This window comes from Talpa occidentalis, unplaced genomic scaffold, assembly GCF_014898055.3.
Source record: "Talpa occidentalis isolate TD23 unplaced genomic scaffold, MPIMG_talOcc4v2.1 talOcc4.2, whole genome shotgun sequence".
NCBI classification, from domain to species: Eukaryota; Metazoa; Chordata; class Mammalia; order Eulipotyphla; family Talpidae; genus Talpa; species Talpa occidentalis.
The window spans coordinates 139,335,128-139,568,505 of record NW_023602073.1 but is presented as its reverse complement, the minus strand read 5'-3'; the positions used below and the strand labels follow the sequence as shown (position 1 = coordinate 139,568,505).

At 36.9% G+C, this 233,378-nt stretch overlaps 1 protein-coding gene and 1 long non-coding RNA gene across 5 annotated transcripts; one reads left to right on the top strand and one right to left on the bottom strand.

Annotated features, from left to right (window-relative positions):
• The first annotated feature begins 38,619 nt into the window (after positions 1–38,619).
• LOC129146250 (uncharacterized) lies at positions 38,620–48,666 on the top strand. Of its 2 annotated transcripts, none has more exons than XR_008552808.1 (4): positions 38,620–39,088; positions 46,845–47,038; positions 47,775–47,880; positions 48,409–48,666. It is a non-coding gene; the product is annotated as an uncharacterized LOC129146250 (long non-coding RNA). The 2 variants fall into 2 exon arrangements; XR_008552807.1 differs by having other exon boundaries at positions 48,393–48,666.
• A 13,656-nt stretch (positions 48,667–62,322) lies between these two features.
• STXBP5 (syntaxin binding protein 5) lies at positions 62,323–202,497 on the bottom strand. 3 transcript variants are annotated; one of them, XM_037520538.2, is made up of 28 exons: positions 202,322–202,497; positions 200,685–200,782; positions 178,274–178,355; positions 174,837–174,937; positions 158,973–159,107; positions 157,329–157,392; positions 154,354–154,437; positions 148,407–148,530; positions 136,938–137,016; positions 119,851–120,005; positions 118,612–118,684; positions 116,090–116,237; positions 115,469–115,536; positions 115,152–115,192; positions 114,120–114,340; positions 113,254–113,432; positions 109,152–109,277; positions 107,458–107,609; positions 103,202–103,267; positions 98,551–98,610; positions 98,402–98,449; positions 85,594–85,644; positions 80,232–80,471; positions 78,003–78,372; positions 77,534–77,699; positions 76,180–76,291; positions 70,159–70,379; positions 62,323–67,931 (listed from the first exon to the last, which is right to left on the bottom strand). In XM_037520538.2, exons 1-28 carry the CDS (start codon positions 202,463–202,465, stop codon positions 67,890–67,892), a joined length of 3,450 nt encoding a protein of 1,149 aa, XP_037376435.1. In that variant the 5' UTR covers positions 202,466–202,497; the 3' UTR covers positions 62,323–67,889. The 3 variants fall into 3 exon arrangements, with proteins under 3 accessions (XP_037376435.1, XP_054553884.1, XP_037376436.1); XM_054697909.1 differs by lacking the exon at positions 98,402–98,449; XM_037520539.2 differs by lacking the exons at positions 98,402–98,449; positions 98,551–98,610.
• Positions 202,498–233,378: the final 30,881 nt, after the last annotated feature.

The window sequence follows — 233,378 nt, the reverse complement described above, 5'->3', positions numbered from 1 at the left end:
TTCTTTGGACTCGCATTCCCCGGCCCGTGGAAATCTCTGCGCGCACTTCGCGCCCGGCCGCCCGGACGCCAGCCTGCGCGCCCGCCGCCGCCCACCCGCCCGGGCCAGGCGCGGGGTCAGGGGTCCCTTCACCTTTCGGGGCCCGCGCTCAGCGCGGGGCGCGGCGGTCCGGCCTCTCCGCGGACGCCCGCTCTGGACCCCGAGCCGCGGCGCGTCGGCCCGAGGGGTGGGCGCGACCCGGGGGCCGCCGGCACCCCGCCTGCGCCGCGGGGCTCCCCCTGGCCGCCGCTGGGCTGCGCACCCGAGAGGCCAGGGTGTCCGCCTGACTCTCCCAGGCCCCCGGGTCTGCGAAAGTTTAGGCGGGGTCGCCCTGGCCCCCCGCCCGGCGCATTCCGCCGCGCCCCCTCCCTGGGTTCCGCCGCGTCCTCTCACCCTCGCCTCCGCCCGGCTTTCCTCTCCGGCGCCCCGACCTGCGATCTGCCCGAGCGCTCCGGGCGACTCTGCCCCCCGCGCGCTTGAGGGCGGCCGGTCGCAGAGCCGGGGGCGCGCGCGGCCCCCCTAGCCCGCGTCGGAGGGGCTGCGCGCCGGGCTCCCCGGGGCGCTTCCTCTCGGGGGCCAAAGCCGGAGCCAGCCCTGGGGGCGGGGACCCGAGCGGCAGGTGGAGCAGCCCGAGGTCCTCGCCTCAGTTGCCTTAAGTGTCTGCGCCTCTTCTCGGGACCCGCAGAATTTTGGTCCGGCCGCGGCGGCGCAGGGACGTCGGCTTCTGAGCGCGGGAGGCCGTGCAACTTCGCGGCTGGGGTGTCTCAGCACCTGGAGGACCCCTGCGGCGGATGGGGCCCCCGGGGCGCGCGCCGGCCTCCGGCCCCCACCTTGGGAAGTGGCCAAATGAGCATCTCCATGTCTTTTCCAGACGCGCGCGTGGAGGGGCCAGGGGAGGGGCTCCTTCGTCCCCTAATTCGATAGTTCAGCGTCTTTGGGGACACAGACTACTTCAGGAATCACGCGACAGTGTGGGCCGGGGTGGGGGACGCGGGAAGAGCTCCGAGTTCCCGGGGACTCGCGGGTCTCAAATGAAGGTCTGTTTGGGGAGCGCTGCGAGGGCGCGCGTGGCCTCCGCGGGGGGGGTCACCCCGGCCGCCTCTTCTTTCCTAGTGAGAACCCCGGGCCCTGCTAGGTTTCCCCGCTCCTGGGCGCTCGGATGCTCGCAGCCTCCAGGCCTCCCGCGCGCGCCTTCGCCTCGCCCGCGCCAAAGCAGACGCGCAGTGCCCCCTCGCGGCCGCGCCCGCGAACTTCAAGTCCTGGTGCAGCCCCGCCAAGCGTTTTATTCAGTGCCCTTAAGGAGGTGAGTGTCAAGGCCTCTGCTAGTTGTTGTCCAACACATTTTAAACGGCTAATGTTCACGTGACTTTTAACTTTTCACCCCAGCTCTCTTACATGGGGATCTTTGATTTTTCAGAAGGAAGATATTTCAGCAGTTTGAATGATGCTGCTGAAAAACAAATTGTTGCTGGCATTTATTTGGAACTTACTATATGCCAGGCAGCTGTAAAAATATCTTTAAGTAGTATTTTTATCCAGTGTCTTCCTGAAGAGGAAACCAAGACGCTGAAACACTAGCTTGATCCCAAGGACGGCACTGTTTAAGGTGGAGCAGGGATTAGTACCCCATAGGAATAAATTCAGTACCTGTCTTCCAGCTACTAAGATTCCAAGTCTCCAGGGTATGTTATCAGGGAGGCAGGGAAATGGGCTGCGTGTCTGAGGGGAGCCCTTTGTTTTAAGACTAGAAAACTTAAAGCTCCAGGGTTTTATTGCTGTGGTGTTTTAAAAGTTGGATTTTAAAAATCCAACAGCATTCTTAGTAGCTCTTGGCTTGCTTATGGACAGTCTTTTCCCCTCTGGAAGCTTAAAGACATCCCCCTTGTCTCATTAATCCTCCTTGAAGGATTTTTATTTCCATTTTATAATTAGAGAACCTGGTTTGGGGGAAGATGAATGACTTGCCCAAGGTCACACAGTAAATCAGAACAGACAGGAGCAACCTGCCATGTCAAAGTATCTCCCCAACAGGCAGCCATGATTCTCCTTTATTTATGTGCAAAGTCACTATCCAATTAGAAAACAGAGTATCTTGGCGCTCTCTTTGGAAGGGAAGCCTTTTATAAATTAATCAGTTGTTAATCAGTCATAAATAAAACCAATTCTCTGTAACCTCTGGAGAAAACCTGCCTTCCCTAACCATCACTAATCTGAACTGTGGAGACATTTTTTTTTTTAGATAGCTCTTCTACTTCTTTTGTCTCCTGCACTTGCTCAAGTCTTTAACATGTGAGTCCTCTAAGCTTTTATCTTTCTACCACCTGCCTTAGCATATCTTGTCTCTTAATCAATTTAATGCTAGAGGCTACTTCGTGTGTTCTCAGATGGAGAGGTTTTATGGCCTAAATGTGTTCTTACTGCCTGTAGAGACACATGGCTAAAGTCCAAAATAAAACAGGTAATTTTAAGAGCTAGAACTGTAGTGTCGGTTAGTGCTTTGGAACAGGAAAGCCATTTGAAATCATCTCAAGCATCCAAATTTACATGGAGGGAGTTGACACTCAGGAAGGTCAATTACTTACCTAAGGTCACACAGCTAGTTCGTGGCGGAACCAGGAAGAGGACCCTGAACTCTTTCCTCCTAGCCTCTTCACAATCTACTGCTATACCTCATTTTTGCTGCAAGTGCCTGGTTACTGTCAAATCATTCATTTACTCATCAAATGTTTATTAAGTAGGCACTTCAGTGGCAGGCACTGAAGCAAAAAGAGAAGAGTTTTTCTTTATTAATTGGAACTGGAAAGATTTCAGCATCTTAAATATGTAGAGAATCAACTGATAGTTTTTTTTATATCAGTTCAGAAAGAAATTAAGAGTTAGTTTAGAAGGAGTTAGAAAGACTAAAATGATAGTATTTTCTTCTATCTTTCGTTAATTATTCAAATTCTGTGACTCATAGCATGACACAAAATTTGAAATTAAATTGTATTTTATATCCAGACTAAAATGTATGTTAACAAAGCCAGTGATTTTCATGTGCCTAGGCACAAGCTTAGGCCACCCAATTATTTTATTTATATACACTGTGGAGTAGGCATAATTTCAGAAGTACTTCTCGGTGGTATTGCTTTATTAGCATTTTTCTTATATATAAAAATATTTAAAACATGTATCATATTGATTACTATCTAGCATGTTTGGGACTGGATATTTTTTGGAGAGATGATTTCTTGCTTAATGGAATTTAATGAGAAAAGAGGCTATGAAGAAACTTTCTTTGGTTTAGGCAACATTTTAGGATAATTAAAAATTTCTCAACTGTTACTGATATGCCACTGGTTTGCATAAGCATATAAGTTTGAGAGGACCACCGCACACTCCCACATACTTACTCACCCTCCACCAAATGTCCAGGGCCAAGGCCCTATCACCTTCCCTACCCTAGACCCTCTTCTTTCCCCCACCCCGAACCCTCTGGTAACCAGTAGATTTTTCACATAATCTAAGAATTACTCTAGAACTGTTTTGTTATGATAATAACCATGGCAAAATGCCTACTAATAACCTCAGTATAATAAATTAATGATAATTATATTCCAGTTTTGGATTCTAAATATCAAAAAGCAGCTTTTCTACTTGGCTCAGTCTCTGTAACTTGATTTAAGGCTATAGAGTCAAAAATAATTTGTTTTGAAATTTTCTTGGTGCCACATGCGTTTCACGCCATTTTATTTCAAAGATAAATGTCCATACATAGGGTGTGTAAAAATTAAATCCCATTAACATCTATTAAATGTCAGTCCCCAGGGTGTCTAGCTTTGCAAAAGTCAAAGATATATAATATTAATCTTAAAATGCAAACTATGTCTTGCCTCTGTTTAAACCATGAGCTAAAATGCATCTAGAAAGAATGTATGCCACAGAAAGAAATGAGAATAATGGACTTGAGTGATGTAACAGGCAATCTGTTCTCCTGTGGCTGGAAGCGAGGCGTTAGGTTGGCAACTTAATTGGGGGCAGGTTGGGTGGGGGTGTCTGTTAACGTCTGAGCTGTGTACATTATAGTTGTGTGTGACAACACGGATATGAAAGAAGGAGAGACAAGGAGCAGTAGGGAGTACCAGCAGGATGTCATTAGATTATGCATTGCTATTATAACAGGTCTTTCTTTAATGAAGGAACAAAGGGTAAAAAAAAAAATGTTCAAGGAGTCAAAGACCCAGAGGTCAGTAATAGAAAGTCAAGAAAGAGAAGAGTGATTATAGAAAATAAAATGAGATCCATTAAAAAAATTCTTATCTCTGATAATCCTAAAATGTTCCATTACTTTGAAATGCACTCAAGAAAGGAGGAAGGAATTTATCCCATGTTTGCTCTGGTAAAAATGATAGGTGCAGTAGTTTGTTATCTTAACAATAGGCAGCTCTTACATTTCATCTAAGTCAGCAAGGTTAATTTAGCACCTGAAATTTAGTTTATGTAACTTCATGCATGTGAAATAATGTTAATAAAAACTGCTTCTGACAATTACAAGTTATTTATATTCACAACAAGGAAATCACTCAATTTATGACCAGGTGTCCACATTGAATATATACCAGTTGTTCCCATCTAGCAATTTATTTCAGTCAGGAGTTAGGACAAGAGTTGATGGAGGTTAATTTTCTGAGATATAATTGACTCCCAGTGAGTGAGAGGTTACAGGTCATCTCTTTTGAGGCAAAGTAATTTTACATGTCTGCATTAAAAGTCTCTCCTTCCTCTTATCTGGTTTAAATCTGATACTGGAATATATATTCTGGAACTTTCGAACTCTTAACACAGAAAGAGATGTGCACACAATCAGTGCTATTGTGGAAACCTAAGTCAGGTCTTGTTTCTCTTCCAGCTTTGGAGAGAGAGAGATGAGTACATCGGTCTTAAAATTATGGCTGACTTTTGAGGCTGTATTTTATGTCCATACAAATTCTCAGACCTTATTTATGAATCATTTAACCTAAGACCCAAATGGGGCATCAGATCCTTAGGTCAGTAGAGCCTAAGAGATTGACAGACCAGGGGATAGTAAATGATTTAAATATATCTGTCAAATGTTCAGCTTGTTAGTTTCACCACAGCCAAGTTTAAGGCTCTTTCTTGCGTCCTAGTAAGCCCAGGTTCCTGGGCTTGGATGGGGGCTTTTGTCTCAGCAGCGCAGTCTGAGCCGGTATGTTCTTTCCCCAGAGGACATGACCGTGGTCTGAGTAAGTAGAGGGCAGCTTTAGGAACTTTCACAGAAAGATATAAATGGTGCATTCCCTATGTTTATTCCTTGTACACCAGGATAAATTACAAATGGATAAGAAATTCAAAGATGAAACTATATACATGGTTCCCCCCTCCCCAAAAACAATGTATACTGCTCTATTTGGGAGTGGGGAAATTTTTCTTAATTTTGATTCAATGTTCAGAAGCAATGGAAAAAACACTGACACATTTGATGACATAAATGTAAAACAACATTTGCGTGACAAAAAAATAAAATCAAAATTAAAAGGGAAACGTCCATTAACAAGGTACAAATGACAAATATTTAGAATTTATATGACAAGGATTGGTATGGCTAATATAAAAAAAATCTGAAAGTAGAGAAGGAAAAAGTCAATAAACCTATGGGAAAACGAACCACATTGTTCCCAGTAAAAATGCAAAGGAATATTCATTCATTTGGAATCATTCCCTATCTTGCTCGAAACCAGAGAAATTCACACTCAAGCTATGGAAACAAATGATTTCCTACCTATCATATTAGTAAAAATTCAAAAGTTTAGCAACACACTCTGTTGGCAAGACTGTAGAAAAATATTCTTATAGATTGAGAGATAAATTGCAAAATGGTACAGGATCTGTGTTGATCAGACTTGGAAAAATTAAGTTCACATTGTTTAATGAAAAGAGAATTGTCCACCAGATATTGAAGTATCTAGAAGAAAAAAGTAAACTATTGAGCTGGGACCTAGACTTCTGAGAAACAGAGGCTGATTGGTTAAGAGAAACTGGAACTAGGATCAGATCTTTGAAGAAGAGGCATGGCTGGCTAGTCTGCTTTTGGAAAAACTTAAAAGGGATTCAGCTGGCAAAGCAAAAATGTGGTGTGCTAAGTCCCAGAGCCAGACTCTCAAAGTGGAGGGGAAGGTGGAGGATAGGGAAATGAGAAAAATAACTGAGTAACCAGCACAGCCCTTATGGGGGAGAATTGACAACATCCAGCAAATTTCATGTTCATTTACCCTTTGATATAGCAACCCCACTTCTAGGAATCTACCCCAAAGATATTCTAGCAAAACTTAAAAAAAAATGTAAGTGTGCATTTGATTATATATCACAGCAGTCTTTCTAATAGCTAAATACTGGAACCAGCCCAAACATGCATAAATGAGGGAGTGATGGAATAAGCTATGGCTCATCAACAGAATGAGTACTTGGCAGCTGTTAAAAGGAATGAAGACTTTCTCTATATACTAGTGATAGGGTATATCACTATTTGAAAAAAATTAAAAGATGGATAAAACTAATAACACGCTCATAAGAAAGATGAGGTATGAATATACATATTTGCTAATATTAAAAAAGAACAGTAGAGGGATTGCCCAATAATTTGATAATGGTTACTCAGGAAGAAATAGATGGAATATGTTGGAAGGGGTGGGAATAGGATTTGAACATATTTGAATATATTTTATTTATAGATTTGACTGTGGAACATGAAAATATTTTATATAATTATAAAATTATATTTTAAAATATACACTATAAAGTAATGACAGTACAAAAGTTAATGGTGGACAATAATGATGTTGCCTCAGTACCTTCCAAGGCTCTTGTACCCTCTTTACTACTAGCAGCCATGGCATTCTCTATCATCACACACTGCAAGATAAAAATAAGCAGTATTCCTAGAGAATTTCCTAATGAAGCAGTAAAAAAAAAAATAATAATTGTATTAAATCTTGACCTTGACTTAAAAATATCTACATAATAAAATGGCAAATATACATAAAGCATCTATATTGAATCCTGACCTTTGATCTCCTTGAAAACCACTTATGTGATTGCTTGAGTTGCCAGCTAAACTACCTACTTTTTTCATGAAATACAATCTTCTCTTCAAGGAAGGACTGACAGAAAAGTTATGGTTATTCAGATGTGGGTATGTGGCAGTGATTTTCTTGAAAACAAATGAAGGTAAACTGACACTTCAAGTATATAAATGACACTATATAATCAGTGGTAAGATTCAAGTTTTTAAATAAGAAATTATCTTTTTGCTTTTTAAGAGAAAAAATTGAGTTTTAGAATATGTAAATTTGCCACCATGAGCTTGACAGTTTCCTAATACATACAGGCCTAAAAAATAACATTGGTACTTATTAATGAATTTTTAAAATAATGAATAATGAATGATGTCTACCTTTGGAAGATCTGCATATATCAGTGACTCATTATTTCAAAATAATATCACAAAATCATACAAGGTAAGAGATCCATTAAAAAAAGATAAATGGATTTTTATTTATTTATAAATAGACTAAGATAAATCTTGTATTTATGTTATTGTTTATTTTAATATAACAAAATAGCACAAGTTTATTGACATGGTTTCAGATTTTACACTACAACTAACTTTAAGAAACCACAATGTGTCAAATTTTGGTATGAAATAAAAAGAATATCAACAGTTATCTGAAAAGGGTATTAAAATAATCCTTCTACCTCCTACTGCACATCTTTATGATGCTGGATTTCTTCATTTACTCAACTAAAGCAACAGATTGCAACAGATTGAATAAAGAAGCAGAAAAAAGAATCCAGCTGTCTCCTAGCCTATTAAAGCAGACATTAAAGAGACTTGTAAAAAATGTCAATGTTCCTCTTTTTATAAATTTTTTACTTTGAAAGACATAGTTATTTCCCTTAAAATGCATTATTTATATTAACATATAAGAATGCTATTATTATTTTAAATAAATAAATATTTTAAAGTTTTCTATTTTAATTTCTAATATAATAAATATCAGCAGCAAAATCCCCATAAACAAAAGCTCCATAGGATCTTCAACAATTGTTAAGAATGTAATGCACTTGTATAACAAAAAATTGGTAAGTGCTTGTTTCAGTTATATCAATGTTGACATCACCAAAAGAGAGGCATTCAGACATGGTCATTGTTTCCTACCGAAAGTAGACACTACCTATGAAACCATTTTGACAAAAATTGTATTGAACTAAATCTGATGAAAACTACACCTCTACCTACCAATTTATAGGAAACACAACAGTTGGCCATGTAGGAGATGCAGTGAGCAAAATCCAGACTGAGGGGGCTGGAAAAAATTTACCTGGTTTGTTTAGCAAAGGTGTGGGATGTTTGAGAGAGAGAGGAGCAGGGAGCAAAAGAGATTTTGACAAGAAAAGAAGCAATAAACAGATCAAAAAATTGAAAAATATGGATCTTTCCTAGACCATGATTCAAACAGTTAAAAATTGTAATAAGAAATGAGAAAGGGGGCGTCATATGATGACAAGCAAAGATGTTCGTTGCTTCACCAATAGGGGAAATAATCAACAATTGTTCAGGAACAGGACACAGTGGTGAGATTAAAGTACCCCCGGTACCTGAGACCAGCACCCACAGTTTGAGAAGGGATCCCCAGCAGGAGGTCGGTGGAGGGTGTGGTCTGAAAGAGGCAGGGAGAGAGATGGCAGAACGGCCAGCCCAACCAAGAGCCCTGGGGCAGAAGAGCAGAGACAGTGTGAAGGTCCACACCCTTGGCCCAGGTGAAACACAAAGTGGAGCAGCTGTCGTGGTCCACAGCCAGGACCCCACAAGCAGGGCAACAAAGAAAGTTCTCCAGCCTATGCTCCTCCTCCCCCATCCCATCACATCTGTGCTGGCACCATGAAATGCATGGGCAGTGGGTAGACTGCCATGGGCTCAGATCTGGGTGCCCAAAGGTGAGAGATGACAATGGGGCCACGCGTGCAAGTCAGATCCCACCCCCAACTCCGTGATAGGGGGTGGCCCTTTTGTGCCACCTTTCCCCAATCTAGTCACATAGTAGCAGATCTTTCACCATCCCCAACTTGACAGAGATGCCTAAGGCAACCAGCAACAACCAAAATAAATCAATAAAGCTAAAGACCGCCTGCTGTAAAAGTAGAAGATAAACACCTCAGTTCTGAGCTGACCATCAGGACTTTAAACGAGTCAGAGGAAACATAAAATGTGGTGACATAATCAAACGGGAAAACAAAGGCGATACCACAAGGCAACTTCAGCCCTCGAGATAATTGCTATTCAAAGAAGTGATAGCAGAAAACTGTGAAAGGAAGGAACTGAATAATCAAATTCATAAAATTAACACAATACTTTTTTTAATCAAAATGTAAAGAGACCAAGCTTCATTTTTAAAGAATTAGTATATATTGCACTTGGTGGCACAAGGGGTTAAGTCTCAGCACTTTTTTTTCCCAAAGATTTATTTATTTATGCATCAAGAACTGGGGTACAGGCCAGAGGTGTGGGGGATGAGAGGATTCACCAGAGACAGAGTGGGGAGTAGAACAGGCAGATCAACTAAAATACGCTGCTGAGGAGAGCATCAGGCAAGACAGGAGAGGTCTGCTGCACCATGTGTGTAGCTCCCTGGCTGGGGACTGAATTCGTGCTGCAGTGGCTGCGGACAGCTTCGTAGGTTGGGTCTTAACCCTTTGGGACAGCACTTTCAAGCTGTCACCAGCCACTGCAGCACAAGTTTGATACCCAGCCAGGGAGCTGGCCTACATGGCACAACAGTCCTCTTCTCTCTCCTTCTGCTCCCCTCAGCAGTGTATTTCTATAGATATGCATGTTGCGCTCCCCACTCTGTCTCTGGTGGATCCTCTTATCCCCCACACCTCTGGCCTGCACCCTAGTTCTTATATGTATAAATAGATAAAAATAAATCTTTAAAAAATAATTAGTATATATAAATGCGTACTAAAATTATAGGGCAACCTTCTTTATTTATAAGATAATGCAGTCTATTGGGGTTATAAGGATGAGCATTAATTTCACTAGTTAGTGAAAGAAGTGATACAAATAGTAAATATTAGTGGAGATATAGAGAGACAAGGAAAGGGTGACTTTAATGAGAGTTCCAAATAACCCAACTTACATTTTAGTTGAAATCATCTTAATATAACCTGCCACCTTGAAAATGCTGCAGGAAGGACATCACAGGCTCAAAAATCTTTTTCTGGGTCGAAGACCAGTGGTGTAGATGAGAAAAGACAATTTACAAGTCACTGTTAGCACAGAGACGTAAATTTCAGGTACAAATGAATAAAAGAATAAAAGGCACATGAAAGGGAGTCTCTTCTTTAAATTTTATTGCACTAATTTAATTCTGTACTAGAAATAATGAAAAATGACTTAAGACAATTTTTTCTCTTTCCAGAAAATTCTGAAAGATTATGCTTTTGACTGGTAGAAGTGGGAATAACTTGCAAAGATCATCATGAAAGATGTATAAAATATAAAAGCTATAAAGTAGACTTTCTCTGAAGAGCTCAAAATTGAAGATCTTTGAAAAAAGCTATATTCTCTAAGAATTTCTATGAGATTAATGGAGAAATTCAATATTTTGGCAAAAAAACTTAGGGTATCCATTAAAATGGAAATTCTTTGAGGAAAATAATAGATGATAAGTAAGAACTCAATGAAAAATTATATAACCTACAGGAACTTATGTCCATATATCTTCTAGCTTCTTATGGATTTTCTAGGTAAGCAGATTTCTTTGAAGCAAATGGTATCAACATTAGTGTGTGGTAGAAAGAGGTAGTAAGGTTGTGCCTGATATTAAACTATACAGAGAGCCTAACTTTCCAAGGAATGCTTAGATGGTATTTGACACAAAGGAATTAGCTAATGGTTAAAAAAAAAAAAAGTGACTTAGACAGTACAATCTATAAGCAAAATATTTTAACATGACTTCTTGAGTAAAATTTCATTTTTTGTAACAATGGTGCATTCTGAATTTATTTTTCATGTAGATATTTCAAGTGTTCTATGATCACATTAAGAACCAAGAATTTCAAAATAGTCCCCATAGATAAGGAGAAAAAAGTGTTGCATCTCTCTCTATCAGTACAAATTAATAGCCTTTATCAAAGATAGCAGTAAATATAAATGCACAGACCGAGCAGCCCCGTGGCCTCGATGACACCACACTGATTTCCTTCCTGATGTTAATCTTTCCTGCTGAGCCTCCTCCTCTGACCCAATTTGGCAGACCATTCTCCACTGATTGCTAAATAAATCTGTTTTCTGCTGTCCACTCGATATACTGCAGGTCTTTGAATAACATCATTTTGTTCATCACTGATTCATTATTCACTGATGAGGAAAAAACAATCCTGGCTAGTTTTGAATAAAAGGACATCATTCAAGGACCTGCTTTACTTGTAGGTTGTTTCACTTAAAGTTGCAGTTTCCAAGAATCTATGGATGAAGTTGAGTGAGGATTCAGGGCACCACTTCCCATGTAGTTGACTGATTGACTTGTCACGACTCAAAACCTACCGCTTCAAGTTGGCTTCCAAACTATCTATTTTGCTTTAAGCTCCAAGTTTTAGATTTGCTGGACTCTCAGGCACTGTTGGTGGGAATGCACATTGGTGCAGCATCTATGGAAAATGGTATGGAGAGTCCTTTTAACATTAAAAATAAACTTTTGGAAGATGATATAAGGAGATTCCCAGCTCCAGTCCTGGGAGGATAGGGGGAGGTATTCCAGAGGATTACCGGACCTAGAGGATCCTGTGACTTGGGGCAAAACCAAAGGACCTGGGCCTCCCTGGGGGCACAAGGGGTTGAGTCTCAGCACAATGAAGCTATTGGCAGACACTGCAGCATGAATTAGATCCCCAGCCAGGGAGCTACCCACATGGCACAGCAGACCTCTCCTGACTCACCTGCTGCTCCCCTCAGCAGTGTATTTCAGTCAATCTGCCTGTTCTGCTCCCCACTGTCTCTGGTGAGTCCTCTCACCTCCCAAACCTCTGGCCTACACCCAGTTCTTGGATGCATAAAATAAATCTTTAAAAATAAAACAAAAAACTAGAGGACCTCCTGGATATTGGACACTGCCACCAACCTTGGCAGAAGAGACACTGAAGAAATTCAACGCTATACAAGGTAGGGGAGAGAGCACACAGAGACCCTGCCAAGGGCAGAAACTGGCAGAAACTGGTAAACCTGCGCTCCCATTTTTGGCTGGCAGCTCTGGGGTGAGGAGACCTGATTGGTGTGGAAATGTACCCTTAACTGAGGGGAGGTACTTGTGAAGGTGTTGGGGTGATTCAGGGAACAGGGTTCCCCATGAAGATATGGTGCTGGACCAAGTTTCCCCAGCTCTTGCCCCCAGGGGATTGATCCTGTGAAGTGGTGCTGGAAGCCCTGCCTGCAGACCGTGGGGAGATGGGTTTGGAAGCCAGAGAGTTTGGAAGCCACAGGCACATGCCACCGCCACATGCCACTTCACCAAGGACTGGACCCTCCAGGATTCCCGGTCCCTTTCCCATCCTCTAACCCAGCACCGTCAGTGATCTGAAAGAGAGGGGGGGGGTGGGGAGAGAGAGAGAGAGAACAAGCGCTCACAGCACCATCAGCTGAAAAAATGGACACGTCATCTCTAACGCCAAACTAAGCCCAGCATCCTCAGGTCCCAGGGAAACACAAAATCTCTAAATATCAGATTTATACTCTTTATGGCTTCCAAAGTCTGTAAGTCTTTAGCTCTGATAGTCTGCTGCGGGGGACACACGTTCCCAGCCCACGTATTCACCTTTGCCATATCCTGTTTTATACATTCGGTTTACATATTTTCTATTTAAAATTAATTTTAGTTAGCCATAATTGACGTTCAGTGACATTTACTCCTTTGCATTGCATAGTTCTATTAATTTTGTCCTACATATAGCATCCTGAAGCCAGTGCCACAATTAAGATATAGAACTTTCTCCTCACCCCCAAAAGTTTCCTCCACCCATTTGCAAGTAATAATTACTTCTGTCCCATTTCAGGCAACCACTGATAGGTATTTCATCATGATTCTGTCTTTTCTAGAATTTCATATAAAAGGAACCATAGAATAGCTGTTTTGTGTCCGACTTCTTTCACTCAGCAAAATATGTTAAGATTCAGCCATTTGGTTTGACTCTACAATTAGTATCTGTTTATTGCTGAGTAGTATTCTAAGAATACACCAGCATTTGTGCATTTAACAGTTGATGGACATTGAGTTTCTTCCAGTGCTTGTTTTTGATAAATAATGTTGCAATGAACATTTGAGCATATCTTTTTGTGTTTTGATGCTATGATTTCCTTTTTCTTAGATACGTACCTATGAGTAGAATGGCTGGGTCATTCAGAGACTATAAGAAAATGTGTAAAGAACTGTCAAGCTGTTTTCCAAAGAGATTGAAAGACTTTACATTCCTATCAATAATGAAGGAGAATTTGATTTTTTGTTTGTTTGTTTTTAAGATTTTATTTATTGGGCCTCCCCAGTGGTGCAGCGGTTGAGCGCTAGGTTGCGAAGCTGCACGCAGCCTCTGCAGCACCAGTTCGATCCCCAGCTGCTCCCCGGCCACCAGAGGAGGGTCCCACATGGCACGCAGACCTCTCTTGCCGCCCACTGCTCCCCTCGGCAGTGTATTTCGTCAGTCTGCCTGGTCTGCTCCCTGCTCTGGCTCTGGTGAATTCTCTCACCCTCTCGCACTTCTGACTGTACCCAGTGCTTGTACCCAGTTTTGCGTACAAGAACTGGAGTTGCAGGCCAGAGGTGGGGGTGAGAGGATTCACCAGAGACAGAATGAGGAGCAAAACAGGCAGATCTACTGAAATACACTGCTGAGGGGAGCAGTGGCTGAGACAGGAGAGGTCTGCTTTGCAATGTGGGTCAGCTCCCTGGCTCGGGGTCAAATCATGGTGGGCTTTTGAGATGGTAGCACTGAGACTTAACCCCTTGGCCACCAGGGAGACTAAGAGAATTTGATCTGTTACAAATCCACAATGTTTGTCATGGTCAAACATTTTTAACATTCAACTGTATAAATCCATTTATATATGTTGGTATCTCTATATCTATATTGGTATTTCAGTTTGGTTTAGTTTGCTTTTCTCTAATATTTAATACATTGGCCATCTTTCCCTGTGCATTCCTCTTTTTTAATGAACCATCAGATTTTGATCTATTTTTCAATTTCATCAAGTTCCTTTAATATTAAGTAACAAGAATTCTTCATAAATCTGGATTCATGTTCTTTAGTGGATATATTCTTTGCAAATAATTTCTATCAATATATGGTTTACCTTTTCAATTCACATTATATCTTTTTCTCCTAGTGTTCATACTTTCTGTGACTTATTTAATAACTTTATGCTTAATTTAAGAACACCAAGATTCTCCTCTCTTTTCTTCCACAATTTTTAGTTGTTGCTGTTACACTTGATCCATTTCAAATCTATGATCCATTTCAAATTAATTTTTGTATATGGTGTGAGCTAAAGGTCAAAGTTCATTTTAACATATGGATACCAAATTTTTCCAATACCATTTATTCATAAGATTATCATTTCCCCATTGAATTGTCATGGTACCTTTGCTGAAAATCAATTGGCTGTGTATGTATGGATCTACTTCTGAACTGTCTATTCTAGTCTTGTGATTTTTATGTGCATATCTAGACCAATACCAAATCATTTTGATTACTATTGCTTTATTGCAAGTCTTGAAATTAAATAGTATAAATCCTCCGAATTTGTTCTTTTTCAAAGATATTGTTGCTCTAGGTTCTTTGAGTTCCATTTTAATGTCAGAATGAACTTAATCATTTCCACTATTGCCACTACTACTATTGATGATACTAATAAAAATAGCCAATAAAGCTTGTTATATTGTATCAAATCTCTAGATTAAATTGAAGAAAAATTGACATTATAACAATATTGAGTCTTTCAATCCATTAACTGGGTATATCTCGCCATTATTTAGATTTTCTTTAATTTTCATTATCAATTATAAATGTCTTTGTAATTTTCAATGTACAGGTCTTGCAAACATTTGTGAAAATATTTGTCTAAGTAGTTAACATTTGTGTTGGTATTAAAACTGTTCTTTACAATTTCATTTTTTAATAATTGCCATTATAAAGAAATATGATTGGTTTATGTTGACCTTGTATACTATAACCTTGCTAAACACATTTATCAGTTTTTAATAGGTTATTTTTATAGATTCTCTAGTATTTCTTATACAAATGATCATATTATCTGATAATAAGCAAAGTTTTCCTTTCTCTTTTCCAGATTATTTATCTTCTCAGTGCAATTGCTCTAGGTAGAGCAGCTGGTATAATGCTGAGCATAAACGAGGAAAGAAGAGATTCTCTCTTCTTCCTGCTGTGGGGGTCTGGGGGAGACCAAGATCTCCTGCAACTCTGAAACTACATAATGGGGTGTGTGTGTGTGTGTGTGTTTCAGCTTCCTCCTACTCCTCCTACCTTGTGATATAGGCACTTCTGAATTGCAGTCCACTATTCCATCTGTCTACCACTTTGGATGATCATGATGATTCAAGTATGGTTTTTAATACCTTCAAGTGATCTCAGAGCCAGCTTCCCATCATTTTGTACCAGGACCATTGCAGTAGCCCTCCTAACTGGCGTCTTTGCCTCTGCCCATGTTTCTGTGTCATCTACTTCCAAATTGCAGCCAGAGTGATCCCAGTACTTGCTCGGGCAGAACATATACTAAAGTCAGAGTGATCCTGGCCTGATACGAGCAGGTCACATCATTCCTCTGTTCAGAGCCCTCTACTTTCACTCATCCTTCCTCTCAGAGAGTCTGACATTGCAGGGATTGACAATGGCCGATGAAGCCCCAGCAGGTAGGAGCACATGCACAAGCTTTTCCCTTTTCCTCACTCCACTCCACTCCAGGGTCTCCTTGCTGATCTCCAGCTGTGACAGGTGATCCTCCCATCAGCCACGACCTTGACAATGGCCACTCCCTCAGCCTGAATGTCCTTCCCCGTAGGGGAAGGACCTGCTCCTTCTCTTCCTCCTTCATGTCATTTCTCAGATGGGCTTTCCCTGGCCACCCTAATGAGAGCGCCAAGCAAGTAAATAAACGAAACTTTTCCTCCCACAGAGGTTGTGCTTTCCCTGCTTTTATTTTTCTCTCTAGAACCTATTATTATATAATATTTATGCAAGTTTAATGACAGCAGAAATTTCTTTTCAGTGGATGGAAGGGGTAGTGGCTATTTCATGCACTACTCACACTGATGGCCTAGGGCACTTCTGGCACATGGTGGGTGTTTAATGGCTCTTTTGAATGAAGAAATGACAAATAGTGTTCAGGTGTCTTAAAAAGATCACAACAGACATGCTTGGTGGACAAATCTAGAAATCTTCAAAGCATTTCTAGACCTAATAAGTTTATATAAAGACTGGATCATTTTTGCAAATATTTGGTAAATAAAATACTTTCAATACGTACTTACACATTACACCAATTATTGGAAACACATAGTAGAATCAAAGATGCTTACTTATTAAAATTTTAAAGGCTCTATTCAGGTTATCTGATTCTCAGTTTGTTCCTCTAAATTATTTTATTTTAAAACATTCAGTATCTTTTGGCTGTGCAGATTTATAGCAGAATGACTACAGTAGCCTGAAAGAACTTTGCAATAAGATGAAAACTGGTCTCCTTCTTACTAGTTCTTCCTGACATTTTTCTAATTGATCTCTGTCTTTCTTTGTTTCAAGCTCAGCATCCTCTACTGCACACTCCCTGCCTAGGACCGTGCCTGTACTCTATAGATAAACCTGGAAAGAATAAGGTACTAATGTGCAAGCTCCAGACCATGGTTGCATTTAGGTTTTAGCATAAACTTAGAATATTAATAAAGAGAAAATAGTAGATTCAATTATAGATGTGGAAAGCCTCAGGGACGCTGAGTGGAAGGGAAGACAAAGTCATTACAGTCTTAAAATAAAAAGTGTGTTTCATTGAATAAAGCACTTCGGGGAACTTTATCTTTTGTGAACCTCAGTCATTATAAGCTTTGAAATAAGTTATTTTTTTTTGTCACTTTAAGGATGTGGGAACCAGGACTCAGAGAAGCCGTGGGTCACTCCTAGTCTCATAACTAATAGGTGACATGCAAAGGATCATCGACCCCACATCTGCAGCCCTGCGTTATACGTTCTTGTCACTGCTAATTGAAACTTGATCAAATATTATTAAGGTACCTGGGAGAAGATAATTTTGAAACCATTCCCAAAGCATGTGTGTAAAAGAAATGACATAAAACCTTGCAAAGACTATTTCTTCTGTAATTTTAATTAAAAAAAGTTGAGACACAGGAAGTAAACCAAATGTCAATGGCCAAATCAAAAGAAATGTCAAAGTAATGTGAAAGTGGAGCCTCAAAGGCAGAAACAAGGAAAGTAACTGTGGTATTAAATGGCCTCTTTATATACCCACAGCATTTCTGGGGAGTCACTGTGAATAGAGTTCTTTGGGCTGAAAACTAAAAAATGATTTCGATGATTATTAAAAGCTTAAGAACTTAAAGTTCAATGAGCCTCTCCCTACAGCTGATTGTTATGCAGTCCTAATAATGTCACAACTTATTGTGTTATTTCTTTGTAGCAGAATGTGAAATACTTGAAAAAACTTTTGTAATTTAAAGAATTTTACTTAGCTTTACTATGATAGCTAGGCTATCATACTCGAAATGAGTGCTCAGAAAAATAATGGACACATGTTATCAATTTGGAGATAACCAGTTAAAAACAAAATAGAGTCAGTGCATTGAAGAGATGAAATATATTTCACTGATGAATTGAACGTCTTGTGAATTTTTAAAAATGTAAGAAAATAAATATCTTATAAAAATAAAATAGCAGATCCTGCTGCTGTCCTAAGTTATTTACCCAATATAACATCTTTCTTCTTTAATATTTCAGGGGAAAAAGCAGTTGTTTTAGAAAATAATCATGAAATTAAATATAAAATCATTGTGTTGTTTGTGAAATCGTTTATAATAGAAATGAGTTTTTGAGATATATATGGGTTTATTTCAAAATTTTCAAAGCAGAGTATGTTATAAATTAATGATATACAAGGATAAATAGTACATTCTATTGTAAATATTTATTTTGTCATCTGCTTGACTAGACTACAATTCGGAGTTTTAAGCTGGACAACCTGCATATGGTAGAATCATTACTCTTAGATACTAAAGGAATTATTTCTTAAACATTTGATTTACACACTTAATTTACCAAAGGGCACTTCATTTCATCCCTGGTGGGGAATCGAACTTGTGCTGCAGTGGCTGCCAATAACTTCATAGGTGCTGAGACTTAACCCCTTGCGCCACCAGGAAGGCCCCCTCAAAATCTTTTCTGAAGATTAGACCACATAGTTTTACCATCATGTCACACTGTTTATATTGGAATCTGTTATTGCACTAATATATCCTAGAAGCAGTCTAATTAAGTACCTTTGAATTTGGCCAAGTAAGAAGAGCTAAAGAGGCTAGCTCCTAATTTACTTTTAAGCTTCATGAAGTCTTAATCTGGTGGGAGGCAAAGGTGTTGAAGCTGAAGCTCAGCAGGGACAGGGAGTAAAGACATCTTCCACCCCTAAATTAGGCTACTTTCTTTGTCAGAGAGAAACACTTGTTAATTATGAAATACTCATAAATCTGCCTCAACTTAAGTGCCCAAGAGCTGAGGGTAATGGAAGGAAAAACAATTTAAATCACATTATGTAGCAAGCAACTGAATAATGCATTTTTGTAGTATCTCACTGCATTTCATTACTTCAAGGCCACAGATTTGCTCCTGCAACTTCAAATAGCAGAAGGAAAACACAGGTTAGGGTTATATTGTTTTCTGTGATTCATGGGTTCTCAGCAGTAAACAGAGTGTTTGCTTCAAAGAGGATTTTTCCCTTTCCATGCCTGCTGCCAATTTATGGTTTGTTTTTTGAAGGGCTTTGAAAGTGTTGAATCTGCTAAAAACATAGTTATCCCCCTGAATGTTAGAAATTTCAGGAGAATTTCTATGACCAACAAATCTTTTAAAGAAATTCAAATGTATCTTAAAACAAACAAAAAAGACATTAGCAGTAGTTAAAGAATATCTTATTTTCAAGGAGTTAGCACTGCTATTTTACTTTTTCTAAGTCCTATTAAAATTCATGAGAAGAAAAAAAAACAAATTTTTATTTGGTATATTTTGTTTTACGCTTACAGTATCTTAAAACAGAATACCTTGGTCATCAATCAGGTGACAAGTCCCAATATAAGAAGAACTCCCACTACCTAAGAGAAAATGAATGAGACACTCAGGTCAGAGAAAGACTATATTTTTAAGTAGAAATATTTCATCACTGCTGATCTAAAATCACTCCCTAACTGTGAATAATAGCTATCAAATTTCCTGTACAACTAGAAATTATTACATCTAAGAATCATGGACATTTAGTGCTCTAAGTGTCCATAGAGATAATTTAGACCAATCTCCTCACTTTTCACACATGGAGTTACTAAGGCACACAGAGAATAAGAGACTCACCAAAGGTCAGGCTGATGGAACCAGAATCAAATCCCATACCTTCTAACTTCAACTGGAGTGTAATTAAAGAGGCATTAATGAGCTTCCATTTCAGGCAACAATGCAGACTAAATGTGCAGAAGGAAGAAATATTGCTGTATAATCTTTAAGTGTTCTATAGTGCATGGTTGAACTGATAGAAAATTGCAAATAATCAGAAGGGCAAAAAGGATAGGAAAGTGCAAATTTAGAGTGGCATGTCAGTGCTGGAGTGATGTTTGTTCATGTTCTTTGCCAATCCCTGGTGACAAGATCCTAAGATTAAGCACCCATATGCAATATCTGGAGTTTGAGCAGAGTGGAGTTTAAACTGAGTAATTTGGACAATTGACCAGTATGCAAGGCTGGAACTTACAGAGATTGATAATGTCAGCAATAGGGTAAAATACTAAACTACAACCACATGAGAAAAAAGAATCACATGGGAAACCTTTCATTTCCTGATTTCAAGCTTGCTACAAAGCTACAGTAATAAAGACTGCATAGTACTGCTTTAAGGATAGACACAGAGGTCAGTGACGAGAATTAAGAGTTGAGGAATAAACACATTTACAATTATTGATCCGTGGCCAGGATGCAAGACCATTCAATGAGGGAAAGAATAAGTCTTCAACAAATGATATTGAAATAACTGGTTAGTGCTACTGTTCATAGCAGTGTTATTCATAACAGTCAGTAAGTAAAAACAACCCAAATGTCCATCAAGTGTGGAATGCATAAATAGAATGGGTTATATACATATGGTAGAAAATTACAGAAATAAAATGATGATATATTGATATATGCTACAATATGGATGACTCTTTAAGACATTATGATATATGTGTGTGGGGGTATATATATATATATTTATATATATACATATGAATGGTTTAGATAAAAACGTTTATAGAAGTAGAAGGTATATTTGTAATTTTCTAGTACAAGGAAAAGAAATACTGGAGAAAATGGCAACTGACTAGTAAACGAGTATGAGACTTCTTTTTGATAATTAAAATATTTTAAATTGATGTGACTATATTTGCACAAAATATGAATATACAAAAAATGTACTGAATTGTACAGTTCACATAGGTATTCTTTAGGTTATGTAATCTGCATATCAATCAAGCTGTTTTTAAAAGTCTGTGGATGTGGAAAGGCAGAAAGGATTCCAGTTGCAGACAAGCTGGAGTAAGCACATACCAACTCATCTCCTTCACCAACTGTAAAAACTGGGAAAATGAATGGAAATATTGAGGACTGAAAATGTAAACAGAATTTGGAAGATTGGAGAACAGCATATTCAAGGTACCACCAAACTAGCAGTTGGTTTACCACTTTTTCTTTCTGGTATATTCCAGCTTGAATATGATGCTCCGTGGAACTTAAAAATGGGAACTGAGGGCCAGAGAGAAAGCTTCAGGAGAAACCTCTACTTCTCTCTATCCTTGAGGAGAGAGAGTTCAGAAATATCCATTTTTTTTCATCACTTCATTCAATCACACTCACATCCCAAGTTCACAATTAGGTGGCATACATATGGGGTTGATATGAATAGAAGTGCAAAAACTAAAATAGAACTGACACTGGAATTTATAAAGAGAAGATGACTCGACCTTGTAGCTGCTATCTAACCAGACAATTTCTTACTAAAACAAAAACATGAACATTCTGGATAGGATTTAAATGAAATAAGAATCTCATAACAGAATATGAAAAGTATCCAGATACAACCTAAAATGTCTGAGTATTTGAAGAACCAGGAAAATTTCAGCTTCACCCATATTGAAATTTTACATTGAAACTTAAAATAAAACCAAGAATAAGGCAAGGACGTCCACTTTCTTCATTCTTATTGGCCACAACTCTAGAAGTCTTAGAGTAATAAGGCAAGATAGATAGATGGATGAATGTTTGGATAGACAGGTAAGTAGTAGGTAGGTAAGTAGGTTGATAGATGGATGGGTGGATGATCGGTAGGTAGATAGGTTGGTAGGTAGGTAGACAGATAAAATATCAACTAGAAAAGGAGAAATAAAACTGTCACTAGCTCCAGAAGTAGTATTATCTCTAATAAAAATAAAAATATGTATAAAAATTTCTAAGATTATATGGAAGATTAACAAGTTATTAGCTAGGACACAGGTCAACATACACAATTGAGTCATATTTCTATACAGTAATAATGTACTGAAAGAAATTTTTAAATATCATTTAAAATAGCCCCAAAAAGCAAAAGGAAAATTTAACTATAGCTCTAGCAAAACTTACATGAAATCTGGGCAAATATGGACAAAAGATTTGGCTTCACACAAAGGAGATACAAATGGCACATGAACACATAAGAAGATATCCATCCTCACTTAGTGATTAGTGACTAAATTAAAACAGAACTGAGATATCATCACACACCTACTAGAATGGCTATAATTGAAGAAAGAACCAACAATAGCTAGCAGACATGAATAAGGAGTAACTAGAGTTCTCACATTTCACTGAAAGCAATGCAAAATTTAATAGCCACTTTGGAAAAGATTGGTAAATTTTTACAAAATTAAACAAAGCTATCATACAACACAATGATACCAAGCGGAATGGTGGCAAGCACTGTGCTGGATGACCTGTGCAAATAGCCAGTGCAACAGCCACAGGCCACCTAGTAGAGGGGTAATCAAAGAGAAAAATCTGCCTTAGCCCAGATAACCAGGAATGACTCTCAAGCTAACTTCTGAGTTGAGTTTAGTTAAGTCATTTTCTCCCCAGAGATAATTATGTACCACAATGATAACGTGAATACTAGAACTTATTGATGATTATGTTTTCATTATAAATGATCTCACCATGTTTCAAATTTACCCCCACATCTCTGGTCAGTACCTTATCCCTTCTTTCTTGTCATTTGCCTCATCATTTTTGGGTGAACTGCTTAAACCATTTCTGAAACTGAAGATTTGAGAGCTGGTCTGTAAGACAGCTATACTAAACCATACTTGTAAGGGCAGGACAGGAAACAGTGCAGGTTTTCTGATCCCATGCAGACCGGGTAAAGGAGGAGTCAGAGTCCTCAGTGGTTTTGGCAGGTCTTTTATTGGGGTTCAGCAGGTACGTGGCAGGCAGGGGTGCTGGGAGCCTGGCAGTCCTCCCAACCCCCAGTAAATCTTCACTCTATCTGGGCTCTCTGGTGTTTTCTGCTTCTGCTTCGGGCTTCTTCTCTTTCTGCTTCTCTCTCGGCTACTGCGGCTGCTGCTGGTGTCCCCGTGACGCCGCCCTTAAAAAGCACAATCTTAGCTCAGCTGTATCCCATCTACCTATGCCCACACCCTATTCCAGGTGTCCGCCATCAGGCATGCATTCAGGATAAGGATCCATCATCTATCCTGATGGCGGGAGGGCAGAAAAGCCTGACATTTTCTTTACCCTACAATACTATACTGAACCATCAGTCTGAGAGGCCATATTGGATGCCAAGGATCTTTAGTCCACTGGATACCCTAAGTATAGTGGCATGACCCTATGAATTTTAAGGGTTCCATGAAATGGTTATGATTTTTAGAAGAGAGAGATTTTATATTTTGAAGGAAAATTGCTAAATTGGAGAAACATTTGGCTAAATATCTATAAAATATGAAATCGTTAACTAAGCATTTCATTTAAACTCAACACTTGTAGATTTAGAAATGACATGTAAAATGGGATGAGAGAGAACTCCTTGGAGGAGTGCCTGGGACCTAAAGAGATGTAAAAACAGGAAACAGTAGCTAGGTAGTTGTTTGATACTGTGAATAACAGTGAAAGGGATTTTCCCTTAATTACTTACCTTCACTGGACTTCAGTTTCCTCATCTGCCTGTTGGATGTAAACTTTAATTCCACTGACGTCCCTCCGGCTGTAATGACTGCAATGGGTGGCTGCATCTCGCTCTTTCTCAACTCTGAATCTCAGCACTGTGACCTCCAAGCTCCAGGAGAACTCGGTAGCGGCTCCACTGCATGCCTGGTGCTGGTCTTTAGCAGTTTTCCCACTTTCACCTGGGAATCACCCAGGTTCCAGGTTCAAATGCAGATTGCACAGCTCCTCACCCAGATATTTTTATTTTGTACGTTGCAGGTTAAGCAAACACTCTTAGTAATTCTGATGGAAAATGATCTATTTGAAATATACTCAGTTATTAAGAGCAATAATACCACTGATATATGTATTAATGTATTGCTGAAGAACCACAATATCACTGCACTGTGTCTCTTCTTTGGGGGAAAAACAAAGCAATCGAAACAAACTATGTAAAAACTTTGAGCATGTTAATTTCCTTCACAGAAGACCTTTCAGAGGAAGGGGTTGGTTAGAGAAGGTTTTCTCTCTGAATGTATTTTTTAGAACTTTTCTATTTTCCAGGAGGACTTCCACCATCAGAAGTTGGGCATGCTAGGCTGAAATTTCCTAAATTGAACCTGCAGCTCTATTTGATGGGTCCAGAGGTAACTCCTTTTTATTGCTGTGGAGATGAGCTGAAAAGCAGAAGCAGTCGTGCAAACACCAGGAAATAATTATATACCTCAAAGGGGAGAAGAGACAGAAGAAATTAGGAAGGAGAGAATGGTTCTCAGTTTGAATTTAATTCAGAGATTAGAGAGGATTCCCATTGTAGGAGTCAAAGTGGAGGTGCTCAGGTGTGTTTTATCTTGGGATGTAGTGTTGGGGGGCAGTGGAGATGGCGTGAGAAATGGAGCGGAATGAGTCCATTGGTGAGAGGCCAGCTCTGCCAGTTTCAGACTATTCATCTGGAGTCAACTGCTCAAGCTGTCAGAGCTTAATTTTTCTCAGCCCAAAAATGGTATAATAGTAACCCATATTACTGATTTGTTGTAAAAATTAAGTGAGGTAACATATGCAAAACTCAATTGTAAAATTGAAGTCTTACTAAAACTAGTGAATCATTGCTTTTGATGAAGTCATGCTCACTTTGCCCCAGATAAAAAGAATGCTGGAACCTGAAATCAGAAGTTCTGGAAACTATGGGGATTTTTCTCCACACACACCTGAGATTTTAGGAAGCAAATAATAAAGCAGATAAAATGAGAACTCTCAAGAAATGTGGTCTGTAGTTGCTTGGGGAAAAGAATTGAAAAAATTTCTCTTGGAAGCAATATCAAAAGCAGTCCAGAAAAAAAAAAAATCACATATCTTATATAACTTAAATAAGTGCCCAAAGTTTCTGAGAAGCAATCAAACAAAGCCATACATGCAGATTCCACTGAGCCAAAGAGGCTGGGGTATAATTTAATGAGTTGAATGAAAGGTCTAACATCCCAGTCACCTTTCTCAAAAAGCCTAAATCTCAGTGCAGAGATTTCCAAGTGCTTATTCTGGAGAACACAATTTTATTTGACCTCAGAATGTCTTCATTTTATGAAGCTTTTTATAGCTGTCATTGAATATATTGTCTGACCAGCATTTTTATTATTGAGAGAATGGCTTTTTGTCTATGATTCACTCAGAAAACTCTTAACAATTCACCACCGTATTAACTACAAAAAAAGAAAAGAGCAGTCTGCATTCCAGTGGACTAGAGCCCAGTGTCAGTATTGATGAAAGAAGATGCAAAGGTGTCTGGGTCAAGTGCACAAATCAAGGGCCACATCAATAGGTGATGTGGGTGTGCCCAAGGCTGTGCTTAGTGCAGGAGGGCAGGGTGGGGGGATGGGAAGAGGAGCCACAATGACAACTTTTCCCTTGATGTATTTAGTAATTGAACTCCTTTCAATCTCAGAAGCCTCCTCAATTTTGCAATAAATTATAGCTCACTCTTTTGATAGCTCAGATCGGAAAGGTGAGTTTAGTCTGGCTGGTGTGAGCAGTACAACTACTGAGTTCGCCCTATCCTGCCAAGTTCTTGCTGAGGTCCACAAAGGAAGGACGTGCCCCCGGCTTGGAGGCTGTGTTCTCCCAGTGCTTGGCTAGTCCCTCGTCACCTCTTCTTATGTGGACGCCAGTCACGCTAGGGCTCACCCAGTGACCATATTTAACTTTAATTACTTCTTTAAAGACCCTATTCCAAGATAAGTCACAGTCCGAGGTATTAGGCGTTAGGACTTCAACATATGAATTTTGATTAGACTCATTTTAGCTCATAATAATTAACAAAAAGTTTTAATAAATTTTAAAAGATCAGCACTACAATCTAAGCATAAGTGCTGAGTCGAGTGAAGGAGTTTGTCAGCAATAAACTGTCCTTAAAAAGTGAGGCTTTTAATTTTTTATTTTGCTTTTCTAATGTTTGTTTGGGGTTGACAAATTCTATCAAATAGTTTGATGTTTATTAAAACCAAGTGGCAAATAGAGATCACACCAGGGGGAAATAAGATACAATTTTAATTAACAATTTTCATTTCTAGTAATTATAGGTCTATCAGTGTCATTCTAATTTAAACCAGCAATCCCTCCTCACTAATAAGTTCTTAATGATCCTGAAACCAAGCGCCTGTGTCAGTGCTTTAGAGTTACTTCTGCTCCTCTGAGCCTCATCTACTGTGTACTGGAAGCATCTAGAGGGGACGCTGGGGTTCATGTGGAGGGCACAGCCAGCTCAGAAACCCTCAAAGGTGGAAGTGTGAAGGCATAAACAAGTTGAATTGTGGTCCAGTTTTCAAAATTGCAAATGTATCTTCCTAACTTGAATGTCTTTACAGTCTGTAGCTCCAATCTTTTTTTTATAACTGTACATTTATTTTTTAATTTATGATGATCCCCAAACCAGAAAATTTAAAAACAAATACGGTTTATATAATATTTTCTTCTTGCCCCTCAATGTTCTGTCATGTACATTTCCTGAGGAGCAGGTGCCCATTTGGAAGGCAGTTGCCTCAGATGCCTTATAACGTGATACATACGTCATGTGATATTAGGGTATTGTCACCGTTGCCACATATTATTCATAACTCGCTGGTCTCTTTTAACTTAATAGTTTGGGCAAAAATCACTATAATGTGCAGGTATTTCTGTACTTCTGTGATTTCAAGTTAGAGGAGCCAGTTTCTGGAATCAACAGAATGCAATAGAAAGCCTTACAGAATGCTCAATATAATGAAGATTATTTTTTAAAAAAAATTTTATCAATTCTTGCTCTTTGGTATAAAATATTAGCTCTCTACTTCATGCTTGTAAGCTTACCCCTAACACCAGAAAAGTCTGTAAGTACCAAAGCCAGCCTTTTTGAATCAGCTTTTGTCAACTAAGGTACATGTATGTATTCCTAAAAAGTGTTTGTCTGCAAACCAAAGAAAGGGTCAGATTAAGGCAAGCATTAACACCAACACTTGAAAGCTGACCAAAGAATGGGGAAGGGTGAACAGTGAAGGAGAACGCATTGAAATATGATGAGTGACTAAGGATGCTTTGGTACCAGGAGTGCTACAGTGACCACACCTGAGTGGAGAAATCCTGTGCTTTCAACACATTAACATAGATGTAAAACAGTGAATCTTCATTAAAAGAAAAAACAATGACGTAAACACACATAAAAAATAAAATGCTGTTTTTTCTCCTCAAAAAATATTTTTCTTGGGCAGAAGAGCTAAAAAGAAACTTCTCCAAAGAGGAAATTCAAATGGCCAACAGGCATATGAAAAAATGTTCAACATCACTTGTAATCAGGGAAATGCAATTAAAACTACAATGAGATACCATCTCACACCAGTGAGAATGGCATATATTAAAAAACTAGCAACAGGGCCTCGCCAGTGGCGCAGCAGTTGAGCGCTGGGCTGCAAAGCTGTCCGCAGCCTCTGCAGTGCCAGTTCAATCCCCAGCCACCGGGTGAGGGTCCCACATGGTGTGCAGACCTCTCCTGCCGCCCGCTGCTCCCCTCAGCAGTGTACTTCGTCAGTCTGCCTGCTCTGCTCTCCCCTCTGGCTCTGGTGAATTCTCTCACCCTCCCATGCTTCTGACTGTACCCAGTGCTTGTATAAAAAAATAAATAAATATTAAAAAAAAAAAAACTAGCAACAACAAATGTTGGCGAGGTTGTGGAGAAAAAGTAACTCTCCTGCACTGCTGGTGGGAGTGCAAACTGGTCCAACCACTATGGAGAGCTGTGTGGAGATTTCTGGACCTACTAAACATAGAGCTTCCATAGGATCCAGCAATTCCACTCCTAGGTATTTACCCAAAGGACACAGAAACATCAATTCCAAAGAGCACCTGTACCCCTATGTTTACAGCAGCACTGTTTACAATAGCTAAGCTTCGAAACAACCCAAATGCCCAAACATAGATCACTGGATCAAGAAGATGTGGTACATATACACAATGGAATATTACTCAGCAATCAAAAAAGATAAACACATGCAGCAACATGGATGGCACTGGAAAGGATCATGCTCAGCAAAATAAGCCAGAAAGAAAAAGAAAAATACCGGATGGTCTCACTCATAGCAGGAATCTAGAAAACTTAAATAAGGGACCAGGAAAAAGAATAGCTATAAGAAAGAAAAAATCAAAATCAACAAATAACTATGAACCAGAGACACACTATGGGGGGGGAGTGGGGAAAGGAAGGATTGGGGTCAGAATAAGGGGGTTGCAATTGTATGGGGAATATAAAAATAAAATTTAAAAAAAATTTCTACTTTTGTAAAGAGTGATATATTTTACTACCTATAGAACTGATATATATATTTATTGTAGCAAATTAATGACAGCTGAACAATTACCAAGAAAAAAGCAACAAACAACTCTAATCCCATCACTCAGAAACAGTCTAGGTCAGCATGTCATAAACATTATTCTAGAATTACTCTCTTCATTTACGCAGATAGAGCAAAGGATAGATTAAAAAATAGTTTTATGGGGCCTCCCTGGTGGCACAAGAGGTTAAGCATCAGCACTATGAAGCTATCAGCAGCCACTGCAACACGAGTTCAATCCCCAGCCAGGGAGGTGACCCACATGGCACAGCAGACCTCTCCTGTCTCACCCGCTGCTCCCCTCAGCAGTGTATTTCAGTAGATCTACCTGTACTTCTCCCACCCCATCTCTGGTCAATCCTCATCCCCCCAGCTCTTGTATGCATAAATAAATTAATCTTAAAAAATATTTTTATGGGGCCTCCCTGATGGCGCAGTGGTTGAGCGCTGGGTTGCGAAGCTACCCACAGCCTCTGCAGCGCCGGTTCGATCCCCGGCTGCTCCCCGGCCACTGGAGGAGGGTCCCACATGGCGCGCAGACCTCTCCTGCCGCCCGCTGCTCCCCTCAGCAGTGTACTTCGGTCCTTCTGCCTGCTCTGCTCCCCGCTCTGGCTCTGGTGAATTCTCTCGCCCTCCCGCCCTTCTGACTGTACCCAGTGCTTGCTTAAATAAATTTAAAAAAAATAAAAATAAATAAATAAATCTTTAAAAAAATATTTTTATGAAAATACGGGCTTATTCAATGTGGACAATTTATAATTAGAGTAGTATGTTAAATTTTGCTTGAACTTAAAATAAAAAACTGAAGTTTGCAGCACTATTTACAATAGGTAAAACATGGAAACAACCCAAATGCCCAAAAATAGATGACTAGGTCAAGAAGATGTGGCATATATACCCAATGGAATATTATTCAGCAATCAAAAAGATAAACTCATGCCATTCGCAGCAACGTCGATGGAGCTAGAAGGAATTATAGTCAGTGAAATCAGCCAGAAGGAAAAAGAAAAATATCGGATGGTTTCACTTATCACAGGAATATAGGGGAACCAAAGAAGACATCAATGTAAAAAAAAATAATAACAGTATAAAACACAACGAAGCAAAAACAGACAATTACAAATCTGAGACATCCTACAAGGGGAGGAGGAGGGAGAGGGATCAGAGGGAGGGAAGGAGGAGCACAGGGGACTGAGATGATGGTGCACAGGTGCATTGGGGGAAGGAAACTCTATGGGGACTACACCTGAGGGGGTGGGGGAAAGCAAATATTGTTTAAAAAAATTTTTTTTAAAAATTAAAAATAAATAAAGGGGATATTCCTATAAAAAAAAAAAACTGAAGTATAATAGAAAATATCTCTGAACTTCACCTCATGTATCTTCATGGCAAGAAATATTCCTTTCTAAAACTAAAAAGAAAAGATTATGAAAGTACAGATTTCAATTTTAGAGACTATTCATTGCTATTCTGCCATGAGAAATGAGATTAGCGCTGGTGTTTCTGTTCACATTCATTTCCCACTTTTGCTTTCTTTGTTGCTTACTGTATTGTTTTGTTTTGATAAGTGTCAAAACTATGAATGGTCTGAGATTTCACTGCCTGTCTACAAATAAGCTTGTGGGTGCTGACTGAAGACTCAAGACTCCTGGGTCAGAAACTTCTGGGTCAGAAACAACGGACTTCATTATTCACACAATAAACAAGATGAGACAGCATATTTGCACGTACCTCTATTGCAAAGATGAGTCTAGTGTATTTGCACCAACCTCTACTGCCCTCATGTTCCATGGAGGAGATTCAGATGGGACTTGCAGATGTCTGTACATGCAGTCCGTGGGATTATCACAAGTTTGCATTAAAGAAAAGCTCATTACATGGGTTTAGGAATCCCAAATTTTTTACAATGGGCAGTAAACATGGCTGCCATTTCATCGTGTGGGACACACTATTTCTATTTGCCAAGGCTTTTTGCTATGCAACATTCTTGGAAAAGACAAAAAATGGTTCAGGACAAAGTAATCAATCTTACTGCTTCCAAGAAACATGAGGGATCCATGAGGAATTGTCATCTTATCGACAGAGTTTATAGCTTTTGCTTTCTGCAGAATAATGATAATTTTCAATTGCTTAATTTTGTATCTATGTTTACATGGTTCAAAGTTCACCCCAGTTATTTTATTTTTTACATCACCCCAGGGTTTTTTGTTTGTTTGTTTGTTTTAACTTTGTTTTGTTTGTTGAGGTACGATTGGTTTGCAATACTGTATGGGTGAGGAGAACAGCTCTTTGCCTCCACAAATGTATACACCACACAACATCCACCACCAAAAGTCTACTTTCCACCCACCACCAGTTACCTCCACTCCTTCCATCTCCTTTACGCTCCATCTTATCAGTGTTCAGTGGTTTTTGTCTGTTTTGTTTGCTTTCTTCCTTTATATTCTACATATGAATGGAATCTTATGGTATTTGTCTTTCTGACTTATTTTGCTTAACATAATCACCTGAAGGCCTGTTCTATTATTACAAGAGGCAAGATTTCATTACAGAGACAGAAGGAAAACGTTCAAGACCAAGTTCCATGCAGCTGCTCTAACTCCTCCCCTTGTGATGTATTTTTTTTTAAGATTTATTTATTCATGCATACAAGAGCTGGGGTATAGGCCAGATGTGCGGGAGGGTGAGAGAATTCCCCAAAGAGAGAGTGGGGAACAGAACAGGCAGACTGACTGAAGTACACTGCTGAGGGGAGCATCGAGCGAGACAGGAGAGGTCTGCTGTGGCATCTGGGTATCTTCCCGGATGGCCGGGTTGGAACCCCCGCTGAAGAGGCTGTGGACAGCTTCACAGCACTGCGCTCAACTCACTGTGCCACCAAGGGAGGCCCTCCCCTTGTGATGTGATCCAAAAAGATCTAATGGGAAAACTGCTGGTATCTACTGAGTCTTCTCCAGACTCTGGGCTCCCCTTGCTCCACTGCCTGGTCATGATCTTTCTACAAAGTGCCTTTGCAGGTCCTATTCTGCATATTAGAGGACTGGGCTCTGTCTTTACATGAAATTGCAAAGGGCAGAATAAAAGTAGCAAGTGGGCCTCCCTGGTGGTGCAGGCGGTTGAGCGCAGCTCTGTGAAGCTGTCCTCAGCCTCTGCAGTGTCGGTTCGATCCCTGCCGGCCACGGAGATACCCACATGGTGCAGCAGACCTCTCCTGTCTCATCCGCTGCTCCCCTTGGCAGTGTATTTTGTCAGTCTGCCTGTTCTGCTCCCCACTCTGTCTCTGGTGAATCCTCTCATCCTCCCGCACATCGGGGCTGTACCCTGGCTCTTGTATAAATTAGAAAATAAATCTTTGGGGCCTCCCCGGTGGCGCAGTGGTTGAGCACTGGGTTGCGAAGCTGCCCGCGGCCTCTGCGGCACCGGTTCGATCCCCGGCTGCTCCCCGGCTACTCCCCGGCCACCGGAGGAGGGTCCCACATGGTGCGCAGACCTCTCCTGCCGCCCGCTGCTCCCCTCTTTCGTCAGTCTGCCTGTTATGCTCCCCGCTCTGGCTCTGGTGAATTCTCTCACCCTCCCGCGCTTCTGACTGTGCCCAGTGCATGTACAGACAAAAAAACAAACAAACAAACAAATAAATAAAACATGCCTCTATTTAAAATAAATAAATAAATAAATAAATAAATAAATAAATAAATGTAGCAACTAATGTAATTAGTTAGGGTCAAACAGCAACAAAAAGAAAGTCATTATATAAATGCAGACCTTCCAAACCACGTGGACCTTGAGGGGTGATGGCAGATGCAGATGATTCGGCACTTTTCACTTTTGGTCTACTTCATCTCATTGCAGGTGACGATGTGGCCGCCTTCTGACTGCTGTTAGCGAGCCTCTGTAACTCCAGATCTTGCACTTTTATTTTTAGTCTGATTAAAGATTAATTTTCGAGTTCTAAAAGTGTTAGTAAAAACAGAACTTTTCTTTCTTTTTTTAAAATAATGTGCCTCTATAATGAGAACTTTGACTCACAGGAATCTTATAATGAAAGTGACCTTGGAGACTGCTTCCCACCCTCCCTAGGACTGGTGGGATGGTCAGGAACTGAAGGCTTCATTTCTCATCATTCAGGCTCGTCTGGCACATGCTTCCCTCTCTGCCTGGGAAGGGCCTGAAGTGTCTCTATTGACTCCCAGCAGTAACTGCCACGTGTACATCCCCTGCTTTCTTGAGCTACCATAGCCAGAGGCAAGGGAGAGACACCAAAGGGCTGTCTTCCTGACAAGAGTAGCCGGGCATATGTTGGTTCTCACTGAGCATGTGCTCCACCCCAGGAACTGTGCTACAGGCAAGTAAACAGTAAACTATGACTAAGACTCTCTGACCAAACTTGAGTCTGGCCTCTCCGACCTTGGGATCTGTCCTTGAACTACTTAGTCCAGTTTTAGCAAGAATCTTGCTGGATAATTTCATCAAAAATATCTTCCTCCTTTTTTTTCAAAAAAAGATTTGTTTCTTTATGCATACAAGAGCTGGGGTGTAGGCCAGAGGTGCAGGGGAAGGGGGTGGGGGGCAGTGAAAGGATTCACCAGAGACAGAGTAGGGAGCAGAACAGGCAGATCCACTGAAATACACTGCTGAGGGGAGCAGCGCCCGAGACAGGAGAGGTCTGCTGCACCATGTGGGTCACCTTCCTGGCTGCCTGGGGAATCGAACTCGTGCTGCAGTGGCTGGCAACAGCTTGATAGTGCTGTCTTTAACCCCTATGCCACCAGGGAGTCTCCTACCTCCCTTTTCTAATCAATTTTGTTAGCTCCTGCCTTCCATATCTCATCACTCTGGCCTGCCTTCAGCAGGAATCCCTTTGAGTCTCTAGCAAGAGTCCCCCTACCTTGGAGTTCCTTCTTAGTAGTTTTCAATTTCCTGACTATACCCTTCTCCCTGGAACTAAATCTCACTTTTTCTTTTTCTGTTGGGACTTGGGCCCAAACTTTCTTTCCTGCTGCAAAATCTCATGGCAGGAATCCCTTCTTGAATAAAATCTTCCTGGCTGGCTATCTTTAATAAGTGTCATGGAATTGCTCCTTTGACAACCATTAGTCCTTTAAAAAGGTTGGCTAAGACTTTGTTTTGAAAAAAGTTGATCTGAGATGTCAGTTTGCTTACATTTCAAATACAACAAGGATGGTCTGGTCAGGTCTGGCATAGAATTTTTCTGGATGCTATCAATACACTCTTTGATTCAGCTGTCTCTTTGGTGAATGCTCTTAGCATTATAATGATGGGGAAGGATTGATTTCTAAAACAGAGCTATGATTTTAAAGATATTAAGGAGGAAAGTTTTGGTAGATAGGATCATTTCTTGACTTGTTAAGATGTTAAGTTTGTTGGGGCATGTTTTGTGGGCTCTGCAACAGGACAGTACTACAATCTGACCATCAATTAAAGAGTCCTCAAGTGGACAGGGTTGAGACAATGGACACGGGCTTGGCAATCAAAACAGAGAGGCCCTTGCCATGTTTTTCTGTTTGCTAGGGGAGCTACCATGTTATCCACCCCCAGTTAATGCAGCCACCTTGGACTAGCTACTGGGAGCTCAGGTGAAGCTCTATGACCGGAAGGCAGCAGGGGTCAGAAAGCAGAAAGGACTCTTGCTTCTCCGGCTTTGACTCACCCCCAGACCTTGGAAGGAGAATTATGGAGAAGAGACATGCAGAGGCGCTTGACAGAGACACACGTGGGTGAGAGACGTGTGGGGAGGCTGACAAAGGCAGCTGTCACTTTGATGCTGTATTTCCCAATGTTCCAGTTCTCTGGGTCCAGGCTTACCCTTTCTTGCAGTTCCCTGCCTGAAGGTACCTGTGACTTGTGGCAAGCTTTAGGGCCTCAGTGGCCCTGCTTTGGGCCAAATGTGTTTGGCTGGGCATTTACCAATAAGGGGATGAGTAATTTGGAAAGTTTTACTGGGAAACTATTATTAGGAGAATCCTTTTTGCTCCCCTCTCTGTATATACGCACTAATCCATTAGAGATATCACACGCTGACTCTGCTTCCTTTGTCTTTCTGCAGCAGATGGCAGAATTCTATGTTGGAGTTTGCACCCCGTAAGTTTGGAGGCCCTTGGCCCCTCAGTCATGTCCTAAAATTTTTGAGATTGAGTCTGAGAATAACGAATGGTAGGATTGTTGTGAAATAATTTAATTAAGTACTTTAATTAACTAGATGAGCTATATGAGCTATATAAGAAAAGCATAAAGCCACGAGGTTTTAGCACATGGGTATTTAGGGGCTGTGATCTGTTTTTTGCTTCAATGTGGAAGGAAAGGCTCTCAGTTTATAGGTTCAATGAATAGGGATGATCAGCAGCAACTTTCAATGTGCCCCATTGCTCACAATTTTAAGCAATAAGTTTGGATTCAATCACTCTCATTTAATTTAATAAATCAAAATGACTGCAACTAGTTGCCTGCTGCTGACCTGCTTTCCATTCTTTAAACAAATGTTCAGTCCACATTTTCAGATGGGTTTGGGTGAACTGGAAAGAGGGAGAAGCCAAACAGATCCTATCACAGTAGTTTGTTTTGCTTCAAGCACCAAAACAACCAGGTCTGTCTTCTTGTACTCTCCACATACAGACTCCGAACAGAGACATTGAATCGGGAAGCAAATGGTGATCACTTTTTTTGATCTGACAATAAAAGCAAAGGCAACAAATGTAAAAGTAACAAGGAGGACCACATCAAACCAAAAAGTTTCTGCACAACAGAAACACATGGAAAAGTGACTTACTGAATGCCATAAAATATTTACAAATCATACATCGAGTAAGGGGTTAATAGCAATATAAAAAAATCCAATTAAAAAATGGCCAGAGGATCTGGATAGACATTTTTCAAAGGCACATATCCATGTTGACATCTTGGCTGTGGAGGTTGAGGAATTAGTTTTTGAGATGATCTTAAGGAAGGAGTAACCCAGCTAGGTTTGTGTAGAAGGTACAAGATTACTTTAGCTGTTTCGCACAAGGTGGCTTGGAGATATAGTGAGATACTAGAAAGCTGTGGTAATAAGCTAAGTGGGGTGTCTGAAGCCAAGCAGTTACTTTGGGAAAGGGAGTGAAGAGGTGAAATGTAGGGATATTTAGGAAGCAACTTGCAAAACAAAACCCAGAGACACTGCAATTAAGATTCCTATGACTCTGAAACACTATTTTGCCCAAGATAGATTGAAGTCCAGTCTTCGCTGACATAGCTATTGAGGAGTGCAGTTCCTGCAAGATAAACTCTTGATTTGGCAAGAAAGACTGAGAGACTGGACTCAGGTACACTTCCCATTATAAATATTCTTTACAACCAGAGTCTATTATTTTCAAAGAGATTTAAATCCTGGGGTGCTTTGAGCTACTAACTCATAGTGCTATTTTGGAATGGCAGAAAAGAAAATAGTTTTTAAGAAGGTAGGATTGGGAGGGTGTTGCTTTCTGAACACAGAAATGTGTGTGGAGAAGATCTTTGGGAGGAAAATTTTTTATTTTGGTGAATTATTTTTTCTGGCTCAAAGTTATCTTTAGAGGCAGTAAATCTGCAGAGGCGCCTCATTATATCCTACTCTCCAAGGGCACCTGTCCAATTCTGGGATTATTCTTTCAAGATGCTTCTCTTGGGGGTTATAATAATCTGGCTAAACTTCACTGCATTTAAAATTTTGGAGATCGTGAAATACACAACAGAAAACACCAAATCCATCTTCCTCTTTCCATTTATTTATAGTTTTGTTCTAATTAATGACCAACCATTCATTGGTTTAAGTAAAATCTCCCTGTCTGGTTCAGCTATATGTGAGCATACTAATGTCCTGGATCTAGCTGTGAGCAGCATGGATTCAAAATTTGGCCTGTCTGTAATTCTTCAAACGTGGTCATCTTTCATTAGTTACTGATAAATTAGGCAGAATGACAAAAGTTTGAACTAATTTTTCTGAAAGATGGATGGCTTGTGACCATTACAGTAGACTTTCCTAAGCCTGTCCTGTAAATCCAGGGCCCCTCCAGCCATCAATGTATCAGAAAACCTACTTTAAAATCCGGAGCAGCAGGTTTGGGGTAAAGTTCCAATTTTTTCTAAAGGTCTAAAGGTGTTTGAAACTATTCTTGTAATAAATGAAATAGCTAATTATTCTCTCCTGCTAAAGAGATAAGCTCACGGCTAGTTTTCAGCATCTATCATAGATCACACACAACATTTATCATAAATCCTATATGATTTGACAAGTGTGTCATGGACCAGAGAAAAAGCTTAAATAATTTCCCTGGGGTTATAAATATGCGAACGCCGAAGCCATCGCCAGCATTCACAGATTTCTGAATTTCTAGTCTATTTTATGAGTGAGATCTGCTGTCATCCTTCATCCCATCCCTGATACAGTCAAGTGGAAAGAGGGTAAAGAAAAATAAAGGGCCTCTGGGATGCTTGTGTTGTAAGTCATCTTTGGTAAGTTTTAGGGGCAAGTTGAGAGCCCTGAGCCTGGTGAGTGCTTTTCACAGGTTGGTCATATTGCAACTAATGAAATTATGAATTAAAAATAATTCTGGAACAAATAGAAAGAGGTGCCAAAGCTTAATAACAAAGCAGGAGAGGAGACAGAGAAGTGTATAAATCAGGGAAACTCAAATGACTGGATACAGTCACCAGCCCAGGAATAACATGGCCACACATTAAGAGGAATCATGTACAGGAAAGAGGTTCACAAGTTAAGAGATCTAACTGGATTTCTAAAAATAGTGAGCCACTATCTACTGCTAATGTCAAGAACCAGCGCACTGAAGCACTGCAGACGGGGCTGTCAGATGTACATGCATATTCACACGTATGTGTATGCGGCTGTGCTCACATACAGACCCAGCGGAACTGCCAGCGAGTGTTTCAAATTTCTTTTGAAATTAAATTATGACACAAAATTAAGGTTATAAAAGTGCTTTTGAAGTTGGTGGCGAGGCCCACAGAGCAGGCAGTGCTGAACTTTGGTTTGGATGTTTGGGGATCTTGATCAAAGAGAAACAAAGTCTCCAGGAGGACAGGATGAGAGAGGGTCGGAAGGCTGCCAGGAAAGCTGAGGGTGTTGGAGGGTGAAGGCTCTGCCCTGGGGACTGGCACCATGCCCCAGGGCTCCCGGATGGGCCTGAGACAATGGCAAAGTGAGAGAGTAGAGTCTCTGAGTTTTGGGGGATGTGGGAGAGAGAGGAAGGGGGACTGCCCCAGGAGCCTGTGACCTTAGTCTCGGAGGTACCTGGGTGACAACTGGTCCACCTGGAGCCAAAAGGATTGTGGGAGAATGGGGACAGGGATTGTGGGAGAATGTGGGAGGAGGTGGAGAAAATGGATGGGGTGGGCGGGCTCCAGGTGTTAGAAGCTGCTGAGCCAGCTCTGACAATTGCTCACAGAAAGGAAGATATTTGCTATTGGATCAAGGAGTCAGTTGGGTATGAGTCAGGGAGGTGGGAGACAGGTTCACAAAGGAAAAGGTATTTGAACTACTGTGGACCGTCACAAGGAACAGGAAGGTACAGGTGAGGTCTGGGAGGCAGAGAGGACCAGGCCTGGGAGATACTGGGGCTGTAGCTGGGGATAACTGGGCAATGTGCTACGAGGTGACTATGTCTTGTCACTGTGCTGACACTGTGTGCCAAAGGTGGCAACAAATTTACAATATAAGGAATAATCCTTGACTTCAAAGAGCTTTTCTCTTAAAATGTCATTAAGTATTTCATGTGTGGTTTGAATCCCATTGTTTGCTGGGCTGCCCTCATCCTCAGCTGGAGACAGGTTGAAGCCACTCTGAAGGGGAGGGGTGATGCTACCTGGATTCTATTAGCAGGAAGGGTGGTGGGAGGGGACCTTGGAAGTCTGAACTCACCCTTAGTGAAGAATCCATCCCAGCTGAAACACTCAGGGCGAGGTTTTCTGTCACTTGGAGTAATGAGATTCACATCTGCAACCCAGGGCAACGGGCCGCATTGAGAGTATGGGAATGAGCAGAAGGGAGTGGCAGCCGAGGGCCCTCTCATCCAGATTTCTGATGGGGCTGCCTGGCACAGACAGCTGTGGGGATTCCCAAGGTCCTGTGGTTACCGATGACTTCACAACAGCTCCCCCCGCCTTTCCAGGGCAACCTGGGGGTGAGCAGCCTCAGCAGTCACACCATTAAAGGGAACCACAGCCAGAAGGGCTATGTCCAGTAGCAATCCCTACATATACCCACTGAGCTTTTTAAACAGGGAGGCTGGAAGTTCTACAATCGTGGGAAAGAACAAAAACAAGAATAGTTTTTCTTCTCCTAATGTTCATGGGTGCTTGCAGGAGTTGCTAAGCTTTGACACCGGAATCAGAAGAGGAAGGAGGTTCAAAGCTGAAGTAGGTGTTAGGAAGAAGGTGGCTTTGAAGAATAAGTAGAAATCAGGATTGGAGGAAACTACAAAGGAGACCATTCAAGCAAGAGATTAGCCTACTTCAGGGGTTAGAAATTAGTATTCAAGGGGCTATTATCCAAAATACATAAAGAACTGTAAAACTCAAAAACAAAAAAAATCCAAACAACTTAATTGAAAATGGACAGAAGGTCTGGATAGACATTTCTCCAAAGACATACAGATGGCCAAGAGACACATGAAAAGGTAAGTCATCATCTCTTCTTATTAGGAAAATTCCAGTAAAGACCACAATGACAGATCATTTCTTACCTGTGGGAATGGCTATTATCCAAAAGAAAAGAAACAATAAGTATCAGAGAGAAGGGAACCCATGTACACTGTTGGTAGGAATGGAAATTGGTACAGCCATTATGGAAAGTAGCATGGAGATTCCTCAAAAATTTAGAAATTCTTTGAACAATCCAATTATCCTGTTTCTGGATGTTTGCCCAAAAAATACATAAACACTAATTCTAGAGATTCACGTAGCCCCTTGTTTATTGCAGCATTATTTACAATGTCTTGGAACAACCTAAGTGCCCATTGACAAATTATTGGATGAAGAAAATGTGAGGGGTGTGTGTGTGTGTGTACCTGGCCCAGCAGCCAGGTTTAAAGTGCCCTCCAGGGCCCTTGAAATTCTCAGAATAGAAGGAACATACCTTAACATGAAAAAAGCCATATATGACAAACCCACTGCCAATATTCTTTTCTTTTTTTTTTTTTTTTTAAGATTTATTTATTTATTTATACAAGCACTGGGAACAGTCAGAGGCGCGGGAGGGTGAGAGAATTCACCAGAGCCAGAGCGGAGAGCAGAGCAGGCAAACTGATGAAGCACACTGCTGAGGGGAGCAGCGGGAGGCAGGAGAGGTCTGTGCACCATGTGGGACCCTCACCCAGCGGCCAGGATCAAACTGGCACTGAAGAGGCTGCGGGCAGCTTCACAACCCCGTGCTCAACCGCTGCGCCACCAGGGAGGCCCTGCCAATATTATTTTCAATGGCGAAAAGCTGAAGGCCTTTCCTTTAAGATCAGGAACAAGACAAGGATGTCTCTCTCACCACTGCTCTTCAATATAATATTGGAGGTTCTAACCAGGGCAATAAGACAAGAGAAAGACATACAAGGAATCCAAATAGGGAAAGAAGAAGTAAAACTATTACTATTTGCAGACAATATGGTAATATATGTAGAGAACCCTAAAAACTCCACAGAAAACTACTCAAAATAATCAACCAGTTCAGTAAAGTAGCAGGATACAAAATCAACACACAAAAATCAATAGCCCTCCTATACACAAACAATCAATATGAAAAAGAAGAAATCAAGAAAACCAACCCTTTCATAATTGAAACACACACAAAAAAAATCAAATACTTGGGAATAAACATAACAAAAAGGTGAAAGTCCTATACAAAGAAAATTATAAAAAACTGTTAAAAGAAATAGAAGAAGACACAAAGAAATGGAAAGATATCCCCTGCTCATGGATTGGAAGAATTAACATTTTTAAAATGTCCATCCTACCAAAAGCAATATACAGATTCGATGCTATTCCAATAAAAATCTCAATGATATTCTTCAAAGAAATAGAACAAATACTGATGAAATTCATATGGAACCACAAAAAAACAAACAAACAAACAAAAAAACCAAAAAAACACAAATAGCCAAAGCTCTACTAATGAAAACAAAGGAGAAAGGAGGTATCACACTTCCAAACTTCAAGCTATACTATAAAGCTATAATAATTAAAACAGCTTGGTATTAGAACAAAAACAGACACACAGGCCAGTGGAACTGAATAAAGAGCCCAGAAATAAAATCACACTTATATGGGCAACTGATCTTTGACAAAGGAGCAAAGAACATGCAATGGAACATGGACAGTTTGTTCAATAAATGGTGCTGGGAAAACTGGACCACCAAATGCAAAAAAATGAAACTAGACCACCACCTCTCACCGTGCACAAAAATCAACTCAAAATGGATAAGAGAGGGCCTCCCCTGGTGGCCCAGGCGGATGAGCGTAGTGCTATGAAGCTGTCTGCAGCCTCTACAGTGCTGGTTCGATCCTGGCCAGCTGGTGAGGGTACCACATGGCATGGCAGATCTCTCTTGTTGCACCCGCTGCTCCCCTCAGCAGTGTATTTCATCAGTCTGCCTGTTCTGTTCCCCTCTCTGTCTTTGGTGAATCCTCTGATCCTCCTGCACATCTGGCCTGTACCCCGGTTCTTGTATAAATAAATAAATCTTTAAAAAAATGATAAGAGAACTGAACATAAGACCTGAAACCATAAAATATATAGAAGAAAATATAGGTAAAACACAACAAGACATACATCGCAATAACATCTTTAAAGAATCATCACCCAAAGCAAAGATAGTCATAGAAAAGATAAACACCTGGGTTTACATTAAACTGAAAGCTTCTGTGCAGCAAAAGAGGCATTAACCAAAACAGAGAGACACCCCACTGACTGGGAAAAAATCTTTGCACTCCAGTCAACTGATAAGGGACTGATCATGAAGATATACAAAGAACTCACAGGACTCAACAGAAACAAAATAAACAATCCAGTCAAAAAATGGGCAGAAGAACTTAAAAGAATCTCCAAAGAGGAAATGCAAATGGCCAACAGGCATATGAAAAAACGTTTAACATCCCTGATAATCAGGGAAATGCAAATTAAAACCACCTTATACTAATAAGAATGGCACATATCAAAAAAAAAACAAGTAACAACAAATGTTGGTGAGGATGTGGTGAAAAAGGAACTCTCCTACATTGCTGGTGGGAGTGCAGACTGGTCCATCCACTATGGAAAGCTGTGTGGAGGTTCCTCAGTCTACTAAAAATGGAGCTACCATACGATCCGGCATTTCCACTCCTAGGGATCTACCCAAAGGACACAAGAACAGTGATTCAAAAGAACCCTATGTTTATTGCAGCACTATTTACAATAGGTAAAACCTGGAAACAACCCAGATGCCCAAAAATAGATGACTGGATCAAGAAGATGTGGTATATATACACAATGGAATATTATTCAGCAATCAAAAAAGATAAACTCATGCCATTCGCAGCAACGTGAATGAAACTAGAAGGAATTATGCTCAGCAAAATAAGCCAACAGGAAAAAGAAAAATATCAGATGGTTTCACTTACAGCAGGAATATAGGAGAACCAAATAAGACATCAGTGTAAAAAAATAATAACAGTATGAAACACAACAAAGCAAAAATGGACAATTATAAATCAGAGACATCCTGCAGGGGAGGAGGAGGGAGAGGGATCAGAGGAGGAGAGAGGAGCACAGGGGACTGAGGTGATGGTGCACGGGTGCATTGGGGAAGGAAACTCTATGGGGACTACACCTGAGGGGTTGGGGGGAAGCAAATATTGTTTAAAAATGAACAATGACGTAAAAAAATTTATAAATTAATTAAAGAAACATTAAAAAATATAAAGTGCCCTCCAGGTGATTCTGATGTAGGGTAAAGAACCAATGGCTTAACCTAAGTCCCTTATTCCAAAACATTGGTCTGGAAACTTCAAACAGAAGATTCCTGAACCATGGCATAGAGCTACCGTGGCTATGAAGGTTGTAGCTGAACAATTTAGATTAAAAAATTTCTTCATGTGATTCTGTTATACATCAAAATTTAGAAATGACCACCTTACTATGCCAATGAAGCCAAAATGAATAGAAAGATTTGGACTGATTGTGGAAAAGTCCATTTAGCAAATTATAGAAACAGCACAGACCCAGACTAAGAAGAGGAATTAGGAGGCAGACAGACTTGGGCCAAATTCCCAGCATTATCCTAAATCTTAAGGTCCTTCTCTGTAATATGGAAATAAATGCAGGCCTACCCAAGATGTTGCTATAAAGACTAATTAAGATAATGTTTATAAAACTGTTAGCATAGTGCTTGGCATGTCATAAAATCAACTGTTATTAGAATAATATAATATTCTTTTGGGTTTTTTTAAAGGAATTTTTTTTTTAAGATTTATTTTATTTATACAAGAGCTGGGAGTACAGGCCAGATGCGCGGGAGGGTGAGAAGATTCACCAAAGACAGAGTGGGGAACAGAACAGGCAGACTGACGAAATACACTGCTGAGGGGAGCAGCGGGTGAGACAGGAGAGGTCTGCTCACTATGTGGGTTGCTCTGAGGCCGACGGGGATCGAACCAGCACTGTAGAGGCTGTGGACAGCTTCATAGCGCTGCACTCAACCACCTGCGCCACCAGGGAAGCCCCTAATATTCTTTTGAATGAAAATGGATATTTGGTTGGGGGTCAGACAGAGGAATACTTTCAAAGCTACATGGAGGTTAGTAAGGCTTCGCGGAGAATCAGAAACAACTGAGTATAGTTTTATATAAATATAACTATATCTTAACATTTATATTAAGAGATCTATTATAAGGAATTGAATCTCCTAATTCATGATTATGGAATCTGAAAAGTTTAAAGATATGAAGTTGGCAAAATGGAGGCCCCTGAGAACTGGAGGTTTTATTCCCATTCAAGTGGGAAACTCCAGGAGAGTCCATGTGCAAGTTCTAGACCAAGTTCAAACACCTGAGCTGATGGTTTAAATTCCCATGAAGGGCAGAAGACAGGTGTCCCAGCATCAATGGCCAGGTAGACAGCTTCCTGGTCCTCAATCTAGTCTTATCCCCAAAGTCCCAGATCAACCTGATGAAGTCTGCCTGCAGTGGGGAAGCCAATCTGTTTTATTTAGCATCCACCAAATCAAACGTCAATCTTACCTAGAAGCTCCCCTCACAGACATACCCAAAATGTTTGACCAAATATCTGGGCACAGATAGCTCAGTCAAATTCACACACAAAATAAACCACCATAGTGAAAGCTTATCTGAAGTGCTGGGCATTTTTGGCAGATAAATGAGATATACAACCCATGTCAAGATGCTTAATTGGTTAAAAAAAACCCAAAGTTCAAAAGTTAGCTTGAATGTAATTACACTTTATTAATATTCATTTAGAACCACACAATTAATTATAAAATAAATCATGCATTTCAGAGAGCAAAGACAGAAGCAAAATACAGTATTTGACAAGAATTCTACTGGACCATCGGCATAATAGGGGCAAAGCACAATTTGTGCATTTTGCTCTCTCGGCAGCTGCATTAGAAAGGAGCCCATCCATCAGCGACAGAGTGCTGGAAGTCAGCAGAACCCAGTCTCAGCTGAGAGATTTGAGGGCTCGACAGTTTATAAAAGATGTAAGAATCGTGAGGAGGCACAGTCCAGACACTGAAGCCCATCTAATAAAGGAAATATTTTTAAAGGAACAGATGTCATCCCTCAAGATAAATGAAGATTGTGTCCTTTTATGGAAAGAGGATTATAGAAGCATTTGTCTTCATCCATTATCTGGACCTTGTGAAATACTTTTCATTAAGGACGAAAGGAAGTTTTGGTGCATTAGTAAGCATGAAGTGCTTTCAATATATAGCTTCATGGGGATGGTGAATGAATTGAAAATTTTGACTCTGTCCCCAAAGAAGTACCGATTTTTTAATTTTTAAATGTATTGTTTTTGGTTTTTTTTTTTTTTTAGAATTGGAGTAGCTATTAGTTAGCTATTAGAAATAAGGCGCTAGAAAAGATGATCGGACTCTGTCATCAAATTATTTGATAGCTGAAGAAATGGCAATGGTAGTCCAGTTAGACAGCAACTGAGAAAAACCCTCTGATTCTGATTGCTTCTCTCTTTCCACCATGTCCCTAATAAGACATGCAGCATCTAGCCAGTATCTCATGTGGCAGCCATGAGACAACGTCCTCAGTCACCAGTCTTCATGTCAATCATGGAAGCAGGGTGGTAAAGCTTTTCATCCTCCCTTTATAAATCAGCCCACTGAGCCTCAGCGAGGGAATGGTTTGTCCAGGGCCACACAGCCGGAACCCCACTCCTGGGAGCAGCCGATCTTTGGCACCAGTTCTAATGGTCTTTGAGTTTCCACTCAAGAGTGAAAACAACAAAAAATCATTGTACTTGGGGACAGATTTAGTTCTACTTTATCGTTTTAATGGCAACGTTAATTTTTGTGTGGTAATCTACAAATAAAGATCAATGGCAGGTTTTTTTAAATGGCAACAAAAGGATTGACAATGGATAAAGATAGTCAGCCCAGGTGGGCTGCTGCTTGGCTAATCAATCACTGTGGACTCAGCGATCACCTGCTCCTCTCTCAAGGCCTAGAGATGATGCTGGTGATTGATAAAGATGCGTGGAATATAAGTACTGAATGCATTTTTAGCCATATGACAACAGGATGTTGATTCTACCCCCTCAGCTTTTGCTCATTTTGATCTTACTGTGTTTTTTAAAATCAGAAAGTAATAATGCTTGTCACGAGTGGAACAATGCAAACATCCAGACTGGAACATCCAGTCTGGAGCACACACACCATCTTCGTGCACAGAAAAACATACACGTGCTCTGCTTGTGTTGCCAGAATGGATTCATACCATCTTCATCACTATCATCTGCTTTTCTTCTCTGACAATTTCTCATGGACTCTGCCGCATGTTCATTCAGGCATAGACCTGCTTTTCAGTCTAGTTTCTTTGTAAACACATGCATTTTGGACGATGTGTGTATGATTTTTTTTTCGATGTGTGTATGATTTTAAGCTAAGCCTTTTTTCTTTTTTGTCTCTCTAGTCTTTTCTTCACCCTTTCTTCTCTACACAAGGTTCCCAAACTGTGTCAACAAATTGTCATGTCTGTTTCTCCTTTCTTCAGTCCATGTTTCACATGCCTATGCTCTCCCATCAGATCTGGGGTACACGTTTCCCCCCATTTTAATATCTTTGAAACGTTGCTGTGTTTCAAAATTGTATCCTTAATGAAATATGGTGTGTGTGCGTGTGTGTGTGTGTGTGTGTGTGTGTCCACGCTAGGGGGGCTTTTTCCCCACTCTACAAAAAACAAGATCATGTTTTACCTACTTTGCTGCATTTTTCTTTCTCCTTCACTTTGTGGAAATCCCTTTAAGTGATAGAATTCTAATCTTTTAAAATATGTAATATAATAGATCCAATATTCCTCTAGTGATGAGTTTCTTCATCCTAGGGTTGTTTTTTTTTTTAATCTGCAACAAAAATACTGTAATAAACATTCTCATTTATATAGCCATGTACTGCTGCTGCTTTATTTTACTGGGATAAATTCCAAGGAGTGGTATTTTTGGTTTGAAAAGTGTTATATTTTTTATTGTAGTAGTGTTACCAGATTACTCGACATACTGGTAGTAGCAATTCACTCCTCTTCTGTTAATTCATCGCTGGGTAACAAACCATCTCAAATCTTCGCAGCTACACAAACTCTAATCAATTAAGTCATGAATTTGCAATTTGAAGGGAATTTAGTAGGGGGTGACTTTTTCTTCCTTCCACATGTGTCTGGACCCACAGCTGAGGTGATCTGCATGCTGGGGACTCACAAGTCGGAGTCAACCAGACCTCTTCCCCCAAATGTATTCATAGGGCTTCTCCGCATCATCTCCAAAACACATGTCTCTCCAACATGGCAGAGTCAGGGCTCAGGGGAGGCAGCAAGGTTTTATAACCTAGCATCAGGATCCTTTTGGTTCCTTCCTCCACATTCTATTTGTTAAGAAAGTCACTGCCAGGACCTCCCTGGTGGCGCGAGGGGTTGAGCACAGCACTGTGAAGCTGTGTGCAGCCTCTGCAACATGAGTTCTATCCCTGGTCACGGAGCTATCCATATAGCACAGCAGACCTCTCTTGTCTGGCCTGCTGCTCCCCTCAGCAGTGTACTTCAGTCAGTCTGCCTGTTCTGTTCCCCACTCTGCCTCTGGCGAATCTGCTCACTCTCCATGCCCCCATGCCTCTGGTCTATGTTCTTGTATGCATACATAAATAAATCTTTTTTTTTTAAAAAAAGGTCACTGCTGATCGCTCACAGTCCAGGGAAAGAGGGGTGCATGAGCCATAGAACTCCACAATGAGTAGAGTGCCTGCTCCTGAAATTTCTCCACCCTGGATCTTATTCTTTAAAGTTTTTTCAACGTGTCAGGTAAAAACTGAAAATTTCGGACCTCCGTCATGTACAGGACATCTGATACGGTTATTGGCCAGGTGAATCCCTCCATTTATGAAATACCCCACTCATGAATTAGCTTGTTTGGAGTTGTTTATTACTTTAATAATCAGTAGGAACTTCCCATCTATGAGAAGTGTCACTTTTTAATCTAGTCACATGTGTTGCAAATATTTTTTCTACGTATTTAAAAAATTTGACTTTTGTGGTGTATTTTGCTGTCTAAAAATAAAACTTTGTGTCTATATAGAGATAAATACATCTGCCTATTCTTCAATGGATTTAAATTCCTGTAATGTTAAGGAAAATAATCTCCCCCAAATTATACATATTCAAAAATTCCCTCTAGTATTTTTATTTATGTGTTTATTATTTTAACTGATACCTTGAAACTTTTAGCCGAAAGTGGGGTAAATAGAAGGCCATGTGACAGTGAAGCTATTGTGGGAAAACCAAGCAAGAAAGAGCAGTGTTTCATTTGTTTGACATCTATTCAGCACCTGCATGTATCTGGGACTTTGTAGTTGCGGGAGATGTGGGACAAAGCACTACAGCTAAGCTCCCTGCTTCTGCACGTTATTGGTTTGGTCTGAATGTGGGTGTCCATCAGAATTCACCTGCAGACATTCTAATGCCTGATGTGATGGTGCTAGGAAGTGGGCCTTTTGGGGGTGAGGAGGGTGAGGAGGTCATGCACCAGAACTCCTGCATCCAGGACTGTGAAAAATAAATTTCAGTTTTTAAAGTCACCCCACGTGTGATATTTTGTTATAGTATCCCGGATGGACTAAGATACTTGCCTTCTAGCAAGAGAAAGGAAGTCAACAACTGAAGGCAAATGAACACAGATTTTCAGAGAAGAGAAAGAAGGCCATCAGCGGTGAGTAAAGAATGAAGAGACAGTGCAGGCAGGGACAGACCTTGAGGGTCCTGAAGGCCCCAGAAAGGAATCTGGCTTTTTGTTGGTTATGTGTCTCCATTCAGTACCTAAATCATAGAGTAGGTATAGTTTGATTTGCATTGTTTAAAGAACACAGTTATTGCTATAGGGAAAATGGACTGTAGGTAGGGAAGAGTGGACATAGGGAGACCAATCAGAATTTTACAGCCTTGGAGAAGGGTAGCTTCCATGGAGGAGAGAAGTAGGTGGGTTGGGGGGAGAGTTTGGAATGAGAAGTGACAGTGCTAGCTCATGGCCTGGATAGGCAGGGAAGCGTAAAGACAGGTGCCTTGAGGAAGGCAGTGGTATCATTGATTGAGGGGGAAAAGCCCTGATGGAGGACTGTTTTGGTGGAGAAGGCAAGCAAATATTCTGGGTTTTCTGTTTTTTAAATTATTATTGAAATCAAATTTACAGAACATAAAATTAACCACATAAAATAAACAATTTAGTAACTTACTGCATCAGCAATGTTGGTAGCCACCACGTCCATCCAGTTCCAAGATGTGAAACCTCTGCTGTGAACATGTGCACTGTGTGATGTCCAGATGAGGAGGCCACTGCACCCCCTGCTGTTCATAGGGAGATCGTGGCTGAAGGTTGACCTTTTGGAGTCCTGGTATTCCCAGTCCTGACCACTGGGATTCCTTAGGGGGTGAGTGTGTGCAGAGAAGAGGGAGAGACAGGAAAAAATTTCTCTTCTGGGGAACACCTAAACACACAATTAAAAATAATTTTTAAAATGGTTTAAAAAGCAGGTGGTTATTGTGGGGATCTTCCCACAGAGAATTTCCTAGTGGGGTTCGCCATGGGGAGTCCTGGGTTTCTGGGGTTAGTCATGTTCCCGGTGTCTTTGGGTGGCTCTGGCTGAACACCTTTGTGTGTACTCTGGTCATGAGACTTTCGGGGCTGCTCTGCCCTGGGGTGCTCTGCCATGTGGGATAGAGGTAAACCCGCCACGAGGTCTGCAGTCATCTTTTGAACTATGACAACCACCTAACATCATGCAGTTCAGATTGGGTGACATTCAAGGGCTAAATTTAGGGATTGGGCTTCCTCTCCCATTTGTTAATGAGTATAAGGGAACCTACCCTTATTTTCCCCCTTATAATCAAGTTATTAGAAATCATGCTCGAACTTAATATTCAGATCAATTACTCATACATGCACTTATGCTTAGACAATGTCAGATTTCATCCACTCTAGCAGTCCTGCTGGAACTCACCCAGAGCAGCCCTGGGCTTCTCTCCAGTCTGTGGCCAGAGCCCCTGCAGCCAGGAGTCTCCACATGTCGGTTCTGATCTCAGCCTCCTCCCTCCTCCCTTGCAGGGAGTACTTGACTTTGAACTCCAGTCTGTGTGCTCACCAGACCCTCCAGTCTTGCCTGGGTCACCGCAGCCCTAATGGCTTGTATGGGCCCTGTTTCAATTTCACTTTCCCAAATGAATTGACATGGTTTGAAATATATGTATGCTTAGCTTCCTCTGCACAATTACCTCTTCAGCGCCTCTTCCTTCATGCTTCCCTGGCTCTATTACTCATCCTCCTACCTCTGCCCTGCCAGCAGCCCCAGCACCCCCACCCCACACTTCCAAGCTCATTTCAGACTATCCCAATGACTTAAGAAAAAAAAAAAACGATTTCTTTATTCATGTATACAAGAACTGGGGTACAGGCCAGAGATGTGGAGGGGGGGTGAGAGGATTCACTAGAGACAAAGTGGGGAACAGAACAGGAGGAATGACTGAAATACACAGCTGTGGGGAGCAGCGGGCAAGTCAGGAGAGGTCTGCTGCGCCATGTGGGTTGCTCCCCGGCTGGGGATCAAACTCATTTCATACTGCAGAGGCTGCGGATAGCTTCATAGGTTGTGTCTTTACCCCTTGTGCCACCAGGGAGGCCCCATCCCAGTGACTTTTTAAAAAATCCTCCTGTGTGATTAGTTCTTTCTTTCTCTCCTGCTTTAGCAAATGTCTCATTAGATTTCCATGTTCAGGACAGAGAGAAAAAAGCAAACTCACCTTCTCTTAAGTGCCAGTTACTTTTCAATATCCTCACTGAATGCTCCACTATTTTACAAAAGAGAGATGATAAGATGGATGAGGAGGTTTGAGGTATAAGGAAAGAGACTGAGAAACTTGTCCAGGATTGCAGAGTGGACCAGGACAGAATTTAAACACAGAATCTATATGATTCTAAAACTCCTGTGGTGGTTTCCTCATACACAAAGCTTCCTACACATTTTCTTTACTTTAACAAATTGAATTTTAAGTATCCAATGTATCAATATGTTCAAATTCTGTTGATAGTCCCCCAAAAGTCTTGTTGTGGGATTTCAAACTGCACACAGTTGATCCCTTAATGAACACCTTGGTAGGATCCTGGTCTGTCTTCCTGAGAAACTGGGGGGCAGGAGGCTAAGCCGTTGTCCAATCTCCCCCGCCTCCCCTTACCTCTGCTGCTGTGTGATGACAGAGTCCAGCACCAGCAGGCACAGGGCAGGTTCACTATCAATTAGGGCAGATGGATAAGAGTCCCGGAGCCCTGGGTGGATTTTTCAGGCTTTAGTGCTCTCAAGGAACCAGGTACACAGGCTGGGCGGCTGTAGGGCAAGAAGGCAGCACAAGCCTGGGGGTTGGGGTGGAGGGCAGTGCTAAGCCTCCCACAAATCGTTATGCTTTTTCTGGGCTCTCTGGCATTCTCTCTCTCCTCTTCATGGTCTCATCTCTTCTGTAGTCACGCCTCTCATCCTCTCACTGCCGCTGCTGCTTTTATCCCCGCCTCTAGGCTCAGGTGTGCACCCTTGCACATGTGCATGCATGCACACTGTACTCCAGGTGTCCACCATCAGGCACGTGTGCCCCACGCCCACACTCCCCAGCATCTTCTGCATTACCGTGATCAAGGCCGCAGGAGACAGCCACAGAGGCTAGAGGTGAAAAGGCCTGATTAATCCTACACAAAGCCAGGTCTCCATCACCACCAGGAGCCCACAGTTGCTCCCTCATCTTCCTACAGGTGCCCCACATAAGCACATAGCTTCATACTCCCTTCCTCTGAGCCCCTACCAACTTGCTGTCATTAGCAAGTGACTCATTTCTTCAGCAGTTCAAGTCCTCTGTCCTTTCTCTGCTGCCCTCCTGCGCCCTGGAGACGCTTCTCCACATCCCTCTGCCTCAGCAGGTGTGTCCAGGTCTCGGCAGTCCCCTGTGCATCCCATTCCCTCTCCTCCACCTCCAGGCTTTGCTTCCAATGCGCCCATCCCCCGCCTCAGTTTATCTAGTTTATCTTCCTCTTCATCATCATCATCATCATCAGCAGCAGCAGCAGCAGCAGCAGCAGAGCACACACGTGCTCTCCTACCTCCCACAGTTAGGGCAGACACTCCTTGGCTCCTGGGCCTGTCCCCAGTGACATCACCTTGAGACATCAAAGTGACCGAAGGTGACAGTGCTCAGAGCCTCCACAATTCATTTCTCTTGAACCCTCCCCAGTCAAGCTGCTCCCACTTCAGTTTTCCTAAACCTGTGTCATCAAGCTCACCAAGTTCTCGAGGCTCACCCCAGCATTCAGTGCATGTTCTTGGTTTCTGAAACGCTGCCCTGTCCAGCTGTTCTCCCTTCTCATTGAATGCTCTCCTGGGTCCCCTCCTTCTCCTCTGCCAAATGGTGCCTTGAGGCTGTGAGAGGCTGAAGCCCCTTTGCTTCCTTGGCCCCAGGGCCTCAGCACTTCCGGTGCACAATTCCTAATTAAACACAGGAAGTAACCAGAAGTGCCAATTAGCTAAGAACAGGAGACCTCACTTGTTAACTTGCAAAGTCCTGATTCTATTTAAGTGACATGTAAGAGAAGGGGAGAATTTTTTTTTTAATCAAATGAGAGAATGAAATATTTTAAGACTATGAGATCCATTAGATCCATGTTTATTCAACTATTTATTTGGATAAATAAATTGAGACAAAAAGAGCAGTTTGCTCAGGGACTCTTATGTGTATCTAGCTATGCTTTTTTTTTTTTTAAGTTTATTTATTTATATATATAAGAACTGAGACACAGGCCAGAGGTGTGGGGGCGGTGAGAGGATTCACCAGAGACAGAGTGGGGAGCAGAACAGGAAGACTGACTGGAATACACTGCTGAGGGGAGCAGTGGGTGAGACATGAGAGGTCTGCTGCACCATGTGGGTCAGCTCCCTGCCTGGCCAGGGATTGAACTTGTGCTGCAGTGGCTTCAGATACCTCCAAAGTGCTGTGTCTTAATCTCTTGTGCCACCAGGGGGACCCTGACTATGCTTTTATATTTGTCATTTGCTCTTCTCTCAGTGCTCACAGGAGGCGTTGGCATGCCTGTCCCCACCTGAGGACAGGGAATAGCATGCCACCAGGGCTGGTCCACACCAAGAGATCTTTTTTCTTATTTGAAGTCTAAGGCCCCTTTCCTGTCCTGGTTTGAATGCACCACATCTCAGGATATCTGAATTCACTCAATAAATAAAATTGTTTGTGCTCCTGTTCCCATCCTGGCCTTGGAAAGACAACACAGGCAGCCCCCCTGCACAGGTCCTGTTGGGAGAGGCAGCAAACAAGCTGAGACATGATAGGCGAGATGCGCTGATTATAATGTTTCCAAGGGAACTGGCCAGGTAACCTGTTATGGAGACATGGGGGGGGGGCGTGGCATGGGGTGAGGTTGTTGCAGGGCAGGGAGAGGGACACCCCAGACCCTGCAAACCTGCCTGCTCTAAATAGGTTCTGCCATCTGCCACATCAACACAAAACATATGAGATTTTAATGAAAAGGACTTTTAATACAATTAGGAAACAATACAGGAAAGGCAAAGAATATAGTTTCTAAATGAAGCACCCAAAGTTACCTGTCCCCTCGTGGGTAAAAGTCCACCCAAGCAGGATTGGCCCAGAACAAGGCCCCAAAGCCTGTCACAATTCTAAAGCATCTTCAGGTGGGAATCCACAGAAAAGGATCAGAAACAACCAGACAAGTCTGGAAGTAAAAGAGCAAAATCAAAATCAAGACAAAAACCACCACTGTCACCTCCCCACCGGTCTCACCCACATCTGTGTCAACCAGTCCACAACCAAAAGGCAAGTGCAGTTTCTTCACATGTCTCTTGGCTCCATGTGCCTCCTCCAGGTCTCCTTCTGGCTCCATCCTGCTTCCTTCCTTCCTCAGTCTCCTCTGCAACTTCATCTCTCCCTGTTCAACTCCACCTTTCTTTTGGGTGGGGCAGGAAACCTGGAACCTCCCCCTTTCCTGGGGACCACCCTGTTACAAGGTTGCTCTGGAATCTCCAGTTCAAACATGGGAAACAGAAAATGTCTCTTTGAAGAGATGGCATTAAATTGAATCTTGAAGTGAGTCAGTCATGAGAAAAGACAGGGAAAACACGTTGTTGGCAGAAGAAACAGTGGGTGTAAACATGCTAGAATGGAAATGAGTTCAGCATGGTTGAAGAACGAGGGGGATTGGGATGAGGAGAGGTCCTGTAGTCCCTAAGAATTTAGGATTTTGTTCTAAGAAATTCTAATCTTAGCTTTGCTGTTAACTAGTTCTGTGACTCTGGGGCTATTCAAGGTGAGGCTTGGTTGTTTACCTGACTATATAGTGATTTTTTTAATATAAAACTTATTTTTTTTACATGGTTGTTCATTTTTGCATAGTAATTTTTGTTCCTCTTCTATCAGTTGTAATAATATCCAAACTGTGGTTTAAAAATTTGGTTTCATGTCAATTATAGTCACAAATAAATCAGTCTTGAGATGAAAATAAAGGAAGGCTCTCTTAAGAAATCGTGTTGTTACCTAGATTTCAGTGACCGAGGATTATCACCTTATAACATGACTCTGCACCCTCTCCCCAACACAACAAACACAGCTGAGTTTGGCTGCTTGGGAAGTGAGCTTGCTAAGGACAGGCTAGAGCTGCTTGTATCTTGAACACAGCACATGGCTTCCACTGTTCCTTGGTTTACTACAGCAGTTTCTACCTTGGTGCAGTTTCACATGAGGATCTCAATTTTTTTCTGCTTGAAACTATTTCACAGACTAGAGAGAAAAAAAAAGACAATGAAAGTAGACTGAACTGACTCTTCTGTAGATTATACTATTCTTTTTCACCTCTAAAAAGCTGAAAAATGTTCTTGAGAAATTAAATAGTGATCATGAAACAAAATGAGGTCAGGTGCCTACTTCAAACCATCACATCGTGTGACTGGCATTACCGAGATTCCTGTTGTGACTCAGCCATTTGACCAGTGTCTTATTAAGCAAGGGGGCACTCTTATTGAAACTAAACAGAAGACTAGGTACAGGTATACACAGTACAGAATATAAAGTATTACAGAATTAAAAACGAGCTTTCAGAAAGCAGTCTGAATGAGCTTTCAGACACCAAGTTTTAAGAATTGTCAGAACTACAAAAAGGTTTAAATTGAATAGTGGTCCATTTGAAATAAAGGACAGTTTTATATTTATTGGGAAATTTAAAAAGAACTACAGCAACCAGTGGACATTTGTGGCATATATAGAGGTAGATGAAAATTTAGACAAAATATGAAATATACAAACATATATATGCGTGTGGGTTTATATGACAGCTTTTGCATATGTGTATTTTTTATAATGTACATATTATATATATATAAGAGTTTGGCCAATTTAGCAAAGAATAACACCTCTTTCTTGACAGGTATTTTGTCAGATTCCGAAGTTACAAAGATGGAAAGGACAGTCTCTTTTCTATAACAGTTTATAAACTGAAAAGGATACGGAGGCCTGGATAACTCACTACTCCCCATTGTGATAAGGGCCCCACTAGTGCTGTGAGCAAATGGTTATTACGGCAGAGAGGAGGGAACAATTAATCATTCCCAGGGGCGCAGAAGGCTTCCAAGAGAAAGGACATTACAGCTTGGCCATAAAGCATTCAGTGGGATTTTTCAGGTTAAGAAAGAAACAAAGGGTATTCCAGGCAGGGAGATCTGACCACATGTGTGGCCAGGGCAGGAGGCAGTGGCAGGAGATGAGGCTGATGAGGCACAACTGCCAAGAAAATGGAATAGAGAAGGGAGACTGTGCAGAAACCACATCGCCAAATTAAAGCACTGGACTTACTGCAGATTTTGGGGTAGCCTTGCAAAGTTTGAAGGATAACAGCTTCATTGGAGCCGGGATAGAATGGACTGGAGAGGGAGGAGACTGGAAATGAGGGCAGTTAGGAGAATCATCAATAAGTTGCTGGAGCAGAGGTCGCCACTGAGCAGGAGAGAAGGGGAGAGGATAGATTTGAGAATCACTGGTGAGATAAAAAGACGAATTGGGGCCTCCCTGGTGGTGCAAGGGGTTAAGCACAGCACTGAAGCTATCCGCAGCCTCTACAGCGTGAGTTTGATCCCCAGCCACCCAGGGAGCTGACCCACATGGCACAGCAGACCTCTCCTGTCTCGCCTGCTGCTCCCCTCAGCAGTGTACTTCAGTCAGTCTGCCTGTTCTGCTCCCCACTCTGTCTCTGGTAAATCCTCTCACCTCCCTCCCACCCCACACCTCTGGCCTGTAACCCAGGTTTTATATGCATAAATAAATAAATCTTTTTTAAAAAAGATGAATTGGTGAAGGAGAGATGCTTAATAATTATTTACGGTGGGATAATGTGATGTTTTAAGTGGTGTGTTTCCTCACCCCACAGGCAGGAGTCCTTGTTTTATTTCGCCCAGGTAGTGATGGCATTTTACTCTCCCTGTCCTCAAGTGATTGCACTGAATCACAGAAAGGAAAAACAAAAAACAGAAAGAAAAATGTCACTGTCACTGCATGTAAATTCCAGGGGAGAGACATGTGACGAAACTGCACTTGCCTTTTGGTCGTGGACTGGGTGACACAGATGTGGGTGAGACCCGTGGGGAGGTGACAATGGCAGCTTTTATCTTGATTTTGATTTTGCTCTTTTCCTTCCAGACTTGTTTGGTTGCTTCTAATTCTTTTCTGTGGGTCCCCACTGAAAGGTGCTTTAGACTTGAGGCAGGCTCTTGGGCCTTGCTCTGGGTAAAAGGGGGGAGGGAGCTTAGGTAACTTTGGGTGCTTGATTTAGAAATCATATTTTTGCCTTTCCTGTATTGTTTCCTAATTGTATTAAAGTTCCTTTTCATTAAAGTCTCATATGTTTTGTGTTGATGTGATGGATGGCAGAACCTATTTAGAGCAGGCAGTTTTGGGGTCTGGGGTGCCCCTCTCCCTGCCCTATAACAACAGGATTGAGACCTGGTGGCTCAAAAGCAGCACATTTTTGGAAGTTCTTGCCTGTGCTTCAAGGTGGATGACTTAGGATTGCCTGTGGAGGACAAGAATAGAAAAACTGCAAAGGAGGCCTCCCAGGAGAAACACCCGACTCACACAAGGAGGTGGGGGTCTAGGGGAATAACATGACCATTAACCCAGCTGTAGAGGTCGTGACCCTTAGGCACCAGGGCCTTATCACGAGGCATGAGACCCAAGCAGGGTCAGACTGCTCTACGGAGTGGAGCACAGGCCTGAGGGTAAAGATATGGAGATTGGGTCCACCCTGGAATCTCTGGTCCCTAAGTTTTGCCTGTTACCCAACATCAGCAACAAGCAGCCACTCCAAGGAGGAGTGACCCCTCCCAAAGAGAAGAGGACTAGATCAGTGCAGTCTCTGCACAGGCTCCGGGCAGCTCTCCCACTGCCCACCTGTGACTATGCAGGTGCCTCTTCCCACCAACTCTCTCTCCCTCTGCAAGGCTGCAGCTTTCTGCCTGCCCATGACCTGTAAGGCCGTCTGCCTGCAACCATGCAGGCCTCTTTTAGCAAACCTGTTCCTTTTTCCTTTACCTAACAAACCTGCTCTTTAAATATAACTAATGTCTCTGTCTCGTGGAGAAACTCACCTGGGGAACTCGCCTTGTACTGCTGAAACGGGAGCTCTGGCAGAACCTTTCCCAGAATGAACCCAAGGACCCTGCACTCACTCCACAAAACCCCAACAGTTATGAGCGGGCACAAGGGAATGTCATGTCTTAGTTCTCTGAATAATGGCAAACATTTGGGTGCTTATTACTACATTTCATCAAATCTTACACCCCATCATGTAATTTACTTCTTGATAACCAGGGAATGTCTTAGCAGACATTTGTTAGTAGAACCAGTAATGCCATGTCTATCAGTGCCTCTTCCCTAATGGACAGCTGTGCGCGTCAGAAACCAGCCCGAGCACTTATGAATCATTCCCATTTTACATAGCAGGAAACTGAGGCATGAGGAGTCTGATCTGCTATAGCCACGTGTATCATGGAGCAAGGAGTTAAAGGATCTTCCCTACAGAAGCCACGTTCAAGTTTGTACGCTGACAATGAGGCATCACTGCTGAGTTATGTCAGCTATGTGATTACATGGAATCCTTAAGGCAATCTAATAAAATTGGTGCTGCTTTTATTTCTATTGAATACTCGAGGGAAACAAGTGTTTAAGAGGTAAAGTGATTTAAGGTCACACTGGTGGTAAACAGAAAAAAAAAAGGCATTTTTTTTACACACTTATGTCTAATGATGGTGATGTCGTTTTTTGGAGTTGTTGGGTTTGGAGAGTGGAGTCCTTGGGTTCAATCTGGGAAAGATTTCACCAGAGCTCCCCTTTCAGGGCTCCCGGCGACTTTCCCAATGACACGGAATCATTAGTTCTATCCAAAAGGGCAGGCTTATTATAAAAGGGAGAGAAGAATAAAGACACTTGCATAGACACGAGTGGGCAGGAAGAGCTGCCTGGAAAGGGTCAGGTTTGCCGAGAGAGGCCTGCATGGTTGCAGGTGGGTGGCCTTGAGGAGAGCTGCCCCTGCTGAGGGAGGTCAGTGAGGAGAAGCCCTGGCAAGGTCACAGGTCACGGGCAGGCAGGAAGGCCGCTGGCCTGCAGAGGGACAGAGTTGGTAAAAAGAGCTCCTCAAAAGCACAAGTGGGCAGAAGGATTGCTGCCCGTAGCAGTGCAGAGACTGCACTGAGACAGTCTACTCTTTGGGAGGGGCTCACTCCTTCACGGAGTGTTTTGTTTGTTGTTGACTTTGCATAAATTATGTAGAATTTGAAAAGGGCCAGAATTCTACAATGGCCCTCAATCTCCATATCTTCACTTTCAGGTCTGCACTCCTGACATTCCCTAAAGCAGTCTGATACCTGCTTGTGTCTTATGCTTTGTGCTCTAGGCATTGGCGCCTAAGGATCTTAGCTCCTATAGCTGGGTCAATGGCTATGTTAATCCCTTCTACCGCACACCCAGCTCTTGGCATTGTGTGAGCCAGGTTTCTGATCTTGTGGAGCCTCTTTTCCAGCTTTTCTATCCTGATCCTCCATCCATGGCACAGCATTTATGAACATATATTTGACAGCCCCTTTAAACACTTACGGAAAATGGTATCATCTACTGCTTGTCCTCCCTGGGCCAGTGGTCATGTGGGGGTGGGGGGAAGTCAGGAGGAGGGTTCACCCTATAGAAGATTTGGAAATTTCTAGGGATTTTGTTTGGTTTTGTTGTAGAGCAGCCCTGATACAAAACGGGGTGCCTGACTGTGGGTCCTCACCCGCGCGGTTAAAAGGACTTGTCAATGCTCTACTGCAGGCACACGCGAAAGGTTAATAAAGGTTTATTTACAAGGGAAGGGGAAATGAGGAAATGTACAGCTCAGGAAGAAAAGTGGGAGACAAAGTTTTAAATGAGTCCTACCCGATCCGCCGATCAGGAATCCCAAAATGGCACTCTGAGAGCTGGCCGCCAGCCAGGAGCCGTGAAGCCAGGAGGCGAGGGACAGCGAGCCACCCCAAGGCCCACGTGTTTGGTTTTTATACCCAACCTGGCTGCTTAACTCCACCTTCAGGTCCCAGCCACCTTCCCTTTGGTGGTGATGGTATTTATCTTTCCCAATGTCTTGATGGCTTTAGTCTGGACTGGGAGTGGAGTCCACAAAGCCTGTATGGGATTAGCTCAGGACATCATTTCTCCCTAACAGTTTTTCTAGTGTGTAACCTTAGGATTGACATATGAAATGTATTTGTACAAGCTATAATTATATTTCATGACTCTGGGTAATTAGGATATTTAAAAAATATATGTAGGAACATATTATCATTAAATAATAAGCATCCAAAGTATCTGTGATTTAAGGGGATGCGGGCTCAGGGCTGCTGCCCTAGTGGACCAGCAGGATCAGCATCCTCTGGGAATCTGCTGCACTAGATTTCTCCAGCCCCATACTAGTGGTCTGGAGCAGAAGCCCTGAAGGGTGAGCTCAGCAGTGTGTATAAGCAAGGTTTCCAGGAGATTCTGAATGCTTACATTTGCTTAGACTAATGCCATCTACAGCCACCTATTGCCAAATAGCATAAGGGGTTATGCTTTCTGAAATGCAGTCTTTTACACCCATACACTGCTAAGGATTTCTTGGACTCTTAGATCTTGAAAGTGAACTAGTCATCTGGTTAAACACCATGGACCTGGGAAATGCAAGCTTATCCATCACAGCATTCTCTTTCAGTGCTCACACTGTAAATATCTATTCCCCAGCACAGGTCTTTATCCATGTGTGCTAAATTGTTACTATCTGCAGGGATTTTGGGTGTGTGGAGATTGTAACAAGGAATATGGAATTATTGCTTATCCCAATTATTTATAAATCCACCCAACATTTAGAAGGGGCTTTGTTACAGGGCAACCCAGCTCTAAAATGGATCCTTTCCCCCTAACAGCTTCACAAACATAAGCAATTACAGTATTCCACACCCCTTAACAAAGACGAGTGCTTGGTTAACTAAGAATTGCTGAAGGTTGAATGATCAGGGAGCTGCCCAGCAGCACTGGGGAAAGGAGCAGAACTGGAGGGGTGGAGGTAGCTGTAAAGCCAAAAGGGGAGAGCTGTTGAGGAAGGAAAGGGAAGAAAGATTCAAGAGGTAAACTATCAGGAAGAGAGGCACAAAGGGGCATCCTATATGGGTCAGACGCACACTCACTCAGTTTTAAATAGTAATATTGCTGGTTAACTGTCCCTCAGGATCTGTGGAACAGTAGTATATTAGGTCTTCCATGGATGACAGAAATTTGCAACAGACAAAAAAATTAAGGACTTGAGTTTGGTATTTTAAAAAAGCCCTCAGACTTCTTTTCTTTGCAATGCCAATAAATTCTGAAACTTAAAAATTAAGTGTATTTTAATGTGTTTAAAAGCAATAAAAAAACTATGGGGTTTTACTTTGCAAAATAGGATAAAATTATATAATCTGACTAAAACTAAAGGGTAGAATATTTTCACTGTGAGTGAATACTTAAACATTGATATTCAATAAAATTAAATGACTTAGAGAAGTCTTTCCTCTTCAAAATATCACATTTGTACACACACTGAAAAAAGTATGAGATAGCAATGATACTGTCTTTAAAGGGAGAAAATCAGTCTTCCTATAGACTGAATAGATACAATGACAAGTACAGTTATTTCTACCTAAAATGGTGGATGAGGGCCTCCCTGGTGGCACAAGGGGTTATGCGCAGCACTATGAAGCTATCCACAGCCACTGCAGCATGAGTTCGATCCCCGGCCAGGGAGCTGCCCACCTGGATGGCGCAGCAGACCTCTCCTGTCTCACCTGCTGCTCCCCTCAGCAGTGTATTTCAGTAGATCTGCCTGTTCTGCTCCCCAATCTGTCTCTGGTGAATCCTCTTGTTACAGGGCAGGGAGAGGGGCAGCCCAAACCCTGCAAACCTGCCTATTCTAAATGGGTTCTGCCACCCGCCGCATCGACACAAAACATATGAGACTTTAATGGGAAGGAACTTTAATAAAACTAGGAAACATTACAGGAAAGGCAAAGAATCTAGTTTCTAAACGAAGCACCCAAAGTTACCCGTCCCCTCGTGGGTAAAAGTCCACCCAAATGGGATTGGCCCAGAGCAAGGCCCCAAAGCCTGCCACGAGTCTAAAGCATCTTCCAGTGGGGACCCACAGAAAAGGGTCAGAAACAACCAGACAAGCCCAGAAGGAAAAGAGCAAAATCAAAATAAAGATAAAAGTTGCCATTGTCACCTCCCCACGGGTCTCACCCACATCTATGTCACCCAGTCCACGACCAAAAGGCAAGCACAGTTTCTTCACGTCTCTCCATTCCATGTGCCTCCTCCAGGTCTCCTCCTGGCTCTCCATCCTGCTTCCTCCTTCCTCAGTCTCCTCTGTAGCTTCTTTTCTCCCTGCTCAGCTCCACCCTCCCTTGGATGGGGCAGGAAACCTGGAAACTCCCCCTTTCCTGGGGACCACCCTGTTACACTCTCACCCCCCACACCTCTGGCCTATACCAATTCTTGTATGTATAAATAAATAAATCTTTGAAAGAATAAAAATAACAAAATGGTGGATGACGCTATAATTTATACAGGACACACCCTAATTAAGGTTGCTTAAAAAACCAATAAACAGATATAATGGAGACCATCTTTAATTTTTTTAAGATTTAAAAATTTTATCACCTTACTTATTTTTCCTGGAGGAATAAGAAAATTTCTTTTGGTAATAACCAGATCACTTTACCAAATAATCTACATCACTTTCTAACAATTTAGGAAGATGTCTTTTCTGTATCTAACATTTTAATAATTTCCTAGTTAAAAAGTGTAACAATGAACCACTGCAGTCTGTACTTGCCTTGTGACAGCATACTGGAAGCGCTTGTTAGTAAAGGTTCAGACAGTGAGACATGACTGCCACCACGTGGATAGTAAGATTATGGGACTCAAAGCCAAATAAACCTACTGATTCAGTAAGAGAATGACCATCCTTTATTCTGAAAGACAATGAAAACAATACTGCACAAGTAGTTTGGTCTCCTATGAGTTATATTATTTTAAATTCATTAATGTGCAGTTCCATTTTGGCACCAACAGTTGGGCACTAATACAGTGTTAACTAGCAAAATGCCAATTACAGAAATTATCTACAGCCTTGTTACTTAAAGTATGTCCCTCAGACCAGTAGCGTAAGTTTTACCTGAGAGCTTGAGTAGAATCGGGGCCCATCTCATGTGTGTCCAGAATCTGAATCAGCATTTTGACAAGATGCCATGGGGACTCCATACCCTGCAGGTTGAGAACTTATCACAGCTGGATCCTAGTGCCTTGCCACCTCCCGCTTCTGCACTCCCCTCCCTATGCAGGACCTGATGACTTTAGCAAATCGCCAAGAGAGTTAAAAACGTAATTTATCTTACTTCAATTACCGTATTAACTTGGACGTTCCCTTTGCAAGTATAGAAATCTATTTTATCTATTTGCTTAAACTAATGGGTTAATTTCACAATTCCGAGAAAAAATTGAAACAACTTTTCCAGAAAAAGGGGCTTGTTTACTTCCAGGAGAAATTAGAGTATTTTATTTTGCCCAATCAGAGCCCTTCAGCATAAAGAGACATTCATATACATATATATGAACATTATCCAGAAACATTAATTTATAATACATTTTTAAAATACCAGCTTAACGGTATTTATTTACAAAAATATTTCATTACCTAATTTTAAACCTTTTGCTGTGATGACAGTTTGTAAAGTACAGGAATGCAAAATAACTACAAAGTTCAACACATTTTCAGTGTTTGCAATAGTGCTTTTTGTTTTGTTTTTGTTTTAAATGAAACAGTACACAGATTTTTTTTTAACCGTATTTAAAATGCATATTCCAGTAATTACCGATGAGATCGTTACTGGACTAAGTTTTAAAAAAATGTGCAGCAACTGAAAACTACCTGCATCTACAGTTTAAGGTATACACAAGCTAAAGTTCTACACCAAGCATGCTTGCTCCCAATGTGGACAATGTTAGAAAAACTTAATCTTGCTCTTTTGCATATTGTTCCTGGTGATGCATTCACAATGAACCAATAGTATTAACTAGAAAGCAAAATGTTTTCCTGCTTCTAACTACCATGTTAGCACACCTAAAGACTCACAGTACTATTTACAAAAAAAATAAAAAATTTAAAACATGATTTACCCTCTTTGCATTGCTTTCCATGGGTGTCTGTTTTCAACTTCCTTACATTGTATTCTGTTGAAGTTTAAACACAAAAAACAGCAAAAATATAAAAAAGTGAAACTTCTAAATAAATGATTCCACTGACATTAGCCTATACCCATTTGAGCCAAATAACCTACAATGAGTTAATACTGATTTATTTACATCTCACACACCATGAAATTTTAAAACATGAGCCGCACTGCAAAACACTGGCAAGACCAACATTCATGATTTTTCTGATGTAGAGTAAAACAAAAGAAGCACTTACATGTAGCTGTGGACTACTGTAATCACTTTGTCAATGAATTGTGCCAAATAATTAAAGATTGATATGCTAACTGAAAAAGGGAATGTTATAATCCTGATCACTGGGATGTCAGTAAGACCAATTAATTTAGCTTAATTCTGCTAAAGGTAGATTAAAGGTAGGTTAAAGTTTTTCCTCCAATTTTTGTTGTTCTTGCACAACTATTTTCTGTTCACAGAACATTTACTTCTGTGGTAGTAAAGATCATGAACATCCACAGGAAAATAAATCCCTGTAGCACTTTACAAGAAATGAAACAGTGTTGAGAACAAATTAACAAAAGCTGTAAACAGTATTATCACATTCATTTTCAAATGAGAAAAATAATTTATGGGTCTAAATTTCAATTCAAGAGAACATTCAAAAAGAAAAAGAACAAAGGGAGGACATTTAAGACAGAGGATTGTTCTTTTTTCCAAAGTAAATACAGATTAAAAAGTCTAGGAATATTGATCAAGTAGCAAACTGATAAGGAACAAATTCTATAAACTACAAAATAAAAACCTTCATTGACAAAAATACATAAACTCTGTTTTCATTTTTGGAAATTTATTTTTAAAAAAGGTAGAAGAAAATACCTGGAAAACTATTTTAAATATATATATATATATATTTAAAACAATAGTTAAGGTAGGCATCCAACAGCAAGCTGCAACTATTGAGAAAAATCTTGCAATTAATGTGGGCATAGTCCCCAAAATAAATTTAATATTTGAAAACGCTGAATAGAGGGTTCTTTTAAACTATAGTAATGATATCCTCCTGTCACGTGTGAAGACTTTTGAATGATGTATTTTTTTAAATTAACTGTATCTCGATATGAGATACCAATATTTCTTATTATAAGCATAAAACAATTTTTTGTATGGATAATATACATACTTTTTAAGTACTTCGACTTAAACTTAACAAGTTCACCATATTTAAAATTAAATACATTTATAAAAATCCCATTTTAAAACTAAAAGTATATTCTCTAGCAGTATGTATAAATATAACATGTTACTGTATGATCTTAAAACAAATCTGAAAGTGTCACAATAATTTAAGACTTAGAACACTGAAACAGACAGCAAATGATTTAATATTTTATCTTTGAAAACTATATAAAACCCTCTTTAAGGTTTTAAAACTGATCAGTTTAATTGTTTAAGGTACAGCTAGCAGCATATTTATGATTTTGGTGTTTTATACATATGCATCACTTGAACTGAGAAATGTGGATTAAATAATAAAGTTTTCTTTACCTAAAAAAGTGCAGAAAAAATTCAAGTTTAAAGTTCAGTGCTCTTTATTTTGCAAAAACCAACAAAATCCTGAAAGTTAAAATGTAAAATAAATCTTTGCCACGAAAAATTTTGCCTTTGGATATAGCTTTTCTAGTCACATGACAAATGCCTTAAGCAGAACATGTATGGAATACAGAATTCAGGGTAAAACTTTGAACTCCACATCTTCCACGTGTTTTTTTCTCTCCCAAGCTGCCTTTCCACCACTCCCTGTAACCTAAAAGTATGTAACACTTTCAGACTTGTTTAAAACACCCATAGATCTACATGAAATAACTTCAGAAGAACCTATAATTAAGAAGTTCTAAGCTAAAAAAATGCTTCTTTCTTTAAAGCACTGTGCTTAAATTGTACTGTCCTACACATATCATAACAGACAAGTAGCAGCATTTTTTCACATCCATAAAAACGTAAAAGTCAATACTAGCTCAGTTATATCTTTAACCGTTTCTGGAAAACACTTTGTACAAATGAGATGCAAACCAAGGAGATTAAGATGACGAATCCAAAGGACGCAATGTACAGAATTTGTCGCAATGTCAGATTTCAAACAACTTTCTAAGCAAATCACTTATGGCTTTTCATTTGAAGAATGAAATGAACTTGGTGCCTGCTAAATAAAGGGAAACAACTTCCTACTGACAAACAGCTAAAATCAGTGAATACGTCAATGATTTTAGGCCCAAAGACCAAAATGACAAAGAATAATGTTTGAGGATATGAAGGAAGCACACAGAAATCTTTTCTTTTTCTGATACTTTCTGAATTTTTTTGGTTTGCTTTCCTGAAATCTTGGCTTGCTGGTGACTTATTAACTTTTCTGTTTAAAAAGAAAAAAAATAGAGATGTTATCTTTGAAAGATTACAATAAATTCCCTGGGTTATTACTGCAGACTGTCTCTTTATCTACAGACTGAATCAAGTATAATTCCAAGAAGCTTATTTCCTATTCTCAAAAATAGTTCAAGCTTTCTTATCCTAAGTATGTTTCTATTTTGTGCATAATTTGCAGGTTAATTTAAAAAGGAAACTAAATAACTCAAAGTATTGATTTAAGACTTTCTTAGAAAATCCATCTCAGTTAAATGCATCTATTTCTCTATTTGAAAATAATTACAAGACTGGTTCATTTTATATACAATAGAAAAAATGACAGTAAAAATGATGTTGATATACAATTAACACAAAAATAGCCTCAGCGAATTAAATAAATGGAGCAAATACGCCCTTCTACATGAATGGGGAATTGACCAGTATGTTATTTACTTAGTGCATCTCAACTTCAAATCCTAACTGCTGATGTTATTGATGACTTCCACAAACTGTACCTTTAAAAAAAGGGTCTAATACTTCCTGTGACATACCATGGAACAATGGATTTACTAGATGACACAAATTAAGCAATTTATAAATTGCTGAATGTTCATACAGTGACTTTAATTGAAGAGAAGTGGTATTCATAGGTACTTCCTACAAATTAAAAACTTTGAAAACATATTTCTTTTGATTTAACAAATATTTGACAAACAAATATTTCTTTTGATTTAATTATCTCTATTACATATATTTTGTCCCTTTCAATGACATTTAAAGTAAATTTTAATGTAAACTTTATTCTCCTGTAGTGCACATTATAAAATGTAAACATAAAAACTTTATTAATGAAAAGATTACAGAGGAAAAGATGCATTACAAACTGCAATGAAATTAGGGTGTTCTAGCTCTCTAATATACCATTAATGATCATATGGAAGGGAAAAACAACATGTTTCCTATCAATTTGTGCTCTGATTATCTCATGAATAAAGAAAACAGCTTTAAACAACTTTTATAGAAGAAATTATTTAAATTTCATTGATATTAATTGTAATGCTTCAACTTTGCTCTTCTCTTGTTGCATTAAGATTAATAATCATCTCAGATGAGCCTGCATTATGAGGTACTTACTTCCAGGTCTACCAACGCCTGTCTGCAACGCTAGTCTAGGAACCCGTCATCCATTATCCATTGATGGTGTCGCTTGCATTATACGCCAATACAGAAAAACTTTAGTTATCAAAATGTACATATTTTTCTTTTCTTTTGACTTTTATACAGGACATATACAGATTTATTATTTCTACAGAAAATATTTTGTAGGTCATCAGACTAGACTCTTACATAGATAATTATTGACAACAGATGCTTGTAATTTTCCATGCGACAGCATGTGCACTAAGATTTAATTGACTCATCACCTGAGTGTACTGGAACTGTTAGCGAATAAAGGGCATTTAAAAAGGGAGCTGAGCAATTACTGAAATAATGAAACAATTATTTTAGCAATTTTAATCAAATAATGCAAAGGTACATTTGGTTAAACATTTTATAAAAATTCAAGCAAAATTGAAAACAGCCAATTTCAACATTTCTACAAATTTAACCAGTAACTGTTTTGGTCAAATCCACCTTTCGCTGAATTAATGAGGACAAAGTACACTGAAATATTCTCCTCACCACAATGGAGGTTTTTCTCACTTTCCACACTTCATAGCCACTACATGGAAACTTCCAGGAAGATGAGCAGTTCAGTCATGCTCTACACTTTTCTTTTCAATGAAAAGTGATGTATCACCTTGTTTTGCTTTTGACAAAATACGGACTAAACACAAGTATACAATAACAAGAATCCAAGAATAGCCCATACACAAGTCAACTATGTGTATGTTTTTATTATTTAAAGCCCACCATTCAACTTATCTGTCTAAAGATATGGTAACCAACAGTTTCTTTTTCACTAATGATACTGATGACCAGTCAGTTTAAGGGAGGGTTAAGTCCAAGACAGCTGCTTATAATTCAGTCAATGCCACGGACAACTGTTTCAGTTGCAGATTTCTGACTTATTGCCTCTCCCTGAAAAAGGTCAAACACTGATGGCAGATACGACAGCACAGAATCTTTTGGCATATGAAAGCTTTATATGGGAATGATCCAGGAATAGTCCCTGCCACGCCTCCTCAATGTCCCTCTGTTTCTTCATCTGTAATGCGTGAGCTGCTTAGTTCCTGAACTGTCACCTCAGAGCAGGCACACATCATGAGTGAGCTCCAGTGAGTGTCTGACACTGCTCGGTTAAAGCCACCACATGACTGAGGTAAAACAGTGCATGATTGTGCTAGGAAAGAACAGTATCCAGTGATGAATATCCTTTATGTTAACTTTCCTAAATTGAATCAATAAAATAAAAAAGGAAAAAAAAATTTTCCTTCAGGCTGAAGAGGGACTTAGTTGTATTTCTGGTCATCAGAACTGGTACCACTTCTTATCTTTGTATTTCAACATCATCTAAACAAGAGAAACACAAAAAACATGGTTTGAAAATACCAGACAACTATATTTATATAAGTGGTGTCTATATTTTTCTAATTCATTACATCATTCTGAAACAGTATGCATGTTGCTTACTTCAAATCCATCTACACTGAAAGCAGTGACTGAGGACAGTGTACTGGGGTCCAATGGATGATAGTGGAGGAATAGAGAGCCCTGGTTGTGGCTCTGGCAAAATAAATCTGAAGCAGGATCACCCCACACCTCTTAATCAGATATAGTGCTGTATACCAATGTTACCTCGTTTAAAAACAACTACTACTACTCCATTCAGAGGAAAAAAAAGATCAAAACGATTAAGAACTGCCTACGTGGTTTTTACATTTCTTAGAGATGTGACATAATGAAATTTTAGTTCATTGTACTCTTTGGTGACCTAAGTTAATAATCTACTAATGAGATAAATTTCAGCTAATTTTAACTAAAAACAATGCTTAAGAATCTGGGGAAAGAAAGATTGAAAATTCTACTACTACTGCCATCCAGAATTTACCGAGCACTTGCTCTGAAGTCAGGCACTATATCTATCAATGACACTCTATCCTACAAGATCTCAGCTGGTTCTCATAATAACTCTATGGTATACATGTTATTATTCTCTGCATTTTATAAATGAAGAAACTGAGGCTTATAGGGGACACCCAAGGTAACACAAGGATATGAATAGTCACAGTCTGAATGAAGAACCTATGATTGTAACCACTTCAGGATATTGTCTTCCTTAGACTTTCAAATATGGCTCAAGAACTGGTATAAGGGAAAAGCTATCAATTTGAAATTGAGCTCTTTGCTAAATACTTTAGATTGCAGCTATATCCTGAAATTGCTGAAATGTCACATGCTTTAGCAATCAGCAGCAGTTATAGTGTTATGCCGACAAAAATATCACTAGTGGGCCTCCCTGGTGGTGCAGTGGTTGAGCGCTGTGCTGCGAAGCTGCTTGCAGCCTCTGCAGCGCCAGTTCGATCCCCAGCCGCCAGCGAAGGTCCCACATGGCGCGGAGACCTCTCCTGTTGCCTGCTGCTCCCCTCAGCAGTGTACTTTGTCAGTCTGCCTGTTCTGCTCCCTGCTCTGGCTCTGGTGAATTCTCTCACCCTCCCGCGCTTCTGACTGTGCCCAGTGCTTGTATAAATAAATAAATAAATCTTTAAAAAAAAGAATTAAAAAAAAATATCACTAGCCTATATCTCAGGCATGTATTAATCTAGTACTTGCAGAGGATCTCAAACTCTGAAATCCCAGATAAGTATCTCCCAGGTCAGGTTACCTCTTTAATGGATTTATTCTCAAGCAAGGACAAAGTGAATTTTGACTGAAAGAGTTAAAGAAGAGCTATTACAGATAAACTGGGTATTCCAAAATAAAATAAACTTAATATGGATTCTTCAAATAACAGATCCAAAGTGTCCTCAGGGAAGGCTTGGAACTACATGTGTGAAACAGGAGCCTAGTGTAAAGCATAAAGCCAACAGCAGATCTTTATGAAGAATGGGTATTCTATTTAGCTGCTTAAGTATATATGCGGAAAATAAAGCATCTTTGTAAAAGGACAAGGTAGGGGTCCTGACTTTATAACATCTGTTTTTAAGCTTCATCATTACTTCCTAGTTCATCAAGATGAATCTGTTGCAAAAAAATGTATCTTGCAACTATTCCTCTGTATGAATTGGTCCACAGAGTTAGTATCATTTATTTGAATAAAAATATTTGCCAATTTTAGTTACCTAGATCTACCTAAAGAATCAAGAGAGGTATATTTTTCCTTTGCTAGGCGAAGCTGACAGTAGAATCTGAGGCATTTAGGGAAAAATTAGATGTGTTACTGCATTCCTTAAGAAATAGATGTAGGGCCTCCCCTGGTGGCGCAGTGGTTGAGCACTGGGCTGCGAGGCTGCCTGCAGCCTCTGCAGAGCTGGTTCCTTCCCCAGCCGCTGGTGAGGGTCCCACCAAAAAAAAAAAAAAAAAAAAAAAAAAAATAGATGCAGTTGCTGGTTTTGTTACAGATTCTTTCAAAATGTACAAATCTCTTCATGTAATGTTTCCCCCTGGTGGCAAAAATCAGGAATTTGTACCAAGGGTACAGAAAACTCCCATGTAGAAATACAGTACCTACACATATACAACAATTTTTATAGTTGCTTTACTTAGGGTTTATTTTTTAATATTTCTTTTGTGGCCATACCTCATGAGCATGTTTAGAAAATGAGTCTGCACTGGATAACATAGCTGCGGTTCTTTCTTCCAGGTCACTAAGCTTCTGCCCTCTTTCATCTAGTGCCAGCCTGGCTCGTGCTAGTTCACCAACAACTCCAGAGGCTGCTCCTTTCACACCTTCAATGCCTCCAGGGCCTGGGATATGCTGTGCAAGACTCCTTGAAGCCTTTCCAGAGGCGGATTCTCCAACTGAATGGATTTGATAAAGATTAACTCAAAAAATGAAAATTTTATTAAAATAAAATCTGACATCTTAATATTAAAACACAATTTTTAGATTTTATGATAATATAATTAAAATATTTCACACTTTGAGATTAATACAATCTTTACTTTTATTATGATGGTTTTAATTTTAGATACTTTCTTAAACATGCAAAAACACAACACACAACAGTAAGTATTCCATGCCATACTAGTTCTGATAGCAGGACTTGTGCAAAAAAGAGGCTGGTAATTATTTGTGAAATGTATTAAAGAGCATGCTGATACCAATTTACATAACAGTAAACATTACTCTTAAATATACAAAAAAAAGTTATCTTAAAGATATTTAAAATTACGACAGAAAGATCTAATTTAATTATCTATTTAAATTAATTTCCTTCATGCTATCTCTGACTTAAAAAATACTATGCCTAAGCAAGAAATAAAGGGAAATGAAGAATTTATTGAGTATTCTCTTTCAGTCTCTAGAAGTTGTAGATGTTACATTCCTGTATTTCTCCCATTTATCTAGTCAGTTATCAAATAGATCAAAATTTCCCTTCAAAAGATCTCAGGAAATCATCACTTCCTTTCCTATAATCCTGATTACCTAACACCTACAGTACCACAAAAGTCTTAAGTCCTATTAAAGACTGATGCTTCCCTCAGCATACAGCATTGCCATATAAATCTTAGGAACAGCCTGTTCCTGTCTGTAAAAAACTAGCTGGGATTTTGACAGGGATTGTATTGAATATGTGTAGATCAATTTGGAGAGTGTTGCCATTTTGATTTTAAGTCTTCCTTCCAATCAATGAACATGGCATGTTGATTCTTTTATTTATTTTTAAATAAATTTAAATGACATTTAAACTTTAATTGACATTTTCACATTTTTAGTAAATTCTTTATACTTCTATTTTTCAGTTATTCCTATTTTTTTTGATGTTATTATAAATGGAATTGTTCTCTTAATTTTTCAGATTGTTCACTGCTAGGGTTATAGAGAGATGCAACTGATTATATCGATCTTGTATCCAATGTTCTTGCTGAACTTGTTCATTGGTTATAATGGTTTTTCTTTTATTCCTTTAGATTTTCTATATAAAAGATTATGTCATGGGCCTCCCCTGGTGGCACGGGCGGTTGAGCGCCGCGCTGTGAAGCTGTCGGCAGCTTCTGCAGTGACGGTTCAATCCTGGCTGGCCAGCGAGGGTCCCACATGGCAAAGCAGACCTCTCCTGTCTTGCCCGCTGCTCCCCTCAGCAGTGTATTTCATCAGTCTGCCTGTTCTGTTCCCCACCCTGTCTCTGGTGAAGCCTCTCACCCTCCTGTGCATCTGGCCTGTACCCTGGTTCTTGTATGAATAAATGAATAAACCTTAAAAAAAAATTATGTCATCTTCTCCCATTCCAATCTACATGCTGTTTATTTCCTTTGCTTGCTGAATTGCTCTAGTCAGGACCTCTATAACTACAAATAGAATCATTAACAAAATTAAATAGAATCAGTAACAAAATTTTGGGGGGGGGGACTTTGATAAGGACTTAAAAGTTTATGTATATGTTTATACACATACACACAAACATACATGCATATTGCAGTGTTGGGAGAACTAATATCTTTTATTGAACCTTCTTCTGTATGAATGTGGTATATCCCTTGATTTATAGTAGTCCCAACCAAAATCTGTGATTTCAGTTACCTGTGATCAACTGCTTCCAAAAATATTATATATACTATTTTGAGAGACCACAGTCATCTTTTACTGTATGTTGTCATAACTGTTCTTTTTATTATTACTCTGCTAATTTACTATTGTTGTTAATCTGTTACTGTGCTGTATTTATAAATTAAACTTTGTCATAGGTATACAGGAAAAAAATATCATCTAGACATACACATAGATAATGTATATGTGGTTTAGTAGTACCTGTGGTTTCAGACATATGCTGGGGGTCATGGAATGTATCCCCCACAGAAAAGGGGGGGAGTATTCTATCAGGGACTGTGATTTCTTCCAAGAGATTTATAATTTTCTATTTTCCCCATGGAATTTCTATATATCCATTTAGTCTAGTCTGATGATCTCTGTCTTTTAAGTGGAACATTTATGAGACTAACACACACTACTTACTGTGGTAACGAGGCACCTTTAACTGGAACATTTAATTCTATCAAGTCCATTTACCCTTTTGTACCCTTGATTTATGTGATTTTTTTTTATTTGTGTGTATGTATGGTTATGTGACTTTGTTTTACAGTTTATAGGATTGTAATCATTATAATGAAGCATATATTTATAACTTTCTTTCCGAGTCATTGTTTCCTATATATATTTTTTTTTAAATAATAAATTTTATTTTTATATTCCCCCATACAATTGCAAACGCCCCATTCTGACCCCAATCCTTCCCCTCCTGCCCCCCCACCCCCCAAAAAGTGTCTCTGGTTCATAGTTTTTTGTTCATTTTGATTTTCACTTTCTTATATTCATTTTCCTGGTCCCTTATTTAAGTTTTCTAGATTCCTGCTATGAGTGAGACCATCCGGTATTTTTCTTTTTCTTTTTGGCTTATTTCGCTGAGCATGATCCCTTCCAGCGCCATCCATGTTGCTGCAAATTGCATGTGTTTATCTTTTTTGAATGCTGAGTAATATTCCATGGTATATATGTACCACATCTTCTTGATCCAGTCATCTATTTTTGGGCATTTGGGTTGTTTCCAAAGCTTAGCTATTGTAAACAGTGCTGCTATAAACATAGGGGTGCAGGTGCTCTTTGGAATTGATGTTTCTGTGTCCTTTGGGTAAATACCTAGGAGTGGGATTGCTGGATCATATGGAAGCTCTATGTTTAGTAGGTCCAGAAATCTCCACACAGCTCTCCATAGTGGTTGGACCAGTTTGCACTCCCACCAACAGTGCAGAAGAGTTCCTTTTTCTCCACACCCTCGCCAACATTTGTTATTGCTAGTTTTTTTAATATGTGCCATTCTCACTGGTGTGAGATGGTATCTCATGGTAGTTTTGATTTGCATTTCCCTGATTACAAGTGATGTTGAACATTTTTTCATATGTCTGTTGGCCATTTGCATTTCCTCTTCAGAGAAGTTTCTTTTTAGCTCTTCTGCCCATTTTTTGACTGGATTATTTTCTTTGTTGTTGCTGAGTCTCATCAGCTCTTTACAGATTTTTGTGATCAGTCCTTTATCATTAGTGTTGGGTGCAAAAATTGATAGTGCATCAAGATTATCTTGCCTCTATCTAAAAGTACATCCTTTTGCGTTCCCCTCAGTTTGGTGACAAGGCTTATTTATCGTTCATTTGTATAACCATGGCTCATTTAAAAAAAAAGTCATATTTAATATTTTTTGCATCATTGTTAATTTTTGTACAATGTTTGATTTCTCCTCTCAGGTGTTGTGATGTGGTGTCCCCATAAAATTCCCACCAACAAGACACCCGTGAACTTTCACCATAGACTCCTGTGCTCTTTCCTCCCTTATTTTGATCCCTTTCCCTCCCCCGCCCCTGCTGAATATCTCCAAGTTATAGTTTGCATGCTGGTTTTGTCTTTTTTTTTTTTTCCTGATCCCTTGTATGGTTTCCCTATGTTCCTCTTATAAGTGAAACCATCTGTTATTTTTCTTTTACTTTCTGAGTTAATTCACTAACATAATCACTTCCAGCTCCAGCCATATCATTGCAAATGGCATAAATTTATCTTTTTTGATAGCTGAGCAGTACTCCATTGTGTAAACAGACTATATCTTCTTGATATAAATAGACTATATCTTCTTGATCCAATCATCTGTTTTAGGGCATTTAGGTTGTTTTCATATTTTAACTATTGTCAACAGTGCTGCAATGACCATAGGGGTGCAGGTTTCCTTTTGAATTAATGTTTTTGTGTCCCTTGGAGTAGATCCCTTGGAGTGATCCCTTGGAGTGAAATTGCTGGGTCAAATGGTAGCTACATTTTTAGTAGTCTGAGGAACCTCCACACAGCTTTCCATAGTGGTTGGACCAGTCTGCACTCCCACCAGCAATTAAGGAGGGTTCCTTTTTCTCCATACCCCCATATTTGTTGTTAGTTTTTATAAAATGGGCCATTTTACCTGTGTGTAGTGATTCTCTCATTGGGGTTTTGATTTGTATTTCCCTGATTATATGTGATGTTGAACATTTGTTTATGTGCCTGTTGGCCATCTGCATGTTCTCTTTGGAGAAGTCTCTTTTTAGCTCTTCTCCCCACTTTTTGACTAGATTCTTTATTTTGTTTTTGTTGAGTTGTGTAAGCTCTTTGTAGATCTCTGATATCAGTTCCTTATCAGTTTTGTGGAGTGCAAATATTTACTCCCACTCTGCTCTGTGGAGTGTCTTTTTGCCTTGGTTATTGTCTCTTTTGCTGGACAGAAGCTTTTTAGTTTGCTGTAGTCCCAGCTGTAATCTTTTCCTTTATTTTCTTTGCTTCAGTGGATGAGTCTTTAAAGATGTTTCTCAAATGTATGTTATGGAGTGTTTTGCCTGTTTTCTTCTATAAATTGTAGGGCTTCAGGTCTTACATTCAAGTCTTTTATCCACTTTGAGATGATCTTCCTGCATGGTGTGAGGTAGTAGCAGTTCAGTTTTACCAACCCCACTGAAGAGAACAAGTCTCATTCTTGAGTGATATTTTCTTTGAGTATAGAATTCTAGATTAAGTACTATTAAAGTATAGCAGATTATCCTACTATCTTTGATGACCATTGAAAAGTGAGGTACCAACTCACAAGTTGTTAAAAGGTATCCATCATTTTCTCTAGCTACCTTAGAATTCTCTATTTGGTTTTGGTAAACTGTATTTTCACATGACATATTATAACTAGCTGTGATTTAAAAAAACCTAAATTTCATTAGGCTTCTTGAATTTGTATCTTGTATCAAGTCTGAAAATTTGCAGCAGATTTCTTTATATACTGAATCTTCATATTCATTCCTATTTTCTTCTTGAGTTGGTTTAAACATATGTGAGATCTTACATTATAAACTTTATTACTTTCATCTTCTCAGTATTTTACATTTTTTTTTCTTTGTGCTGCATTTTGGATGATTTATTCTGACCTATTTTTAAATAATGCAATTATTTCTTTCTTTACCTATGCCTAATTTGTGGTTAAATTCATCCACTGAGTTTTCAATTTTGGTCTTTGAATCTTATGATTTTAGAATTTCATTTTAGTTTTTATCACATATGCAGTATTGAATTTTAAAATGTTGAGGTATGGCACTTAGTCTCTTGAACATAATATGCAAAATTATTTTATAGCCTGTTTCTGATAATTCTAATATTTGAGGTGCCTTTAATTCTGCTTGGGCTTTTCTTTTTTCTTTTTTTTTTTTTAAACATGGTGTTGATTGCTACTGTTCCTTGTTATCAATGACTATATACTTCAAAAATTATTTATAGAAATAATTTGAAAACTTGGAGTATCTTATCTTCCTTTATAGAACATTTTCATTTGTTTTTGTTGAGTATCTTATCTTCCTTTAGAGAACATTTTCAGTGCCAGGCACTGGGAACTCTACCAGAATGGAAAAGTCTTAAGGTTCATGGTTTCCTGAGTAAAATATTCCCCTGAATTGGGCTAGAGTGACAGAAAATTAGTATTTTGCTTTAAGATGGATATAGTAATTGTTGTGATAAAGAGAAAGAATGTGTAAATACATGCAAGAAAACTTTGTATTACTGAACATTTGTTTTATAGGTATATAATGCAAATTAAATAAATCAACTTACATAGTTCTTCTCTATCAAGAGATTGTGCACCACCTCCAAATAAGCCTTTAAAGAATCCCCTGTTTGGTGCTTCAGGTGTTTCTACAGGAGTGAAGAGTTCACCCAACATTTCCTTTAAAATCAGAACAAATTACAATTGTTAAACTATAATTGTTAAGCTATAATTCATAAATGAATCACTGTAAACTCTTTAACAAGCTTACAATATTACCTGTTGAGATTCACAAATAATTAATAATGAGCACATTTCAAAAGATCATACCAACTTAGCCAACTAACTTGTTACTTTACTTGTAATACATTTCCAGTAAAGATGATATTCCTGCTTCAACAGTAGGATTTTTAATCTTCATGACAAAAATTTCACATAAATCTTATTATCAAGAATTGGTAACTGGATTAATAATTCAGGTTCTTCCTACATTAGAAAGAAGAAAAAACACTAGCAAGTTGAAAAGTCTAGTGTAATGAGGATACCGTTTGGAATTATAACCTTCAACTGAGTCAGAAAATCAGTAATATAAAAAGACATACCAACTTCCTTTTTCATAAACAAATGCTTAGTAGAGAATTATATCAACATTCACACAGAACTTCAGAAATCTGGTAAGAAGATAGCATGACTTCCTTCTACATTATCAGATTTTTTTATAAAATTACTGTCAATATTCTTCAGAGCACAGAATTGATATAAATCAGGAGAAAAGAAAGGTTGGTAACAATTACTGACTTTGTACATAACACATAAAAGAGGAAAGAAGAATTTCTACAAGAAGAATGATAGAAATGTTATTTATAAGGAAGCCTTGAAAAGCTATAGAAGCAAAATATAGAAAAAACTTTGCAACTATATTTCTGCCCTTTAAAGAGAACTAGATTTGGTAAGATACAGTAACAGTTCCAGGTAAGGAATTTCTGCTGTACCCTGGTATCACATTATTATAGCTGGGGCTGAAGCATATATACTTTTAGAATTTCTCCTTCAGGGCTGGGATAAAGTTAATAGAGGATGTCCAAAGATTTTACTTTTAGATGTACCCATATTAATGTTGTCTTTCCAACCAGAATATAAATGGGCAGAAATAAACATTAACACTGCACAAGAGAGTTTTGTTTTGTTTTATGATGCTGAAGTACACTGATACGCTTATATTTAAATTTCTATCACTGCAGTAAAACTGGAATGAAAAACTCTCTGAAATCATAATTAAAAGCCCACGAGATACCTAAAAGTCTTACTAAAAGGTCTTGGATATCCCAAGTGGGCTGATATCCCATGAGTATAAGGGATGGACAATATAAGGGTCCTTAAAAAATTTTTATGTCTGAATAATAGTAATATTTCTGTTATTACCTGAAGGTTTTCACAGGTCTCTTGACTATAAGTCAGTCTCTGGATTTCTGTAGGTGAAACGAGATATGATGCTTGTCCATTGTTGGTGAAGCAGAAAGTTCTGGCTATCCGCATGTTTGTAAGAGGCAAGTAGTACATATCCAATAGAGGTCTTAAACTTGGCAAACTTGAGGGAAAAAATTAAAGACTGGTTAATAATAAACAAGTTAGATTTTACTCTTGAACAAAGTTTTATAGAAGGCAAAATGGCAGGGATGTTATAAACCTTATGATTTCGTTTACTTGAGTAGAAGATAACAACTGATTTGTATTTACCATGTACTTGCTTATTATATTACTTGAATGAAAATAAATCCTCAGTGTATAAGACTATAAACAAATAAAAACATCTATTTGAAACCAAATGTAATTCGGTAACATGTTTTGGGGAGGACATGCAGTATCTGTATTTAAAAAACTGTAATTCTACCTGAAAGTCATAATATGTCCATTGGCACAGAAACAGGCAAGGCAGATACTATTGCTCAATGTTACAATATCTCCGCGCAGCACAAATGAGGTCTCTGTAATATTTTGCTTATAAGCACAGTTCTGAGTTGGCAGTGAGATTACTTTTGCTTGCTTTTCAGAACATATCACTGCATACTGATTTTCACTAATTTCCTGAGAAGAGGAGGGAGATACGGAGACAGGCCTTCGTTTTTTCAATTTCTCCTTTTCATCTTTTTCTTCAGGAACGTTGGGTTCTCTCCAGGGTTCATATGCAGGAGGCACTAAGCAGCCTGTAGTATCCAGGAATGCCATTCTCAGGATTGCCCCTTTTAACCTTAATATAGTTCCTAAAATAGGTAAATTCAGTAGATAACAGGCATGTTAATCCACAAGGTAAATATGTTTATTCCAACTTAGACACATGATAGACACTCAAAAATATGTAGACTGAACTGAAATGATATAATGACTTACTGACAGGATACAAACTTCATTATTTGAATTCGGAAAGAGCATTACATGTCCCAAATAGGTAAGTGCCGCCAAAGAAATAAAAGCTGGGGCATCTAGAACAATGTCTTTTCTCACACCTGGTGCGTGCAATACCGCCAAGTATGACTGCAAGTGGATGGCAACAAGAGTTACACCATTTCATATTTTATTGAGTAAAATATCTCAATAATTTAAAAATACCAATAACTTGCAAAATGATAGCAGTTTAAGCTAAATAAAATGTGGTTAAATTTCACTTGATTCTTTTTAACTTTTGGTAAAAAAAGTAGGGTACTGGTGAAACCTACTATATAATAAGAACATATTTATAAGCAAAATCAAATTTTTCTACCTAGTTCAGCTATAAATTAATAACAGAAAACAGAATTCTCAATTATTTCCAGACCCAACAGACTGTATATATATTTGCTAAAATTCAACCTCAAAATTTACTTTCAAGTTACTTTCCCCTAATATTTCAAGTAAGAAAATAGTCTATTTTAAAGCTTAACATTTAAAGTTTAAAAACAGCCAAGTGTATACTTTTTAAAAATACACTTTTGGGCCTCTGGTGGCGCAGTGGTTGAGCGCTGGGCTGCAAAGCTGTCCGCAGCCTCTGCAGTGCCGGCTCGATCCCCGGCCACCGGCGAGGGTCCCAATGGCGCGAAGACCTCTCCTGCCGTTCCCGCAGCTCCCCTTGGCAGTGTATTTCGTCAGTCTGCCTGTTCTGTTCCTCACTCTGGCTCTGGTGAATTCTCTCACCCTCCTTCATTTCTGACTGTACCCAGTGCTTGTATAAACAAATCTTTTTAAAAAAATACACTTTTTTGTTTCCTCCCTAAATATGTATCATCCACTAACTTACAGCAAATAAAGAGACAAATGGATGGTGAAGTTAAGAATTGGACTTTTAGAGTACCTGCACCCCTATGTTTATAGCAGCACTATTTACAATAGCTAAGCTTTGGAAACAACCCAAATGCCCAAAAACAGATGACTGGATCAAGAAGATGTGGTCCATATACACCATGGAATATTACTCAGCATTCAAAAAAGATAAACACATGCAATTTACAGCAACATGGATGGAGCTGGAAGGGATCATGCTCAGCGAAATAAGCCAGAAAGAAAAAGAAAAATACCAGATGGTCTCACTCATAGCAGGAATCTAGAAAACTTAAATAAGGGACCAGGAAAAACAATCAACAAATAACTATGAACCAGAGATACTCTATGGTGGGTGGGGGGCGGGGAAAGGAGGGTTTGGGGTCAAAATAAGGGGGTTATAATTGTATGGGGAATATAAAAAAATAAAATTTAAATAAATAAATAAATAAAAAGAATTGGACTTTTAATGGTGAACTTAATATGGTTTGTACACATGTTGACTCTCAACAATACACACCTGAAACTTTTATGATGTTAGAATGCAAGGCTGTTTCAATAAAAAAAGGTATCCTGGAATGCATTATTAGAACTTTTTCCCATTTTAGACATGATTCCAGAGTTAAAAAAAATACAAAACCTAAATGTTATATAAGTGAATAATAATCTAAAATCTTATTTCAAGCATTTTTCATTAAAAACATACAACTATACCCAATTAGGTTACATTTTAGAATTTTCAGATCTATTAAAAAATGAAAAGCACAGGTTTCCATTAAGTTCAAGTAAACAAGCCTTTATTGTAAGTGCAGCACCAGAGCATACATACCACTGGGGGACACAATCACCGGCTGAAGAAGCCTCTGCTCTCCTCCTGGCGGAAGGTTCAACGCAATGACAAGCACTGTTCCCAAGGTGGTACCAACCCACAGACACGGGGACGGGGACGAATCTGCTTTTCGAGTAAAAGTTTCACAGAAATGAAGGGCAGAGATAGCTTCTCGAGATTCTTTATCAATGCTGGTTACACTTGAACTTCGTGACCGGCTGAAGGAATTATCTTTTACATCTGAAATGATTAAAAATGTTGTGGATTATGTAAATCACAGATTATCACATTTCATTTTTGCTATAAGCTTGGTCAGAGTCTGCAAAAAGCAACATCTACTGTAGACTTAATTTTAATTTCCTTTTAATTGAATATAAAATACAAACGGACAAATCACTTTCCTCAGAACTGAGCTGGGTGTACCACAGTGAATTTTTGGGAGTGTGATCTTTGTGGTTTTGGTGCAGCTCTGTCAGTCTACTGGCTGTTTTCTAATCTTAGCTTTTACCACTTTTTTTCATAGCTGCTGTTTCTTTTGGTAATACAATTCATGATGGGGTAGAACTAGAAAAAGGTGGGCATTTTCAATTCTCTGCACTTTAAAAGATGCATTTAGAAGTACTCTGATTCTACCTTCACATTGATGGTGATGTACCATTTTTCTTTTTTCCCCAAAATCTGTCCAGTATGAAAGATTTTGTTTCTCTTGAATTATATTTCACCTAAAAACCTAAGGTGTTATTCACATTTTTCATCATTAACTGGTATCTGCCTCATACTTAACTTGATACCAGGTATATTTCCTTTACCAGGCTTTACTTGTAATGATAGGGATACTTATAAATTATATTAATACATCCTCTTTTCTTTTCTTTAGCTACTTTTTTCTCTGTGGCCAATATCAGGTCTGTCTGAAGCTCTAGCCTCTTTTCTCTTGAAATAGTATTTCCAAATGCTTATTGGAATTTTCTCCCTGTTATGTCTGAGTATGCAAAATCAAAACATATCATTTGCCCAAAAGCACTTAATTCTTCCAATGGCACAATTTAACGGCCTCTGGTTCTCCTAGGGAACAACACTTAAAATGAGCTGCAGTTTCGGTTTTTACCTTTTACCTTACATACACCTGATAGGACATCAGGCTCTGAGTTATTCTGTTCCAATGTTCTATTTTCTTCCTTTCTCTTAGCCTATGTTCAGGCCTTCATCATCCTTCATGTTGATTACTGCACAAGTGATCTCCCTACCTTCACTCTCATAACTCAATTATATTTCATAAGCGATGGCTATAAATCTATAACCTCTACTTTGAAAATCCTCAGGGGGTCCTCTTTACCTATTTTATCATGCTTATAATCATACGCAAGTTTGTATGACTACAAAATATCTTCAATATACCTTCCTTGCCTTATCTTCTATATACCTTCCTTGCCTTATCTTCCAATTCTGTCTGCTTCACACTTCACTGTTGGAAGCAAACAAAAACCACTCACTCTTCTTCATATATACCCTGCACTTCCCTTTTAGGGTTTGCCTGTGATTTTCTTTCTGATTCATGCTCTGGTCTCACCCTTTTCTCTACCTATAGACAATATTTATTTTTCATTTCAGGTAATAGCTTATTTATGAAGTTTAACCAGATTCTTACAGCCATAGTTTTTCTCTTTTGAACCCCTACAGCTTTTTATCTCTTGCATGGCACAAATAGTACATTTGTTGTGCAGATATTTCTGACTTGTTATCAGTGTTGCTTTAAAGTGACTATGCTTTTCGAGCTATGTTATTTTGATGCCCTGAGGAATTTAGCATGGTGCCTTGCATGTAAAAATACTGATATATTATCTGCTGAAGATAGACATATAGATGAGCGTATCTTAAACCAGTAGGTTTCTGCTGTACCACTAGATTATACTAATTTTTTTAGTAGCATCTAAGATTCATATCTAGTAAGTTTTCCTTAAATCACATACTTTCAATGATATCATGAAAAGAAATGACCACAATGTTGTGAAAAGTAAAACATATTCCAGTCTTCTAAATTAATTGTATTTTACTAAATGAAAAGGTGTAATTAAATCCCACCAATATACCTCAAAAAGCTCTCTGTATACAATTTAGTTTCATATATTGGAAAATACTACCCCCCAATAATAATTATATGCAAACTAATTTGTTTGTAACTAGGCACTGAAAATAATAAAGCTACTAGCTGTAACAACAGCATGGGTCATATTCAACTACAGTTTCTGAAAATGTGTTTCTTTTGCCAGATTGCATTTCCTATTAGAGATTGTGTGTAGTCTTTATGATTATGCATAAAGAACAGCTATTACTGGATAAATGTGTAATACGACACTGATTCCAAATATTAACTCTTTATCACTTCCAACAATAACAGAAGTTTTAAAATAATTTTTCAATGAGAAAATATTTGCTTCTTAAATAAAACACACAAATAAAATACATATATTTCAGTTGTGACCTAGTGATAAAACTGGAAATCTATGATACACGATTTAATAAATATGCATTTCAGTGTAAATTAGCTTAGTAATTATTAAAAACTCTTACTGATGTACCTATTAAAATTCACAACAATCTATACTTCAAATATTAGTATTAACCACAGGTTAAATAAAGGATTTTAATTTAATGGATTGACTTAACTATATGAAATTTATAAACTACAACTGCATTTTATTATATGACTTACCTATAAATTTAGATTACCAAAGAAACTCCAAAGGTTAGATCAATTTGAGAAATTAATCAGAATTAAATCTGGACTTACACAGTAAGGCTGCTTATTTTATCTGACTAAATCTGTTCAAAAGCAAGTTAGAATATTCAGCATTTCAAGAACTACAACTGCCACTTACTGCTATTAAATTATATGTTGTGGGTATTTGTATCTTGAATTTTAGGAATTGGGTCGGCTAAACAAATGGAATAGAAATTTTAATTCTAGTATAAAGATCAGAAATAAAAATGGCTATCACTATGTAAATCCTACTATGTGTCAGACAATACCAAATACTTTCATTTAACATTTATTTAACACATATAATAACCCGGAAAAGTATCATCATTAATAATATAAAAAATAGTAAAATACAGGTTTAGACAGGGTAAGTTCATTGCCAAGGACAAAGGTCATGGAAGAATTGGATTTGAGCCCATGTCCAAGGCAAATAAAGCTTTAGACAGATATGGGCTAGTCAAAATCAGCAACAGCGTATGGGTAGAAGGTTTTGGTTATTAATAAGTTTTAAAGTTCAATCTTTAGATACCAAACAAACAAATCCTTCAACATGTAGTCTTTCTAGCAAGATCTCTAACAATATTACCATACCCAAGGTTCCTAGCCTGTGACTCACTGAATCTGGAATGATGAAACTATGGTCAAAGTACAAAGCTGCATAACTTCTTCAGAAGCAAAAGTGAATTTTATTCACAAAAGCTTCCAAAACTGCACGACAGTCCAACAGCCTCAGCTGCTTTAGTAACATCTGGCAATTTGAGTCTCTCAATCTAATTTTATTTCTGATTGCTCACCATCAATGTGAAATAACTGCCAGTTAAGAATTTCTATCAAAAAATAATTCAGCGTCATGATGAATTAAAGGGAAATTACTTTGGTAACATGGAGATTCCTTCAAGATCTATGTGAATCAAAGTTATGATTGGCTTAGGACATTCTAATACATAGGCAGACAAGGTAAAACATAAATAAACATGATCTATAAAAGCATGAACTGCATACTTAAATTACATAATTTACATGTGTGAATTTTTTTTTTACTGATTTTCTAATTTAGTAATTGGCAATTCTATTAATCTTAAAAGTTCTGTACATGTGTTCTTTTAGAATTTTAAGATACTAAAAGGCATGAAATAAGTTTTACTAGCAGTATTTAATGTTATTGATATTATGGGCTTCTTCGAGAGTTTGATGAAAACTCTGGATCCACTTGATGGGAAAAACTGAGCCTCAGATACAGTTGGGTTCAAATGGCATCTTCTAATTTTATAGTGAAGGGAACTATGCCCTAATCAAAATATGTTATTATACATTCTAGAACTAATTCCTGTTCTCTTATATCAGTGATACTAAAGGATTTTCTACTGAATTGGCTTTCCTATTGTCAGGAATGGAACCTTTTATTGATTGCAGAGGAGAAAATTATGCCTACTTACTCATAATTGCATACTTTTTATCAGAATAACTGAGATAAGACTATGATTTGGAAATGCTAAAATTAGTATAGCAAAGTGAACCAATACCCAAGTTTATACTATGCATCAAAAGACAGTCAACAAGTTTCAAGAATAGTGAGATGAGGTGGGTGAGCAAATGCAAGGGAGAAAATTAGTTGCTTCTAAGTGACAAGTGGGTGAAATCTTTACAAAATTATACTTCTCATTCAATTAAAAGCAACAGTAATTTGTGAAATTAAATAAAAAGGAGTTTAAAAAAGAAACCTTGCTTTGTTTGTATTAAATGAATTTATTTTTATAAATTAAAATGTCTATTAAAATGTCACTTGTTTCTATCCTAGGATGCAAGGGAGTCTTTTTGAGTTGGATACAAAGCAAAAAGAATGTGTGAATATATTCACTCTGCTTTCATAACAGATCAGTTACATAGAAAGTGTTATAGAAAAAAATTTCCCAACTTACCACCAAAAATTAATAACAATTTTTGAGATTCATTGGAATAAAGAAAATAAGTAATGTTTTGAAATTACATATTTATAAAAAAGTTTTTAGATAGTTAAATGGGATATAACATCTTTTTTTTTTTTTTTTTTTTTGGTGGGACCCTCGCTGGTGGCCGGGGATTGAACTGGTGGGGCAGAGGCTGCGAGCAGCCTCGCAACCTAGAGCTCAACCGCTGTGCCACAAGGGGAGGCCCGGGATATAATTTCTTTTAATAGATTAATTTCTTTTAATAGAAATTAATCTAAAATTACAGATTTTAATCTGAAACTAAATACTGTTTAGGTATAAAGTATGAAAGAACTGAGGAGATGTGTTATTTTGGTTTGCTTGAATTTATAATTGCCTTTTATAATTTTCAGATGGGATTCTAAAAGCTATTAATTTGCAATCATCTTCATCATTTTAAATTTGATTTCCATCCAATAATAGAAATGGCACTAGAACTTTGGTGGTTAGTACATATACAGAGGTATGAGCTATACTTCTGAAAATTATATAGTATTATAAATCAAAAGCAAATCAATAAAATTTTATCAAGAAAAATTTGATTTCAGATGAAATTGTAGCCTATAGTAAAAATTATTTGATTTCCTTGTTTTCCCATTAAAGGGAGCTTATTAATGACTTTTATTTTACTTACCTAAATCAGGCTTTAGGTCAGTAGGCAAGCTTAACTTCCTTGACATCTTTGCTGAAAAATAAAATGCATTTTTAAGTTTTTGCTCATACTTATCAAGATAGAAGCGAAAACTTTCATTATTAAATTTGGATGTTAACAATGAAAATATGGGGTCCTCCCTGATGGTGCAAGGAGTTAAGACACAACCTATGAAGCTATCCGCAGCCACTACAGCACTAGTTCGATCTCCAGCCAGGAAGCTACCCACATGGTGCAGCAGACCTCTCCTGACTCGCCCACTGCTTCTCTCAGCAGTGTACTTTAGTACATCTGCCTGTTCTGCTCCCCACTCTGTCTCTGGTGAATCCTCTCACCCCCCCTACACCTCTGGCCTGTACCTCAGTTCTTGTATAAATCAATCTTTAAAAAAATGAAAATATGACTGATAATGTTATTGGAGGACAGTAAATATTATTTTCAATTTTTTAAAATGTTTGTACTTACTTAGTGTATTGTGTGTGTTTTTGAAGTTCTTCAAGAAAGGCTTTTAAACTGTTAAGTATTTCTTAGATTCACAGGAAAGGTTTGGGCTTTCTAAGAAAAGCGGTCACTTCTCAAAGGAAGATATTGCACGGAAGGACAGTAGAGACTTAAGACTTAGTCTTGGTAGTGATGCAGTACAATCTTACAGTTCCTCGTTTTCATATCTATTTGGCTTATCTTTTAAAGTAAATACACAGGACAAACCTAGATCTACAATCAAATTAAAGTACCTGGTTACATCATAAAAATACTTGGCTCAAACATTTCTTGATATAAATTAACATCTCTACATTTTGGTAAAAAAAAATAAAACCTTCAAAGTTATGCTGATTCTAAAACTACAGTATTTAACAAAAATGCAAAGTATAGGATTTTTCAATTTCTATTTATTATTACAGTATTTTTAAAAGTATACATATTAACTTATTGGAATTCACTTTCCATCCTCAAAATTAGTTATTGCCTTAATTGAGAAAGTGATTTAAAGTCGAGTTGTTTAACTATAGTGTTAGTGGTATGCATGCGTAAAAGAATAGAACTTCCTTCAGGAAATTCTGAAAAACATTTGTTAATCAAAGAATGTGTGTATCAGGTTAAACTTTGAACTGTTAGTAGATATTTAAAGCACAGACCCTGCTAGTCCATAAGGGCGCTGGATAATCAAAGAGAAATCCAGTCATAGTAACATAACTTCCATATCTAAAAAAATGACAAATTCAGTGTTAGGAAAAAAGGCATTAAAGCAAATTAGTTGGCGAGGAATATGAAAAAATCAAGTTTTCACTTCTAAGCTTCATTAATCTAAGAAGCATCTTTTAAAAAAAACCTAAAAACCATCTATAGTGATGTAAACCAATGTTACCTCAATAAAAGTGATACAACTTCAAGCTTCAAATATGAGAAAAGTTGTATATTTGAACATTGTTTAAAAAAAAAGAATCTAATGTAAGAATCTGTCTCATTCCATTTTCATGCAGACTTAATCTCATTTAAAAGATAAAAAGTAATGCAGAACCAAAGTAGTCGAATGAAATTTGACTGATCTCATATACATGGTTGCTGTTGTATTTGATATCTAATTAACCTTAAAATTAGAAGATTCTATACCCCCCAAACCATCCTCTAAAATGCAATAGTAAGCACCTTTGAAAGAATTCAGAGGATTTCACCAAACTATTACAGATGCAATGTACACAGACTGACAAATAATATTTAAACAATGTACATGCTAGGTGAAGTAGAAAATCATTCTGGTGCATTCTAAAGGCACTCTTTCAGAGTCAGATGATTTGGACACCTCTCTAGGATCCCACTAGTCTGATCTGATCAAGTTATTCTAAGACTTTAGGCCCAGTGCTTCTCAAACTTGAATATATACAAATCACCTGGGAGGTCTTGTTAAAATGCATATTCCAACTCTGTGTTCCTGAACTGGAGTCTGAGAGCCTGCACTTCTAACAAGCTCCCAGGAGATACTGATGCTGCAGGTTGTGGATCACACTTTGCACAGCAAGTTCTCTAGACTAAAAGCAACTTCAGTGTAGGAACTAAGACTAAGTCATCAAACTCAGTATGTATACACAGGAAGTACATAAATATTTTTGTGACCAAGTTTCTATTCTAGATTGATTAAATCTGCATATGAATCCACTTAAACTACTAAGTGTGCAACCTTAGGAAAATCACTTCGCCTCTCCAAAGAGCAAATTACCTCACGTGTAAAAGGAGTCTAGATAATAAGGCCAGTTGCGAAGACTAAATAAGATGAGGTAAGCAAAGTACTGAGCATAATACTAAACATAAAGTATGGCTTTGAAAAATGTTAATTATAATTTATGTTAATAGTAAATGACAAGTGTAAACAAATGCAATATGAAATTTATCAACTGGAAGCTATAAAATGTTATTAATATTTATAACTAGCCCACTGTTCTATTCTAATTCTAGCATATTCCAAGTAGGTAAAACAAGAAAATGGAAAAAATCTTCAGGGCAAAAGTACATGATGGAATGCACACTTTAAATTTAAACTCTTAAAGATCATTTCTAAAACTAAATTCAATATATAACTAAACATAAAAATAGAAATATCCTCAATGATTTAAAAGACACATCAAGCTTATCACTCATTAATGTGTCTTAAGATAGCCACTAGAGGGGCCTCCCAGGTGGCACAAGGGTTAAGCACAGCATTGTGAAGCTATCTGCAGCCTCTGCAGCATGCGTTTCATCCCTGGCTGGCCAGGGAGCTGCCCACATGGCACAGCAGACCTCTCCTGTCTCACCCGCTGCTTCCATCAGCAGTGTATTTCAGTCAGTCTGCCTGTTCTATTCCCTACTCTGTCTGTGGTGAATACTCTCACCCCTCACACCTCTGGCCTGTATCCCAATTCTTAAAAAAAAGATAGCTACTAGAAATTTCTTTATATAACTTCTCAAATATTTAAAAATTTAACTTATCCTCCCATAATTTTTTTTCTATTACTAACTTTCCTTATCATATAGAAAACTAAATACAATGAACCAGCTTTCAAGTGATTTTTTTTAGTTTGTCTAATTTTGCCATTTTATCATAACACTGAAGGTTGAAATTACACACAAGCCACTAGATTTTCTAAAACAGTGCCTTAATTTAAATATCACAAAATGATTTCATTATGGAGTCTATTATTTCTGCTTGAAACACTTTGTAACTGGAAACCCACACCCCACCACCAACTCAATATTCAAAGGGTAGACATTTCAGTCACATTACTGTTACACTTGGATATATTTTTAAGCAACCTCCTTGATTATAGATCTTGAAATGTGTGAAGATTAACTTTTGTTATTTTGTATAAATTATAGCTATCAATATAAAAAATACAAAAACTAAGAGTTTTGATAAGTAGAGCAAAATTTTTCTTACAAGTAGATATAAGGACTGGGACAGAGGAACAATTAACTACCTATTAAATATTTATTGGGCAAATGTCCTTCCTCCCATATATGTGCATTTTCCCTTTAATTTTTTAATTATGTGCTCTTTACAGGAAATTAGGATAATATGGAGAAAAAATAAGATCATTAAAAATAACCTAATCAAGAGACAACATATTTGCATATTTCCTGCCAGTCATATTTTTAAAGGCCATTTTTATTTATATAGTTGAGAGTAATAATAATCAAATCTGCATAGTGCTTTTCTCCCACTATTACATTTTCTCTTATCAACTATTACTACATTTTAATGGGTACACATTTATTTACATGAAGTTATTGTTTTCCAACTTTCATACACACACATATCAATATAAGTATCTGCATACATATTGCCAGTACAAGGTCTTCTAAAGTCAAACTTCAGAAGACAGATAAAAAATACTGTCTTCAGGTTTCATTTCCTTTTCCTTTGTAGCCTCCATCTAGGGATGCTAAATCCACTCAGCAAGTTTAGCCTTTCATTAATTTAACTTTTTAGTAGTAGAATTTATATTTCACTCATTATAAAATTTCTATTTTCTTTAATATTCTCCATTTGTACACTCATGATGATAATCTTTTCTCTTTAGTATTTGAATACATTATAGCAGCTGCTTAAAAGTCATTGGTTGCTAATTTCAATAACTGTCAACTTCCGGTCTGTTTCTGTTAATTTTATTCTTATTTTGCATTACACTTTCTCACTTTTTATGTTGAATATTTTAGACTCTGATTAAATGCTGGTGTTGTCGATAATATGTTGAATGGAGTCTGGATTATAGCAAAGTTATATTATTAACCTTAATAAGATTGTTTTGTTCTGCCAATTAGGTGCATCCTTTTGATTTTATCCATTAGCATGGTTCTAGTTAGTTTGAACTTAGTGCTAAGGTATGGCTTTTAAACTAAGACATGATCCTTACTCTTGATTAATTGCTTTTTTGGGATAGCAATAGAATGACCAATGTGAGTACCAATGTCTATACCAGCAACATATTCTAGGGTTGCAGGCTGCTGGCATCATGCTCAGCTCTCAGCCTTGCAATACATGATAACTATTAGGTCTTGTGGAATCTTGCTCAGTTAATAGACAACCCAACCCTACTGGAAGGAACTGGGTTGAATCCCAGTCTTCAAAGAATTCCCTTTGAGCAGTTCCCTCCTCTCTAGCACCCTGCCCCACAAATTCCAGTCACTCTAGCACTCCAGTCTTTGCCTCCTTAGGTTAATGAGAACACTGGGGTTCTACCCTTCCTTCACTGAACAGTAAAGTATTCTCTGGCAGAAGCTGGGGAAGTTGTAGTGTCCATCCTTTCCCTTTTTCTCAAAGATGACAGTCCTGGACTGCCAGTTGCTCAGGGACTAGAAAGAGGAGTCTCATATATCTGGACTAGTTTTACAGTTTTCCTCTGTGGGAAGCTAAGCCCCAAATCTAAGGTCTAAAATTGAAATTTAAACTGCATAGATTCATTTATGTGTGACTACTTCAGGGGAATATACTTGTTTTTGAGTTTTGTTTAGTCAATACTCTTGACAAGCAGCCCACAAGTGGCAGATCCATTTCTGGAGTCTATCTAGTCAAGCTGCCTAGCTTACAGCTTGTACTTTGATAGGTAAGGAAGCAGTTGCAGACATTATCTGATGATTTTCTGATACTTATAGATTCACTTCTGATGAACTTGCCAACTCAATTATCTTGTCAGCTGATTTCACTGTACATAGAAAGATTCTTCTCTTGCTTTGAAGTTACTCAGTTGCATTGAGACTTTCAAATCAAATCATATTACTTGAATGAGTTCTCAGAAGACAAATTGTCTGCTTTTCTCTTCTTTAACTGTATGTTCTTCAACTCTTGCCCCCTGCCTTCTGTATCTTCCCCACTTGAAAATCCTTTATCACCGGAGAGTATAAACTAGTTTTCTTGTTCTATCCTAGCCACACAGCAGAAATGGGAATGATAGTAAAGAAGTTTCTTCAATCAGAGGAGAACTGGTTTCAAAGGAACATCTCGGCAGGCTGTAAATCTCTCTTCTTATAAATCTGAGTGAGGGCATCACACTGGTGGGCTGAGTAAGCAGTACAGAGCTGCATCTGCTTAGTAGCAGTAATGAGGCTACTGCATCTGATCACAATAATCATGTCTGCAACAGCCATTTTAATAACAAGGAATTATGTGGCATGTTCAGAAGAAGCAAATCTCAAGGTGACAAGAGGCTCAGACCACGATACCATAAACACTTTGACAAAGTGGATACTTTTTAATTCTTTACAACTGAAGATATCTTTGAAGAATTTCTTAATTATTGAGGTTCTTATTGCTTCTTTGAAATTAAATGATTTGCATTTTTTTTTTACCATGTTCCCATCTTTTTGTTTTTCCTAAGGAAGGTTTGTTCAAAGAAAGAAAAACAGAAGCGTAATTTTTGCTTTTTAGAATATGACTTTTATAACAGCATGTCAATAATAAAAAAGGACTTATTATGACAGTATGAAGATGTCAAAAAAATCAAACTATCTTTGTTTATACTGAGAGGTTTAATAATTAGCATAAAGTGACTATTTCTTTTCTCATCATATGCAGAAATGCAATGCCCCTGTTTATTAGGATAATGTTGAAATGTATGCCTATTAAAACAATCAGAATAGTAAAAAGACAAAATCAGCTTATAGGTGATCTCAAGGGAGGGGAAACATGGGACCAAGAAATAAAATCTCTATAACACATCATAACAGTCCCTAGAATTAATATTAATGTCAATTTCCCATGCTAGAATGCAAATTCCATGAGTTTGGAAGAAAATTTATCTTGCAAAATATTGCATTTATATTTGTGTCTAGCATTTACCATATGTTCCGTAACTGTGGCAATGAATGCATAAATGAATTTCTTCACAAATGAAACAGAGCAAATTAAATACAGAACTGTTAACAGAAAATGAAGACTTTTGGAAATACTCACAGAACACATATCCATTACTTGAAATGGAGGAAATCCTTAAAGAGAACCTGGTATTTTTTTAGAGAAATGGTCTTTTAAGAGGAGATTTAAGTTAAAATGAGGTCAGCAGGGTGGGCCTTAATCCACTCTGATTGGCCTCATAAGAGAGGAAATCTGGACAGATAGAAGGATGTATACAACAGGCACAGTGAGTGCACAGGGTGAGTGTAGCACTTGCAAGCCAAGGAGAGAGGCGTCTGGCAACACCTTGATTTTGGAGCTTTGGTCTCCAGAACCATTCAAGAGAAAAAAAATTTCTGTTGTATAATTTGCCCAATCTGGAAGCCTTAGCAAGTGAGCACAAGTGATGGCAGAACATAAACTGCTGCATTTCTAGCTCTGCTCTAACAACAGCTGACAAAGAAGCTTTGGTAATTTAACTTCAGACAGACTAATCTTATGTTAGAAAGGCAAAGAACAACTTATTTCTAGAAAGATTATTGCCATCCTTCTAATATAAGAAATTACAATTCTGGGCCTCCCCGGTGGCGCAGCAGTTGAGCACTGGGTTGCAAAGCTGCCTGCAGCCTCGGCAGCGCCGGTTCAATCCCCGGCCGCTGGGCGAAGGTCCCACATGGCGTGCAGACCTCTCCTGCCGCCCGCTGCTCCCCTCAGCAGTGTACTTCGTCAGTCTGCCTGTTCTGCTCTTCGCTCTGGCTCTGGTGAATTCTCTCACCCTCCTGCACTTCTGACTGTACCCAGTGCTTGTATAAATAAAATAAATCTTAAAAAAAAAAAAAGAAATTACAATTCTGTAGAGAGGTAAGTGTACACATGGAAAGTACTGTGATACATAACAAACAGACTTTGCTGGGAAGAATTTATTATGAAACTTGACAGAAAATACATTCAGAAATCGAAACAAGAACGTGAAAATGCAATATGCTATACACTTCAGATTCGAGTCATGCTGAAAAACAAAGGATTCATCAGAGGAAATCAGACTTCTATGATGGTTTTAAAGTACTTAACTAGGGAATTTAGTTCCTGATCAATTAAGGGTAATAAATTCTCAAAATAGAAAATTCTGAAAATACCTGTAAAAATGGCATTATTGAACACTTGACTCATCTTTATTTTCATGACAGGCTTCTATTCTTTAACTATAGTATGGACTAAATACAAAGATGAACTACAATATACATTACAACTACATTTTGGGTTGAATATTGGGGAATATCAGTACTATCTTCAGTATTAAAATGAATTAGAATAATTTTGTAACGCAGAATTTTAATTAGACACCTACCTTTTCATTCACATTAACTCCTAATGGGCCTCTGAGAACTTATTTTTCAATTTATATATAGAAAAGAATTGGAGATATATCACAAGAAAAAGAGGTCACCAAACATGAGCACTAACACACATGGTGGAAATACAGCTGTTTAGAGAGCTGCTTTACAATAGTGTGAGCTAATGAGCTAGTGATTTAGAATATAACGACACAGATAGAGTAAGTTGTGCTAGAACATTTTCATCTAAAAAAAGAAATCACTGGAACTCCTATAGTAAAAGGGGATGAATGAGAAAAGCACCTGGACTAACGAACATTACCTTAATTTATATTGACTTCAAAAAGTACTTCAGTTTTTGCCAAGAAAGAAAATCAATCATTATACCCAAGTAAACAGTAACTCAGAATTTAAAGGATAAAAGAGTCCTGCAGGTATAACACCCCCTCTATGAACAAATATCAAATGAGAAATATTTAGTATACTGTGTAGAACTGAGGAGGGACCCTTGAAACTAAGCTGTATTTCCAGCTTGGCCCAGCACTCATTCGATCTGTTTTTATTTTGTAGTATCAATCCCCACCCCCCTCCTCCAAGTGCCCCTCCCAGCTTATGTCATCAATTGGGTAATCATTCTTTTTTGTATAAAAATTAATAGTCAAAATAGGACAGAGGCAGGGTTATAACTACTTTATCCAGCTAGAAATCTAATTTCAGCATGAAAAAGAATTATAATGAAACAAAACAACCTTTAGGAAAGATGAATCATATAGTTTAAAAATCTACTGAACAGTGCCAGTATGTGAACCATAGCTTATTAATAAGGATATCATGACAAATTTCACTAATATTTTCTTAAAATATTAGGGTTGTTTCTTATACAACCCTAAAATGACAAAAAGCCTTACAGAATTTTGTACTTTCAAAGTTTTACAAAATAGAAATAGTGAGCAAATAAAACATTAATAACCAATCTTATTTTCTAAGTAATTTATAGAAACTGCTAACATTAAGTAAGTTTGCAGATTTTGGAAATACTGGTCATGAAGGTTTTACTAAAAAAAATTAATCATATGAACAGGAAAAACAAATCACTATGTATTACATGCATATAGCTTTCTTTAGGGATTATGTTAGATTTTTGCTGTTAAACACACAAGACTACGTTTCGTCTTTTTTATGCGACTGTTCTTATGCACTAAGAACAAGGAAGTTACTTTTAGTACCATTTATTTGAGTTACTTGTAAATCAGGAAATAACAGTCAATTTTCTTACAAGGTAATACAAGACAATGTTGAATAAGACAAACTGGAGTTGGATTACTTGACTATGAACACTAGTGCTGTTATGTGCTAGCTATATAACCATAACTTACTCTGTTTCCTCACCCGTTACATAGGAAAATAATAGTAAATTGATCACTGAAGTTACTAAATCAATTCAATGAGAAAAATTATTTACAAAGGACCAGCACAGCGCCAGGATATTGTAATTGCTAGTTACATTAAAAAAAAAATTTTGCATTGTCTCAGCTATCTCAGCCGTACTATTGGACATTTAAAAAACAAGGAAGGGGCCTCCCAGGTGGCGCAGCAGTTGAGCATCGGGTTGCGAAGCTGCCTGCAGCCTCTGCAGCGCTGGTTTGATCCCCAGCTGCTCCCCAGCCACCGGAGGAGGGTCCCACATGGCGCAGACCTCTCCTGCCACCCGCCCCGCTGTGGCTCTGGTGAATTCTCTCACCCTCCCAGGCTTCTGACTGTACCCAGTGCTTGTATAAATAAATAAATAAATCTTTAAAAAAAAAAAAAAAACAACCAAAAACAAGGAGGGGGTTGATTTTTCATACCTGGGCTAGAGTATTAAAATGTGAATGGTGACTTGCACTGTTTCTTCTCCCTAATGTGACACCGCAGCATTAATTTTCAAACAACAGGTAAAATTTAGGAACAAAGTTTCGGAACTAAGGGAGCTGGCCTTCCACACAAGCGGCTCTTTTACCAGAGTCAATGTTGGCTTAATTATTATCCACACAAGTGGTTCTTTTACCAGAGTCAATGTTGGCTTAATTATTATTATTGTTTTTTTTTTAAGATTTATTTTGTTTATTTATGCATACAAGAACTGGGTGTAGGCCAGAGATGTGGGGGTTGAGAGGATTCACCAGCGACAGAGTGGGGAGCGGATACACTGAAATACACTGCTGAGGGGAGCTGCAGGCGAGGCAGGAGAGGTCTGCTGCACCATGTGGGTAGTTCATTGGCTGGGGTATGCCCAATAGCTGGTGATAGCTTGACAGTACTGAGACTTTAATCCCTGTGCCACCAGGGAGGCCCTTGGCTAAATTCTTATACCTTCCTTTCTTAGGCCTCTGTACAAGGAAGTAAAACTGAAGTTATAAATCTTGATAGATTGAACAGAAAGAATTGATACTTTCATGAGGTTCGGGAGAAGCATAGCACTGATGAAAGGAAACATCGTAACTTAAAATGTCAAACAATCCCAGCACACTTGACGCCATAAGTGTCAAATGGAAAATGCCAGTTTTAACAGGCCTTCAGGATTTCTACAATTTTTTTCCCAATGTTTCAATGACATTTTATGTTTTTCAATAGCATACGTTATGCTAAGTTTTACTACAAAACTAGATACTAAAATAGGGAGATAAATTGATGTGTTTTTTATTAAACTGAAAAAACTTTACAGTTTCACATAGGGCTGCCTCCACTGAGTCAAGAAAAATTGAGACATGAACTTTCCCAATTACATATCCTGAGATAGATTTGGGAATAAAAATTATTATAAGGGAAATGAAAGTAAAAAATATAATGAGATTTCATCTCAACTGGTGAGAATGGTTATTATATAAAACAGCAAGTGTTGGTGAGGCTGTGGAGAAAAAGGAACCCTTGTACACTGCTGGTGGGAATGTACTTTTGTTCAGTCACTATGGAAAACAGTATGAAGGTTCCTCAAAAAATTAAAAATAGAACTGCTATATGATGCAGTAACCACACTTCTGGGCATGTAAGTGAAAAATATGAAAACACTAATTCAAAAAAATATATGCACTCCAATGTTCACTGCAGCGCAATTTAAACTCACCAAGACACAGTAACAACCTAAGTGCCCAACAGCAGATGAGAGGAAGAAAAGATGTGGTTTATACACACAGTGGAATACAACTCAGCTATGAGACAAGAGGAAATCTTGCCATTTGCAAAACATGTGAAACAAGTGAGAAGGAAGAATATTATCACTGTATGATTTCACTCATTGCGGAATATAAAGAAACAAAGCAAACGAACAAACAAAACAAAAACAAATCCCAATACCTTCACAATGGAATGGTAGTTACTGGGACTGGGGGAAGGGTTATGGGGGCTGGCAAAGGTAAAGGGCACAGAGTGACTGGTGGAGAATGGTGACTGGACATTTGGTAGGGGGTGTGGTGTGATTTACACAGTCGTTGAGGTACACCTGAAACCTATTCAGTATTGTAAACTCAACTGTAAATGTAGTAAACTAAAAACTACAAGAAGTGACACACTAACAGATACCAACCAAAACCAAACAACATTATACACAAAACAGAATTATCCTTTCAACAACATTCTCACTCATAGTAAATCTGTTAACTGAAGTCTTTTAAATATTCAAGTTCAGATATATTTCGTGTATATTCTATTCAAAACACTGAAAAATATGGGAAGCTAGTCAATGCATTTAACAAAGTCAATAAAATTCAGAATGAAAAAATCAATCAGAGAAATAATTCAAAAAATTTAATTATATATAAAGTCCTTTCCATGGAAGGTAAAAACCCTAGCTAATTACATTTTAAAAGTTCTATGTCAAATTATAGGTATAAAAGTCCCTTTAATGCTTCACATTCTATAGTAGAAGAATAAAGTATTATTAAGATAAAATAAATTACAAAAGAAATTTGTTGAAAAACTATTATGTAAAAGTACTAGTACATAATTAAGGTGATTTAACCATTACCAGCTGAATCACTAAACACCCCACAATTACAAAGAGGCAAATAATTGATTCTCTTTAAAGGAGGAGAGCCCTTAGCCCAAGGGAAAAAAAAAAAAAAACTTATTTAAAAAAAAGACAAGAAATGCTTATAACAGTCAGCCAATGTTAATATGACTAAACAGGGTTCAATTTACAACATGAAGACAATATGGGTGTTACTTCTAAGAAACTTAACTTTACTATATATTAAGCTTAGTTGAGAAAAGGAAAAAAAAATTGAAAATTCCAGCCTTCTATAGTTCATCTAATATATACAAGTCAAGGAATGTGTGGCAGTAAATTTTGGAAAATTAGTAATAACTGCATAACAAAAAGTATGGATTTAAATTAAAGAATACATTTATTCTTTAAGTAAAATGGTATTTTTTAAGTCTTGAAAAATCTTCAGAGAACATTGAGGTGTTTATGACCAAAAACCCGAATTCAGTTATATTCCCAATTACATATTTTGTCTCCCAGGCTTAAAAGTTCGAGAACCTTGGGCTGAGTAATTCATTAAAAAAAAAAATACTCATAATAACAATCAAGAGGATTGATAGAAAATATTTTTATCACTCATTTTTATTGGAAGGAGAGTTGTATGAAAGTTCCATAAGTCAAGGGCAGTACAGATTATACACTAAAAGAGACAGTCTCATATGAAACCATTTCCTTGAAATTTGTGGGCTTGAAAATATGAAGAGAGATAATAGTAAAATAAAAAAAAAAATACAAATAAAACTATAAAGAAAAATATTTAAAAATTTGGGAGTATAAAACCTATACTATTTGTGGCATAAATTGAACCCAGTTTTATTTTAAAATAAAGCAAAAATAAAAATTAGAACAATTCACACTGGAAGTCAGAGGAAGAACTGCATCCCCAATTTAACTGATTTTTAATAATTATTGCTCCAATGAATTTAGAAGAAACATAACCCGAAAGATTATTGTTTAGCATAGGAATATAAATTAATATATATGATGCAATGCATTAGATTATTTTTTGATGTTGAGTTAGCATTGCGTAAAGCAAGGATTAGAAACAAAATAGAAATTTCTATTTCCTACCTATATCACTGGCTACCATCTTGGAAAATTTTCTGCTTTTGGTCTTCACTGAAAATAATATTTTGATATAAAATGTCAAAAATCTATTCAAAGTAAACTAAATGAATTAAATATAAATAAAGAAAATACTTTAAAATAAGATACTATACCCTTTTCTATAAAATTATTCATTTTTTGTTCATCATCTGAATTGTGTGGTGATGAAGAACCTACACAAACGAAGACAACGGAAGGAACAGGCACATTGTCAGTCACAAACACAGAGTTGTCACATGGAAAAGATCAAACACAATAATCTGGTAACCTTTAAAACAAGTTTCTAGACTACTGTTCACAATGAAATCTCATATATCTCATTAACAATTCTTATAAGCAATTTTTATAAGACTAGCAATCTGTAGTATATATAAATATTAACCAATTTTTCCTTAAGTTCTAACCATTTGGCAAATTCTTTTATATGTCATAAAACAGATAAAAATACAAGTAGCATTTAATTAACTGTCTCCTAGAAAAATGAAAAGATGGTTTATCTAGAACAAGATTCCTGTATAAGCACTATACTGTGAATATACAGTATAGTACAAGTTTTATACTATACTGTAAGTTAATTGTAGAGTTAGCTTTCTTGATACGAAGTTTAAAATCATATATAAATTCTGCTCTGTACTACAGAGATCTTTAAAATACAGAGGATAATAATTACAATTTTAGATGCTTTAAATATTTATTTAGATTTAATGAGGTGATATTAAATTTTATTTTAGTTGTGACTTCTAGTAAGTTAATATCTTATAATTAAGATTTTATTTGCCCATTACCTAAATTTAAAAGTATTTCTAAATTTTCATAGTATTCCTTTAATTTTTAACACAAAAGTTTCACTATAAATGTAGTCCTTAGTATTCTAGTTGCTAACTTTTACTAGTCAAATTATCTATTTTTCATAGCACATGAGTGATAACACATCCATTAAATGTTTCATTCTCCCGAAATATAAATCATTCCCCCTCCTTTGAATTCCCACAACACTTTATCTGTACACTTCTTTTATGATGTTAACCACTCAATATATACTGTCTTAAGTTTATACATACATGACCTTTGCCACAGGACTTAACAGAAAAGTTGACTGACTCATCTTTCATCCCTTTGCATTCAGTGGAGTGCTCTGCATGTAGGAATCTCTAAGTAAATATTTGCTAAATATATAAAGCTTTTTGGCTAGAAGCAAATACCTAAAACAAGCTGAAGTAAATAAGATTTTCATGTGCTCTTTTTCTTGTTTTATCCCAATAAAATCTTAATGAATAAGGTCAAAATTTGGTTTTTCCTCTCCCACCATCAAAATCATTCTTTCTTTGACCAGATGAAAATACCCATTGAAGTCTCTTCTCAGATCAGATAAAACAGGCCACCATTGGTAGAATTTCAATTACTTCCACAATAGTCTTAAAAGCTTATGTTTTAAATACCAAGTTATTTTTGCTAAATGGCATAAATTCTTGAAAAATTCTTTATCAAAAATATCACATAAGTAATATTGAGCTCAGTAACATTTTCAGGATTAGAAATAGGTATTTTTCTTCATCATAGTTCATATTTAAAGATAATAGATAGGTTATATAGATCTTAAAATATCACTCATCCCTGGTGTTAAACAGCAACACAAATATGCAAAAATTTATCATTACTTGTTTCAATATGTTTCATATTAAAGATACCAGGATAATAACTCTAAACATGAATATAAAGTTATAAAAATGCTTAGCATTTTCAACATATAAACAAGCAACATAAGCTGTAAATATAAATAAAACCAGGATATTTATTTTTCCTCTCATGGAAAATGCCCACCACTAGCTTTCATGACTTATGTGAAAGTTTACTGAAAAGTTCCAAAGCGGTTTTTAGCAATCCTACTTGCGTATATTTAACCACATCACTATGACTAAATAAACACAGGCACTATAGACAGCTTTTTGTTTTTCCTAAAGTACATGTCAATTCCTGAACTCAACATTTATATTACAGTCTGTGTGGTCCTGGACTTTTTTCAATTTGAAATAACCTAACAAATATTTTTGTCATTTTAACATTTATAGTGTATGTGGGTGTATCTTTTTTTGGACGCAGAACAGAATAATTTCCAACATTTACTAAGATATTCAGTGAAGCAATGAGTTTTTTTAAATAAAGATTAAAAGGAAATGGCAGAAATAACTGTTAATTCAGGACGGGGCAGAACTAATTTTCTATTTCAAAGAGACTGTTGGTTTCTTTATAAACAAATGGAAAGGACAAAGTATATTAACTACCTGGATTTCCTCAGGATGATTTTTGAATACAGCTTTAATTAGCTATACTTTTGCGAACACATACCTTGATTATGGCATTTAAAAGCTTTTCAAAAAGTTTCTCTTCACTGATAACCTGTTCTACTGAGTAAACACATTGATTCTGATAAAGAGCATATGACCATTTTTTATTTGGTCCTCATCTTAGCATTTATAAAGGGGCTCATTTGAACTTCCAACCCACTTAAGCATATTTCTTCTTCCTCAAATACAAACATTGTTTTCTATTAGCTAAACTGATTTTATTAATTTATATTGTTATTACTCATTTCTCCTTGCACTGCAGAAAATATCTGAGGTTACTAATTAAATTACTATTTCCCATAGCTTTAATAGCATGCTCTCCTGGTGGCTCTTCAGACTCACTTCACACACACCCCATCCATTTTTCTTTTTTAACCATCCTAAATTAGAATTTGCTTGTGTTGATGACAATGATTAATAAATCATTCCTTTACTTTCTTATTAGAATGCTAAAAGAACTGAAGGCAAAAAGTCATAAACGTGCAAAGAGTAACACAACTGGCCTATGACAGATAGCTAAAATTACTATTAATAATTTTATTTAATAGTTAACAGTTAACTAAATGGACACATATAAAAGTACAAATAAGCTATAAGAACATAGGATCAAAAGGATAGTCTTCCACAATTTTATTCCAATTTCTATTGTAATGCTTTTAGTTTTCAGCATGACATGTTTCATGCTATTACTGTCTATTAAAGTCTGAACTGTTTTTTGGTCAAAGTAGTATTTACTAATATGCAAATGGATACAGATCTCTGGAGAATTCTTATATCTTTCAGGGTATAATAAAAACTAAATAAACTAAGAGTTTTATATTTGAAGATAAGAATTTGTGATTTATCAATGATTTCTGACCTCACAAGTTTTATTTTGCATTTCGAGCTCAGTGAGAAACAATGAAAGACCGAGTGTCATATAAAGTTTTGCATGTTACATCATACTGTCTTTTCATGTGGACCAAAGAGTGTAAAATATTTGACAACGTTGACCTGAAATTGAGTTTGTTCAATATTGAGAAGAAAAAATTTGAAGAGATTTTACTTTCATGTACTTTTTACATTTATGCATTTAGGATTAAATAAACTTATCTATAATTACCTCATTTAGTTTATTCCAAATTTCTAAGTCTATATACTTAATGAAAGCTTGGCTGACAATAAAAAGGAATATTAATTTATTTGGACTAAATCTTGTTAAAATATTTTTGATGGCCATTTAATTTAAAAGATAATATATGTTCAAATGATTCAGTCTGGGTCACAGCCTTAACACACTGACAACTGCATTCACATGGCATTAAGGGAAGGTGAGGTGCTCAGGACAACACTGTAAATAATTGAAGGAGCAGTAGCAATACTGAAAGATACTATAATTCTAAATTCCTAGTTCAGAAGTAAGTCTCTACTCTTGCGTGATGAAAAATATACTTACTTGCTCCATATTATTCATTCAAACTTTAGTCTACAAATGTTCAGATTTAAGTTGTTAATTAGTGCTCATGGCTCCTTATGTTTTATTAGTTTAATGAGTGTACATAAATATGAAATTTACAAAAACCAGAGATGCATTTAAAGAAATGATTAGTATATTATCAGGAAAATGCAATTTTCATAAGAAAAGCTTCCAGATCTAACAAAAGCTTTGAAATCTGAATGAATAAAAGTAAAATGCACTTCTCCAATATTTGCCATTCTTAATTGTTTTTGATGTAACAAAACTATTTACGGTAGGATCAAAATCTGTGTAAAGATTACCAAAATTTCGATCTACTAAAAAATAATGAATTTGGCAACCTCTTTAATTTTAAGGGGTTTCAAAAGCCACTGGAAAGTATGTTCTTCTGATCAATATATACATAAGTCATATAAAGACCTATTTTTGGACAAAAGAACTGCTTTAAGAAAGTTATAAAATTACATCAGATGTTACTTGGATCAAAAACTGCAAACAAAACTAATCTACAATTATTCTAGTTATCTAGAATCACCATTAGATTATAAGTGCTAATGATCTTTTATAACACTTAAATAGACATAACTTAAGGGTTAGAATCCCATTTTCTGCATAATGCCAGCATGCCTAAAGTGGAGATAAAATTATAGAGAACTAAACCATTTGATCTAAAATTAAGGAGAAAAATATATTTTCCATAAAAAGTATAAATATTAGAAAGTTAAGTAAATAGTTTTAGGATTCTTTAACAGGCAATAATATAATTGTAGATTTTTATCTAGCACAAACTGTATTTCTTTTCACTTAATGAGAATGCAACAAGAATAAATATATCACACAAAAATCCTTGTAGAAAAAAAAGTTCCCTGTGAATGTACTTAAAACGTTTATCTCCAGAAAGAAATACTAATATGCTATATTGGGCTTTGTAGAATTATAACTACTGATAAAATAAAAAATTACCAGAAGTAGGAGATTTGCAGCGATCCTCTGGGACAACAGTTCCTTCACTAATATCACACAAACCTGCTAAAAAACAAAACCCAAAACCAAATCAAAACACACATTTATATAAGTGCAGTTTTATCTCCTACTTAGAGTACACATTTCACTGGCATGCATTGAAAAAAAAAAAAGCAGATTAATTCAACACTTGCTAACATTGATACTCTGCTTATTAGTTTTGAGATAAGAACATAAAAGCATATTTATATTAAAATATCTCAAACTAATACAACATTTACTAGTTAAAAAACAAATTCCAAGACAGGTAATTTGCTATCCTTCAAGAACATTAGGCATAATGTAGGACTTTGTTAAAACCAGTACCTTGAAGGAGTGTGATAGACATCTTGTTCAATCATTGGATATTCTCTTGCAGGAGAATAGCTGCAATAATTTGGTCATATTTACATCAAAGGACCCCAAAACTCAAACTGAAAGTGATTTCCCCTAGGTATGTCTCAAATATCTCTCTTATATTCTGAATAATTAAGAAATATTGTTTCTCTAAATTTGCAGTATTTAAAATAGCATACACTACTCATCTTGTAGGGTTTTATCTCTCATAAATTATACCATCACACCTTGTAAAGAGCTCTAAAAAGATACTTCTTTTCACACACACACACACACACACACACACACACACATACCCACAGATACATACATTATATAAAATCAATCTATCTTATAGGATGGCGTTAACTTCTTAGGAGAAACCATAGCAAGGTATTTTATGCTGTAGACAAGAACTGAAAGTCATGACAAATGAAAAGAGTTACTATTAATTCTTTAAAAATTAGAAATAAAAAACCACATCAATATTTAGGGCCACCTGGGCAGCAAACAGGGGCTGTGCATCTAGGCCTGAGGACTGAGGCATCACACTGACAAATGCGCACATGACCAGTATCTGCTCTCCTAGTCCTTGGGTGACAAACACGTTGTCTTCTGCAGGAACATTTCCAGAGAACACTTAGTATTTAACGGGGCTTATAAGAAATTTTCTATTTTGAGTTACATATTATTTGTCTTCAATGGGTAGGAAGTTGAGTAAAAACCAGTTATGTTTATTACTTTTTATAAACCTTTCATTAAACTAAAGGTTCTTAAAAAACCCTAGTTATTATAGTTCTAAAATGACTGATAAAATGAAAGGTTTGTAGGTAACCTCTAGGAAAATATGTGTTTATGTGAAAATCAATGTTTCCTTGAGAGAACACTGAGCTAGCCAGTCTTTACAGAGTAATGCTAATATACTCCAGTATCACAATGTGTCTAGCACTGCATAAAAATAACTAATTCTGAAATTTTAAGTCTTTAGTATTTTATCATCTGCTAATAAACACTATAAAAAAGTACTATGTAATATAATTTCCATTCTTAAAATAGCCTAGGAAGAAACATTTAGGGCATATCAGTTACCCAGCAAATCATTCTACAATTTGTATGTTAACTGTACTGATAAGTAAGATAGCTGACCTTCATCACCTGGGTACTCTTGTTATCTTTTAATTATTGCTTGTTCTATCTTACTAACTTAATGGCTTAGATTCTAGCCATTCTCTATTAATTGTCATACTTCCCAAAGAGAAATATTGAAAGTAATTGTATAACCGAAAAAAAACCTTCATTTTTAGAGCCTCCTCTTCATAACTTATGAAAGGTTCTTTCCCATAGTCTAGATACAGCTTTATGCCTCTAATAACCTTCTTTATAACTGCTGTTTCTCACGTGTTCATCACTTTCACATCACTGATTATATTTTATTTGGGGTTTAGAATTATATTCAGTACAGAAATTTCCCATTGTATCTTATTTGGGGTTTAGAATTATATTCAGCATAGAAATTTCCCTTGATGTGTCTGCCCTTCATTGAGTGAAAAGATGACATACATTATTTAGGTTTCACTTGCAGTAGAACTAGACTTTCAGCAGATAAACAGGCAGTTGAAATATTTTATCACTACTTGTCCTGTTGTAGTTTCATAATGTTTACTATGAAAACATTGTATATACTTTAGTCAACAGTTCAACTTCAATAGAACTATAAAACATTAAAGCAAACAGTAATGTTTTTCTTACAACTTCACACCTGATCTTTATGAAAATGTAGTATCCATTAATAGCAAAATTTTTTGTCCACTATTTGATCTATTAAAAAAAAAGCTGAACAATTTGAACTACACTTCAAGGACACGTTATAAAATACATACCTTAGTAGGAATATTATTTTTATATCAAAGCAACTCAAAAATTTTAGTGCCAATTGTTCCACATTTAATTTTATTTGAAATATAAAAATGTTTTAGAATTACAGTATAAATATACTTCACATGTTACACATATTTAAAAGTAACTTTCTTTTTAACAGACAATTATAAATCAGAGACATACTGCAGGGGAGGAGGAGAGAGAGGGATCAGAGGAGGAGGGAGGAGCACAGGGGACTGAGGTGATGGTACACGGGTGCACGGGTGTATTGGTGAAGGAAACTCTATGGGGACTACACCTGAGGGGGTGGGAGGAAGCAAATATTGTTTAAAAATGAACAATGATGCAAAAAATAAAAAAAAGTAAAAAAGTTAAAAAAAAGAAAAATAAAAGTAACTTTCTTTTTATTTCTATTTCAAATGAAATCCTAAATATTGTCAAATTGGGCATAATAACAATAGGTAAATCTCTTAACCTTAGGTATACCAATAGTAAAATTGGTTCTATCTTTGAATAAATGTAGGATATTTAATTGTTAGCAAATTTATGTAAACTATAATGAGGTATTAAGGGAAAAAAGCCATGAACTAATTTTAGGAGAAATAAATTTTTTAGTACAATTTTGGGTAAAATAAAGTATTTACCCATTCCTCCAAAAACTTCATTATTATCATGACAGTGTACTAACTTTCTAATACTATGTATATACTTAGATATAGAAATGTTTTCATTAATATCTTTTCAAAATAAATGAGGAAAAACTATTTCTACAGACAAAAAAATAAACATGTTATGACTTTATTGACATGGAAAAATAACTTACTTAAAAAAGTAAAAAAAGAATGACATTTTTCCACAAATTCAAAATAGAAGCCAGAAAAGCTGCACATGCAAGAAGTCACAATCAGCGCACCTCAGTGAAGCAGTGAGAAGCCAAAGAAAGAAAAGGAAACGAAGATACTAGAATGGCATGATTGGGACAACAATTTCTGAAGATATCTATCACATGACAGAATGATCACATACGATGAGAAATGGAAAAAAAAAAAAATTCAACTAGCCAGCCACGGTGAGAGTAAGGTCTATATCCCATCTCTTTCTCCTCTTCTTTCATGAGCTGTGATACAGGTAGGATGAGCTAATCACATCCTGAAAACAAGTGAAAATGAACCTCGGGGAGAATTGCAGGAGGTACAGACCAGAACTTTTCCGTGCTCCCCTGCACACTGGCATTCTGTTAATGGGTTAAGTCTGCCCAAGCCAGTGCTCCCCTCAGTCCCTGCACATGTCCTGGGGGACTGGAGCCCAGGCTGGTTGCTGGGGGAGCACTCCTTACCATACCCAGTGCCGGAGAGCCAGTGCCCTTGCCACCTGTGGTATGAAGTTTTTTTTTTTTTTATTATTATTTTTTATTCATTTTCTTTTTAAATGAGGAATACTGGTATCAACAGCTAACTATACATGTGTTCTATAACCTATTAATGTTAATACTTTTACAATTAAGATTAATTATCTGACAAACACAGAGAATGGTATAGACCATTCATAGTGTATCTGGGTTTGCACTGTATCAAGGCTATCTTGAGGACACCATATTTTCATACTATTCAAATTTACTTTTGCACCTAATTTTTTTTTTCACTCGGGAAACACAGTCTTTTGAATTAAATAGTTGGAACAATGAATTATTGTTTTCACACTATCAATTAATAAAGGGAGAAAAATTGGAAATTAACTTTCATTTTGTAATAATGTGAGACAAATTTTTCTGTTAAAACTTCACTAAAGTTTGATATTGTGACTCTTTTCCATTATTACATAAAATCCTACAATATTAAAAACAAAAAAAACTAGTAATACAAAACGAAAACTCAGTCACATGCCTTTTAGCCCATACATACATAGACTAAATCAGAAAAACAATTCACCAATTGTATTTATATTTACAGAAGAAACTGAGCAGTTATAGAAATCCTGAAGCTCAGAATAATCTTTCTTTTTACCTCCTGAAGGTTGTCGAGATTTACGTGGAGACCGGGGTTCTCTCCGGTAAGGATCATTAGAGCCATATAACTCAATAGTGCCCAGGTTGAGGAGTACAGCCTTCTGCAGGTAGTCCACTAAAGCAATGCCATTACAATTGCCAAAAACTACCCTGGGAATAAGAAAAAAGCAAGTCTTTTAGTACAAATGAATAGTTAGAGGAAAATTTACTGTAGTCTGCCAGGCTAAAGCAGAAGTATGATGAGTCTTTGAAACAAAAGATTATCCCGGATGTGGAAATACACATTATGCATGCCTTTTCATGGTAGAATAGATCTCCTGATATAGTATTTATTGACAAAGACTATAAATGAGTATCATTATATAGGAGCTGAAATTTGACCAGAGAGATACAAATCCCTCACACTAATGACATGAAGTCTATTTTTTCTGCAGCGAGATTCTGAGTCTCTCAGGGGAAGACATTCCTTTCTACTAAGGAAGTAGGGGATTATATCTTGAGGGAAGTTTTAGTAATCCCTCAGTTAGGAACAAAAGTAGAAAGCATAATCTTGGAGGTCTCACTTTTGAGTACTCAACTATGAATCAGGAACTACAAACCACGCAACTATGAATAAAGCAATGTAGCAATGTTATTCTTTTAAGATTTAATGTCAAGAATTGAAAAACAAAAGGTATAGAGGGACTATGTGAGTATTTAAAAGAAACAAAAATTAAATACTTTAGAAGACTGTAATTTATAATATAAATTATGTACTGTTAACACTATATACTTAAAGGCCTAAACTGATAAATAAATTTGTAGTAGAATACTTTATTAACTGTGACTATGTCTTTATAATTTATGCAATTTAACTTAGGAATTAGGAAAAAAAAACAACTATATAAATCTGGTTCAGCATTTACAAGTCAGTTTAGAACACAGTCTTCTGGGTTGATATTGTTAGCCCTGTATTATACTGACTATTAATAACGAATTTATTTCTAACTCTATAGCCAGGAGAGAATATACAGACTTTAAACTTTTATCTTTGTTTTTTTTTTTTTGATTTTTTTATTTTAACATTTATCATTTTTTACATTTTTTAGACAATATTTGCTTCCCTCCACCCCCTCAGATTGAGTCCCCATAGAATTTCCTTCCCCTAAACTTTTATCTTATTATTAAACAACTAATTGATCCGTAAGAGATTAACAATACATCAACAAATAGTATATACGCATATCCAGAGTAAATTATTCCAAACAGAATTGTTCCAAACAAAAATTGAATTTGGTCTGAAATTAAAGTTATATACAACTTTTTAAATGATACTATAATAAGGATTATCCTTTCTATTTTTTTTAAAGATTTATTTATTTATTTATACAAGAACTGGGGTACATTACGGCCATATGTGTGGGAGGGTGAGAGGATTCACCACCACAGTCAGAGGGGGGAACAGAACAGGCAGACTGATGAAATACACTGCTGAGGGGAGCAGCAAGCGAGACAGGAGAGGTCTGCTGCGCTATGTGGGACCCTCGCCGGCCAGCCGGTTGGGATCAAACCTGTGCTGCAGAGGTTGCAGACAGCTTCACAGTGTAGCACTCAACCGCCTGTGCCACCAGGGGAGGCCCTCCTTTCTATTTTTAAAAATAAAACAATGTATGGAATACTATGAAGACTGAGAAACACATAAATTGTACTTACAATCCATAGGAAGAATTGACTGCCAGGCTAGTTATTTGTTGTGGTGGCTCTCCACCTACCCATACCAACTGAATAACTAGTTCTGTTTGATAACCTGGAGACTGCTTAAGTGGAGAATTTTTAACTCTGTAATAAAGGAAAACATGTTATCATTTAACATTTGTCAATTGTCATTAGTCTATGCAATTATAAAATCATGCATAACTACATGAAAAAATATATATACATATACATATATATATATATATATATAATTAAGCTAGAAATACAAACTGTGAAAACCAGAATCCTATCTTCTAGAAGCACTTAATCTAGTTGGGAGACAGAATACGTACATAAATAACAAAAGTAAGAAATCATATATGTAAGTTCCAAGGAGAATGGGGGAATAGCAGGGAAGAGAGAAAGAAGTCGACTGGAAGGAAGAGGAATGGGAAAAAGGATGAAAAGAAGTGGCAGTCAAGGAATTAAGAAGAGGGAAAAATATAAGAAAAATTCAAGTTAGAAAAGTAGACTTGAAACTTGAAAATATGGTGATCAAATAAATACTGGCTAAAAACAAAAGTGAGTTTATTTTTGTGTGCGACCACTTTTACCATTAAAAAACCACTGACCTTGAGTGGATTTTTTTTTTTTTTTTTGCAAAGAATCTTTCCTCCATAATTGCTCAATAGTGCTAAAAAAATACTGCATTTGCAAAACATTCAAACAAAATAAGAAGAAACCCACATTGAAAGACTAAAATCTAGGGTGATTGTTGGGTCTTCAAGTCAACTGCTCATGAACAGTTAAATGTATTCTCACACCTCACTTAAACTGAGTAAAACTTGAACATATTCTAAGCATGTTAGGGAAGTTAGAAGGGTTTCATGAGAGAGTACTTTCTAAGATATCAAGTTACTGCACAGTATAGCACTTGCAATACTTGTATCAGTAAACTTTAAGAGGATCTGGAACATAACTTTTTTTAAAAAAGTGTAAGCAACTTATTTGTGTGCATGACTACTTTTATTGTGAAAAAATAAACCATTGTGTCTTTTAGGTGAGAATATATTTGATTACACAGAGTCTCTAATAACTGGTTCTTATAAAACATAAAAAGCCTTTTTACATCATCAATTCTTTAGGCTTCTGCCTTAGGGTGACAGTATATGAGGAAGGCAGCAGAAGGCTCCTCGATGTCAAATCTCTTGACACCAAATTTGGTATACGAACCCTTTAAATCATTTTGTTGGTACTGCTAGTGAGGGCTATGACGCCTGAGCTTTTGCTGACACATCTGCTAGACTAACTGCAGGTGAGGAAAGAATCAGCATGTTGTCTGCATTCAGGGTGACCATGAGTCAGAGGGTGTTCTTGTATGAACTGAGTATAGTCACTTCTTCTTGTACAGGGTCTGCAGGGTGATACACTCAGAACCTTACTCTGGTGGGACAGAAGTTTACAGTGTTTTCTCATGAAAACACCTACTTATCAGGTGCAGTTGGCAGTTGTTCCTCTCAAGAGGCATAAATAAAGACCAAGTAACATTTCATCTATACCCAGAGACAGCCTGTGTTGACAAAGGCTGAAGGCTGTGCTATTTTCTGTCCGCCCTCCTTCTGGCATACTTAATGTGCATTTAAGATTTAGTTTCTCAAGAGGAGAAACAGGCATTCAGGGATAATTTTAGAAGGGCATATATGAGCATACTTAAGACTTAAGTGACAAAGAACAGAAAACTTACGATATTCTTAGTTATTGTGAAAAAAAAAAACCTTAAGCAAAAATAAGTCAGCTAAATCTGCTACAATCCCCAATTGGTCAAAAAAAAAAAAAAAGAAAGAAAGAAATAGAAACCAGATCAAAAAAAGACTGTTAGATTTTAAAAATAAAACATGGGGAATGGTGGGTGTTATGTTTTATGTCTATAATGGTTACATGCAAGTTATTTTAATATCTTGAACACATGTAAATTAATTTGTACTTTTTTTAAGCTAAGGGGTTAATGAACCTTTGTGAAAATCTCTGTAATTTGTACGAATGTATTCTAAATGTCAAAATGTTTGGTGGCTCCATAGTTTCAAAAATGTGTATGTCTCGGTGTTTGGACAAATACCTTAGAAAGTACAACTATTATGATTAATAACATAAAATGCTATTTGTAAAGGGGTAAGTAAAATAGCTGCTTGAAAAATGTCTCTTTGAAACAATTATGTAAAAAGGGATTTTGCAGGAAAAACAAAATCTCAGTATTATTTATCTTAACGTCAATTTGGCTTATACCTGACTTTTCAAAAATTGGCTTTTGGGACTGTGAATTAAAACATTGTGAAGGTAATAAATAACTGCACTTACCTGAACACTATTCAAAAGGCAAAAAAAAAATAAGGTGTAATTCACACTGTCTGTGATTAAAAAAAAAAAAGTGACTAGGAACATGTGGATTTTAGACAAAAATCTCAAAAACCTGTTACCAAAATAAACTTCAGAGACAAATTGTACTTTATATGCTTTAAACTTAAATTTCACCAAAATCTGGAAAAATACATATTGAAATCACAAGAAAATGCATTGGAAATTCTGCAAATTTCTTTTAAAGTAGTACTGAATAAGTAACAACAGTGAAGAATGTATCGTTCTGTATTTCCAAGTCTTATTCTCGCTGGATGTGTACAGAACTGGAGCAACTGAGTGTTGTGGTGCCTGTACATAAGAGAATGGCAAAGGCAGAGACAGAAGACACAGGGGAGGGAAAGAGTAGAAACTCGAGACCTTCTGAGAAATATAACTGCTTATTCTTTTTTCTTTCTTTTTTTTTTTTTGGTGGGACCCTTGCCGGCAGCCGGGGGAATGAACCGGCGCTGCAGAGGCTAAGAGCAGCCTCGTCGCAGCCCAGCGCTCAACCGCTGCGCCACCAGGGGAGGCCCTGTAACTGCTTATTCTTAAGGGCTATATTTGCTTAGATCAAATCACAGTTTCTCATCCGTAGCACCACTGACATTTTGAACTTTGTTGTGGGATGCACCCCGAGCAATTCAGGACATTTAGCTTCATCCCTGGCCTCTACACACCAGGAGCCCAATGTGACAACTATTGTAAAATGTCTCTAGGTACTGCGTCCTGAGGAACCAATCATCCCTGTTTGAAGAAATACTGACAAAGAACACACAATTTTAAATTTATACAAACATATAAAGAAGATTTTTATCCTGTATATTCTTAAATGATTGTGATATTAAAAAATGGTCTGCCTTATCTTTTAAGTAAATGCACTTTTGATTATACAAACATTCTCCATAGCAATTGTCAAACTACCATTAAAAGTGATTTTAGCAGACCTAAAGCAAAACAATAAAACTGCTACTTTTAGCAAATGACAATTCTCTTACCACACTTCCTCCCTCTCTGTTGAACCTATGTCTGACTTTTGCCCTCAACTGTTCTTTTGAATCTCTGACATTTTCCAAAACTTTTCAGCCTTTAACTGATATCTCTATAAATGTAATTAACACCTTTAATCAGAGTCTTCATGAAATTTTTTAACAATTTAAGTCTTTACTCACAGATATTTCATTTCTCTGCCACAAATAAAGCTTATACCCTTACTACTCAATAAAACAAACTGAACTGAAAAGATAAACCTTATTTTGTATAAAAGCAAGATATATTCAAATTTGCGATGCTACAAAAAAGTTACTTAAATAATGATATTGTGATGCCAGAGAAGATTCACACACACACAAAGAGATACTTTCTAAAATGGAAAAAAAATTCAGAGTAGTAGAAAGCAGTCTAAATACAAATTTTATGTACATATAAATCAAGACTTAAAATATTGGTGGATTTAGCTATAAAAAGATGAAAAAATCAAGCTGGTCTACCAATATGTGTGGAGATCAAACCTTAGTATTTTAAGGATAAAATATTGGAAAGCAGTTATATTCTCCCCATAATGCCACAGAAAATGAGATGGGCAACCACAATAAGACACAGAAAGATATGTTCTTATACCATTTCAATCTGTCAAAATGGAAAATGTTGCTGCAGTTTTATTAATATTTACTATTTATATCTAAATTGAAAGATAATAACCAAAACATCCATATTTTTAATAACTCACTTTAAACAAGGGACATTATCACGAAGCCCATCAGATGAACTGCTACTGGTAGATGGATGAGACTGAGGAGGAATAGGCTGAGGATTGGCACCTCCTACTGGTGTGGGCAAAGGTGGTGCCTGTTCGCCCTCTGGGGATTCCACATCATTTATCTCGTATAATAATCGAACTTCAAGCATCTGTTGTAAAAATAAGACAGTTTACCTACTCCTAATAATTATCACTCATTTTACTATAGTTTCTATACAAATATATTTCAATGGAAAGGACATTTTTTTTAAAGATTTATTTATTTATTCATACAAGCACTGGGTATAGTCAGAAGTGTGGGAGGGTGAGAGAATTCACCAGAGCCAGAGCAGGAGGCAGAACAGGCAGAAGGACTGAAGTACACTGCTGAGGTGAGCAGCGGGCAGTAGGAGAGGTCTGCGCACCATGTGGGACCCTAGCCCGGTGGACGGGGATCGAACCCGCGGTGCAGAGGCTGCGGGCAGCCTCTCAACCCAGCGCTCAACCACCTCGCTACCGGGGAGGCCCAGAAAGGACATTTTTAAGGTAAACATTTAGCAAAATTTCTAATGTATTTAGCAAAGAAAATGTTTCTGACTCAGTCTGTAAAAATGTGTGCATCATTTTAGAATTTATGTTAAAAAATTAGAGTACACTCGTATTAGCTTTCCCAATAAAACATATAATGCACTTAAGGATTTAACTGTTCAGCACAAAGATATACACAATAAATTATTTTCACAAAAGGTAAATGGCAATAATACAAATACTGAGGTTTTCAAACACTCTAGACAGAACTGACAGCAAATAGCCCTCTCTTCAACATCTGACACTGAAAATAATTGAGAGGTTATTACCGGAATGACTTCTGTAATGACTTCTTGTTTGCTGAATCTATAGATAATGACATGAGCTGAAACTCCGGCTATGCACAGCATTCTGCTTTCTGGACACCAGGAGATGATCTGAATGGCATACGGATCCTCATCTACAATGTCTGTGTTCGGCCTGTCATCTTTATTTCTTGATTTTTCAAATACTTTAGATGTCTTTAGTTTATATAATACTTGCAGAGTTACTAGAAGAAACGTTAGGTATTTTAATACAAAAAGATCAAATGTAAGGTAATATTTAATCAGTCACGCAGAGAGGAAGATATCAGTATTTTGACTCATAGTTCATTACTACATCTCTCTATTGTACTTTTAGACAATATATTCATTGTTTTATTAAACAAGAGGTATTCATTGTAGTCATTAACAAAATTACAATCATGACAAATTCAGAGAACTTGAAAAAAATCAACATCAAAAGATTTTGGGAAAAATGTAAAAATATCATTCAAGAAATAACATTTTGCTTTCTAAAATGATTTTATACATATTTTCCCCCAAAAGGCACAAATATTATTGATACTTTTTACATGATGAAACAATATATCCTGAGTTACTGGATTTTCCCTGAGAGCTTGCTATGTATATTTGCAAACATTAGTCATTCTAAGCATTCTTTGCTTTTTTGTTTTATGTAACAACCATATATATTTCACAAAGACAAACTTATGTGACATCAATGAAGTATCAGATATTAAAATTATTTGAGAAATTTCTGTTGATTTGAGGCATATTCCTGCTTCTAGCTAAATTAAAAAGTGAAGGTTTGAAGTAATTTGAAGAAAGGATTTGTGTACTTCTGTTGAAAATTATACCAAATTACAATTTAGTATCCTTAAGAGCATCTTTAGTCTTTTAAAAATAGTAAACTTATACTTGATACAGTATTAAATTTATGATCTCCAAATTTCAAATTAAATGTTGATTATGCAATTATTACAAAACATGGTTGTATAAAATGGTTTTGTAATATAAAAAAACATTCAAAATACTTACTTGCAGAAGCATCCCAGAACTTAACTGACCCATCAGCATGTCTATGAAAAGCAAACAAGTTGAGAATATTATGAAGGTGAAAAAAAGAAAAACTAAACTTTTTCTTCCTTTCACTGAAATATATTGATATCTTAAAAGATAGGAAGAAAATGACAAAAAAAGGGAAAAAAATGCAGTAAATTGGCAGGCTCTTCACAAAAACTTACTTCTCATTATGTAAGAGCATAAAGGAAAGCATTATCTACACAATTAATTAATGTTCACGTAATCGTAATCATACTAGCTTATTTATTCAGTGAAAACAGACTTTTACTTACCCTGTAATAATTATTTCTGGATAACTCTGTGCACCCAAGCCCCAATTACCTCCATTGATGGGCCATTCCTGTAAGAAAAGACGAATATGATTTGTATAAATCATATACAAATTTTAGTCATACTACATGTGTGCATGTGTGTATATATGTATATATACGTACATGTGTGTCTACGTACATACGTATCACAATAATAAACAACATATTTGGCTCCAAAAAAGGATTTTCTTAATTAATTAATTAATTAATTTTTTATTTATTCATTCATTCAAGCACTGGGCACAGTCAGAAGCGCGGGAGGGTAAGAGAATTCACCAGAGACAGAGCAGAGAGCAGAACAGGCAGACTGACAAAGTACACTGTTGAAGGGAGCAGCAGGCGGCAGGAGAGGTCTGCCCGCCATGTGGGACCCTCACCTGGCGGCCGGGGATTGAACTGGCACTGCAGAGGCTGTGGGCAGCTTTGCAACCCAGCGCTCAACCACTGCGCCACAGGGGAGGCCCCTCAAAAAAGGATTTTCTACGTACTTTCTCTAGAAAAGGTATCATTATCAAACACTCTAACGAAATCAAAATGAAATTCTAAAATTCAACATTAAATACTAAAACTCATGTTCAATACCTTTTTGCTGTAACCTTGACGTTTCTGTCTTGCTCCAACAGAATAAAGTGCAGGAATGAGGTCCACAGGACAGTCAGCAAAATATTCGCAACATGTAACAGGGGACTCATGTATACTCAAAGGATAGGGATTTTCAAATATAGGATATCTTTAACAAAAGGAAAAAATATTAATTTAATGAATTATAAACTATGATTAAAATAATAATGAAAATAATTTACAGCCTTGGAATGAGAAAAATTTAATTTTTGAATAGTACAAAGTTAATATTCTTTAAAGGTCTATGTAATATTTTACCTAAATTTATATTTTAGGACAGTATGTTCTTTAAGGACACAATATTCTACATTGCAGAATTTTAGAAATTATACATATTAAACCACATATTAATTTATGCAAATGTTTAAAATGGCATGTTTTATAATGAAAGTTGTTCAATTAGAATAGTAAATAGAAAAGCTTCAATTAAAACTACACACCATGAGCCGCTTAGACTAAGTATTATATATATTTCTTTATCTCATTTACTTCTTGCACCAAACTTATGATGTAACCAATTTAGTGAAGAACAATGGCTTAGAGAGTAATTTGCCAAAAGCATACCAGCTAGCAACCAATAACAATTTGACCTAAAGTCTTTACCATTAAGCTATAAAGTTCTCATTTAATAAATATTTCATCCTTTTACCTATAAATCATTATCAAAATTCTTCCTTTTTGCTCCATGAAGTAATCTCTAGTTACATTAGTTAATCTAGAAATGCTTATTTTAGTGATTATGTACACAAAATTCTTAACATGTTTTCCAGCTATGAAATTATTTTATTAAATAAAACACAAAAAGACTTCGAATCCATAAAATTAAATCTTCAATAAATATGCAATGAGATTTCTTTTCTGATTTAAAGTCTTTAGAATTGGGAATGGTTACGTAAAAATGTACGGAAACGCAGAAACTGCCTAAAAACATCTGAACAGATCAAAGTGTCAACTATGCAAATATTAGATGCACAGATTAAGTCTAGAACTGCAATAATTGAAAATCAGAGAAGACTTTTAGAAAAGCCGTTTCCAGACTTCAGACTGAACCCAGCTGTCACCACCCACTGCCTTTTCAAGCACATAAAAGCCAGGAAGCAAAACACAAACGAAACATGCATTACAAAAACACCAGGCAACTTTTTGCACTTTAAAACAGGTATTTCCTTAGCTCAGTAATTCCATTATTACTACACATTTAAGTGATACATTTGCTAAACAAAATGCTGAGTCAAAGATAACTTGTAAAATATTTTCTCTGTCTTAAGTATGTATCTCAGTCCAGACCATGTGTAAAAGTGTCATTATTTAAAAATTTACCTAAGGAAAAAATTAAAAGAAAATAATATTAAGAACAAATTTTTCTAGGACTTGCATGTAGAAATAATGTTTTTAAATATCTTTCTTTCATAATGACCATATTATTCTAAAAAAGAAAAAAAAAACTATTGTGACAGGTAATATATACTAAGTTGATATGAATTTAGGAATACCTTAAAATAAGGCAACTAGTACTGTTCACCTAATACTTTAGGCTTTCCCATTCTCAGTACCATTCACATCTTAGACCAGATCATTCTGTTTGGAAATGGATCTATGTATACTATCAATGCTTAGCAGCATCCCTGTTGTCTGCCACTAGATGCCAGCAGCAAGCTTCCCTCATTAAAAAACACATCTGCACAGCCACTGCCAAGTATCTCCTGGGGAAGAAGGTGTGTGCGTGCGTGCGTGCGTGCGTGCGTGCGTGCGTGTGTGTGTGCTCTGCAAAGGAGTTGGTAGGAATTTACAGATAGGATAGCTGGTGAAGAGAGAATAGGAAATGCTGAAAAAGGAAAAGGCTCTCTCTTAAAGTTATGTGGATTCTTGATGGCAGTGGATTGTTTTCCTTGTTCGAAGCCATAAGAAAGCCCTGGAAGTGTAATGCTCGTTTAACATAGAGTTCAGTTTTTCTAGAGAATAAAGCACCTGTGGGAAGAGAGTGAGACATCAGGTTGGAAACGCACCCAAACTTTCAATACTGTTCAAAATAGCCAACTGAGAAGGTATTTCTAAATAAGACACAAGAGAGAACCGTAGAGGTTTAAAGAGGAAAGGAACAAGACTGGTGCAGGCAATGGTACTCATAACACAACAGTTGGTATGGGTGGAGGACAGCAAGAGCTTATCTGGAGGTCACCGTGAAGTGATCAATTTCGGACATGATTTTGTGTGCCCACAATATATCCAAGTGTTTGGTTGAATCATAAGAAATTTCAGAAATTCAGCAAATTTTAACTTAAAAAAATGTTGATCTATATGATCAACAACATAGTAAAGAAATCTGGCAGGCAGGTAATTAGAAATGTTTCTGGAGCTCTCAAAAGAGTTACAGGTTATGGATATAAATACAGCATTTTCAAAGGAAAGAAACAGACAAACAAAGTAAAAGGAAACTTTTTATCACATACTTATATAGTCGCTCACCAAATTTTATTTCTTACCCATTTTGTGCAAGGTCTATAAGTACTAAATCCTTTTCTAGAAGAACAACCACAGCATATGGTTCTTGAAAGTCTGAAATAGCAAAACAATGCATGAACAGTAGTTTTAAATATGGAAGAGAACAGCAAGTTAAATAACAAACATTTCTTGCATGCCTTTTATTGAATTTTGCTCCATCCCTCACACGTTAAAATTTTGATCTTGTATTTCATACAACTTACAAATAGTATGTTTCAAATGAGATACATGTACATAATAAACCATACAAAATTATTTCAGTTTTGTAATGGTGAACAAGAAAAAGTTAACAGTAACATTGATAGTATTACAAATTCTAAGGCAAACAGGACAAAAACTCAACATTTAAATCTGAATACACATAAAAACAATTCTCATTATTGGCTCTCTTAAGAACCCAATGGAGTATTACTGTAATATTATAAACTTTTTTGGGTTATTTTATATGTTCCTTTTAATTATAAAATGTATTATATCTTTATGTCTAAATGGGCTTCAAATGAAATAAAAAAGGTCTGGATTTAAATTCCTCTTAAAATAATACCCGATAGTTGTGGTGGTTAACTTTATGTGTCAACTTTTCTTTGCTACTGGTGTCCAGTTGTTTGGTTAAACATCAGCTTAGATGCTGCTACGAAGGTATATTTTAGATGTGAATAATAAGTGAATCAGTAGTGAAACAGATTGTCCTGCATAATATTGTGGACTTCATCCAATCAGGTATAGGCCTGAGGAGCAAAGCCCCAGGTTTCCTGAAAAAGAAGTAATTCTGCCTCAGCCTGAAGTGTAGAAACTTGTGAGTTGCCAGGCTGCAAAATCCACTCAAGACTACCACATCAACTCTTTCCAGAATATTCTGCCTGCAGGCCTTATCTATAAGTTTGAGAATTATCAGCTTCCAAACTGAGTGAGCCATTTCCTAAAATAATTATCTACCCCCTCCACCCCGACTCTCTTTCTCTGGAGAAGGCTGACAAATACCAAGTATTTCACAGAACTTTAAAATATTTCAAAGGTATTTACTACTAATATGTAATAGTACACAGATACAGCTTATTCATCAAAATTAACTTTTAAATAAAGTCTCCAAAGTTATGAAGATGCACCTCTCCTCCAGAAGACCTGACACAACAGGATGAGGAAAATACTTAGATATCATAGGTCTTCATACTGAGTAACAGTTATCTGTAGAGAACAAGTCTTTAAGGTGCAGAGCTTACCATTTGGGTATGGTGTTTCACATAACGTTAGGAAATCAACAATTGAATAGTCCATTTCTAGCACAGCAGTACTTTTCCCATGCATAACTGTTAAGCAAGGTCTTCTTCCTACAGTATCATATGACAAACCTCCTGATAAAATAATAAAAGGTTCCCTGAAAATAAAAAATATATACTTAGGATTATAAAAAGCAAGATAGAGACTAATGATTTTCTTGTAACATCATGAATTTTTATTTAGTGAAATAAATGTTTAAATGCTGACATTTTTATGCATAACTTAATAAATACCTGCATGTGGATATCTAAATTGCATTAGCAAAAACCTGGGAAAATTCCTGAAAATTAACCTTTAATAAGAATGAACATTGACCACAACTGATTTTCAGACTTAATTTGGTCCCTTAATCTTTTTCCTTTATCCTATCACACAATTGTTCAGAATTCTCTCTGGGTTTTTGCTGATAAGTCTCTTGAATGCACTGTTTTCATTTCCAATCCTAATGGCCAGGCCTTCTCAATAGAGGTTCCAAGGTGAATCAATGCCATAAGGCAACCAGTGTATGTAATGAAATAACTTCTTATTGATGCATCAACAAATATACCAGCTACAAAATGCCCTTGGGAAAATCATCACTTAGATAATTTTTGGAGGCCTTAAGTCTCTCCTGGAATCCTAGCTTCAAACCATAGCTTCCAAGCACATCTGTCAGCAGCCAACTTGCCTGTTCTACACAGTTAGTCCGCTAACTCCCTATACTATTTACCATAATTAAATGTAACTAAGCACACTTTAAAACTGCATTCCAAATATCTTTTCATATCTTTTAGTCTGTATAGTATATCTTTGCTTGCCTATCTATGTTTTCTTATTTCTGTATTTGTTGGACTAATAACCCTCTTCTAATTTTTTTGTAAAAGTTCTTTGCATTCTAAGGAAGTAAGCTCCTGATCTGCCATATGTCTCCCCATTTGTTGGCCTGGAAGTTGTTTCTGGTACATTAGACAGATGATTTAATATATTCTATACATGGATTTTTCTCAAACTCTTCATAAGATATTTTCTTAATGCTTACCCTAGGCCAGTATATATTTATCTCCCTCCTCGTTAACTGTTCACGATGAGTCCCTCTTCCATTTACCTAACTCTTAATAAAGAGACTTCACATCTAGTATAAGCAATATGTAATAATGTGTAATGGTTAAAAAGTACTATCTCTGGAACTAAACTGCCTGCATTTAAATATGACTTTTGGCTTAATTTTCTATGTGATCTTGGTGCTTAATTTCTCTGTGCCTCGTTTCTAAAACTATAAAATGGAGATACAGTGATAAGTATCAACTCCCAGAAAATTATTACATTAAACACACAAAGCAATGGGTCAATGCCTGGCACATGGTATACTCTTAGTAAGAACTACCTATTATTACAATAATACGTCCTTATCACTCACTATGAAAATTTCCCTTTTTGTGATATATAGAAACATTGAAATTTCTAAATTTTACTTACTCTTACCTAAAACAAGAACAAATTTTGCTAAACTTTCATAGGGTAGTAGTACAAGAGGTATGTCATTTATAAGTAAATATAAAATATTAGTTGGTTTTATTAAGCATTTTACCTATTTAAATATATAAAATAATGTAAACTTTTTTGTGTGTATAGTACTTTGTTTTTTTTTTTTTTTTTTAAATATTAAATTTTATTTTTATATTCCCCCATACAATTGCAAACGCCCCATTCTGACCCCAATCCTTCCCCTCCCGCCCCCCACCCCCCAAAAAGTGTCTCTGGTTCATAGTTTTTTTGTTGATTTTGATTTTCACTTTCTTATATTCATTTTCCTGGTCCCTTATTTAAGTTTTCTAGATTCCTGCTATGAGTGAGACCATCCGGTATTTTTCTTTTTCTTTTTGGCTTATTTCGCTGAGCATGATCCCTTCCAGCGCCATCCATGTTGCTGCAAATTGCATGTGTTTATCTTTTTTGAATGCTGAGTAATATTCCATGGTATATATGTACCACATCTTCTTGATCCAGTCATCTATTTTTGGGCATTTGGGTTGTTTCCAAAGCTTAGCTATTGTAAACAGTGCTGCTATAAACATAGGAGTGCAGGTGCTCTTTGGAATTGATGTTTCTGTGTCCTTTGGGTAAATACCTAGGAGTGGAATAGCTGGATCATATGGAAGCTCTATGTTTAGTAGGTCCAGAAATCTCCACACAGCTCTCCATAGTGGTTGGACCAGTTTGCACTCCCACCAACAGTGCACAAGAGTTCCTTTTTCTCCACATCCTCGCCAACATTTGTTGTTGCTAGTTTTTTTAATATGTGCCATTCTCACTGGTGTGAGATGGTATCTCATGGTAGTTTTGATTTGCATTTCCCTGATTACAAGTGATGTTGAACATTTTTTCATATGTCTGTTGGCCATTTGCATTTCCTCTTCAGAGAAGTTTCTTTTTAGCTCTTCTGCCCATTTTTTGACTGGATTATTTTCTTTGTTGTTGCTGAGTCTCATCAGCTCTTTGCAGATTTTTGTGATCAGTCCTTTATCATTAGTGTTGGGTGCAAAAATGTTCTCCCAGTTGGTGGGGTTTCTCTTTGTTTTTGTTATTGTCTCTTTTGCTGTGCAGAAGCTCTTTAATTTGATGTAGTCCCAGCTGTTTATCTTTCTCTTCACTATCACTGCTTTGGGTGATGTGTCTGTAAAGATGTCTTTGATGTGCAAATCCCGTAGTGTTTCGCCTATATTTCCTTCTATGTATTTTATGGTTTCAGGTCTTATGTCTAGTTCTTTAATCCATTTTGAGTTGATTTTTGTGTATGGTGTGAGGTAGTGGTCAAGCTTCATTCTTTTGCATGTAGCGACCCAGTTTTCCCAGCACCATTTATTGAACAAACTTTCTTTGCTCCAATGCATAGTCTTTGCTCCTTTGTCAAAGATTAGTTGACCATAAATCTGTGGGTTTATTTCTGGATTTTCTATTCGATTCCATTGGTCTGTATGTCTGTTCTTGTTCCAATACCATGCAGTTTTGATGATTATGGCTTTGTAGTATAGTTTGAAGTCTGGGAGTGTGATGCCTCCATTTCCTTCTTTTTTTTTCAGGAGAGCTTTGGCTATTCGGGGTTTTTGGTGATTCCATATGAATTTCATCAATAATTGTTCTATTTCTTTGAAGAATGCCATTGAGATTTTGATTGGAATAGCATTGAATCTGTATATTGCTTTTGGAAGGATGGCCATTTTAATAATGTTTATTCTTCCAATCCATGAGCAGGGGATGTCTTTCCATTTCTTTGTGTCTTCTTCTATTTCTTTTAACAGTGTTTTATAGTTTTCTTTGTATAGGTCCTTTACCTCTTTTGTTAGATTTATTCCCAAATATTTGATTTTTTTGTTTCGATAATAAAAGGGGTGGTTTTTTTGATTTCTTCTTCTTCAGATTTATTGTTTGTGTATAGGAAGGCTACTGACTTTTGCGTGTTGATTTTGTATCCTGCCACTTTACTGAATTGATTGATGAGTTGAATTAGTTTTTCTGTGGAGATTTTGGGGTTCTCTATGTATATTATCATATCATCCGCAAATAGTGATAGTTTGACTTCTTCTTTTCCTATTTGGATTCCTTGGATGTCTTTCTCTTGTCTTATTGCTCTGGCTAGGACTTCCAGTATTATATTGAAAAGCAGTGGTGAGAGTGGACATCCTTGTCTTGTTCCAGATCTTAATGGAATTGCTTTCAGCTTTTCACCATTGAGAATGATACTGGCTGTTGGCTTGTCATAGATGGCCTTTATGATGTTGAGGTATGTTCCTTGTATCCCAAGAATTTCAAGGGCTTTTATCATGAATGGGTGTTGCACTTTGTCGAAAGCTTTCTCAGCATCTATTGATATTATCATATGGTTTTTATATTTCTTTTTGTTGATGTGTTGGATAACGTTGATTGATTTTCGGATGTTAAACCATCCTTGTGCCCCTGGAATGAATCCAACTTGGTCGTGGTGAATTATCTTATGGATACATTGTTGGATTCTGATAGCTAAAATTTTATTGAGGATTTTTGCATCAGTGTTCATTAGGGAGATTGGCCTATAGTTTTCCTTTTTTGTGTTGTCCTTATTCGGTTTTGGTATTAGTGTAATATTGGCTTCATAGAACGTGTTTGGTATTGTCCCTTCCTTCTCAATTTTTTGGAAGAGTTTGTGAAGGATAGGCACTAATTCGTCTCTGAATGTTTGGTAGAATTCATTTGTAAATCCATCAGGTCCTGGGCTTTTGTTTTTGGGGAGGTTTTTGATTACCATTTCAATTTCACTAATTGTAATTGGTCTGTTTAGGTGTTCTATTTCTTCTTTATCTAGCTTTGGGTGATTGTAGAGTTGTAGGAATTTGTCCATCTCCTCTAGATTGTTGAACTTGTTTCCATATAACTGTTCATAGTAGTTACTGATTATTCTTTTGATTTCTGCTGTGTCCGTTGTGATTTCTCCTCTTTCATTTATGATTCTGTGTATTTGTGCTTTCTCCCTTTTTTCCTTTGTGAGCCTGGCTAGGGGTTTGTCTATTTTATTTATTTTTTCAAAGAACCAGCTCTTGGTTTCATTGATCTTTTGGATTGTTTTTTTAGTTTCAATTTCATTTATTTCTGCTTTGGTTTTTATTATTTCTTTTCTTCTACTGGTTCTGGGGTTTTTTTGTTGTTCTTTTTCTAGATCTTTGAGCTTCGAGATTAGGTTGTTTCTTTGAGTTCTTTCTTGTTTTTTGATGTGAGCTTCTATTGCTATATATTTTCCTCTTATTACTGCTTTTGCTGCATCCCATACATTTAGGATATTGGTGTCCTCCTTGTCATTCAATTCAAAGAATTTTTTAATTTCTTCTTTGATCTCCTCGTTAGTCCAGTGGTCTTCCAGTAGTGTGGCTTTTAATCTCCATGAGGTAGGATAGTTCCTTGCCTTCTTTTTATGATTTATTTCTAGTTTGATGCCTTCGTGGTCAGAAAAGATGGTTGGTATGATTTCAATCTTGGTGTATCTGTTGATGTTTGTCTTGTGCCCCAGTATGTGATCGATCCTGGAGAATGATCCGTGTGCGCTTGAGAAAAATGTGTACTCCGTTTTTTTTGGGTTTAGTGTTCTATAGATGTCTGTTAAGCCCAAATGCTCTAGGTCCTTATTTAGAGCTTTAGTTTCTTTACTTATTTTTTGTCTTGTTGATCTATCCATTGTTGATAGTGGTGTGTTGAAGTCTCCCACTACATATGTGTTTTCTCTGATGTCTGTTTTCAGAGAGGACAACAGTTGTCTGATATATTTTGGTGCTCTTTCGTTTGGTGAGTATATGTTAATGAGTGTTATTTCTTCTTGAAGTATTGTCCCCTTAATCATAATGTAGTGACCATTGGGGTCTCTTTTTATTTTTTTGAGTTTGAAGTCTGTTTTATCTGATATAAGTATAGCTGTTCCTGCTTTCTTTTTTGGCCCATTTGCTTGTAGGATTGTTTTCCATCCTTTGACTTTGAGCCTATTTTTATCTTTTGTAGCTAAATGTGTTTCCTGGAGACAGCAAAAGGTTGGGTTTTGTTTCTTAATCCAGGCTGCAACTCTGTGTCTTTTTATTGAAGAGTTTAGTCCATTTACATTTAGAGTTAATATTGATATGTTAGCATCTGTATTTGCCATTATGTTTGTCTTTCCTTTGATTTTATTTATTTATTCTTTTAATAACTTTTTTTTTTTCGGTCTTCTTTCGTTGTTATTCGTCCCTCTGAGGTTCTGGCTTTAGGATTCCTTGTAGTATTTTTGGAGTGGGGGTTTAGTCGCAATGAAATTCCGGAGTTTCTCTTTGTCTGGGAAGGTCCATATTCTTTCTTCATGGAGGAAAGAGAGCTTTGCGGGATAGAGTATTCTTGGTTGGCATCTGTTTTCTTGGAGTCTGTTGACTATGTCCCTCCACTCTCTCCTTGCCCGTAGTGTTTCTTCAGAGAAGTCTGATGTCAGCCTGATTGGTTTTCCTTTGAATGTTATCTGTTTCTTCCCTCTTGTCAGCTTCATTATTTTTTCCTTGTCCTGGATTCTTGGGAGCTTTACTATTATGTGTCTTGCTGTGTTTTTCCTTTCGTCGTGGAAGTTTGGTGTTCTTCTTGCTTCTTGTATATCAATTTTCAGCTCCTTCTTCTCATTTGGGAAGTTCTCTTCAATTATATCCATGAATATTTTCTCTGTTCCTACATCTCTCTCCTCTCCTTCTGGAATTCCTATAACTCTTATATTTCCTTTCCTCATGGAGTCAGATAGTTCCCGAAGTCTTTCTTCATTCTTTTTCCTTCGTACTTCTCTTTCCTTTTCTGTTTTGGTTCTTTTTATTTCTGTGTCTTCAAGATTACTTATTCGTTCTTCCATTTCATCTATTCTGCTTTCATTGCTTTTCCCAGAGTTCTTTAGTTCCTCCATTAATTCTTTGATCTCCTGCATTTCTCTTACTTCCCTCTTTAGGGACTCAATTTCCTTCTTCTGATCTATCACTTTTTTAATCATGGCAATTTTAAATTCTCTTTCTGGAAGGCTCAGAAGTTCTTCCAAGTTGCTGTCGTTGCAATCTGGGGAGTGGTTTTCTTTTTGTGGTGTGCTTCTTTCCTGAGGAGTTTTTAGGTTGCGTGTGGTTCTTCTACTCCCTACTGTCTGTTTTCTAATTTGTCGTATGCGTTGGGACACTGTGTTGCTCGGACTGACTGACATCTTGGGTGAACTTCTCCGCTCCCCTCTGGCTCTTCCAGGAGCCATCTCTGTCTTCTGGGGGAGCTTTCTGCTGGTTTTAGGCAGTTTTTACTGAAGAAATGTCCCTGTTCTCAAATGGCGAAGCAGGATGCAGTCCCTGCGCCTCCGGTTTCAGGCACACTCTTCTGCGCACCCGGTCTGCCCCGGACGTGGGTGCCTGCTCCCTCTGTGGGCTCAGACTGCTGGTCGGAAGGGGCCTGGCGTGGAATAACTTCCCGGCTGGCCACTGGGTCCTCCAGAAACCTTCTGCCCTTTTCAAGCAGACTTAAGAAATGTCCTGTTTTATAGGTGTGTAGTGACTTTTTTTTTCTGGTCGCTAGGTGGCGCCAGAGATCTCTCCTATTGTCCTTGGGGGGCTGTTTTTCGCCTCCCCCCACCCCGTGGGACAGAGAACAGAGCGGGAATGGTAGGGTACACCTCAACAGCTTTGGGGTGCTGTGTCTGCCTTGTGCCCCACCGTCGTGGAGAAACCACGCCCCGAATTTTCGTGCCCCGGGTCTCAGTTCAAAGCCCTCAGGTCCAGGACGCGGGCTGTAGCCCAGTTCAGTGGCGCGGGAATGGCGCCTTTTGCACCCGGCTCCCGTGCCTGGGCGCCTGGTTCCTGCTTACTCAGGGAGGGACCTTCACCTCAGTGAGGACCTCCGTGCGTCTCCCCGCAAGCCTAGGTCGTCTCCCCGCCAGCCTAGGTCACAGGCGCGGGGACCTGGGCAGCCGCGATCCCGGTCTGCACTTGCTTTTCAAGAGCGCCAGGCGCGCCGCATTTCCCGCGCAGGCTTACCGGCAGCCCGGGCTGTGTGCGCGTCTCCCGGGGTCTTTGTTCTTCTCTAATGGCGCCTGGAGCCGTTCGCTCACCGCCGCGGCGGATCCTGCAGGGTTCGCCTCAGCTCCCGTTCACGGGGTGTGGTGGCTGCAATAGTTCCTTTCCGCTCACAGTCCCGCTTGCTGCGTCGTTTGTTCTTGTTGGTCGTTTTGGTTTGTTGTTTCCTCCTCTCTGCGGGTCGGAGAGTGCCGCCTCTGTGGGCGGGGGAGGGGAGCAGGGTTCTGCGCTTCCCTCCCTTCTAGTCCTCTTTTATGGCCACTTTCTTCTTCGGGCAGTTCGCTGGCGTCACCCGTTTATCTTCCGTGTCCCAGTTCTCACTGGGACCTGCCGCTTTTCCTCCCTATTCACTTTTTTTAATGGGAGATCTTACTCGCAGCGTCTCCTCGCCGCCATGTTGCTCTGCCCCCCAGTTACTCTATAGTACTTTGTTATTTAAAACTAACCAAGTTAACTTTCTCCCATAAATTTAGTGGGCATTCTCCTCCATGTCACCTTTTTTTTCCTCTCTAATTTTTGGTGCTATTTTTAAAAAATCATTTAAGTTTTCCAGGCAGGAATAATACAACCTATGAGCCATCAGCTTGTAAATATTAATGAAATGAACATCTTACAAGAAATTAGTCATAAACACATTAACAAAGATACTAATTTAGTTCTAGACATTAAAAACAGTAAAAATTCAAAGTTTTGTTGGAATGGGAATTATAGTGAAAGTTCTAGGAAACCTAGATTATTTCAAGGAGGTTAAGTGAATTACAGAGGTAGAAAATTTTATTTTCTTTATCAAAGAGGCAATAATTTTTCTTCTACAATTTTAAGCATAATTCTAATCACTGATATACTGGATATTACCCAAGATATTCATTTTTAAGATATCCAGGTTAAGATGTAAAAGGTTTGGTGTATTTATAATTTTGATTGGATTTTTTTAAGAAGCCAGATACTTCAGTGAAACATACATGCTTTTTGCTTCTGATGAATCTCACCAGGCAGGTCTTGACAGGAAGTCTGGCTGAAGATGGGTTTCAGTATGAATCATTCTTAGAAGCGGCACTTCTTTCCAGAAAGTCGTAAGTATTATCTATTTGTTCAATTCTGTAGCAGTTCTATAATACTACCTTTAACTCACTCAAATATTTACTGAACACCTATATTCCCGAGAATAAAAGAGTACTCTATTTCTACTGTAGAGAGACAAACATATTGTGATAAGTAGTATGAAGAAAATCAAACAAGGTAGAGTGATAGGGTGACTGTGAATGAGGGATTAAAGAGGTCTGGAAAGACCCTAATGATAACAGGTGAACTTGGTCGAGAAGGAAGAACAGTCAGCTACTGAACCATGTTGGGTTTGGGGGAAAGACGTACATTCCAGGCTGCTGGAGTAATCATTGCAAAGGCCCCAAGTCAGCAATGAACTTGGGATATCTGAGGAACTAAAAAAAAAACCACTGTGGCTATAACACAGTGAATAAGGCTTTATAGATATGGTAATAGATGACAGTCCCCCTTTTGTTTATTCTACTAGGATTTGAAGAACCTGGTCTCCATCTCATTCCCATACTTTAGTTCTGGCCCTAATAATCTACAGCTTTTGTTATTACCATAGCATTAGTACAAACTGTTCATTTTTGATAATTCCTCCTTAAAACTCAGTTCAATCATCATCTCAGAAAAATCTATCCTTATGATCCACCCTGATTGAGTTTGGTACATCATCCTACATCCTGTACATACCACTTTTCAGCATTTACCACAAGGAATTTTCACTGTTTGTCTACTTCTCTTTTACACTGCGAGCGCCTTCAGACCACAGATATTTTACCTCTATACTCCCAGGTACTAACTAGATATAGAGAGACATTCTATTTCAGAGGGTACACCTCATTATTATCTTTTTGGCAAGTATAATTGTGTCTTATCTCTTAAAAACTACCAAGTAACAAATATTTTATTTTTACCATTCTAATCTGAGTGCTTAGATTGAGTCCCAAAGGCACACATATATAAATAATTATTTTTATTATTATAAATTGATTTTACAACTATGATGATTCAAATTCCTGAGGTTTAATTCATATTATCTGCTATGAATAATCTAACAATAATCTACACAACCAAAATCTCAGTGTCTAATGTCCTTTTTTCACATAAAACTTAAAAGTTTAGATTTTGTACATTGTGTGTCAATTATTATAAAGGATTCATTTGCATGCATGGTTAGAATGGAAAACAAACCATGAAGCATACTCAAAAAGTAATCATGAATTCCTACTGCTAAGTTTTTTCAATTATTAAGCCAAAATAGAATAATCAAAAATGAGGGCTTCAAAAATCTGAATGCTTAAGGGCCTGGGAGTAAAATTAAAATAAAATTAAAAGCACTCTTCTAATCATATGATTTTATAGTTTTGAACAATGCTTCTCAAACTATCTGTGGTCAAGAACTATTTTAAAAAAACAGTTGCTTTTGGGGGAAAAAAACAACTAAATGTGTATGTAGATTCTGTGCAATGTCCATGTCATTAGAGTTTCTATACTCTTCTTTGTTAGTACTTATTTTTATCTCAAGCCACTTATCACACTGGAAACACTCAAACATCACACATTGAGCAGCTCTAGTTGAGAACACAAAAAGTTGAGGGCTTGAATAATACTACTTGACTTTATCATGCTGGGGGGAAGGGAGGGTAGATGAGATTGTCACTGAGGATCTTGCTGCAAAGGCCCTTGTATCCTGTAGAGTTCAATTAGAAATTACAGAACTCTATCCTTCTATGAGTGGCTAGGTGGAAAGGCTGATCCAAGATCCCCTCTGACAAAATGAGAACTAATACTTAGTGATGAGCTTAGTGAAATTTTCATTTCTTTTTAAGTGAACAGGGAAATAGCAGGGTAGCCAAGGATAAACAATTATTATGAAGTAGTGAGTTGAGGATAAAAAAAGCATAAGGGGTTTGTTTGGAAGTAGACATCTGTGCTCAAATTCTGCTTCTATTTGTTTTATCTATGAGAATTGGGAAACTTCTTTTAATTTTAATTATGTAAGCCTCAATTTTCTCTTTAATTATATACACCTCTTAGAATTAGTGTAAAAATTAAATGGCATACTATATAAAATGCTTATTAAGTGCTCAGTACAAAGTACATTCTCAGAAAGTGACTTATTTTTCTAAAATAATGATGATATATTACAATAGCTTTCTAGATCACATCTGTTATCTTTGTCAATTTTAAGAGAATCTTCTGGAACTAGGGGAACCACTGCCAGACCATGTTTCACTAGTGACTAACCCTAATTCCCCTTTACTGATATAGATATTTGGGGACAAGGGGAGGGGAGAAAAAAAGAACATGTTCAGACAAGTTCCTATTTCTTTAATGACAAATTTAATAATAATATACAGTTGATAGAGTGGGTGTGTGTATTACAGTACTTGCACAAAATGTTAAAATCTTATTTAATGTAAAAAGTTTTATTCATGTGATTATTGCTTTGTTTAATTGTCTGGTAATTGGATTTAACCACAGCCTTTTAGATACCAAAAATGCGCAAACTTCAAAGGCAGTTTTGTAAAGCTCTTCAAAATTGTCATGTGGTATAAAAAGTGATGATCAGAGGGTGGTGTCTGGGATTCCCAGGACATTTGCAAAAGACCAGTGAGGTCAAAACCGTTTTCATTACATATTAAGACAATACCTGCGTTTTCCACGTGCTGATTTTGCAATGATGGCACAAAAGTAAGAGTGGGTGAGTAAAAGCTGCTAGAATCTCAGTATTAAGTCAAAGCAGCGGCACTAAACTGTCTTAGTCAGTCGTCTTCACTGCCATGTGTTAGAGGTTTTATTTCCCTTCCACTTGAAGAAGTCCTTGATGAGGCAGTAAAATGACTAATTTTGAAATTTGACCTTAGATAAGAGTTTTTAATGTTGTGCTGAGAAACTGGAAAATATATATCAAACCCTTCTGAATATTGACTTCAACAGTTATTTCTAGAAAAGCACTTGTATAATTGCTTAAGTTATAAAATGAACTATCTGCTATTTTTGCTGAAAGGATGACTAACAAACTTTGAAGTCTACTATTTAAAAAAATGAATATAGTTTACAATTATAAAATCTGTGTTTTCAGGTTAAAAAATCAGAGTTTAGAAAGTTTTTACCCTCTATATTGAGCTTCACAGCTTCCCCATGCTTGAAAGACTTTACTGATGAGATCAGTATTGATATTAACAATATCCAAACATATTAAAGTGAAATGTGTCAATGCTAGATGATCTGACTGATCTAAATACTAAATGAGTGTTTTCCAAATGACCAGAGTCACGATGCTATGAAAGTACACGAGGGTAAAAATTACTGAGAGTGCAGACAGACCTGTGGATTTTTAAGAAACAGAACAAAAACTTTACTGATATGGATTCAGAATCCACATGACAAGTAATCTTTAAAAGACTACCACTTACCAAGTTTTAGCATAGTATCAAAGAATAATTATCATTTTTAAGTCCAACCACATATCTTTGTAAGGCTGGATTTTTTAAATATAGTTTAATTAAAAGAGTATGACACAACAGGGCCTCCCCTGGTGGTGCAGCAGTTGAGCGCTGGGTTGAGAGGTTGAGTGCTGGGCTGCAGCCTCTCCAGCGCCGGTTCCAGCCCCGGCTGCCGGCGAGGGTCCCGCATGGAACGCAGACCTCTCCTGCTGCCCGCTGCTCCCCTCAGTGTACTTTGTCACTCTGCCTGTTCTGCTCCCACTCTGGCTCTGGTGAATTCTCTCACCTTCCTGCGCTTCTGACTGTACCCAGTGCTTGCATAAGTAAATAAATAAATCTTAAAAAAAAAAAAAAAACAATATGACACAACAGTCTGTAGAAGCAGATGTGAGACTCCAGTTGCACTATATTATACTAACCTCTACAAATATTTGTAAAATAAAGCAATTCTACTATCTCACTATTTTTTTAGAAACAGAAAAAATGTTAATATGCAAGAGGTATTAGTTTTTAATTTGTAAATAGTTTTAAAATTTTAGTCTTTATTTCTTGATTTATTGATATATGGTAAATATCAATAGATAATACCCACATATACAAAATTTCTTTTCATTAAGGGAATCTTAGTAATTAGGCATGCAAAGAGTCCTGATACTTGATGTGGGCTATTAGTATAAACCTAAAAATTAAGCCTACAAAAAGAAAATCTGTAATAGCAAATTTTTATTTTAATAAAATTTATAACTTTATAATAGATTATATAAAAGGCATTCAATCCAACAAAGGTAAAATGATAGGTTTATATTTATTAAAAGGGATTCTATTAGTACCATGAAAAGAAATAGTTTCTTCTCCAAATTAGGATCTTTTGACCATTATTGTAGTGAGGAAGATCAGAATTTCCCTTCAACTAGTCAAATTTTTAAAGTCTCTATTAATTACTTGTGAATTTACAATTTATTTCATATCAGGTCTCTAACACTTGAAATTACCACTTAGATGACTGGATAACAAGTCACAATTTGACAATAAAGGCCCAAGAAGACTCCATGAATTCTAAAGCCCTAAATATTCTAAAGCCCCCTATCATTATAGGGGGAAAAAAATCTCAAAACACATTCCCTGCTTTTGAGGCAGAAATTTGTTTAACTACCCCATAAACTGAAAATATAGTGTTTTCTTGCAGCTAGTAAAGTCTGATAGTCCTACCAAAAGCTACTATGATGAAGCTGCCATATCAATGGCAACACAACTTTTCTCTACCTGTGCTTTGCAGGACAGAGCATCTACTGTACTGCTGAAGTTAAACCAGAAAGCAAAACAAATATTAAGTACCAAAAAATAAGTCAAGAAGTAAACATAGTGAGTTTGGTAAACCTATCCTAACCACATAAATTTGACCCAAAAAAGACATATTATAGTGTATCACAGTTTTAAAATACAGGTGGGTTTAGGATGCATGAGATTTCTAAAGACACACGCAATTCATATTAGCTCATTACTTTGAGTTCTTTCTGGTGTCAACACAAAGAAGAGACTTTATATAACAAATAGGCACTATATCAAAAAGAAATCTAAAAATTTGAATGTAGTCTTTGCCAAGTAGAATTAATTTATATTCATTAAATGGTCTGTCTGTGAGATTCACAGAGCTACAAGCGTGATTTCAAAGTTGCCTATGAGAGAACCCCACATAATTTTCAAAATAATTTACTGCAGACAATCTTGCATAAATTTGATTCCTGTTTTCTAGAAACATATAATCTTAATCATACAAGCTGATACCAAGACATGTTATAAGCAGCCAAGTTAAAGGCACTAGAACAATCAGTGAACCAATCAGTCTATGTATTGATCAACAATTCACAACACTTTAAAGATGTGTCAGAGAACCAATTTATATGGTAAAGAAGGTATGGCTGTAAAGGAAGAAATTGTGGGAAAGCTCAGAATGAACTTCAATTGTATGAAAAGTAGTAAAAAACAGAAACAGTAGAAGCCATATAAGAAGGGGACACCTGAACAGCTTTTAACAAATAAGTAACAACCTTGTAAACAAATAGGTTTGAAATAAAATTATCTTTTTATAAATAATATTCAAAATCTACAAGAGTTTTAATTCCATTTTAGAGTTTCTGAAATAGAAGAGAATTGTTACCAAGTAAATATCTACACCTAACACACTAATTTTGTTAAGTTCATCAGATAATTTCTAGATTCACAGAAAAGCAAATGAATAAATTCTGGTCCCTGACAAACCAAATGCTTTAGCTGGATGACTGCTTGCAAAAAATTAAATTGGAATGTTTCTATGAATCACTGCGGCTTCACATGCAGACATAAACAAATGTAACTTCACCCCCCTATTATCTCAGTGGGCTGTCTTTCCAGTAACAGCAGTCATTTAGGAGTTCATATTGTGGTTACAGAATTTAAGATCACTCCAAAGCATAAATGCTGATGTTTAAAGTTGTGAACTAATAAAAGTTATCCCACGGTGATGAAACTGGTGAAATTGTTTCATTTGATACTCAGTTCTTTAAATTACACACATATAATTTCAAAAAGCAGCATGTCAATTTGTCAAGATCCAAAAAAAATTTATCTTCAAAATTTCACCACTGGAAATTTACTGTAAAGAATTCAACAGAAGATTTCTACTATTGTACTAAGTATAAAAAATTAAAATATAATCATAACTGTATTTTTTCTCCAGTATTCAAAACCTGATTGTCTATAAATCAACAGTAGGGAGGGAATATTTGAATAAATGATACAGTCCTTATAAACAACTAAAAAATAATAAACTAATAGAAACTAGTATTACATTAGATAAGTTAAAAATAGGATAAAAAAAACACCAGCTGAATATGGCTCTAAGAATATAATTATGTGGAAATGGATATATGCCTGAAAAACAAAACAGGCAAAAATATTTTAGAATGTTGGAATTATAGGTAATATGCTTCTCTTATAATGATTTCATTTAATGTGATATATTTCAAAGAAACCTAGATACTTCCAAAACCACTTCACAGAATAAACAGTACTAAAATGAGATTAATGTAATATAATAATTATGACTTATTAAATTTTCTTAAAAAGAATGTATTTTTCCTATGGAAAAAAGTTTGCCAATTTTTGTGTGCGTGTGTGTGCAAGCGCGCGTATAAAGTTTGCCAATTTTTAATGTCATTTCCATATTATGTCACTATACTCTCTCACTTAATGTATAAATGAGGTTTATGCTGAAGAATTTTCTGCCTCCTACATCATTCAACAATAACTATGCAAATAAAGTTGGACTAGTGCTATGATTCACCCATTCAACAAACACCTACCAAGTGCTTAAGGTATCTGGGTCACTCCTGTCAAGTTCCAGAAGTCTCATTTTTCTATGTGTACTTTGATTTCATCCTAAGAAATCATTCCTTTTCATTTCCAGTGTCTCTTTCCAAACCTATGTTTTCTATTGTGAATTCACTAACTTTCCTTTTTAAATGTCCCAACTTTGTGGCTTATATTTGGATTGACATTAATAATGTTCTCTTACAAATTAGTTTTTTTCTGGTTGGGCTTCATTCCCACCTCAGCTTCTAATTTTTTTTTTCTTTGCTGCATGCTTTTCCTATTTACTCTCTTTGCCATGGGACAAATATAGTAAATAAAAATCAATTGGTGGTATGAAGTATCCAAATAAAAACAACAGTAACCATTTTTAGAACATTATGCAAATTACTGTGTAGTGTTTTAAATAAGCATTTAATTACTTACAATAATATTTTGATCTATTATTAATATTATATCTATGTCATAAATGAAGGAACAAGCATGAAGAGGTGAAAAGTTGTGATGCAGGGCTGTTAAAGTAAATTAAACAGATGCTACTGCTCTTTAAGTACATTCAACCTACTGTCTAAAAACAGTGTCTCTGTTAGATCCCAGAGGAAGGCTAAAATTGATCAAGGAAAAATAGCATCAATCTTATCTTCAGCCTAGTGTCTTTTTTTTGCAAACAAGAAAATGGTGGAGTTGACTTAGATTGGGAGAAGAATACATTAAAAAGGGAAATAAGTCAGTTACAATAACCAGTGGTTATAAACTGGTATATAAGCAAAGTGTACTGTTTCTAAACTTTAGCGTACATCAAAATTTCTGTTAACACACAAATCAGCGACCTCTATTCACAGAGATTCTGAGTCAAGGTCTAGAGTAAAGTCTGAGAGTTTGTACTTGTAACAAGTTTTGGCTAGTGCTGCTGGGTTAAGAGACGACTTATGCCATCTAAATTCACTCTTCTGACACAGCTACAGTAAATACAATCACACATTTTTTCCCTAGGGAACTACAGCATACATAAAAGGGCTCCTTTCAAAGTTAAAGATATGCACAACTTTCAGAGAAACATTATGTTTCCTATATTTTTAGATATAACATGCTACACATACAAAAATATATAAAAGATGTAAGAATGGCAAAAACAATTTAGTTTTCATACCAAATTCATGTACTGGCAATCATTGTCTCCAAATACAACTGACAAACTTCTGCTAATATTAAACTAACTCTCTTTTTGTAATTGCTAAATATCCTTACGGTGAGGTTTTACTTTTGAAGAACACACATAGCTTTATTAACACATACAGGATGAACAGGTTAAATGAAAATCTTTTTTTCATTGCTTCTTGTTCACAAGTAAATAAATATAATCATTACTAAAGACTAGGAGAAAAGCTAAAATTTCATAAAAAAATAATAATTCAAACTTTCCAAAATATATAACCAAACTGCTACAGACAGAGAACATGAGAATCTTATCCTGTTTACCAATTTTAGTTATTTCAATAAATAAAGAAGCACAAAATTTAAGACTGAACTAGACCATTCCAAAGCAGTCCTTCAACAATAATGATAAAATAGCCTTCAGTGCTAGTTGAGTAATCATGCACAATAAATATTGCCAATGAAGTAAAACCTTACCCAGATCTAGTCGTTTTGAACTCCACCTTGAGGATAGGTTTGCACGGTTCTGGCTTCTTCCCATCCTTTAACTGTTTTCCTAAAATATATTTTCCTGTATTAAATTCTAAAATTCTAAGTTACTCTAAATTTTTACATTTATAGTTCATAAAACAAAAGTGAAATATAATGAAATCTACCATGACACATATAAAAGCAATTTCGATGTAAGTATTTAATACAAAATATTTAAAATGATAAGAACGTCAGTGCCAAAAAGTAAATGAGTAACTTAGCAATGACATTTGTGCAACAGAATTCTAGTAATAGAACTTGATAGACTTTCCAAAGTTCTTAACTGCAGTTAAACAAAACAATGAAAATTAGCTAAATGAATTTAAGTTTTAGAATATCTAAACTTGAGAAAGATAAATTTATGTCAGTTTCACTCAAGTATGACAAGCTGCAATAGTAAATCCTGTGCTAATAATCTTTATTTTCCCAAAACAAAATATATCAATGCTAATGGTCAAGATACTGCTAAAATATATCAGGATCTATAAAATTGACCATACATTCACTGTCGAAGAATTTAAACTATTTTTAAATGCCAATTTCTGTTGACTAGTTCTATATCTCTATTATAGAAACAACTCAGAAAAAAGGAAATAAACATTTATTCCCATTTGTTAGGGATTAATCATTCTAAGCATTATCTTTTTTTTTTTTTTTAATAGAGGCATGTTTTCTTTCTTTCTTTATTTGTTTGTTTTGTTTATACATGCACTGGGTACAGTCAGAAGCACGGGAGGGTGAGAGAATTCACCAGAACCAGAGCGGGGAGCAGAACAGGCAGAAGGACCGAAGTACACTGCTGAGGGGAGCAGCGGGCGGCAGGAGAGGTCTGCGCGCCATGCGGGACCCTCCTCTGGTGGCCGGGAAGCAGCCGGGGATCGAACCGGCGCCGCAGAGGCCGCGGGCAGCTTCGCAACCCAGCACTCAACCGCTGCGCCACCGGGGAGGCCCTCTAAGCATTATCTTATTCTTTGTGACCTAACCATACACCCTGACTACATTTATCTTCCTCTTTCCTAACTTTTATCTCCCCATAGTGTCTATCTCATTCTAATATACTTTATATTTTTGTTGTTTGCCTCACCAACAAGAATGTAAACTCCATGAAAACAAAGATTATTTAAGTTATTTATGTATTTTCTACTGATGTATCCTTGATCACAAACATTGTTTGGCAAATAGTGGATCTCAGTAACTAATGAATGACTTTCCTCAGGGTTAATTCCTAGAAAAGGGGTAATTGAGTAGAACTGTATTCCAGAAAGACAGTAGTATCAGTTAAAAGAGAAGACTGTAAAAACCAACTTCCCCAGAGCACAATCACTATTTTGTCCCAACTTGCACTCGCTGGAAAACTTCCCAAGACACTACAGTAATATCTTTTAACATAAACATCAGCTCAGGGAGACAAAAGCCCTATCCTCCAGGGCATCACAAAAATAATGACATTCTGAAACTATGGTAGCTGTCTAAGCAATGATCTCAGTTGTATCAACTAAGAGGCTGGACAGTAATTTAAAGGAAAATTTGGAAGGACTAGACATACCCCTAAGGTGTCTAAAAAGCTACACACATGTTCAAGGCTGTATATGTCTTTCTTAGGAAAAACCAGGGAAAGGAAAAGGCCCTCGTCACTATCTACGGCCAACTTTGAGACCCTGAATAAAGAGAAAATTTGGGGGAAAAAAAAAAAAGGGAAAATGGCAGAAGGTAAAACAAGCTATATTACCTACTATTGTCAGGAATGCTAATACTCATACATGAATGTTAAAAATGCATCAAAGGATAGAGACTTTTTAGAAAGGAGTTTGAGAACATTTATTAAAAATGGAAATAATTAATGAAACTCTTCAATATTGAGGAATAGCAATTCTAAGCTTAAGCATTTATTCCACAGAAACCAAATGAACAATTCCTAAAGAAATCATACAGAATGGTAATGGAGCATAATTCATAGTGATCAAGAACTGAAAACAAAGTGAATCCCCATTTACTCGGAATGGCAGAATAAACTGTAAAAAAAACTGTGTAATAGTGGGTTATTACACAGCCATTAAAACAAAGGAATTAAAGCTATGCCAGATGATATGGGAATTTTTCCTATGTATGGAGGGTAAAAACACGATGCAAGAAGACAAAAAAAAATTATGTAAAACATTGTTCAAAAAGAAACTCTTATATGTTTACATTTGCATATATGTTAATTTATATGCTTTTAGAAATATATTTATTTTGCAAGAAAACCTGCAAGACTCCTGACATAGCTTAGCTGGTGGGGCAGGAAAGGGGACTGGGTATGGAAGCAGGTGGAGGGAGAAGGGGTAGGTATGATATCACTCCAGTTATGTGTAAAGATATATGCACACGTATGAAAAAACCTGCCTTCTTTTTGTCCTTTCCTTTTGTGGTTTCAAGCTTAGAAAGTTCTTCCTACACCATAATCATGCCAATATTTTTGCATATTTTTCAATTTCTTGTAACTGCTTTATAGTTTCATTTATTAGATTTAATTATCTGTTCTCTGAAATATATTTTGGTGCAGGGAAGGTATTTTTCCTCTAATAAATTGTCAGTCATCTCAGCAGAATTTTTATAGTTTCATAGAGCTGGAACTGCCAGGCAATAAAGTATATCTATTTAAAGTGTGCAGTCTGCTGAGTTGTGACATAGGTCTGTGCCTGCCAGCACTATTTATTGAACCACCACAGCTTTCTCCACTGACATGAAATGTCACCTTTATTCATTAAAGTTTTATGATTACACACATATCAAGTAGCATTGCAGCATCTAGTTCAGTCTTAGCTTGAGTTCCTAGAGGATCATCTCCTTCTCCCTTTCTAAAGAGATGACGATGTAGTACAATCTTGAACCTACAGCATGCCTATATGTAAGAATCAAGAAATGATGAGTGATAGAGATAAACCATACTGGACCTAAGGGTCTGAGTCGGAGAACTGGGAGAGCGAATTGAGAAAATAAGTTAGGTGTGGAAAAAAGGAGGCTCAAATATAAAATGTAGTCCTTCAAGCTGTACAAGAAATTAAAAGTTTTAATCTCTATTACAATCTGTTCAGAGTTACACACCCTTGCAGAAAAGAATAATTATTTGCTCTGAAGAAGGGCAACATCAGAGCTTTATGCTTCTACCACCCAAAGCTCCAAAGGGGAGTGCCAGACCGATATAGATTGCGTTTACAGACTCAAATCTTACATTTGATGTGAAAAACTTTGTCATATGCATTTTGTTTTATGAACAAAACAACTACTCAGTTAGCAATTTAACTTACTTCAATATTCATCCCCAACCTTTCAGTGGCTGGAACAATTTTAAACACATTGGGTGGTATATTTACTGAAGCTTTACTAGTGTCAGTTTATCTATCTTGCATAAAACCTGGCTAGGTACAAAATTAACTCTGTCTTGTTCAATAGTCTTTTAATATTGCTCTATAGAGTCTAGCATTTGAATTTATAATCAAGTTCAAAGCCAATTTGATTTTTATTTCTTTATAAATTTTCTTTCACACCCTCCAAGGATAATGACAAAGTAGTTTCGTTATCCTCGTAAATCAAAAATATTGCAGCTTTTGGAGTATCTTTCTTAATTTTGTTTAGAAAGTAACTTTTGATCCATACACTTATTTTTTAAAACTCAGGTTTTTAAAATTATATTACTGGTTATTATTTGTGTTCCAGAAAGGTTAATTTATTCATCTATAATCCTAGAATAACCATTTTCTATAACAAATTAAGTGATAAAGAACTAGCTACGATGTCATGAAGCACATATAAACTAAAGGATGTTTGGAGAACCACTGGATTTCACCACTAGGTATCATTTTATTAAGTGCTAAGTCAACTGAGTAGCAAAACTGTGCGTGTTCTATTTTTTCTTACCATAAATATAAGATATTGTATAGATTTTCCCCAAATTTAAAAAATCCATCACTATACTGAAGTAATATTGGCTTATAAAGTAACATTATAAAGATTTCAGGTGTATAAGTGAAATAAGTCAGATGGGCAAAGATAAACACCACATGATTTCACTCATTTGTGAAAGATACAAACAGAAAATTAACATTCATTCTCTCATCTTCCTGTGAACTGTGTTGGCAAGTTGTTGAAAGACAACTGGTGGTCTTAAAAAAATACATAAACTTCCATGTCACATCTGATTCTTCTTTACTCTTACTTGCTCTTCCATTCCTATAAACCTCCCAGCCACAAAAAAATTGGTTTAAGTCCTGTTGATTCTAATTCCACAATTTTATTCATGTATATTTACTTTCTTCCTATTTCCAGCCACAACTGCAATCTTCATTATTTATTGCTTACTGATGTAACAGCTTCCTACTTGACCTAACTTTTCTGCCCCAGGTCATGTGATGTCTACTGTGAGAGCAGTATTTGCAAAATATAAAGTTCATGTTTCTTATAATATCACTCACTAGGTCTCCATCATGAAGTGAAAACTCTTTAGCAGAATAGGATGTATATTCTTGCCTCCACATGTGATTGTGTTTCTGTTTTTTACTACTTTCCCAGAAGAATTTTAAACTTTGGTCATATTAAACTATTGCCATTTTTTAAACTGCTTTTGACTATGTCTTTGTACCTTGCAATTGTAAACTGCTAATTACAAAAGGAGTGGTCAATTCCACATTTGATTGTGATTTTGTATATTCTAACTAAAATAACCTTGCTTTCTTTATCTCATGACTCTCCACTAATCATTTTAAGACCAAGCTCATATAAGGGGTTAAGCATCGCACTGTGAAGCAATCTAAAGGCTCTGCAGCACAAGTTCAATCCCTGGCTGGCAAGGGAGCAACCCACATGGCACAGCAGACCTCTCCTGTCTCGCCCGCTGCTCCCCTCAGCAGTGTATTTCAGCCAGTCTGCCTGTTCTGTTCCCTACTCTGTTCCCTATCTCTGGTGAATCCTCTCACCCCCCACATCTCTGGCCTGTACCCCAGCTCTTGTATACATAAATAAATCTTAAAAAAAAAAAAAAGACCAAGCTCATATAACCTGAATTTGTACAATTTTCCTACACCCTCCATTCAAAGACTCACTACCTGTTTTCACATATGATGTATGCATTTTTCAATATTTATAAAGTATTTTAATTATCAGTTTATAGATCCTTTTCATTATATGACTATAATTTCTTCAAGGCAATATATTTCCATTACTTAGTTTTTAGAACATAGGAAGTACTCAATAAAAGCCAACTGAATGAATGAGTAAAGATGCATTTAAAAAAATGAGAATCACTGACAAAAAACCAAATTCTTCCTAAGTTTTTAGTTTTGCCATTAGAACACAGAACACATATTAGAATGCAGTTACACAGCAGGTGTATTCTTAAGCCTATAGCTGACTATCCATTAAGACAGCCTCAAATGACAAGACTGGGTGCAGGAATGAGGTCAGTTCATGTTAGGATGTGTTGAAAGTATGAAACACATACTAGATTTAGAGAGCACAAACAAAACAAAAAGAATATGAAATATCTCAATTAAATATTGATGACCTGTTGAAATGACAAAGCTTTACATATCTTTGGATTAAATAAAATTTATTATTAAAATTAATTTTACTTGTTCTTTTTATGGTTATTAGTATTTATATTACTGGTAAATTTATTTATTTCTTTCTAAAAAAGATTTATTTATTTATTTATTTATTTATACAAGCACTGGGTACATTCAGAAGCACGGGAGGGTGAAAGAATTCACCAGAGACAGAGTGGGGAACAGAGCAGGCAGACCGACGAAATACACTGCTGAGGGGAGCAGCGGGCGCGGCAGGAGAGGTCTGTCGTGCCAGTGCTATGTGGGACCCTCACTGGTGGCCAGGGATCGAACCGGGTGCTGCAGAGGCTGCGGGCAGCTTCGCAACCCAGAGCTCAACTGCTGCGCCACCAGAGGAGGCCCATTACTGGTAAATTTAAAGTTTTACATGCAGTCCATATTGTATTTCTACTGAACAGTGACATTCCAGAAAGAAAGTAATTCAAACTTTAAAATCATATTGTTAATACCACTAGTCTGAAATGGGAGTGGGTGTGTTCTTTCATTTGTGTGTGGAGATACAGCCAATTTACTGCTCAATTTGGAGGCCTCTAGGCTTTAGTATTCAACTCATGGACCAGTTGGTGGGATTTATGATGTGCTTGTTTAAGCTCTAATAGTTTTTTCTTTTACTTCCTCAGAAGTCAATTTTGGTGGTAGGTGGAGACTCAGCATAATCCTTGTGTTGACAGTGTTCATGAAAGTTTGCAAATGGGGTATCTTTCAGAATGCCTGCCTCATTCTCTTTCTCCCGCTTTACTGTATCCTTTATCTTTAAATAAAAGCATTATTTGAGTACACGCTGTGTAGACTGGTAAGTCTTTCAAGAATAAAAAATAGAAAAACTTTGTAATGAACTATATGAACTATATGAATATATGAAGAACTGAAGTGTGGTTTTATTATTTATTGAATACTTCTGTTAAAGTGAATTTTAGAAGGAGAATATGATTTTTTTGTATGCTACATCCATAAAATATTATACTAACTTTTACTTATATGGAACGTTGATATTTTACTTCAAATAACCCTCAATAGAATAAAAGTTCCCCAATCTTGGTTTATTTCTTGATAAGTAGACAGACTGTACTGACAAAGAAGCTCCAGATCTCATTTTTAAATGTTATTCCCTATTACAGACACCTATTTATTTTGACCATTTAACATCTCCATTTTCATTGAGAATCACTTTATTCTGTAAAAGTTAACAGTATGTAAGCTCACTCTACATCACATCTCCCTTCCCCACCTGTTCTCTCCCAGCACAGTCACAGAGGCAACCCTGGGCATCCTGGGCTAGCAAACTGCTTACCCATGATGACTGCTTCAGAATAAACATATGAGTCATGCCAGGACTATCAACGTTCTTGCTGACTAAACAATGAAGCCTCTCTGCCAAAGGAGAGGAATAGGCCAAAGAGAAAAAAACGCAGAGCTCATCTTTTAGGCACACCATGTAGATATGTAAAATTTATTATGGGGCTGCCCCGGTGGTGCAGTGGTTGAGTGCTGGGTTACGAAGCTGCCCGCAGCCTCTGCGGCGCCGGTTTGATCCCTGGCTGCTCCCTGGCCAACAGAGGAGGGTCCCACATGGTGCGCAGACCTCTCCTGCAGCCCGCTGCTCCCCTCAGCAGTGTACTTCGGTCCTTCTGCCTGCTCTGCTCCCCGCTCTGGCTCTGGTGAATTCTCTCGCCCTCCCGCGCTTCTGACTGTACCCAGTGCTTGTATAAATAAATAAATAAATCTTTTAAAAAAAATTTATTATGGCTTACCAAGATAAAATAACTGCAGTCAGTAGTCTGAACCCAATTCTGCTTAATTTCTACACAGTCACATAACTTTATACCTTCAGAAGTCACTTGGTTAATTAACAGAGCAAGTTGTGAAAAACTGGCCATCACACAAACTTTTGTGTAAAGAGGGGGAAAATAAAAATATACATTAAAAAAAATTACTATGTTCAATTCTACTTTACATATGATGAAACTAAGAATAGTAATTGTATTATAAATTATTTTTCATCAAACAACTGCTTAACATAAGACAAATTAGTGTTTGTGAAATATACTTCAGGGAACACTAATCTAAAAACGTTTTGGCTCTACACTACCAATAAAAAACATATCCATGTTTATATTTACTATAATCACATATGTATAACACATCAGATTTCTAGTTATTTTCACTTTTTTTTGGCTTATTTGATCCAGAATGTAGAACAGTGTTTATCACACTGTTTTTGTGATTGTGGACCCAACAATTGTTGAATGAATAAATAAAAATAATCCCCACACAACAATTACAAAACTGTAATAAATTTAGTTGTGACCTCTACTTATAAATGAGAATGCTAAAGTTCAGAAATATTAACTGACTTCCCAAGGATCACAGAGCTAGAAACTACTGAACCAGGTTGCTTAACCACAAGTATTCTGGCTTCAAATGCCTCTGCTAAGCTGCTGCAATATTATACCTTTTGAAAAGATTCTTCAAGGACATCCTAAGTTATTCTTAATAATAAACAACATAACACTAAACATCATCATCATAAAGGACTAGTAGAAGTCTGGGTCCCCTGGCCATGAAGGCAATGCTTATGAGTGCCTTTTCAGAAAGAGTCACTGAACTACTAGATGGGCTTAAATACTTAAAAACAAAAAACAAAAAACCTAAAATTGAGAAAATTTTAAGTCTAGTACATTAAATTTAGCATAACTATTTGCTAAAAAGATCAAGAGACCACAAGAGAAGACAGTAATGAAGAAAAAAATCCTAAATTTCAATCGATCACAGCACATATTTAGAATGAAAATATTATATATGAAAAATATGGTATATTTATGGCATTTTGTACTTCAATATATTAAAAAGTACTTAGTTTTCTTACTGAACTCAGCTATCAACATAAATTTAACTTTAAGTTACCTACTAGTGGCATGAAGGATTGAACATTACTGCTGTTGAAAAATAATTCATATTTTATATATAAAGGGTACTTCTGATCATCTACATTATTAGATCACTATAATATGCTATGTCATCCAACTTTTTAACACTTGCCAAAGGAAAAATTTATTCCATTTACATTTTATTTGAGTTCTAATTTTGAAAAACCAAGTTAAATAAAATATTCTTTGGTTTGTTTAAAAATAATTTTATCTAAGGATCCTTACTTGCTAAGATACTACAAACTGTAGAAACTTATTTATGACACTTCTAAAAGTCTGCTCTCAAGGACTTAAGCTTTTTATATAAAAAAAGGGATTAAGACTAACCAGAAAAATCACCATTTGGCAATCCTCACAGTAATTAAGTCTGCTAAAAAACATCAACCAACAAGTGGTAAAACCAGAATATAAAAATATGATGAAAAATAGTATGTTTACAGAGTTTCAAAATATGTCCTCCAAATCAAAATACTGACTGAAAATATAAACAGAAATACTTACTAATTTCAAAGGGTGAAAGAATAACATTATAATAGAGACCTAGCAGGCAGAAGCTAAATCAAAGGATCAAGGTAGAAAGCATCATGGATGCAGGACCAATCAACAAAAGTTCCACTTGAAAGAGTGCCAAGACAACACATCAATCCTTTTGGGACAGTCCTACTGCAAATGTGCAAATCTGACTCTGATCATGAAGAAACATCCGACAAAGCCAAATTGAGGCATCTTCTAAAATCTTCAAAATGTATTGTTTAAAAAAGTCAAAAATTGTCCTAGTTTGAAAAAGACTGAAGAACATTACAATTAAATCTAATCTACCTATAGACACTTCTGACAAAACACAAAACTTGGTGATATAAGACAATGCTCTTGTTTGTAAGAAACAGATACTGGGGTATTTGTGGGTGAATGGGCACTATGCAAACAAATGGTTCAAAAGAAAAAAAAAAACTACAAAAAAAGAAAAAATTTAGACAATCCTCAACTGCCAAACAAATATTTGTATATATTTTTATAATCTTCAATACTAATTTCATTTTCTTCTAGATTTGAAATTAATGGTTTTAAAACTAATCTTCCTTTTTGATTTTCTGGATTCAAATGTTTTAGTGGGTCTGGGAAATCTAGTATTTATGGGAATTCTAAGGAATATTGCCAATATTTGTGAGCTAGGTACTAATAAAAGAAAAAAATACTTTAAGGAAAACTGCAACCTACTATCGTAAGGACTGTCTTATGGATGCATAAATATATCTGTAACATATTCAAAATAAGTGCTTTTCCAGAAGATGACCTCTACCACAAAGCAATGGTGAAACATACTACAATATGCAGCTTTAATAATTATTTTTATGAGAAAACAAACAGATCTACAAACCCACAATACTACAGATAGATAAAATAAGTTTTTTATTTTGTTTTACTTCCTATAGTGCAATAATTCAGAATGCATCATTTTTCTTAAAAAAAGTGGGCATTTGTATTTTAAAGTAAACAATGAAATATTAGCAATACTTAAAAGGGGTACTTGCCAATATATTGCCAATTGAAAGAATGTTCTTTTTATTTAGCTAAATTTGTTGGTAAAGAATCTCTTACAGGCCTCCTTGGTGGCTCAAGGGGTTAAGCACTGCACTATGAAGGAACCCGCAGCCTCTGCAGCATGAGTTCGATCCCTGGCCATCCACAGAGCAACCCACATGGTGAAGCAGAACTTTCCTGTCTCGCCCGCAGCTCCCCTAAGCAGTGTGTTTCAGTCTACCTGTTCTGCTCATCACTCTGTCTCTGGTGAATCCTCTCCCCCCCACATCTCTGGTCTGTACCCCAAGTCTTGTAGGCATAAATAAATAAATCTTAAAAAAAAAATAAATCTCTTACAATAAGTTTGAAAAATGCAGATTAATGAGAAAGCACAAATTCCTAGGTTTGATGCAAAATTCAAAGGTCTTCATAATCTGTTAATATATACCCTAATAAAACCTTGGAAGTTTTGTAGTTACGCCTTGTGCAAAGAAAAAAAAAAAAACTGAAGAAGGTCTCAAATTGCTATCCTTAGAAAGGGTGGCTAAGAAGGTTAATTCTTGGCTGGCATCTGAGTACTTGGCTTTCAAGACAGTCCCACCATTCCCAGGCCAATAGAGGTGGCACACTGGGCCTGTGTTGTACGTACAAACAATGCATTTCATGATAAACTCTGCTTTCCTTCTGAGAGTCTGAGGTTTTGGCATGTGATAAAACAGATGGTGCCTGCTTACAGACTGACTCCAGTAAAAAATGAACTCCTGGACTCAAGGGTGCTTCCTGGTAGACAAATTTCACTCATCTCTAGAAGAATTAACGTACCCTATTGGGAGGACTCTACTGGGACTCTCAGAAGCTTGAGCCTCCTTCTACACAGTCTTCAACCCAGACGCCTTTTCCCTTTATTGATTTTGTTCTGTATCCTTTTCTGAGTTCTATAAGGCTTCCTAGTGAATCATTAAACCCTGGTTAATCTTGGGGATACTCAAAACAATAATTTAATGTACAAAATTACTTAATATAGAGTTCCAAGTACTTCAAACACTTATAAATACATTAGCAACTTTAAAATGGCAGAAACTCTAAGTCCTACATTAGTCACAAATATTACACTTTGAACTACTAGAGAAACAACATTCAGACGATAACTGAATTTCTCAAAGTTCAAATATGCAATTTCAACTGTAAATATAATTACAAACTTTATTACATGACTGTTAGATATTATTTCTCTATTATGTAAATATTTTTAATTCCTTCAAAGTGGAAAAAAAAATCCTTCTCCTCAAAAACATAGAAATTCAAATGCAAACTCAAAATGTCTTCTGTTCATGAAGATTTAATGTTCAAAAGTGATACATTCTTACCATGTGGCGTGATTGTCTGTACAGGCTTAGTAGGAGACCTCACATTCCATATAGTCAAGGTGCCATCTGAATGACTGCATATAAATTGCTTCCCTTCATGATGCCAAGCAACAGAGTGGATAGCCTAGAGAAGAAGGGTAAAGAATTCCACCTTAAACACAACAATTTATTTAGGTACCAAGCTATTTATAACTAGTATTGTAATTCATCTTCATTTTAAACTTTTTTATATCTCTCAAGATAAAGTCAATATGCTAGCTTTCTATTTCCATAATTCTCTGGCAATACAAATGAAATTTAATTTGATATTAGCACATTTAATTCTACTACTTACTCCTTAAACCAGCATAAGGAAAATATAATAATATGTTTTCTATACAAGTTTAGAAAAAACAAAATTAATCTTTGAGTTTTTTTAAGAATAAGCTATACTTTATGTTTATAAATTGCTTAGTAATTACAACCATATCTCACTGAAAAAACTAGCTGCATTGGTAAATTAGAGCAAATTTTCAAAAGTAACAAAAATTCTAAGATAAAAATGTAGTCTTGGAATTAAGATGAATTAAAACTATCTCTGGTTGAGCTTCAAAACATGTCTATTTGTCACAATAATTATTGAGGCTATGTTTTAGATTTGAAGGGCCTCTCAGTTGACCAAAATTTATTTTGTGCTTTTGAACCATATAAAAATTATCTGAAAACATTTCATATGATCAAAGTAAAGTTACCCTATAAATTTTAGTCCTAATAGTAATCATTCTGTCTATAAAATATTTTAAGAAAAAAATCACTCTCCTTTAAATTACTTTACTCCTATTTAAATACTTTTAACCCAAGTTGATACCCTTCTAGTTGTGGTCAATTGACTCTAAAAATTGCCCTACTGGAATTTCAGAACTGCAAGGTGCGACATCAAAACCACACAACTAAAACTTAAGAACTTTGCTTACTTATGTACAAAATCAACATTTGCTATCACCTCATTCAACGCCCATTATCTGGGTTCTTCATATGTTTAAAATTGAAGTTCAATAAAATGGTATTATGAATCAGATTAAAAAACTTTAAGTGATGATGGATAAACACAATCAACTGTATTTCTATATGCCACTATTTAACACAGTATCTTAAGTTCAAAATATCTCTAACAAATTCTAAGTAAAATCTTGAAGGAGTGACAAACTTATTCCAAAATATACATATGACAATGAAGAAACTCAATTTTATAATAAGCAATCCCTTAGTAGCCTTAATAGATTGAATTATTTTTGGAAAATGTCAGTAGTGCTAAGAAGCTATATGCAAAGCTATTTAAATAGTTTAAGGGAAATATAAAAGAAGTCTATACTGGTATCTGCAATCTATAAATAAAACATCCTAATCTTATCACATATGAGTATGTATCAGATACATAAAAATGTTATATAGAAAACTAATATTTCAACTTTGCTTGAAGAAAACAACATACATCCCTGTTTAAAAATCTTTCAAGAGAATATTAAATTAGCAAGCATTTCAAAATACAAATTATAGGAACCAGTCATTTCCAATTATTCTGAATAGCAGAGACAAAGAAGTAACAGAAAATCCACAAAAGGAATAAGCAAATATGAACTTTTACATGCAATAACATACACATTTTTTTCCTATCATTTCTGCAACTTTCTAAATACAAATACAACTTGATACAAGGCCTCATTTTTTCCCTTGATCATCTTTGTTTTAATACATATAGTACTACCTATAGGCTACACAAGATTATATGTACATATGTAAGTATTATCACATATATATGTTTTAGTTTATATGCAGTGTTATGTGTATATAAATAGTACATGTGTATAATATATATTATATAAACTATATACATGCAATTATACAACTTCTTTATAGTCTTCTTGGGAAAATAAAGTAGAAATGGATGTAAACAAAGTGGGAAGATCAAATTTCACTCACCAAATCTGTCACATGCTCATAATCAGATGTGGGTAAAATGCAAACGTGAAAAATTCATGGGAGAAGATAAGAAATACAAAGCATAAGTTGAGGCTGAGGAATTTTGTGAATAAGTTGGTACATTTACTTTGCCAAGAAGATATATAAAATTTCAGGGACGTTCTTAAAAGGTTCCTTGATCTTTACAAAATGAAAAATTATAGATAAAGATGAATAAGAGACTAGGAAGAAACATCAAGAGCACAATAAGTAAAACATAAGAATCTAATAAGGGATACACAATTGTTATGGAGACAAGATGAAGTCAGGGTAGAAAAAAATAGAAAAAGGAAGATGGGGGGTTATACAGCTATTGGTAAAAGCCACAAAGAGAACATACAATTCCAGTTTCCTTAAATGATAGTGTCTGACAAGAAATCATAACCATAATAAACTTCACGAGGCAGTTAATGGACTAAGAGGCTGACATTAGTATTTGTGTCTTGATAAAGTTAAAAAAACAAAAAGCACTGCCTACTCTGATACATTTAAAGCAAAGTGTAGTGTGTAATTACTAGGTTTTGGCAAAAGTAGTATATACAATGCTTTGTGCTATTCTTATTAGATAAGAGGCATCTTGAAGAATAATTTTCTAGAAGAAAACAGGCTAGTGATTAAAACAGGCTAGTGATTTACCTATCTAATTTTATACTAACTCAGAATAGCAGGGAAATTAAATTCTCTACCAACTGGTTTTTTGCAAACTAATCATTATTAGAATCACTTCAGAGTAAAAGTTGTATATAAAGCTTTAGTTCAGCTGCTCTCCCATTATGCATATACAAATAAACATCTTTCAGCACTTACACCAAAATTAATTGTATAATATTAATCTTCATATTCTACTTAAAATCAACATTGATTCCTAATGTAATTATATACCTTTGCTAAAGCCCTTAGAGTCAACATAATAAAATGAGAAAAATCATTTAACATAGATTTTAAATTATAATTCTTATAAATATATGAAAAGCAAATGCTGGAAATACTCTGTTTTGTTTTTATCATTTTCAGGTAATCAAAAAACAAAAAGAAGGGCTCAGAGCACTGAATAAATAACTTCTTGTATACACTAAATTGTATTTTTTTTAGTATTTTATATAATTCTTACATCTTTTTTCATCTTTGCACAATGTATGCATTTTCATTTTGGTTATATTCCCCATACAATTGCACCCCCCCTTATTTTTACCCTAATCCTTCCTCTCCCTGCTCCTACCCTCCCCGCCCCCAGTAGTGTGTCTCTTGTTTATTGTTGCTTGTTGATTTTGATTTTTACTTTGTATTAATTAGTCTTTTTCCTGGTCCCTTATTTAGGTTTTCTAAATTCCTGCTATGAGTGAGACCATCTGGTATTTTTCTTTTTCTTTCTGACTTATTTCACTGAGCATGATCCCTTCTAGCTCCAACCATGTTGCTGCAAACTGCATGTGTTTATCTTTTTTGATTGTTGAGTAATATTCCATTGTGTATATGTACCACATCTTCTTGATCCAGTCATCTATTTTTGGGCATTTGGGTTGTTTCCATAGCTTAGCTATTGTAAATAGTGCTGCTATAAACATAGGCATGCAGGTGCCCTTTGGAATTAATGTTTCTGTGTCATCTGGGTAAATACCTAGGAGTGGAATTGCTGGATCATATGGAAGTTCTATCTTTAGTAGGTCAAGAAATCTCCACACAGCTCTTAATAGTGGTTGGACCAGTCTGTACTCCCACCAATGCAGGAGAGTTGCTTTTTCTCCACAACCTCGCCAACATTTGCTTTTGCTAGTTTTTTTTAACATGTGCCATTCTCACTGGTGTAAAATGGTATCTCATTGTAGTTTTGATTTGCATTTCCCTGATTACAAGCAATGCTGAACATTTTTTCATATGCCTGTTTGGCCCTAGCATTTTAACATGTATTTCTTTATTAATTCTACTATAGAATGGAAACAACATCAAAGTTTTGTAAATTAACAAGATAATTACTGAATAATAAATTTTGTAACTTGATAAAATTATTACAACTAAGATATTAACTATAGATTCTCTCTCTAGTTAAAGATTTCAAATGGTTACATTTTTTCACCAAATGGGCCTAAACTGACAATACCCTCATTTACTTTAAAAGTAAAACCTACATGGAAATTTCTTAAGTATTTTCAAAATATTTCAAATTTTCTCTCTTTTTAGTAGGGCAGGTCTTCAAATAATGTACCTGTTTTGATAAATTTTATTTGCGTTGATAAAGTTCATGAGCAAGACCTCTTAGACTATTTCTTTGTGTCAAATATTTTCATTGAAAATTCAATTTCTCTACAAAATATAGAGCAACTTACTTTTAACTATTGTTTCTGTATTGAGGTTTTGTACTTTCAAGGAATTTTGTGTCTTTCAAGGAATTTGTACATTTCACCTAAGTTGTGGAATTCACTGGCATCAGTGAATATCTTTTCGCCAGTCTTTCATATTTCTGTAGAAACTACTGGCTATCCTCTTTCTCATGCCTCAAGATGATTAGTGAACTAGAGAATGCTTACTAATTGAAAAGTTTTTTTAAAAAAGTATATGCAACTTTGAAAATCAAGGAACTTCTCTTTCATGCTTATGAAGATATGTATACATTTATAAAGTATTCAAATTATTGCTGGTTAAGTAATTGAAATTATGATTTCGAAGACATATTTTATCTGGGAAAAAAAACAAGCAAACAAACAAACAAACAAACAAAAAACACTTACACATGTCCTAGCTCTAGATTTGCTCACTGAATTGGAATTCATGAACACTAGTAGTATCCAAATTGAAGTTACCAGATACCATTTCACACTGAAAAAAAAAAAAAACCACCCACAGTTTCATGGAAAATGGTCTTATCCTAAGTTTGAGACAGAAATACGTAGATGAGTAGATATATTTGTTACAGCAAATAGCAAGAACACTATCCAAGACCGTTATCACCAAAGGACTCAAGAACCAATTAGAAGATGTTCACTCACTTAAGACTGATGAATGAAAAATGAGTAAGAATAATAACTTCAAGGGACTGAAGTATACCAAATATGTTTAAATCTATGCGCACATAGTGAAATAAAAACAAGCACAAATTGGTCACCATTTAGGTTACTAGAGAACAACCCTCTAGATTAAATACTGAAATAAAAGGATTGAGCATTTATTCTGCCAGAACTATATCACTTTTTTCAGCTAAAGTGTCCTAAGTAACAGACAAGGAATTATAGAATTAGAACAACTGTTATGCACTAATAGATACAGGTCTTGAATATCAGTGACCTTTAAACTTCACAAAGAAAACTAACTTTCCACCTGATCAACAGCATCATCCATGAAGCAGTCTTGCTAAAAATGAAAAATCTGAATTTGATCAGGCCTCCGTAAACTATGCATTTTATTGGAAATTTGAGGGCAAAAGAAAAAGCTGTTAAAAATAATAGGAAAGCATCCAGAAAATCCTACCTTTGGGAGACTCTACCTTCAACAAGTAAATGGAAAAAAGAAAAAAGGAACGAGGTAAGGAAGGGAAGCAGAGTGAGAGGAGATGCCTATAGTTTCAAAGAGACTTAAAGGACTTATCTATCAGTCAACTGCAATCAATCTTTAGGTCTTAAAACAAGCAAACTATAGATTTATATACAAACAATCATTTGTTTAAAATATAGAATTTATTAACTTGCTTACAATGCAAGAATATTCCAGGAGAAATAAATGAGAAACTGAGAACATTTAGAACCTTGGGTAAGGGAATAGGGTGGCAAAATGACAGAGGGGTGAGAGAGATTTTGTATCTTAGAGCTATGTAAAAATATTATAAATTTTAAAAAATTTTTGTATTATTGCAGTTACAATGGTTGCCTAAACTAAAATCACCAATCCAGTTATTAGAGAAGGTGCTCTGAAATAAGGAATGAACAACAGCCTTGATTTGTGAAAGTAGTATCATTACCTCATCATAGGTGTATCTATAGTCAGCTTTCTTTGATTTGAGGTCCCATAACACCACTGTTCCAGATTCAAAGCCAATCAAAAGCTGTAATAAAACAAAATGCACATTATCTAGAAATATTATATGAAACATTTATTTGTTGAGAACTATTATCATTTATCTGCTTTAAGTCTAAAGGTACAACTGCATATTTGTAAACATTTCGTAAGTTGGAACTCAACTCCTCTTTTCCAATCTGGGATATATATTCCTGGGGAAAAGTGTTATTTCCTTTTCCATTTCCCTGTTCTTTCAAATATTTTAGACATGCGACATGGCATTTTCAGTTGGAGGAAGTAAAAGGAACTTCAGTGATAAGAAGAGAGATGGTAAGGACAAGATGTAGTAAAGATTTAGTGTAAACAACACTGTAGAGCTTAGGATGAAGACAACCAAAGCATTATGCTTTGATCTGCCTCTTAGTTGTATGGGAAATAATTTTACCCATACAGACTGAAATAAATCAGAGCATTATAATGAACTTTAACCCCTAGCTAGCTGTAACATCCTAAAAATGTTAGAAATCTGTGCCCATAAGAGTTAGTCTATTTCAGTTTAGATAATCCTATAATACTTATTCCTATTAGAATCTTTTATAACTCAGAAAAGTTAATACATTGGTGAGTAGTTTCCTTTTTTCTCTCTAAAAGTATTAGTAGGTTTATTGTACATGAATGCAGCTCTCTGAAACATCAATCACTGATCTATATGTTAGGCAGGAAATATAAGACAACAGGAGTGAGTACTCTGGGATTGAAATCAGAAAAATCAGTGTTCAAAATTCCAGCTCCACCAATATCTAGCTTTGTACTTCTGAAACATATCTCATCAAATTTCTGTACCTCATCATCTGTAAAACAGGGATGATATCTAACTTAAAATTTGCTGGGAAAGTAAAATAAAATACTGCATATAAACTGACCAGTTGGGTCGGACACAAAAGCAGTAGTTATATTATATCATAATATCAATTATGATCAATAATTTTACACTAATGCCTAAGTTTCCTTAGCCAAGACCTTTGCTTAATATGGTGGCATCCACCCATAAGAAACTTGGCTTATCTTTCTTTTGTGACAAAATGTCACAGATATATTTAGAAATAAACAGTCATTGTTGTAGTATAAGTGGAATTTTCTGTTAGAAATCAAAGATTAAATAATATAATCTATTCTAGTACCCTAAAATCTCAAAAATGTTTGAATGATATTAGCTGGAAATTAAGAAGACTAACATAATACCAGGTTTCAAAAAATGAGAATGATATAAGCAGTTATTATTTATTTACTTAATAAATCAAGTATATATTGAGGGCGTACTATTTATATATATTTTACTATATTATATTATAATGACTACTTTATTATATATTGTATGATATGGGAATTACAAGCCTACATCAATATTATTTTTGTGCTCAGATCAGATTGAGGGGAGTTAAGACATGCACACATTTCTATTAAATAATACAAGGCAATAAAAGTGTACCACTAAGGTGCTAATGAATTCGGAGGAAACAGCATATTCTGTCACAGATATCAGGAAAGATCAATGAAATAAATATATAAATATATTTTTAAAATCTGAGCTTTAGAATGTTGGTAGGAATTCAGCAGAGGGAATAGTGAGAAAGAATTCCTACCAGAGGGACTCACATAAACAAGACATGGCTGCAGTGAAGAAGAGCTCACATTTGGGAAACAGTAACTCTTGCTTCAATATAGCAGTTAGGTAAAGATGTCCTAAGACACTGGAATCTAGGGCTGCATTTTCCTGAAATGTTAGATACTACAGATCATTGAAAGCTTCTGAACAGAAGAGTAAATTTAAAAAGGTACTCTAGAAAGACTCCTATGGAAATTACTCTAGAATGGGTTAGAATGCCTAGAACTACAGTGGTCATAATGAGATTGAATAGAAAAGAGACACTGTAAAGGAAGGATGGAAAAACCTTAGAGACTAACTTCAAGTGACAAGGAAGGGAGTTTTCAATTCTCCCACTGTGCCTTCCACACAACGCTTGGCTTTTAAACAAGTTGCCTTGTATCAAAAAAATGAGGAGATATAGGTTATTGTAACTTGCTTCACATAAAATTTCTCTTAAATACATACAATTGTGTGATGATAAGTTAAATGCAAACAGCAAATTTACCCTTTTGTTTTTCCAGTGGCAGATAAGAGATCAGTTGGAGCAATGTAGAGGCTTAACCATGCTCACTAACCAAGGAAAGAGAAAACCTAGATAAACTCTTTCACATAATCCAGACATTTCATTTCACTGATTTCTGATAGTGATGAACATTTTGGTATTAGGCTAATACCACAAAATGATATAGGTTAAAAAGGTATTATTAAATAGAACTATGTGAAAAGTTGGTTTAAAGTAGGAAATAGAAAGTCAGGGAAAGAGAAATTTTGTTATTTTTAACTATATTGATGAACCTAAAGTTTATAAAAGCTAGGCAATAACTGTATGAAACTGTTTCAGAATATAAAAAATTAATATTTAAAAAAATCTATACCTTAATCTATTAATGAACACTTCAGGGTGATGCTATACAGAGACAAATTTAAAATAAATCATTATGTAATATGTGCTACAAAATTTGTATAACTGTAGTATTAAAAGGAATTCAAAACCAAAAGAAAAGTTTTTTCAGTTTTATCAGAAAATCAGGGGAAATATTCTCAATAAGCAAAAAATAATAACCTGTAAATGTATTTAGCAAATTTTACTTGTTTAGGGTTTTTGTTCCTTAAAATTAGATTATTTGAGTTCTTTTCATTTTTTTCTTCAAAATGTGTAAATGCCTCATTAAGTACTTATGAAATAAAACTTTGTTAGTAGTTACAACTTTGCTAAGCAAGTGTATCCTGGAATAGTTTGCATATTTAAAAATACCAAAGTAAAATAAATATTTGAGGAAAAATTCTACCTTTCCCTCATCCATGGGATTATCACTTATATGGACAACAGGTCCTGGGTGAGATTTAGATGATCTAAAAAGAAAAAAAGATTTTTTTAATTACAATTTCAGTAAAACTAAGTACTATAATTATATTAACAGAAAACAAAGACACATTTGTAAATAATGAAAATATTCCAATAAGTGATTAATAACAGATCAGCAGTTCTTAATGTGGCTCTAGTACTGACATCAGTCAGCAAAATTTACAATTAAGTGCAGTTTCTGTATAGAAAAAAATTCTTCTATTAGTATTTTAGAAGAGAAAATACATTCCCATGGTAAAACTCTCAGTTAATATTTTTTAATAAAGCACTATCTAAATTATCGCAATCTTAGTTTTCTCAATTCTAGTCTGCAACTGGAGCATCTCATCAAGTTCCATTCATCACACCAAAATAGGAAAAATTGTTTCAAAAAAATTAATGGAAGTAATGCCACCTGTTCTTGCTTAGAAAAACATTCATTTAGATTGGAATGTGGATGAAATTGATACCTAATACAGTAGGAATGAGCATCTTCCTGAGGCTTGAGAGACAAGTTTACTTCATGAGTCACTTGTGAAATCATAAAAACACCTACACCAGACATATCCACTAGTAGCTACTGTAGGATCAGCTCAAAGAACAGCAGACAGAAACCCACATCTTGTGCCAAAGGACTGAGAGGAGATGACAATGTGCCTGCCACAGGGAGGAAAGCCAGGCTTACTACACTATCACAGCTGTACACAAATATCACAGAGAAGTGCCACCCAGGATGACTGGTCTCCACTGGAGCTCTGGTGGAGGACAAGTGAAGCACCTGCATATGCAGGACTGTGAAGCTGTACCCTCAAAATTATACAGCTATTATATATGAATAGAAAAATTAACAGAATTTGGGGGAAAAAAGGAGATGTCACAAATTTATCCCATGTGCAAATTCTGTAGAGTGCAATGCAGAACTATTTGTTTAAAAATAAAAGCAAAAAGAAACATTGAAAATGAATATTGCCAATGTCCTTAAATGCTGGTCTTTATATCTAAATAGTATAACTAAAAAAGCAGAGAAAAAGGAAAGATATGAATATAATATTCTAATAGTGAGAATTTAGGACTGAAGATGCTTAGGGTCCTATAATTCAACCCAGTTTTTGTTGTTGTTACTTTTAAATATCAAAAATAAGCAAAATTAACTGCCAATTTAATTCTTCTTAACTTTCACAAGCATTTATTTACACTGATTGTAAAATCAAATGGTGACTTAGATCAGTGTTTTCCCAGCATTGGTGGCAACCCATAAGGGGATCATGAAATCTATTTAGTGGGGAATGACTAGCATTTAAAATAAAATAATTAGAATACAAAAGAAACACTGGAGTGTTTTTCACCCAATAAGAATTGCTTCATTACAGTTCATTTTAATATACATGTGATCATATACACACGTGTGTACATCTACATACATACTATATGTAATGCAATTACATTTACAAACTGTAAATAGAGTAATACTTAAAAAAGACCAATAATGACATAAATTTAATTACATAGATTTATGATTAATTATTATGTACTTATTATCACTTAGAGTACTCATAGCTTCAGATATGGAATATCTGCTCAAACTCACAGTTCAATGGCTTTATTCCACATAATGACGTAGCCTGAGAGTGTGAAGGACTCCACGTTGACAATATGAATATTGCCTCGTTCAGTGCCCACATATAGCCACTTACTCTGGAAAGGCAGATGGCAAAAAGTAACCCTGCAAGAGAAACACACCCAAAAAGCAAATTAGAAAACCATCTAGTAAATTTTATTAATTATATTAGTGGGTAAATCATGACTTATATATATAACTTAGGAATATCAGCCATCAAATTTATCTATTCATTGCGATTAATACTCAATTATGCTAATTCAACTCACATCGAATATAGGGCTTATAGTAAATAGCATGGTAAGATAGAATGAAGTTAGTATGTGTTTAAAATCTGGCTATGTCATCCACTATTACTTTGTATACATCACAAATTTAGCCTTTCACCTACAAACTATCAGTCCAATATCCACAATATCCCTGGTACTACCCTTATTTCTCAGGAGTTATTCAACATAACTAATTTCAGTTTCTCTGCTCTATTTCTTTTAGGGAAAACACTCCTACTCATTGCTCTTCACTTCAAAATTCAGTGCAGTAGCCACCTCACTGATACTGATACCCAAATACTTTGTATCTCCATTAGGTCAACCTTGTAAGAGGGTTACAGCCTGCCTTCCTCACTAATTTGTAAGCCTAGGGAATGGCAGTGACAGTTACTGAAATATGTATCTCTTCTATTTCCTGATGATATGAAAGGGCTTCACTAACAAATTATAGTAATTTAAATGCATGTGTTAAACTTTACTATAATTCCAACAATTTTAATATTTTCTGTATCAGCTCATTTGATTTCAGGGTTAAAGATCAGAACCTATACCGTCCTTTGAACAGCATATAGGAATCATATAGTGCTCATTTTCCCATAGACTATCTATTATATAGTCTGTCAAAGAATGAAGTATTTGAAATTTCAAAAGAATAGCTTCAAATAATACACAATGATAATTATTACTCTGAATTGTCAATACAGAACTAGGTAGGCAAGATACAGCGTATCGAACATTTGCTATTCCCATTAAAACAGTTTCATGAGACAATTTTAAAGATGCAAACACTTATCACATAAATGTACATGCAACTCATGGTTTCACTATTGCCTTGAGGTAATACTTATTGTCTAATAACTTAAGGTTCATCATCTGTATTTTCTATTGAGTTTTATATGACAGCATTGCCTTTCTAAAAGATTTAATCCAACTTTAACAAAGCATAGAAATGTCTACTGAAGCAAAAAAAAACCAAAACATTTCATAGTACTTATTACTTCACAAGGCTCTAAGTTCACAGTACCTTTCTGAAAACTCTGAGTCCACTAAGGCCCTGAATTTAGAATTTTTCATTTTGAAAGGCATACAATACATATTTTGGATACTACTTAATATGAGGGCAAACACTCAGGATGTTTTCCATCTATTATTTATGGCAGTTTATTTTTTTAATTACAACATAATTGTCATATTGAATTATATTAGTTTCAGATGTACAATAAGATTCAATATGTGTATATATTGCAAAACAATCACAACAGTAAGTCTAGTTATCATCCATCACTTCACAGTCACAAGTTTTTCTTGTAACGAGAATTTTTAAAGTTTACTTTTCTAGCAACTTTCAAATACACTATTTTATCTAGCTGTTTTCACTTTGCAATTACTTACTGCCCCATTACATTCCTACAGATTTACCCAAATAAAAGAAAAACAAATCTATAGAAAACTTGTATACAAATGTTGTGATAGCCCCAAACTGGAAACAATCCAATGTCTCCCAACAGATAAATGGAAAACAAATGTTGGTATATACCTAAAAAACCTATTCAATAGAAAAAAGGAATAAACATACAGTAGCACTGTTGAATCTCAACATATTCATAATTGAAAGAAGCTAGACAAAAATGACATCTTTAATGATTCCATTCTATTACAATTTATATGCAATAGAAATGCAAACTAATCTTCTGTAACAGAGACATATCAACAGTTGCCTGGAGATTGTGGAGTCCAGGTTAGTAACAGAAAAGGGATTATCATAAGAAAACATCTGGGGTGATGGGTAGGTCCATTATCTTGATTGAGGTGATGATGGCTTCATGGGTATACAAATGCATCAAATCTTAGAAATTGTACACTTAAATACGTACAGTTTAGTCTATGTCAATTATGTTTGTTAAAGCTGTTCTATAGTTTTTTGATTTCAGAGATTAGTGGGTTTAGAGATTATGAAAACAGATTGTCATTCTGAATCAATAGATACAAGCTCTGGAGCTCTGGGTGGGGTTCACTTCCAGCTCCATGGCTGTAGCATGTGACCTTCCATAAACATCTCGATCTTTCAGTCTCAGTTTCTAGGCAGTAAAGCACATCTACCTCACAGTGTTATGCTGAGGAGCAAATAAGACAAAAAATCATGGTAGATGCTTAAAATGGGAAATGGCATAGGTAAGTTGTTCAGTAAGTGTTAGCTAATTATTAATACTGTTACAGTCTACCAATTAGAAGTCAAATTTCAACTATGTGAAATAAAAGTAGCAATTGTATGCCAGCTACAAAATGAACAAAGTAATAAACATTTAAAAAATGCCCACTATTTCCATTGAAAAATGCCTTAAACTAAAACATGAATAGAGCTAACTACTTTGAAATTTCCAAAATATTTCAAAATCAGTAAGGCAAACTAATGACAGGTTAACCAAAATCAGAAAAAAAAAATCAGAAATATTTAACCACTATTTTTCACTTCTTTATTTACTCTACAAAAACAACAGCTACTAACTTTCTTATATTACACATCTTGGATTTTAATACTACCAAAATCATTTTAAAAATATTTACAAAATTTCAACCTAACGGGCAGAGATTTTGGATATATCCTCCAATATTTTCAGTTCCTAGCATAGCAATGGTATACTATAGATGTTTCTCAAATATTTAAAGAAATGAATAAAGACAGAAAATGTATATACTCACTTTCTGAATATCACCTACCACTGTAAGATTTTTTTCCTCTATCAATTATAAATAAATGAGCATTATATCGCTGAGAATTTTAAACATCTTCATATTTTTTTAGAAGTGAAACAGCTAAAATATTCACTTATTTTGGTACAAGACTTTAATGTGGTCCCTAAAATGTGTCTTACACAATTGTTAAAAAAAAAATTCAAATCATCAGAGTATATTTGTACAAAGGACCACCAAATTAAAAAATTATTCTGCTCTATAACTACACTCATTGTAAGTGCACTGAGAGAACGAAAGTCAAATGGCTTTTATCACAACTGACTTGAAAATTTCTTAACTAGCAAACAAACTGCTCTGAACACATAGAAATCTGAGAAGCTAGAAAACCAAAATTCCATGTTTCAACCTAATAAATACAAAGCTAGTGAATTGGGGAACAGCCAAAAAAAATGTGGTTCCCAAAACATATTACTAGAAAAGAAAATCAACATTCCTTACTAAGAATCTCAATATTCTTAATTTAATTAGTTGCTCGGTTTAAAACATGTAAAATTGGTGATTGAGATAAACTGAACTATATGTGTGTTCTTTCAATTTGTTATATAAACATGACCTTATTTCCTCATGTACAGAATAAGAATCTTAGCCATCTTTGTTGCAAGTTTAAAGAATAAAGTATGCAAGTTTTTACATAACAAATTGATGGGAAATTGTACTTATTATTACTTAAAAGCAATAATGTGTGGTAAAGCACTTAAAGCTATATATATACACACCTATATGTGTGAGGTGTGTATACCTATGTATACATGTGTGTATATCTGTATAAACATACAGAAGAGAGATTAGTTGTTATGACTTAGTGACTAAGTGATTCACGACAGAAAATTTATTCTTCATTAAAAGTGTAATGAAACAGGACCTCCCTGGTGGCGCAGGCAGTTGAGTGCCGCACTGTGAAGCTGTCCACAGCCTCTGCCAGGGTGGGTTCGATCCTGGCTGGCTGGCGAGAATCCCGCATGGCGAAGCAGACCTCTCTTGTCTCGCCCGCTGGTCCCCTCAGCAGTGTATTTATCTCAGTCTGCCTGTTCTATTCCCTGCTTTGTCTCTTGAATCCTCTCATCCTCCCACGCACTTGGCCTATACCCCGGTTCTTGTATAAAAATAAATAAATCTTAAAAAAAAAGTGTCATGAAACAAATGACACTGACTAGCCTTGAGACAAACCGATTTTAAGTAATTCTGATAACAGACCTGAAAATACACTAAAAAATAGATAGTTTCAAGAACTAAATATCATATGTGTCAATTACGATAATAAAAATCCCTAGCTGTCTCATCTCCATTGCTGTGTCAACCCTGTTTGGTCTCCCCATACACGGAAACTAGGATTGCTCATTTGACTTCTATCAACCAAAGGAACATTAGCAATTGTGTCACAAGCAGAGATTTGGAAACTACTTGCACATTAAACTTGGCCTCCCTATACTTTTGGATCCCAGATGTTTTGTGATGAAGTGCAGACTAACCTGTTCAAGACACTGGCCCAGCCCACTGGAAGCTCCAACCACCAGACTACACATAAAGGCAGTTTAGAGAGTCCACCACAAGTAAGCAGCTAAACAACTACAGTTGAATGAGTGACTACACTCCTGCTGAGCCCAAAGTTGCTGACCCACAGAAATATGAGCAAACAAAATGGTTGTTATTTTGACCTGAGTTTCAGGATGCCATGATATGTAACCATAGCAAATCAATCTGCATATAATATAATCCATTCAACTAAAATCTTTATAGTTAAAAAATGAAAAAGAAACCCTATAAAAACATGCAGGAAAACAAATTCTTACATTTCTAGAGCTGTTAAAATTACCCAACGAGGCTTTTTTGAAATACAAGCAGTGTATGTGCCATGAAGTTAAGATACTACTTGGACTGAAACCGAATTCATGATCATTGCTTTCTAAATACTTTTATTATAAAGATTAACTTATTTTTAGGTGACACAGATCATTAATGATAATAGATAAATGACTCCAGTTTATACTGATGCCAAGAGGCCAAGTTAGGTTAATGTGCTGACATTATTGAAGCATGAGGTTATAATTAAAATAGTAATTTTCACATATACATAAGAATCAAAGAAAAACAATAAAACTTAGTAAACACTAATAAGGTTATATATTGTAATACTGTAAGCCTAGTTGAGACTGAAAAGGTACCTTAAAATATATATACTGAGTCAAAGGAAAAAAAGAGTCTCATTGGAACAGATGTATTAGTAATATAAATATCAGTATCTCACTAAATAAACTGCATTCTACTGGACTTAAACACACTTCTTGTATACAAAGTGTTATAATGAAGATATAATTTTTGTATTTCCTTAAAAGGACTTGAAAAAAATAACTATTAAATGTTAGGGAGTGATACACATATATCCTACTCACTGCATAGTCTTAGCAACAGTCTGTCAAACAATATTATGACATATAAAACAATCAACAAGCACTAAATTTCCAAGGTTTTATGGTTACCCATTTTTTTTGAGAAAAGAACATGCACAGCTTTCTAAATAATGTTAAATCAAATCATCCATAAATAAGGGCATAAAAATAACATGGATGACCACAACTTTAAAATTTAATCCTCAAAAATACAGAGGAATAAGTTCATCTATATGCCTATCTCATCATTAAATCAGCAAAAAAATGACAGGAAATACATCATCACTTTTATAATATCAGCAAATATCACACTATCTTGCGCCTAGTAAGTACTCAATAAATGTTTAGCAAACGAATGATATAAAATGTGATGATTTATTATGATAATTAACATATCAATCAGACTTATTCCCTTTCCAGTGTCCTGGCCTGGGACTAATTTAAACCATTATCACTTGTGGCCAAATCAATGCCAATCTACTGCAACACTTATCTGTTCAAAACCAAGTGAGATCACATCATCACATCATTGTTTTACTTGAAGAAAGACTTAATGGTCTTTCTCTCTTCTCCCATAATGCTTCATCTGGGAAAGTGGGCAGAGATAGAAACTTGGATCTGGTCATCTGTTACTCAGCATGCTCTTCTACATCCTCCCATATGCCTTCCCATAGTGCAGGTGCTAGAAAGTTGAAACTGACAATTGCCACTAGACTCTCCTACTGCTATCTAAGTTTGCATTAATGAGCATGGAAATGTATTTTTAAAAAACAGCAGTGCTGGCTAAAAGCAATTTAAAAATCCATTTGGAAAATTTCCTTTCTATTTGTAATCTCATATATCTTTTTTGATAACTGTCATAGCTACTGCAGTAAAAATTTCATCACTGTATAACCCAGCAGTATAATAAATGTTTAGAAAAGTAATCTTCAGGGATCTTTGAAGGTTAATTTACATTTGTATTAATTTAGTATATTCTTTATTAATTAATCTCAATTTTCATAAACATTTAAAATCTTTTGGAATTATGTCCAAATAAGTCATGATTTAACCTTTCTTATGGAACTGAAACCTTAAAATGACTATCAAAAAAAAACAAAACCTGAATTTCAACTAAGTATCAGTAAGTGTAACAGTGAATATCAAATATAGAAGCAATAATACCATCTGAAAAAAACTATTCCCTGTTGTACAGGGTTTCTTAAAATTCTGTTGTAGTGATCTTACCTTGAGGAATGAGGGCACTAGTGTGTTTGTCTTAGAAATGCTATGATAAACAAAAGTAACCTGGTACTTCCCAGCTCCTCTTAACTACACTTTCTTTCGATTTTTATAACAGAATGTCCTTATTATACTTCATTAGATAGGTATACTCTAAATATCTTCCAGTCTAAGGCTTTTATCTCTTTTATTAATAAAGAAGTTTCTTACTTTCTCTTGATCTGTTTCTGCATCACACATACATTATGATGATTTGTGCACTTATGCAAACTTCTTTCAAATGATTTTATTAGTTTTTTTTTAATTATGTGTATCTCTCTTCTAAAATTCACTCTCTCCGTAAGTCATACTAACAGCCTGAAACAACATCTACTTTCATATTCATATTTTTTTATGCTCATAAAATACACAAATAAGACAAGAGGATTTTTAGGTGGGGTTTTTTTTTTTAAATATAGAATATTGTACAAATTATTTTAAATATTAGCTTCTCATCTATACCCAGGGGATGCTTTTTTCTCTTAATTATGGTGTGTCATGTAGAACTTTTAATCCTTTCCTATATAGTTTGTGCTTTTTTGTGTATGCTGTTTAAACACATCTCGTATATGTAACAGATGGAGGTGAAAAGCCACATGTAAATCTAAAATTGGACTCAATAAAAATTTAACTTCCATAATTGACACCAACTCTTAAGGGAAAACAAAATTCTGTCAACCCAACACCCTACTTATCTTAACAGTAATGCCCTAAAAACTGTATTATCAAACATAGAATTAAGAAAAACATACTTGCTATCAATATTATCACTGAACACTGTTCTGGAAATTCTTGCTAATACAATAAGGCAAAAAAGTAAAAAAACAAAACCATCTTGAAATTACTGACAAGTTATTAGAATGTAAGTCTGTTGTGCCACCCAGGGATGCAGGTTGTAGAAAAAGGAAATCCAGTGTAAGCTCTTAATTCTCCCAACTCTCTCTTTTTTATAAAAAAGAAAAAAATTAAAAGCCTTGCTATGGGCCAATGGCCAAATAATGCTTCAAGGATAATACTATTAATGGATTTTGGATACATTAATGGGAGGAATAAAGATCATATACCGAATTAGCTTGGAGTAAATACTCTTGTATTTTTTTTGGTTTGTTTGTTTTAAGACTCTCCCTCTTAGAAATTCTCTCCAAGGTAACCAATACTGTCCATGTGGGGCCATGCCTTCTAGAAATGAGAGGTTCCTCTAGTTTCTACAGAGTCAATAAGGTACCAGTCAGTCAGTCAATAAATACTTTTATATGGTAGGCATTGAGACTGCTACTAGAAATAAAACGATAAAAGAAAATAGTTCATATTCTGATGGCGATTGCAATGCAGCAAGGCAACTACAATAAACACAATAAATACTATTTGTGGGAAAGAGCATGGAATAAGGGACAATATGAAATAGGCATAAACCTAGATTGGGGAGTTTACAGAAAAACCTATAAAAGAAATGACAATGAGACTTTAAAGATAAGTAAAAGTGAGTCATGAACAAACTAGTACCTTATTAGAAAAGACTGAATAATTAGGAGGTGTATGTATTCAATGAGACATGAATCTTAGGGACTTAGAATTATGCCTCTAACAGTCTGCCCTTCCCAAAGATTAACCCTTTCTAAAATTTACCATTCTTGACCAATTACAATATTAATGTAAGTCCACAATCTCACTGAAATATCATTATTTAAATTCGTTGCAGACCAGAGTCTTGAGTGCAACCCATTGAATAAAACTTGTGGGTACAATGCCATCCAACTGCGGACATATGAAATTAAAGAGACAAATGATCTGTCCTCAACACTACCAGGAAATTCAAAATAGGGGAAAGTAGGAGGTAAAAAAGAGTTACTGGTCCATATGGTTTTGAAATCAAGTTGGGGAAATACTGGATTACTCTTAATTAGATTTCAGGGTCTGACAGCCTCTGTGGATCTCAGCTCTTAGCCCTTTTAATCATCCTTCTTTACATGAAAAGTAGCCCTTGTGTGCAGCTGAGTTTTCATCAACCTGATGTGGCAGCAGCACCCTGTCATTTTGTACTCTCTCTGCTCTTTCAGGGCACCCTGGCCAAGTTATCGCTACTGTATAATGTCAAGAAATTGCTGGGTCCAAAACCAAAAATGAGCTTTTCTCCTTTGTAAATAGTCACACCCACAAATTTTTCTGGGGTAATTCCATCTTTATGTGGTAAAACTTAGATGCTATAGGATGACAATATTTTCTTCTATAGGTGCTCTGGTTTGGTTGAGAAGGTCTGAGGGACACACAGCCTCATTCTCTTTAAGAGCTCTTGGTGTGATGAAGTACAGACAAAAACATTTTGGTCTTCAGGAGATTTTTAGTAAGAAGTTGTAGAGTCACAATCTCTTTAGCTAGCCCACATTTACAGAAGCAAACTCTCTGATTGAGCCAGCTGAATAAGGATGAGCATTTTCCAAATCATCCAGTATCTCTAATAATTCTTCCTTTAGTTTATTTCTTTCCTCTTGCTTTTTACAGTAAATGAAATAGCAAGAAAAGGTCAGATCACTCCTTTCCTTGAAAATCTCCTCAGCTAAATATCTAAATCAATCACTTACATATAGTATAGCTAAATATACAAGTAATCACTTAAGACACTGCACAAAAGAACTTCTGTAAAGTTTTCTGATACAAAAGAAGAAACCATCAGTTTCCACCAACATGTCCCTCTTTCCCTTCTCGGCTCTCATTGCTGTAGTCAAGTCCAGAGTCCTACAAACAGCCAGTTCAAGGCAATTTAGGCTTTTCCATTATGCTCTTTAAAATTCTTCTATCTACCAAGTTCCAAAGCAATTTCCACATTTTGGGGGTTACTGTTAGAGTAATGAAGTGAAACAACAGGTTCAAAGTGGAGTCGCTTATGTCAAATCCCACCAGACATAACACCTAACATAATGGCAGTTTCAGTCTCTCCCCCAGTGGAATTTTAAATGAATTTATCTGGAATTTCCTAGTTAGCACTAACAGGTAATCTGCGTAAGACTTCTTGTCTTTTCCTATGGGAAAGTGGCTTTGCTGAAATACTTTCTTTTGTTAATAACCTTGTCCCAAAAATTTAAAAGGATTATAAAAACCTTCCATTTTGTGCAAATCCTCCTAAGTGCCTTTCCACTTGCTAAATGGGATACTGCCCAATTCATGAATCATTGAATAAAGTCTGTCTTCAAATTTATTTGGATGATTTTTTTAAAGCAAGGTGGTTTTTTTTTTTATTTATTTTTTTTAATAGAGGCATGTTTTTATTTATTTATTTGTTTGTTTGTTTTGTTTATACATGCACTGGGTACAGTCAGAAGCACGGGAGGGTGAGAGAATTCACCAGAGCCAGAGCGGGGAGCAGAGCAGGCAGAAGGACCGAAGTACACTGCTGAGGGGAGCAGCGGGCGGCAGGAGAGGTCTGCGCGCCATGTGGGATCCTCCTCCGGTGGCCGGGGAGCAGCTGGGGATCGAACCGGCGCCACAGAGGCCGCGGGCAGCTTCGCAACCCAGCGCTCAACCGCTGCGCCACCGGGGAAGCCCTATTTGGATGATTTTTTAACATTCTTCCAGATACCATTATCTTTTATTATTTTTTTTTTGTTACTGCATAACAAATTACAACAAATGTAATGGCTTAGGGCAAGACCCGTCTATCAGTTTCTGTAGGTAGAAGTCCAGGCACAGCATGACTGAGTTCTCCACTCAGGGTCTCAGGAGGATTAAATCCAGCTATCAGCCAGGCTGCCTCCCTGTTTCCCTTTGTAAAGGCTCTTGGGGAGAATCATCTCTCAAGTCATTTCAGGTTACTAGTAGAATTCAGCTTCTTGGGGTTGTCAGACTGAATCTCCCACACTGGAAGCCTCTCAGATCTTGAACCCTTTGCCAGGAAAAGTTCAGTCCCATTTATTTATTTATTTATTTATTTATTCATTCATTCATTTATTTATTTATTTATTTATTTTAAGGCATCATCTATTTCTTTCTTTCTTTTTTTTTTTTTTTTTGTGGGACCCTCACCGGTGGCCAGGGATCGAACTGGCACTGCAGAGGCTGCGGGCAGCCTCGCAACCCAGCGCTCAACCGCTGCGCCACCAGGGGAGGCCCTCTCTCTCTTTTTTTAAAGATTAATTTATTTTTATACAAGAACTGGGGTACAGATCAGAGGCATGGGAGGGTGAGAGGATTCACCAGAGACAGAGTGGGGAGCAGAACAGGCAGACTGACCGAAAGCACTGCTGAGGGGAGCAGCAGGCAAGGCAAGAGAGGTCTGCCGCGCCATGTTGGTATCTCCCTGGCCAGCCGGGAATTGAACCCACGCTAGAGAGGCTGTGGACAGCTTCAGAGCGCTGTGCTCAACCCGCTGCGCTTGGGAGGCCCAAGTTCAGTCCCTTTTAAATGTCCACTTGATTCAGGCCTACCGAGGAAAATCTCCCTATCTTAGGGTGAACTAACTGGGACCTCAGTTATATCTACAAACTGTCTTCCCCTAGATGAGTTTGATTTGAATGTGGAGGAGTAAGTATATATACACCACGGAGCAAAAATCTCAAAACCAGTCTCGAGTTATGCCTACTACACAAGCATGGTTAGGAGTGAAGCTCTTAGATCATGAAGTAGGTGAACACTGCAAAAATCTTTCCCAAAGTGATTATAACACTTAAAAAGCCCATCAGTAGATGCTGAGAAGTTTCATTAGTGTCCATGTACGTGGTTATAGTTTTAGTGTAAATTCCCTTGTAAAAGAAGTCACTATTATTTAAAAAAATAAAATTGAAAAAGATTGAATTTATTATTCTATCATGAGTTTTTAACAAACTTCTAAAATGACACCCATATTCTATAATGATTATTAAATGTCTGGGCTTCTGCGCGAAAGCAAGCTGTTCAAGCATTTTATTATTCACCTTTGTTATCAACAACACCTACTATAATCTCTGGCACAGAGAAAGCACCAATGTTTTGTCAACTGAACTCTGTTAATATGTATTTTAAACATATCTTCTAAATTGTATTTTTTTTTTGTGGGACCCTCGCTGTCGGCGCTCAACTGCTGCGCCACCAGGGGAGGCCCCTAAATTGTATTCTTTTTCATTTCCAAGCATGAAGCACTATTCCCACCCTGTTACTCATAGACCAACTAATAATTGCACAGAAGTTAATTTTTTCAGCCACCTGAGACAAGATTTGTCTGAGCCTGTACTGCATTAATGCAGTAAGAGCAATTATATATGCCCTAATTTTACCATTAATCTACTTAGTTTTCTAACCCTAACTGTAAAAATGAAGTTTCATTCAGTATTTTGTCTATGATTTTTCACAAGGCTTAGTTCACTGGTGCTCTCACACAATTAGTAGAGCTAAATTACTCTTACATTTACTTTTGATCAAACATCCCATTCCTTTTTTTTAAAAAAAGATTTATTTATTTATTTATTTATTTATACAAGCACTGGGTACAGTCAGAAGCACGGGAGGGTGAAAGAATTCACCAGAGCCAAAGCAGGGAGCAGAGCAGGCAGAAGGACCGAGGGGAACTGAGGGGAGCAGCGGGCGGCAGGAGAGGTCTGCTCTCCATGCAGGACCCTCCTCTGGTGGCCGGGGAGCAGTTGGGGATCGAATGGCATGGCAGAGGCTGCGGGCAGCATCGCAACCCAGTGCTCAACCGCTGCGCCACCGGGGAGGCCCATCCCATTCCTTTTCTACCTGAGTACACTGAGGCCCCAGACCTTGTGCAACTAGACCAATATTATCTTTGAAAGTATCTTCAAATTTGTTGTCAGAATTTCTTAGTTATTATGGATTACTTTTTTCTAAGTTATCTGAAACTTCCTGACCATCTTTCTCTACAGTCTTGAGATACATCAAATTGCAATACTCTTCCATTTCTAGAGACTCTTTCTTATAATCTGTCCTAGGGTGTGGTGCTCTACACTTAAAATCCCCTAGGTGACACATCTTTTCCTTATCACCAATCAATTCTCCTTGTGGATCATAATTAGGTCCACAGTAGTACATTTTTGTCTGCCTTCCTAACAGGTCTGGACAACATTCTGTTCCTGTGCACTAGTCCTGAATTTCATCTTTCCAAGCCACTATCATTTCTAATGCTTGTACAATTTTCATTAAGCTGCTTTCAAAGAAAAATATTTTGCCAGTATGATGAATTACCACAAAAACTGTAATTCTAGGTCTCTAATTTGCTCCAATATTATGATTTCATTTTCTTATTAAATAAGGGTAGTTAATTAATTCAAACCTTTGCAAGACCTATATAGGTTTTTGAGGGCTGGTATCTATCTACAAAATATTCTTTTTTGTTTTTTTAAAGATTTATTTTATTCATTCATACAAGCACTGGGTACAGTCAGAAGTGCGGGAGGGTGAGAGAATTCACCAGAGCCAGAGCGGGGAGAAGAACAGGCAGACTGATGAATAAACTGCTGAGGGGAGCAGCAGGCGGCAGGAGAGGTCTGCGTGCCATGTGGGACCCTCACCCGGCAACCAGGGATCGAACCGGCACTGCAGAGGCTGCGGGCAGCTTCGCAACCGAGTGCTCAACCGCTGCGCCACCGGGGAGGCCCTACCCAAATATTCTTTTTAAAGCTATGCCCTGTTAATGTGCATACTGAGCAAATTAGATATCTCATAAATATGCAAAGCAAACTATTTACATAAAATTATAATAAAAGCATATAATAAAATTATATTAAAAGGATACGTTAGTTTTTATTTCTATAAGCATTTATTTATACTAAGAAAATCTGATGCTAGGGCAGCAGTCAGCTCCTGAAGCACCTAATAGTTACAACTCGCCTGCTTTGCTATCTGAAGAATTACTCCACTTGTCAAATAGTTTTCTTTTTTCTTAAGAAGACTTTTGGACATTAATTCTCCATTAATAAATGTTAGGATGAAATATTTATTACTAAGTATTCAAGTCATACTGTGTTTTACAAACACTGGTTTAGAATGCAGGCTTATTTTTTTTCTCTAAACCTAATAGACACATCTGTCACAAATGAAAGAACTATAAATCAGGGCCTCCCCAATGGCACAGCAGGTTGAGCACAGCGCTGTGAAACTGTTTGCAGCCTCTGCAGCACGGGTTCGACTCCTGGCCAGCCAGGGCGATACCCACATGGCACAGCAGACCTCTGCTGTCTCACCCGCTGCTCCCCTCAGCAGTGCTTTTGGTCAGTCTGCCTGTTCTGCATCCCTCTCTGTCTCTGGTGAATTCTCTCACCCTCCCATGCCTCTTGTCTGTACCCCAGTTCTTGTATAAATAAATAAATCTTAAAAGAAAAAAAGAAAGAGCTGTACATCAGATTCCTGGAAATAAATTATATAGTGCTCAAAGAAAAACAAGTAGCTTTACATACATATATAATTAATGTTACATAGGTAATTTAGGTAAAATGAAGTCAATATGTAGGACTAACTGCAATAGAACTGATGTCCTTATGAGAAAATTAGGACAGATACACACAGAGAGAAGAGGGGTACAAAGAAGATAGCCATCTACAAGCCAAAAGGGCAAGTCATAAAAAAACGAACATCTTGATGTCAAATTTCTAACATCCAGAACTATGAGGAAATAAATTTCTATTGTTTAAGTTACGTGGTCTGTGACATAGTATGGCAGCAACCCAATACATTTCTTTAGCTAAGAATTAAAAAACACTTTTAGATTGTGTCATTTCCTAAAATGACCTACGCATATAGTCTTAAAATATATAATGCTTAAAGTCGGAGAAAGTAGCTAGTGTTAATATCAAGTTCAGAACTGTCCATAATTTAAATAATTTGATATAGCTAATGTCATTGGCTATAACAATATCCCTTTTCTATCAGTTGCTTTTATAAAGATTAGCTAATTAAAATATCTGGTTTAGTTAATTTTGTAACTTGTGATCTATACCATCACCTTAAGAAAGCATGTCTTTAACAATTATCTATATAGGTGATTCCTATATGCTATACACTGTTCCAAGTGCTTGATAATTATTACTTGTTTTAAACCTATTAACTTTATAATGTGCACATCTAGGGTTCTTGTGAGATAATAATAACAAAACATATATAACTAAAAATGCCTGAGTTATAAACTAAGCCTCAACATAGGCAGTTTATCTCCACAGTCTGCACTCTTACTCACAACAGTGAAAAAGAAAAGCACAATGTTAGAGTAAATAACCAGCTAAGGCAAGAACTGAAACTGGTAATTAGTGTTAAGTTGAATGTTAACTTAGGAGAACATTCTTAAGTTTATCCCTCAACTCTAAATCATTCCATGGAGACCAAGACACATATCTATTTAGCGTGAACACGTATCATTCACAGGGTACCTGAAAAACAAAACTTGTCTTACTTTTGAATAACACCCTAATGGCAAAGCCAAGTGTCCTATTTACAAATACATGTTCAGTATTATGAGATGGGCACATTATAGGCATTCTATAACTACCTATAGAGTAATTGGGAATAAGAGGATAAAGTTATTTTAATATGTGAAAGTAATAATTGTATGACTCATGCAGGAAACTTTTAGAAGAGTTTAGAAAGCCAACACATAAAGAAATGAAATAATGACCCAGGTTCACAGAATTAATCCAAGTCTCGAGACTCCAATGTGTATACTTTTTTTAACACACCATAAAAGTGAAGCCAAAAATATTTATGTTCAAATATTTATATTCATCCAAAAATATTTATATTACAAGGTCACATAACATTACTGAACTAAATACTTAAAATTGGTTATGATAGCAAATTTTACGTTATGTGTATTTTTAGTAGAATTAAAAAAAAACTGATATATTATTTACTGAAAACAAGTTACACAAAGATTAATTAATGCCTTCTGTCTTATGCAAAAAAGGAGGAGGCTACACAGAAGTATCTTTGCATATATATATACACACACACACAAACAGCAATTATTTCTAAAATGACACAAAAAATTTTTAGATAGTTACCACTGGAGAGAAATTAGATCTGGAAAGAAAGGAAACTTGGTTTTTACTATATATCCTTTGAGGCTTTTGAATTTTAACTGTGAATAAAATCATACACAAAAAAAAATTTAAAATAACAAAATTCAAAGAAAATGTTTCAAAATAGAATAGAAAATATCCTACATATAGGATAAATGAGAGAATTCTTACCTTTCTCTGCAAAATTTAAGTGAATGTAGTATGGCAGGTCTCTTTTGACGTAAATTCCATAAATGTAAGGTGTCATCAGCCAAGGCACTCACAAGAGCTCCCTTAAAAATAAAGTATATTTCACATAAAATACATTTTTACAGTTATAAATTACTAAAGGGTTGTCAAAAAGTCTCCTTTCCAAATTTAAAACTTCCTGACAATACATTTAAGGAAACACAAGCTTCACCCAAATTCTGAACAGCAGAAGTAAACAGCGTGTGTGTGTGCACGCGCGCACGCGCACACATGTGTGTAAAAAGTATTTTAATGTCTTCAAATTTAAAGGCATAATTTAATATCTTAAAATTAAATGTACACTGGAAAACAGTGGGGTATTATGGTTGATATCTAGCAATGTAAAATTAAAGGTGAGAAATAAAAAAAAAAATAAAAAAAAAATAAACAAATGGGGAAGAGATCTGTCTTCTTGTAATCAAATAAATGCAAATTAAAATTAAAAAAAAAATAAAGGTGAGATGGTAAAGAACTTAGTGATTATAATATATATTTCCTTAACAAAGTAAAATATGATATGAAAAACTCCCATTTTATCTGGTTTAACAACAAATCCTTATGCATGTACTGTGGCCTAATGATAATTCTACTACTGGAATGACACCAAGACATCATTCAGCACACTGTAACTTCACAATGTCCAAAGGTTTAAAAAACTGTAATTTAGAAAGCTGAAACATCTGACAATACTAAGTATTATTAAGTATGGAGTAGAAAATATCTGGCAGAACATCAGAATCACACAGGTATTCACCACAGACATGATAAATAAGAACTTTCTGAGTAAGAACCTGTGTAGGTGTGTAATCAAAAATTGTCAGGGGTGAGGCCTCCCTGGTGGCACAAGGGGTTAAGTCTCAGCACTATGAAGCTATTCGTAGCCACTGCAGCATGAGTTCGATCCCAGGCCAGGGAGGTGACCCACATGGCGCAGCAAACCTCTCCTGACTTGCCTACTGCTCCCCTCAGCAATGTATTTCAGTACATCTGCCTGTTCTGCTCTGCACTTTGTCTCTGGTGAATCCTCTCACCCCCCACACCTCTGACTTGTACCCCAATTCTTGTATGCATAAATAAATAAATCTTAGAAAAAAAATAGTCAGAGGTGATTCTGATGTGTGAACAGATTAAGAATCTCCAGACTAAGGATGATTTATTAAAACTTATGAATGTTTTCCCTTAAAAGCGTTAGATATATTTCATGTACACTAAGAGAATAAGACCATAGATGTAACACAAAGAACTTATATTAATTTCAAAAAAGATTTGTAATTCCAATGCTTTATAGAGATTGTTATGAGGAATCTTTGAATCTCCTTCTTTTAAAACATGAGAGCTTCTCATTTATACAAGAGGATTAAAACAACTCTGAAGACAGAATTTACATTAAATGACCTCTCCTGTATATTTCACCTTCAAAATGCTGTGTGGTCTATTCTACTGTGTAACTCATATTGCTACAACATGACTATTGGAAAGCAGAACTACATGAAACTCACATATTCTCCTTTTCACTAGAAAGCATCCTCTTATTATATTATTTTAAAGGAGTACAACTCAAAATATTCAGCATATCAAAGATTTGTACTCTTCATTCTGATTTTCACCGTAGTTTCAGACCCTGTCATCTTCTCAAGAGGTATGTCCCATCTCAAAATCTCAAGGAGTAAGTTACGATATAGAGTCAAAATGACAGTAACAGTTGACCTCCTTCTATGGAGGGTCTCCTTACCTATACAAAGATTTCCAGAATGGAAAACAAATGGCTACTCCCAACTGTCAAATTTCCACAGTCATCCCATTTAAATATTCATATTTTGTTAAGCACTTTTTCAAAAACCAACACCATTTAAAGTATTAAATGTAATATTTAAGTTTGTAAAATAAAAGTCATTTCAGAGAACTCTATGATGAAGTGTACTAAAGAGAAAAGAATCTGATAATATGATTAATAACACATATATTAAAATTTCTAAAATTTAGGTGTATAGGGTAATCAATTTGCAATATGTTATTTACACTGACTTGTTTATTGGTCTAAAAAATAATCTTAATACAAGTATAAAGATGAAGTATATGTTAACATTGCCAGGAATTAGGGAGAGGGGAATTCTTTTATCCAGATGATCTACCAAATTGTATACTGTTCTTGGTAGCATAATTTAAGCATGTGATAAATTTGCAAAAACTAAATACACACATATGAATGCATGAAGAAAATGGTGAAATCTAAGTAAGTCTGCAATCTGGTTAATAGTAATGTACTGATGTCATTCTCCTGGTTTGATAATATACTGCTATTACATAAGGGGTGGTGTGTGTGCGCGTGTGCGTGCGTGCGTGGTGAGAAAAGAGTACACCAGATCTCCTTATTTTAAAACTTACTCTGATTCTATCCACCCATAAAAAAAAGTTCAGACAGGAAAATATTCAAGTCCTCATATAGTTTCATATTGTGATTTTTTTTTTTTGTTTCTAGCATTTACAATGCCTAATATAAGAGTTCTATACAGAATAATGACATTTTTAAGAAACATTTTCTCTGACATTGAGACATGTTATTTGGATTACAGTTTCACTGGATTTTTCATATTATCATCTTTAATTCTGAACAACCATAATGCCTCTCTTATGACTGCAAATAAGCATTTATCCAAAGTCAAAGATACTGACAATTTTTTCTTGCATACACATTTAGGAATTTATTCCATGGATCCCAAGGCCTTAGGGGCAAAAATAATGTCCACAAACTCCTCATATTTAAAGAGAGTAACTTTCTGTAGTGACTTTTCTTTCTTCATTCTATAACCAGTTTTTCCTGCCAGTCACAACTTGTGGTAAACATCCATTCTCACAGCTGCTAAACTTTTAAAACCTACAAAAACATTGCTTCTTCTGCTGATAAAATGGTATTTTCTCTAGCTCTTTCCATACTGTATACTCTTTCAAAAAGAAAGGGATCATCAATTAGTGCAACCAATAAGTGACACAGAAGAAATTTTGGACAGTAACAAGTTTCTAGTGGATTTTGGTTCCTGGTTATTTTTCAAAACAATAGAATAGTTCATTCTAGTATTTACAAGTTCAATATTTTAAAAAAATCTAATATAGATTTTTATATGTCATATTTTATGTTACAACTTTCAAGATTTTGAAATAAAATGCAGCACCTTTAATCAAAAAAGGAATGGTTTACCTATTTGTAACTGTTCTGTTAAACTTTATGTAGCTGCCCATGATGTCGTCTTAGAGTAGCTACAGTGTCTGATCTGTAAGCAGTATTTTCCCTCAAACATTTCAATACAAGAAATCTGAATGAAATGTATGAGAATTCGCCCTATTTCATATACAGGCAGGAAAGATGAAAGCAACTCACTGACCTCGTTAATCAGGAACTGGAGCTGGATCACTGCAGCCCCGCTGTCGTGCTGGCAATAACATTCTACTCCAGGACGACCGAAGCTGTCATTAGTTCCATTAAGGAATTCAGGGTAATGGGGGCATTTTATAGAAATTAGTAAATTAAATAATAGACTAATAAATATTCTGATGACCTGATATTAGATACAGGCTATTTACTGAGGTCAAGAATTAGTTTGGTTTATTACACATCAATTTGATTAGATAGCTTCAGCAGATAATCAGTAGTCACAAGAAATTATAGGCCTAAAAGAAATAAGACAAACTGTTCCTTCAAGGGGAAAAAAAAAAAGGAAATGTATTTAAAAAACAATCTACAAAACAAAGATAAAATATATTTTAAATACTTGGCCCAAGGCCTCCCCGGTGGCACAGCGGTTGAGCACTGGGCTGTGAACCTGTCCACAGCCTCTGCAGCACTGGTTCAATCCCCGGCAGCTGGCGAGGGTCCCACATGGCGCGCAGACCTGTCCTGCTGCGCCCGCTGCTCCCCTCAGCAGTGTGTTTCGTCGGTCTGTCTGTTCTGCTCCCCGCTTTCACTCTGGTGAATTCTCTCACCCTCCCGCGCTTCTGACTGTACCCAGTGCTTGTATAAATAAATAAATCTTAAAAAAAAAGAAAAACAAAAACTGGAGATGAACACAGGGGAAACATTTATAATGAATATTTTGCTTACGAATATATAATGAAGTCTAATGCTACAAAACTAGACAGAAGACAACTTTCAATAGGAGGTAACACCACAAAACCAATTAAGCATAAACAATATGCCAATCAAAAAATTTTTCTAGATCGTTTGTTAGTTCATGATAATAATATTAAGTTTAAAAATGAAGTGCTATGGCTCAGTAGAGTAAGAAAAACTGGAGTAATCTAATTTTAAATGAAATTTTGAGATGGCTTCCTTACCAATGTCTCCATATGTAAGATGACTGACCAAAATATTTTAGAGACTACAGTAATCTAAGTGGAACAGACCTTACAAAATTAAAGATATTAAAATAAGTAAACAACTCCTCTCTTCAAAGAGCTCACAGAATCAAACACCGTATTTGACGAGTAAAGGAGAAAAACCTCACAATCATTTCAATGGAGACAGAAAAGATCTTTCACAAAATTCAACACTCTTTCATAATAAAACAAAGAAAAGGGAACATCCTCAACCTAACAAGGTGCATAAAAGAAAAACCCACAGCAAACATCATACTTTATGCTGAAAACTGAAAGGATTCCTGCTATACTCAAGGAAAAGACAGGATAGGATGGCCATTCTCACCATTTCCATGACATTATATAGGAGAGTCCAGACAAGCAAAACAAGCAAGTGAAAGAAGTATAAAGTGTCAGAATAGAAAAGAAAAAATAAAACTATCTCTTGTCACAGATGACATGATCTTGTATATAAAAAATTCTAATGAATCCACTAAAGAACTATTGAATAAATAAAGGAGTCCAGTAAGTTTGCACAATATAAAATTAATATGCAACAATCAATTGTATATCCAAGCACAGGCAATAAACAATATGTAAAGTAAATTAAGAAATCATTTATAGTAACATCACAAAGAGCAAAATACTTCAGAATAAATTTATCCCAAGTAATTCAAGGTTTGTACAACAATAACTATAAAACATTGTTGAAACACAATTTAAATTAAATGGAAAGACATTTCATATTCATGAAATAGAATACCTAATAGTGTGAAGATAGCAATATTCATCAAATGATCTATACAATTACCTCAATTCAATATCAGAATTCAGTTATTTGCAGATAAACCGACAAGCTGATTTTAAACTTCATATGGAGACACAAGGGATCCCGCATCACCAGAATAGATTTGAGAAAGAACAAAGTTAGAGGACTCATACTTGCCAGTTTCAGAACTTACTAGAATGTTGCTGTAGTCAAGACAGTGTGGTATTATCGTAAAATTAGACATACAGCTCAATGGAATGTCTTAGAAGAGAAATATATATGATAACTGACTTTGACAGAAGTATCAAAATTCAGTGAAGTCAGAAGGCTTTTCAACAAATGGTGATAAGAAGTGGATACCCACTGGGAAAAGAATGCATTTAGACCCCATCTCACACTATAAACAAAATTTAGCTCAAAATAGAATAGAAATATAAATGTAAAGAGCTAAAGCTGTAAATGTCTTAGAAGAAAACCTGAGTAAATCTTTATTGCCTCAGATAAGGTCATGGTTTATTTCATGTAACACCAAAATCACAAGCCACACACAAAAAAAAATACTAAATTGGACTTTAACAAAACTAAAACCAAAGTGAAAAGACAATCCACAGAATAGCAGAAAATATTTGTGAATCATACATCTTATGAGGGCTTAATAAAGGACTTTTATAACTGTACAACAAAAAACAACCCAAATCAAAAATGGGGCAAGAATATGAACAGACATTTCTCAAAAGAAAATATGCAATAATCCACAACTACAAAAAAAAGGATGCTCATCATTATTAGTCATTAGGGAAGTATAAGACAAAACTCAATGAAATATCACTTCACATCTTCTGGTTATAATAAAAAACAGACAATAACAAGGGTTGGTATGGATGTGGAGATATCAGAAATGAATTATTGTTGTTAAGACATAAAATGACACAATCTTTGGGAAAAAAATGGATTGGCAAGTAGTCTGTGTTAAAATAAAGTTGCAGTGACTCAGCAATTTCACTCATAGGAATTTAAACAAGAGAAATAAAAACACACACAGAACTTCTACATAACGTTCACAGTAGCTTTATTCATAATAGCCAAAATAAGAAAATCCAAATACCCATCAACTCATCACTGAATAAATTCAGCAATATATTCATACAATGGAATATGCATCTTAAAAAGAAATAAACTAGTAATACATAACACACTACAGATAAACTCTGAAAATATGCTAAATAAAGCCAGTGATAAAAGACTATAAATTACATTATTCCATTTATATAAAATGTATAGATTAGACAAATCCATAGAAATAGAAGCGGTAAGTGGTTGTGAAGGTCTGGGTAGAGAGAACAATGGGAACAGAAAGCTAAAGGGCATGATGGTTCTTAGCACAGCAAAGAGAATATTATGAAATTTAAAAATGACGATTGCTTAAATGAAAAGAACTGTATACTTTGAACATTTGAATTTTATAGTATTAAAAAACACCTCAAGCTGTTTTTAAAATCAGTTCTTATGAATGAAAATAACAGGCACAAATAAGACTGAATTTAAGGCAAAAAAAATGACTATTAAAGAAAGTTCAAAAGCATTATAGTCTTAAATATACTTGTTTTGTATGGAATTTTAAAATATCTTTCCTAAGCAGGATCCTCCCTGGAGGCACAGGGTTAAAGTCTCAGCACTATGAAGCTATCACCAGCCACTGCTGCCTGAATTGGATCCTGGGCCAGGGAGCTGACCCAACTGGTGCAACAGACCTCTCCTGTCTCTCCAACTGCTCCCCTCAACAGTGTATTTCAGTGGATCTGCCTATTCTGCTCCCCACTCTCTCTGGTGAATCCTTTCACCCCCTGCACCTTTGGCCTACACCCCAGTTCTTGCATACATAAATAAAAAATAAATCTTAAAAAAAATTTTCCTAAGCAGTTTATGACTATAATTATTTAGCAATCCAAATGAAAAACATACTAAAAAGAAAAATGAAGACTATAATACAGTATTTTTCAAGTAAACTCCTTATCTACATTTACCCTACATATAATTTAAGAAATTTTATTTCATCCAAGATTTAAACACGGGAAGAATTTAACAGATGAGAAACAACAAAGAAAATACAGTGCTCTCCTAAACAAGTAAGAATTTTCATCATCTAGAGAAATACTACGGTTTTAGAAATACATGTAAATAAAATTCTAGGAAAAGTCTTTCCCTTTATAAATTATGATCATGTGTACTTCCATCTGATAACTTTAAAATGTTATCCTTAAAACATACTGATGAAATTATGAGTTTTCATAATCCCCTCTGTACTATTTAATCTACAAACCACTTATCTTTACAAATTTAGCTCCTTCTAATGTGTTTTAAAGCAAAAAATCTAGCATACAACAAAAATCTATTATTCATTCTAGTACTATAATCCTCTGACTTACAAAAACCATCAGTGCTGGGCCTCCCCTGGTGGCGCAGGCAGTTGAGCACAGCGCTGTGAAGCTGTCCGCAGCCTCTGCAAAGTCAGGTTCAAAACCCACATGGCGAAATGGTTCAATACCCGCAGGAAAATATGCACATGGTGAGGTCTTGCCCGCTGCTCCCCTCAGCAGTGTATTTCGTCAGTCTGCCTGTTCTGTTCCCCACTCTGTCTCTGGTGGATCCTCTCACCCACCCACACATTTGGCCTGCACCCCTTTGCTTATATGCATGAATAAATAAATCTTTAAAAAAAAAATCAGTGCTAGTAAAATGAAATCAACAGCAACTCTCTAGATCCACATCACAGGAATACCTTGATTTCATACTACCTTATATTCTGAGAAATTGAACACTTGCCTAATATATCTCCCTTCTCCACAACCATAGATTTCTTTCCAACTCTATCTTCTTTCCTTATTCAACAGATTTGGGTGGCAATAATAAAAGGCAGATTAGAGTCTTGTAAACTAAACATTGTATTTCTCAGGTTTCCCATTTTGTAGCTCCTGAGAGGTAAAGCTAGCTAGCAAGCCACAGAATGGTATTCCTTAACTATGTTTGCTTAACCCATTCAATTTTTCTTAACTGAGAACTCCAATTGGCACCAGGAATATAAAGCACAGTTCCGATCCTCGAAAATTTTAAAGTCCAGCAGAGAAACATCAAAGCAACACAAGCAGTTAAGTCTGTATTCATTTTATAGGCAAGAATTTATCTTGTAAAGAAAAAATTACTTCTCTCTTCAGGTGTAGCCCCTCGTTCTCCCACCACCATAGATCCGTGATCCATCTCCCCAGTCCTTTGTGCTCTTCCCTCCAGCCACACAATGAATGTTAAATTTGTGAGAGGATGATATGTTAATTAGCTTGATTATGGTAATCACTTTATAATGTATATGTATATCAAAATCCCATGTTGCAAACCTTAAGTATTTTCACTTGTTAATCATACCTCAATAAAGCTGAGAAAAGAGAAAAAAGAAAAAATGTTCCAAACATTTCCACAGACATCATTCCATGTGGAAATGCAATAGCCATCTGAGGCTATTCTACGTTAATACCTTTCCTGTGTTTTCCTCCTTACTTAGGAAACAGTCCTATTGATATTTTGGTTTTATATATAATTTCTTGTTTCCTCAAAAGCTTCCATCTGTGACTAAGATGATTTTTGAAAAACTTCCATATAAGGTACCTAGACTTTAAAGAATCTTATGTAACAGAGGGGCCTCCCTGGTGGCGCAAGGGGGTAAGACACAACCTCTGAAGCTATCTGCAGCCTCTGCAGCATGAGTTCGATCCCCAGCCAGGGAGCTACCCACATTGAGCAGCAGACCTCTCCTGTCTCACCCACTGCTCCCCTCAGCAGTGTATTTCAGTCAATCTGCCTGTTCTGTTCCCCACTCTGTCTCTGGTAAATCCTCTCATCCCTGCACACCTCTAGCCTGTACCCCAATTCTTGTATGCATAAATAATCTTTAAAAAAAAAAAAGAATCTTATGTAACAGAGACAAAGCAATCTTCTCCCTTTGCCCCAAGTACCTGGAGCAGTGTTTGATGCATAGCAGACTATCAATAAATAGTTATGAATGAATGAAAAATGAGTTTTAAAACCTAAGAGATGTGCTTAGGTAGATATATACTGTTAGGCTTAAAATTAGCTTATGTTTTAGGAATACAGCAAAAAGCATAGTAGTAAAGTAAAAACTACTGCCTCTATTAGGGGACTGGACCAGAGTCTCTAAAAATTTCATGAATGTCCGCTACTAGTCTATTTGTTTAATCTTCCAATCGCTGGTTAGGCGAGTATTACAATCATAGCAATAATTCCTCTTATTGTTTATTCTTCCTTCTGGGATTTCTACTGTTCTGTCAGCAAAGTACAATAGTTTTTAAAAAAAAATAGTAAAAGTGGCAGGCGATGGGACATCAGTCAGCACTAAGTTCTAAAAGTATAACTCTAAGCAAGTTTTCACTGCTGTCACTACCACTGTGTATTATGTATGTATTTTGACAACCTCTACTTTTATGAAGAATGTGTAACATCAAGACTGATACACTTAATACATTAAGATTTTTAAATATTTTATATCTTCTCAGAGAATCTGTTCATCAATTCCTATCAATGAAAGAAAAAACAAAGAAAGTACTGGCATTATTCCAACCGCTCCAACAGTGACATCCTCAATTTCCAATTTAGGAATGGAAGATTGGAGTACATACAAAATGGAAAGCAAGTGGAGAACTTTGATATTGTATGCAGTTTTGGAAAACACATTTACAGTGTGCAGTTTACAGATAAGAATATGGATGACTATATTTTTCATGAACTTAAAAATAACCAGTGAATTATTCTACAGTATTATACATTTAAATTATATGATAGTCTGAGAAAGTATTTCTTTGAGCAGATATTCCACTAACAAACCAAAAAACTGCTCCCTTATACCACAGCAATAAAAGTAAACCCAAGAGTATAACTTTAATGCATCAGAAACCTTGAAGATTTCCAATCCTCCACTAACTTCTGCTACCATTTCTTTTAATACATGCTTACATCTTCAGTAAACAGTAACATACAACTCTTCAAGTATCTCAGTAAGCCTTCAAAACGTTGCTGCTTGAAATGGCTTACTATTCTATGTGAATAAAGCATTCTATGTCAATAAAGGGTGGTGGGTAATTTTTAAACAGCATAAATCTTGAAGAGAGTTCAGTTAACAAAGTTAAAATCTAAACACCACCATAATATGGTCAAACATTCTTAAAATGTAACATTTTAAATCAATGTAAAATGAAACATTCTTAAAATGTAAAGAGACTAAGCCTTAGTGTTAGGCCAACTCTATCATTTATTTCCTATGAACATAAACAAGAAGTTACTTAGTATCTGAAAGCTTTGTTTCACTTATTTTTCTACACTGTTATGAGGAATAAACCAAGTCAACAAAAGGGGCAGTGCATCATACATTTATTCTACTCAAGATAATATAACCTATAAGATTTCTCAAGTAGTAAATTGCCAGGGAAAAGTAGAAATATGTAAAATGATCTGTGATAACTACAACAACCTATGTATACTGAGGTTTTTCTCATCTGTGGTATACTTCATGTGTCTTCTTAACCTGATCAGTGTAAAGATCACCTGCATATTTAAGATTATACATTTAAACTTCATCATTGGACTATATAATCCTTTTTTATTGCTGGTCCTTATGTTACACACAGCTGAGAAAACACTACGGCACAAACCTGGAGCTCTAGTTCCTTTCCATTTTCATAAGCAGTAAGTGTGTCTGTTTCATAGCCCTGTTTCGGAAAGCTATGGTAGAACAAAGCATCAGCCTGTTTCCTCATGGCTATACTACAAATCGCAAGATGCTATGATTTCTTTACAAAGGCATCTTCTTTACTGTATTGAACATGTTTCTTATCCACCATCTGCCTCACTAAAAATATTGCTACCCAACTTGTTAAATAAACATTTAGCCAGTATCTCTCTCAATTCTGGTCTACATTATAAGCATACATAGAAATTTAAAAACAAAAAGTCATAGGCGTCAAGCCCCATACCAGAGTCACTGAGTCAGAATCTCAAGAGAAGAAATCCAAGCACATGTTTGTATGCCTTGGTTTTTATTCACCTCTACATATGATTGAACTATATAGCTATGGTTGGAAAAAACCTGGAAAACATTGCATATATAAGTATAATTAAAGCATTATCTTCCATAAAATGTATGATTTTTAAAATTTTTCTGACTCCCTTTTTTCAAATCAAATAACCATGGATTTCCTTAATTTCTCATCATAGATCTTACTTCCCAAAGTTCTAATAACTTGCTACTTCTATATGAATTAGTTCTCTAATCAACCTGATAAGAATATACTCAAAACAAGAATTTAATAAAAATTTACCAAAGTTTAATACCGTGAAGAAAATTTCATTTTGTGACCTATGAATATATTTGCATTACAAAGCCATTATCAAACATTTACATTTTTTATAGTAGAGTACCCCTATCTAGTAGTTTCATGTCCTGACAAACATCAATTTGAAAACCTCTTTTTGAAGATAATGTTTTCTTTTCAACTGTAAAACTGATACAGACTCCAGTTTCTGGTCCAGCACAAGAGAAACCTAAAAATCACCTCTCTTGTCTAACAAGGAAAAAACTGATCAAACTAAAACAGCTCTTTGGGGCCTCCCCGGTGGCGCAGCGGTTGAGCGCTGGGTTGCAAAGCTGCCCGCGGCCTCTGCAGCGCCGGTTCGATCCCCGGCTGCTCCCCCGGTGGCCCCACATGGCGCGCAGACCTCTCCTGCCGCCCGCTGCTCCCCTCAGCAGTGTACTTCGGTCCTTCTGCCTGCTCTGCTCCCTGCTCTGGCTCTGGCGAATTCTCTCACCCTCCCGCGCTTCTGACAGGAAGGAAGGAAGGAAGGAAGGGAGGGAGGGAGGGAGGGAGGGAGGGAGGAAGGAAGGAAGGAAGGAAGGAAGGAAGGAAGGAAGGAAGGAAGGAAGGAAGGAAGGAAGAAAGAAAACATGCCTCTATATAAAAAAAAAAAAATTATATAAAAAAAAAAAAAACAAAAACAGCTCTTTGTAGATCTATGAGAAGTGAGGGGACAGAAGATAAACCGCTGTCCCCAAATTTGTAGAGACCAACAAGTGAATACAGAGAATCACAATTTAAAAACAAACCAACCAGGAGAAACCTCAGCAGGAATCATAGCAGAGGGAGAAAAACCTAAACTAAAATAAATGAATTGCTGAAAGCTTAAAGCAACTAGTCTGACTATCAGCAACTCTAGGGGGATGGAACATGACAGGGGAGGTCCCTAAAGGAAAAAATAACCTAGATGATCTTGTGTGTGGTGATGACTTTTTAATGTGCACCAATGTACAATCCATGACAGCAACAACTGATAAGCTGTACTTGATTAAAATTAAAAACTTCTGCTCTGCAAAACATAATAATCAAAAGAATGAGAAGACAAGACAGACTTGGAGAAAATAAAAGTAAAAAGACTTATCTGAAAACATATTATTCAAAACATATAAAGAATAAGAAAAAGGAAAATAAAAACATAAAAAGTGGGCCAAATACCTCACAGAAGAAATACAGATGGCAAATAAGCATATAAAAAATTATATATCATAGTAGGTCTTTGAGGAAATGTAAATCAGAACAATAAAGAGATGCCATTATAAATTTATTAGAATGGCCCAAATTTAGAAATGACATCATCAAATGCTTAGGATAATGTGGAGCAACAGGAACTCTTATTCACTACTGGTGGAAATGCAAAATGGTATGACTAGTTTGGAAGATTCTTTGGCAGAAGATCCAGTAACTGTACTTCTTATATTTACTGAAAAGAATGGAAAAATACATCTACACAAAACACATACATAGATATTTAAAACTACTTTTTTCATAATGGCCAAAATTGGAAGCAGTCAATATGTCTATTAGTAAGTGTAAGGATAAACTGTGGTATATACAGAGAAGGGAATGTTATTTAGCGCTAAAAAGATGAAATAAGCTATCAGCCATAAAAAGATAGAGGAAATTTAAATACATGTAATTAAGTAAACGAAGCCACTCTAAAAGGGCTACAAACTGTATGATTCCAATTACAAATGACATACTGGAAAACATAAAATTACGGAGACAGCAAAAAGGTTAGTGGTTGCCAGGAATAGGGGGAGGGAGGAATTAACAGGCAGAACACTAAGAATTTTGAGGACAGTGAAACAATACCATATATCACAACGGTGGTTAAAAGCCATAGTATCTACACTGCCAAGGGTGAAACCTAGTGTAAAATATGAACTTGGGATGATTGTCAAGTATCAATGCAGATTCACCAATTATAACAAGTACCACTTGTTATACTTTTCTAGTGAGGAATATTGATATTGGGGATAGCTATGCTGAGCAGGGAGAGGGGTACATGAGAAATCTCTGTAACTTCTGTTCAATTTTGCTATGAACATAAAGCTGCTTTAAAAAATAAAATCTATTTTAAAATTAATACATTAAGAAATGAAGCTAGTCACAGACTCATTACTACATGAGTGGAAATACTTAATTTAACTGTTGACTTACAATTCTAACATTCTACTAAATTGCTACCTAAGCAAAATGATAACATGCACTATTCGGTAATAAAAACTTAATAAAAAGACAAAAGTAACTATGAAAGATACATACATCACATTTAAAACCAACTCAACATGACTGCAAACATTTTATAATAAATACCGATCAGTATTTCAAAAGTTGTCAGTCAACCACTTTCTTTTAATATGAATGAAACAAACACCAAAAAAAAAAAATTGCAGTATCTAGACTAATATATAATTATAGTATAAACTGGGTTGAAACAGACTTCTACTTGCCTCTTGCGCTATTAATCTGAATGAGAATTTTTTATTATCATAAACAAAATTATTATCATAAACAAATTTATTATCATAAACAAAACAAGTGGTTGAAAATATTCATTCTTATTACCATAGTTTTAGTGTTAGGTTTATCTCTGAAGAGGTCAAAATGAATTATATTTATTACCACAGGCAATTTTTTAAATGGCTTTTGATATGTAAATATACTTTTAAGAGAAACACCTGCTCAATCTACTATGAAATAACTTCATAAATAAGAGTGGTCAAGGTTAAATGAACAAGAAGAAACAGACATTCTTGCATATCAAGAAGAGTGATTTTTTTAAAGATTTATTTTTATTTATACAAGAACCGGGGCACAGGCCAGAGGTGTGGAGGGCAAGAGGATTCACCAGAGACAGAGTGGGGAACAGAACAGGCAGAATGACAAAATATACTGCTGAGGGGAGCAGCAGGCGAGTCGGGAGAGGTCTGCTGGCCCTGTGTGTTGCTCCGAGGCCTGCGGAGATGGAACCCACACTGCAGAGGCTGCGGACAGCTTCACAGCGCTGCGTTCAACCGGTGCCTGCGCCACCAGGGAGGCCCTCAAGAAGAGTGATTTTTTTACCCCAGCATCGATTCTCAGACATTTAATGGCTAAGTACTTTCCTGAGTACAGTGAATTTTAAGAGAAACATATAAAACATTGAGAAAAATACAGTACAAAGACAAAACAAAAGGAAAACCATTTCAACACTACTTCTTTTTCAGAAGACAAAAAAGAATAGACAAAAGGAAAACAACTTAGCAGAAAGTACTGCAATAGCTGATGCCACTAGATTTATAGTCAGTTTTGGCAGAGTAATGCTGTGAAAAGCAGAGGCACTGGTATTACAAGAAGAGATTATGTACTTTCAAGAAAGAGTAGGTAATCACTCAACAGACAACCTCACCAGGAACAGCTTCAAAAGTTCTAAACAGCACTTACTGAAAAGGAAACAGGACCAAAACTATTATATAAATATCCCTACTTTAAAAAACAAGACCTTATTAAACAGTAACTACCAAATAATTTCCAAGACTGCACATTCTGCAAACAACATGTGTTAAGCAAATCTTAATTTTCAAATGAAGATTAACAAACCAAAAATATGAGCTAACTTTTAGCTAGAAGTCTTTACATTCTATGGGGCCTCCCTGGTGACGTAGGGCTTAAGTGTCAGTGCTCTCCACATGGTACAGCAGACCTCTCCTGTGCCACCTGCCATTCCCCTCAGCAGTATATTTCAGTAAATCTACCTGTTCTGCTTCCTACTCTGTCTCTGGTGAATCTTCACCTCTGCACCTCAGGCCTACACCCCACTTCTTTTATGCATAAATAAAATCAATCTTTTTAAAAAAGTCTTTATATTCTCCCTCATTTTATGGAAATCTAAGTTATTCTAGATCAATTCATTTTTAAATCAGAGCACCAACAAAAATAAAAAATATGCTCCACACATCACCATTTCTATTTATTTGTGTTATGTAACTGCTTCCAAAAGGATTAACAGCTGGAGACTAACAGTTGGAGAATGGAATCAAGTAGAAATAAGGCTTATTTACTAAATAAAATTACATCTACATTTACTACTACCAGAAACTGATGCAAACAGCGGGCAACAGGAAAAATTCATTTCAGTTTCCAATTAAAGAACTTTGTGAATTCTTTCTAAGAAGGGGCATGCAACATATCTAACTAAAAAAAAATTACTATGCACCTGGACTTGCTTCTCAGAGGCTTATGAGATAGTTTCGTTTTTAAAACTTTCAAGTTGTTTCTTCCACAGATGAAAATGAGTTGTTTTTTAATCAAAATTTGCACATATCTAGGAAATCCCAATATTTTAGTAAAATGTTTATATTCACTTGTAAGTATTAATCTAACTGTATATATTTATGGGAAATACTAAGAAAAAATTAGGGGAAGGTTGCAAATGCAATTATAATTTTTAAAGATAACAATTCCTTTATTAAATTATATATAATATACATACACAGCTAGAAAAATTTATTTTTTATAAACTATTATTGTAGTGCGTGCACAAACTAAAACTCACAGTTTAATATGAACTTTGTTTTAATGAAGTTAACAAGCAAAAGTCTCAAACAAGCTGAATATGTCAATAACACTGATCACTGAATTACCCCCAATGGACATCTACCATACTAATAATTCACTTCATTACCATACTAATAATTCACAAAAATAAAATGTCTCCATCACAAGATCAAAAGCTACTTCTAAAAAATAACTTAATTTAAAAGATATACTATGTATCATTAAAAATTATTTTCAAATGTGCTTCTATTTATGACTGAAAAGGTAAATTTAAACAAACGCACGTATAATTTATGAAACCAGAAAAATGTTAATAATTCATTCTTGAGCATTCTACTCCACACACACAGCCAAACCAGAACAGGGGCTGACAATCTAGGTTTTAGTGTCAAATCTAGTCCCATTCTCTGGTTTATAAAGTTACAGTGAACTACATCTACATTCATTGCTTTATGTATTGTCTGTGGCAGCTTTGGGGCTTCATCAGCAGAGTTGAGCAGTTGTGTCAAAGACTATACAGACAAAATATTTTCTATCTAAGCCTTTACAGAAAAAAATCTGCTGACTCCTGAATTGAAGATTTAGATCTCACTGCTTTAAAGGCACACACAGGGCATATACATATCCATCTTCTGTGTAATCTTTAGTAGAAAACATATTAAGTTGATCATCTAAGAATCTGCATGTTCTTTCTGTTTTGACTTTATAATTGTACCCTAATTACTGTCTAATTTCTGGACTTGATATGGCAGAAGCAATGGTTGATTCTCATTTGCCTTGCTTTTAAATTGTATTGCAACTTCTCATACGCTGTAATGTTTCTGACAGCATCTTAAATGAAGGCACCACTCAAGATTATAATGTCCAAAAAGTCTAATTTTATTTATTTTTTTAAAAGATTTATTTATTATACAAGCACTGGGTACAGTCAGAAGCACGGGAGGGTGAGAGAATTCACCAGAGCCAGAGCAGGGAGCAGAGCAGGCAGAAGGACCGAAGTACACTGCTGAGGGGAGCAGCGGGCGGCAGGAGAGGTCTGTGCGCCATGCGGGACCCTTCTCTGGTGGCCAGGGAGCGGCCAGGGAGCAGCCAGGGATTGAACCGGCACTGCAAAGGCTGCGGGCAGCTTCGCAACCCAGCGCTCAACCACTGCACCACCGGGGAGGCCCCAAAAGGTCTATATTTAGACCTTTAATGTTGACATGATATTTAAAGAATGGTAATGCAGAAATTTCAATTTTTAAATGCTGACTTTAAAAATAGGGGACTACCTGAGTTGGAAGTGGGAGTGGATTAAACCAGACAAATAGTTCACTAAGACAAAGGCCCTGGGCTTTAAGAATTATTTTAACAGGGAAAAAAGTGCTCAATCTTAAAAGAATCCCTGAACACACGGCCCACTGTGGAACACTGAGCAGTAAGGCATAAATGCTGTCATTAATTCCTTCCCGTAATTCACCCATTCTCAGTCTACCTTCCACCCACAATGCAAAAAGAAAAAGGGAAAAAGTTACACAGTAAACAGAATTGGTATCCAAAATTCCTTTAAAATGAAATACAAGAGAATGTGAGAGTAAAACAACTGAGGCTGCTACATTTGAAATTACGTTACTGCTCGATATTTAATTCTTCAAATGGTAAAAATAATATGACAAATGGAAGATAACCAACTTGTTTTTATCTTTTACTGCTGCAAATAAAAATTAAAAATGGGAGGCCTCCCTGGTGGCACAGGCGGTTGAGTGCAGGACCAAGAAGCTGTCCGCAGCCTCTGCAGTGCAGGTTCGATCCCGGCAGGCTGGGAGATACCCACATGGCACAGCAGACCTTTCCTGTCTCACCTGCTGCTCCCCTCAGCAGTGTATTTCAGTCAATCTGCCTGTTCTGTTTCCCGCTCTGTCTCTGGTGAATCCCCTCACCCTCCTGCATATCTAGCATGTACCCTGGTTCTTGCATAAATAAATCTTTTATAAAAAAAATTAAAAATGGGTTCAAATTAAAGAACAAAATAATAACAGAGCTAAATTTTCACTACCCATCTTGCAATCTTTAGTAGAAAAATTAACATTTAAGAATCCATAGGGCCCCTACTTGATTTTGTAATTGTCTACTATATAGATGCTTAAATGTCTTTATAAGAAGAAATGTGAATAATTAAATGAGAAGGTACTATTCCTTCTCCTTAGAATGATTTATATCACATGTGACTAAAGGAAATATATTGAGTACCTTTTGGCAGTCTGTTATGATTATAATTTGATAAACTCTCTTAGTTTTTTTTCATAAAAATCAAAACAATCGGCCTCTGTGGTGGCGCAGGCGGTTGAGCACAGCGCCGTGAAGCTGTCAGCAGCCTCTGCAGGGCAGGTTTGATCCTGGCCAGCTGGGGAGATACCCACAGGGCACAGCAGACCTCTCTTGTCTCACCCACTGCTCCCCTCAGCAGTGTATTTCAGTAGATCTGCCTGTTCTGTTCCCAGCTCTGTCTCTGGTGAATCCTCTCACCCTCCTGCACATCTGGCCTGTACCCAGGTTCTTGTATACATGAATAAATAAAGCTTTAAAAAAATCAAAACAATCACTCTGTTTTGTTTCCCAAGAAGTTTTGTAGTTCTAGAACACATTTAAACCCTATCTTAATTAAAAGGCTTTCTAAACTAAAAGGTAATACATTGTAAAATGTTCCTTTCTATGACATTTTTACATTCTTAAGTAGATAGGCATCTGTTTACGTCAAACTAAAACCATTTTATTAATCTGCACTCCAAAGATACTGAGTTTACCTTCTGATAATAATTTACTAAAACAGGACAGGAGGCTTGCATTTTAAACATAAAACAAATCAACCCTGATTCTCATTTTTAATTTTGTTCTTGTAAACAACTTGTCATTTTTCAATACATGACGTTAAAGTCAAATGAAGAAAACCAAAGCTTTCTTTTATTTAGTGATGCCCACTAATCCAAATATTTAGTTATTACTGTTCTATTCAGTTATTATTATTCTAAATTATTCTCTAGTTACCAAATATAGTATTCAAATTACTTATCAGTAATTCAAGGAAGATAGTCTCTATTCTAAATCTCTAAAGAAAAATCAGCTAAGATCATGTAATCAGGTACAGTAATATTTAAGTAATTTCATCTTAATTTTATATCCTGACATTAACACCCAAGAAAGGAAACTTTTTGATAGTATTTTAAAAATGCCCCAAATTTCCTACACCATAAACAGACCTGATCAGTTATACAAAAATTAAAAAAAAACCCTAGTATCTTACTATTCAACCTGAGCTGCTGTTTCGACAACAAAGACTGTTACTCCTGTGCTTTTTCCTGGTTCTTTATGTAAACAAAAGCTTTTGCACTTTCGCAGTCTACTGACTTGGACTATGAATGCAGTCAAGAGAAACAGAGCAAAAGGACTTCATTCTCGATCATAAGAACACTCTAGACAGAGATGGTCCAGGGCATTCCCAAGTCCACCACAGGAAAAGAAATGCTATCATCCTTGAGTTGGAAGGACTATTGGAAATCATGTACCCTAAAAATCTGCATTTTATAAGAAAGGAAATTAAAGCCCAGAGATTTCAATTGACTCACCAAAATTGGTCTGCATTCCAGAACACATGTATCTTATAATGACAAAGGTAATTCTTCCAACATTCCTTTACCTTCTCCTCCAGGATAGCAAAGTCAGGGTGTAATTTTAAAAGCAAATTATACTAAAAATAAAGATGGAAAACAGATAATACAAAATAGAAATAAAAATCCACCTTATTAAGAACAGAAAGGCTTCCCAAGCAGAGACTTGATGCCATACTAAACGTATCCCTTTCAATTCCATTCAGTTTCTATCACACCTTCTTTTCTTCCAAAAGAAATTTAATGCAAAATAACTGCTTCTAGGCAGACACCCATTTCTGTTTGTTGTTTCTCAAGAAAATGTACCTGTTTCTCCTGCTGCAGTAGTTCATGCTGAGAATCACAACCTCCAGCTGACAGAGCACTCATTCACCCTTTTCTTTAAGCTCTCCTAAATGAAAAGGTGAGAGCTGGAAAGAAACAGTATTTCAAAATTCCTCGTTTCTCCTCTACAGGTAGAGGGCCAAATGACTATAATTCTTCTATGAACTTTTTTATAAACAAAATGTCATGGTGACAGGGAAAATGACTAAATAAAATTTTTGGTCCATTGTTTAATTACTTTGAACAAAAAAATCTATTTCTAAATCTTTTTTCCAATATTGCAATTCATTTTTATAAACTAAAAATAATAAGCAGAAATTCAAACATTCCAATGGTATCTTACAAGTGCAAGATCATTAAACTATCATTTATGACCTACTGTGTATAATAAACTTTTCACATATATTATCTTACTGTATCTAAAAAGTAATTCTGCAAATTTGTGGCTGAGAACACAAGCATTTTAAAGACACACTTAAAAAGAAAAACAGTGTGTTTCAAGACCTTTTCTTCAAAGATTGAATCAGTTATAAAAATAAATGACATTAAGGCCATCTGAAACAGTGCCTGGTACCTGGCTGCCTCTTAGCAAGTATTTGTTAAAATAAAATGAAGAACCTTTACATTAAAGCAATAAAAACTTTCATTTTAATAATATCATACATAACTATCAAAACAGTGTCACAGATTTAAAGCTACACATACACATACTGCATTTGATTCTTATACATTATTGTATTAATTCTGACAGCAACTTTGTAAATTAGATGGGATTATTATTCTAACTTAACTCGCAAAGAACTTGAGCTAAATGCAATAGTTCTCAACCAGGGGCACCTGAAAGTGTGTAGGTTTGTTTGGGTTCTTACACTGACATCAGAGGAAACACTAGCATTAGGTCTACAGTTTGCTGGACAAATCCACAGAATCACGCAGCACAAAATGCTATCACTATTTGAGAAACACTGACCAAGAATAAATGGACAAAGTCAAACAAATAATAGTGACATTAAGGTGCCTCAATAACAATGTCCAGGAAATCACCAAAGACCTAGCCAAAAGGAACTCAAATGTAAAAGCAGTATCAAATTGTCATGCTAAAATAAGAAGTCTAGGCTATGCATTCAAAATGGCGGTAAGAGCAGAGTAAAAGATGACAAAATTCCAAATTCAAATTACTCTACTATCCTCTTATACAAGCTTTCCATTACTCTCTTGTAATTTGCCTCTGTGGAAGAATGTGCAAATTTTCATTACTATTTTTTCTCTCTTTTTTTTTTTTTTAAAAAAGATTTATTTATTTATTTATACAAGCACTGGGTACAGTCAGAAGTGTGGGAGGGTGAGAGAATTCACCAGAGCCAGAGCGGGGAGCAGAGCAGGCAGAAGGACCAAAGTACACTGCTGAGGGGAGCAGCGGGCGGCAGGAGAGGTCTGCGCGCCCTATTTTTTCTTTATTCCCTCTAAGATTTTATACAAAGGAATCAAGTCCCTTTCTAGTTCCCAATCTACCACTGTGATGGATACACCGTATTACCTATATGGATTAACAGTTACCTTTAAAGTTGGTCTATTCATTTGGTCTATTCTTTTCATTCATGACCATTAACCATCCTAAAAAATCACATTTTCTCCTGTCAGCATCTCCTTATATGACTATAATGAGTCCTCACTGAATAACACAGACAGCTCAGGTTAAAAGTCACGTTCTCCAACAATGGGCTTCTTATTACTGCCCCTAATTCAGGTGACTATTCCAATCAGGTCTTGAGATTGCCTCCAGACTACCATGCAATTCCCATTCCTCTGCTTTCATCCACATTGCTCACTTAGAGTGATTTTCCCACTCCTTCCTCTTGGGCATGTGACTCTTACCTATTAAGCATAGAAATGCCATCAAATCCAAATAATTTACCTATAAATATGACTCTGTGCAAAGTAAGTTGACTCTGAGTATATCTGTAATTTCAACTTAAATTTATCTAATTCAGTCCTTTAGTTAGGAATGAAAACTTTATGAAGGTATGGATCATATCTTCATTTCTTTTATATACTCACCTAGAACATAAATAATTACCTGGACACACAGAACTGTTTCTTGAAAAAATTATCTAAATACAGATCCTTTATTTTAAAAGAAAAAACATAAATTCAAGGACATATAATTATCTAGTGGCAAGACAAGAAGTAGAATTCAGTTACAATTTATAATCTAATGTCAACACTTAATGTGCTAGTTAGATGAACTCTGAGGTACAAACTTTGTTTCATAAATCTGCCTTCAGCAACATTACACTGCCATTTAAGACAGTTCATGCCTTATCAAAGCTGAGACTGTCGATTAAGCTATATTTCCCTCAACTCAAAAAGATAAATGAGGTTCTTTAAAAATGTTGATAATTATAACAAAAACTCAAACTTTACAAAAATTCAGTAAATTTAGAATTCCATTTTTCTGCCTAGTACTTGAAATGCTTATACGGAAAGTGACCTCACTATGCTAACAGAAATACCTTACAAATAAGATCAGGGTAGCTCATGTTTACAACACAGTATGAAAGAACACAAAATTTTTATACTATAAACCAGGAGTCTAGACACAAGGTCTATACAGCATTACCAGAAAGGCCTTTATTCTTCAGTTAGACTCTTCCCTGCCTTCTCATCCATATGAGAATAATTTATTCCAAGTTCTAATCTCTAGACAAGATTATGCAAAATAACTACCTTAATATATGGCAAAGAGGTAAGAATTAGATAATTCAATTACATCACCAACATATAACTTGGTACATAAAATTGCTTTCCTGCTTCCTATCAATAAGTATACTCCAACTTCTTAATCTTTCAAGAAACCAAGAAGGATGAGTGTAAAGCATGAATATAATAATTTCATCAGTCCCCTGCCATTCATTAATACAGTAAACATATTAAATTTATCTTGTCTCCTCATTGGTACATTATTCAAATTCTCAGATTTTCAATAATTCTTGTTCAAGCATAAGATATCAGATGTAACTTTCCCACCAGTGTGTATACTTTGTTTTGTTTTAACCTCCAAGTGGGCCGATAAACTTAGTATCATCTTCTAACAATTAAGACATCCTATTAGTCAAATCACAGGTGCACTTAAGAGTTCTAATAGCCCAATTCCATTCAAAAACAACTCCTTCTTTGTACTCTGCGGTTAAATGAAAGAAAAGACTTTTTATCTAGAAGTATATTTCTACTCTAAAGACATCTTTTAAGACAAAGATTACATGAATCTAACAGAAGAGGATAAAGAAAGAGACCAAAAGAAACCAACTGTAACATGGAATAATATAAAAGAGAAAGGATGACAAAGTAGACTTGTAAAAACTCTACATGTTAAACCATATGGAATTCTGAAATTAAAACCTATAAATTTTAGGTATCTCATTTTGAAAAGAACAAAGAACAGAGAAACACCTTAAATCACATATGTGGAGAACATCAGATGAAAATAAAAAGGTCCAATCACTTTATATGAATCAAAGCCATAATAAACAAAGCTTATAAGCTCATTTGCTACTTGAACAGAAGGAATGATTAGGTGGAATTACTGGCAGGCAAACTAATTTATCACTTTGGAATGTTGATATAATCTCATAAAAAAGGGAAAGTAGAAATAGAATTGGTAAATAAGTTTTCCTTCATTCTAAATATAGTGAGAGGGACTAAGAAGAAATTTAGAATTGTGAACTGTCACTACCAGTTCACTTTCATTTATAGTATTTAATTATAAAAATTATGTACCAACAGATGTCATATATGTGATACATGAGTGATATATATAAGTGATATGGCTCTTATCTGGCGATTGGCATTAGGGCTAACATTTTAACTCCTCCCTTTGTGTCAACTTGCTAATTAATCAAATGCATTAGAGTTAAAAGTCTGGTCTAAGAAAAGTATCTGGTTTTATAAAAATCAAGCTAGCTGGTGATATTTACTTACATTAAATTATGTAAGGACCAGAATGGTGGTTAAAAGATAAAAAAAAATTATATACCGCAACAAAACAGACTATACTAGAAAAATAGTAAATATTAGGTCCACTTAAAACAAAAACAAAATAATCTAAAAAAGATCTATTTCAACTTCTTAGTCCAGTAATGAAATTCTTGTTAGCAACAAGAAACTCTGCTTTCAGTTTCAAATAGTTCTAGATCTAACAATGCATTAGTCTTGTCACCACAGAGTTACGCTGATCACTGAGTACCCACACTGACAAAATTAACTTTATTGCCATCTTTACAAAGACAAAATAGGGATCCTAGCGGTAGTGATCAATGGGTTTAGGAATAAAAATATTTAAATTGAAGCCAAAAGATACTATAGTATCAACTGTCTAGAAATTTGGGCAAAAGACACATAGTCTTAGAAATTCAGATTCAGATTGCAGCTACTCAGATTCTACCACTTTAATAGGTTTGAGTCCACTAATTGGTATTGGCTGTTAGTGACAGACTTCACTAAATAACACAATTCAATGACCCATATGAAAACTTATATTAGCATTGTGAGGACAGCACTCTAATCCATAAATCAAATTTTAGGCGCACTCTGAAACCACATAGTAATTATTTGAAATGAAGATTTTAAAAGATTACTAGAAAATGCAGGCCCCACTCCCCCATTTTAGAAGCCAGAAAATCGTACATGTGAAGGGTAAAGCTTCCCTATCTAGTTTTTGTTGTTTTTGTTTTTTGACAGTATTAATGTCTACTGAGATCATTTAGTGATTTTTTTTCTTTTTATTACTGACACACTATCTCAATAAAATGTAGGAAGCAGATGGCCTACAGATAAATAAATTTCTTTCTTTTAAAATCTTATGTTGAAAAATAAGTGTATTCAAGTATGGTTAAATGTCACAATAAAGCAAACACAATGTTATTTCACGTTAAGTAGCTTAAAAAAAATTGAGACGTATTCTCCATTATTCAGATCAAAAGAATGAGCTTGAAAAGTATGTATTTGAAAGAATACCATGACCAAATTGTTATAATTTAGGCATAAGCAGGAAAAATAATTTTCCCTATACTAATACCACAGGGTTTGTATACATCAATAAAACCTAAGTTTGTATATATAAATAATATTCTAAAAGGAAAAACATATGAGGAGTACACTTATTCATGTGCCTGAAAGAAAAAGCTCTAAAATTTGTATAAATATGAATGCTTCATAATTATTTACATAAATTTTTAACTAAATTTGTCTTCTGCCAATGACTTTCTAGATGGATGTCAGAAATAACCAGATTTAAATTTAACCTCTAATTCATTAGAATAGGTCATAAGTTCAACATCTACCATGACAGTTATTTTAAAAAGCAATTAACAAATGCCCAGTACTACGGTCTTTAAACTTCATCTTTAACATATCTCACTCAACAGTGTAAGCAGATCTAAAATCTTCTAGCTCCTTACAAAGTTACTATACCAAAACTTTAGACCTCTGTGTGAATACATGGTTAGTTAATATAAATTGAAAACTGATCAACATCACATCAACATATAACCTAAATAAAAACATATAACCTAAATAAAACATATAACCTAAATAAAATCAATGAAAAAGCCAACACTCCATAATCGCACATATTCACCTGATTATACCATTATCTTTGGAATTAAACAGGAAAAAGAACTAATCAGCAAAACAGGACTACCGAGAATACAAAGTTAAAAAAATAATAATAAAGTAAAAGTACACGAAAGGATACAGCCTTAAAGCACCAGTCTGAGTCCCCACTGCCAGGATCTTCTGTACAGGATCAAAGGCCAGGGCTGAGGGTTGATAGGGAAATCCATGGCGAACAGTCTAGGCACAGGCAAGTGGCATCACAGCAACCAAAGTAGAAGCAAAATTTAAAAAACAGAAAGTCAATACGGGCATTCAAATTTTGAAACAATTGTAACTGATACAAAACACAGATACATGTACTTATCACTTTAAGGGAAAAAAAAAAAAAGAAAAATCCAAGTAATCTACATGAACAAACAAGTGATTCCAGGAGCCAGAAATGAAAAGAAGAAAAAAAAAATCCACCCTTCAGTGTAACACTTTATCTTCTGCCTCTTTATCATACTAGCATTCTCTAATGCTTATCAGTGTCTGACTAATATCCTATACTATTATGTCCCAGATCAAATCAGTTGTTCCTAGTGGTCAAAAAGAATAAATAAATAACTCAACGGTGCGTTCATTTCAATATGCAATTCGTGCTTTATTCCAAGTGAAACTGCATCATTATTTCGATGCTAAAGGCGAGTACTAGTAAGGATAAGCAGCCGTACTTTAGTCAAGGATTCAGGGAAGCAATTGTCAAAATATCTACCCTGTTTTGCAACTGTAACGAAACGAAAATAAGTTCGCCCTTCCATTGCGCATTTTTGCTATTCAATCCTCAACAATGTCAGGGCAGCCAGTCAAAAAGCAAAGTGGACACACACACACTTTCAGAAAGTCCTGACATAAGAACGCACGACATTTCTCAGGCAGACAGAGATCAGGACCAAGACAAGTTTGTGTCTCATGCAGCAGCTGGTGAGTCGATTCGCTGCATCATTCCTTCTCTCTCCACTCCGCTAGGACCACGGTCGTGCCACTGAGGGGCAAAAAGGCCCGCGTGAACTTTTTCACGAAACACAATGCCAGAAGCACCCTGCCTTTTTCTACCTCCAGCCTGACACATTTTTTTTTTTTTTACATCTCTATAAATATTTATTGATTGAAAACTTTTCCAATTCGGAGTTGATTCCAGGAAAAAACAAGAAAGTACAAGACATCAAACTCAATAACATCATGAAATACAAAGATTCCCTTCCATCTAATCACAGAAAGGAATTCAAGTTTACCGAGTGCCTTGATAATGGAAAAAAAAAAAAACACTAAAAGAATAAGCCTCAATGCAATTTCCCTTCTCATATTTATAAATCACATATTCGCTACACAGCAGAGTTTTGGGGTTTTCTATAACTCAAACTCTGGCAACACGAGGGAATCTGGCGGAGCAGCTCAAGGCAGCCTCGTACCACCGTCTAAGGGCAAGGGATGAGCAAACGCCTGGCACAGGTTTGCGCCCCGATAAACAACTGTCCCCGGACGCCGATTCCGCAGGCAGCTTCAAGTCGGCGGCTCCACGAGCCCGCCCGAGGATCGGGGTTTCGGGACTGTGGGGAGCACGACGGCGGGACCGTCCGGCGCCCGCAGGAGCCCCGCGAGGGACCCTCAGGGGCGGGCCGGGCCGAGGGGGACTCGGGTGACGTCCGCCCCCAGACGGCCCGGCCCGGCCGGCCGCAGCGGGGCGCCCTCAGCCGGGGGCCCGCGCCCCCTCCCCGCGGGCCCCGGGGCGCTCACCCTGCAGAGCTGGAAGTGCTCGGCCTGGAGCGTCTCCTGCACCTCGGGCTCCCGCGGCCCCGCCGGGTGCTGCTGCTGCTGCGCGGCGGAGGACGAGCCGGCGGTCAGGCCGTCCAGCACCTTCCTGATGTTGAATTTCCTCATGGCGTCGCGGCGCCCGCGCCCCGCGGGGCGGCTTCCTGGGGGCCCCGCCGCGCGAGGGGGGAAGGGGCGCGGCGCGCGGCGAGACGATCCCGGCGGAGACCCGCGGGCGGCCCCGGAGCCCGGACGGCGACGCCGCTGCCCGGCCCGGCCCGGCGGCCCAGGACTGGCGGCGGCGCCCGGAGCGCGCGCCCAGCCTCACCTGGCCGCCCGCTGCGCGAGCGCCGCGCCGCCGCCCCGGCCCGCCCGCGCCCCCGCCGCCGCCGCCAACGCCGCCGCGTCCATGGCCCGCGGCCCCGCCGCCCGCGCCCGCCCCGGCCCCGCGGCGCCCGGCGCCCGCTGCCCCCGCCGGCGCCGCCTCAGCCCAGCCGCCGCCTCAGCCGCCTCAGCCGCCTCAGCCGCCGCCTCCGGGTCGCCTCAGCCGCCGCCTCCCGGTCGCCTCAGCCGCCTCAGCCGCCGCCTCCGGGGTCGCGGCTCCCCCGCTCCGCGGCCGCTCGGCCTCCCCGCGCTCAGCGCCGCCGCCCGCCCGGCATCGCACGCCGGCGCCCGGCCGGCCCCGCGCTCGCCGCCTCGCCCGCTCGCTCCTCCGCCGGCGGCCCGGCCGCCCTCGCCGCCGCTCCCGCTCGCCTGACGGGGCGCCCGGCGCTCGGCTCCAACGCCCGCCGAGCGGCAGCAGCAGCCGCGTTACAGCGCCCGCCGCGGCGGTGGCGGCAGCTGGGCCTCGGCGGAGCCGGCGGCGGCGCGTGCGCATGCGCGGCCCCCCACGCCCCCCCTCCCCGAGCCCGGGCTTCAATTACCCGCTGCGAAACCCCACAGCCGGGCTCCGTGTCTTCCACCCCAGTCGCCCTGCCGGGGCGTGCAGCTGCTTCTCCTGCAGCTGGGACAGTGGCAGCCTGACGGCTCACAAGCAGCAGGGAAGCTTTATTGCAAAATCGCGCTGTAAAGCGGGGCTTTCTGCTCTCACCCTTGCATGAGCAGCACGCTCCTGGCTGCCGGTGGCAGTGTTATTGTTGTTGCTTTATTGATGTACGTTGTTTTGGAGTGATTTGTACTTGGTTTTTGGAAAACAGAGGCTAAGCAACGAGTATGTCGGTGGCAAAAGGATGCAGACATAGAAAGGTACTAGGAAAGGAGATGAGCCGGGGGTAGGGGGGAATGCGGGGTGCAGATGCATTTTCCTGAAGCGGGTGCTGCTGGTGGGGTGAGGAGCGTGGCCAGGGCGGGAGCTGCTCCAGTGACGAGGCTGCCGGAGGACGCACTCCCGGGCAGGTGTCCACCCCGGGCAGGGCCACGCCATCCCTGGAGTCCGTCTGCACGCTGGGTGGGTGGGGCTGGGGCGGGAGCGAGGGTGGAAGTAAACACGGCGCTGCCACTCATTCTCAGAGCCTGAAATCACCCCGAAATGCCGATTACGCCCGGTAGCTTCTCCCCTCTGCAGGGGGAAAGAGGGTAGGATGTTTGGGGGTCCAGCTTTCGCTGCTTCGCTGACACAAACTCACTTGGATGCTTGAAGCCAAGTCTGGCACAAGTTCGAAAAGATAGAGGTGCCTTCTGCGGGGAACCCCCCCCAACACACACATACACAAACACACAAACACACCACCCACCAACAAGGAGAGGTGGGCAGCAGAGGTCCAGTAAGGAGAGGTGGGCAGCAGAGGCACTTGCTGAACAAGGAGGAGGAAACTGAAAACACATAAAGACAGATTCTTCTTTGTGGGGCGCTGCGTGGGGTGGGGAGACACTCTCCTGGGCAGAAAAGTCCCCGCCCTGAACGTCCTGTGAAGAGTCTGAGACGAGCTACACAGGGTTTGCCAGTTCCGAAGAGAAATCAGAAGCGCCCGCCTCCCCTTTGTGATAGGCCGCTGTCTGCCCCAAGCCGGGACACGCTCGCCACCCCATTGAGGGACGTGGCGGGCTGTCAAGCACAGCAAATTAACCACACGGGATGCCTAGAGGCCTGCTCGGGAAACGTCGTTCTGCGTGGAGCTTCCGCGTTCAAAGCGAGGGTTTAACCTTTGGAACCCAGGCAATTGTCTTGCGGTTTAATATTTATTGAATTACTCAGTTAATCCAGTGGGTGCAAAGGACAATAAGACACACTTGAAGACTTTCTTAAACCCACAAGCTAAAGGGTAACACCCATATAAAAAAAGTATTTGTGATACCTTGTGATGAGTTCATTGATGGAATCAAGTGCAAGGATTGAAGAGGGTAATTTAACAGGCCAGGGAAAGGCTAGAGTTTGGAATACTAGTTGATCTCTGATGAGTTGGAGTTGACCTTGTGAAGAGGAGTAAGAAGAGCCTTGGGTGGTGTGTGGAGAGGAAGCATTAGAATTATCGAGAGGTTTTTGAAAACAGAAATGTCTCCATAGGGCAGCATTGCAAAACAAGTTTCTTCGCCACAAAATTTGTGATGCAACTTCCCATGTAGGTTGACTTTAACATATTGGATAATTTGTCATCATTGAATTATAAAACTCTTTGAAGAAGGAACAATTTCTTGCTGAGTGGCCCTCTGGTATAGTGGGGAAATCCTAGGCTCTGTTGCGTGGGAGACATGAATCGCAATCAAGCTCTTGGTAATATGAAGACCCTTGTCTTCATGAGTAAAATGAAATTAATATTACTTTCTTCCTGGGGTTAATGTCTTAGTGAGGATAAACAAGTGGGGGTTGGGGGGAGAGAGTAAAGTTTACACTGCACTGGTTATCATTCCAAAAAATGTCAGTTTTCCTGTTCAGGGAACCATGAGGTAAAAAGGACTTCAAGAGATCACCAACTTAAGCAGGTCACCTATTTTTGACTATCAAATTTTCATTTTGATTTCCATACCTCATCCCTCTCAACAGATAATAAAGTCATTCTGGCACTCCCAAAACTTTGGCTCATAAAGGACACGTGGAATTAACATGAATGTGGTCTGCTTATAGATGTTTGATTTAGGATTAGTAATCTATACTCTCCAAATTCAGGGAGATAAGGACATATCCAAAATTCTGGTAGATAAAAAGTAACAGTGGTCTAAAATATTTATCTTTAAAATAGCAAAATAAAATAATGGATCCTCAAGCTCATGATATTTCTTGTAAGTCAGTTTCAATTCATTGATTGACTTTTAAAATTAAGATAGAATATTTAAGAGTTTAAATGAAAATTAGAAATTTTAAGTTTATAATAAAATCAGGAATGCAATCTTTTATGTCATTTATTTTAAAACTTATGCATAATAAACTCTTAACACAGTTTGTTTTGTCCTAATGAATGAATCAATATATTGATGCCAAGCAACTCAATAGCTCTCTAATTTTGGTCAAGAAAAGGAATTCTTTCTTACTGGCTTATTGAAGAATGGCCCAGGAGATGATAATGTAACTTATACCTATATTATATTTTACTGAATAGGGACAATTCTAAACAATACTCAATACAATGAAAATTAAAAGGAAAACAAGAATCAACATTAAAAAGGAAAGGAAATTCATTAATTATTTATAAATTTTTCTGAAACTGCCCTATTATTTGGCTTAAAGGCTAATGAGGGTTCTCCTATTGGTCTCACAGGGGCATCTGGTTGCTGATTGAGAGGAATAAACTGAAAATAAATATTTTAATGAAAAATTACATTACTGACAGAATTTTTTGGAAGGTATTCAAATTTTACTTTATCTGCTAGCATTAATTTATATTGACTTAATTATAGTTTGTTGAGTCCCGAAGGATGTGTTCATGACAATATTTATTCACTACAGAATCTTGAATTTAAATTATTTGTAAATTGCAACAGAGACGTTAATTAGCTAATCTACCTAGCTCAGGTCCTCTTTTCAGAATGGGTCCTCTACCTGCTACTGAAATACTGGGGCTGTGTTTTGAACAGGTGTCCATGTGCCCAGGTCCAAACTCATTGGATCAGAGGCAGATACCTGAAGCACCTGCTTCTGAGAGTTTGAATTGAATCATTAAGATACTATATAGTCTGAAGCAGGATGTCTTTTAGAGCTAGGATGGAAGCTGAGAGTGCCCAAACTTAGTTGGAAAACAGAAAAATGGAGAAGACTCACCAATTCAGGGAAGTGACACTAGGGAGGCAGAAAGTAGAGTCTCCACTCCTGACTTTCCAGTTCCCCGTACTTATTCCTTATGAAATCTCACTATAATTTTCTTTCTTTGTATAAATGAGTATAAATGGGTTTCTGGTTCTTATAATCCAATATTCTTACATAAATTTGGACACACTCTTCCCCCAAATGTACAAGAGTGTAGAGGTAGTAGAGGCACCCTTCATGATCATTTTTATCTTCTACTCATAATTGTCCCCATAGTTAAGCAGCTCTAAAAATAATCTAACAAGGAGGCTTTGACAAGAATGATTTCGGGGTGGTTGCAGTGGGAAAGTATTCAGATTCTGGATTATACTTTAATGGTAGACCCAAGAGGATTTGCTGATGTTATAGGGGAAATCAGCAAAAGAAAAGAAGCCAGGATAATGCCCAATTTTGGGCCTGAGCACTTAGAACACTGGTGTTGCAATTTAATTTCCACATTTATGACTCCTGGGTAGTTTCCAGTTACTATTTGTACCTGAGTGGACTTTACAAATATCATCAACTAAATAAACAAACCTTGTCTGGGAACAAATAGGATCCACTACTTTGTGATCTTTATCAAGCTCTGACCTTTCTAGAAAAACAGATTAAGCACATATTCATGAACCTTCATTATTCCATAGATTGCTCAATCACTATTTAATATTATTTGTAAGAGTATCTCTAGACTGTAGACAAAAATACCTAGACATAGATCAGTAAGTTCAAGTGAAGAGAGAATTCCAGAAATGCAAAACATAACTAATCAAACCAAGTGAACACTTAAATGTAAAATATGAGTCATTAATGTACGGGAGTGAAAAATACTGTCAGATTTTTAAAATTTAGAAACTAGGCAATCAGACGTTCATCAATAAATTCTCATAAATTTCAAAAGCTATGTCTGTTATGGGAACAATATTTCTACAATGTGAACAATATTTGAGATAAGGCATAATGCTCCCAGTATTTTTTAAAGATTTATTTATGCATACAAGAACCGGGGTACAGGCCAGAGGTGTGGGGTGTGTGTGAGAGGATCCACCAGAGACAGAGGGGGGGACAGAACAGGCAGGTTGACCGAAACACACTGCTGAGGGGAGCAGCGGGCAAGCCAAGAGAGGTCTGCTGTGCCATATGGGTAGCTCCCTGGCTGGGGATCCAATTCATGCTGCAGTGGCTGCAGATAGATTCATGGGTTGCGTCTTAACCCCTTGTGCCACCAGGGAGGCCCTGGTATTTTTAGGTATTTTTAATTCCAGTATCTTATTTTTGGTTTAAATATTGTTGTAAATATTTTGAGAACTTGGCTACACTTTTACCAAAGGGGTAGTTTTGCTTTCCAAATAAACTTTAAATTCTGATTTAAATTTTGATTGTGGACTAAAGAGCTAGAGAAAAATTTTGTCTTTGATTATACTTCGTGTAATTACTTCCAGTTAATATGCCATGGTAACTGAATAAGCTCTGAAACTCTGAAACACAGTTAAAATTAATATTTTGTTTCAGCCCCACCCGCTCTTCCTTCTGCTCCTTCTACACCCCAACTACCGCCAGTTCTCTTCCAAATTAAAGAGACAAAATATAAAGGTGTATATGAAATATTTTTGCATATAAATATATATACATACATATATGTGTATATATACATATATATGTGTATATATGTATATATAGAGAGAGAGTGAGTTGTATATAAAAATATTTCTAAACAAGTATTTCCTTAGGGGACAGTATGATTCTGAGGAAATTTCCAGGTCACACCTTTTTTTTAATTAAACACTAATCATAGCAGATAGGTCAATAACTAAATGCTAGCAGACTGACAGAAACTTGGACACTGAAAATTGTCTGTCTGATGCAAGACAGTGCCAATGGAGGCTAACTGACTGAAGCAGTCTCTGAGGTGAGACACAGAACTGTGTCACACCTTTGTCACCTGGCTATAGGGCTTTTTGAATGCCTAGTCTCTTGTCTTTCTAATCAGCCCTCAGGGCTACCATAGCAGAAATCAAAAAGGATCAAAACAAAAACCTGAATGTCAGAAAATGGGAACCAATACACTCTCCCTTTATAGCCCAGAAGTTGTACTAACAGTAAAATACATGGAGAGTCATGGCCTCTTGGAGGTTTTATTTAGAAGGTTGTCTCAACTGCTCTTTTTATAACATTCTGTTATTCTCTTTTCACACACCCACAGTGTCAATTCTACCTCCAGTAGCCACAGCACTATTCGTGCACTATGAACATTGGCACAACGTAAATTCCTTTGGTCATGTTATTTTCAAGGTAGAGTTTCTATTAACTAGTCTATTAACATGTTAGTAAAATAAAATGCTAGTAAAATGAGATATTGAACATACAGCCAACAAGATATTGAACATTCATCAAATAAAACTGAGTTGTTTTATTCTCAGCACACTAACATACACCCATACCCGTAGCTCCCAAAACCTTAGTGAACAATTTCGATCTTTCTGAATGGTTTCTTAAGATAAACATTGAAGGATAAGAAAACATATAACATAGGAAAATTTCCCAAGGATTCTCTCCTTTATTTTTCAACAACCTTATTCCCACTCATCCCCACCTCATAGCAATTTTGCAAACAGCCCCTTAGAAGCCCGTCCTTTGCTAGATGGCTTTCTCACTTTCCCCAACTTCCCCTCCTAAGACCTCCCAGAGCTTTCTTCTCTAAGTGCTTTCTCATGTAGCACTATATACCCCCTCCTCTCTAACACTCAGCTAATATCCTCATCTAATCAAAAAAATTGGTGTTGGGGGTATAGGGCTAGAATAATCCAGAAACATTTTACATGTTGATAGAGCAGTTCCAGTTTGTTCCTGGTCCAGACATACATCAGGTTCGATAAATCATGATGTTGGGAACACCAAATGACTGGAGTCTATACAGCAGAGGAAAAACTGCCTGTGTAGCTCCCAAAACGGAAAATCAAGGATCTGAACCCTGGTGTTTGTGTTTATCTGTCAGCAGGGTGATCATTATTATTCCATCCCACAAACATTTGCTTTATGCCTACTGTGTGTGACTAGTGCTTCTGGGGAATACAAACATGATACAGTTTGGTGGTGACACTCAATAAGATAAAGTAATAGGAAGCAAACCCCCTAAAAGGAAAGACAAGAACCAATGCCAAAGGCATCTTTTATTCTCCTGGGAATCATTACCCTATTTCATTTAAATCCCTCCTTAGCAACACTCTCCTATTGGGTTTGTGTTCATCACCATGCACCTTGTCCCAAAGGATGGGCCTCTAGGAAGCAACACTTGGGCTTGGGAAACAGGAAGGGTGTTTAAGGGAAGACACTAGACTCACTCAATTCCCTATCATTCATCCAAAACTTCTGACTACTCCCTCTACGTTTCATCCAGGCCAGCATGACCCAAATATTTCCACCAAGACTTAATCTTGTTCAACAGGCCTGAAATACAGCTTCCCTTTCCTGGTTTCCTCATAATCATAAAGAGGGTGTAACCTCAAGGTGTGGCTTCATGTGGAGGTAAGTAGAGTTTCTCACATTTATATGCACTTTAGCTCCTGTTCACCCTTCAGCATAGGGTGCTCAGTTTCTTTAGGTTTCTGTAGTGTTAAAATTATTGGGAATTCTTTCAGGTTAGGCTTGTAGGAGGAAAAGAAGGAGAGGCTTTTCTTTGCTTCACAGTTGGATATGACGGAACCTTCAAATGGCCAGTGGAAACAAAGTAGTTTCAGACGCTCAGTCAACCAAAACACTTTTACTCCCGTCGACACACCTGTGAGGGGGAATCAACCTGAGAAGGATTTTGGTGACACTGGAGGGTCACCTCCAGTTATATTCTCTGTTATATTCTCTGTTTCTGTGCTGTTTCAAATGGTTCATATTCAGTTTGCACTCACGAGCTTCTCACCCGCGCTTTAATAAAGGCTTTGTCCAGTGTCCTGTCAGGACCGTAACCTCTGAGATCTGTCGTTTGCCCAAAATGCAGTATATGACATTGATGCATAAATTCCTCACAGTGGCTGCCTCTTAATCTGCCCTTAAACTAGAAATGTTCTGCTTACTCATGATGAAAGTGCTTGCTAAATTCAGGAAATTGAGGGGAAGTTTCATGACAGTGTTATCATGATCCACCAGCCTGTGGTTTCCTTGAGGAAGAGTCTCACGGCAGTTGACTGGGAGCAGAGGCGCCCATCTGGTGAGAAAGTTGGTGTCATTGTGCAGCCGACTTGGCCAATTCCACTGCTTCTTTATTCAAATATGAAGCGCTTACTTTCTCTCTCTTGTGATTCTATGTCTTAAGTCAGGGCAGAATTGACAGGGTGTGACCCTCTAGACAGTCAAAACCTGGACTCTGTGACCAGCGAAGCAGCATCAGACAAGTGACTTAACATTTATGTTTTCATTTCCTTGTGTGTACAAAAACCTAACTAGAGTGTTGAAATATTAGCGACCAAAAGTATAAAGTCCCTAGTTCAAGACGTGCCCCATCTATGGACATTAAACAGCAGCTATTCAAGTCATGCTCTGTGATGTCTATAGCCACTCTCTGGGATTTTCTTCTGTTCTTGCCATTTAAGTGTTAGGTAAGTGTTGATGACTCCCAAATTTGTGCATCCATTTCAAACTTTTCTCCTGAACTCCAGATTTGATTCATGCATGTTTGATACTTCCACTTGAATATCCAAAATGCATCTAAAATTTAATGCCCTAATTAAATTCTGTACTGCCAATTACAGTCTATACCTTAGACCTCCCATAATTTATCTTCCTTTGTTAATATTCTCTCATATATTCAAAGCCACAGAGTAAATTTGGACCATCATACCCCCTCCTTTTCCCCTCACCCCAACACAGCTCAATTTCAAGTTCATCAGTAAATCCCAAATTCTCACAATTTCCACCTTCATACAGTAGTCCAAACCAGAATAATTTTTAATCCAGGTAATTACAAACTAACACTTCCTCATCTATTCCAAAAAGAGGGATCAATTAAAAGGTAAGTCAGAATATCCATTTTCTGGACTCAACCTCCTTTAGTAGTTTCCTCTCCCAGTCTAAGATTGAAGTTCTTTACAAGCACCTTTTAAGGGTCTGCAGCATCTGCTCTCACTGGCTTCCATTCTTTCCATCATGGCCCACTTCTTGTCTTGCTATTCCTAGAACACTGTAAGCACAATTGAACCTTATGGCTTTGTGTTGGTTGTTCACCTATGCATGACCATGGGGTCAGCAAACTATTTTTTTTAAAGATTTATTTATTTATGCATACAAGAGCTGGGGTGCAGGCCAGAGGTATGGGGGTGAGAAGATTCTCCAGAAATAGTGGGGAGCAGAACAAGCAGATGTACTGAAATACACTGCTGAGGGGAGCAGCAGGCGAGACAGGAGATGTCTGCCTCACCATGTGGGTTTCTCCCTTGCTGGCTGGGGATCAAACTCATGCTGCAGAGGCTGTGGATTGCTTCACAGCAGCGCTTAACCCCTTGCACCACCAGGGAGGCCCAGCAAACTCTTTCTTTAAAGGGCCTAATAGTTTCAGCTTTATGGACTACATACTACCATACACACCATCACGCCACACTGCTGGTGTAGTATGAATTACAATGCAGTGTGAATTACACACTTCAGGCGAGCCATAGACAATACGTTAATAACTGGACAGCCTGTGTTCCAATAAAAGTTTATTTATGAGAACTGGTAGTGGGCCAAATTAGTCTAGTCCTTGGCCAGTACTTCTCTTTACCCTGGCATTTGTATAATCCACTCCCACATTTCCTTCATGTCCCTGCCCAGTTGCCACAAATGTCACCTTATCAGCATGACCTTCCTTGACTTTTTGCCATAAAATTCGATCCATTTCACAACTCCCCACCTCCTGTGTGTGCACACACAATCATGCACTTTCCACCCCCACCCAACACTTTACTCTGCCTGATTTCTCCATAGATAACACCTAGATATGGTGTCACTACCTGAAACACTAGACATAATTTGTAAGGAACTTTGTTTTCTTGTCAGCTGTGTCCCTGGGGCATAGAGAGTTAGTGGAGGAAGAATGAACCAATGACCCTTGTGTCAGGAGGCAGGTGTTCCTTCAGGCTTCTCATAGAAGCCAAAATAACCCTTTAGCATGTCACTTAACCCCTCACGTTATAAATGTCCCATCATAAAATTGAAAGACATGCTTTTAGGATCAAATAGAATAGTAAATGCAAAAAAATCCAAAAATAAAAAGCCTATAAAAAGTAATAGAAATGTAAATTTTGTTTGTTAACTGTTGTTACACCTTAGTCTCATTCAGAAAAAATATAAATATTCTTTAAAGCATAAACCTTTGGCTTGTTCAAAGTTCCAAATGACCAGATTAATTTCCCATTGATGGCCTTTTCTCTGCTTCAAACTTTGTGGGTCCCTTGCCAGCGGCCGGGGAATGAACTGGTGCTGCAGAGGCTGCAGGGCAGCCTCCCAGCCCAGCGCTCAACCGCTGCGCCAAAAGGGGATGCCCTCTCTGCTTCCCACTTTGTAGATAGAAGGAAAATTTGAAATCTTCAGGAATCATTTGAAGATACAATTTAATTGATTTCCACCTTTCCCAAACATACCCTAATAATCTAAGCACCCACTACAGAGATCAGGCAGAGGCGATCCATTTATATAATTTAAGAGCTAAAATTATTCTAGTTTAATTCATCCTACAATTGTATCACTTACTCACCTGTTTCTCTCAGTAATTTGATTTGTAAGCTATTATTTTTATTTATAGAGTATTTAAAATGAAAAATTAAAATCCAGAATGGTATTGTCTAATGTTTATTACTTCTAGACACTTGTGAATGAATATTAATATTTACTCATTTTAATTTGAAAGTGATTGAGTTTTAAAGAATATGAAGTTCTGTCTAAATGGAAACCCTCATCTCCTCCCACAGAAAGCCTGGGCGTTTTTAGGTAGAGTGAAATGAGTGTTTCTTATACCTGAGTGGAGAATTAAGGTGCTATTCAGCAGGAAATTAGCTTTAAGGGTTAGAGAACTTGGAGAGAGAGAATGTGGTTCACCAAAAAATAGAAGCCAAAACAATTCTGGCAGAGTAAAGCCCATTTTGCCTCCTGCTCCTGAGTATGAACTGTTATGTCCAATTAACAAACATAGGATCCGAGATTTGCTTGGCTGCTCTACAACTCATATTACTGCTTCAGTAGCAGCCAAATAATTATCCAGGAGCATATTTGGGAGAAGGACAAAGATCCCCCAAAGAGCAGATTTGAAACATTATTATTATAGAGGCAGGCACCAAGTTCCCAGTGTGCGAGACATGAAGCCCTCTTTGCCTTCAAATAGTGAAATTATTTTCTGACATGAGGCCCACCCTTTTTTTTTTTTTAACTCTATGTAGAAAAGGAGTCTCATCCTATCAGGTAAACTGGACTTTTTCGATTATTCCAGGCTTTAAACACCACTATTTCACGAGGGTTTCTTTTTGGGCCCCTCTTGCAATGCTGCTGCTGCCATGGTGGGCGAGAGGGGAGGGTGACTTCTCTGGTTTGACTTTTCAGATCCTCAGCACAGGTAATAAATCACAATCCTTTAAAGGGCAGAGAGAACTCTAGTGGACTCCCTGCAGGGGACAGTATGCTGAAATGCAGCCACAAGCTCAGCAGATTTCTAGTGCAGAATACTCAGGCCATATCCTTCCAGTGTGACATCCCTTTGTCCAGTTGTAAGACCCAAGCAGGGGCAGAGGGTGTTTTTCCAACTTTCTCAGACTCACTGTCATGCTGTGTTTTAATCCATTGGCTATAGCATCACAGGCGGGGAGGGGCTCTTCCTTTTCTGTAAAACTTGGAGTCCCCTGGACCTTACTTAGAAGAAAAAGCATAAGTTTTCTAATGTGGATCCTGTAACTTAAAGGGAGCCAGAGGACAAAGGAGTCATCTACCCGCAGAAGGAGAGATGCCTGTGATGTGCTTTCCCTACCCACCACTCCATCTGAGGAAGGAGGAGCAAGGCGAAGTACTCCTCACATTTATATCTAGCCCTAGCTTATCTCCTCTCCTGTCTGATTAACATAGCAATACTATATTATGTTCAACATCCTTGCAAAATTGTTACCTTGGCATAAGTTTTCATAAATTCTAAAGAGAAGTCTTTCCTTTTATTTTAAAATATTATCATAAAATAACTGAGACTTAGTTACCTGTATTTAACATAATTCTCTCTTCTATATTTTGAAAATAGTCCCTTTAGGGGAAAAATTATTGACATCCATATTGTCCAAAGTCAAGGACTCAAGGCTGTGTACAGACCAAGACTCTCCTACATAAATAATCAGTGTCCTCAATTTTGGAAGAGAATCCACCTAGGATCTCCTTATAGTAAAGCTGAATCTATGCTCCTCTAAAAACATTTCCTTAAATGGTCCCTCTGGTCTTTAATATTTCCCTCTCATTTAATCTAGGAAAGGTGTCAAGAGGAATAAAGCTCAACATTTATAACAAATGATCACTATTTGTTTTTCTCCACTCTTCAATTTCTGTCTCATTGCATTTCTAAAAGACTAGCCCTTGAAGTATTATTTTAAAACATTTTGCCACATTTCTATATATTTTGTACCTTGTGGAGATGCTTAGAATTTATGACTATACCTTACCAATGAAAATGTCAAGATTCTGAATTAAAGTTATAAGCACTATTGGTAGAAAATATTCTGTTAATTCACCTTGACTTTGTCTTTCCTCCCAGGTTTAATTCACCATTTTAACTCACCATTCACCAGGGGGCAGTTATCTTTTTCTCAGGTGTTCATTATATTTCACTTCAATTCACTTGTTTAAAGTTTTCAGTTGATTTTCTACCCAAGTACTGGAACTAATATCCTTCTTCCAAACTATCTTATTATCCCTGTTTTTGTGACATTTTTTGTTGGACTTTTTATTGATTTTTTTATTACTGACTTTTAATTCAGTAATTTCGAAATGTTCTCTGCATTCATAATTGCTCACCATCTAAAGATCTAGAAGATTCAACTGACCACAGCTGGTGGTCACAGAGACATCCGTGTGATGAGCCTGTTGCTCAAGCCCCCATCGTCAAACATTCTGTAATTATTTATTGAAATGCGTGTGTGTTTATTCAACACATAAACACTATCTCCACTCTACTTATATCCTCTTTTATTATACCCTTGGTTAGTGGATGTATTCTGGGTGCCAACAAAGGAAACCAAAAGTTGTTGGCCTGATTCTCCATCAACTGTCAAGTCCTACCCTTTCCAATTTCACCCTAGATTTTGACTCAGTCTTTCACTGTGGCCCCAGTGGGTACATTTGGTTATTCTTACTGTTGTTCCTGCTCCTCACCTTGCATTCCTTTGGGTACAACTTACAATATTTTTCTGATTCCAGCAACTGTCACTGTAGCTAAGAGGCACAGCATAAACTGGCCACTTCCCCTTCCCCTAGTTGCCATAGTGCCATGTCAAACCTCTCTTATAGCTAAGTTCACCATGGCGTAGTAATGAGGATTAGAATTAGACCAGTAGTTAACTGAAACTTCAAAGTTCATATACTGGGATCAGAAAACAGCCCATCTCTTACCACAATACAGATTTAATAAGCTAGTCATTTGCACTATCTGTTGTTAGAGTGTGTCTGATTCTCAGTTTAGGTTTATCCCTTGTTTGGAGAGATACCATGATAACCATGAGCTGGGGGTGGGCTTGCTGTAGGAGTTTATTGATTTCAAACTTGGTGACCCAAGTTTATAGGTGTTGAAATGTGGGCTCAGCAATTTAGTTCTGCCTTAGGCTCAGAAACACATTCTCTGTCATCTAATTGTCTTTCTACTTATGAATTTCAAAAGCTGTGCATAACTGAGTTTTCAGCTGATGTCAAGATACTTTATTATGCCAACAAAAAAAAAAAAAAGATCAAGAGAAGGAAGACTAATATCCAGTGACTGAATCTGAAAATAATACAGCCAATAACTTTCATTTGTATTGCATTTTACAAATTTAAAAATTCAATTATTCATTTAATACTCACAACAATACTATTGCCCCCTTTTTAGGGCTGAGAACATAAAGTTCAGAGAAGAATAACTTGTCACACAGCCTATAAATGATGGCACAAAGGTAAACACTCATGTGTTTGGATCCTATGTCCAGAATCCCTTCTTCTATACCATACTGTCTTTGCAAATAGCCTAAATTATAAAACATCTAAACAGGATTTGAGAGGAACATAACCTGTTTTGACTTTATTTTAAAAATCAGTTCCGATCTGTCAGATTTCACCCATTCCCTTCTTTTTCTTTTCTTTTTTTTTTTTTATAGAGGCATGTTTTATTTATTTATTTGTTTGTTTGTTTTGTTTATACATGCACTGGGTACAGTCAGAAGCGCGGGAGGGTGAGAGAATTCACCAGAGCCAGAGCGGGGAGCAGAGCAGGCAGAAGGACCGAAGTACACTGCAGAGGGGAGCAGTGGGAGGCAGGAGAGGTCTGCGCGCCATGTGGGACCCTCCTCCAGTGGCCGGGGAGCAGCTGGGGATCGAACTGGCGTCACAGAGGCCGCGGGCAGCTTTGCAACCCAGCGCTCAACCGCTGCGCCACTGGGGAGGCCCCATTCCCTTCTTTTTCTTATAAATTTTCATTCTGGGCCAAATCTTACTCAGATCTAAAGTTTCCTTCTATTAGCGAAATCATCTTATGAAAAATGTTAAAGTCCAATTAACACAATGTAACACTATATATAAATTGCTTTTTAAGTATCTGAATTCAAGAATTGAATATTTTATACTGTATACTCTGTTAACACTCAAAACAGGACCTCCCTGGTGGCGCAAGTGGTTAAGTCTCAACACTATGAAGCACTCCCCAGCCACTGTAGCATGAGTTCGATCCCCGGCCAGGGAGATAACCCACATGGGGCAGCAGACCTCTTCTGTCTCACCAGCTGCTCCCCTCAGCAGCGTATTTCAGTAGATCTACCTGTTCTGCTCCCCACTCTGTCTCTGGTGAATCCTCTTACCCTCCTGTGCCTCTGGCCTACATCCCAGCTCTTGCATGCATAAATAAATAAATCTTTAAAAAATACTCAAAGCATATTACAGAAACTCAAAACACAGAAAAATTGCAGGCTCTAATACTGTAGACAGCACCGACTTTTGTCATGTAGGGTATCTACAGGGATGTAGGGTTAAAATTACTCAGCCCAAGAAAAACAATTAGAACAATGCCTTGTATATAGTAAGCACTCAGTTAAAATAATTTATTATTGCTTTTATTTTTGTTATTATTTGGCAGGCAATGTCTATGAGAAATGAATCTCTCCTAGGTCAGATGAGTATGATTTTAAAATGTACTCAATTCAAAATGACAATTGTATGTTGTCCTTCTGAGTTATTCATTAACAAAGTCAAACCACTTCCTTCATTTGGGTATTTTTAAAAAATAAGCATCATTATTAATGTTTGCATAAAAAAAAAAATTCTAGCCAGTGGTAAAGAATGGTGACTGCTATAAATGTACTCTTTGCACCAACATTTTGTGACAGAAATATCATAGCATTGACAATAATTTGGATTCTTCTTGTCTCTTTTTAATAACTAAGGATATTTGGATAGAAGCAATTTCTTTGTTGTTCAAGAGTTACCCTTCTCATGCACCTTGTTTATCTCACCTGAAACAGAAATGTATTTTTAATTCCTAAAATATGCATGCTTATGCCCATTGTCATTATCCTTGAAAACTGGAAACTTACAACAATAGAATTAACATTTCACTTAAGCCTGGGAAGAATACATAATAAAACTATGATGTCCTCCAAATTTGCTTCTGTGTAATAAGCTACAATAGGGGATGGTTTTGCATGCACTCATAATTTACATCGTTCAATTTAGCAAGTACTGTTATTGTGGGCAGACCTTTTACCAGTAGTAATCACAATGGTTTCCTACTGAAAGTTCACTATGATCTCCACCCTTTACCTATAACATTCAACATATTGTCTCTCCAAAGCAAACTGACATATGATCCCCCTTCTTCCTATAAACCATTTCCAGTCTGGTTCTTTTATATGGCAAGTTCTTAGAGATCCAGAAATCCAAACTAATTATGCTATACATAGCTAAACTTTTGTGTCCTTGATGAAGTTTTTCCTAGTGATTTGAAAGAGAGGAGGTTGTTTCTGTGTTTTATTTTGCCTTAGTATGTGACTGAGGTTATCATTCTTCAAACTCTATAGTTGGACATTTATGTATTTGTTCATGTTTAATCGCTTTATGCCAGAGGGGAGCTACTTATGTCCATTTGTTCCTTAATATTTGAAATTCTGGGGCCTCCCCTCGTGGCACAGTGGTTGAGGGCTGGGCTGCAAAGCTGCCCGCAGCCTCTGCAGTGCCAGTTCGATCCCCGGCTACCGCAAGGGTCCCACATGGCGTGCAGACCTCTCCTGCCACCCCGCTGCTCCCCTCAGCAGTGTACTGTGGTCCTTCTGCCTTCTCTGCTCCCTGCTCTGGCTCTGATGAATTCTCTCACCCTCCCGCACTTCTGACTGTACCCAGTGCTTGTATACATAAATAAATCTTTAAAAAATTGAAATTCTGTTCTCTAAATAATCTCTTGGATGATAGACAGAGCTTACAAATTTTTATGGTATGCCTTCCATTCTTATGGACTGCTTCATCTAGTTTTATTATTAATACATGTTTTTTGATGCTAATAAAGCTAGATAGCTAATGGTTTCTTTGTTTTTCTTAATTAGATGTTTTAAAATGCTCACTGCATGCATATCCAGCTCATTTTTGTCCTCAGAATGCACAAGGACATTCACTAAGCACCCTCCTGTTCAGAGAGAAGATGTGAGCGCTGTCTTCCTGGCATTTTCCAGAAAAGCAGCCTGACAGCAAAGAGAGAGAAAGTCTGAGAGAGAAAATTGCTCTCCTTGGCTGAGGTGCTTCTTTCCCTGAGGCCGGTGAAGACCAGCTCTGGGCTCACAAGCCATTTCCCTCTGACCTGGGCTTCTGATGTGTCCATATAACAAATACAGGGAGCAACAACTGCTGAAGATAACAGTTCGTCTCTGCCAGTGAGAAAGAAACCATCCAGACATCCAGCTGACATCTGAGCATTTCCACGGGGATGCAAACACAGGTCTACTCTTCACAGGGCAGGCCTAAAAGGAAGCCGCTCACCCCCCTCTCTGGACCATGATCCTTCTGCTCTGTTCTCTTTCTCAGAAGTACTACGTTTGGTGACTGGGCCCAGTGGCCTGGGCAATCATTCAAGAGTTTTTTTCCTCTGACACCACATTCAACTGGACACCAAGCCCCAGGATTCTACCTTCTCAGTAGCTCTTGTTCTGTATCCTCTTTCTCTTCCCCTCCCATCGCCCCATGCAGCCTAGACTGAGTCCTCATTATTTTCACTTAGATCATTACAATATTGAGTTACTTTCTTTAGTACAGAATCTCTCCTTGGTGCTAAGGATTATTTTTCTCAAAGAAATATCATGTCACATCCTTATTCAAAGTTCTTGATGTCTCTTCACTCCCTGTCCCCAGGATAAAATGTTAACTGTTTCCCTCCCCAAGCCATCCTGCTTAAATCTTCAGCTTACCTTTGGTACTCGCCTTGCAGTCAATTTCCAGAAACAGGAAACAATATCCCTCTACCACCAGTCCTGCTCAGAACATGCCTTCTTTCTTTTCTCTCTCTTAGTCTCAAGTCTGATGTCATCTAGGAAGCACAATTACTTCCCCCCCACCCCCTCATCTGTCTATCTCCCAGGTTTCTCTCTTGGGTTGACTTGCCTACTACTTTCCTTTTTATCTTTTCAAATGCTGCTTGTGTGTAACTACTTAATGCCTTTTTAAAATTATACAAATAACTAAGACTAATATAAAGTTCTGAATATAGATACACAAGTGTAAACCTAAATAAACTGCAATATGCAGAGATAAATGTTAGCTTTTTTTTAAAGATTTATTTACGCATAAAAGAACTGGGGTGCAGGCCAGAGGTGATGGGGTGAGAGGATTCACCAGAGACAGAGTGGGGAACAGAACAGGCAGATTGACTGAAATACACTGCTGAGGGGAGCAGCAGGCAAGGCAGGAGAGGTCTGCTGGGCCATGTGGGTAGCTCCCTGCCTGGGGATCAAACTCGTGCTGCAGTGGCTGTGGATAGCTTCATAGGTTGTGTCTCAATCCCTTGTGCCACCAGGGAGGTCCACGTTAGCATGTTGATATATTTTCTTTTAATCTTTTTCTATGTATGTGGGAATACACACACAGACACACACACACACATATAATATTATGTAGTAAGTGTATTTTTTTAAAGTTTGTTTATTTATGCATACAAGAGCTGGGGTATAGGCCAGAGGTACAGGGGAGGGTTGAAAGGATTCACCAGAGACAGAGTGGGGAGCAAAACAGGCAGATATACTGAAATACACTGCTGAGGGGACCAATGACTGAGACAGGAGAGGTCTGCTGGGCCATGTTAGTCAGCTCCCTGGCTGGGGATTGAACTCATGCTGTAGTGGCTGCTGATAGCTTGATAGCATTGAGACTTTAATCCCTATGCCACCAGAGAGGCCCAGGCAAAGCCTGATTTTAAGACAGTTGTTGGTTTGGCAGGGTTACCTTCTCTATAGTTGGCATCATATCAACCTAGTAAGAGTCAGTATATGGAATGTTTGGTTTTAATAATATAAGCTTCATAGTGCTGAGACTGAACCCCCTGCATCATCAGGCAGGCCCAGTAAGTGCATTTGAATCATACCGCTTAAATAATTCTATATTCTGTTGTTTGTTTTTTTTATGAAATCTTATATAGTATTCACCTTCTTATGACTATTAAAATTGGGTGAAAGAGTTAATATCCCTTTATATCTGCCATGGTTTATTTAACTGGTTTCTACTATTGGATATTTATGTTGTTTTAGATAGGTAGACAGACAGGCAGACAGACAGATAGACTGCCATTATGAATGATTATTGGACATAAATTTTGATTTGCAATCTTGCAATGTTGATTATTTCTTAAGGGTAGAATTCTAGCAGAGCAGTGCTGAGAGGCTAGACATAGGATCTCAATGTGATACTTCTCCTACCAACCACATATAGTGCTTTTGTGGAACTTTGTAGTCTTTATGCCATTTATACATCAGTAGGAAGAACAAAGGATAAAAGGCATCATCTTTGGTGGTGCTATAGGGCTTAAGTCACAGCTCAAGTAATTATGGGAAGTCTGAACTTGAGAAAATTAATCAACATCTTTCTGCTTTGATTTCTTTATCTCTAAATTTGGGATAATAGTATTTTATTTGTAGGGTTCTTGTTAGGAATACAAATATGTTAATATACACAGTATTTTAAAATTCACCTAGTGACTAATGGAGTTGAATGATAACTCTAAGGCTGGAGCACTCTGCTGAGAATTCTCCCTTTAGCACAGGATGTGAGCTGTGGTTCATACATACATCTCACAGGTGAGACTGCCCAATATGGTATGACACCTATAGCCTATTTTTAGCTTATTTTAGATTACACTTAGTGTCCTAAAACAGTGGTTTTTTAAAATCTAGTTTTCTATTTTTTGTGCTCTTTGAAATTTCATTATTGAAAGCTACTACTCAGATGATTGCTGCATGGGAGGATTTCCCTAGTACAGGTTAAAGCATGAGATACATTAGACAACAGTACAAAATTAATGCTAACAAAGACTTTATAAACTTTTCCATTATTTTTTTTGTACAAAGCAGATGGAATCTTCTTGTTAATGAATTAAAGCTGTGTTTTCTTACACTGGGTGCATTTACCATATTCAGAAAATGATCTATTAATGAATGCTTGGGGTCAGATTAAAAACTTTTACTTTCAGTTTCCAATTTTCATGCAATTCCTTGCTTATAGAAGAGTTGTAAGAACTATCACAAAGGACTATTATATACTCTTCCAGATTCAACAGTTCATAACATTTTGCACTTCTCTCTCTCTCTCTCTCTCTCTCTCTCTCTCTCCTCCCACTTTTTAAGCACAAATACTTCAACATGTATTTCCTTAGGACTATCTTATTCATAACAAAAGCAATTTCTATCAAAAGCAGGAAATGTAACTGTGATAAAAATTATTCTAGTTCATAGTTTCTATTCAAATTTCACAAATTGTTTCAACAATATATAATAATACAGATTTTTTTCCTGTCCAGGACACAATCCAGAATCACAGATTGTATTCATGGTCAGGTTTTTCAGTTTCCTTTCCTTTTATATACTGCTCAGCTTTTTTCTTTCATGATCTTAATATTTTGAAGATTAAAATTTATAACTTGTTATAATATCCTTCAGTTTAGATATCTTGATGCTTCAGGTTTTGTATTTTTCATTATAATGATAGAGAAGTGATGTTTGTCTTTGTCAAGATACATTATCAGGAAGTATATAATGTCAGGTTGCCTATTTATTAGTGATGCTAACCTTGATAACAAATAAATCTGTGTTTGCTAGGTTAATCTATTATAAAGTTAATATTTTTCTTTTTATAATTAATAAGTAATTTGTGGGAGATTATTTTGAAACTATGCAAATCTGTTCTTGCTCCTCAACATTTATCCACTGTTTTTAGTATCCTTTAAGCCAAATCCTATGTCCTTTTTGACATGTCCCTATTATTTTTTAAACTTTATTTTTTTTATTTTTTTAAAGATTTATTTATTTATTTATTTATTTATTTATTTATTTATACTACAACCAGGGTATAGGCCAGATGCGCGAGAGGGTGAGAGAATTCACCAGAGCCAGAATGGGGAACCGAACAGGCAGACTGACGAAGTACACTGCTGAGAGGAGCAGCAGGCAGCAGGAGAGGTCTGCATGCTATGTGGGACCCTCACCAGAGGCTGGGGATCGAACCGGCGCTGCAGAGGCTGCGGGCAGCTTTGCAGCCCAGCGCTCAACTGCTGCGCCACCAGGGAGGCCCATGTCCCTATTATTATTTTGGCACTTTTTAATTTTTTTTTAAACAACACAAAATTACAGTTTCCTTTTCTTATTTCCCTTTTCCAGACCTGGACTCTGCCATTTCTCTAAAGGATTTCTGGCTCCTTTTAGTATGAAATATTTAGAAACAAAGATCTGGGTACTAGGGGTGCTCACTGCTCTTGAGGTATATTTGATTTTAGGCCTATTCATTTGACAGAGTTCAGAAACGCACATTGGTGGAAAGGATGATAGCTCTGGAATAGTGACTGGAATTGGGGTCACTTGTTTTTTTTTTTTTTTTTTCAATTTTACATAGAAGAACTCAGGTGTAGGCCAGAATGCGGGGAGTGAGAGGATTCACCAGAAACAAAGTGGGAAGCAGAACAGGCAGAAATATACTGCTAAGGGGAGCAGCGGGTGAAAGAGGAGATTTCTTGCTGCGCCATTGGGTTAGCTCCATGGCCAGGGATCCAACTCAGGCCATAGCAGTGATAGTGCTGAGACTTAAGCCCTAAGCCACTAGGGAGGCCTTGGGGTCATTTCTTATCATAGTATTTTATATCATGAAGAACATCCTCCAGACTTAGGTTACCAAATGCTAAAATTGGGGCAGGGTGTGGGGACAAGCTTTGTAACTCAAAATTTACAAAAAGACAAGGAAATCTAGAAGTTCCTTGTGGCTCTTATGTAGCCTGAAAAGGACTGCTAACATGTCAGAACCATTCTTGACCATATTTTCTTCTTGCTTTTAACATTCTTCCTAGGTAAACTAATCTTACTTCCATGGTTTGAAACTCTCAAACTACTACCCTTTTATAATAATAAATATAATAATCTTCCCACAATAACAGAATTTTAACTGTTTTGTGTCAACAATGGTAGGGATTGTATTTCCTAGCCCCACTGCAGTAGGCATGAACATGTAGTGGTTCTATAATGGGCAATATGATTAGAGGAAATAGAAGCAATTTCTTTCTCACTTGCAAAAGAGGGAGTTTCTGGCCTCAAACTTCACTCTCTTCTCCAAGTACAGAGACTAGAGAAACCACATGTTAAACATGAAAAGATGCTATCAAACTGGGGCCATGAGTAACCCACCAAACTGAAATACCTTTCCCGAATTTCATGTAAGTAAGAAATACCTTCCCATGGATGGAGAAATTATATTTTCAGTATCTCTCTTGGGCACCTTACCCATATATTCAGCTGCTCACTATGTATTTCTATTTTTCCATCTCAGAGGTGCCTCAAATCCAATACATTTCTTATCTGTTTTTTTTCTCCTTTTAAGGACAAATAATTTGTTTTCCCAAAAGAACAATACAAGAAAATTTGAATTATTCTTTACTACTGTTTTTTCTTTTTGTCCATGTCTAATCTGAATGACATCTTTGTTCTGACTCCATTAGTGCTTGCTTGCCCGCCTGCTCTTTCTTTCCATTCTGCTGCCTGTGCTTTAGATTAACCCTAGTCTTCTCAGGCAAGGATTAATGCAGCACCCTAAGCTGGATTTTCTGTTTTTAATCCTTCTCCCTCTCAAATTCATTCTTCCTATGTTCTTAATACTTTGTAGTTTAATGATCTTATATGAGAAATAAATACTAACAGTATATATCTAAAGGAGTGTTTTATGAATATTAGGTGGGATAATGCCTGTCAACCATTTAGCATGGTACCATATAGTAAATGACAAGAATGTTACCTACTGTAAATACTATTATTAGCATCTTCATATCTCTTCATAAAATTCCTTAAAGAATTAGAATTGACTCTATGATAAACTCACATTCTTTAGTGAACTTGACTGATACCTGTAACCTGGTCCTTATCTAACTCTCCAGGTTTATCTCTTGTTCTTTTCATACTGAAATACCTTTATTCACATTGAAATACCTACAATTCACTCAAGATCCTAAACTCATTTTTACTTCTTATCTTAGTATGGGCTGATTCTGTTGCTTTAAATGCCTGGTTGTTATCCTTTGTCTTATTATATGTGGAATATAAAAAACTCAAACAGTGACAAAGATAGACCTTGAAAGCTGAAGTAGATATGAGGCATCCGGGAAGGGAGGATAATGTGGGTAGCCGAGGTGTGAAACCAATGTGGGGGAGGGGTGAAAACCATATGGGGGAGGAGCACGGAGACTATGGCAATGGACTACAGGTGCTTCCGTAGTGGGAGAGGTACAGTGTCTACACCTCAGGGGAGAAATCACATATTGTCCAAAAATTAACATCAATGTAAGAAAAATGAACCACTTTTAAAATTTTTTTTAAATGAATAATTTACTGAAAAATGTCTTATATAGTCATTCTTCAAGTGTCAACTCATATGTTACCTCCTCTCGAAACTTCCGGTGATTCTTTCTGGTTGAGTTTATGTGCATGTTCTGTGTGTTTTCCTTTATTGTGCCAAATGAGATGATGCTTATAAATATTTATTAACAGTAGAAATATTTTGGGCATTTGCCTGGCCCATTCTTCTTTCACAGGGAGCTTTTCATTCCTACTTGGTGGGCGTTAGTGGCATTGTTTACTATGAATCTTGACCCTGTCTATCTGATTGAAACATACCCAAAGATTGGGCTGAAGTGGCTTTTATCTATTAAAAATTTGAAATAAGAGATAAAACTATGACCGATTAATGCAGGTGCTATACTTGTAAAGTATGAAAACTCAGTGCTAGAATTCATGCAGAAAGGCAAAAGGGGGGGGGGAAATATTCTACAGATGCAAAACCACAGACAATATAGAAAAACAGGAATAATAAATTGAAAAAAATGCTTATTTATTATACGAAAAGAGAATAGAATTCATTCTGAGAGAAATGGCAAAAAGCCATTCAACCAGACTGAGCAAGAGAACACCTATCCAGTGAACTTGAACTTGAATACATTCATTCAAAAATCTCTGTAAATTACACTTAAAGAAAATCTCTGTCAAAGATAGAAGCAAGAAACATATTCTCATAGTACTTTGACTTTTTAACTATGAATTTATAATAAATAATAAAAACACAGATGACAGTGTTAATAAAACAAGTGTATATGAATTATGATGTTGCTCTTACATTTATACATTTTTTAAATTTAAAAATAGCTGAAATTGATACTTTTGTAAAGATTTATTTTTATTTATTTATGCATACAAGAACTGGGGGTAAGCCAAAGGTGCGGAGGGTGAGAGGAGTCACCAGAGACATAGTGGGGAGCAGAACAGGCAGATCTACTGAAATACACTGCTGAGGGGAATAGCGGGTGAGTTTGGAGAGGTCTGCTGCACCATGAAATTGATAGTTTTGATTAAGAATAACAATTCTTATACTTATTCAATCCAGAAACTCAGCAGTGGTCATTCCCAAATTAATTCTTTATACAGCCAGCATAGAAAAGCAAATGCAAGTAGCTGTAAAAGTGTTGTGTTTCAAATGCTCTCATTAGATAAATTATGAATTAAAGAGTTAGACTTCTGAAGGTCAGTCTCAGCAAAACTTTTAAGAATTCAAGGCCAATTTTTTTGTGTGGTTGTTGATGTGGTTTGGAGCTTATTACAGCTTAGGTTTGTATCTTTCTATCTTTTTTCTCTCAGCTCAGTTTGTATTCCATAGGTAGCTGTTCACTTCTGGAAAAATTAACAAAATCATAAAAGTTGGGATATATAAAGATTGAATGACCAGCAAGTTTTCTTACTTCAGGGACATCTAGTAGAAAAACAATAAATGAATCATCAGAAGCCCAAGGTTCTAGACAAAGTTCTGCTATTATTTAACCAGATAATCTTCGCTAACTCAGTTGACTGAAATTTCCCTCCTTTTGATTATCTCATCTCTAATGTAAGGATTGTAATCCCTTTCCTGCTTATCTTGAAGTTGTAATAATCAAATATCTGCTTTGAAAATACTAAGGGTTTATATACAAGACCTTATAAATATTCTACAGTAGAATATTAACTGGGTTTGACTAGAGTGATTTCTCATTCCAAGGATCTTACGCTGATAGTAAATCTATTTGTCTGCATAAAAAAAGGATTATTTCTCATTCCCAGAAAGATACATATATCTACATTTTGACCTCTGAGAGACATATTATTTTTCTGTGAAATGGTAGCATATATCTATATCTATGTGTGTGTGTGTGTGTGTGTGTGTGTGCACATGCACGCTTGAGAGAGAGAAATGCACATAGGTAATATTTTTAGGGGAAAAAAAAAGAATTGCAATCAAATATTAAAGGATAAACCAAAATATTTTTCAAAAAAAATAAAAGTGATGTTTACAATTTTATGGCACCATTATCAGGAACACAGGTTCTTGGTTTCCTCAACTCCAGACTGGGATTTAATAATTGTACAAGCAAATGGGATTATGCAGAATTTAGCACATCTGGCACAAAATAAGGGACTGAAGAATGTTAAGTTTAGACTTCAACATTAGTTCTGCTCTTTGACCCAGAACGCACTTAGAGAAAGATTACTGATAAAACTGTGAAACTGGTCAGCTGTAGAAATGTAGTCCCAGGTGCAGAGTTTCACAGCAAGTCATCTCTTTGTATTCCTATAACACTCCAGATATGGAAGGGTCTGTCTGGTTCTTGGCATTTATCTCCTGGAAAGTGGTTACAATTGGTCGTTAATTCCTATTAAATATCAGTCAGTCAGATGGTATTTCTGTCTTCTTCCTTTTCTAACAAAATTTTGGATGCAAGATATTTTAATCACTGTTTTGATGAATCATTGTCGATCCAATCTAATATGAATTTAGGAAACATTTAACAAATCTTACCTAGTTTATTTAAAGTCTTTTCACAAATATTTACAGAAAACTATCATTGAAATCCAATCCATGCTCTCATATAATGGTGAATAAAATGTATGAACATTACTAGATATGAATATGACTTTATATGTCAATGTAAGAAATACAATGGAAAAGTAGTGAAAAATTTGTGCATGATAAATATGATGGATATTTTTTATCTTAAATGTACTGGCAACAGTTTAGAAGGATGATTTGAACATTCTTCACCTTGCTAGACTTTATATTCCTAGAATACTAAATCTAATTGTTAAATTAATTTGACTATTGTACTGATTGCATTCATAATTACCTATAAATGAAATATCATGAATATAGTATAGGGTTCCCAGTTGACTAAAAGGAATACCTGTCATTGAGAAACCAAATCCAGTTTGGTGTGGCACAGTACTAATGAACTATGCCTACTAGCAACTTAACAGGCAGAGATATTGCACAAAATAATAATACAACAATATAATATTATATTTATGCTCAGAAAACAAGAAGAAATAGCCCCTTCATAGTGAAACATTAGGCATGTGTCCTGGGGTTTTGCCAAACATTACTGTTTTAAATTAAAACAGATTTTTTGATCTTAAAATAGACTCTCAAAAAAAGCCCAATTCACCCACATAGTACACAGAGTGCCAGGTTTGTACTGAAAGATACTGATGGGAAATAGTGACTGACGGACAAGGAAGAAAGCCAAACTTAAGTTAGAATTCTAGAAGTTTGTCTTGGATCTTCTATATTTGAAACACCATTTCCTAGCTTAATGCAGTTTGAAAGTTCTTATATTTCAAAATTTTATATACAATTTAAACTCTAACTTATATTAATACACACTTTTAGTTATAATTTTTAGACTAAAGAATTAATAAAAGGAAAATGGTGTGTTACAAAAACAATACCTTTAACTGATAGTTCCTGTGCTGTTATTTTGTCTGCAATGTCCTCACCTGTAGGTACAGTCTCCTTTCAGAAACACAATGGGATTAAATACTAACTGTATTTCTGTTTTAAGTGCAATAAAATACAACTCCTTCCACAGAATATAAGCTAAGTGTTTTCACTTACTTCTGAGTAAGACTCATCAGATAAGAAAGCAGCCATATGAGAAATCACTTAGTGCATGTATGTGAAAGCACAGTTAGAATTTGTAAAGCAACAATTCCTTAAATCCATGTATGTTTGAGTTTTGAAAGTATATCAAATTTTAATACATTAAGTAGCAATGCTTTTCCAATAATTACACTCTATTAGCACCAATAACAGATCCTAGATATCAGGGTTCTCAAACTATTGTTTGAAATAGTCCCCTGAATTGTGTATTAAAACTGCATTCTCCCAAATTCTGGGGTGGTTTTGGGAATCTAGTTTTTGTAGACTTCAGGTGATTTTGATGCTTGTTGTGTACCTATCATATTTGAAAGAAAAAACTGTGAATTTAGAAACCATTAGGAGAGAAATACTAGTTTATGTTGTAAGATTGGCACCTCTCATTTTAATATACTCCTAATAGTTTATAGATACAATTCGGAATAGAAAAAATATTTTACTCAACTAACAATATTAGGCCTGGCTTCTAGCCCCTATGTCGCCAGGTGCATATTTAATACCTTACATCTTTCTGAGCTTGGGTTCTTCCTTGTGAAACAGAGGGTGGTGGTGGTGGTATGTGGACTTACTATTCTAATGTGCCTTCCCATCTTATGATTCTGTGTGTCTGTTTTTCTTGCCTTCTAGATTGAAGTTCATATAAGCATGAGGCCACTGCCTAACAATGCTTTATGAGACTGGAGCACAAGTAGATGCTCTTCTCAATCTTAATATATTCAATCAGAGTTATTTTTGAACATACTCAATTTTCTTCTCCTACCTTGGGGACAGAGAATTTGGTAGAATCAAAGCCTGGTAGATGTGACAATTTTATTTGCTGTTTGTTTTTTGAAGGGATACAGAAAGTAAAAAAGAAAGTTATGAGATCTTTAAAGAGCAGAGTACATTTTGCATTTCACTGTGAGCTGAGGCCATAGCAAATGGATTTGCATCATTCGTTATTTACAAAAGTATATTATTATTTCAGTAAAATAGGTAAGATGTCATGAGATCTATTTTCTCTATTTCTCGATATTCAAACAAATTTGGGCTACTTAAAAAAAATAGAAGCTTTCAGGATCATTTGCTGTGCAAACTAACTTGAATGAAATAGCATGCATCCTATATCTACTTCAAGCATCTGTCAATAATTTTCATGCTTCATCAACCCATGAAAGAAGAAAATCAAAGTCCTTTGATTTTTCTGCCTTCCAACTCTGGAACAGAATGTCCCTGACTTTAAGATGGATGATCTCTGCAAAAAGGAAATGTGAAAAGATAGCTTGACATACTATTAATTGCTAGTATTTTTAGGATTTCAAAAACTTGCTGGATTTTTCCCTCATTGAAATATGCAATTATGACATTTCCAAGAAATGATGGCATCTGGTGCTAAGGACAAAATAGTGGGAATTTACCACAGTGAGCTTGATTCTCCCACCTGTTCTGACTGAAGAAAAAAGTTTTCTGAGGCCACTTATGGTGTCCATAGCTGTCTACTGTGAGATAGATGTACCGACAGCTGCTATGGTTTGTGAAGACTAATAGATCTTGTTTTAAGTGCTATGTATACATATGTATGTTTATACATATATTAGCATATAATATATATTGAAATGTGCAACTATTATATACATACAATATGTATTGATATATATATATAATATTTACATAAATATAAAATTATATGACTGTCATCATCTCCATTTTACAGATGTGAAACCAAGAAATGACATCCCTTGTCCCAGGTTACAAAGTTGGTGAATGTAAGAGCCAGAATGCAATCCCAGGCAACCTGAGAACAACCAGAGCCAGTGTTCCTAACTAATATAAACACCACCTTTCATCCAAAGATCAGTTGGATCCCAGGAGGTTGCTCAAGTCCACCTGTGTTGGCATTACTGAAAACATTCCTGGCTTTTTCTTTCATGAGGCTGATTGCTGATACATTAGAAGTCAGTGCAAACAGGGAGTGAAATGCCCCCAGCTGCTCAGTCTGACAACATAAAAAGGAACTGAGCTGTTCCTCTAGGACACACAGCCCACAGGCACTGGTTTGTCTGTGGTTTTGCCCTGGATGATTTACATTTTAATTAGTTACTAAAAAAAAAAAAAAACACACACACACACATACACACAAAATTTCAAGTCATATATACAAATCTGAATTTTCATTCTCTCAGAAAATTGGAGCTTCAGGGCCTCTCTTGTGACCTAGGGTTTAAGGCTTAGTGCTATCACTGCTATCACCACTACTCACAAAGTAGCAAACATCCTACATCTATGCTGTCCTTGACGTTGTCTGTGACCCATGCTAGGAAAAACATCTCCAGAGTAGTTTAGAATCTCTGCATCATTAGTCAGCCAGGGCCAGGGAGCTAACCCACATGGCGCGGCAGACCTCTCCTGTCTCGCCAGCTGCTCCCCTCAGCAGTGTATTTCAGTAGATCTGCCTGTTCTGCCTGTCCCCCCACCCCCAACTCTGTCTCTGGTGAATCCTCTTACCTCCTCTGGCCCATACCCCATTTCTTTTACACAAAAATAAATACAAATTAAAAAGAAAATTGGAACTTCCACATTGGGCCTGTGTCTCCAGTTTTCCACAGTTCCCATCATTTGTGTTCCCCTGAAACTGGGGCTGAGGGTCACTTCCCATTGGCCCCATCTTATTCATTCCACATTATTTTGTCCCTACAGACATATGATTTTGTGATACTAGGACAAAAACCTTGTTTTCAAGAGTATTGGAAACAAAACAATGATTACATAAAAGGGAATTTAAGAGGAGTGCTTTCATTGGCTAGAAGGGCATTTATTCCTGGTGGAAACTGTAAGGAGTTGAAGGTAAATATAGGAAACAGTTCTGAGCACAAGGACTAAGGGACAGATTAAAACCTCAGGGCAAATAATTCTGGTCTTTCCCTAGTTTTATACATTCCCTCAAGCAAGCTACTCAACTTTCATGTAAAGTAGAGTATTTCCCAAATTCTGGGCATAATTTACACTATAAAAAGACAAAGAGAATATATTTCTCATGCCATGATCAATATATGCTCTACCAAAGAAGATCAAAATTTTAGCCGAAAGACAGGAAAAAGATTCTAAGGTTATATCTCCAAACTCTCCCTCTGAAAGGATGAAATCATTGATTCTCCCATAAACAGGAGCCATCAGAATAACCACAAGAACAGACACTAATTTGGTAATGTCTGCTGGATTAGACATGAACAAATGTGTTCCTCTAATGTGCTGCTGATATTTTTATCACGATTAGAAATGTGTTCACCGAGAACTTTCCCGTACAGAATTCTATACTTGAATCTGCTTTGGATTCTCTTTAGAATGTTCGCCGTCCTCAAAATATACACAAACTCTATGCTTTGCTGCACTGTCAGGATTTCTGCAGCTATGCACCCAAATCTCCAGCTTTTTAGTGACTGGTTCATTGGTGGGTTCATTTGGAAGATATTTCCTCAGTAACTGTCTTCTGCGTGCCAGGTTCTCAGCTTCATTATTATAATGTAAGACCTGGCACAAGGTTGATACAACGAGGGATATTCAAAGCCATTATGGAGAGGGAGGCTTCTCAGTTTGTGCATTGTGGTTACTGATATAACTGAAGAAATTGTTATTTGCATTTCCAAAATGACTAGCAAAGTAGCAAACATCCTACATCTATGCTGTCCTTGACGTTGTCTGTGACCCACGCTAGGAGAAATATCTCCAAAGTAGTTTAGAATCTCTGCATCATTAGTCAGCTGGCACTGTTGAGGAAGCAATGATGAGGTTTTAAAGTATTCATTATTTCACTTTGTGAAAAATTGCCAGTTTGTTGTTCCTTTCCTATCATTCCTCAAAGTCTGTCTCCAAGTCTTTGAAGTTCTCTTGCATTCTGTTTGGCAAATCTTTCAGCCCATGTTGCACTTTTTTCCTCCTTTCTTC

What these genes read in the sequence shown, in the direction of transcription:
- STXBP5 (XM_037520538.2), bottom strand. Translation starts at nt 202,465, where the DNA reads ATGAGGAAATTCAACATCAGGAAGGTGCTGGACGGCCTGACCGCCGGC. An exon ending in TCCAGTTCCTGATTAACGAG is followed by an intron (nt 174,938 to 178,273) that starts GTCAGTGAGTTG and finishes TTTATTTTTAAG; the next exon opens with GGAGCTCTTGTGAGTGCCTT. An exon ending in ATAGATACACCTATGATGAG is followed by an intron (nt 148,531 to 154,353) that starts GTAATGATACTA and finishes CTTCTTCTCTAG; the next exon opens with GCTATCCACTCTGTTGCTTG.